Here is a 278,188-nt window from a genome sequence, read left to right as displayed (position 1 = left end):
GGTCTGAACAGAGGCTATCAGGAGGGATTTTTTGGGGGCAGAGAATGACATGCAAAGAGGCTTCTTTTTAAGAAATGTTTCTGTGTGGTAAGCCGCAAGACCCTGTGACCTAGGTCAACAGCCTTTAGCAAAGACCAATGTTGCTTCTCAAGGCTTCGGGCGTTGGATTTCTATTTCTTTGAAACAAGACAGTTGGTGTTCCGTGGTTTTCCTGTGATATGGCAAACTACACACAGCCACCCATTTATTTTCCCATAGGATAATGGTAAAAAGTGCAGGCTTTGGAGTGAGACAAATAGGAGTTCAAATTTTGGCTTTTCTTCCTGCTGACTCAGTCACCTGAAGCATGTCAGGTAACTGCTCTGAGCCTATTTCCTCATTTGTTCTAGGAGGGTAATATCTGACTCAGAACTTTGGGGAGGATTAAATGAAATGAAACCTGTGAAGTGCTTAATTATGCCTGCACATAGTAACTGCTTTATTAAAATATTAGCTGTGATTATCATAATGATCCCAAAATTTAATATTATTATCCTCATTTCACATATAAGAATGGAGACATAGAGAAGTCAATTCCTTTTGCCCGCAGAAGTCCTTGAGAAGGGCTTGCCTTTGAACAAAGACACGCGGAACAAGGAGCCAGAAAGAGTGTGTAAGGCCATGACTGAAGGTCAATCAGGCAGGTTGAAAGGATTAAGGCAAAACTAGGGTGGAAACCAATGTACAAAGGAAGGAAGGTCAGAGGAAGACATCTGTCCTAAATTCTCACAGAGGTTTCTTGTTTGGAGGCTAGGGGTTAGACCAACTCCCAGCTCTAGAGCTCTGTTAAGATGTGGGGATGAGATCCCAGTTGTGCCACATGCTAGTTTTGTGACCTTAGTCAAGTTACTTTACCTCCAAGACTCAGCCTTGCATCTATCAAATGGGATGATACCAGTTGTACCTGTTTGCTTTAGGTTGTAGGTTGGTTAATCTACACAGGGCATCCAATACCATGCCTGGCGTACAGACCAAGGTGCCTCAGCCTTGGGTGTCTGTCCACATGAACCCAAACTGAGAACCAGGGTCTCTGAAGGATGGTCTCTAAAATGACCCAGACTGTGGTTCAATGATCTGGAAAGGGGTTCATGCTACAGAGAAGGCCAGATCCAGACGTTTGAGGAAATTATCTTAAGTTTGAGCTGGAGGCATTTGGGTCAGAGATGAGAAAGAACTTCCTGAAAATCAGGGTTGTCCAATTAAATTAGAAATAATGGTTAGAACTGTGGTGCTGGCATCCACTCAAAGGATAAAATACCCGCCCATCTTCCTGGACTGGGCAAGATGTGTCATAATGAGATGGGAAGAGACAGTCAACTGTCCTGGACAAATGAGCCTCAAAATACACATGCCATGAGCAAGGGCTGGCGACAATCCTCAACTAAGTAATGAGGGCCACAGAGCTAGAAGTTGACCATGGCAGGGAGCCAAGCTCTTCTAACTTGGAGAACATCTGCAAAGACCCACTGAAACCGTAAACTTCACAATTACAAGTACTTTTGAGTTAACCTCAGGCTGAAGAAGTGGGGAACCATGGTCAGCATAGACCTGAGGGAGGAAATCAAATGACTCTTCAGGAGGAAAGGGGCTTGAAGGAAGTGAGCATGCCCCTACTAATCAAAACCACTTGAACAAAAGCACAGACTCTGGGAGCGGCATTGTGGAAAGTTATCAGGTAGAGGCTGGGGCTGTCTGCCAAGGTCATTAGCCAGTGTTCTTACCTGAGGAGGCATGTTGGGTTGCAAGACCGCATGGGTCCATTCAATTGGGAAAGGGTAGGGCTTGGGGGCGTGCCCACTCCTGGCCCCAGAAACCAAGTCATAGCCTTTCCAGGGGATGCCACTAGGGGAGACCATAGCCCTCAAGTGCAATGGAGCAAAGATAGGAAGCTGGGAAATAAAACATTGTTAGATATTAATCACTTTTGATACATTTTTGTCATTATTTAAAATTTTTTTTAAGATTTTATTTATTTATTTAGGGGCACCTGGGTGGCTCAGTTGGTTGAGAGGCTGCCTTCAGCTCAGGTCATGATTCCAAGGTCCGGGGATCAAGCACTGCATTGGGCTCCCTGCTCAGTGGGGAGTCTGCTTCTCCTTCTCCTTCTGCCTGCGATTTTGCCTACTTGTGCTCTCTATCTCTCTGTCAAATAAATAAATAAAATCTTTTTTTTTTAAGTTTTATTTATTTATTTGAGAGCAAGAGAAGGCACGCACACTCGAGAGGCAGAGAGAGGGAGGAGCAGACTCTGCCCTGAGCAGGGAGCCCAACCCAGGGCTTGATCTCACCACCCTGAGTTCATGACCTGAGCCAAAATCAGAGTCAGATGCTTAATCGGCTGAGCCACCCAGGTGCCCCTCTTTCATTCTTGAAGCCTCAGCTGCCTAGGAGGAGAGAGAAATCAGGGACATTCCCACAGGTGAGAATGTCATCACCTTAGCATTACCTGCTAAGGAATCTGCTTGGAATCCTGAACCATGAAGCCCTATTGGTCTGGCTGAGTCCACAGGCCCCTCTGGGGACTGATCATGTCAAGAGGAGGAGGGAGCCCAGTAAGAACACCAGCCCGGATGTTCAGACACTGGACTTCAAGGTCTGCTCTAGAAAATCTCAAGAAGCTAAATCTACCCTTAGAGCCCTCAGCTCTTCTGCTCACTGTCCTCCCTCAGCTCCCACCAAAGGCAAAGTCCCCAGGCTCTCCCTGTGCTCCAGTCTTGGCTTCATGGAAGTAAAGATCTGATGGACTAACAGAAGGTGGAGGGAGCCTTGCCTCCTCACATGGCGAGTGTCGCTAAGCCTTCTTAGCGCCCCTTCTTCTGAGCCTTCATCATCCACAGAATCCTCCTTGCCATAATATTCTAGGGAAATCGGTACTAATCCATCAGCAGTGATGTGCAAGCTAAAACTTACATGGAGTGTTCATCCTAACAGGTCAGAATCCTTTAGCAGGAGCACCGAGGAAATGTTGAAACTCTATAATGAAGCAGGAATGCCAAACTAAAGTTAGGGAAGACTCCAAGATATTTAAAAAACAAAGGTGGTTCCTTTGAGCCAGGACAGAGAGATGACAGAATAGGCAAGCCTACCCACAAGTCGACTCTATCTGGATCAATACAGTTCAACACCACAGGCACTGGTTGGGCCAGTCCTAGGCCAGGCCTTATGCTGGGGGCTGGCTGCCTTCAAGGGCCTTGGAGTCTAGTGAGGGACATGGACATATGGAATAGCAACAGTATTGGGCAGGATAAGAGCAGTGTCTTAAAAAAAAAAAAAAGATTTTATTTTATTCATTTGACAGCGAGAGAGACAAGGAGAGAGGGAACACAAGCAGTAGAAGCAGAAGAGGGAGAAGCAGACTCCCCATGGAGCAGGGAGCCCAATACAGGGCTCAATCCCAGGACTCTGGGATCACAACCTGAGCAGAAGGCAGATGCCAGTGACTAAGCCACCCAGGTGCCCTGAGAGCGGTGTCTTTTAAAGAAACATAGCAGGGATGTCTGGGTGGCTCAGATGGTTAAGCGTTTGCCCTCGGCTCAGGTTGTGATCCCAGCGTCCTCGGAACGAGTCCCACTTCAGACTCCCTGCTCAGCGGGGAGCCTGCTTCTCCCTCTCCCACTCCCCCTACTTGTGCTTTCTCTCTCTGTCAAATACATAAAAATCTTAATAAAAAAAAAAAAAAAAAAAAGGAAGGAAGGAAGGAAGGAAGAAAAGAAAGAAACACAGAGGCCAAAGCAGGGAGCCTTGAAAGCAGGGAGGAACGTGGTCCCTTTGGTTGGGGAACCAGCAGGAAATGGTTCATGAAGCAAACAGCTAGTGGGAAGGACCCTGAAGGGGGCAGAGATGGAGATGGAAGGACAAAGGGCCAAGAAAATTGTGCCAGCTGAGAGGAAGGGCTTGAGCAAAGGCGTGGAATCAGGGCCACTAAGGCAGACTCAGAGACTGGGGACATGTCCAGGGATAGGGTAGGGAAGTAGCAAGGAAAAGGCAGGAAGTGTCATTGGGGTCATATTGAGGAGGTCCTTGAATGCCAGGAAGAGGGTTCGTCCTCCCAAGCCATGGCCCAGAGATCGGCTGCTTGGAGGGTACAAGGTCCCCAGGAAGCCTCCACAGCTGACTTTCAGGAGGTCTTTGGGAAAGCCTGCCCTTCCCCCCTTGCCTTTTAAACACGCTCCTCCGCGTGTCAGGGTCTTTGTTCGCACTGTTGCCTCTTCCAGAAATACCCTTCCCTCCTCCTTGGTGCAGCAAACTCCTACTCATCCTTAAAGTCCCAGCTCAAAGTTCACCTCCTCTATGAAGCTCTCCTGGCTGCTTTACGTCGCTGTCAGTCCCTCCAAAGTGCTCCCGTACATAGCTCTTGGCTCGTTCCTTTTACATACGACGTGTACATCAGTGTTCTGTTCCCCATCCGTCTGTCTCTGCACTAGTCTGTGGCCTCCTGGAGGCCAGGGACTGTCTCTTATCCTAGGAAGAGGACTACTCCTCATACTGGGAATCTGTGTTCTATATATTCCTCGTACCTTCTGGTGCGGATGAGCACTGTCAGTAAGTGTGGAAGGCCCAGAGCGAGGGGGGCAGAAGGAAAGCAGCAAAGGGAAGGAGGGCATCAGTTCTGGTCTGTGCCCAGTGGCCTGGCCTCCTGGTGATAAGCTTCCTCACGTGCCCTGGTGCCTCCCAGCTCGAGCCCTCAGGTTCCTTCCTCTTCCTGACCCTGGGCCAAGGAGGATGCCCCTGCTAGCACCTCATTAACCCGGATAGCCTCCGCCCTGCCCTGAGAGGTGCCAGCCAGGCAGAGCTCTGGGCTCAAGTGAGTCTCCCTGTGAGGGAAGGGAGGAGGAACATGGAGCCCCAGAAAATCACCCTCACGCTCTGGATCCACAAAGCTCTGATCTTCGACAGACAGACCCTTTCTCATCAGCTGTGGTGTGGAGCTGGGGCATCCCTTGATGAAGGGTTTCCACGCTAAGGGTGAAACTCAAGCTCAGAGAAGGAATAGGACTCAAGCCAGAGGTAGGAGGAAAGCCCGGGCCGGCCAGGAAGAAAAACAATCATCCAGGTGCCCCTCTCTGGGCCAAGGGTCAGGTGCTCCCCAGGGCCTCAGAGTAGAGGCCGACACTCCAACCCTCTGGCTCTCTGGGCTTCAATTCAGCGGCCTGAGCTGGGTTCCCCCTCAGTCTGTCTGAAGGCAGCTCTCCACAGCAGAGTCAGGGCTCTGGGGAAACAGAGGTTGTGAGGGCAAAGATCTGACAAAGCCAGAAAAGAAGGACTAGAAGCCAGGAGTTCCACCTCTCCACCCACAGCTTGCACCCAGCCACACCTCCCACTTTTAGACTCCAGCTTTCCCTGGGAACCTCTCCTCCCAAAGAGGCCGAAGACAGGCCCCGAAGCAATGTCGGGCAGAGATTGCATCTCAGATTTGAGGGAAGTGAAAGGGTTAACTCTCTGTGTGTCCACTGGGCCAGTCCAGCCAGCTCCCCCAGAGCGCTGTAAGTCCAGGCCTGTCTCTGGTGTTCTCTCAATCTCCCTTTCCCGCTTACTCCTCCTTCCCCCTTCTTCTGACTTTGGGAACAGAAGCTAGAGGCCCCTTGGCACCAGCTCTCTCTGGGGTGTCATTTAATACTGCCTGTAATCACCATCTCCTGGTTTATTACCTCTCTCTCCCTCATGGCTACTCTTGTCACCCCTAAATCTCTCTCTCTCACACACACACACATAGACACACAAGAGCTGTGAATGGAAGAGAAAAGGGCTTCTCTTCAGTACAGTTCTGCCTTACTCGACTCCTCTCTGGGAAACCAATGCTGGTCAACCCAGAGGCGGGAAGCAAGAGATAGGATACGGGAAGCTGGAGGAACTCTTCTGAAACAATGGAGCAATCACATAACAACAGCAAGCTCAGAAAAAAGAGGATTTGGGAGGGCAAATAAGGAGGAGGGCGGAGGAAATTAGAAACCATCCCATGGTTTTAGGAGGAGAGTTAGGTGGAGGAAGTTAGAAATCATCCCATAAACATTCCTCTCCCAAACAAAACGGAGTCATCAGAGTCCACATGAGGACTAGAATACTTCCAATCGCTTATGGATTTAAGCTGGCAGACAGGAGAGGAGCATGGAGGACCATTTCCCTAGTGCTACAATGAGATTATGCTTTTGAAAGTGCTTCATAAATTCCCGAATGCTCTACAAATGGAAGGAGGCCTATGGGTCACTGCATGGCTGGCTGGGGCAGGAAGACCACAGGGCAGGGTGGAGGTGCTGGGGCCTGGCCCCCCTGGCCCCCTCCCCCACCCCACCACAGACTTTGGTTTCTTGATTGTAAGATCACAATGACCCTGCACTGTGGACACTTCTTTTTTTTTTTTTTTTTTTTTAAAGATTTCACTTATTCATTTGACAGATATCACAAGTGGGCAGAAAGGCAGGCAGAGAGAGAGGGAGGGAAGCAGAGAGCCCGATGCGGGGCTTGATCCCAGGACCCTGGGATCATGACCTGAGCCAAAGGCAGAGGCTTTAACCCACTGAACCACCCAGGCACCCACTGTGGACACTTCTGATCACCAATACCCAGCCCTCCTGTCAGGCGGTGTGTGCCGTGAGGTGGGAATGTGAGAATGTGGTCCTTTCCTACAGCGTACAGCGCCGCCAGTGCCCTTCCTGGAAGGCCTCTATGTCAGCAGCCCCAGCGGGGACTGGGATGACACCCTCACTGGGGTGGAGCCTGAGACATGCCTGTTGGCCAGTGAAGGGTCCTCCCACCCCCGGCCTCAGGTAGTGGGAGAAGCATTGGGTCAGGTCTTTGCCTGGTACCATCCCTGGAGCAAAGGCAAAGTCCAGACATAGCCTTCCACCCGTGGCCAGGGCAGGCATGTGAGAGATAAGGGTCACACTTTGGACTCAGCCCAGAATGCGCACAAGGGGGCACAGGAGCCGCACTCACTGGCAGTCCCACTCCCCTAGAGCCGGCCACTCACTGCACCTGAAAGCAAGGTGGGCACCAGAGGACACCGGGTCATTACTCTCGCTGCCTCCTGCGACGCCCAGCCTCGCCTGTGTGCCTCATTACTCTGGTGCCCGGAAGGGGTCTGGCAGCGAGGAGAGAGCGCCAGCGTGGCGCGCGGTTCCCGGGCCGGGTGGCTGCAGAGTTCAGGTGCGAAGGAGGGAGGGGAAGAGGAGCCCTGCGCAGTAAGCTCTTCTTGCCCGGGGAGCGTGGCGGTTGCGTCACGGGCACCGGACCCTCCGTCCCCAGGGCCACACGGGCGCCCACACGGCACAGCCGGGTCCCGGGCCCGTGGTGAGAGGGCGGCGCCAGCCCGCGTCCCCGCCCCTGTCCTGCCACCTTCCCTCCCGGCCCGGCCTTGCGCTGCCCCGGTCCCACGGTCCGCTCGGTCCCAGACCCAGGCCGGGCAGCGGGGCTGGCATTGCCGCGGGAGCCGTCGGGAACCGGGAGCCCGGCGGGCGGCAGCGCGGGCGGCGGGCACGGGGACACCTGCGGACACAGGTGAGCGGCTGCGGGGCCGGGCGGACGGGGGCGGGGCGGGATAGGGGCTGGAGCCGGTGCGGGCTGCGCGGGCGGCGCGGGGGCGAGAGGCTGAGGCCAGCCGGCGTCCCCGCTCGAAAAGGACCAGGGGAAGGGAGAGGGCAAAGGAGACGGAGGCAACCCTCGCAGGGAGGATTATTGGGAAGGGGCCGGGGAGACAATGAACTTTTTCCTCTTGCGCTCATAAATCAGAGAAAAGTAAGGGGAGGGCTGAGCAGGGGCCTCAAGCCCATTTGAAGGGGAACAAGCACATGCTTAGGCCTCTGCTCTCCAGGTCCTGCCCATTCAAAGGGTGGGTCCTCTATCCAGGTTTAAGGGGAAGGGATGGAGCCCCCGGCTGGCTCCCAGCTCCATGGAGGTTTCCCAGAGGCCGGGGAAGACCAAACATAGCCTGCTGTCTCTAAGCCCAGCCACCTGATAGCTGTCCTCCCTCCCCTCCCTGTCTGTGGGCAGGAGGGTCCAGGTAAGGGGCGAGCAAACTGTCAGTAAAGAGCCAGACAGCAGACAGTAAATATTTCAGACTTTAGGGGACAGTCTCTGTCTCAACTAGCAAGAAAGCAGTGGTAGACAACTGGAGATGTGTAAATGTGGCTGTGTTCCAAGAACACTTGATTTAGGGGGCACCTGGGTGGCTCAGTGGGTTAAAGCCTCTGCCTTCGGCTCAGGTCATGATCCCAGGGTCCTGGGATGGAGCCCCACATCTGGATCTCTGCTCTGCAGGGAGCCTGCTTCCCCCCTCTCTCTCTACCTGCCTCTCTGCCTACTTGTGATCTCTGTCAAATAAATAAATAAAATCTTTAAAAAAAGAAAGAAAGAAAGAAAGAAAACTTGATTTAGGGACCGTGAGATTTGATTTTTATATACTTTCCATGTGTTAGGGAATATTATCCTTTTAATTTTTTTTCCCAATTATTTCCTCATGTCAAAAGCATTCTTAGTTTAGGGCTATACAGAAATAGTGGGTAGGTGGTACAGTCTCCAGGGTGCCCCCACCCGAGGAATTCCCAGCACCTCTTGCCTAGGCCACAGGGAGGCTATGGCTCTGTGCCTGGAAAGGAGGGACATCCAGGAAGCCTGGGGACCTGCCTGTGACCCTTGCTCCCAGCTGCTCTGAGGACTACAGCATCCTTTGAGGCCAGTGAGGGAGCACATGCCTGATGTGCTTACATGTAAAGGAGGAAGCATAGCTCCATGGGGCTCCCTCCCCAGCATGCGTGGCCATACCCTACCCCCACGAAGTCACAGATAGGCAGCTATACTCCTGCAGTAAGTGACAAGCCCTTGACTCTTCCTCCCCCACTCCATCATCTTTCCCATCCCCCTCCCTCTGTTGGTCCCCCACCTGGTGCCACCCACTGATCAAGGCTGGCCCTTCCATTCCTTTTTTTTTTCTTTTTTTTTTTTAATCTTTGCAGCCTCAGGGGAACCTTTTCTCCTTGACATTGAAGCTATGATCCTTCAGAGGTGACCCAGGAAAGAAGAGATGCAGACCTTTTTTCCTCCAGATGAGTGTCCCTTCCAAGGACTTGTGGCATCCCGCATTGAGACTTACGGGGGCCGTTATCAGGCCTCCAAGCAGGGTTCTGCTGACCGTCTCCATTCCCAAGTTGCCCCTGGACTGGTGAGTCCAGGCTGCCCCAAAAAGTGACCTGGGAGGGGCAGGAGGGAGAATAGTGAGGCTTTCACCATCTCTCTTGCAGCTTCATGAGGTGGTCTATTCCTGTCCCTCACCCCTGCCTTCTTTCCTGGGTTTTCGAGGGAGAGCAGGTTAGTGTGATCCAGGCTCTCAGGACTCGACACCCATCCCAGGCAGATGGGTGAAGCCAGGCCCTTGGAGGAGGGTGCTGTTAGACAGGTCTGAGGCCTGGAGTTGGTTTGGGGGGTCACGGAGAGCAGGGAGCCTGGTACTTCCCAGACTCCCGCCGCTACTTGGGAGGAGCCTGTGGGTTCCCTGAGGCCCACTCTATCTGAGTCAGCACTGAAGGAAGAGCAAAGGTTCAGGGTGTCCCTAGTCTGCAAGTGGGGAGGGCTGTGGGGACCTACCTTGGCTTCCCCACAGCTCCACCTGCCTGGCCTGCCTGAAATGCCTTTCCTTTAGCTTCCAAGCTGCCCCTGCACCCTGAGGACAGTTCTGTTTCCCACTGGGGGTATTCCCTGCCTTCCTGGAATAGGATTTGGCCCTGGAGAGAGGGAGGACAGCTGGGGACTCTCCCGGGCTGAGGGCCGGAAGGGAGACTAGGAAGTATGTGCTGTTAGGCCACAGGCAGATCAAGGAATGTGACCAGGCCTGCCCAGGAGGAGACTTGTGGCCGTGGTCTCAATCTCTCATAAGGAAGCACAGCCACTCCCAGCTGGAAAGGACACGGGCCGCACGCCCCTGGGGAGGAGGCCACACATGTGTGTGCCTCATCCCCACATGCGAGGGAAGTCGTTCCCACGCAGGGGGAGCTGGAGGGAGCCAGAATGCTGTCCGCACTGTGCCTTGTGCACGCACGCCCACAGGACAGGAGCACACGTGTGAGCGGGCGGGCCCTGGGGGAGTATCCACATCGGAGCCCAGGCTTGTAGGTGCCTGTGCTCCTGCTCTAGAGGCCCCCACTTTTTGCCCCTAGGCCCTCTAGGGGAGCCAAGTTGGCAGGCCCCTGCCCTGCTCAGCTTGGCCTCCTGGCAGCAGCTGCTGTGACTCAGAGCAGGAGTGACTCACCCCAGACTGGTTTGAGGGGAGAGGTGAGCCAGCCCCACTTGCAGGGGTAGGGGACACCACTGCAGTCAAGTCTGGCCCCGCTACCTCTCTGGGACTTCGGGGAGAAGGGAGGCCCCCTAAGAACTTATCCTGCTCTTCCTCCTCCTCCAGGATCCCGGTCGCCGACGCCTCCATGGCTATGTCCCCTTTGCCAAGGGCTCTGGCCAGGTCCGAGGTGGTGTCTCCTCTGAAGATGCAAGAACTAGAGCCCGAGAAGAAGTATGGAGGCCCTTTTGGGTCTGGCCCACCACACTCTCCTAAATTCAAGGTAAGAGGTCCCTCTCCTCCTGTCCCCAGGCTCACAGCCTGAGCTTTATGGTCCACAGATGATCAGAGCAGAGAGAGTGGCCGGCCCCCGTACAGCGCCAGATTCAGTTCTGTGGAGAGACCCTCTCAGGGACACATCTGCAAGCCATGCTGCCTTATAAAAATGTCCGTTTTGTAGGCAAGTGTCAGAATGTTGCCTGAGACCGCAGGTCCCTTGGTCTCCACCTGGAGGTCCCTATGAGGGGTTCTGACTCAGAAGAGCCTAGAAAGTATCTTTCCGGTCAGGGAGCCTCAGTCAGACTCCTCTGGCACGTTTTTTGCAGGCCAAGTTGCCTCTCTGTCCGTGTTCCAGCAACGCCCTTTCTTCTGCCCCCAGGCTTGTGTGTCCCCACTCAGGGACAGTGCTACCTCCCATTCCCAGACACACACACGCACACACACACGCACACACGCACGCACGTACCAGCACTCGCAGCCATCCCCAGGCCGGGGGTCTGCGTGCCCAGGATATGGCCAGGGTTAATCCCCTTTTTGGCTCCCCCAGGAAGTCAGCAAGGCCCGCCAGCTGGAGATGAGGCTGCATACGTTCAGCATGTTTGGGATGCCCCGCCTGCCCCCTGAGGAGCGGCGGCACTGGGAGATTGGAGAGGGCAGCGACAGCAGCCTGGTCACTGAGAAGTCCTGGAAGGAGCTGGTGCCTGGGCATAAGGTGGGCCTGGAACACAGAGTCTGTCCCTCCAGTATCATAGATGCCCACAGACAACTCACATCCGCCTGGAAGGGGGGAAAAGGCCTTGGGAAGTAAGGTCACGTGGGGAAAGCATTTGGAGACATCTTGTTGTAGGTTCTACTCCTGGGTCTGCCACTTACTGGTGACACCTTGATGGAGAAAGGAAGCCTCTCTGGGCCTCAGTGGCTTCATCTGTAAAATGGGGATAAAACCACCTACACACTTGAGGATTAAAAGGTCATCATCTGTGAGGTAGATCTAGTAGCATTTAAACAGGTGCCAGCTGCTGTTCTTGTTATCGTTCCCTAACTGAACCAGTGCTGTCCCCACCCCAGGAGATGAGCCGAGAGCTTTGCCACCAACAGGAAGCGCTTTGGGAGCTGCTGACCACCGAGCTGATCTATGTGCGGAAGCTCAAGATCATGACCAATGTGAGTTGCTCCGGTCCCCGGCCCAGGCAACACCTCAGCCATCCATCCGTCTCCCTTACATGGCCCCCACTCCCCCAGGCCAGAAAGGGAGGGCCATGGAGAGGGGCGGAGGGAAGGCGGGGACACGTAACCGGGAGATCCCAACCCTCCCTCCCCCCCCCCCCCCCCGCCATTGGAGACCTGCTGGGGATCTTGGGAATCAGGTTAGCAGTGGTGAAGCTGGGATGGGGCTACATTGAAGGGCTAGGTTGGGGTCCTCAGAGGAGGAGTCAGGTGCCTACACCCTTGGCTTTCCCTGCCTCCAGCTCCTGACCGCCGGCCTGCTGAATCTGCAGCGAGTGGGACTACTGACCGAGGTGAGTGGGCACTCGGGAGGACCTGGCCACATCCCAAGCTCTGAGGCCACAGAATGGGGGTGGGCTCCCAGAGAGCCCCCCAGGCTGCTCTGTCTGGATTCCCATGGCCTCATTTTCCAGGACACCCCCTAGGAGGACACCCCCTGCCCTCCTACTCCCCTTCCTGCTCTAGACCCCAAGCAGCCTGGCCTCTGCTCTTTTCCAGGACTCAGCAGAGCTCAGCCCAAGTGCCAGAGGAGTAGAAGGGAAAACCCTAGCCCTTTAGATCTCTCAGCTCCCCTGCAGGTTTCATCCTGAGCCCACCCTCTACCAGCCAAGCTTACGGGTCCTTGCCTGTCGGTGGCCAGAGCTGTCTGACGGTGACCTGCCAAGGCTTGTGGCTGAGTTCTGCTCCCTCCTCCAGGTATCAGCTGAGATCCTCTTTGGAAATGTCCCCAGCCTGATTCGAGCCCACAAGAGCTTTTGGGAGGAGGTGCTGGGGCCCACCCTGAGGGAGACTCGAGCCTCAGGCCAGCCTCTGGACCCTGTCAGCCTGCAAAATGGCTTCTTGACGGTGAGACATGGCAAAGGGCTACATCTGGCTGGGGCAGGCCTGGGAGGGCCCAGAGAGGTCCTGCCTGCAGGGTATGCCTCTGTCACTTGCATTCTTCTGTGGCTTGATGGGGGTCTGAGAGCACAGCCCCCACCCCAGAATATCTCCTCGCCTCCTGCCCTTCATTCCACAGGTATGACCTCTGTCCCAAAAGTTCTTTGGTCTTTGGGTGACTCTTTCGAAATGAAATGCAGCTATCTCAGGGAAGGGTTATACTTGATCTCTTAACTACAGAATCTTACTTCTTGGCCAGAGATGCATTGCCAAACAGCTGGGAGAAGAATGGGGTCTAAGCAAGGCATCTTCTGGGTAAATGAGGGAGGGGCCGTAAAAGCCCCAGATCACCCAGAGCATGGAGAAATGGGACAAGAGAAAGCAAGAGGCCTGGGGTCAGACTTTCTTCCACAATCTTACCTGACCAGGAAGAGGTCTGGGCCTTGCAGAGCCAGAATGGGGTACAGAGGTTGGGGGGAGCACTCATCTCCTGGGAACAAGCCCAGGAACAGGTCTTCTGGGCAAGACTCAGGTCACTAGCCACCACCCGTGTGAAACAGGACCTGCAGAGTCCTGCAAACATTCCAGCTGAATTATTGATGGTGGGAGAGTACGTCCAGAGCGGCAGGGTAGGTCAGGGGCTGTGCACGGGGCCTGAAAGAGTAGCAGTGGGTCTGCTTCTGGGGACCTCATCTTCTCCCTGGACTCCAGAGAAAGGGACTGGCAGTCACAGGTAGGGGAAAGCATCATGGGGGTTAGGGATTGCGAGAGCTAGACTAAGGGTCAATGAGAGGTTCTCCCTCCTGCTCCCCGTGCTCTGCAGCTGGAGGCCAGATTTCATGACCTTCTTCCCCTGCCTGCCCATATCTCTCCCTTAGTTCAGCCAGCGGTTCCAGCCCTATGTCCAATACTGCCTACAAGTGAAGCGGACCATGGCTTACGCCCGGGAGCAGCAAGACAATAATCCTCTCTTCCATACCTTTGTGCAGGTGGGAGAGGGGGTGCTGGGAAGGGGGCTGGGGTGGACCCTAGACCTCCAGGTCATCCCTGATCTCCAGCTGGGTCTGAGGCCGAGGCTATCACTGGAATGGGGCAGCAGGGGGCTTGCAGACTCCTGACCGTCCCCTGCCCTCCTCTGCTGGCAGTGGTGTGAGAAGCACAAGCTCGCGGGGAGACAGATGCTGGGGGACCTGCTCATCAAGCCCCACCAGCGGGTCACCAAGTACCCACTGCTGCTCCAGGCTGTGCTTAAGAGGAGTCCTGAGGCACACGTCCAGGAAGCACTGAGCGCCATGGTAGGTGGCCTGGCAGTGCCATGCCCTCGGGAGCTGGGAACTGCATGTGGAACTGATTTCCAGGAACTCTCAGGGGTCTCTTTCTTCATATGCATGTGGCCGCGTGGCACTGACTGGTCGCCTGTGCTGTCACTGACTGGGGGAGACGTACAGGGGAAGGGGCTGAGCTCTTCCTCCTTCCACACCCCACCCATCACGTAGATTGCCGCTGTGGAGTCATTCCTGCGACACATCAACCAACTCGTCCACCGGAGCGAAGAGCAGGAGAGCCTGGTGGCTGCAGCCCGACGCATCGGGCCCTACGACGTGCTGGAGCCGTCCAGCGAGGAAGTGCAGAAGGTGAGGCAGGGCAAGAGGCAAGGAGGCGCAGAACAAGCAAGGTCCCCAGGGAAACAGAAGAAGCAGAGGCCTGGCAGAGAAGGGGCAGAGGGGCCACAGAGGGGCCGTGCGCATCACTCCTCCCACATGAGGAGTTCCAGAGAGTGAGAAGGAAGTACTCAATGCTTCTTCTCCCTCCAAGAGGGCAAGGATGAGAAGGGAAGGTGCCAGTGACAGAACAAAGAACCACCGTGGCTGGGAGGGGGAGGCAGCCCTGCCCAGCCCCACGATCCTCCCCACCCCATGTCCCTCAGAACCTGCGTCCGTTCTGCACCCTGGACCTGACGTCCCCCATGCTGGGGGTTGCTTCTGAGTACATCAGGCAGCTGCTGCTGGAGGGACCCGTGCGAGTGAAGGAGGGGCGAGAAGGGAAGGTGAGGGGCTATGGGCAAGCTCGGAGAAGGTGGGACGGAGATCGCAGCGAAGGGAGGGATGCCGGGAGACTGAATAAGAGTCAGGAAAGCTGGAAATGGGCAAAGAGATGTGTTCGTGTATCTGTGTCTATGTCTGTGTGTGTTGGGAGGAGGACATGGCATGGTGAAGCTCTGGTTGTTTGTATGCCCCTGAGTCAGCCACGTTCCCGGCCTATAAAGTGAGAGATGGGACCAAAGTGACACCCCTTCCAGCTCTAGCACTCCACAGTTGTGCACTTGTCCCCTGTGCACCTGTGCACACAGGCATGCACACAGTACAGGGCCTGATCCATGTCCCACTCTCTTCCCCTGCTCCAGCTGACCCTGTCTCTTTCTTCTACGCATGGCTTCCCAGCTGGACGTGTACCTCTTCCTCTTCTCTGACATGCTCCTAGTGACCAAGCCCCAGCGCAAGCTCAACAAAGCCAAGGTCATCCGCCCCCCACTCATGCTGGAGAAGCTTGTGTGCCGACCACTACGGGACCCTAGTATGTCTCTTCTTTGGGGACCTTTTCCTTCTCCTTTCCTCTTGGCAAGGGGAAGGAGCAGTCAGGATGGGCATCAAATAAGGTCTAGCCCTTGAGCAGACCTTCTCCTCCGCCCAGACAGCTTCCTGGTGATCCATCTCACTGAATTCCACTGTGTCTCCAGTGCCCTCATTGTGCAGTGTCCAGTGCTACAGACCGTGCCAGTGGCTAGAGAAGACTCAACAGGCCCAGGTATGTGAAAGCCAGAAGTGGGGAGGGGTGGAGGGGTCCTCAGAGGTCAGAGATGGGAATGCAAGAGGGAAGGAGGAAGAGAAAGAGGCTGGGATGGATGTGGGTTCAGTCCGGTTCGGCCCCTCGGGAGGGAGACATAGCCTTGACCATCCACAAGAGCAGGAAAGAAAGCCTTTGGCCAGCGACTGTACCAGTCATTGGGAGAGCCCAAGACAGCGTCCCCTAAAGGTCTTTACACCCCAAAACCATGATGTTTGGAACTTTGTCTTCCATTTGACACCAGTGGAGCCCTTGCTAGGTGCAGGCACTGGCTGGGTGCTAGGGACTCAGAAAAGAATAAAGCATCATCCCGCCCCTCAGGGAACATGGCCGGCAGCCTAGCTAGACAGATTAGTATACAAATAATGGAAACATGTATGCAGAATGGAACTGTGGCCGAAGAGGGAGTAATTGTTCTGTCTGATGGGTTGGTTGGGAAAGGGACAGCGCAGAGGTCAGATGCTGTGACACCTTGACAGAGGGGTGATGGTCTGATCACCATTTGTGGGGATATCTAGGAGTGTGTAGGGGAACAAGGATGGGAAAGAAGGGTATTCCAAATGGAGAAGCAGAATGTGCTGATGTGGAAAACATGAAACACCATGTGTGTGGAGAGAACCACTGGCCTAGGAGTTCATATTACCAGGATATGAAGTCCAAGGGCAGGTGTAGTGGCAGAGAGGCTGGGAGGTAGGTACTACCAGATCCTGCCTACTACTGGATGCTATGCTAAGGAAGTTGAACTTTGTCCTACAGATGACAAGGAGCAAGTGAAGGTATTTAACAGGGCAGATTCATGTGATAAAAGCTAGAGGAATTCAAAAGATCCAAATGGAGCTGTACTAGTTACCACAAACTTAATGGCTTAAAGCAGCAGAAGCTTATTTTCTCATAGTTGTGGAAGCCAGAATTCAGACCTCAAAGTGTCAGCAAGCCCACTTGTTTCCCCTTCAGGATGCTAGGGGAGAATCCTTCCTTGCCTCTCCAGCTTCTGGTGGCTTCAAGTGTTCCTTAGCTTGTGTCCATGTCACTCTAGTCTCTGCCTCTGTCTTCTTGTGGACTTCCTCTCTGTATGTCTCTGTGTCCAAATCTCCCACTCCCGTCTCTTACACAGACACCAGTCTACCCTAAAGCCAGGATGATCTCATCATGAGATCCTTAACTGAAGGTCTTTGCAGATGTGCAAATAAGTGTAGAACCTTCCAAATAGGTTCTAGGGGTGAGGACCTAGACGTATCTTTCTGGGGCCACTATTCAACCCACCACTGGAGCAGAATGGCCAGAGAGTAAAGATTTAAATTGGCCTTTTAAGTCTAGGGAAGACCGTGAGCAGAACGTCAAGGGAGCAGTTGGGTTGGATTATTTTGGGGACAGTGACCATGTCTGTCTAAGTCTGGAGCAAAGGATTTGTGTGAGCAAGTGATGAGAGGCCAGTTTCTACAGGACTCCCAAGAGCTACAGAAGAGTGTAGACAGGACAAGGTTGAATTGAGTGGGTTGACAAGACAGCCACCATAGATTCTTGAGCAAGAAATTGCCATGGTGAAACCCTTGTGTTCGTCTTGAATTGACAGCTGGCAGGGTGATAGGTGGGCTGGAGGAGGAAGAGATTGGTGGCAGGAGATTTACTGTACTAGTTTTGGTGTGAAATACAGAGGTTTAGTGCCATGTTCTTAGGAACATGTTGCAAAAAGGGATGAAAAATGTGTAGGGGATGGGAGTAGAGAAAGGAACTACCTCTTCCTAGCTGGGTGATCTTGGGTGAATTATGTGCCCACCCCCCCAACAAGCTTCCATGTCTTCACCTGCAATGGACTTAAATAATAACAGTCCTTGCCTCATGGGGAAGAGTCAAAGAAGTCATTCTGATTAAGCAGGCAGCCTACTACCCAGCCCTAGGTAAACGCTCCTGATGCAGGTCACAGGTTAGAAAGGACAAAGCATGACTTCCTTCCCAAAGTTCCCATTTGAAAGATTGCTTTGGAAAGATTGCAATGGAACCCCAGAGTGAAATGAAATCTTAACAAAAAGAGAAACCTGTTGGGTTAGTTGTTGCTTCCTGGGAGGGGTGAGTCTAGGGTACTGTCCAGTTTTAAGCAGAAGCACTTTGAAAAGGATGTAGTGGGGGGTAGCCAAGTGGAGATATCTTAGGGGCTTTGGAAAGGATAGAAACACAGCCCTGAGGTTCAAGTGGGGACAAAGGATGAACTATGAAAGTTGCTAAGAGAATAGATCTTAAGATCTCTTACCACAAGAGAAAAAAATTTTTTGTGTGAAGTGTATAGTTTCAGATATTAATGAGACTTACTGAGGTGATTATTTTGTAATATATACAAATATTGGATCATTATTCTGTATACCCAAAACTAATATAATGTGATATGTCAATTATATCTCAGTTACCAAAAAAGGGGACATTTTGAACAAAGAAAGACTATTTCTAAAGAATGCAACTTCATTATTTTTACAGTTTAAATCAAATTAGTGGTTCTCATAGCGCTTGCTTTAATGAATAGATAATAATGATTTGTCATTGGCACATTAGGTCATTAGGGCTTCTGGAACTTGTGAAAATAGTTTTGTTCTTTAAACAATTTTAAGCATCCTTCCTGCCCTCTTATCTATAATACCGTACCATCATGTGGAGAGCTTATTTAAAAGAAGGAAATTTGGAGCTTAGTTTCTGTTTAAATAGTATATTGAAAACTATGAATTAGGAGCGTAAAAAATAAATATGAGGATTTTGCCATTAAAAAAGAAAGAAAGGGGCGCCTGGGTGGCTCAGTGGATAAGCCGCTGCCTTCCGCTCAGGTCATGATCTCAGGATCCTGGGATCGAGTCCCGCATCGGGCTCTCTGCTCAGCAGGAGCCTGCTTCCCTCTATCTCCCTCTCTGCCTGCCTCTCCGTCTGCTTGTGATCTCTCTCTGTCAAATAAATAAGTAAAATCTTTAAAAAAAAAAAAAAAAGAAAGAAAGAAAGAAAGAAGAATGAAGATCTTGTGTCAAGATCTTGTGTCTTTCAGCCCTGCAGGACTGCCGCTTCCTTGAATACCTAAACAAGCCACAGAACTCCCCAGGCAGCAGGTGGGGGGCCCTTACTGGAGCCCGTTTCCTTCACCACCCCACTGTCAGAACGTTCTCTTCTTCCTTGGGTTCCCAGTCCCAAGATGACACATACCCACCCCACCCCCAGGGGACCCCTAAAACTATTAGGATTTTATTCCAACCAATTCACCTTCAGAAGTCTCACTCCTGGTTAACAGGGAAAGGAGGTCACTTCTGATACATAACCAGGCAGCGCACAAGCTCCTGGCCTCGTTTAGCAAAGTAAAGGACAAAGAAACTGAAATTAGTGTGTCCTGCTGTTGTCTCACACCGAATTCTTAAAGAAAACTGCTCTCTATTGCCACCAGTCTTTGTAAACTGATGAGGGCTGTGGGGCTCCTCCATAGAGCAACTGCCCAGGGATGGCACTACGGCTTTCTCCCCTCACAGAAATGTAGGTGCAGCTTTATTCCCACAGGTCTAGCCTGGAGAGCCTAAGGTTTTAGGAAAAAATGAACTTCTCCAAGGAAGACAGACTAAATCCTGAAAGGTCCACGCTTAGGGTCTGGGAAGTGGAAAAAGGAACCAGTGGTGGGAACAAAAAAAAAGCCGTCAAGAAACAGAGGTCGAAAAATGGCTAAAGCAAAAAAAAAAAAAAAGAGAAAAAAGAAAAGAAAAATGGCTAAAGCAGGGAGGGAGGCTAAAGCAGGCAGCTGAAGAACTAGCTAGAGCCCAGCTCTCACCTGTTAACTGTTGCTCTCACGGAAGTTACATCACGTCTCCAACCCCGGTCCCCATCTGGGGAATTGCAGTGATAGTGGGCACCTCCGTGCAGGAGCGATGGGACAGTTATTATTGCCGCTTGGCACAAGGCCCAGCACTTAATGGAGCTCCATAAATGTTTGTTATTGTTATCACTAGAAGACAGTGGCGGTCAGTGGCGCCTGGGCAGGGCTGTGTGCTGACTGGGGAAAGGCCTCACAGCAGTTCAGAGTCCGTGGGCACCTTGAGAGATCCGTGCTAGTCCACTTGGGCAGCTCTGGGAGGAGCAGATGAATCTAGGAGCCACCCCAGAGGCAGCAGTGGGAAGAAGAGGCGTTTCCGGTCAAGGCTGTGTTCTCTACCAGAGCAAAGGAAGAAGAATCCTGCTGGGGGGGGGCCTCCCTTCCTCTTCTTGGCTTTGTGGAGGGGTCGCATTTTGGCTCAGGAACCAATTTCCTCTTCCCCAAACTGAGAAGATCCTCCCAGGGTTGCCGGGGAGGCTTGGCATGTCTGGGAGGACCTCCGACAGCCCCGTTCCTGATGCCTCCCTCCCTGCTTTTTCCTATGGTCGGGCCAGGGGCACATTGAGTGGAAATGCCTGTATTACCCCACCCCTTCCTTCCAGTTCTTTGCTTCCCCACACCATCCCTGTCCTGGACTTCCCGAACACTCTATTGAACTTGGGTCGTGTGGGGCCAAGGGCTCGGCATTTCAGCAGACCAGCAGGCTGCTCTAGCTCCACCCTGGCCCCAAGAACGACTCCGCCCACCGTCCTTATTTCTTGTTCCATCCCACACTGGAGAGGAGGGAGATCATAGAACGTGGCCCTGATATGCCGGTTTCCTACCCCCGGGCACCATCATCCCTCGCTCTGGCCAACTCTCTAGTCTTTTGAGACTGCTAAGAATCTTTGCACTGCTTTGTCACTCATGAGACTGAGGGACTGGACACCCAGAGAAAGGAAACTTGCCATATAAACCTGATGCCAGTTTCCTATCCCTGTTCATCCATTTTTCCAACATGTCTCTGTCCTGACCCAGATGCCCGTTGTGTTTCTGGAGAGGCTTTGAGAAGGCCCAAGTGTCCAGGAGTTGCGAGTTCATATACCTCAAGCTGGGGAGATAATCAAAATATTTAACAATCAGTATAGCATGGTCATTATCGAATTAGAGTGGGGCATCTTGGGGGTGAGGGGGTGCCCTAGAGACCCCCCACTGTGCTATGTTATCGTTCTAGCCACTGGATCTTGAGGGATGGGGTAGTCCTAGGGAAGGGAGACAGGAGGCTGAGAGAGCAATTATGGAAGTACTCCAGTATTTGAACAATGATATGGCCATACTAGAGAGTACTGATATCAGAGCTGCCCACAGCTGCCACCAGCACCTCCTTTTTGCCCAGCCTCTGCCTTCAACCTCTCTGCAGGTTCTGCCGCCTTCCCTCCCCCTCCACAAGCAAACATGGTCCTTTAGCAACTTTCCACCCTTTAAGGCTGCCCTTCAGTGCAGTTGCCAAACCAGGACTCAAAGAGGAGGCCCGGTCCCAGTTCCGCTTCTCTTCCCGTGGGACCTCGAGCAAAGCCTTTGCCTCTCTAGGTCCTGTTTCCTCATCTGTAAAATGGGCTGGTATCCATGCGATCCACCCCGAAGGGTGATGGTGTGTATCAGATTACCGCAGGCCTGTGGAGGGGCCCTGTCAGCCACTTCTCAGATGTCACTACTTGATTCTGAGGGCACCTGTGTGAAAATGTTGGGGGAAGAAGACAGAAAATCTAGTGTATCCTCTCTCCATTCCTCTTGCAATGGTCTTGCTTTCATCCCTGAAGGAGAGCAGAGGAGAGAGCCTGACCCTGTCCACCCTGGTGGCAGGAGTAACTCGAGGCCCAGCACCATTCAGAACACTTACATCGCCATCACTGTCTATCAGGGAGGGCTTCCTAAAGGAGGGCACAGACTGGATAGAGGGCTGGCAAGGGGACATGAGAAGCAGAAGAACTGTGCAAGCCGGAAATGGAGACTTCTGTTCACCCTACCCACCCCTCCCAGGGCCAGCTCAGATCAGATCCTGACTCCATCCCACTGTCTTTTGCTTTGTGACCTTGAAAGTTACTTATTCTGTTTTTCTGTAATAAATTAGGAGGAATAAAGAGTATCTGCCTCATAGGCTTCATAATATATTCAGAATCTGTGAGGATTAAATGAAATAATGTCTGTAGCACACTTAGCACCAGTCTGGCATACAGCAAGTCTTCATCAATGAAAGTATGGCTATCCCAGGTCACCCTGCAAAAGCTGAAGGCAGAGGAGTATGTCCAACAGAAGAGGGAGCTCCTGGCTCTCTACCGGGACCAGGACCAGGAGTCCCCAGGCACCAGGCCCTCCTCGCCTTCCCTGGAGGGCTCTCAGAGCAGCGCAGAGGGGAGGTAAGACCCACAGGGACCACAGGTCTCTCAAAGTGGGGGCTGCGGGGAGGAAGGGAGAGAAGAGAAACCCACAAGGCAGAGAAATGTCAACACAGCTTTCGGGGGCACTGGGAAGAGATTGAGGAACTTGGGCTATGGGTTGGAGCAGAACAGGTTTGGATCAGTCATGCTAAGGACCACATGGGACAGCCTCGGGGATGAGTCAGTCTCTGGCTGCCTGGGGGTGGGGTGGGAGGCAGCAAAGGAAACGGATACAAGCAACATGAGCTCCCTGAGAGGAGCAGGCTCCCCAGGCCGGGGATGGAGAGGGAAAGCCAATGTGGATTTGCAGAACGTTCCAGCTGCAGGGATCTGGTGAGTCCAAACCCCCAGAGAGAGTGAGAGGTTCATTCACAGTGACACAGCTGTTCAGCAGCATGGTTAAGGAAAAAAAAGACCCATCACTGGGGGATAACCTCAGGGGAGCTCAGGCAGCCTTTGGCAAATACCTGAGCACCTGCTTGGTACGAGGTCCTGACCCAGGTGCTGTGGCTAAAATGCCTTAGGGGAGCTCACAGTCTAGCCAGCAAGATGAGAACATAATCTTACGGTTTAGAGGTGATACCGAAGCAAGTTTGGAGGAGGGGCCATTTCTGGATGGGATGAGACTTCCTGGACTTGAACTTGACCCCTCGGCATGGGACTCTAACCATTTACTATTATGGTTACTTGTAGGACCCCTGAGTTCTCCACCATCATCCCCCACCTGGTAGTGACAGAAGACACAGATGAAGACTCTCCGTTGGTTCCAGATGATACCTCAGACTCTGGCTACGGCACCCTGATCCCAGGCTCCCCCAAAGGGCCCTACCATTTGAGCCGACTACGCCCACAGGCCCTTCGGCGTGACCCTCGCCTCATCTTCTCCACCCTGGACCTCCGAGATGTTCCTCTGCGCCCTCAGCCTCCAAACCCCCAAGCTCCCCAACGCCGAAGTGCCCCTGAACTGCCAAGGGAAGTTATCCAAAGAGGAAGCAGCCTTCCCAGGGGCGATCCACCAACCTGGTCAGAGGAAGAGACGGGACCTCAGTGGGAGGGGAATGTGGTAGCGGAAACCTTGCATCGGGCCCAACTTCGGGGAAAGCTCCCCCCATCCCCAACCCACACAGACTCTGCTGGGGAAAGCCCCTGGGAGTCCTCAGGGGATGAGGAAGAGGAGTCCCTCTTCCTGGGAACTGGCTGCACCCCCCACTCCCGTACCCTCCGGGCTGAAGATATGCTCAGAGAGATCCGGGAAGACCTGGCCAGCCAAAGGGATCGAGGGCATCCCCGAGCTTGGGAACAGCAGGCCTCGGAAGCTGACCCGGGGCCAACTGCAGAGGATGCGTGGATCCTGCATCGTACAGCTGGACACCCCCATGTCCGTGTCGTAAGTGCCAAAGGGAATGTGTCCTGGGAGGGAGCAAAGAAGGCTGGTATGGAGTGGGAGGGAGTGCCAGTACCTCAGTGGGGATGGAGTCGGTAGAGGAGGGCAATACCGGAGCGGGGGGCAATGGCAAGGAAGGGCACTCAGCCTCACTCTTCACGCCACATCGGACTTGACGCCGACTCCCGCCTCCTTTCTTTTCAGAGAGGTGGTGAGGAACCCTCAGGACTTTTGGCATTTCTCCCAGAGGAAATCTCTCCCCAAGAGTGCTGGTCACCACCCCACCCCTGGACTCTACCTCAAGGACCACACCTCCCACTGAGAAGCCTGGCTCAGGCACTCTGCCTTCCCTGCTCTGAGGGCTTTGGGATCAAGTGCTGTACATTTTTGTACCGTGGACATACCAGAGCCCCACATAAAGTCGTGCATAAAAATGACTGCCTGGTCATCCCTAGACAAGGGCAGAAAGAACCTGATGGGGAAGGGGTCACAGAGTTCGCACAGGCTACTCTGTCACCTGGTGGGGTGCCTGGCCCAATCTCAGGGCCTTTCCCATCCCCCACCCCACATCAGGAGCGGGTCTCTGCCTCAGCCTCCCACACCCACCACTCAGAAGGACTATCCCCTCCAGGAGCAAAGCTTTAATTCCAGAGTTTTAGTGTATTTACAAAAGTCCACAGTTCTAGCAGGCAGCCCTATTGTTCTGTGCTCTGTGCTCACGCCTGCCTTCTGATGGTCAGCTCACTCTTTGCTTGTGCAGGCAGGGGGCAGAGGGGTGCCCAGTTTCTATTAGTGTAACATAACTGATACAAAGATTGCTTATCTACTGTGAAAAAGGCCCAGGGACCAACTAGAGGCCCCTAAGCTGCCTTGCTTGGTTCTTCAAACCCAAAATAGGCGGTGAGGCGAGGCACCCCATCTCTGCAGCCACAAGCTTGGGCTCCTGGCACACTCAGCCTCTCTCAGGATCACACACACACACACAAACACACACCTGTCTCATACACAAGGCTGAGCCCCTGGCAGTGCTCCGGCAGCTGAGATAATCTATGTACACTTGGAGAGTAGCACCAAGTAGGTGGCTGACAGCCATGCTGGCCCTTCCAAGGCCCTCGTCCAGAAAAAGGGTCCGAAGGGCATCCAGCACTGTCCTTCCGGCCCCCCAGCCCACGCGAGGGGGCGGTGGTCCTAAGGGCAGCCCCTCCCGGGGAGGGGCGTGGCCTCACCGCAGGAGGCGGGGCGCCGGCGAGAGAGAGGGTGGGGCACGCAGCGCCTCCTCGATGTCCTCCAGGCAGCCCAGCAGGTCCATGTCGCGGAGCACAGCGGGCCCAGCAGCTCCAGCGTGGCCTCGCGCCGCGGCGTGCGCCGCCGCCAGGCCGCCAGCATGCTGTAGTGGGCCTCCCGCAGGCAGCGCCCGTTCTGCAGCTCCAGCCGCTCGATCTCGTGCTCGTTCAGCCCCAGCCGGCGCACAAACTCCTTCCAGCGCGACGGGGGCACGCCGTCCACCACGGCATACAGCGTCGCCGGGTCCGCGGGGTCGGCTGCGGGGAAGCAGGCGGTGAGCCTCCCACAGGCCGGCGCCCGCGGCCGCCCCGCCCGCCTCCGCCCCCCCCTCCGCGCACGCGCACTCTAGGAGCCCCGCCTGCTGCGGCTGGGAACTCACCTTCTGCGCGCTGAATGTGGGTTCTGTCCTCCCACTTCTGAACTGGGGTGGGAATTGGGGTGGAGGCTGGAGCCGCGGAAAGCATGGGGCCAGCCTCCTGGTAGGGTGGGGCCATCTCTCCAGCGTCTGACGGAGCCCTTAACTTAGACCAGTCACGTGGGGTGAAGACGGGACCTGGGGTGAAGGTGGGGGTTGGGGATGGGACTGAAGCCCGGGATGGGACTGAAGCCCGTGGTGGACTGAAGCCCGTGGTGGGACTGAAGCTCGTGGTGGGACTGAAACCTGGAACCGAGGCCAGGGTCTCAGGCTCCCCCTAAAAGAGAGAAGGCACAGCATTAACAAAGGAGAGGAAAAACAGCCCTAACCCTCTTTACTCTTGAAGGGGGCTGGGATTAGAGGGAGTTAGGGGTGGGGTGGGGGGGTTCATTTGGGTACCACAGGATTATTATGGAAAATCAGGGAAGGTTGGGGGTAGGTTCCTAGTTTCATCTTACCTCCTTTGTAGGTGTCGATTTCCCACAAACTGAGAAAAAAGAAACAAAGCGTCACAAATTTCACTTCCTCTCTCAGCCCTGGCGCCCATACTGGGGCTGGCCATGGGGACTTGTGGTGACATGCTTCAGGGCTAAAGTGGCCCCAGGGACAAGAGAACTATTGATGCAATGTGACCTTTCACAAGCCATCGGAGCTGTCTCCTGCCGACAAGGTTCTCAGCAGCAAACTAAGGGGACACTCCTCATACCCCTCCAAGTTGGTCCGTCTTGCCCATTCACCCTCCTCCCACATCCCTGCCAGCATGCTTTCCCCTCCCAAAGGCCCCACTCACTCACCAGTGGAGAAGACCTGGGCATCTGCCGTTGTAGCGGCACATTAAAACAACGGAGAAGGATAAAACACAAATGCCAAAGAAGATCACCAGGGGCAACAGCACTGTGGTACCTGGAGACAAGGCAGGCTGTGGTCAGAGGAGGAGGCAACAGGAGGCAGCAGGGCTGGCTGGGTGGGTGCAAGATCAAGGATTAGGACAGGGCAGGTGAGCATGGGAACAGGGTGATCTGTCCTCACCTGGGTCCTGAGGGACCGTAACCTTTTCCACAGGGAGTAGACACAACTTTTTGCACTCTGTGTTTTCCTTACAGCTAAAGAAGAAATAGCACAGGTAAATAGGGTTCCTTCCATAAGAGGAAGAAGGTGGGGGGAGGGGGATCCAGTGTTGCAAATCCTTTGCTTTATGATTATTTTAGCTCTCTCTTGATATAATGGAAAATGAAACCTCTGCTGGGAATTAAACTGCTCCTGATGGAGAGGAATGAAACCCAATTAATCACAAAATAATTAAATTTTAGAACTGATCTCCAAGAGGCTGTGTAGAAAAAAGTTAAAAGCAGTGAGAGGCGGGTTAGGAATTGCAGCCCATTCATTGGCTAGCAGTGTGACTCCAAGCAAGCCATTTAACCAGTAAGCTTCAGTTTGCTCATCTGTAAAATAAGGCTCTTGCCCACCTGCCAGAATTGAGGAGTTAAGTGAGATCTGTCTGCCTGACATATAGTAAGTGCTCAGTAAATGGTAACATTTACATTGAGAATGATGAGAATCCCCTGGTAAAGAGAGACTGGAGAGCTTTTTCTTGAAATAAACAATCCCTGACTTTGGGAGAGGGATCAAGCAAGCATGTGAAAAGTTTTAAAATACATATTGTTGGGGGCAGCCAGAGAGTACTCTCGAACAAGCATATCTTTCCCTGTTGGGAGCATGGAGTGATAAGAACTCCATGGAGGGCTAAAAGGAGTTCAGGGGAAGGTGAATTCTCAGCAGGAATCTGAAAGCAGGAAGAGGCACTTTTACCACCTCACAAGCTCCTGGTGAGAACCTCATGGAATGAGTGTGAAAGCTCTCTGAAGCAGCAAAGCAGACTCAGTAGGAAAACAAAACAAGGGGTGCCTGGATGGCTCAGTGAGTTAAAGTCTCTGCCTTCAGCTCAGGTCATGATCCCAGGGTCCTAGGATCGAGCCCCGCATTGGGCTCTCTGCTCAGCAGGGAACCTGCTTCCCACCCCGCCTCTGCCTGCCTCTCTGCCTACTTGTGATCTCTGTCAAATGGATAAATAAGATCTTTAAAAAAAAAAAAAGAAGAAAGAAAACAAATAGTTCAGTATCAGACACTTTGTAGCTCTATAACCGTCCAAGTGAATGTCATCAGCCTTACTTTGAAGGTGAGTAAACTAAAACCCTGAGATGTTAAGTAACTTGCCCAAGGTCAAACAGCCTAAGTGGCTTGACTGATATTTAAACCCAGATCAACTGAACTTTAGAACCCTGAGTTCCTTCTTTGCAAGCAAGTGTTTAAGACTAGGCTCCGTGGAGCCAAAAGAGGTAAGGAGGCCTGAACAGAGACTGGGGAAGAAATACTATATTGCAGCAAAGTTGCCATCAGTGATAAGAAGCACCATCACTTACTACACCCACACACACACACACACACACACACACACACACACACAGCTGCCAGTTAAACCATAATACCTCTCAATTATTAGATGAAGCCTGATTTCAGAGATGTGAAAATGCATGTCCTAGAATCAATGAACTGTAGTAGATCCTGTCACCCCAAAATCCAAATGTCTGAATTAAAAGAACTGCAAGGCTGTGAAGTATGAGCCTCCATTCCCAAAGACTCCTTCAGATTTTAGGAGCAAGTCCCCAGGGGGTGGGGAGAAGGAGTAGCAGGAAGGACTGTCTGGTGTACGACACGAAGTGACAGCCACTCAGCCAGTAAGAGCCAGAGCATCTTGGGGTGTCTCCCTTGCCCTGCTGCTGGCTCTCACCTGCAGCCACCCCATCCTACCCCAAACCCCCTCCCCACCCAATCCAGTGCCCAGCAGCTGACAGAGATACTTACTGAACACAAGGTATGCATTCATTGACTCTTAGAAAGAAACCCGCGTGACAGGTGCACACTGTGTTCTGTTTCTCTGTGCCTGTAGGGGGAGATGCAGCACAGCTAGGGGAGGGCCCCCCTGAAACCCCAAGGATCACAGGGAAAACCAAAAGGGGCAGGGGGGTAGATGGCCAGAGTGTAGGTGGTCCCACAGACTTCGGGAGTGGGAAGGAATGAAAGTGTTGTGTGGAGGGGGCGGCACAGAGGCAGAGAGCTTCCTCCTGAGCCTGAGCTGGGACCACCCTGAGGCAGGGGGGAGACTGGGGTTGGGAGAGACATGCTCACAGGAGATGTGCACTGTGCCATTGAGACAGAGGCTGCAGTTCATGCACTCGAAAAGGGTTGCACTCCAATAACGCCGGTACTGGTTCTCCCGGCAGCCGCACACAGTGTCCTGGGACACAGTGCAAGGAGAAATCTCCACCTGGTTCATTTCTGGAGAGGGGAGGAGATGGAGTGTGAGCCCCTGCCCCACAACAGTGTGTGTCTTTCTCTGTACACGTCCCCACCCACGAGCAGAGATGTCTGCCCTTGCACATAGGCGTAGGCACTGCTCTAACCTAGCTACCTGACACTCTGTTCAGAGCCCTTGCTGCCTCCTAAGACTCACCTTTCCGGCATTTGGAGCAACTGAGGCACTGTGTGAGGTGGTTCTCCGAAGCTGTAAAGGTGCCGTTTTCACATTCCCTGCAGTCTGTGTCCAGCCCCAGGCCGGGACAGTCCTTGTACAGGTAGGTCCCTGTGATGGAGTAGCAGGGTTAGGTAACAGCGAGAGCTCAAGGAAGGAACCCCCGCTAGAGAGAACAGCCAGGATCCCCCACCCCCACCCCAAGTGTCTAAGAGAGGAAAGAAGGGACAAAATCCCAGCCCAGGAGAAGCAGCAAAGTCAGGAGACTGGAGGTAAGGTTCCAGGTTCTAGAACCTCTGGAAAAGGCAAAGGAAGAAGCAGGACCCCATTACTGAGCAGGTTCGCTGTTACCACTTTCTCCTACCTTTGTGGCACTTCGTACAGCAAATGGAATTATCTTGAGGGTGAATATATTTCCTTGGGGACACGGAATAGCTCTCTTCTCCCGGTTCCTGACGTGAGGGACCAGTGCCATAACCCTTAAGGGGTGTATTTCCACCAACAGAGCCAAGAGCACCTGGGGAAGAGTCAGACAGAGGAGACCCCATCAGGAGAGGGTGGATGGGAGCCTTGGAGGTAGCAAGTCAAAGCCTTCCCAGCACAAGTCCCTTCTCAGTGGAACATTCTCCCTAGGCCACTCCTGCTCACTCCATGTTCTTCCTCTAAGCTCAGACAGGTGGCCCCATGTGATCCAGTGCTTAATTCTTCCCTCGTTGTTCTGTGGACTAATTTTTGTCCTTCCAGGTCAAGGCTAATGGACCCCAGGCCTGAGCTCTATTTTATCCTTCTTTTTTCATAGCAGCTAATAGTGCTGGACACAGGGCAGGTGTTTAAGGAAGGGTGGTGGTGGTGGTGGTGGTGGTGGTTGTTGTTTTGATTGGGAACTTGCAAGTGACTTCAGTTATGGCCCTTCCTTCCAACAAGGAGCCCTAAGAACTGGGGTGACGTTTCTCCATCAGGACGCTATGATCACAGTGTATTCGCCTTGTGAACATTCACAGAGGTGAACAGTTAGGTAGGATCTGTGCACATTCCTGGATTGTGTTCTATCGGCAAAAATGTTTTTTATAAAATCAGATTGGCGTGGAAGTAAGTGATGTTTCTGTGGGCACCATTCCTGGGGAGTGGGCAGAAGCAAAAGGAAGAATTTCTTTATACATCTCTACCAGAACCTCACTTAGGAGGGTGCCTGGGTGGTTCAGTGGGTTAAGCCTCTGCCTTCGGCTCAGGTCATGATCTCAGGCTCTCTGCTCAGCAGGGAGCCTGCTTCCCCCTCTGCCTATTTGTAACCTCTCTCTGTCAAATAAATTTTTTAAATCTTTAAAAAAAAAAAGAAAAAAGAACCTCACTTAGGATTTTGCCCTGGGCCTCCAGGCCATATCCCCTTCCACCACTAATCTGCAGAGGCCCAGGCTAGCCAGGGCAAATGGGGAGGGGAGTAAAAGGGAAAGTTCTCGGTCAGGAACGGGGTAGGTGACTGATGAAGTTTAGGAGAGGACAAAGGCATGTAGGTTCCACGAGGCTGGAGCTGGCCAGAAGCGGGTGGTCAGGCTCAAAGGACCATCAAGTCTAGAGCTGAGGGTGGATGTGGGAGTCCTGAAGCCCTCTGCACACCAGGGCATTCTGGGAGGCATGTTCACAGTCTTGCGCGAGCGCACGACAACCGAATCACCTGCTCTGTTCTGACCTCAGAGCCAGGGACAGCAAAGCCAGGAGTGGGGGTCGAGCTCCAACCTAGACTTTGTCCCTTGATCTCCGCTCAGCCTCTTTCTGACTCTCCCTGGGCCTGGATTTGTTTTTCCCTCTGTATACATACTTTATGTCAAGATAAGAGGATGTCCTCAAACTGTGTTTAACAGCAACAGGCTAATAATCAGATCATGGAAACCCCCATCTGGGACAGGAGGGCTCGGCAGCCCACGGCCTGGGCAGGCAGGCAGGTTGGCAGGTAGGGAGGTCATGCTCTGAGGCACCCTCTGGGGGACGCTGCAGCCTGGAAGCTGGAGGCTCAGCCAAGAACAGAAACCTGTGCAACAGGGCAGCAAGGGCTGTTGCGAGGGCAGCACCCTCCTTGGCCCACTCCGGAACTGTCATCTCCCCTGAACAAGATTGGGGCATTCAGGGCAACAGGAAGAGTTTGGGGTGGTTATGGGAAGAACTTCCCAATCCTGAAAGTGTGGTTCCTTTCCCTGAAGAAGAGCTCTCAGCGCCTAAGGTTACTGGCACTTAAAATTCCATGGGAGCCCGCCCACCCCTCCAGCCCCAGAAGCACAGCCAAGCAGCAGAGACAGAGTCAGGGAGAAAAACTAGGGGCTCCAGTTCTGGGACAGCCTTGGTGGGGAGCTTTTCGGGGACCACTGGCATGTGAGGTATAAGCTTCCCAGGAATGGGAGCGAGGGAGGGAGACATTAGGCTTTGTGAAGCCTAGTGTCTCCTTCCCTCTCCAGCACTTTGGGGGTTAAGTCAGATCCGGGAAAGGGAAATCTTTTCCCAGCAGCTCCGCCCAGTGACTCAGGCCAGGGAGGGAGGGCATCTAGGGGAAGGGAGAGAGAACTAGCAGCTTCCCCAGCTCCTCAAGGGTCATGAGTCAGCACAAAGACGGAGGGACTGGCCAGCCATTAAGACCCCATGTGAGCCCTTCATCCTGTGGGCCAGGCTCTCCCTCCAATCCCCACTCGGAGTACACTTCCTCCCCCTCCCTTTCCCTCTCAAAAGAGCCAGGCAAAGGACCCCTGTCCCACTTGGGCCACGTATTTCGGGAAATGGCTCCCTCTCCCATTCCATCCCAAAGGGAAGTCTCCTCAACCCCTGGCTTCCTCCCATCGGGGTCACTACCCACCCCTCCCTGAGGGGCCTCTCAGCTCCATCCCGCCCCTCAGCATCCTTCCTTTAGACCAGGTCCCGCCTGGCTCCTCCTCCCCATTCGACCAGTCCCCAACCGACAGGCCCTATGCCTGGGTTCTCACAGGAGCCCCCTGACACTCCCCAGCTGCAAAAGAAAGCAAACCAAGGCTGCCCTCCCACCCGGGGTTCACTGCATTCCCACAGCCTGGCTGGTTCTGGCCAGTGGGATTGGGGTTGGGGACTTCCCTGGGGTCCCCAAACAACCCTTAGGAAATGAGGCCAGTTCTGAGTCTCCACAGCCCTCTCCCCTGCCCCAGAAGTCCACTGGCAGCTGAGGAAACATTCCAGAACCCTGAACACCCACGTCCAGGAGTGAGGAAGCAGGTGAGAAGAGATGGAAGAGGGCCAGCCCTATTTCCCAGGTCTCTATAGCCTCCACAATGCCCCAGCCAGCCCTCTCTGACCCCTAGTAGCCAGAGCCTCAGGCATGGGCTGGCTTCAAGGAGCAGGTCCTCAGTCGCTGTACCCTGCAGCTAAATTAGGAGGTAAGCAAGCTCTGAGCCCCAAGACCCTAGCCAGCCTGCACCTGTCACCAGGAGCAGGGGAAAGGCAGGAAGCTGGGAGGTGCCTGTGTAGAGCCAGTTGAGGGGGTGGCCCAGCACCCCTCAGACTCCCCAACAACTTCCGCCTGGGGAGACTTTAAAGTGTGACTTCCTGTGCTGGGGCTGCAAAGGGGGCGGAGAAGCCCCAGGAGAAACCCAGAGAGCGCGAGGGACCCTGTGGTCTAACCCTGGCCCAGCACCTCCGGACCTTAGCTAGGCCCTTCCCCTGCATTAATTTGTTCATTAAATTAAAATGCGTTTGTTCTTGGAATGTCAAAATTTCTGGGGAGGTTTTATGACAGCTTCTCCTCCAAGAGCTCAGTTGCAATCCCACCTCCTTCTCCTGAAGCCCCCCATTAATCCCACTTCCCCCGCTCAAGCTCATTAGATGCTCAGCCCCCTGTGATCTTCAATACCGCGAATTAACAATATCTACTTTTGGCTCTTGTTATAATTATCCTGGGGAGTCGATATGATCTCCCCAAACAGACCATAAACTCTATGAGATGAACGATCAGAGAGAGCGTGTGGTCAGAGATAGCATCTTATCCTCCTGGGTATCTCCTCAGCTCCCAAAATGACAGGAGCAAAGTAAATAATGATGGGTTGGCCAGACTAACAACTCATCTGTGCTCCCCTCCAGCTGAAGCCACTGCTTTCCAGAGAGGGAAGGAGAGAGTCAGTGCCCCTTGTAAGAACAGACCTGCCTCCGGGGGAGAGTTTTCAAACCATGCCCCGTCCTTCCCACACACATGCGCACCCACCCTCACACTCCCCCACCAGAGAGTCTGACAAGTGCTCCTCTCCTAAGCATCACTGGTGACTGAAGGCAGCCCATACAAACGACAGGAAGGCAGCAAAGGGTTTGAGAAGCCCCGCTCTAGCCTGTTAGTTGCATACTTCATCTGGCTATTCCCGAACCCTTAAGGTGCCCCATACTCAATGGAACCATCTCCTGGGCTAGAAATGTCACACAACATACTTCTCAGCACCAGTGCCGAAAGCTCTGCGGCCCTTCTCTCCTCGAGCGCCCTGCCCACCGCACCTCCCCACCCAGTCCCGATCCATTGGGTCTGCCGGTTCATCTTGCTAGTCCTCCTTCTGTGATCTCTCAGTCCTGCCATACCCACGGGTTGCCTCACACTTGGATTATTGCAACTGTCTTCCCGCTGACTGCTCCGATCCATCCTACACACTCGTCTGTGTTCACGCTTCAGCTTGTACTTCTCCAGAGCCTGACCTGGAACATCATGTCCACAGGTCCCTCCTTCCCTGAATGAGCACTTGCAGGGGTCCATTGCTGCTATTCTGAACATTCTCAGAAGCCATGGGCCCTCAGAGAACTGTTTCTGAATGAATGAAAGAATGAACGAATGAATGAATGGATTCCTCTACCTCGGACCCCACTCAAGATTCTCTCTTCATTTCCTCCCCCAATCCCTCCAATTTTCTCATTCTCATTTCTTCTTGTTCTTCAACCTGCTCCTTCCACTCCAGCCAAGGGGTCCTTCCACCCCTACCTACTCCCAACACAAAATCCCACCTCTCCCTCCCCCCACTCCCCAAACCAGTCTCCCTTCTTTCCAGCCACCCTGCCAGCCACTGACTTCAAATCTCAGCCCCAAAACCACTTTTCTGTGAGGTTTTCCCTTCCTCATTCCATCTGACCCATGCCTGTTCCTTGATTCATGCCACAAAGAGTTAGGGAGCACCACTGCTCATGCGTCCCATTCTCTGCTGGGTCAGAGACAGCAGTCTAGGCAGAAGGTGCTCCTGGAGCATCACCAGAGTGGAGACAGCTGGGACCAGAGTGGAGACAGCTGAGTGATGCTCATTCCCTTCCCTGGTTGTGCCTCCCATTTCCCCATCAGTGTTTTAGGACACCACACCAAAACGCTTTTGTGGGTATTTTCCCCCTAGACTGTGCTGAAATGATTTTTTGGCTGTAAGCTGTCTTGGGTCCCAGACTATAAACTCCTTGAGAACAGCAAAATCCTACAGGCTTTGTCTCAGTCTCTCCAGTCTTCTTCCCCACTATCCCCCCACACAAGCCTAACTCCAGTGCTCAGTATTGCCCACTGAATGGCCAGCAACTGAAAAGCTCGGACAGACCTCCATACCTTCCGTTTTCCTTCCAGCTCCAGGCTGAGCTTGGGTCGCCCACCATCTCCACCCCAGCCCCAGGCACTTTCCTTTATCTGTTGAGACTACCCTTACCTTCTGTTTTCTAAACACAGTAGCCACCAAACAATACTACTAACTGGAACAAGACAAATCTAAGTGCTTTCCACTTGCTATACCTTATTCCTCTACTAGAATGTAGACTCCATGGGGACAGAGATTTTGTTCACTGCTGTCATCCCAGCACTTAAAATAATGTCTCATACAGACCCAGCACTTGATAAGTTGAATACTTAACCCACAGTTGATCTTGAACAACACATTAGTTAGGAGCACGGGGCAACACCCCTCCCTTAATGAAAAATCCATGTATAACTTTTGACTCCCCCAAAACTTAACAACTCATAGCCTACCTTTGACTGGAAGCCAAACCAAGGGCGGAAACAATTGATTAACACACATTTTGTATGTTCTGTGTTTATGCCATATTTTTACCATCAAGTAGGTTAGGGAAATGAAAATGTCATTAAGAAAATCATAAACAGAAAATACATTTACAGTTCTGTAGTTAATGGGGAAAATCTGCACATAAGTGGACCCGTGTGGTTCAAACCCCTGTTGTTCAAGGGTCAACTTTGTATCAATCTACTTAATCTTCAGAACGACATTTGGAGGTAGTGTTTATTACATACGTTTTAGATATAAAGAAACTAGGACATGGAAGGTTCTGTAGCCTGCCCAAAGTTCAGGCAACTGGTCAGTGAGGGAGCCAGGATTTAAATCCAAGTGACCTACCCCTTAAGAGAGAACGGAAGTAAGACCAGGCAGCTAGAGGGGGGCGGAGGGAGCCTGGGAGAAGGACAACCTTGAGAGAAGTCAAGAGACTTCTTGACTTCTTTGTGACTGGGGAGACAGGAGGTGGGAGAGTGAGAAGAAGAGTGAGGCCCAAATGGAGAGAGGTGCTGACTGGGGGGATCAGGGTCTAGAAATGTGGACTCCAAACAGAGGAGAGGGAGGAACCAAAGAGAAACGTTTCAAAAAAGGAGACTCTCATGGGGAAACCGATAGAAAAGATAGGAATGCTTAGGAGAGACAGGACAAGACCCAGAGAAGACGGGAGGAGAGGAGAGTGGGGAGGATCTGGGCTAGGGAAGGGCAGAGACATAGAAGAAACCAGCCAGCACACGCCAGGAAAATCCACGCCAGCAGGTGGGAGAGAGGTGCTTGGAGTATGACACAGGATGACTCCGGGACAGGCAGGGAGATCAAGGATACACTGAAATGAGGCTGAGGCACAAGAAAGGGACATTTTCCAGTGACGAAAACAACTTTCTACTAACTTCCCCAAACCGCGCTGTAAAAGAAGAAACCAAGAGACTGTTGTTTAGGCCTGTGGGCAGGGGGCCGGAAGGCGGGCACAGGGACAGAACTGGACCAGGTGGAGGTGAGGCTAGTTGTCCAATAGAGGCCACCCATCTAGAAGCTGAGCCAGAGGCAGGGGGTGCAGAATGCCTCCAGGTGGGCGTCCTGGCCCTGGGAAGTGCACTGGGGACACGCTCTGGGTGGTTGCCCTACCCCTGTCCAGTTCCCACACTACTCCCAAATATGCCCCTCCACACAGGCAAAAACACATAGCATCCCAAACTTACCCACCAACCCATAGCCGTTCCCAGACTCAGTTTCCCCCTTTACTAGCATCGAACTCCTACCCTCTGCCAGGGTTTACTCAGCCCGGGCCCAAGCGCATCCCACCTCCCTGCCCCCGCACAGGATCCACCCCCCACACACACCCGCTGGCCAGCTGACCAGAGGACAGAACTCTGAATCATGGGGACTCCCTTCTTCCATTTCTTTCCTTACTCTTTGGAATCTGCCCCATCCTCGGGGATCACCTGCCCCCACATTCCCGGCCACCTCCTAGCCCCAGCAAACTTCCTTGGTTGTCCTCAGGTTCCCTTTCACTGTCCCCCTGGCCTCCGACTAGCGCCGGCGGCCCGAATGAGGAACCCGAACTTCTGGCCGCGTTTGAAGTGGGGCCACGCTGGCCCGAGGCCGGGGGCCGGGACGAGGGCCCACTGGGGCGAGGCGGCGTCCTCCCCTTCTCTCCCCACCCCTCCCCCAGCCCACTCGGCCCTTGTCCCAGGGCTCACCAGTGGCAGCAGCAGGCCAGGCACGGTGGGGAGGCCCATGACCGGCCAGCGGTGGCCTCTTACTCCCCCATCAGGGCTCAGGCAGTGGTGGCGGCGGCGGCGGCGGAGTCCGGGATGTGCGGGCCCGCCGGGTCCCAAGAGCAGCCCGGGCCGCGGGCAGGGGAGCTGAGGTGGAGACTGGAGTGAGGATCACGGCTCAGTCCCGGGCCGGGATCTCCAACCCCAAAGTCCGGAGCTGGAGCCCGAGTCCTGAGAACTGGAAGAAAATTAAAGCAGAAAGGAGCGAGGAGGTGGGAGGGAAGGGAGAGAGCGGCAGATAGGGTGTTGCAACTGCGGGACAGGAAGAGCCTGGGGGAGGAGAAGGGAGGAGGCGGGAGGAGGGGGCGAAGGGCTGTAACCCTTTGGAGCTCAGTCAGAGGCGCCCGAGTCCCGGATCTAGCGGCCCTCTGGCCCCCAACCCACCAATCCGACCCCTCCCGAGCCAACACCAAGGGACCCTAAGCTCCGCCCTCCTCATTCACCCGGTCACCGACCTTTCCCACGTGAACACCGACTCAGGGCTTTGGAGTCGCAGTCACTGGGTTCCAGCTCAGGAGGCTCTACTTTTGAGCTCGGTGGTCCTGGACCAGCAAACTATGCTCTGTGAGTCTGTCTTCCAATTTGCCATGTGGAGAGAACCTAGCTCAGGGGGTAGGTTGTAAGGGTTTTACTGAGACAGAACAGGTTGAGTGTCTGACCCATGACAGGTACTCAGTGTTCTTCCCTTGCCCCCCAAGTTCTCCACTGACACCCTAGTCTCCCACTTTCTTGGGTGTTTATCCCTCCAACCCAGACTCGGAGTGAACCCTCACACTAGTTTTCCATCCTGACTGGGGCCCTGACACCCTCCCCCCCTACTCTGTTCTCATCCACCCTGCCTGGCTAGGGCCCCTAGCTGCTGATCCTGGCTCCCCCACAAAAAATCGAGGGACCTGAGGCAAAACCTCCTCCGAACCTCATTTACTAAGTGAGAGTAACATTGCCTGGCCCACCTACATGGGGGAAATGATGTCATGAGGATTAATGAGATCGTATCTGTGAAAATGCTTTGGAAATTAAAGATACCTCGATCACGTTTTACCAGTACATTCTCAGTGCCCCTCTCCCAAATATTCTGATATATCAATCCTAATTGACCTTGAACATGATCTGCCACAGCCTTCTGCTTTATACGTAAGAAAACTGAGACCTGGAGTTACACATGCAGGTTCTCTGCATGCCAGCTGAAACCGGGAGCTCCAACTTCAGCCCAAGGGCCCATTTTACTATGATAGACAACATTGTCACTTTTCTATCTGTCCGCTTGAATCAGACGATACCATCCTCTGGGTGTTTCAGGCCACTCCCCTTTGTGCAGGATATCTCACAGATGAGTCCCACAACAAGGGTACAACTTTCACCCTAATAACCTCTGGGCACAATGACTTTCATAGTGCCCAGCCCAGGCACGAGGTACACCCCCCCCCCAAAAAAAAAGGGAACCGGAGAGGTCTTTGTGACTTGGAACCAGAGCTCCTGGCCCTTTCTCTCCTGGATCTACCAGCTGACCCCACCTCTTGTACTCCATCCTCCCTGGCTCTCCCTGGCCTCCCCTCTTTGATCCTGAGGGCATGGCATCTGTAGAAGGGAATGGAGCTCACATGCCTGCTACCCAGGGCTGACTTCACCCCACCCTCCAGCTTCTGAAAAAAGAAGTGTTTACCATACATTAAGCATTCAATAAGTGGTAGCAATTTTAGTAATTGTACAATTAACAGTATTCCCAATTAAGAACAACTTTTATGGGGTGCCTGGGTGGCTCAGTGGGTTAAGCCGCTGCCTTTGACTCAGGTCATGATCTCAGGGTCCTGGGATTGAGTCCCACATCGGGCTCTCTGCTCAGCGGGGAGCCTGCTTCCCTCTCTCTATCTGCCTCCCTTTCTACCTCCTTGTGATCTTTCTCTGTCAAATAAATAAATAAAATCTTTTAAAAAAATAAAAAAAATTTACAAAAAGAACAACTTTAATGTCCTGTTTTTAATGTCACGATGAATTTTTAATAGTCTGCGCCACCTGTCAACGCCATTACACATAGCCTGGCATAAAAAGAGAGTTTCTTTCATTGTTGAGGTTAAATGTGTATTTACTTTAAATTTTGAAAAATTTGGTATTAAATTGTTCAATAAAGGGTGCCTGAGTGGCTCAGTGGGTTAAGCCTCTGCCCTCAGCTCAGGTCACGATCTCAGGGTCCTGGGATCGAGCCCCGCATCAGGCTCTCTGCTCAGCAGGGAGCCTGTTCTCCCTCTCTCTCTGCCTGCTTGTGATCTCTGTCTGTCAAATAAATAAATAAAATATTTTTAAAAATAAATAAATAAAAATAAATAAATTTTCAATAAAATTCTGCCTTAAAAAGATGGTGAGAGGTGGGTGCTTGTAGGCATATGAAAGGCTAACTAGTCTCATGGAGGAGGTGAGATTGTGGACATGACCCCTCCAGAGGAAGAAGAAATAATGGTGATGGAGGGAATGGAAGAGATGGAGGAACAGGAGAGGGGTGAACTAAGGCATGATGGAATTGACTGTTAGGGCTTGTGAACTAACAGATTAAGGGAAAAGAGCACAGACCTCTCTCCCCATGCCACGTGTGTGTGTGTGTGTGTGTGTGTGTGTGTCTCACACATAACACACACACACACACACACACACACACACAGTAGCAGCAGAATGATCAAAAGGACACTGCTCCAAGTCTGGGTGACTGGGGTTCCAGCCCCAGCCCCATCACATGGCTCCATGTCTCACAGGGAGCCGGGATGTGTCATAGCAGGAGACCTCGCTGGTTCTGTAAGAATTAGAAGCTTGGGCAAGTCACTTCACCTGCCAATCAATAAGGAAAAGAAAGCAACCTGAAGACTTTCTTCTCTGACACCCATTCTGACTCCTAACCCTGGGGTCCAAGGGTCTGTACAGATAAGAGATAAACAGCTCAGGGTGGAAAGGCAGTGGGCCAGGAGAAACTCCCATTGTGGGTTGTGGGGGGAGGGGAGGAGGAGCTGATTACTCTCTTCCAGGCTTTGTCCTGCAGCCAGAGGAGAGGGTCTGGGGCCTGGGAGAGGAAAGGCCCAGAGAGCAGACAAAGACAGGCTGAACCTGAGGGTTCGAACAGAGGTTGTGACACCACCATTTTCCCCTCATCAGCTCAAGTCTAGGAAAGGGAAGTTTGAAGTCCTCACGTCAGTTCCTGTCACAACCTTTTCTACCTCTCCGTTCCTTTCACGGCCTACCCCTCCTCCAAGGTTCCCGTGGCTCCTCAGGACAGGGAAGATTGTAATTGAGAGGGGTAAGACCAAGGCAGCAGGGACTTGTCCTCGAAGATGAGGAAGAGTAACTTCCGGCTTCTGGGTCTGATGCTAGAATGGAGGAAGGAACCGGGATTCCAAAAACCGGGACTCCACTCACATCCCCATTGCTCCTTTAATACAAGCAGAAGGCTTCCTGCTGCTGCTCTCTGCAGCGATGAGAGGATAAGAATATACCAGGCTTGGAGGTTCCAGAAGGTTCGAACTGGCCTGTGTCTCATCCTCCCCCACACCCCACCCCTCCTAACAAACTACTGGGCAGTTGATGGGAGATGGGCAGGTGAGGGCATTATCTTGAGACTGGGTGCGGAGTCACTGCAATTGCACTTAGCAGTTGGAGAGGTGGATGACTGATGACGTAAGTAAAGTTGGGGAGGGAAAGGAAGTTCCGACAGTGGACGAGGGTGAGTCATCCCAATCACTGCCCAGTAGGTGTCCTAAGGGGGACAGCACCATGGCTTTGCCGTCCCACCCGAACATGGTGTTGGCCACCTAGCAGGTGCTCAGCGATGCCCACGGAGGAGCTGGCGGTACAGTTGGTCTCTGCCAAGACCCCTGAAGAATGGCTGCTTCCATTGTGAAGCCAAGGGCTTTGGAGGGTCTGTCCCCTCGCCCCACCCTGGGACCTCCGACAAGCTTGGGCAGTGACCCAAGGACTTGTGTCCCCTCCCTACCTCCTCGATGGTGCCCCTGCACAGCTCTCCAGACATTCCTTATGCAGCAAATATTTATTGAGTGCCTGCCTACTTGCTCTAAGCTGGACACCGGGCTAGACCCTGAGGATACGTAAATGAACAAGACCCCGTCCCCGACCCCAAGGAGCTCACAGTCTAGTTGGGGAGGCAGGCACAAAGGAACAAGAAAGCATACATCATCAGCTCTAAACATCAGGCAACATCAGCTCTAAAACAGATGTTATGCTGTGCTACGGGAGTCCAGGGGAGAGGGAAGTGATCAACTCTGGGGAAGACAAGAAGGAACCGCAGTCTGCAGAAGTAGTGGTGTCGGAGTAGGGTTCTAAGGGATGCGCAGGAATTCTCCAGATGGTGAGGAAAGCTTCCAGGCTGAGCAGAGAACTGGAGCAAATATGTAGAGGTATAAAGGACGCAGAGGCACTGGGATATGGCTCCGTGGGGACGTAGGGTAGATGAGACTGGAAGAGTCCTGGGGCCACCTAAGAATGGCCAAGCCTTTCCTACACTGGTCTGCTCCAGTCCCTGCCCTGGGAAGGGGAATTGCCCAAGAACTAACAAAGGGGGCTTTTGGGTGGTGTTCCCCACTCAAGTTCAAGAAGAGGTGCTAACGTGTCTACTGGAAAGCAGCGAGGCCAGGCCTGGGGCTGGGTAGGAAATGTGCATGCCTTTGTGTTCTCTTGCTTGTGTTTTGTTTCCGGTCGCCAGCGGTTTCCAGGGAAGGTTTCTTGTCGAAGCTCCAAGTTTGGCCTGGCTGATCCAAGGGAAAGGCAGACTTGTTTGCACTTGGGAAGGGAAATCAGCGTCTTCTCAAGGCAGGACCAGAGGGTACAGGGCAGGAGACAGGGCCATTCCGGGCAGGTTCCTTGGCCATTTCTGTAGCCCCTTTCCCATCCTGCTTCCCTCCCCCACACCAAAGGCAGTTGGGCAGCTCTGAGAGGAAGTCCCCAAACTTTCTCTCATCCTGCCAAGCCTTCCCCCTCCCACCAGGGGAAGCGCCTGCCTTGGGTGGAGGGGGACACTCTCCTTCCCTCTCAGGGCTCCCCCAGAGTACAGGCGGAGGCGCTGGTCCTCACCAAGCTGGATGGAGATGGGCAGGGGTCCAGGGAGGCATAGGCAGGGGGAGGGGCTGTCAAGGCTGGGAAAGTCGCAGGGCCTGGTGGGGATGAGGAGGGGGATGTGGCGTGGGGGCAGAAATGGGAGGGGACGGAGGAGGCTGGAGTGGAGGCCACCTCCCGGGCGCCCCTGCCCCCTCGCCCTGGAGACCAGTAGCGGCTTCGGAGCCTCCGGAGTAGCATGAGGACTGTAATGACCAGGAGGTCAAAGACGAGCTCAGCCATCTCCACCACAGACAGCACTGAGGAGCCGAACCACAGGCTCCACTGGCTGCCCAGGTTGGACAGGAGGGTGACCATCTGTAAGGGAAAAGGGCACACTGACCACGAGGGCCAAGGTGGAAGAAGAGCCCCATCCCTCCTTCCACGAGGCCCACACCCACCCCTTTCGGCCTCTTGGTGGTTCCCTGGACCCCTTCTGTCCAAGTCATACCCATCTGGCACACCCTTCCCTGTCGCCGTACCCAGAGACTTCTTCTGTCCAAGTTCCCCTTCTTCCAACCTTCTCAACCTTCATCCTTGTCCCCTCTCCTTTCCTTTTCCTCTACCTTCAAAGCCTAGACCCCTGTGGCCCCCTGCCAGAGGCACCCCCTTGTTTTCCCTCACAGCCACCCACTAAGACCTCCAAGAGAATCACAAACTCAGTAAGGACATACCGTGACGGAGGGAGACTCAGAGTTGGTTTTGTATTTCAGCTCCTTGAAGAAGATGTTGAGTTTGGCAACGCCATTTCTTTGGAGTCGAGGAGAGGGTAGAAGAAATGGCAATGGATTAACTTCTCAGACGCTCATAAACACCCTCCCCTGATCACATCCTCTTCCTAGACTCATTTTTCCTCCCACGGACTCCTTTCCCCAGCCAGATCAGGGCAGGACTGACCTTTTGTTGTTAATAGTATAATTGTTCTGTTGGGATAGCATCCGGAAGACCCAGTCCTGGAAAAGAATGGGGGTGTCAATGGGGTCACCCCATATTCTTCAGGCTTACAGAGTATGGTGTGGCATCAAACACATCTATATACATACCCAGAGAAGACCACAGTTTTACACACACACACACACACACACACACACACACACACACACACATCCCCTTTTCCCCACTTTACCTGAGATGTCACTGAGGGCCATCGTGAATAACCAGCAGATAGCTGGTAGCCGGTCACACTGGAGATGGAGAAAGGAGCTCAGTGCTTGTGGTGAGGGTCCCCCACTCAAAGGCTTAGCCAAGTACCCTGTACTCTCCCCAGCCAAGTGGCCAGCTGCCCAACCCGTGCCCCAGGGGAAGGAGACACTCACCTGCATGGCTTCCGGCACTTGGTGAAACAGCCCAGGCGGTCCGAGGAAAAGGCATCCTGGAGCTTATAGTAACAGTAACCTGTGGGTGCAGAGATGTGCCCATTTTCCTGGGGCACCTCCACCTTGTTCACCCCAGATCCAAGCGGTCTCCCAAGATATGTGGGTACCCACATCCCAAGTTGCATTATAGCAATGCCACCCAAGGGGGGCACCAAAAACTGTTTAAGGAATAAAGCTAAAGGGGCGTCTGGGTGGCTCTGAGGGTTAAAGCCTCTGCCTTCGGTTCAGGTCATGATCCCAGGGTCCTGGAATCGAGCCCCACATCGGGCTCTCTGCTCAGCAGGGAGCCTGCTTCCTCCTCTCTCTCTGCCTGCCTCTCTGCTTACCTGTGATCTCTGTCTGTCAAATAAAAAATAATATCTTAAAAAAAAAAAAAGAAATTAAGCTAAGTCAGGAAATTTTTTTTTTTAGAAATCCAAAAAAAAATGAAAAACCCAAACCAAAAAACAACCCAGGACACATCCATGTAAAGATGACTAGGATATGGACAAAAATCTTAAAGTCAAAAAGAAAACTGGGAACAACTATGTAAGAAGCACGTGCTTAAACCACAGTGAGATGCCACTTCACACCCACCAGGATGGCCATTAAAGAAATAAATAAGTAAGTGTCTGGGAGGATGTGAAGAAGCTAGAAATGTCCTTCTTCACTGCTGGGAACGTGAAATGGTGCGGCCACTTTGGAAAAGAGTCTGGCAGTTCCTCAAAATGTCGAACATGGAGTTACGATATGACCCAGAAACGCCACTTCTAGGTATATGCCCAAGAGAACTGAAACACATGTTCACACACGAAACAGAAACAGGACATAGAAACAAGCCAAGTGTCTGTCAACTGATGAACGGGTAAACACACGAGACAAAGCTGTACCATAGACTATTCTTCAGCCCTGAGAAGGAACCCAGTACCCCTAGATCCCACCACGTGGACGGCCCTGGAAAATCATACACTAAATACAGGAAGCCGGGGCACCTGGGTGGCTCAGTGGGTTAAGCCTTTGCCTTAGGCTCAGGTCATGATCTCAGAGTCCTGGGATCAAGCCCCACATCAGGCTCTCTGCTCAGCATGGGGCCTGTCCCCCACCCCCCGCCTCTCTGCCTACTAGTGAGCTCTGTCTGTCAAATAAATAAATAAAATCTTTTAATAAATAAATAAATAAATAAATACTGGAAGCAGTCACAAAGGACCACACAGTCCAGGATTCCGGTCCCATGAAATGTACAGAATGGGCAAATCTGTAGAGACAAAAAGTGGATTAGTGGTTCCTGGGCTGGGAGAGGGGGGCTGTGGGTGCGGGACATGGAGAGCTCAGAGTGCTAATGGGTAAAAAGTTTCTTTGGGGGGACACCTAGGTGGCCCAATCCATTAAGCATCTGCCTTAGGCTCAGGTCATGATCCCAGGGTCCTGGGATGGAGCCCCGCATCATCGGGCTCCCTGCTCAGCAGGGAGCCTGCTTCTCCCTCTGCCTGCCACTCCCCCTGCTTGTGCTCTTTCTCTGACAAACAAATAAATAAAACCTTTTAGGGGCACCTGGGTGGCTCAGGGGGTTAAAGCCTCTGCCTTCGGCTCAGGTCATGATCCTAGGGTCCTAGGATGGAGCTCCATATCGGATTCTCTGCTCAGCGGGCAGCCTGCTTCCTCCTCTCTCTCTGCCTATCTCTCTGCCTGCTTATGATCTCTGTCTATCAAATAAATAAATAAAATCTTTTAAAAAAAACTTAAAAAAAAAGAGTTTCCTTTGGGAGTGATAGAAATGTTCTCAAGTTGACTCTGGCTGCCGCACGGCTCTGTGAGTATACTGAAAACTAAAACTATACTAAAATCAAATGGGTGAATTAAATGGGAGATAAATGATCTCAATAAGCTGTTACCTAAAAAAGGTTGGGAAGATGACTCTACAGATCCCCCTTCTCCCCTATTTACCAAGTTCTAAGTAAGGTTATTGTGTCATTCCTGCTACGTTCAGTTGCCCGTTCTGGAAGTCGTCCATTTCTGACCCAAATCCCCGTCTGCCAGGACGGGGGCGTGGGGGGGGAGGTCTGGAAAGGCAAAGCAGGGGGGCAGCTGGGCCACTTCCTCTGGGAAGTCGGGAATCCTTAGGGAACAGCAGATCCTTAGGGAACAGCAGATCATGTTTCCCCCCACTCGCCCATTCCTCTCCCCTACCCTCCTGGCTTCTAAGCAATCAGCACTGTTACTTTTCTCTCCCAGATCCTCAAACTCACAGCCACTCAGAACATTGAGTGCAGCAAGGAGCAGTGGGCAGGGAGTCCCCACTCTGCACATGGGACGGGGACATCACATCACATATTCCCCCTGGGCCTTGGCTTGCTCATCTGAGAAAGGAGACAGTGAGGCCAGATGGACCCTGAGTTTCCCTCCAGCTCTGGTGTGCTCTGAACTGAGGTAGGAGAGAGAAGAACAGGAAAGCGGGGACTCCCAACTACAGGGCAGGGGGAGAGACCTGTGGGGAACACACCCAGGGAAGGGAGGAAGCAGAAAGATCCACAGGGACAGAACCAAAGGAGGCAGACGCTAACCTCCAGGGTCCCCTCACATGTGCAGAGGCTCACCTCCTCCAGCACAGCCACCAGTGAGAGGAGAGCTGGGCCCAGGGGAGCCCGGGGAGGAGGACCAGTCAGTGGAACCAGGTGAGAGCATGTGCACCAGGACTGCCAACCCTCTACTTTCTAGTTTCTTGTTTGGGATTTTCTTTCTCTCTCAGCTTCTTAGTACAGAGCTTCCATGCAGCATGACTCAACTATAGTTACAGAAAGGAACAGGGATTGGTCTACTCCTAAACCTGGAGATTTCAGAGCTCTCCAAACTTTTTTGATTGTGCCTTCCTGTAGGTAAAAAAAAATTCTTAAATTGGGGCACCTGGTTTCAACTCAAGTGGTGATCTCAGAGTTGGGACATCGAGCCCCACATCAGGCTCTGCACTCAGCAAGGAGTCTGCTTGGGTTCCTCTCTCCCTCTCTTTCTGCACCTCCCCCTCCCCTACCATGTGCACGTGCGGGCGCGCTCTCTCTCTCTCTCTCTCTCCCAAATAAATGAATAAATCTTTTTTTTAAAAATCTTAAATAAGTAACTCTCTATGTATTGATTTATAAATTCCATACTTGCTACTAGAGAACTGATCCATTAGGTACATTATAAAACATATACAGAACAGAAGATGGAGAGATCCATATAACTTCTAGTATTTTCCTCCAGCACCCAGTGAGCAGTCTTGTGCCTTGCCCAGCACCTGCCAAGTGAGATAGGGAAGCTATAGGCAAAGTGTGCACTGGGATCTCAGGACCTCAGAAAGACTTTCCTCACGTGCTTTTCCTTCCTTATGCTGCAAGTTCTTTTTAAATGGGGCAATTCTCTATAAACAAACAGAAGCCAGAATGCAAAGAGGGAAGCTGAGAGGGAGGAATGGGGATAGAGGAGAGAGAGTGAGAGGAAACCGAGAGGTGAGTCTAAGGGCTGGAACACAGGGGAGAGAGAGAATTAGCATCCCAGAGGGTCCCAGAGGGGAGCGCTCACTCCCACTCCAAGAAAGTCCTGGGGCCCAGGGTCAGACTGGGGCTCCCTGCAGGCTCACCCCAGGAATTGTGCTTCCTGTAGTCACAGAACTCTGCATTCTTGGGCAGTGGATAGAAGATGTAGGCACAGCCACACTGCTTGATCATGTGCTCCTGGAAGCAGGAGCGGATGCACACCTGGAGGAGAGGGGGGTGATGGGAAAGGGGGTTCAGGCCTGCCCTCTCCACACAGCAGGGAAGGGAACCCCTCTTTCCACCTGTCACACACACATACACACACACAAATATACCCCTCCAACTTTCAACTGACCTACAGGGCAGGACTGGGAGATGGTTGCCATAGAAACAGGCTGGTCTCACCTGCTGTGTGTACTTGGAAAGATAAAGGTTCTCCACAGGGACATCACTGCCATTCTTGGTACAGTCACCATAGTTGCCCCCAAGCCTGTCCAGCGCTTCCTGCGTACCCGCATGCACAGTGAAGTCAGAGGTCAGAAGTCAGAGGCTCTCAGTTAGAGCCAGTGGCCCAGGCCCCTTCCTGAACTCTCTGTCTTCCCTCAGCCCAGAGGGTTTATATCTCCTACCCAGCCAGCCCCTCCTGTCTGCCTGGCCATTTCCAAACATACCCCCAGGGGCCCGCAACGACTATCCCAGGGATACTTTCAAGGACACTGGCTCCCTACTTCTCCAGCCCCTTGTCCCCGACGCTGCTCCTTGAAGACCTCTACCAGCCCCAGACCCACCCCACATGATCTCCCTCTACGGATTTCGGGCTGTTGAGTCAATTCTCCTGCTCTCTCCGACCTGTGGCTCTCCCCTCGCATGCCTCCCCGGCAGCACCCTTGCCTTCCTCATGCTGATGGAGGTCTCCACGCCAGGCCGCAAGTTAAAGCCACCGTCATCCATGAAGGCAGGCTCATCCTGCCCATGGACCATGACCCTGGCCCCAGTCACTGTGGACAGCAGCGGGATGAAGTCATTCTGCTCTGTGCGCAGTGTTAGGGACAGACCTGCGAGTACAGAGGGGGCAAAGTTGGGGCGGAGATGGAGATGTGTTAGGGGATGGAAACCCCTCTCCCACCTGCCTAGTCTCTACTGCTCCTGAGGAGGGCCTTCCTGTGGGTCAGGAAGACCTACATAGGGATTTGGCAACCCCTGGACTGGACTGGGGAGGGGTGGGGCAGGCAGAATTGGGACGGGGATTCCTAGCACACCTGGAGTGGACTCAGTGGTGCCAAGGGGGACAAAGAACAGAGAAGACTCCTCCAGGATAGAGACAGGCATGTTATAGGGGAGCCCAGAGGTACACAGCATCTCTAGGACATGAGCACAAGGTGGGTAAGTGTGGGTGAGCAGGGCTGCAGGAAGCCCTGAGGCAGAGGTCAGGGATGGTGGGAATGAGGAATGGCTTACCATTTTTGATCCCAGGCATAGAAGACATCCAGAGGTTAGAGCTGTTCTTGCCATTGAAAGTGTAGCAGTTCCCATACATCGGGTGATGAAAGTGAGAGTAATTCCTATCCAGGAGGAGGGAAAGTAGGATCAGAAAGGGAAGTGTAGGGGATCAGAGAGAGAACTTTCGGTGACCTTGGTTTCCTGACCACCTACTATGTGCTGGCACACCCTGGGAGCTTTACCCATGCTCCCTAAGCCACTCTTACCAATCGAAGGGATCATCCCCACATCATAGAAGAGGAAGCCAGGGCACAGAGAGGTCAAGGAGCTGCCCAAGGTCACACCAACAATGATGACAAACTTGAGACTCAAAAACGGGTCCTCTACCTTCTAGTCCAGTCTCCTCCCACCAGGCCACCTGACCTCACTGGCCTTGTGACCTCTCTGGTGTCGCTGTGCTGCATTACGAAGACTTTGGCAGTGTCCCTAGCTTCTCATGTATCTGTATCTTAGTTCCCCATTTGGACTGTGATCTCCTTGAGGACAGGGGTCACATCTCATTCATCTCTGTATCATCTCTGGGTTAACTGCACAGTTCCTGGCATACAGACAATAGAGAAGATGGTTAATAAACAGGGGCCAAAAAATGAAGTGGAGAACTGGGAGCGAACAGGGTTGGAGGAGACCGTGAGACCAGCAGTGAGCACAGAGCTGAGAGGAAGAAGGTCAGCACCCAGGGCAGGAATGAGCCAGATTCCGCTGGGATGGCCTTGAGCAAGTCATTTTCTCTAAGCTTATTTTTCTCGTCTGTCAAAGGAGGAGATTGGAACTAGATGATCTGGAATATTTCCCTGGCCTTAAAGAACAAAAGCCCAGAGATGTGAAAGATGGGTGCCCATTCTGGGATGTGCTAGCAAGCCAGCATTTCCAGAGCAAAGGCTGGGTTCAGGGAGGGAAAGAAGAGGCACTGGAAGTGAACAGAGGCCCGTCCTGGAAGGCCTATGAGCCCTGCTCAGGGGAGAGAGGGGACAGACAGGCACGACGTTGTGGATGCCCACCACGGGCTCTATGCGGCAGGTGGAATCAACAGATTAGATGGAACAACAAGGATGCACCTTAAAATAGAGCTTACTAAAAAAACAAATAAATAAAAGGCGAGGGACGCCTGGGTGGCTCAGTCAGCTGTGTTTGCCTTCGACTCAGGTCCTGATCCCCGGGTCCTGGATCGAGCCCTGCGTTGGGCTCTCTGCTCAGTGGGGAGCCTGCTTCGCCCCTTCATCCCTTCATCCCCATGCTCTCTCTCTCTCACCCTCTCTTCCTCTCTCAAATAAATAAAATCTTTAAGAAAAAAAGGTGAAATGAGGCACCACCCCTTACACATACATCTCAATCACATTTTGCAAAAAAAAAAGAGATATACATCCAGCACAATAGGGGAATCTATGAGAAGCAATAGAACGGGGCAGTTAAGAGCACAGACTTCGGAACTCAACTACACACATGTGAACCCCAGCTTGAACAAGCAGGAGCCGTGGGACCCATCACGTCACTTCATCTCTCTGTACTGCAGTTTCCTCTTCAGTAAAACAGGGATGATAACAGTACTTACCTCACAGGGGTGTGGTAAGGATGAAATCACCCTTTGAATGAGGCTTAGCACTTAGGAAGAGCTATATAAGTTTGCTATGAAGGTTATAAAGTAAAAAAAAAGACGGTAGCAAATGAAGGAAGGGGAGGGTTTAGAACCCTCATACACTGCTGGGGAAATGGAAACTGGGATGATGGCCACTTGGAAAACAGTCTGCCAGTTCCTCAAAACGTTAAATACAGAATTACCCTATGACCCAGCAATTCCACTCCCAGGTGGATGCCTCGGAGAAATCAAAAGATTCATCCCTACAAAAAACTGTACAGAAATGTTCATAACCACGTTACTCATAATAGTCAAGAAGCGGAAACAATCCATATGTCCATCAGCTGAGGAACAGATAAATAAAATGTGGGCTAGCCATACAACGGAGTATTACCCAGCCATCAAGAGAACAAACTGCTGGGGCGCCTGGGTGGCTCAGTTAGTTGAACATCCAACTCTTGACCTTGGCTCAGGTCATGCTCTCATGGATGGTGGGATCGAGCCTACGTCAGGCTCCATGCTCAGTGGGGAGTCTGCTTGAAGATTCTCTCTTCCTCTTCTTCTGCCCCTCCCCGCAACAGATAAATAAATCTTTTTTAAAAAGGCTGGGGGCAGGAGCCCCTGGGTGGCTCAGTCAGTTTACCATCTATCTTCAATTCAGGTCATGATCTCAGGGTCCAGGGAGCAAGACCTGTGCCAGGCTCCCTGATCAGTAGGGAGTCTGCTTCTGCCTCTCCCTCTGCCACCCCAGAACCCCACTCATGCTCGCTCTCTCTCTCTAATAAATAAGTAAAAATTTTAAAGAATAAATAAAATTTCAAATTAGAAAGAATAGGGGCACCTGGGTGGCTCAGTCATTGGGTGTCTGCCTTCGGCTCAGATTGTGATCCCAAGATCCTGGGATCAAGCCCCACATTAGGCACCCTGCTCAATGGGGAGCCTGCTTCTCCCTCTCCCTCTGCTTGTCCCTCTCCTTCTGCTCCCCCTGCTTGTGTTCTCTCACTCTCTCTTTCAAATAAATAAAATCTTTTAAAAAAAATTTAAAAGAATGAAGTGTTGATACATGCTACAACATGGACAGGCTTGAAAACATCATGCTGAGTGAAAGAAGCCAGAGACAAAAGGCCACATAGAATATGATTTTATGTATACGAAATGCCCACGACAAGAAATACATATAGATGGAAAGTAGATTCCTGGTTTCCAAGGTCGTGGAGGAGGGGAGGGAATGGGGAGTGACCGCTGGTAGGTGCAGGGTTTCTTTTCAGGGTGAGGAGAATGTTCTAAAATTAGATCGGGCTTGCACATTTCTGTGAATACACTATAAATCACTGAATGGTATATATTTAAAGGATGAATTTTATGGTGTGTTGTATCTCAATCAACTGTTATTAGAGAAAAGATTACAGAGAAAAGGAGAAAGCCATGACAAGGGGCTTCAACTCGATTCCAGAGGCCATGAGAGACCATGGAGGATTTTAAGCAAGACTCACTGGGGTGGTAGTTGCAGAATAAAGAGAGGATTTGGAATCCAAAAGACAATGGGAGGGGATTATAATAAGCTGGGTGAGATATGATGCTGCTGCAGGCTCTGAGCTAAGGAAGTGACCTAACCGTCAAGACTGAGATGAACTCTGGACTTTCCATTGATGGGGAGGTACTAGCAGGGGGCTGGCACAGTGAGAGGACCTCTGGAAAGGTGACATTTAGAGACACTCGATGGCAGGTGTGAGCTTCCCAGGAGGTAGCTCCTGTCTTCAAACAAACATGAAGACAAGAAACAGGAACAAAATCCCCCGTACGCGGGCCAGAGTGTGTGTGCCAGGTGAGGGTGGGGGCAGAAGCAGGTGACATCTGTCCTTGCTGCCGTGCTGCAGTGACATGGGAAGGAAAGGCCCCTAGAGAGTAGAGATGCTGCCTCAGCACCCTTCCTCAGCCAGGCAGAGACAGCCAGATGGCCGCTGAAACGGTGAAGCTCAAGGAGCAGGAGTAAGAGGGGAAGGCAGGGGTAGGAGGGGCCAGAGGCTGCCACCTGCCACGACCTCTTTGCAAGGACGTAATGACTGGAGTTCTGACCCAGGTAAGGCCTGGCGGGCACTGCAGGGGAGTGGGAAGGATTCTTAGCTAGGGTTGCCCTGGAAACCTAGGGCAAGCCACATCTATCTGTTGGAGTTCAAGGGTGATGCGACCCAAGTCTCCTTGCAGTTTATAAAATGCCCTCACACTTATCTCATGAACTTGGAGATGGGTATAATCAACATCCTCATGGCTTGAATAGAAATGCCAAAAGGCCAAAAGTTATATATATTTTCCTATTTGGTGTATCCTAGAACAGTGACTGGCACACAGCCCAGAGAGTAAACAGTATTTGCTGAATGAACATTGAACGGATCTCATTTTCCCCCATTTTATAAACAAAGAAACGCTCTCTGCAGAGCGATATCAAATACCTTGAGTCACCTGGCTGGGAAGTTACAGAGCCAGAGCAGGGACTCAGGCTCACTCCCTGATTCAATCCATGCTATTTCCACCAAACCATTACTGTCCACCTCCTCTGAGAAGATGACCTCCCAGGCACTTCTGAGTTTTGGGCTAGTGACAAACAGGCCTTAGAAAAATGGAGATGCAAGCTTCCAGCCATGGGAGTCTGAAAGCCAGACCTCAACCCCATCCAGCCTTTCCAGGGCATCCCTACTAGGCTGCCTCACTCAGACCAAGAACCCCTGCAGGATAATCCACAGGACAGAGGTTTGGACCAGAGCTAGGTAGGTGCATGCCCCTCCTCTCCTCTTTGCATGTGAGCATTTCCCCGGGTGCCGCCCACACGAGCCTCAGATTGGCCTCGGGGAAGGAGACCCTGTGGGGAGCACGGAGGGCAGGCACGAGGGACTCACGCCTGACTGCAGGAGGCCTGGTTGAAGCGGCAGGCGAAGATGAAGTTGTCCAGCATGTCCTCCCCCGGGGCCGGAGAAGTGTCTCGCAGTCTCGCAAGAATGTTGATGTAGTGGAAACGGTACCACTCCCTCACTGCATCCACCCCTGACGAGTAAGTCTGGTAAAAGCAGTCCGATTTGTTCTGGTTGCACTAGACACAGAGACCACAGAGTGTCAGAAGGCCGGCAGCAGGGGACAGGCTGCAGGACAGACTGAGGTCAAACATGGAGTGGTCTGGGGTCCCCAGGGCTAATAGATGGGGTGGGGAGCCAGGAGGGGGTTAGAACAGAAGGCAGACAGAAGCTGAAGCCCGGAGGAGAATGGACCAGGAAAGCAGGGGCTTAAGGGAGTGGTTGGCCAAGGAGAAGGGGAGCTGTACACACCTTGTGGGTCATTTCTACAGCCTCTGCAAGAGGGTGGAGCAAGCATTCGTCTCCCCATTTTACCGATGGCAAGACGGAGGAATCAAGAGGTTTGCCCTAGTAACTGAGCTAGGACGAGAACTCAGGTCTCCTGGCTGTATGGTCCACTCTCCCCAAACAGGGTCTCTCTTCTTTCCTGTTACTCCCCCACTTCCGCTTATTGTCCATTTTACTTTTTATTAAAACAATCTTTTTAAGTCTTTCTCCTGTCTCCTCCTTCTCTCTTAGGCCGGCAGAGCCCCACTTCCCTACTGGTGGGTCCCAACTGAGCCCCACCGGCGGGGACTGACAATTCAGAAAGGTGTTTTCACAACAGAGCTGACTTCCGGCCGCTGGAACGCTCCCACAGAGGCCGGGGCGAGGAGACCCCCCCCACACACAAGCCCGCACACAGAAAGGTGTTAGTTAATTAAAGTATTTTGCTGGCGGACAAGATCCCGCCTCCCGTCGCTAGGCAACTGAAGCCTGGTCCGGAAAGGCAGGCGGGTCCCGGGCTCAGGAGGAACCCGGCGGCCCCGGGGCCCGGGCGCCGGGGCGGGGCGGGGCGGCGGGCGGGGCCTCCCGGGCTCAGGGGGCGGGGCCTTACCAGCTGGAAGCCGATCTTCCAGTCCTTCCTGTCCACTTGGGGGTTGTTGTCCTGCACAATGGATTTGGCGCTGCGGGCTTGGCGGGCCCGGGAGGGCGGGGCCGGGGCCGCCAGGCGCTGTAAGGGGTGCGGCCAAGTCTCCCCGAGGCCGCGACGACCACGGGGGTGGGCCCCCACGGTGCTGGAAGAGTTGTACTTGTACAGATCGTACAGCGTCTGCTCGGTGATGCGGTCCAGTTCCTCCAGCTCCCCTTTAATTTGCGTGTCTCTGGAAGGGGTGATGGGAAGGGGGTCGGTCTGGGGGGTCGGCCTCGCGCGAGTCCCTGGCCCCTGAGGGCCCCAGTTTCCTCGCCCGAAACCGGTGAGGTCGGTTCATCAAGGAGAAGCCTGCGGGGAATAGCTCTGGTGGCCCCAGGGCTCTCTCGGAGGGCGGGGGACGTGGGGGTGTAGACAAGGTGTTCCGCGGGGGCAGTGAAGGCGACTGTGAGCCTCTGCGGTGACGGCGTTATTACGGCCTGTTTATCAGAAGGGAGAGGCGTGAGGCGCCTGTCTGGGGGGCGCTCTCCTCCCACTCGCCCTGGCGGAGAGGGGAGCCCGGAACTCCTCTGCCCTTTTCCAAAGCAGGGACAGGGTGTGGCCTCGTCCTGCGCCCACACGCTCCCTCGGATCCGCGGTGTGCGGGTCATCCCACTTCGGGTCCCCGCGGGCCCCCCGGCCCCCCGGGCCCCCCGAAGTGGCCTTTGGGCCCATCTGCCACCTAGCACCTGCTAAATTAGGGGTGCTGAGCTGCACTTCTAAACTTCCCCAGGAACTTTAAAACTACAGATGTCGCACACACGGCCCCTCCCCATCAAAGACTCAGTTTTAATGAGTGATGGGTGGGGCCCAAACACCAGAAGTTAAACACTGTCCAGTGTAAATCATCACATTCCTTCCCGTACAGGCCCTATTACCCTCTCCATCATGAAAGTCCATAATAGCAGTGCCTTAGGGCTAGAATCTACCAAAAGAAAACACACATTAATAAATTCAACAAGGTTGTAGGATACAAAACCAATGTACAAAAATTCACTGTATTTCTAGATAATAGCAACAAAAAGATGGAAAAATGAAATCACAAAACAACACCATATAAAATAAAATAAACAACATCAAATACCAGGAATAAATTTAATGAAAGGTAGGCAAGAGCTTTATCCTGAAAATCATGCTGACAGAACTCAAAGGCCAAAATGAATGGGGAGTTACATGAGTTCATGGGTCAGCAAACATTCTGAAGAAATCGACAGGCTGATTCTAAGGTGTTTGTGGAAATGGAAAGAATGTACAGTGGTCAAAACAATTCTGTTTTTAAGTTTATTTATTTATTTTTAAGTAATCTCTACACCTCATGTGGGGCTCAAACTCAGACCCTGAAATCAAGAGTCCCATATTCTTCTGAGCCAGCCAGGCATCCCTCAAAACAATTTTGGAAAAGAGCAAAGCTGGAGTCCTTAATTCTGTCTGACTTCAAACTCACTGTGAAGCCTCAGTCAGCAAAAAAGGGCAGTGCTTATGTAAGGATAGACAATAGATTAAGGGAACAGAATAAAGTCCAGAAATAAACTCACACGTATACAGTCAAATGAGTTTTGACAAAACCTAATGAAAATAATTTTTTCAAACAGATGTATGCTATGTTGAGAAGAAAAACAAAAAATTAAAAAAAAGAAAAAAAAAAGGAAACTCAACCTCCACCTCAGTTTATACACAAATATTAAATCAGGTTAGATCATAGACCCAAACATAAAATTCAGAAGCAGAAAGATTCTAGAAGGAAACATCGAAGATACACCTTCATGACCTTAAGGTTATGTTTTTTGGTAAAAAAAATATGTACATAATACATATACATATATTATATACATATATAATATATATGTGTGTATATATATACATATATGTATTATACATATTATATATATACACATATATATATCTAAGGAAGCAACTGATGGATCATTAAGCTCCATTTCTGAAACTAATAATATGCTATATGTTAATTAATTGAATTTAAGTAAAATAAATTTAAAAACACCTTAGGAAGGCCTTATCCTGCAATATAATGGTCTCTTGCAAATCAGCAATAAAAAGGCAAATTGTTTTTAAATGAACCAAAAACAAATCCAAAAAAAGACAATAAAAGTAAAAATGCACCAAAAGATATACACAAATAGTCACTAAACACATGAAAAGGTGCTCAACAGGGGCACCTGGGTGGCTCAGTGGGTTAATTAAGCCTTTCGGCTCAGGTCATGATCTCAGGGTCCTGTGTTGGGCTCTCTGCTCAGCAGGGAGCCTGCTTCCCTCTCTCTCTCTCTGCCTACCTCTCTGTCTACTTGTGATCTATCTCTGTCAAATAAATAAATAAATAAAATCTTTAAAAAAAGAAAGAAAGAAAGAAAGAAAAGGTGCTCAACATAATTAGTCCTCACTACACTTCAACAAAAAATAAAAATTTTAAGAAAGGCAAACTTCTAAAAAAAAACAAGGAATGAGGCACCATTTAACATCCATTAGAAAAGCTAAACCTAGGGACACCTGGGTGGCTCAGTCAGTTAAGCATCTGACTCTTAATTTCAGCTCAGGTCTTGATCTCAAGGTCCTGAGTTCAAGCCATGCTTTGGGCTCCACACCCAGCATGGGACCTACTTTAAAAAAAAAAAAAAAAAGGCTAAGCCTAAAAGATTGACAATGTCAAATGCCAGTGAGAATGGAGAGCAGCTGGAGCTGCAGCTGGTGGGAATGGACAGCAGCTGGAGTTGCAGCTGGTGGGAGTCTATAATGGCACAGTTGAGGGCCACTTGGTAGCCCTCGACTACCAAAGTTAAACACCCATCTACCTTATGACCCAGCCATTTCACTTCCGGATATTCTACCCGATTCCACTCATAGCTATTTATTCAAGCACAATGAAAACATAAAGACTTGTACGTGAATGTTCATAGCAGCTTTATTTATAAGAGCAAAAAGCTTGAAAACAACCCAAGTGTCCATCAATACTACTCAGCAATGAAAGGAGGCAAAAAGCATGGGAGAATTTCAGAAATACAGTAATCAGTAAGTTGAGCCAGACACATGCCAAAAAAAAAAAAAAGTGTGATTTCCTTTAAAAAATCCAAGAATAGGTCAAACTAACTGATGGTGACAGAAGTAAGAGAATGACAGTGGGCGAGGAAGAGGAATGGACTTCAAAGGGCCACCAGATAATGGAAATGTTCAGGATCTTGATAGTCAAACTTCCGTGAGAACTTAAGATTTGTGCATGTTACTGTATATCAATTATATATATATGTATATATATACAATTATATATGTATATTTATGTATATGTATATGTTCATATACATATATGTTCATACATATACATATGCATGTATATCAATTATATACATATATAATACATACATACATACATATATATACATGTATGTATATATGTATATAAAATGTATATGTATATAATTATGTATATCTGAGAGAGAGAAGGAGCAGGAACAGGGGCAGAGGGAGAGGGAGAATCAGACTCCCCACTGAGCAGGGAGCCCCACATGGAACTCCATCCCGGGACTGTGGGATCATGACTGGAGCCCAAGGCTGATGTTTAACCGACTGAGCCACCCAGGTGCCCAGTTATACTTCAATTAAAGAAAAAGTCAAGAGGCACCTGGGTGGCTCAGTCAGTTGAGCATCTGACTCTTGGTTTTGGCTTGGGTCATGATCTCAGGGTGGTGAGATCAAGCCCCACACTGGGCTCCAGGCTAGGCATGGAGCCTACTTAAGATTCTCTCTCTCCCACTTCCTCTGCCCCTCCCCTCACTCACCCTTTCTCTTTCTGTCTCTAAAAAAAAATAAGAGAAAGGAAGGAAGGAAGAGAGGAAGGAAGGAGAGAGAAGAGGAGAGGAAGGGAAGAGAAGCGAAGAGAAGAGGTCAAATACCTGTGTGTCAGGAGTACTGCCAGAGATTCGGGTTTCGTGGGAAAGGGTGGGGCCCAAACAAGGTTGTTTTATAAGAACCCCAGGGGCCCTAACCAGTCTCTAGGCCATACCCTCACTGTCTCCTTCACTAGGCTCGGTTTCTCCCTCCTTCATAAAGTCTATCTGGCCGAGCCCCAGGCATCAGCCCCAGCTGCCCCTTATCTCTTCAGAAAATGTAGCTCAGGTCAGAGGTGTGTGTCTGACATTCCCAGAGACTTGCTTGTGACTGGGTAATTCAAAGGATGGCAGAACCGGCTAGTCTTTATTGAGCACTTACTCTGAGCCAGGCGCTGTGGTATTAGAAAGGACATAATTTAATGTAATATTCAGTGTAATTCAGCAAACTTCTGGCCACTGTCAGCTAATACTATTGTCATTCCTTTTCGCAGGTGAAAAACCTGAAGCAGGTGCCTTGTTCAAGTCTACCCAGCCAGGAACGGGGTCAGAAAGCACTCCTGCCATCTTACTGTCCTCCACTCTTTCCCTGCCAGAGCTGGCTATTTTAGGAGGTTGACAAGCTGCCCCAGAAGGAGCACTGAACCCAGAATTAACTAGATGTACGTCCTGGTGTTCCCAACACACACTTCCAGCTGGGTCATGTTGGTAAGTAACTCACTCTTTCTGAATCCAGCCTCAGTCTCCCCACCTGTAAAAGGGGCACAACACTAGATCTCCATACCACGTGAAGGTCTCAGGGGGTTAAGTAAAAAAATATTCAGTGACACGAAATGAACAGGACACTGAGTATCTGGAAGACACGGACAGGAGTCCGAAGCCTGAGAAACGCAACCGTCTTTCTCCCATTCACATAGGAAGAATCCAGGTCTGCCACCTTGGCTGGAGTTATTGTCACATATGCCACCACATCTCTGGCTGAGCATTCCTTTTCCACACCCCCTTAAGCTGTCTCAAGTTCCTCTGCGTCCATCTTCTGCCTTGTACACTCTCTCACCCTCATCTTCGACTCAGAAATTCTAGCACCTTCTCCAGCCACACTGCTCCTCCCCAAAGAGCTCCAGGCTGTGCCTATGCCAGTTTCCCCATTGACAGTCCCCCTTCCTATTTGGCTCCTTCCTGCCTCTTCCAGAGAGGTCTCTGATGAGACCCCAACCCCACCTCCAGAAGAGGCCAGGCTCCACAGAAAACACACTCCCTCCCCCAAGGTCTGCCTCTCTCCTTTTGGTTGATGGGGAGTTGTTTAAGGAAGGGAGAAGCATTCCCAAATTCCCCCTTCAGAAAATAAATCCCTCCCTCCCTTTCGGCTGACAGCTAGAACTAAGAGAAGTGATGCGGAGTAAAACCCGCTAATGACATCAGTTCTTACCTGCAAGCGGGAGGGCGCTGGAAAGAGAGCAGGGCAGAGGAGGGAATAAAGAATGCAAACATGGGGGCTTCAGCAGAACAGTCCAGACTTCAAACCTTGACCTCCTACCCAGCCATGGTCACTACCCAGCTCCCACACCCTCCCACAATTCAGCCAGGCAGACACTACTATCTCCATTTGACAGTTGAAGAAACTGAGGACCATCCATCACCCGGGCAGCTTCTCCAGGGCCACTCAGCAAGGAAGTCCCAGAGCCAAGATCTGAGCCCAGGCCTGTCTGACTTCATGGTCCCTGCTTTTCCCACTACTTCTGCCTCTGGGCTCAGAAGCACTTGAGAATGGGGAGCAAAATCTCCTTTCTCAGCACCTGGCCATCTCCCCTCCAGACCCTCATCTCCTGCTCAGGATAGACTAGCAGGAGCAGGGAGACTGAGAGGCTTAGGGGCTGAGATCCCGGCTGCCTCCCTGTGTGCCACTCCTCCCTCCCTCTTTCCCCTCGGTGGCCTCCTCTCACGAGAGAGCCCTTCTCACTGGGCAGCCTTGGATTTGCCTAGGCCTTCATCCCACTCCCAGGAGGACCCTAGCAGAACCTTTGCACTCAGCCTTCCGGAGGCACTAGGCAGGATGGGCCCTGGAAACTCACCAGCTTCCTCTCTAGTCAGTGTGCATCTGGGGACCTACTCTCCTCCCTCTGTCCTCCAGGGACCACCTAGACTCCTTGACTTCCCTTTCTTTGACCCCTTCCTCAGCCCCATTCTCCTCCAAATCTCAGCGCCCCCAACCTGCCTCCCAGCGGGCTGGGAACAGACAGCCCTGATAGAACCCTTCAAGACACACACACACACACACCCCACTTCTGGGAACTCAGCCTTCACCACACTGTGTTCACAGGCAGGTGCCCTGGAGCAGCCCCTCAGCAGTGAGCCCCACCACCGCCCCTGTGAAGCCAGAGTCAGCCCCTCTAGAATCAGTTCTGAGCTCTCAGACCGCATGTTCAACTCAGTCCCGGCTGCAACATTTTAAGAACAATACATGTTCCCAAACGAATGCTTGTCCTGAGGAGGGACAGCCCAGGGACTGAAAGCTCGAGAAACCATTTCATCCCAAAACTAAGAAACTAAGTTCTAATCGGCTCTGCAGATGGATGTCTGAGCCCTGCCCACAGTTTAGATGGTTTGTCTTGGAGCAGTTACTTATCTTCTGTGCCTCTGCTTCACCACCTGTAAAATGGGACTATTCATAGTACTTGCGGCATCAGGTTATTATGGGGAGTAAATAAGTTAATACAGGAAAAGTCCTGAGAAAAACACCCGGCCAAGGAGGCACTGTGCAGCTCCTGCTGTTGTCTTATTCTCACTGCTCTCACGGGAGAGCCCTTCTCACTGGGCAGCCTTGATTTGCCTAGGCGTTCATCCCATCTTGGTGGAGAAGTGCAGGCCACAGAGACACGGGGGTCCTGCCTGCTGCTTATCCCCCATGGAACTCTGTGGGCTTAAAAAGGTAGAGCCTAAGAGCAGATTCCAATCCTGGCCCCTCTGCCTAACAGCTGGGCGACCTTTGCAAAGCCCGTAGGTTCTCAGAGTCTCGGTTTCCCCATCTGACTTGGAGAGGCAAGGGTGGGGGGCATGGGGTAGAGAGGACTCTCCTTCCTTATCTAAGGAGCTTGTTAGGAGGATCCGAATCTGATGGACTTTGGTGGACTTTGCAAGCTGCAGGCAAGTGCTGTTGTCCTAGTCAGTGGGTGAAGGAGAAGGTATCTTTAGGGTTGCTTCAAAGAGACAGAACCAGAAGCAGAGGCTAGAAGTTTTAACGAGGTCAACTGCAGCTCTATTTAAGGAAGAAAGTTTTGGTTTTTTGTTTTGTTTTGGTTTGGTTTGTTTTTAGAGGGAGGGTGCACAGGTGCAGGGGTGGGGGAGGGCAGAGGGGCAGAGAGGGAGACAGAGAATCCTAAGCAGCCTCCAAGCTCATCATGGAGCCCGACACAGGGCTCGATCCCAGGACCCAGAGACCGTGGCCGGAGCCGAAGGCAGATGCTCAACCAACTGAGCCACCCAGGTGCCCCTAAGGAAGTACTTTCAAAGGACAGCTGTTACAGAGGTGGATAGGGTCCTGACCCGAGAAGAAGCCCATCACTGGGGGCCGAGGAGGGCAGTCCTAAGAGTCTGGGCTCTTGTCCCTGCCCAGCCTGCGACCCACAAAGCCTGATTTCCAGACCCTGCAGGGTTAGATATAGAAGGCCCAGCTCAGAGCCCTCCCCACCAACAGCGTCTCTCTTTGGGGAACTACCCCTCTCCTCATTCCACCCCTGCACAATCTTGGGAAGGGATTTACCATCTTTGGGAAAGGATCCCATGACCTCCTTTGCTGAGAATCTCAAGCTCTGCCTTAGGTCCAGCCTCAGTCCCTCCTGGGACTAGATAAAAAATATGTTCTCAGGCTCTGTTTTCCCTCGATATGGATATGACAGGCTCTCTCTCAGGTGAGAAAAACCCTTTGTTGACAAGAAAGAAAGGGACTGCTCTGGCTGACCCTTCACACCGGATTCTTAGCGCTTCCTTGCTTAGTATGGAAGGTCTTCAGCCCCTTGCCCCCTCTTCTGGAAATGTCCTAGCAGCCTAGGATCGCTCTGTCTCTGCTGGCCAGGGACATCCAGCTGCTGGCTATGGGCACCCCTGCTCTGACTCTGCTCTCTCCCCAGCTCTTCTGTCCTGTCCACTGGTCTCCACCTCCTCCCTCCTACTTCCCTGGAGGAATCACGCATCTGGCCTGTCCCCTGCACCTGCCGCTCCACAGCTTTTTTTTTTTTTTTTTTTTTTTAAATTTGGGACAGCATGAGCTGGTGGGGTGGAAGGTAAAGGGAGAAGCAGGCTCTGCAGTGAGCAGGGAGTCCAATATGGGGCTGAACCCCAGGACCCTGGGATCCTGACCAAGCCAAAGACACCTAACGCCTAACCAACTGAACCATTCCAGGCGCCCCAAGTACCCCTCATCTTGTTCCTGCTCTTCCTCATAGGACCCCACCAGCAGCCCGCAACCCTGTGGCACTTTACCAGGCTCCTCCTTAAAGTGCAAAGGGAGAAAGAGCGTTGAAATCAAACACACTGGGTTTGTGACTCAGCGGTAACCTGAGATGCACTGGCTGCTCGGTGGGGTGGGTGGGTGTGGCAGGGTGACTGTTTGCCTGTGTGACTCCAGCAGGTTATTCAACCTCTCTGGGCCTCCAGCTCCTCATATATAATGTGGGCCTAATACTAGTACCGACTTCGGAAGTCTTTTGTGAGAATTAAATAATTTCACATAAAATGTAAACTTCTATCCAGCACACATTAAGTACTATAGAATTCGTGTATTAGCTATTGTTGTCGTTATTTCTTTATTATTTGTTCAAAGTGCTCAGTTTATTAACTCAAATCATATCACCTCCATTCCCAAAGGGAAATAATAATAATGTCTTACCCAGACTTGCCAAGTTTCTATGAGACAGTCCTTTATGAGGCACCCAGGGGCACCCCGGTGGCTCATTTGGTTAAGCATCTGCCTGCAGCTCATGGATGGAGCCATAGAGCTCCCTGCTCAGTGGGGAGCCTGCTTCTCCCTCTCCCTCTCCTCCCCACTCACACTTTTTTTCAATATCTCTCTCACTATCTCTGTCTCTCTCTCAAATTTAAAAAAAGAAGCAGCTTTAAAAAATAAATAAATAAAGCACACAGCACAGGGGTGAGCCCATGTCAGGAGGTCCACATTGTTCCCCCTGCTGGGGGGCCTTCCCAGACTCCCCTCCTGTCCTGGGGCGCACTCTCTCCACTAAGCCGTGAGGCCATCAGTCAGTCATGCCAGAGACATTCTTTCTATTGTGGACACCTGCCTCCCAGCCTGCTGCTCTGGTCTCAATCCCTGGGGCTTCTTCGTGGCCTGCCCATTACCCCTACCCATGACCCCAGCCCCTGCAGAACCTTAGGTAATATACAGGCCTCAAAAGATGGAGCCTGGCCCTCTCTGTCTCGCACCTGTGTCTTCTAAGCACAAGTGTTTATCACGAGCCTGCTACCCAGCCTATGGTCCCTCCCACCTGCCTGTCTTCCCCTCCCTGCTGGCTCGGAGTGGTCTACCATGACCCAAGGGGGTGAAGGGGAATAAGTGGGGGAAAGATCAGGGCAGGGAAGAAGCAGAGGGTCAAGAAGAAGAGAAGCAAAAGTCCATGGGCACTAAGGAGGAAAAGTGAGGCTGACCTCGGGCAGGGGGAGGGGAAGGAGTGCCAGGAAATGACATGTAAATGTCTGACTACAAACTTCATCCATTCCATGTCCTGCACCTAGGGAATTAAGAAGAGGCAAGGGTTTGTGACCAGAGGGTGAGTCACAGCTAGGTCACTATCTCGGTGGCCTTCTCCTGTCTTTGCCTCGGTTTCCTCCAATGTAAAATAAGGATAATAACAGTCCCTGCCTCATGGGGTTGGTGGGGGAGTTGGGGGTACTGCAGAGTACTTAGCAGCGGCTGGTGCATGAAATGGGCCCTTCGCCAGGAGGGCATATGGAGGCCAATCCCTGGAATGGCCCGCAGTGTTTTCTCTGGGGCACAGGACGTCCCAACCCTTATTGGTCCGTGACACACCTTAGGACACAAACAGAATGCATGGGGGGGCCCCCACCCTTAGTATGTGACCAATCTCCATCATCTGTAATGGGGCGCACGCGCACACACACACACACACACACACACACACACTCTTGTGCGGTCACCCCGCAGGCACCCATAAATCTTACACTCCCTGAAGGCAGAGACTATGACTCTCACAGTCTTTATTGGACTGATCGCTCACTCGGCCTTGTGTTTTTGGTTTTGGGGGTTGGTTCGTTCCTTTGTTTTTCGTCCTGCTGTTATTTGTGCCGCCTGCCTCTTTCATCTTATTTTATCCTCTTGCCCCCTGAACCTACCTGCCTTTGGGGAAGACTGGATGAATGAGTGATCCCATCTGCCCGGGGCCTCACATTGTGTGGGGGCAAGTTCCAGGTGCCAGCAAAGGTGACCCAGTGAATGAACACAAATAAAAGGTGTATATAAACACCCAGCCCCGCCCTCCTTTCTTCTCTGTGGTCACCATCCCCTCCAGCTTCCAGGAGAAAAGCTGGCAAAGAACATCGATGAAACCCAAAACTGCAAGACACACCCAGCACTTAAAAGTCAGGCACCTGGGTAGGTGAGCTAGAAAGCACCTCAGTGGTCACCTGGTCTTTAGGGGAACAGAGGACCAGGGGGCTGGGTTCCATCCTGTCCTGGTCTCCTCTGGCTCCACCCCAGCTTCAGCGCTCTGGGACTGCTTGGCTGCCACCCCCACGTCACTTTCTCCAAAACAAACTCCCCCTTCTATACCAACACCAAGAGACAGGCCTGCCAGCTCCTACCCACCACCCACGACCCGCAGCACCTGCCACAGCTTCCCCTCTCCACCACATTCTTCTCTCAAGGTGGAGGAGGCCTTGTTCTTCACCCTCCTCTCACTCTGGGGAATCTGGGGAAGGGCCAGGAATGATCTCTACCCTGCCCTTCAGGGTAGCCGCATCTCCCTCCATCAGCACTCCCCCCCACCCGTGGGAGGTAGAAGGGACAAGAAGGGGAGGGCACTGTTGCTCCAACAACCACACTGTGGATAAGCAGTGTGGCAGTGCGAGGGCCCTGCTGGCCAGTGCCCCCAGCCCATCAAGTCAGGGAGTCCCTATCTCCTTGGGGACAGGAGTACCCCCTCCTCCCGCCACATGTGTGGTCCGCCCCTGCCCGCTCTGGCCCAGCCTTGCCCCCACACAGCGGACTGACCTGTAGGGGTTGAGGTTGCAGATGGTGACGGCGGGGAAGACGAGCTTGTCGGAGTTGAGGTTGATGTTGAGGCTGACGGGGTAGCTGAAGTACTCCCCAAACAGCTGGCCGAACTGCCAGTACATCATGCAGAAGGCGCAGAGCCACAGCACGGCCCAGAAGGCTGTCTTCATGCGGTTGTGCTGGGAGCACACCAGGCGGATGGCGCCATGGATGGTGGTGTTGTTGCAGAAGAACTGGAAGAGCTCTCGGTAGGAGCGGTGGAACTCGATCAGGGCCTCCTCCTCTTCTGTGGGCTGCGGGGGGCCCGCGGGCTCGGGGCCCGGCCCCTGCTCCTCACGCTGCTCTCCTTTCATGAGCCTTGGAGGGTCATGGGGCAGCGGTCAGTGCTGAAGTTCTGAGCCCTGGTGCCTCCCCCCTCATCATCTTGACCCAGAGTGAGGGTGCTCCTGGCCAGGCCCACACCCCGCTGGGAGCCCCCTCTTCTCCGCCCCTCCCTCCCTCCCTCCACCTTCCCAGGAGCCGGCTGACCTGCAGGAGTCGAGGCCAGAGAGCTGTAGCTGGGCTTCCTCGGGAAGATGCCTTTGGGGTTCTGTCCCAGCACCTCCCTTTCTGTCTCAGAGAACAGTCTGCCCTGTCTTTAGTCTCCTTCCTGCAGGACCTCTGTGTCCCAGCGTTGACTCGTGTTCCCCCTCTCTCTATCCTTTCTGCTTCTCTTTGGGTCTCTTTCTCAGCTCTCTTCTTCCTTGCCGGTCTCCTGTCTGTGTGCCAGGCTCTCTGATGCTGCCTCTTCCTCTTCCTCCCAACCTTGCCCCCTCTCAGTCGGGGTGGGCTCTCTCCTGTGTCTCTGGCCCTGGCCTTGGACTGTGTCCTGACTCCCTCTGTCCCACGGCCTAAGAGCCTCCAGGACGTCTGGACTGCCTCCTGCTCCCAGCTCCCAGGTTGTGGCTGGACTGGGACTGGTTCCTTTCCAGTTGAATCTGGCAGGCGAGCCTCTCCTCCCCCTCACCTGACAGGTGCAGCGGCCTGGCTAGGGAGCCCGCCCGCCAGGCTGGGATGGAAGCGACAGAAGCCTCATTAGCATCTCAATTAAAGGTGAGCAGGGCAGGGGGAGGGGCAAAGGAGGAGTTTGAGCTAAGGGTTCTCCAAAGGGCGGAAGGCTCCTGAGTGCAGGTGCCTGGGGAGTCTGCACTCCCCGGGACTGGAGAAGGCAAGAGCCCCCCACCCAGAAAAGTAATGGTGGGGGGTGCTGACAGACAAAGAAACCAGAAACAGATGGACAGGGGAGGGCCAGAGATCATGGACTAGGAGAGAAATCCTGAACACCAAGCCAGGAGGGCAAAACAAAGGAAAAAGAACCAATCAGGATGAGGGGGACTAAAGCCGGGGAGACCAGGAGGACAGAGAAGGCAGAAAAAGAGAGATCCATGGAGGAGGACTGAATGGAGGCCCGGGAGGGAGGGCAGAGTTGGAGGAGCGGCAAAGAGATGAGGGTGATACGAGGGAGCCAGCCCTGAATGGACTCTCCCCTCCCTGGCAGGAGATCAAGGGGAAGAAGCCCCAAGTGGGCTTCTAGGAGCTAGTTTCCCTCCCTGGGGACTCCTTCCAAAGGCACCCCTGTGTCAGCCTCACCCCAGGTCTTGCAGAAGAAGAAGGGGTAATCTGAAGTTTCCTCCTTCCTCAATAAAGTGGGAACACATCCTGGCCCCACTGCCTTCCCCCCTGGTCCATCCTCTTCCCTCCTGACTCCTTGCTACCACCCCCTACCTTGTCCAGGCCAGGGAGGGGCCCAGGTGAAGCTCAAGCTTGGGCGGGACCCTGGGACATTCTGTTCTTTTTTACACCATTGGCTGCCAGGCCAGGAATGTGTAATGTCCCCTGTTGTGGTCACGGGGTTGCAGGAATGTGGTCACCGAGAGGCAGCACAGGGGCCAGGCAGGGCACCCGGGCACAGACCTGGAGCCCAGGGCACATTAGGGACAGCTGACACCGAGGGGACAGGGAGGATGTGGGCAGCACTGGGCGTCAAGGAGGAAGCCCTGTCTGCTCAAGCCCTGGAAGGAAGGAAAAGCTCACTGGTCGGGGCTGTATTTTTCCTCCAAAATTTCAGCTCCAAACTTAATCCAGCAAGAGGATAAAGAGTGAAGTGTAAGCAGTGAGCACGCAGAGAGGGAAGGTGCAGGGCGATGTCCCAGAGAGAAGCCCAGGGAGGCAAAGGAGACACAACCACACAGCCCAGACCCTGAGCCCAAAAGCAGGTCAATCACAGCAGACCCCTACCAGAGGCAGTCCCCAGTACTCGTCACTGGCTGCTGCCAACTCCCTGGGGGCAGCAGGCCTGGGATAGGCAGACACCCACCGCCTGAGCACTGAGGAGGCGGGTGGAAGAAGACAGGCAGGCGGGCAGCAGAAGATAAAGACTCTCTCTGGGCAGAGATAAGAACTAAGGGCTGAGAGAGCCCCGGGGAGGGGCAGGGAGAGGCACTCACCCTGAGGAAACTCAGGAAGACTTCCCGGAGAAGGCAGCATCTCAGCAGCATCTTGAGGAATATGGAGGAGTCTACCAGGCCACGAGAGGGAAGCGGGGTACTCCAAACTCAGGGGGCAGCTAGGTCCTGGGGCTTCCCCTTGGGACAGGAGTTCTCTTGTGGCCTCTTAAAGTGAGAGCTGCTCTCCACCAGGATTCCCAGCCCAGTCCCATGGCTTCCCTGGATGCCTGCAGGGGACAGCCCCCTCCTAGGAAGGGAAAGGCTGGGTTTTCCTTCATTTTCCAGATGAAGAAACTGACCCTCCACAAGAAGAAGCCAGTTTTCTGAGGGCACAGAACAGAATGGCAGCCAAGTGAAACACAAAATCAGAATTCTCCTCCTGTGGGATTGTCTGTTTAGGGCATTTGCCATTTATTTCCCATGATGAACCAGGCAGAGACTCATGGGGAATTCGAGCTCCCCTGCACCTGGTTTTGAAAGCTATGAAGGTTCACACACAGAGTGCATGGGCTCATCAGCAATCTGGGTCCCCAGTTCTCTCCCTGACTCTGTGAAAAGCTCTCGTTACACTATCCCCACGTTCCTGTGGGACCCTGACACCCCTAGATCCTCCATTCTCCCTCAAGTCAGGTCCCTAAACAAGGAGCGATCCTACCTACAAACAGGGTATGCAGCACCCTGCCTGTTTGATCTGGAGGTTTCCCAGAGGCACTTCCCTGTCTTCTGTATTCCCTTGCTAGTGTCTGATATCCAACTGTGGCTTAAAGCAGCATAGCACAGAGTTTTCAACTCCAAGGGCTCTGTGAGCAGAATTGCAAGGGCTGGCTGGGCTGAGCAGGAGCACGTGGTGTCCCTGGAACTATCTGGCAGGGTACCGGGAGGGAGCTCGGGCTTAGAGAAAGTGTCCTAGATCTGGAATGGGCCAGATCAAGTTTGTTGTTGTGAGAAATGGAAATCTGAGACCTGTTTCTGTTTCTGAGACCTACACTTCTGTTTCTGTCCTGGCTCCATTTAAAATATTATCTTTGAGGGGCAGCTGGGTGGCCCCATCGTTAAGTGTCTGCCTTCGACTCAGGTCATGATCCCAGGGTGCTATGATCCAGCCCCACATGGGGCTCCCTGCTCAGCAGGGAATCTGCTTCTCCCTCTCACACTCCCCCGGCTTGTGTTCCTGCTCTCTCTCCGTCTGTCAAATAAATAAATAAAATTTTAAAATTAAATAAGTAAAATAAAACATGATCTTTAAAAGTGCAGAAATCATGCCCAAACACATTGTTGTGGCAATGCAGCTTTCCAGCAATACAGAAATACACAGAACAACAAAAGCTCCCCTTTGCTCCACTTCCCACCCACCCCTCTGCCCAAGGAGAGCCGTCATAATCTATATATTGGTCTGGATCTTTTGGTGTGCTTTTATAGGTCTACATGTATTTTTTTTTTTCGTAAATGGGACCATGTCATAGGTATTCTGTGACTCCCATATTTGCCTTTAAACTATGTGACTTTGAAAAAGGCACTTTACCTCTCTGGGCCCCTGTGCTCTCATCTAAAAAGTGAAATGGCAGGGGCAAGTGAGGGTGAGGCAGCCCAGATGGTCCCAAAGGCCCCTTCCAATTGACTTAATGCAAGAAGGAACCACGGCCCCGGAGAAGCAAAGTGACGTGCCCAAAGTCACCCAGGAGTTAGGAGGGAAGCCAGAAGGACAACTCAGCCTTTTCTTTTTTCCCTGCTCAGTATTGTTCTCCTGACTTCCAAAGAAGTGGAGTCTTGCTCTGCTGTGGACCCAGGGCCTTGTTTTCCTCAGTTTGGAAGTTCCCCCAGCCTCTCCCAAGCTGTTCCTTCCCTCCCAGCTCTAGCCATCCCCTAACCCTAGGTTTTGACCATAAAATGGGAACAGGCTACAGGGAGAGAAGTAATATAGAGGGTCTGCAGTGGGATGAGGGTCCTGAGTTTAAAGGGTCTTCTGGCCTTTTGCTCTCTGGGGAAAAGGACATGATGGAAATAATCACTTTCTCACCCACACTCCCAGAGAAGCCTTATTGAGAATTCTATGGCGGCACTTACTGCTGGATACTATTAACCTGTGCGTGTGTGCACATGTGGGTTTGTGTGTGTGCGTGTGCACAGATCCTACTGAGTTCTCTAAGAACAGGTGCTAAGTTTATTCATCTTGGTGGCCCCACTGTCTACTGATCACTCTTCGTTGACCCACTCTGCGGAAGACCACAAAATCAGCATCTTCAGACGCAAGGTTCATCTTTGACAGAAAGCGATGCGCTAGAAGAAAGCATCTCCATCAAACATCCTGATTTCCTTGGATAACTCATTAATTTGTCATCTATTAATTTATCTAAATTTCCTTCACTTTTTCCATTTCAGCTTCTATCCTTTCTAGTGTAAAAAATGAGTCACTCAATTAAATGCAACTCTCTGTTCTCACTTAAGTAGTGAGCTAATTAGCGTTTCAACACTGGGCTGCCCACTGTGGAAAACAGTGATACTTCTATCTGCACTTACATGGTGTGGATTTCTCCTTAACCTAAAAGGATGCACCAGAAAATTCCTCCTTGCCATTCCTACTCCGGTCACCTGGCAGGAGGCTTAGAAGTTCACCATTAGAAGTTTATTCCTTTGGGTCAAGGCAGGATTTCTCTACCTTGGCACAAATGACAACTGGATGATTCTTTGGGATTATAGAGAAGGATGGTCCCCAGTTAAAATGCAAACAACCTGGAAGAGGCTGGCCCTCACCCATGACACATCTCTCAGTGTTTCCCAGACCCTTTCTAAGGGCACTAGTTGGCTAAGAGCAGCATGGGGAAGAGGAACAAAAGAAAGAGTATCCAAAAGAATCCATTTGTGGGGCGCCTGGGTGGCATAGTCAGTTACGCCTCTGTCTTCAACTCAGGTCATGATCCCAAGGTCCTAGGATCAAGCCTCCCTGAAATCCAGGCCCTGCTCAGCAGAGAGCCTGCTTCTTCCTCTCCCTCTGCCTGCCACCTCCCCCCGCCACCCCCCACACCACTTGTGCTGTGTCAAATAAATAAACAAAATCTTTCTTAAAATTTTTTTTTAAAGAATCCATTCCCACCAACCCCCTTTTTGGATTCTTCCTGGACCTCTGGGAAGAAGGATCTCTCAGCAGGCCCCTTAGAGAAAGGCCTGGGAGAAGAGCCCCACTCCCAAATGTTCTGAGAATCTGTGGGGTACACCGTCGAGGCCTGGCGCTGCCCAAGGAAAATCAGTACAACTTGAAGGAAGCTGGCGAAGAACACAAAGGAGAGAAACCAAGACAATGCCCTGTCCATAAAGAATTCATGGATCTCCGCTGTGAGTTTCCTTCACCCTCCTGGAGAGGACTGGGTGGGCGTAATAACCATTTCTTGCTAAGCTTTGTCCATCACGGTCCAGCTTAGAAACAGGAAAAGCTCTGAGTCTTTCAAGTAGAAGAAATTTAACCCAGGGGATTGGGCCATGGGTGATGAAGGAGATAAGAAGCCAAGGGGGACAGCAAGACAACCCAGAATGCAGCAAAGCAGGAAGCCGCCTCACCTCCAGGGCTGGAAAACCAGCAGGGTCATGTAGCATTATAGACCCAGAGGCCCCCTAACCATTCGGCAGGAAGTAAATAGTAGGGGCTGCCTAAGAGGAGATGGGATTATGAAAGGAGAGAAGGAAGAAGCACAACGAACCGCAGGTGAGGTCCGATGTCTGAAAGCAGAGAGAGGAGCCTGGCTTCTTTCCTCCTCCCACCTACCTGTCCTCCTCCCACCTGTCTTCCTATTGGCTGAACCTACCCGGAAGCCGGAGGAAAAAGGAATCTGGGAAATGTAGTTTCCAGTAGTAATACAGCACAGCGCGGAGGAAACTAGAGAACAGATCTGTAAGCAAACCGGCAGGTGACTGGCAAAGGGGAAAAAAAAAAAAAAAAGAGGCTCAGAGAGAGGAAGTGATGGACCAGGATAAAAGTCCAGATCTTAAGGCTCTCGTCTAGGATCCAGAGAGTCCTTGAAGGCTGACGTGACAGCATGAAATTGGCAGCAGAAAAAAGAACGTAGTCCAGCCAGTTGGGCTTTAAAAAGAACTGAGATAGTGCTTACCTGTGAAGCAGAAACCTTTGAAGTACAGGAAGTGTCGTAGGGAGATACACAAAAACATACAAAAGTGAAAATTCACTGATCTGTATGCATAAGGTTAGTGTACTTTATGCATTTCGTTGTTTATGAATTATACCTCAGTTAAAAGAAACAGGAGTTCCTCCTGTCTTTTGGATCAAATCCTGCCATACTTTCAAGTGACATGATCTGTGTCTGGGGTTTGCTTCTAAACAATCAAGGGAAGATTGGAAGAATGGAGGAAGGCTGTATGGAGGAAACTGCCAGGAGCCCAAGCTGGAGTTCACAATATTATTTTCTCCCCTTTTGTGGACGTATATGTTAGTGCAAATTTCCATAATAAAATGTAAAAAAGAAAAAGGAGAAAAAAGGCTCTGGGGACCCTAGACACACAGACATGCCTCGATGCACTGGAGAGCTCAGTGCTGAGTCCAGTCCCAGCCCCCAGTTACCTTGACCGGGAAAGAGCAGCAGCCCCAAGCTGTGCATGCTGCTCTGAAATGTCTTCCCTTTCCAGGCAGCCTTGGACCCTCCGGATAAACACTTGCCCACAGAGTACAGATCTCAGGCTTGTACCAGGAGAGTGAACTGAGCTGTCTACACTCAGGCAGGCCCTTCACTCTCTTGGGAGCCCTCCTCCCCAGACGCACTCTTGCACCAGGACTTCCCAGCTCCCCACCAAGACCTATCCAGCCAGTCAGACCAACCACTGCAAGGATGAGTGCAGGGCCCTGCAGGGAGAGGGGTGGGACGGTGCCTAGGCAGCCTATGTCCGGAGAGTAAGTGAGACCCTCCCGCCAAAGGAGACAGTCCAAGTCACAAGGAGGCAGCATGGTTGTTGATTGAGCTTGGAGCCCAGGAATCAGGAACTCTGAACTCCAGGCTGGGTCTGCACAGACTGTCTGGGTGATATGAACAAGGCCTCCTCGTTTACTCCATAAATACATACCGAACACTGGGCATGGGCCAGACTGGGCTAAGCACTGGGAGCCGGACTTAAAGATTCCACCCAGACCATTGCAGAGTTCACAGCCTGGTGGGGCAGGAGGCGGAAAGCAGCAGGTCCCAGAATGCAGTCGGGTGGGAGCCGAGCAGCCTGGGTGGGATGGGGGGGTGCTCCCCAGAGCCCTGCTGAAGCTCAAGGACAGATGGGAGCTGGCCAGGAGCACAGAGACCTAAAGACCAGAGAGCCTGGCATCAGGGGACATGGGGGTGCTGTTAATGGGTCGCAGGGAAATGATGGGAAGAAAGGGGGTAGGGACAAGACCAAACCCCCTGGAATCCCGGTCTCCTCTCAGTGGCCCCCTCAGCCTCCGTCTTCTCACCCTTGAGGCGAGGGGGCTGGACGGGTGCGCTTTCAGCCTCCTCCCATGCGGAGGGATTCAGTCTCCTGGGTGAGGAAGCTGGGACTGAAGGCCAAGGTTGTCCAGCTTTAGGGCAGCTGCCCCTCCTCATCTTTGGGTACTGGGTCTACCCATTCCTCCCTGTCATCTAAGAACAGGGGAGCAGAGACCGCTGCCCTCTCTGCAGTGTCTTCTTGGTGACCTGCGCAGCACAGGGATGGATCATGCACAGGGAGGGCTGTCTGACTTGTTATGCCTTTGTAGCTTGTCTTAAAAAGTCACACAACAGGGCAGGAACTCCCAGGCATCCAGATGGATGCCAAGTGGGACTTCTGTTTCCCAGATGCTGCAGTTGGCTGGCTGGCTGACTGTGGGTCCCTGGGGGTCCCTGCACTCCCCATGTCTGTCAGCCACAGGCCCTTCCACTTTCAGAGCTGGCACCCAGCTGGACACAGCTCTGTCTGTCTCTCTCTGTTCCAAGTCAGTTCTGCCCTGCTCTCCAAGGCTCATCTGAGCATTGTCCACTGACTCTGCTGCCCTTTCCCACCTAGCCAACCCCTCCAGTCCTCCCCTGCTGGCCAGGCTTCCGAAGAAGGGAGGAGGCCCGGTTCCGGCCCTGCAGCCCTCACGTGCTTTCCCGGCCGCCCCCTCCCGCCCTGCATCGGGGCAGCCAAGCCTGTTCCTCTTCCCCGATTGCGACAGCTGCCTCTGCTCCCAGAGCTCCCTGTCCCCGCCCCGAAGGCCGGCTTGCTCCACTCCCACTTCCTGAGCCGGCGCTGGAGCCCTGGAGGCCAGGCCAGGGCCGGCCGCACGGCCCTCGGGGGCACGTCAGCCCGAGCCCTGTCCCAGGCCCTGGGCTTGGGAGCTTGCTGCCACCACTGCCCAGGACGTGCAGGCCTCCCATCTTCCTGCCCCGGCCTCCACCCATCTGGCCGACTGGCCTACTGGCCGCCATGCGCCTGCCATGGGCCGCCTCCCCCTGCGGCCTGGCCTGGGGGCCTCTCATCCTGGGCCTCTGCGGTCTCCTGGCAGCATCCCAGGCCCGACTGGTGAGGGAGGGGCCCATGTAGGTGGGTGGTGGCTGGCTTGGGAGGGCAAAAGGGGGTCTGCACAGCCCTCTCTCTAGTCCCTGTGCCCTTCCCAGCAGACCCCTGAGTAATTCTCCCCCCCACCTCCATCTCCCCGTGAAGGAGCGTCCATACCACACGGAGAACCGAACGTGCTGGGACTGGGAAAAGGAGTACTACGAACCCAAGCATCAGGTCTGCTGCTCCCGCTGCCCCCCAGGTGAGAGGCAATGGCCTGAGGAAGCTGAGGATGGGAGGTGAGTGGCAGGGGACTCTGGCCCACCCCGCTGCTGCCTCAGAGGGAAGACAGACACCATCTCCCAGGAAAGCCAGCAAGCCATCCTTCGTGGGTGGCTCTCCAGAGGACAGGGTCTTGCAGCGAGCAGAGCTGCAGAGGCAAGGGGGGATCCAGGTTCCCCTGACACTGCAGGGCCCGACTCCCATTCCAGGCACACACGTCTCCGTGGAATGCAGCCGCAGCCAGAACACCGTTTGTGCCCAGTGTCCCGAAAATTCCTACAACGAGCACTGGAACCATCTCTCCTTCTGCCAGCTGTGCCGCCCCTGTGACCAGAGTGAGTGGCAAGGGTCTCGGGGGAGGCTGGGATCACGCAGAGCGTGGGCCCTCCGCTGAGCTCTCCTGTCTCCCCACCAGTGCTGGGCTTCGAGGAGACCATGCCTTGCACCAGCAGACAGAAGACCCAGTGCCGCTGCCAGCCAGGAATGTTCTGCGTGCACTGGGACACGGAGTGTGTACACTGTGAGCCACTCTCCGACTGCCCACCAGGCACTGAGGCCAAGCTGACAGGTCAGAGGTTGCTGTGGGAGGAGGGCAGGAAGGACGCTGGGTGCAGGGAGCACCTTCCAGGGCTGGGGGCGAACCGCCCCAGGTAGTTCTCTTGGGTATAAAGAGCCGCCTCTCCTTCCCTGTGAAAGACCCACCACAGGGGTCTGCAGAGACACCTGGACAGAGGCAGAATCTCAGAAAGCTTCTCTCAGCAAGAGGAAGATCAGGAAAGGTGCCGTGGAATGAGATGGGCAGGCAGGCAGGGACCAGCGGAAATTCACAGCATGGAAAGACCTGCCCCCCACCCGTGCCTACTCACCGTGGCTGGCCTTGCTTTTCTCTTGCCAGATGAAGTCGGGATAGTTAACAGAAACTGTGTGCCCTGTAAGGCAGGCCACTTCCAGAACACCTCCTCCCCCAGGGCCCGCTGCCAACCCCATACAAGGTGAGTGTCCCCCCACCCCACTCCTCCACCATCCTAGAAGTGCCAGCTGCTGACCACCCTATGCTCGCACGCATGGGCTCACCCTGCCACTCCCAGCCCTGTGCCCACCTGAATCGGGCCTCTCTGCTGCAGGTGTGAGGAGCAGGGCCTGGTGGAGGCAGTTCCAGGCACTGCCCAGTCGGACGCCAGCTGCAGAAATCCCCCAGAGCACTCCGAGATGCCAGGTGAGGGCCTGGGGCTGAGGGGCACATGGGGCAGGGTGGGGGTGGGGGTAGGGTGGGGAGGGAAGTCTGGGAAGATGCCTTTATTCCTTCTATCTCAAAAAGTGGGGAAAAGCTGAATGCATCTCAGAATTGGGGCAAGTGGAGAAGTTCCTTAGGGAGTATCCCTAGGCCAACTTAACATATACTATTTTTATGTTATATATATATAACATTAAAAAATATATATAACATATAACATTTATGTCATATGTATATAACATTAAAAGATACATACATATGTGTATACATGTTATATATGTTACACATAACACATATCTATAACATGTATACACATATATATGTATATACATATATAATGTTATATATATACATATAACTTGTAAGTTACATACAATGTGTGCCAAGGACCACTCCTACTCTGACATGAAGTTGTAGCTGACATCACTGTCATCGCTTTGAACCTGCCACTGTCATATAATCTACTTACTAGACTGAGAATCTGTTTATTACATTACATGCTTATATTATTAGAAAATTCACCCCACATTTGACTCTTTCTCAGTTTGTTGCTTTTTGTTTGTTTGTTTGTTTGTTTGTTTCTGTGAGCTTATTAGTTTCCTAGCCCAGCAAATGATTGAGGGATATTTTCAATGACTGTAAAGATTATAGTTGGGAATTTATTAACTTTTTTTAAGTTACCAAATAATGATATCTTTCATTTATCAAGAGCTAGTGTGTCAGACACTCTGTCGGCACCTGACAATCACTAACTCATTTAATATATTTTTTTAAGATTTTATATATTTATTTGAGACAGAGAGAGAGCACACACAGGGGGAGAGGCAGGCAGAGGGAGAAGCAGGCTCCCCACTGAGCAAGGAGTCTGAAGCAGGGCTCCATCCCAGGACGCTGGGATCATGACCCGAGCCAAAGCCAGATGCTTAACTCACTGAGCTACCCAGGCGTCCCTAACTCTTTTAATCTTGCTTAATGACTCTACAAAGTACAGATGACCCTTGAACAACATGACTGCGCAGGTTCACTTATATGTGGCTTTTTAAAAAAAAAAATACAGCACAGTGCTGTAAATCATTTTCTCTTCCTTATGATTTTCTCAATAACATTTTCTTTGCTCTCACTTCATTGTGAGAACACAGTATTATATAAATACATAACCTGCATTAATCAGCTGTGTTACTGGTAAGGCTTCTAGCCAACGGCAGACTATTCAGAGTGAAGACTTCTTGGGAATCAAAAGTTATACATGGATTTTCGACTGCACGGGGGTCGGCGCCCCTAACCCCTATGTTGTTCTGGGGTCAACTGTAGTTCTGTTATTATGTTCACGGAAGGAAGGAGGTTCAGCAGAGTTTATGTGGCTTGCCCCAGATCACACAGGTGGTAACTGATGTTATGAAAACCTATACTCAGTTCTTTCTTACTCCAGAGCCCGTGCCATAAATGCATGCATACTGTAGAAAATCAGAAAATTCAGAGAAACAAAACTAAAAACCACCCACAGGACCATTACTTAACATATCCACTCTTAACATTTCTTAATATATCCTTCCAGTTGCTTTTCTAAAAGTGGAGTCATTTGAATATTTTGTAACTTGACTTTTCACTCAGATATATCCTAAATCTTTTTCCATGTCCTCTTGTTATTTTATAACCATGTATCATGCCACTGGCACTTTAGAGCTGGAATTTTAGACTGTATGTACCTAACCCCCTCATTTTACCTTTGATATGGTCCAAAAGGAGGAATGACTTAAAAAGTCACCCAACTGGGCTGGAACCCAGAGGTCTTGGACTCCAGGTCCAGTTTTTTTCCCAGACCTCCCACTCTATCCTCCCTTAAGCCCCAGGTTTAGGTGGATCAGAAAGGGCAAGCTTCCAGGATGCAACTCTCCAAGCCTTCCTAACCTTCTCCAGACACACGTGATGGGCACTATAGACTCTGCTGTGAAAGACAGAAATTACCAAGGCTACATACCAGAATCTGAGAAACCCAAGTCCCAGCCTCCCTTCCCTCCCCCTCCTGGAATTGGCCCTGAGCAAGGGGGTGGGGAACTTGCAGCCTCTCCTTTTTCACCCCCAGCAACACCCCACAGAGACAGAGGGGCAAACTCATCCCCTACAGTGGCCTCTCTCTAGGACAGACAGGTCCACAGAAGTGTTGCTCTACCCTGTGTCCTGAGTCGCTTACAAACCTAAGCCCCACCCTCCCTGTACTGCCTCCCACCCCCTTTTCCAGCCCTGGAAACCCAACTGCCCATGCATCTGTTCTGACCCACAAAGTGCCTCTTTCCCTGGTCTCTATGTGGTGGCCACCAGCACCACCCCCAAAGATCTCCATCCGTGAGTTGCTCCTGGCTGGCAGCAGGTCCTCTCCAAGTCCAACTTGGTTTCCCTTCTCTGTAACCCAAGGGAAGTTTCTCTAATTCTCCCTTTAGGAGCTGTAGTGGGTCTGGAAAGGAAAAGCTGCTCCCCCTTTTCTGTAGGTTGCCCAGACTACTGGAAACCTGGTCCTTAGGTAGCCCCCCACCCCACCCACCCTGCCCTTTCCCCTGTCATCACGGCTCTCCTGTCTGCTGTCCCCACAGGAACTATGATGGTGCTGGCCATCCTGCTGCCACTGGCCTCATTCCTGCTCCTCACCACGGTCCTGGCCTGCACCTGGAAGAGTCACCCCTCTCTCTGCAGGAAGCTAGGTAGGAAGAAGCTGGATACAAGCAGGGAGGCAGGCCTGGCCAGCTGGCTGCCCTCACCTGCATGAGGGAGGGAAGACTTGCGATGCCCGCCCCCAGCACGGACATCCTCTCCACCCAGCCCCCTATTCTGAGGCCGGAGATAAGGGCAACGATAGCCCTGGGAACCCACGGTGGGGGGCATATACCCCGGCAGGCTGTGAACAGAGCAAGCCAGGGGGCCCAGGGCCTACTGGAGGCCTGACCCCCATCTCATTTTCCGTTGCAGGATCCCTGCTGAAGAGGCGTCCAGAGGTAATGGGAAAGGCTGAGAAGGCAGCAGGGAGGGCCAGGCTGGGCTAAGTGAACAGGGTGGGATAGGCAGGGTAAGAGTCTGTAGGCTTCAACATCCACTCAACTAATAAGTGATTGAGCCTACCATGTGCCAGGTTCCGTTCTGGGCACCATGGATATAGCAGTGAACAAAGCAAAGTTCCTGCCCTCCTGGAGTTACAGGCCAAGGGAGCAAGACTAAAGTTAAAGAAATACATATCAGTGGGTGATAGTTGCTAAATAAAGCTCAGTAGGGGGACAGTGACAGTGGCAAAGGGTGGGGGTACATTATCTTAGAGTGGACAGAGAGGACCTCTCTGACAAACTGATATTTGAGCAGAGAGCTGAAGAAATGAGGGAGCCATCCATCAGAACATCTCAGGGAAAGTGCCCCAAGAAGAGGGGCATCAAGTGCAAAGGCCCTGTGGCAGGGAACATGAAGTGGAGTAGAGGAGAACAGTGAGCTGCCTAAGCATAGGATGGGGTGTGGGAATTCAAGAAAGCTGGGAAAGCCCATGTCATCAGTTGGTTCTCTGCCTCTCTCCTCCAGGGAGAGGAATCAAATACCGCTGATGGAAGCTGGGAGCCTCCAAGGGTCAACCCACATTTCCCTGACCTGGTAAAGCCACTTCTGCCCTTTGGAGACCTGGCCCCCGCTTCGGCCAGGCTCCCAGCACCCCCAGGTTTGGAGGAAGAGATGCTGCAGCAGCAGAGTCCTCTCAGCCAGGCCAGGGAGCTGGAGCCCGAGCTCCCAGAGCAAAGCCAGGTGGCCCATGGTGAGCCTAGGGCAGGTAGCAGGGAGGAGAGGGGGAGGGAAGGAAGAGTGGGGTGGGAGGGATGGTGGGTAGGAGGCGAGTGTGGGCCAGACGGAAATAAGAAGACTGAAGCAGAGCAAGACAGAGACTCCCAACAGCTTGCCATCAGCCCCTCTCAGTCGTCCTCCTTTCCCACAGGTACCAGCGGCATTCATGTCACCGGTGGGTCTGTGACTGTCACTGGCAACATCTACATCTACAATGGGCCGGTTCTGGGGGGAGCACGGGGCCCCGGAGATCCCCCTGCTTCCCCAGAGCCTCCGTACCCCACCCCTGAAGAGGGTGCCCCTGGCCCTCCTGGGCTCTCCACACCCTACCAGGAGGATGGCAAAGCTTGGCACCTGGCTGAAACAGAGACACTGGGCTGCCACGCCCTCTAACAGAGCCAAGGACCCAACTTGTCACCCATGCCTCTTGGAGTCTGGGAACAGCCAGGAGAAGGGATGTGCAAGAGCACCTTCTCCCTGAAGCTGCCCTACCCACCCAGGACTGACCGAGGGCCTGGGTCGGGCCCCTGAGAGGCAGACCATGAGGGGTCGGGCCTCAGACGCACCTCCGAGAGCAGGGCCGGGCACTGGCTGGGTAGGTACCCCCCACAAGACTCTCACCAGCAGCTGAGCGGGCCTGAGACTTCATTGCAGACCCTCCTGCCCAGGGGGCCTGCGACAGCTCAGCTTCCAGCACGGACCGGGCATGTGATGCTCACTGCCGCCCACCACGGCACTCGGCAGCCTCCACACGGCCCAGCAGGAGGCCGGCCACATGGTCATGGGTGAGGACATCGCGGGACCTCCAGCAGATTCATGGTGCTCCTCCCCAAGCTTCAGAGGCCCTTTGAGAGCCCACCCTTCACACGGACTGAAGTAGACCCTGTAGGAAGATGGGGTTCATGGAGGATCGCCCCTCCCCTCTCTGCCTGGACGGGAAAGGGAATGACTGACAACTGGGGGGTTTGGACACAGTTACTGGGTAGAAGGGAGAGTTTGGGAGGGGGAGGAAAATGGCAAGTGTATTTATAAATTGTAACCACATGCAAATAAAGAGATTGAGACCTAGATCACTCATTTTCTTGGGATTCTCAGAGAAATGCTGTTCCACTGGGGCAATGTCAAAGGCAAAGGTCAAAACATTAAAATACAATCCTACAAAGGGCTGGTGTATATAATTTAGGTGATAACAGTATTAACCTGGGTTGGCTGACAGGGTGCCAGACAGTGCTCCAGACACTTTATAGTATTAACTTATGCAATCCTCACTGCATCTCCCTGAGAGAGATACTTTCAATATTCTCCTTGAACAAATGGGGAAACTGAGGCACAGAGAGGGTAAATGACTTGCCCAATTCAGTTGCAAATGGCAAAGCTGGATTTCCACCCAGTCAGGCTGGTTCTGGAGGTAAAACCTTCACAAACCACACACCTGCATAGAATTTAACCCCGAAAAGATTAAAAAAAAGGGGGGGGTGGCGGGGAGGGTGGGTGGGGGCGGGGTGGGGGACTGGTTTTCTCAAATAAGCAGATCTTCTTCACGTCCCCCAGGCATTCAGTCGGAGCCAATTCTCACACCCCCAGCCACAGTGCAAAGTGGAAAGAGTGTTCTTTCCACATGGCCGGTCAAAGGGAAAGACACGCACTTCAGAGATAAAATATGAGAGACCAAGTTCACATTCTGTCGGTGAAGAGATCCAGGCCAACCTCCTTCGGTGCTCCTTCAGAAAGGGCACTCGTGATTTTTACTTGTTTATTCCGTTTTGTCTTATTTTGCTCAAGCTCTTCTGCTAGGAAATGTTTGGGCCCTAGAATTTATCTGTGTCACTGCCTGGTGGAGACAACCTGCACATGAAGGATTGTGAGGGAAGCAGCTGCCAGAGGACTTCGCCTTCCATAAAAGGCCACCGTGTGGGTCTAGTGTTAAGAACTCTGTTGCTGGCGCTCATCAGGATGGCACGGCTGCGGGACACGTAGCCATCTGAGCCAACTGAGCGGATGGGTTATTTAAGGTTGACCATGAAAGTATTAAATCCAAATTCCTTTTTTAAGAATTAAGTCATGGGGCACCTGGGTGGCTCAGTCAGTTTAACATCTGCCCTCGGCTCAGGTCATGATCCCGGGGTCCTGGGATTGAGTCCTGAGTCAGGCTCCCTGCTCAGTGGGGAGTCTGCTTCTCCCTCTACCCCTCTCCCTGTTCTTTTTCTCTCTCTCTAATAAAATAAAATAAAAAATTTTTAAATTTTTTTTTTAAAAAAAAGCTATAGTGAGCTGTATCTTTAGAGTTAATCCCCCTCTCTTCCAGTATGCCAGAGTCAGACTACGTGACTCCTTAATCATTACTCCAATGTATTTAGATAAAAACCAAATTTTATACATTTTTCAACAAAATAAAACGGATGAAAGCTTTTTTAAAGAAATGGTGCTAAGGCCCTAGGTGGCACCGTTCACACTTAGGACCACACCAGTCTGTGTGAATTTCTTAGGGCTGCCATCACAAAGCGCTGCAAACTGGGGGCTTCAAGAACAGAAAAGTATTTTCTCACCAGTCTGGAGGCTAGAAGTCCAAGATCAAGGTGTCAGCAGGGTGGGTTTCTTCTGAGGTTTCTCTCCTTGGCTTCCTGATAGCTGTCTTCTCCCTGTGTCTGCACGTGGTCTTCTCCCTCCTGTTTGTGTCCTAATCTCCTTTTTTTTTTTTTTTTTTTTTTTTTTTAAGATTTTATTTATTTATTTGACAGGCAGAGATTACAAGTAGGCTGAGAGGCAGGCAGAGAGAGAGAAGGAGGAAGCAGGCTCCCTGCTGAGCAGAAAGCCCGATGCGGGGCTCGATCCCAGGACCCTGGGATCATGACCTGAGCCTAAGGCAGAGGCTTTAACCCACTGAGCCACCCAGGCGCCCTAATCTCCTTTTTTTCTTTAATGAGAGAAAGAGCAGAGAGAGAGGGACAAGCAGACTCTGTGCTGAGCACGAGCCCAGTGCAGAGTGTTATCTCAGGAGATCATGACCTGAGCCGGACACTCAACCAGCTGAGCCACCCAGGGACCTCTAATCTCCACCTCTTATAAAGACACCAGTCAGATTGCATAAGGGCCGACCCAAATGACCTCAGTTTAATTTAATTAGCTCTTTAAAGACTATGTCCAAGCACAGTCGTGTCCTGAGGTACTGGCTATAGGACCTCCACATATGAATTTGGGGGGACATGATTCAGCCTATAACACAGCCCATGATTATTTTGCCAGAGCTGAGTTAACAGGCTCCAAGCCACACCAACAGAGCATGTTTAATATTGAGAGGAGCTCTCCCTAGATTGAAAGCTGATAGAAAAGCAATGAGGACAGCCTGTTGATTGTTATCTTCAAAAGAAAGAACCAGGGGCGCCTGGGTGGCTCAGTGGGTTAAAAGCTTCTGCCTTCGGCTCAGGTCATGATCCCAGGGTCCTGAGATCAAGCCCCGCATCGGGCTCTCTGCTCAGCAGGGAGCCTGCTTTCTCCTCTCTCTCTCTGCCTGCCTCTCTGCCTACTTGTGATTTCTGTCAAAATAAAAATAAATAAAAATCTTTAAAAAAAAAAAAAAAGCCTCTCCCTTCAGCTCAGGTCATGACCCAAGGGTCATGGGATTGAGCCCCACATCAGGCTCTCTGCTCAGCAGGGAGCCTGCTTCCTCCTCTCTTTCTGTTTGCCTCTCTGCCTACTTGTAATCTCTGTCTGTCAAATAAATAAATAAAATCTTAAAAAAAAAAGAAAGAATGAAAGAACCAGATACAAGAAGAGGTGAGAAGGGGACAACTGGGTCTGAATCCAGCTAGCCTCCCATACTTGACTTCTCTATCACACAGGGGACAAAGGCAACACAGACTGATGACAGCGTGGCTGCAGGGAGCCCAGGAAGGAGGCTAAGGCAGCAGTCCATAAGAGAGATGGACATAACTGGGTATAGAGTACTGGCAGTGGGAGATGTGGGGCTATGTTGTCCCAGGGTAATGAAGTTTTTATTTATTTATTTATTTTCAAAAGATGGAGCAGTTCACATTGACGGCTGTGATAAATTCTTTCTGCAAACTCCCCAGCAGACTTCTGTACCTTTCCTAGGAACAGAACCCCATTTCTGTACTAGGACAAAGATTCCATGATATTAGCAGAAGAGGCCCTTTCCCTAATCCCAGGAGCCAGTAAACCCGTTTCCTTTTGCCAGAAATTGGTTTAGGATGGACATGAGGTCCATTTCTGACCAATGATGTATATAGGGAAGTCTTCCTTCCCAGGACAAAAAACATCATTAGGAGAAAGTGTTTGGCTTTCTTTGTCCCTTCTTTCTTTGTGGAGGATGTTTGTGTGAGAACATAATGCCTGAGTTGTGGCAGCCATCTTGCTATCATGAGGAAAAGTCCAGGGAGATAAAAAGGATGAGGATGGAGGTCCTGGAAGAAAAGAAAAGAACATGGTTCATGAAACATTCTTTTTGTGTAAATCAGAGCAAGTTAAGTTTTCATTTTCTTTTCTGGTTTTAACTTTATTTTCTTGCTTTGGGTATTCATATGGATCAAAATTCAGAAAATATCAACAAGTAAACAGTGGAATGTCTCTTTTCCACTCCTGACCCTCAAACACCACAGTGCCCTTCCTGGAAGCAACCACTGTCACTGTTTCTGATGTTTTTTCCAGAGGTAATTTACAAATATAAACACTCATATTCCCTTCCTCCTTTTTTCCACATTCTCTGTATATCCTTCCCCTTGTCTTTTTCACTTAGCAAAATAGCTTGGCCATAATTCCACGTCAGTATCAAAAATCTCCCTTGTTGTTATATCTCCATCTACATAGTAGCCCATTATATGGTCACCCCATTTAACTAGATCCCTTTGAAGCATTTTAATTCATTTCTAATCTCACTATTAAAAACAATTCCAGGGGCATCTGGGTGGCTCAGCTGGTTCAGTGTCTGACTCTTGGCTTCAGCTCAGGTCGTGATCTCAGGGTCATGAGAGAGAGCCTGTACATACATAGCTGGGCTCTGTGCTCAGTTGGGAATCTGCTTGAGATTCTCTCTCTCCCTCTCTTTCTGTCCCTCCCCTGCTTTCACAGATGCATTCTCAATCTCTCTCAGATAGATAAATAAATCTTTTTTTTTTAAGTTCCACAATAATAACATATTTTGTTTTACACATGTGGGAGTATTGCTATCAAAAAATTGCTGAGCACCTGGGTGGCTCAGTTATTAAGTGTCTGCCCTCGGCTCAGGTCATGACCCCCGGGTCCTGGGATCCCTACTCAGCGGGAAGCCTGCTTCTCCCTCTCCCACTCCCCCTACTTTTTTCTCCCTCTTGCTATCTCTCTCTTTGTGCCAAATAAATAAATAAAATCTTTTTTTTTAATTGCTAGAAATAAAATTGGAGGTCAAAGGGTAGGTATATTTTATTTTGATAGCATTACTAAATCACCCTCCATAAAGACTGAACATGAGCTATTTTTTAAAGATTTATTTATTTATTTATTTATTTATTTATTTATTAGAGAGAGAATGAGCACAAGCAGGGGGAGCAGCAGAAGCAGACTCCCTGATGATCAGGGAACCCGATGCTGGGCTCAGGGTTTGATTCCAGGATCTTGGAATCAAGACCTGAACTGAAGGCAGACGCTTATCAACTAAGCCACCCAGGTGTCCCTGAACATGAGTTATTTTTAAGAGTGTCCATTTCCATATGCAAACACCAACTTTAGTGTGTTAGCAAACATTTTGATCTTTGCCAATCTGAAAGGTGAAAAATGTTATCTGAGTATAATTTTTATTTGCATTTCTTATTATGAGTGATCTTTTCCATTTTATTGCTAGTAAATATTTTCATTATGTTAAGAGTAATTTGGGGTGCTCAGGGTACTGGGATCAAGCCCCGCCTCGGGGTCCCTGCTCAGGAGGAAGCCTGCTTCCCCATCTCCCACTCCCTCTGCTTGTATTCCCTCTCTCACTGTGTCTCTCTCTCTCTGTCAAATAAATAAATACAATCTTTAAAATGGGGTGCCTGGGTGGCTCAGTGGGTTAAAGCTTCTGCCTTCTGTTCAGGTCATGATCTCAGGGTCCTGGGATCGAGCCCCACATCGGGCTCTCTGCTCAGCAGGGAGCCTGCTTCTCCCTCTCTCTCTGCCTGCCTCTCTGCCTCCTTGTGATTTCTCTCTGTCAAATAAATAAATAAAATCTTTAAAAAAAATTTTTAAAAAGAGTCACTTATAATTTACTTTCCACTGTCTGTTCATCTCTAACTATTTTTCTGTAGAACAATTTCCAAATGTTATCTTGCTATCCTTGAAATCACCTATTAAACTGATTTTTTTCTTCACTAACTGGTAACACTTCCATTAACATAAACCAAATTTGTGTAAGAATTTGCATTTACTTCTGGATTTTCAGGTTTCCTCTTTTCATCTGTCTTTTTAATCTGCTAGCACCCACAGTCTTCCAATTAATTTAGCTTTATATTTTAATATCTATTAGAGCTCCTTTTGATCTCCTTTTCCAGAATGTTTTAATGTTTTCTTACTTCCTTTTCTGAATAAACTTCAAGATCAGCGTCTTTAGTCCCCCTTCCCCTAAAAAAGCTCCCACTGGTATTTGTATTGAGATCGCACCAGATTTATATCTTACTCAGAACTAACATCTTCCTCACACTGGCTCCTTTTCAAGAACATGATGATATATTTTTAAAAATATATTATGTATTTATTTGACAGAGAGAAAGAGAGAGAAGCAGGGGGAGCAGCAGGCAGAGGGAGAGAAAGATAAGCAGGCTCCCCACTGAGCAGGGGGACTGGCTCTGCTCTGCTCCAGGCTCTGTGCTGGGGAGGTGGGGGGTCCAGGCAGGGCTCCATGAAGGGCAGAAGCCTGGGATCATGATCTGAGCCAATGGCAGATGGTTAATGACTGAGCCATGCAGGCGTCACAGAACATGGTGACTTTCAATGTGTTGATTCCTTTTGTGTGGCTTGTTAGTGTTTTAATGTTTAATTTTTTAAAATACAGATTATGAGTATTTCTTGCTAAGTCCTTTCCTAGGTGTTTTATCTTTTTTTTTAAGATTTTATTTATTTATTTGACACACAGAGATCACAGGCAGGCAGAGAGAGAGAGTGGGGGGAACTAGGCTCCCCACTAAGGAGAGAGCCCTATGTGGGGCTCAATCCCTGAACACTGAGATCATGACCTGAACCGAAGGCAGAGGCTTTAACCTACTGAGCCACCCAGGTGCCCCTAGGTGTTTTATCTTTATAAATGCTATAGAAATGGGATCTTTTCTGACTTAATTTTTTTTAACCCAGCTACCTACTGAATTCTCTTAGCATCTATAAGAGCTTTTCAGTAGATGCACTTGGGTCATCTCCTTTAAATCCTGTGAAATTATTCTCTACTATCTAATTTTTATATTTCTAAGATATTTTAATCTCCTCTAAATACATTGCTTAGTACCTTCAGAACAATGTTAAATGATCAACGGCTTTAATGAACATTACTGTCTTCATCCTGATTTTAAGGGGAATACTTTTAGTATTTCCCCATTTAGCAGGAATTGTAATAGATTTATTTTTATTACACTAAGAAAATATCCATCACTTACTATTTCACTGAGATTTTAATTTTTTAGATTTTATTTATTTATTTATTTGTCAGAAAGAGAGAGAGTGAGAGAGCGCACAAGCAGGCAGAGTGGCAGGCAGAGGCCAGAGAGAGAAGCAGGCTCCCTGCTGAGCAAGGAGCCCAATGCAGGACTCATTCCCAGGACCCCAGGATCATGACCTGAGCCGAAGGCAGTGGCCCAGCTGACTAAGCCACCCAGACGTCCCGTTTTTTTGTTTTTTTTTTTAGATTTTATTTATGAGGTTTTTATTTTTTAATTAATTTATTTGAGAGAAAGAGAGAGAACACAAGCAGGGACAGAGGGCGAGGGAGAAGCAGGCTCCCTGCTGAGCCAGGAGCCCGATGCGGGTCTGGATTCCAAGACCCTGGGATCATAACCCAAGCTGAAGGCAGATGCTTAACCGACTGAGCCACCCAGGTGCCCTTATTTCACTGTGGTTTTAAACTAACAATGGATATTGAATCTTTACAAAAAGCAAACACATGCCATTTAAGCCTCTAAAGAGTTCGTTATATATCTATCCACCTGATAAATTACATAAATTAGTTTCCTGATGCTAAACTATCTTTACTTTTCTGAAGAAACCCACACTTAATCTTGTTCTGTTTTTCTTTGAATGGACCTCTGGGATCCTGTTTGCTAATATTTTACTTCAGATTCTCATTCATGAACTGGGCCTAAAATATTGGTCATAGTTTTATAATTATATTTATATTTCTGTCAGAACCATTCATCTTAAAGGAATTCTACCTTAGAGTTAATTTAGTTGAGTATCTAGGACTGCCAGTCTCTCACCTCCCCCAACCCAAGGTCAACACATCCCCTAACCGTGCTTCTGCTCAACAGAGTTATATAGTTCTGTATCTTCTAGGCACCTGTTTCTTTTTATGTGCTTATCATGAAAAGATTTACTTGTTCTAAGTTGTATACCTCTGAAATCCTCAAATTATGGACTCACCCTCAAAACACCTGTTTGAATCCCAAAATTTGTATGGAACCAGAAAAGATCCTGAATAGCCAAGGAAATGTTGAAAAAGAAAAACAAAGCTGGGTATCACATTGCCTGATTTCAAGCTATACTACAAAGCTGTGATCACCAAGACAGCATGGTATTGGCACAAAAACAGACACACAGACCAGTGGAACAGAGTAGAGACCAGATATGGACCCTCAACTCTACAGTCAAATAATCTTTGACTAAGCAGGAAAAAATATCCATTGGGAAAAAGACAGTCTCTTCAATAAATGGTGCTGGGAAAATTGGACAGCCACATGCAGAAGAATGAAACTCGACCATTCTCTTACATCATACACAAATATAAACTCAAAATGGATGAAAGACCTCAGTGTGAGACATGAATCCATCAAAATCCTAGAGAAGAACCTAGGTGGTAACCTCTTTGACATCAGCCATAGCCACTTCTTTTAAGACACGTCTCCAAATACAAGGGAAACAAAAGGAAAAATGAACTTTTGGGACTTCATCAAGATAAAAAAGCTTCTGCACAGCAAAGGAAACAGTCAAAAAAACAAAGAGGCAACCCACAGAATGGGAGAAGATATTTGCAAATGACACTAAAAAGGCTGATATCCAAGATCTATAAAGAACTTCTCAAACTCAACACCCTAAAAACATAAAATCAAGTCAAAAAATGGGCAGAAGACATGAACAGACACTTCTCCAAAGAAGACATACAAATGGCTAATAGACACATGAAAAAATGTTCATCATCATTAGCCATCAGGGAAATTCAAATCAAAGCCACATTGAGACACCACCTTATGCCAGTTAGAACGGTAAAAATTGACAAGGCAAGAAAACAAATGTTGGAGAGGATATGGAGAAAGAGGAACCCTCTTACACTGTTGGTGGGAATGCAAGTTGGTGCAGCCACTCTGGAAAACAGTGTGGAGGTTCCTCAAAAAATTAAAAATAGAGCTACCATATGACCCAGCCATTGTACTACTGGGTATTTACCCCAAAGATACAGATGTAGTGAAAAGAAGGGCCATATGCCCCCCAATGTTCATAGAGCAATGGCCACAATAGCCAAAGTGTGGAAGGAGCTGAGATGCTCTTCAACAGACAAATGGATAAAGAAAATGTGATCCATATCTTGGTACATACAATGGAATATTACTCAGCCATCAGAAAGGATGACTACCCAACTTTTGCATCAACATGGACAGGACTGGAGGAGATTATGCTAAGTGAAATAAGTCAATCAGAGAAAGTCAATTATCATATGGTTTCACTCATATGTGGAACATAAGACATAGCATGAAGGACACTAGGAGAAGGAAGGGAAAAATGAAGGGGGGAGGAATCAGAGACAGAGACAAACCATGAGAGACTATGGGCTCCAGGAAATAAACTGAGGGTTTCCGAGGGTAGGGGGGGTTGGGTGAGCCCGGTGATGGGTAATTAAGGAGGGCACGTATATCATGGAGCACTGGCTGTTATACGCAAACAATGAATCATGGAACACTACATCAAAAACCTACATCAAAAACTAATGGTGTACTATATGGTGACTAACATAACATTAAACACACACACACACACACACACCTGTCTGATAAAACAGCTTGTCCAATCAAATAGGGCAATTCATGCAGAAACCAGTCCAAAGGAGGAAAAACAAGGCAGCCATTCCAGAGCAACAAGACCTCAAAAGGCAACTATTTTTACACTCAAGGCCTAACAACTCCCTTTGGGATTAATCCATTTGTAAAAAACTTTATCAGCATTGTCCAATAGAACTTTCTGTAATGATAAAAATTATTATCTGTGTTGTCCAATATGGGAGCTGCCAGCCACATGAAGGGAGGGGCAGATGGAGAGGGAGAAAGAGTGTCAAGCTGACTCTGCTCTCAGCCCAGAGCCCAGTGCAGGGCTCCATCCCAGGACCTCAGAACGTGACCCGAGCAGAAACCAAGAGTCAGCCACTCAACCGACTATGCCACCCAGGCACCCCTGGAGGAACTAAATTTTAAATTTAATCTAATTTTATACTTATTTTTTTAAGATTTTATTTATTTATTTGACAGACAGAAATCACAAGTAGGCACAAAGAGAGGGGGAGGTAGGCTCCCCGCCAAGCAGAGAGCCCGATGCAGGGCTTGATCCCAGGACCCTGAGATCAGGACCTGAGCCACCCAGGTGCCCCAATCTAATTTTATATTTAAATAGCTACATGTGGCTAGTGGCTACCGCACTAGACTCTAGCACAGCTTTAAGTGGTCTATGAAGAAACCGGATTCAATGAGCCTATGGTTACCAACAGCTGGGAAGGAACAAAGAGCCCAGGAATTGAGGTATTCATGGATTCATCAAATATCAAATATTTTAACTACTGAGCACCTACTATGTGCTAAACATTGTTCTAGGTATCAAAGATACAGAGCTAAGCAGACCATAAGGGCACGCTCTTGCTCTCATTAGATGAGACAGATGATCAAAATAAATTGGGAACAGTAAGTGTTAAACTGAAAACTGAAATAAGGAAATAGTGAAAGTGAGAGTAACTACCTAGCTACTTTAGACAAGAGTTCATGAAGTCTTTTCGAGGAGGGGGCATCTGAACTGAACACCCAGAAGGAACCAGTGTTCCTCTTGGAATATTCAGCTAGTGTGAAAGTGCCTGGGATCTTGGGACGTCAGAGTTAGGGGAATACATGTCTAGGCTAGAGTCAGGTGGGTGGGGGCACGCCAGATGGAGTCAGTCTTATCACAGTGGGCTTCATAAACCAAGATAAGGACTTTCATTATATTCTAAATTCAGAGCTGCCATTGGAAGGTTCTGAGCAAGGGATAAGTGCCATCTCTTTTCATGTTAAAAAGGATCAATCTGGCTGCTTTGAGAGAATAGACAATAGGACATTATTATCTGTAATAATCCAGTGGGTAATGAATAAAGACTGGAACCCGAGAGACCAGGTAGAAGGCTCCTGCGATAGACAGATGGGGAGAGTGTACAGTTTGAAGATATCTCTTGGAAACAGAGTCAGCAGGACTTGTTGATGGCCTTGGGTCTCAGCTCATACTCTGTGGCCTTGGACTACTCATTTATTAAACTAATCCAAGGCTCACTTTTAAAATTAGCATTCGGGGGGCACCTGGGTGGCTCAGTGGGTTAAAGCCTCTGCCTTAGGCTCAGGTCATGATCTCAGGGTCCTGGGATCGAGTCCCGCATCGGGCTCTCTGCTCAGCAGGGAGCCTGCTTCCTCCTCTCTCTCTCTCTCTGCCCGCCTCTCTGACTACTTGTGATCTCTCTCTGTCGAATAAATAAATAAAATCTTTAAAATAAAATAAGCATTCGGTAAGTATTAAATGAGTATTCACTATATACCGGGCATCAGAAGATAACACAAACAAGACGGACTTACTACCTAACCTTCCAAAGTTTGAAAAATAATTACAGTAAAGTAAGTGCTATAAAGTAGAAACATACCATATCATCAGAAACCTAATCTAAGCTTGAGGATCAGGATAAGCTCCCCTGAGGAAATTCAGGATGTGACCTGCAGAATAATTAAGGTGAGCTAGGTGAAGTGGGGAGGAGAGAATTCTCCCAGTGGAAGGAGGGAATGGTGCGTGCCAAGGTCCCGTAATCAGAAGAATAGCTGGGCTGGAACTTGGGAACAGAGAGATGAAGCTGGAGAAGTAGGTAGGAAGCTGATCAGCCTGACTTACAACTGTAATAACGATTTTGGACTTTAACAGCAATAGGAAACCACTTAAGTTTCTTTTTCCTCCCACACTTTAGTTTTTAATTCTTCTTCATTTCACATTTTATTAAGTCATAAGATACATATGGTAAACTATGTAAAGTATACTGATCTTAAGTGTACAGCCTGAAGAAGTGTTACAACTGGGTTACATCCCAGAAGATACAGAACCTTCTTAGCGTCCCAGAAGATTTCACGCCTCTCCCCCCTCAGTAAACCTTACTGCTTGGGTCTCAGTTAACATTCTGGGAGATAGGTAATATATCTTGAGATAGGGGTGCCTGGGTGGCCCAATGGGTTAAAGCCTCTGCCTTGGGCTCGGGTCATGACCTCAGGGTCCTGGGATCGAGCCCCACATCGGGCTCTCTGCTCAGGGGGGAGGGAGCCTGCTTCCTCCTCTCTCTCTCTCTGCCTGCCTCTCTGCCTACTTGTGATCTCTGTCTGTCAAATAAACAAATAAAATCTTTAAAAAAAAAAAATATATATATATATATATCTTGAGATACAGGATATCTCCAGAGATGTTCACTATTCATCTTATGACTTGTCCCCGTCAATTAGTCTATAGAGATACTCATGATTTAACTTGTGACTTATCCCCATCAATTAGACTATTAAGCTGTCTATTTAGCCATTTTATGTCTGACTTCTTTTAATCAATATCATGTTTTCGAGATGTATCCTTGCTGTTGCTAATATCGGTAGTTTGGTTTCTTTTTAAAATTTTGCCATGCAGGGGTGCCTGTGGCTTCATCGGTTAAGTGTCTGACTCCTGATTCGGCTCAGTCATGATCTCGGGGTCATGAGATCAAGCCCGGCATCAGGCTCCATGCTGTGGAGTCTCCTTGGGGTTCTCTCTCTCCCTCTCTCTCTGAGTCTCCCTCCTGCTCACACTCTCTCATTCTCTCTGTAAAAAAATTTTTAAAAAACTTTGTCATGTAGTATTCCACTGTATGAATACACCTGAATTTGTCCATTCTCTTGGTTCTTTCTAACTTAAGGATTGTTTCAAGTTTTCAGCAATTCTGAATAAAGTTACTACAAATATTCTTATACATGTCTTTTTACAGACATATGCACTCTTTTCTCTTGAGCATATACATAGAAGTAGAACTGCTAAATCATAAGATGGAAATCTGTATGGTTTTAGTTAATTCTGCTAAAACATTTCTAAAATGATGGAAGTAATTTACAATCCCACCAGCAATGCTTGAGATTTGCATTGCTTCACATATGTACCTTAACTTGGGATTGTTACTCACCTTGATATTAGCCACTTTAGTGGGTCTATTTCTCACTTGGGGTTTCTTTTCTCAGTAGATTATTTCCGTTAGGATAAATTTAGAATTACAAAAAAAGTCGCAGATGATACAGAGTTTGGATATTCTCCACATAGCCTCCCTTATTTTAATATCTTACACACTCACGATTCATTAGTTAAAAGCAAGAAATTAACACTGTTCAAATACTAATTAAGCGATAGACTTTACTCAGATTGCACCAGTTTTTCTCTAATGTCCTTTTACTGGTACAGGATCTAATCTAAGATACTACATTGTATTAGTGGTCATGACCCTTTAGTCTGATCTGCGACCGTTTCTTTCTTTTTTTTTTCTTTTCTTATTTTTTCCTGGGCAGTTTTGAAGCATGCTAATTAGTTACTTGCAGAATGCCCTTCAGTTTGGGTTTTTGTGATGTTTTCTCAGGACTAGAAACTGCCAAACTGTCTTCCAAAGTGACTATAGTATACCCTTTCATATTTCCATCTGCAATCAGAATTCCTTTTGCTCCATTACATTTCATGGTGGTGGTGTTGGTTTTAAGCAATTCTGGGAGGTGAACAGCGGTCCCTCATTGTGATTTTAATTTGCATTTCTCTAATGACTAATGTTGACCATCTTTTCACATGCTCATTTGCCATCCATATACCTCATTTGCCAAAGTGTCTCTTTAAATCTTTTGCTTATTTTTAAATTGAGTCATTTTTTTTTTACTCAGTTTTAAGGATTCTTTATGCATTCCAGATACAAGCATGCAATCTGCAAATGTTTTCTCTTAGCCTGTGGTTTACCTATTTATTCTCTTAACATATCTGTCACAAAGCAGTTTTTAAATTTTGATATGATCTACATTATCAATTTTTTCTTTTATGGATTGTGTTTTCTTTTAAATAATCTCTACACCCAACTTGGGGCTCAACCCACAACCCCAAGATCAAAAGTGGCAATACTCTACCGACTGAACCATCCAGGTGCCCCATGGATTACATTTTGGATGTAGTATCTGAAATCTGATCACCAAACCCAAGCCCAAAGTTAATGCAGATTTTCTCCTGTGTTTTTTTTTTTTAAGATTTTATTTATTTATTTGTTTGTTTATTTACTTACTTGAGAGAGAGTGTGTGTAGAGGGAGAGGGAGAAGCAGACTCCCCGCGGAGCAGGGAGCACAACTCGGGGTTTGATCCCCAGGTGCCCAACCAGCTGGGCCACCCAGGTGCCCCTCTCCTGTGTTTTCTTCTAAATATTTTGTCACTTCATTCTTTCAGTTTAAGCTTATGAGCTGTTACTCTTTGTTTAAGTATGAGGTATATGTTGAAGTTTGTTTTTTTGTGGTTGAAAAAGACTGTTCTTTCTACATTAAATTTTCTTTGCATCTTTTCAAAACTCAGTTGATAATACTTGTGTGGGTTTATTTCTGGGCTCTCTTGGCACTGCAGGCCTATGGGTCTACCCTTTTGCTAATACCACACTATCTTGATGACTGTAGTTTCCTAATAAGTCTTGAAATTCAATAGGGTAGTTTCTCCAACTGGTGTTCCTTTTTTAGTTCCTTTCAGTTCCTTTTCTTTCCCGTATAAATTTTAGAATCCACTTGCCAATTTCTATCAGAAAAATATTAAAAAAGCCTGCTGTGATTTTGATTGAAGATACACTAACTCTTTAAATCGAACTGGGGAGAACTGACATCCATGCAATATTGAATTTCCCAACCCAGGAACACAGTATATCTCTCCATTTATTTACATCATTGTTGATTTTTTTTATTACTGTTTCATAGTTTTTAGTATACAGATCCTGGCCATACTTTGTGATATGTATACTTAAATACTTAAGTGGGGGGTGGGAGGTGGGGGACTATTATAAATCATATTTTTAAATTTCAAATTCTAATTGTCCACTGCTGAGATATGGAAATATGTTTGACTTTTGTATATTGGCCCTGTATCTGACAAACTTGCTAAACTTACATAATAGTTCTAGGAACATTTTTGTAGATCCTTTGGGATTTTTACACAGATAATTATGTCATTTTCAAACAAAAACAGTTTTATGCCTTCCTTTCTAATCTGTAAAACTTTTATTTTCTTGCCTTATTACATTGGCCAGGACATCTGGTATATTGAAAAGATGTTCTGATCACAGATTCCTTAGAGCAAAATGATCATACCTGTCAGAGCATTTTCATTTGGCCTGACATTTGGCATTTACAGAACAGACACAGCACTAGTACCAATACAATATACCTAACATTAGGACAAGCCAGTATGGAATAGGGATAGAAGAAAAGAAACAACTAGCATGTTCTGGAGAGCCATTACATACATTTTATATTCTTGTACTAATTTGATTACTCACTTTCCCCCTTAATTTACTGCAATTTGTACCTTATAGTAAGTTTATACATTACTATTTAGCATAGAAATCAGCTAATGGTCTGCTAGATCCAGGTCTTCCTCGGGCCAATCATTTTCCATAGGTATTATATCCTGAGGACGCTTTAATTTAATCCCCCAATACGTTTGATCATTTGCATGAAGTAGTTGAATTTTACCAACATCACTATATCACAATATTTTTAACATTTGGGTCTACTATCAAATATACAAAGCCCAGTCCAGCATAAGGGTCTATTCCTATTAGAACCTATGTACAGTTCCCTGGGGCTACCAGCATTGGTCCGCTGTGTGCACACAAGCTGTGTGCATGGTCTTCCCTTCCCCCTCCTCCCAGCACCTTTCCCAGAGCCATCTACAGTCTCTCTCTTGTGGCATTTTGTGCCGCAGACAGTGCAAGAGGAAAATGTCTAGATTCAGCCCCTACTTATAGCTGCAGCAGCCAAGTGTCCACTCCCCTCAAGGGAGTGCCCCAAAATGTTGACTTCGTGTTGCCAATCACCTTCTAAATCTGGAAGGGAGTTCTTCTAGTGGGCATTGACTTGCCCTGCTTTCATGTGCCCCTTAAATTCCCAGAGTAATTTCTGCATGGCCGCACCCTATCCAGGCATCCCCTTAATAGTCCTGTTTTCCTTTGACCACCCATAGCCAGGCCACTGGCTACTGCCCATGAATCTGTAAAAAACCAAACACAGGGACTTTTAACCAGTGTTCAACTCTTGCATCAGTACTAGAGAACAGCACGCAGCTGAGCCCATGAAGAGATAATCCTCTTCTAACAGCACAGCTGCTGTTTCAGACCATGAGGGACTGACTAGGTGGCCGTGCAGGGGTCAAAGATCCCTTATCTCCTCCCCTTCCTTACTTTCTCATCCCAAGCCAATGCTTCTGTGAGCCATGGCTGTTTGAGCAAATCCCACTCCTCTGACACCAACTTACAGGATCTGTTTCTACTCAAAACACTTGTGACACCAAATGGATGCATTTTCCACAGCAGATTCTCCAGTTCTCTGCAGATACCAACTTAGTGTCCTCCAATTTAGCTCAATTTTGACACTAACGACCCAGAGCTTGTGGGTTACCTACACTTCTGTCCAAGTTGCTACAAATCAGGGGTTCCCAAGACCCCCGTCTTCACCTACAATAATTTGCTAGAACGGTTTAACAGAATTCAGGGAACTCCTTTACTAACTAGTGACAGGTTTATTACAAAGAGTATTATAAAGGATACAAACAAGCTACCAAAGAGGGACGTGGGGCAAGGTCTGGAAGAGTCCAGAGCACAAGCCTCTGTCCCATGGTCCCAACTCATGAATGCGTTCACAACCTGCAAGCTCTCTGAACCCCTTAGTTTAGGGATTTTTATGGCAGCCTTATCCTAAACAGAACTATTATTAATTCAGTCTCTAGACTCACTCCCCTTCCTGGAGGGTGGGTGGATAGAGCTAGAAGTTCCAAACTTCTAATTACGGCTTAACCTTCCTGGTGACCAGTTCTGACCCTGAAGCTATCCAAGAGCCCACCAAGAGTCACCACGTGAAGACAAAACACACTTGAGAGGCGCCACGTGCGGAAGCCGGTCACAGCTGCCTCAGGGTTGGCTGTGCGCACAGGAAGCACAGGCGCTGGCTGGGCTGGGACTCCTGCTGGGGCGGGCTCGGGCTCTGCCTCTGAGCAAGCAGCTTCCCTGCGTTGTTTCCTGTCTCTCCCCTGTGTGGCTGCAGCTCTGGGCCTTGCCTTGCGGGCCCAGCTGACCAAGGCTGCAGCTTGGGTCTCCAGAAAGACCCAGGGGAGGTGAAGGTGCTGCTGGAAAAGGCCACTAGAAAAAGAGTACACGATGCCCTTACCTTTGAAAGTCCAAGATGGAGACAGAAATCTAGACCAAGATGCCACTGAAATCGCAGAGAGCAGCAGAACCTCTTGACAATGAAAAGCCAGCTGCCACGGTTGCTCCCTTGACAATGGGATGTACAGTGAAAATCAGTGATTGCGGATGGGATCGGCAGATACATTTGTGAAGATCTACTTCACCTTAAGTTGAGTTTGTCAAGTCCCCACTGAGAACACACACGTGCATTTCACAGAGACCTCATTTGATCTTTTGGTAAAGAATCTGAATGGGAAGAGTCACTCCATGGTCATGAACAATCTCTTGAAACCCATCTCCGTGGAAGGCAGTTCAAAAAAATTCAAGACAGATACAGTTCTTATGTAGAAAGAAAGCAGAAAACACGCGGTGGGACTACCTGACTCAAGTTGAAAAAAGAATGCAGAAAGAAAAGCCCTCCCACAGCACTCATCAGTAGGAAATATATCCTACTGAGGGACTGGTGGGTGCTCTAAAGAAAATTATGAAGATGGAGATGATGAAATTGAACTATTAATAAAGAGAGAAGCCAAAGGAGACAAAGAATTTTGGGGTTTTATTTTTTATTTTTTAAAAGATTTTATTTATTTATTTGATAGAGACATCACAAGTAGGCAGAGAGAGAGGGGGAAGCTGGTTCCCTGCCGAGCAGGGAGCCTGATGTGGGGCTCCATCCCAGGACCTTGAGATCATGACCTGAGCAGAAGGCAGAGGCTTAATCCACTGAGCAACCAAGGTGCCCCACAGAATTTTGGGATTTTAAAGTCATTTTGGTGGGACGTCTGGGTGGTTTAGTTGGTTAAGTGTCTACCTTTGACTCAGGTCATGATCCCAGGGTCCCAGAATCAAGTCTCACATCGGACTCCCTGCCCAGCCAGGAGTCTGCCTCTCCCTCTGCCTGACACTCCTCCTGCTTGTGCTCTCTCTCTCTCTGACAAATAAATAACAAAAATCTTTTTTAAAAAATTAAGATAAAGGGGCGCCTGGGTGGCTCAGTGGGTTAAAGCCTCTGCCTTCGGCTCAGGTCATGATCCCAGGGTCCTGGGATCGAGCCCCACATTGGTCTCTCTGCTCAGCAGGGAACCTGCTTCCTCCTCTCTCTCTCTCTGCCGGCCTCTCTGCCTACTTGTGATCTCTGTCAAATAAATAAAATCTTAAAAAAAAAATTAAGATAAAATCAGAAGTCATTTTGGGAATCGTGGTGTGGAAATACTGATGTTCCCAATAGGGAGATGTTGGTGAACTGCACAGATGAATTTGACAGATAACTACAAACACAGCCTTCTTCTAAGAAGAGACAATGAATTCTCCCATTTCCTCCTGGAGGATTTATTTAAATAGAATATGCTTATTAAACACTTCCTCCAAAGATGGTTTCTTTAGCAATCTCGGCATTTTGTTCCAGAAAGGGTAATATCGCATTCATGTGTGAAATGTGAAAAAGCAAGTCTTGCCTAATGATAATGCCCCATTGTCTTTTTTTCATTCAGCTAACAAAATTTATTGTTCACCTGTAAGTTCCTGACATTGGCTCCCACCAGTGTAAGAATAAGTAAAAATAAAACCTGAATTTCTAGGGGCGCCTGGGTGGCTCAGTGGGTTAAAGCCTCTGCCTTCAGCTCAGGTCATGATCCTAGGGTTCTGGGATCGAGCCCTGCTTTGGGCTCTCTGCTTGGCAGGGAGTCTGCTTCCTCCTCTCTCTCTCTCTCTCTGCCTGTTTCTCTGCCTGCTTGTGATCTCTGTCTGTTGAATAAATAAATAAAATCTTTATTTAAAAAAAACCTGGGGTGCCTGGGTGGCTCAGTGGATTAAGCCACTGCCTTCGGCTCAGGTCATGATCTCGGTGTCCTGGGATTGAGCCCCGCATCGGGCTCTTTGCTCAGTGGGGAGCCTGCTTCTCTCTCTCTCTCTCTGCCTACTTGTGATCTCTCTCTGTCAAATAAATAAAAAATCTTTAAAAACAAAACAAAACAAAACAAAACAAAAACCTGAATTTCTATATAAATAAGTAAATAAATAACAAAAGACATTTTTATCACCCAAGAAATTACAATGGTAAATCTTTTTATTTCCCCCTTAGATCTTTTAGTTTTGCTTCATATATTTTGCAGCTCTACTGTTAGGTGCATATACATTTAAGATTACTATATCTTCTTTTTTTTTTAAGATTTTATTTATTTATTTGACAGAGATTACAAGTAGGCAGAGAGAGAGGAGGAAGCAGACTCCCCGCTGAACAGAGAGTGCAATGTGGGACTCGATTCCAGGATCCCGGGACTATGACCCGAGCTGAAGGCAGAGGCTTTAACCCACTGAGCCACCCAGGCTCCCAAGATTACTATGTCTTCTTGAAGAAATTACCCTTTAATCAGTATATTGTGTCCCTCTTTTTCCCTGATCTGTTCTTGTTCTGAAGTCTACTTTATGTGAAATTAATATAAACATTCCATGTTTCTTTTGATTCATGTTTTTTTTAAGATTTTTTATTTATTTATTTGACAGAGAGAGATCACAAGTAGGCAGAGAGGCAGGCCGAGAGAGAGGAGGAAGCAGGCTCCCCACTGAGCAGAGAGCCCAATGCGGGACTCAATCCCAGGACCCCGAGATCATGACCTGAGCCAAAGGCAGCGGCTTAACCCACTGAGCCACCCAAGGCGCCCCTTGATTCATGTTTTTATGGTACATCTTTCTCTACTCTTTTATTTCTAACCTATTGAATATTCTATATTTAATGTGAATTTCTGGTACACAGCGTATAGTTGGGTCTTGCTTCTTAAACTTTCTTTTAAGTAGTATGCTTAGACTATCCATTTCTAACATGATTATTGACATGGTTGAATGCCCTCTTGTTTGCTGATTTCTTTTGTTTGTTTTCTATGTTTTGGGGGGATTTCTTTTCATTGTTATCTATTTGTTAATATATTTGGTTATATTAAAATGTAAAATTTTGTCCACTAAAAGACAACATAAACACAGGACTATGACGATACTTACAATTCATATAACTGACAAAGAATTACCATCCAGAATGTTTAAAAGAAAAAGATCAGTAAGATAAAGACAAACAATCTGACAGAAAAACAGGCAAAGAATAGGAATGAAGAAAACTAATGAAGAAAACCAACACCACACACACACACACACACACACACACACAAAAAAAAAATATATATATATATATATATATTTTTTTTTTTTTTAAGGAGATGTTCAGCCACAGATTCTTAACTAAAGAGAACAAACAGCTAGTTATCAGTGGGGAGGAGGGTAGAGGGATGAGTTAAGCAGGTGACAGGGATTAAGGAGGGCAGTTGGAGTGATGAGCACCAGATGTTGTATGAAGTGTTGTATCACTATTTGTACACCTGAAACTAATATTACACTGTAGGTTAACTAACTGGAATTTAAATAAAAACTTAAAGAAAAGAGTAAGAATAGATCACCTACAAGGTGTATGAGGGTACCAAGAGAAGAGGGCCAAGACAAGACCCTGCAGAACTTCCACATTCAATGGCCAGGGAGAGGAGGAAGAGCTGGCAAAGGAAATTGAATCAGAACACCCAAAGGAGAAAGAAACCAAGGAAACATGATGTTTGGGGAGGAAAAATGTTTCAAGAAGAAAGGGGCATTCAACCATGTCAAAAGCTGCTCAAGAGTTAAATAAGAAGATGGAAGAGTATCTGTTGGATTTGTTAAAATGTAGTCATGGACCTTAGTGAGAGTAGATCCAGTGAAGAGATGGGGATGAAGTGAGATGAAGGATGGGTGGGAGGTAAGCAGGGCTGCCACATGGCACAACCCTGGACAGCTCCTTTCAAATGATGCCCTAGGAGGCACCATTTCCACAGACTACAGAATAATGTGGTGTGTGGAGTTGTCTGATGCTGAGCCCCTGGAGAGAAAATGGAGCCCATGAATAGAGTGATTTAAGAGCATTACCCATAAGGTCCAACAGCCTGTCCTCAAATACTGGTTGCAACACTTACTAATAATGTGAAGTTGCTCAAGTGGCTCAAACATTTCACACCTCAGGGTCCAAATCTATAAAAATCGTACCAACGCAATAGAACTGTTGTGAGAGGTAAATACAACACTCTACATTTCAGCTCATAATAAGCATTCGATCAATGTAAATTATCATTTTCTGTAGTACTTAGACAAACATTTTCAAAAGCATGGCCATCATGGGAAGAGAGAAATGACAATAGCAACAAGGGGATATGGAATTGAAGGAAGGTAGTGTTTATTTTGTTTTGTTTAATTTAACCTAATTTAATTAACTTTATTTCTTAAAGCTTTGGTTTCCAGATAAATTGCACAGAAAATACAGAGTGTCCATACACTCTTCCTTCCCCTCCACACACCACTTCCTCTACTACTAACATCTTGCATTAGTGTGGTACACTTGTTACAGCTTATGAACCAAACCAATACATTGTTACTAACTAAAGTTCATAGTTAACATTAGAGTTCACTCTGTCCTGTGGGCTTGACAAATGTATAATATCATGTATCCATTATTATAGTATCATATGGTACCAAGTAGTTTCACTACCCTAAAAATCCCCTATGATTCACATCTTTATTCCTCCTGCTCCACAAGCCCCTGGCAACCTCTGATTCTTTTTATTGTCTCTATAGTTTTGCTTTTTCTAGAATGTCATAGTTGGAATCACACAATATATAGCCTTCTCAGACTGGCTTCTTTCTCTTAGCAATATGCATTCAGGTTATTCCCTGGTTTTCGTTTTTGTTTTTTGTGGCTCAATGGCTCATTTCTTTTTTTGCAGAATAATATTTCATGATCTAGATGTACCACTATTTTTTAACCATTCAACCATATAAGAATATCTTGGTTACTTCTAAGTTTTGGCAATTATGAATAAAGCTACTGAAACATATGTGGGCAGGTTTTTGTGTAGACAGAAGTTTTCAACTCTTTTGGGCAAATACTGAAGTACAAAATTGCCAGATCATGTGATAAGACTACGTGTAGCTTTGTAAGAAATTGCCAAACTGTTTTCCAGGTTGGTTCTGCCATTTTGTATTTCCAACAGAAATGAGGGAGAGTTCCTGCTGTTCTGTATACTCACGGGAGATTGGTGTTTGGGATTTTAGCCATTCTAATAGGTGTGCAGTATTATCTTCTTGCTTTCATTTGCAATTCTTTAATAACATATGAGGTTTAGCATCTTTTCTTTTTCATATGCTTATTTGCCAGCTGTACATCTTTGGGAGATGTCTGTTCAGATCTTTTTGCCCATTGGATGGCCCATTTTTTAAATTAAATTGCCTATTTTCATATTGTTGAGCTTCAACAGTTCTTTGTAAGTTTTTAACATGCATTCTTTATTAGATTTGTGTCTTGCCAATATTTTTTTCAGTTGCGGCTTGTCCTCATTCTTTTAACGGTGTCTTTCACAGAGCAGAAATTTTTCAATTTAATGGGAATCTCATTTGTCAATTTTTTTTTTCTTTCACAAACACTACTTTTGCTGTTGTATTTAAAAAGTCATTGCCAAGTTCATGGTCTCCTAGATTTTTTCCCATACTATCTTCTAGTATTTTTATAGTTTTGCATTTTACATTTAGGTCTATTACCCATTTTGAGTTAATTTTTGTGAAACGTATAAGGGCTATTCTAGTCTCTCTCTTTCTTTGTAATATTTTTATTTATTTGTCAGAGAAAGAGAGCACAAGCAGGGGGAGCAGCAAGCAGAGGCAGAGAGAGAAGGAGGCTCCATACTGAGCAGGTAGCCTGATGCGGGACTTGATCCCAGGACCTTGGGATCACAACCGAAACCAAACCCAAAACAAACCAAAGATGCGCAGCCAACTGAGCCACCCAGGCATCCCTATTCTAGTCTCTTTTTTTGTATGTCCAGTTGTTCTAGCACCATTTGTTGAAAAAAACTATCTTTTCTCCATTGATTGCCTTTAGTCCCTTGCCAAAAATCAGTTGATTATATTTCTCTGTATCTATTTCTAGGCTTTCTATTTGGTTCCATTTATCTATTCGTTTATTCTTTTTGCCCATCCTATACTATTTTTTTAAGATTTTATTTATTTATTTGACAGAGATCACAAGTAGGCAGAGAGGTAGGCAGAGAGGTAGGCAGAGAGTGGGGTGGGGAAGTGGCTCCCTGCTGAGCAGAGAACCCGTTCTGGCGCTCAATCCCAGGACCCTGAGATCATGACCTGAGCCGAAAGCAGAGGCTTTAACCCACTGAGCCACCCAGGCTCCCCACCATCTTATACTATCTTAATTACAAAAGCTTTATAGTAAGACGAAGCAGGTAGTGTCAGTCTTCTTCTGACTTTATTCTTCTCCTTCAATACTGAATTAGCTACTCTGAGTCTTTCTCTCTCTCTTTTTTAAGATTTTATTTATTTATATGAGAGCACGAAAGCGAGAGAGATCACAGAAAGAGAGGAAAAGAGAGAAGCAGACTCCCAGCTAAGCTGAGAGCCCAACATGGGGCTTGATCCCAGGATTCCAGGATCATGATCCGAGCTAAAGGCAGACGCTTAACCAACTGAGCCACGCAGAAGCTCCTTCTTTTTTTTTTTTTTTTTTTTTTTTTTTTTTTTTAAGTAATTTCTACACCCAATGTAAGGCTCAAACTCCAACCCTGAGATCAAGAACCTCAAGCTCTTCCAATTGAGCCAGACAGGCACACCTTGGATCTTTTTTAACTTTCTATTGTTTGTCAATATACACAAAACAACCTGCTGGGATTTTGGTCGGGATTGTGTCAAATCTACGGATGAGGTTGAGAAGAACTACTATTGAACAATATTGAGTGGAAGAGTTTTTGGGTTTTGTTTTTTGTTTTATTTTTAAGATGAGGAGAAGCTCAAGCATATTTAAAAGTTTTGGGAAAGGAGCCAGTAGAGAAGAGATTGAAACCTCAAAAGGCAGAGAATCATCAATATGAGATTACTGAGCAGGCTGCAAGAAGTGGGGTTCTGGGGCACCTGGGTGGCTCAGTGGGTTAAAGCCTCTGCCTTCGGCTCAGGTCATGATCCCAGGGTTCTGGGATCGAGCCCCACATTGGGCTCTCTGCTCAGCGGGGAGCCTGCTTCCCTTTCTCTCTCTCTCTGCCTGCCTCTCTGCCTGCTTGTGATCTCTTTCTCTGTCAAATAAATAAATAAAATATTTTTTTAAAAAAGTGGGGTTCTGGGTGCATGTGGGGGAATTGATAGGAGAAGGGACCTTTGTCCATTATAAAGGAGGACAGGGAGTGAGGACATGTGTAAATGCAGGTGTATTTGTAAATTTGGTGGTGTTTGGTTCTCGGTAAAGATGGATGCCAAGTCAGCTGTTGAAAGCAAGAGGATAAGATAGGACTTGGAAGTTTGAATGGAGGAAGTATGAGCAGTCATCACACAGAAGGAAAGAACATATTCACCAGAGGGATGGGGCAGGATCACCAGGTAATGTTAAAGGCTCTCCTGGTGACCATAAACTTGAAGCCATGCAGACCTGTGAGACCACCCAGTGTACTCAGACACCCAGTTGTATGCACAGAGAAGGAAATTGTTCATCCATCCAGGATCAGGCTGCTTCCACAAAGGTGTGATTAAAGGTCAGGGACACAAAGGATTTTATAATAGCAACAAGAGAATGATGAAAAGTAGTGGTGGGCTGTCAGATCTAAGAGGGACAGGGAAGTGAAAATGGAAGGAGCTAATGGCTGAAAATCAAGTGGAGAGGCAGGGGACTGGCAGCCGGAGGGAAGACCAGGTGCAGTGGGCGTGGTTGAGCAAGAACAGGAGGTTGTGGTCAAAGAGTTTCCATCTCTGTAAAGTCGGGACATGGGAGTTGCAGTGATAATCAAACGTGACAGAACGTGTGCTCTGTAAACAGTGAAACACCACACCCATGTTTGTTTTTTCACTAGATGTAAACTTGAAGACAGGAACCATGTCTCAGACATTCCTTCTGCTAGCCTAGCACTTCATGTTGAATCCAGGGTAATGAATCTGAGTGTTAGAAAGAGGAGCCAGTGAGCTGATTTCCCTTGAAGATTGAGGCTCGGCCAGAATTTTGGACTTTCCAGTCCTGAAAACAGCTGATCCTTCCACATTCTTGTAAGCAGACCAGCTGACGTCTGACCATGAGGTTATATATAGATCAGACTGTTCTGATAAAGGCAGGGCAGCTTGTATTGAATACAGTAGTCCCCTCTTATCCGTGGTCTCATTTGCTGTGGTCTCATTTGCTGTGGTTTCAGTTAACGCTGGCCAACCACAGGCTGGAAATAGATGATCCTTCCTCTCATGCAGCCTCAGAAGGTAGCCTAACACCGTATCACAGTGCCTACCTCATTGACTTTGTGTTATCTCATCACAGAGGCATTTTGTTATCTCACAGTATCGCAAGAAGTGTGAGAAGAGTACAAAAAGATGTGTTTTGTGTGTGTGTGTGTGTATGTGTGTGTACATGTGAGACCACATCACATAACTTATAGCATGTTGTTATCATTGTTCTGTTATTTTATTATCAGTTGTTATTAACCTCTGTGCTTAATTTATGAATTAAACTTTATCATAGGTCTGGATGTATAGGAAAACACATAGTATATATAGGTTCAGTACTATGTGTGTTCTTAGGTATCCCCCACAGATAAGGGGGGGCGGACTACTGTATATATTTATAAACTCTCAATAAAATATTAAAAAGCAATTATTTGAAGACATTGGGGAATTACCTAAAGGGTAGAAAATGGAAGAGATTTAGTGCTTTAAAAAAAAAGAAAAGAAAAACATACTGATTAAGAGTCGTATTACCTGGCTTTTACAGGTTTTCATGATGTACATGGGGGAGGGGTGGATAGAGCCAAAGAAGAAATTGGCACTCTTGCTAACGAGTCCAAGTTTGGTATTGTCAGCTCAGCTGGAAACTGAAGAGTATTCTCAGAAAAGAAGGAACAAGAGGAGAGCCCCCAAATCAGCGAACTCCTTCAAATCCTTAACTGACTCCTGAACTATGGAGCAATACTCCAAGGAGCCAATCACAAGAATGTTCATTCCTCATCAGGCATGGTTTAAGATTAACCCAGCATTGGGGTGCCTGGGTGGTTAATCGGTTAACTGTCTGACTCTTGATTTTGGTTCCAATAATGATCTCAGGGTCCTGGGATTGATCCCTGCATCAGGCTCTGCACTCAGTGGGGAGTCTGCTTGAGGATTCTCTTCCACTCCCTCTGCCCCTCCGCTGGCTCTCTCTCTCCCTCTCAAATAAATAAATAAAATCTTTTAAAAAGTGTAACTGAAAGTGGATAAAATACCTAATACCTAAATGCAAAAGATAAAGCTATAAAACTCTTAGAAAGAATATGGGTATAATCTGTTTTACCCCAATTAGGCAATGGTTTTGTTGTTTTTTTTTTAATATGACAATAAAAGCATAAGCAACAAAGGAAAAAAGCATAAATTGGACTTCATCAAAATTAAAATTTTTTGTACTTCAAAGGATACCATCAAGAAAGTGAAAAGACAACCCACAGAATGGGAGAATGTATTTGAAAGTCATACATCTGATGAGGCACTTGTACCTAAAATATATAAAGAATTCCTATGACACAAGTATTAAAAAGGACAAACAACCCAATTCAAAAATAGGTAAAGAACTGGGGTGCCTGACTGGCTCAGTTGGTGGAGCATGTGACTCTCAGGGTTGTGAGTTTGAGCCCCATGTTGGAATGTAGAGATTACTTTAAAAAAAAATTTTTTTTAACGGGTAAAGGACTTGAATAGATACTTCTCCAAAGAAGATGTATAAATGGCTAACAAGCCATGGAAAGGTGTTCAACATCATTAGAGCTTAGAGAAATGCATGTAAAAACCACAATGAGATACCACTGACTAAGATGATTACAATTTTAAAAAGACAGATAGTAACTAGTGTTGGTAACAATGTCGAGAAACTAGAAGCTTCATACGCTGCTAGTGACAATGTCAAATGTTGCAGTCACTTTGGAAAATAGTCTAGAGGCTCTTAAAGAGGTTAAACATAAAATTACCACATGATGGGGGCACCTGGGTGGCTCAGTGGGTTAAAGCCTCTGCTTTCAGCTCAGGTCATAATCCCAGGGTCCTGGGATTGAGCCCCACATCAGGCTCTCTGCTCAGCAGAGAGCCTGCTTCCTTGTCTCTCTCTCTCTGCCTGCCTTTCTTGCCTACTTGTAATCTCTGTCTGTCAAATAAATAAATAAAATCTTTTAAAAAAAATTACCACATGACCCAACAATCCTGGTCCTACATATACACCTGAAAAAAATAAAGACACGTCCACACACAAAACAGCTGTACAATTGTACACAAATGTTGATGACACCATTACGCATAACAGCTCAAAAGATGAAACAATGTAAATGTCCATCAACTGAGAAATAGGTCAATAAAATGTGGTATATCTATGCAATAAAGTATTACTCAGTGACAGAAAGGAAGTACAACATGGGTAAAGCAAGAAAACATGATGCTGGGGTGCCTGGGTGGCTCAGTGGGTTAAGCCGCTGCCTTCGGCTCGGGTCATGATCTCAGGGTCCTGGGATCGAGTCCCGCATCGGGCTCTCTGCTCAGCGGGGAGCCTGCTTCCTCCTCTCTCTCTCTCTGCCTGCCTCTATGCCTACTTGTGATCTCTCTGTCAAATAAATAAATAAAATCTTTAAAAAAAAAAAAAAAAAAAAAAAAAGAAAACATGATGCTAAGTCAAAGAAATCAATCACAGAGGACTATATATTGTAAGATTTCATCTATATGAAATGTTGGGAATAAGTAAATCCATAGAAATAGGAAGTAGATTGGCTATTGTTTAGGGCCGGAAGGGTTTGAGGGAAAATGAGTGCTGATGGCTCAGGAGTGTGGACATTCTTTTTGGGGAAATAATGAAAATGTTCTAAAACTGACTGTGGTGATGGGTGCATATTCTTCAGGAATGACAAGAGGGGCACTGGGTGGCTCAGTCAGTTAAGTGTCCAACTCTTGCTTTGGCCTCAGGTCCCGATCTCAAGGTCGTGAGACTGACCCCCATGTGAGGTCCATGCTCAGTGTGGAGTCTACTTGGGATTTTCTCTCTCCTTCTGCCCCTCCCATTTCTGCTCTCTCTCTCTGAAATAAATAAATAAATCTTTAAAAAAAAATTTACATGGTATAGTAATGGGATATTATTTGGCAAAGAAAAGGAATGAAGTACAAATATATGGTACAACATAGATAAACCTCAGAAGCATTACATTAAGTGAAAGAAGTCAATCATAAAAAAGCACATATCATATGATTCCACTTATAGGAAATGTGGACAATAGGCAAACCCATAGAAACAGAAAGTAGGTTAATGGTGGCCTAGGGCTGCCTTAATGAGGGAAATAGGGAGTGACTGCTAATGGCCACATGGTTTCTTTTGGGGATGATGAAAGTGCTCTAAAATTGTAGGGATGGCTGCATAATTCTGTGAATACTCTAAACACTATCGCCTTGTACGCTTCAAATAGGTGAACTGTATGACTGTATGATTCAGATATAACTGAATTATATCTCAAAACTGGTTAAAAAAGAAAAAAAGACTGAGCCAAAAGCACACATTTCTACATCAGCTGCAGCCAAGGGAGGACTCGGAGTTCAGAACCTGCAAAGGGGTTGGGGTGACTGCCTTTGGAGTGTGGGGGGATGATATAGGGTAGGATGTCTGCTCATCCTCTCCCCTTTTGAGCACTACAGAATAGAGGCAACACCATGGTAGTAACATGAACAGAGGAGAGCCCACCCACAGACCCACACATATGACTCAAGCCCAAGGGTTGGCAATGGCCACGTTAATATCCCAGGGCTCTGAGGTGTCCAACTTGAGAGACACCCCGAACCAGTGTATCAGCACCATTCTGGTGGCAGGGATCCATCCATACAGGACCAGGTCTGGTCCCGAGGCACCCTGCCAGGCTCACTGGTCCAAGGCACTGGAGGGAGACTTACAACTCCAAAGCACAAGAGCCCCTGAGGTGTGGGAACCTGGACAGTCTTTCTTCTGTCTAAGGGCAGTACTGCAGAGGGCACATACAAAAATCAAATAAGATGGTGAACTTAAACCCAACCATATTGACAAATCATTAAATGTAAATAGATTAAACACTCTATGTAAAAGATTATCAGACTGGATTCTTAAAAACCAAGGCCCAATTGTATGCTTTTTATAAGAGACACACTCAAAATAGAGGCAGATGGGTTAACAATAAAGGATGGAAAGTATATATATACCATGTACAAAATAAATGTAAGACAGCTAGTTGTTGTTGTTTTTTTAACATTTTTATGTATTTATTTGACAGAGAAAGAGAGGGCACACAAGCAGGGGAAGCAGCAAGCAGAAGGAGAAGAGAATCAGACTTCCCACTGAGCAGGAAGCCTGATATGGGTTTGATACCAGGACCCTGGGATTATGACCTAAGCTGATGGCAGATGCTTAACCGACTGAGACACCCAGATGCTCCAGCTAGTTTCAATATAAGTATTACAGAGATTTTTTTAAAGCTCATTTTATAATGATAAATAAGTCAATTCTCTAAAAAGAATTACTTATGATTAAGAATTAATAAAACTAAGTGTATAATAATCTTAAAACAGAACTTTAAAATAAATGAAACAAAAATATTACAGGAAGAAATAGACAATAATAATTGAAGATTTTAAAATTCTTCTCTTGGGGCACCTGGGTGACTCAGTCATTAAGCGTCTGCCTTTGGCTCAGGTAATGATCCCAGGGTCCTGGGATCCAGCCCCACATCAGGCTCCCTGCTCAGTGGGGAGCCTGCTTCTCTCTCTCCCTCTGCTCCACCCCCTGTTCCTGTGCTCGCTCGCTCGCTCTCTCCGTCAAATAAATAAATAAATAAAATCCTTAAAAAATAAAAAAATAATAGAAATTCCTCTCTCAGTAACTGATAGACCACATAGACGAAAAAAAAAAAGAAAGAAAGAAAGAAAAAGAAAATCAGGAAAGATGTGGAAGACTTGAACGGTAGCAATGGATCTAACCTAACATAAATTCATAGCACACTCCACCCAACAACAGCAAAATATACATTCTTTTCAAGTGCACATAGAACCTTCACTAAAATATATCATAGGCTGGTCTTTAAGCAAATCTCACCCATTTGAAAGGACTGAATTTAAAAGATTATGTTTCAAGTCACCTGGGTGGCTCGGCCAGTTAAGAGTATAACTCGTGGGGCACCTGGGTGGCTCAGTGGGTTAAGCCGCTGCCTTCGGCTCAGGTCATGATCTCAGGGTCCTGGGATTAAGCCCCACATCGGGCTCTCTGCTCAGCAGGGAGCCTGCTTCCCTCTCTCTCTCTCTCTCTGCCTGCCTCTCTGTCCACTGTGATCTCACTCTCTCTCTGTCAAATAAATAAATAAATAAATAAATAAATAAATAAATAAAAGAGTATAACTCGTGATTTCAGCTCAGGTCATGATCTCATGGGTTGTGGGAGCAGGGTGTCTGCTTGAGATTTTCTCTCTCCCTCTCCCTCTGCACTTCCTGCCCAGCCTCCGTGCTCTCTCTCTCTAAAGTAAATAAATAAATCTTTAAAAGAAATAAAAATAAAAGATTATGTTCTCTGACTTAACAGAATTAAATTAGAAGTAATATCAAAAAATCCCCCCAATAATTGAAAGTTGAGTGAAACACTTCTAAATAATCCAAAGGTATTATGAGATACCATTATACACTTACCAGTGTGTAGCATTGTGGAGGTTTTTTTTAATGCTTTCTGTGGGTTTTCTCATTCACATATTTATTCCACAATCAAAATAAGTCATAACTTAAAGCCATAACATTTTTAAAAGGTAAAGGAGAATTTGTGTCACTGCTGCATTAATAAAATGCAAAGCTAATGAAAGAGCTTGGCTAAAATTTTAAAAGCTGACAACCACAGATCATAGTACATAGGTAGAACTGGAATGCTCCTGAATTGCTAGTGCAAGTCTGAAATATTGAAGCTACTTTGGAAAACTCTTTGGAGTTTCTTTTTTTTTGTTAAGATTTTATTTATTTACTTGACAGAGAGAGAGGGAACACAAGCAGGGGAAATGGGAGAGGGAGAAGCGGGCTCTCTGCTGAGCTGGGAGCCCAATGCAGGGCCCTCTTTGGGAGTTTCTTAGAAGGCTAACTATATACCTATCTATGACCAAGAAATTCCACTCCTAAATATATGTTTAAGAAAAATACCATATATCTGGGCGCCTGGGTGGCTCAGTGGGTTAAAGCCTCTGCCTTCAGCTCAGGTCATGGTCCCAGGGTCCTAGAATCAGAGCCCCACATTGGGCTCTCTGCTCAGCAGGGAGTCTGTTTCCTCCTCTCTGCCTGTCTCTCCACCTACTTGTGATCTCTGTCAAACAAACAAATAAATAAATCTTTAAAAAAAAAAAAAGAAAGGGTTCTAGTCTGTTCTGCCTCGCGGCAGCCGCCCCTTTCCACACGATCACGCTGAGCTAGTACCCGCGCCTGGAATCGGGTCGCAACCCCAGCCGCGCCTGCCGCCTGCCACTGCCTCTGGACCATGGACCCCCGCAAAGTGAGCAAGCTTCAGGCTTTCGTGAAAATGTGTAAGCAGGATCCGAGCGTTCTGCACACCGAGGAAATGCGTTTCCTGCGGGAGTGGATGGAGAGCATGGGGGGTAAAATACCACCTGCCACTCATAAAACTAAATCAGAAGACAGTATCAAGGAAGAAAAACCAGATAGTAAGAAGGCGGAGGAAAACATAAAGACAGATGAACCATCAAGTGAGGAGAGTGATCTAGAAATTGACAATGAAGGTGTGATTGAACCAGATACCGATGCCCCTCAAGAAATGGGAGATGAAAATGCAGAGATAACTGAGGAAATGATGGATCAGGCAAATGATAAAAAAGTGGCTGCCATTGATGCCCTAAATGATGGTGAACTACAGAAAGCCATTGACTTGTTCACAGATGCCATCAAACTAAATCCTCGCTTGGCCATTCTGTATGCCAAGAGAGCCAGTGTCTTCATCAAATTACAGAAGCCAAATGCTGCCATTCGAGACTGTGACAGAGCTATTGAAATAAATCCTGATTCAGCTCAGCCTTATAAGTGGCGCGGGAAAGCACATAGACTTCTGGGCCACTGGGAAGAAGCAGCACATGATCTTGCCCTTGCTTGCAAACTGGATTATGATGAAGATGCTAGTGCGATGCTGAAAGAAGTTCAACCGAGGGCCCAGAAAATTGCTGAACATCGGAGAAAATACGAGCGAAAACGTGAAGAGCGAGAGATCAAAGAAAGAATAGAAAAGGTTAAGAAGGCTCGGGAAGAACACGAGAGAGCCCAGAGGGAGAAAGAAGCCAGACGACAAGCAGGAGCTCAGTATGGCTCTTTCCCAGGTGGCTTTCCTGGGGGAATGCCTGGTAATTTTCCTGGAGGAATGCCTGGAATGGCAGGGGGGATGCCTGGAATGGCAGGAATGCCTGGGCTCAATGAAATTCTTAGTGATCCGGAAGTTCTTGCAGCCATGCAGGATCCAGAAGTTATGGTGGCCTTCCAGGATGTGGCCCAGAACCCAGCGAATATGTCAAAATATCAGAGCAACCCAAAGGTTATGAATCTCATCAGTAAATTGTCAGCCAAATTTGGAGGTCAAGCATAATGCCCTTCTGACAAATAAAGCCCTTGCTGAAGGAAAAGAAACTTCGATCACCTAATGGATGTCGCAATAATACAAACCAGTGTACCTCCGACCTTCTCATGAAGAAAGCTGGGGTGCTATGAAGAGAATCCCTACCCCTCTGCTCCCCATGCAACTGAAACATTCTACAATGGTTTGCCATTAGGGTATTCATTCAGATAATGTTTTCCTACTAGGAACTACAAACTTTAAACACTTTTTAAACCTTAAAAATATTTAAAAACATATTAAAAGGGTGTGTTAGTCCCTACATTTTTCTTTACTAAAAAAAGAAAGAAAAAGAAAAATACCATGTATTCAAAACACTTGTATTAGAATGTTCACAACAGTTTCGACACTGGAAACAACCCACATTTTCACCAAGAAGTGAGTGGATAAGCAAATTGTCATATATTCACATGATGGAATACACTCAACAGTAAAAGGAAACTACAGATACAGGCAGCAACACAGATAAGTCTCAGAAACATTATGTTGGGCAGGGGTACCTGGGAGGCTCAATGGGTTAAAGCCTCTGCCTTCAGCTCAGGTCATGATCTCAGGGTCCTGGGATTGAGGCCCACATCGGGTTCTCTGCTCAGTGGGGAGCTTGTTTCCTCTTCTCTCTCTCTCTCTACCTGCCTCTCTGCTTTCTTGTTATCTCTCTCTGTCAAATAAATAAAATCTTTAAAAATTTTTTTAATTAAAAAAAACATTAAGTTGGGCAAAAGAAGCTAGACAAAAACAATGATTCCATTTATAACACATTCTAGAACAGGTAGAACTAATCTGTGATGATAAAAATTAGAACGACCATTGTATTTGGTGGAGTGGGGGAGACACCCGTTGGAAATGGGGACACAGGAACCTCCCAGAGTGATGGAAATATTCCATAGCTCAATTAGAATGGTGTAACATGTGCAGATGCAATTGTCCAGATTCATCAAACACCTAATATCATGTGTTGTATTGCACATAAATTACACTTCGAAGCAAATGCCAGCTTCTTTAAAGCAAAAAAATCAAGCTCTTTTCAGGTGCCTCTGCACCCTGCCCCACTGCATGTCTTCTCAGAAAATGCTACCAGAGATGAAGAATGTACAATCAATCATCTATCGTTGGGGCATTAAGAGTTAGGGATCCTACTGTTAAATCAATTAAACAGCCAGAAGTGGTTGGATTTAGCTTCCATAGCCTAAGATGCAAGGGGGGTGGTCCAATACCTCATAGTGGGAGGCAATTTTTGAAGAGGAAGGTATTCCAGAAAGCACCACCAACTGTTGCAGACTTGGGAAGTGGTGAGAAGATTGAATAAGGTTTGGGGCACCTGGGTGGCTCAGTTGGTGAAGCGTCTACCTTCTTCTCAGGTCATGATCCCAGAGTCCTGGGATCAGTCCTGCAATAGGTTCCCTGCTTGATGGGGAGTCTGCTTCTCCCTCTCTCTCTGCTTCCTCTGCCACCTCCACTCATGTTCATTCTCACTCTGTCTCAAATAAATAAATAAAATCTTAAGAAAAAAAAGAAAGATTAGATAAGGTCTGGCTTTGGAAAGAGAACTCCTAGCTGGGTAAGAACTTGAAGGGAGGTGGTACAAAGGGCAAGGGGGATCTGTTTTGGTGGGCAAGATCTCCACTGGGATGGACTCAAGAAAGGGGGAGCAGGATTCTCAGTGGATCTGGGTTTAGATGGAACATGGACCAAAGCAAGAGTGACTGGACCTTCATGGCAATCACAGGCTTAGTGAGAGTCTCTGAGGAGTCCTCAGCCTCTGAAGCCCCCACTCCTACATCCAGGCCCTCCCCTGGCACCTGCAGCTCCAACCCAGCACCTTGGCACTGAACCCGACATCTCCAAGGTCAGGAACTGTCCTGAGAACTGAGTCTCTGCCCTATTTTCTAATCTCTAACTCTGCCTCACATCCAAAACAAAGCCTCTGATTGGAGTGTGTCCTGAAAACCAGAATCACAGCTCCAGACTGTTCTTTCTAGTCCTGGCTAGATCCAGAGCCAGTAACAATGGTGATAGTGATAGCCTAGTAGTGTTGTTGCAATAAGACTAGTAAGTAGAGTAACCGTGGTAATTAATGCTGTAGTGGTTACTATAATAGCATTGGTAGCTAACATTTAATGATGCTTAACTATATGCCAAGCCCCATGCTGAATGTTTAAATGCTTTATCTTATTTAATCCTAACAGATGCCCCAGCTTATCAGAGAGGAGATAGAAACTCTTTGTACAATACTCTGCTATAACTGTATTTGTTGTTGTTGCATAAATAAGACCTACTCATTATAGGAAAAATTGGAAGATGCAGGTGAGCAAAAACATAGAAAATAAAAGTCACCCATCATCACATCCCTTTCAATTAATCACTGTTCGTGCCCTACCACGTATATGGTCTTCAATATCTTTATAAAAACAGTATTTTGCAGTATGTAGTTTAATTGACTCATTTCATTAAATAATGTATTGAACCTTTCCCTTTTTGATAAATAAATATACTTTTAAAACACCGTTTTATGGGCACCTGGGTGGCACAGTCGGTTGAGTCTGACTCTTGATTTCGGCTCAGGTCATGATCTCAGGGTCCTGGGATCAAGTCCTGAACCTGGCTCTGTGCTCAGTGTGGAGTCTGCTTGAGATTCTCTTCTCCATCTGCCCCTCCCCGCACCTACTCTCCCTCTATAACCCTCTCTAAAATAAATAAATAAAATCCTTTAAAAAAACAAAATGTCTTTTTATTTTTTTAAAAGATTTTATTTATTTATTTATTTGTCAGAGAGAGAGAGGAGCGAGAGTGAGCACAAGCAGACAGAGTGGCAGGCAGAGGCAGAGGGAGAAGCAGGCTCCCGGCTGAGCAAGGAGCCCGATGCGGGACTCGATAAAATGTCTTTTTATTTTTATTTATTTATTTATTTTTTTAAAGATATTATTTATTTATTTGACAGACAGAGATCACAAGTCGGCAGAGAGGCAGGCAGAGAGAGAGGGGGAAGCAGACTCCCTGCCGAGCAGAGAGCCCGATGCGGGGCTCGATCCCAGGACTCTGAGATCATGACCTGAGCCGAAGGCAGAGGCTTAACCCACTGAGCCACCCAGGTGCCCCTGAAATGTCTTTTTAATACCTACTTTATATTCCATCAATTTTGATAAAATACACTTACCCAATCTCTTATTGTTGGACATTTAGATTATTTCCTTTTTTCCCCAATGTTTAGTGTTTTGCTTTGTTTTGTTTTTAAGTTACTTCTTTTGTTTGTAATGTTTTTTAATGTTTTAATGTTACAGAAATTGGTTAACAGACTGTCCTTATAGCTTTGAATACACCTTCGTTTACTTCCTTCGGACTGGTTCCTACCAGAGGAGTTGCTGAGTTAGAGTGTGGGCATTGTTAAGGCTTTGAAGTCAGGCAGCCCTGACCTTGAATCCTGCTCAGGTGGCCTGGCCCCTGGCCTGAGGCAAAGTGCTTCTGGGGACCGAGTTTGTGCCCTGTGCTCCTTTTCCTCCTGTTTGCTCCCTATCACAGTTCACTGTTCTTAGCCTCCATCTGTAGGTCTTATGTTCAGCCCTGACAGCAGACCCTGCCCCCCAGCCTGTGCATTTTCCTCACTGTGTGATCTCCGGCACCCGGGACAGAGCTCAGTGTCTCCTCAGACGCAATTTGGTGCCGCAGAAAGGTCATGGTCGGGAAGGAAGGTACCCAGGTCCCATTCCCAACATGACCACCACTAGCCCTGGTGACAGACAAAGCCCTTCCTCACCGGGCCTCACTCAGCTGTCGGGACTCATCACCTCCCACTCACTTTTGTGCTAGCAGCTCTGAGCTAACACTCCTCAGGGCTGATAGTTCTCAGAACATACCTTATTCTTCTACAAGTCTCTGCCTTTGCCCACATCTCAGGGCTGGAGACCCACACAGTGCCTTTGTGCAAAATAGGAAAAGGTACCTCTTCCTCCCAGCAGAATACAGGCTGGATTTCATGCCCCACTCATCCCTTGGCCCCGTGCCATACTGGATTGACCAACCTGGATAGCATTTCTGAAGCGTGGAACAAACACAGCTAGCCCACCTAGCAAACCTCCATTCATCTGTCAAGTTGCAAGCCCAAGTGCTACTTCCTCTGTAAAGTAATCTTACTAAAGCAGATATAACTGGTTTGTTTGCTAAGCTGCCTCTGCTTTTTGAAGAGCCTCCATTAAAATAATTAACTTTAATGAATTACTAAATACTTCTCTATCCCATTAGATTCTCAGTTTTTCCTCTTTTATTCCTACTACAAAGTGCAGTTCCTGACACAGAGGAAGTGACTGCTAAGCTTGAATGATGAATAAATGAATGAGTGACTTTTTACCCCTCTGGTCCTCATGTTGCTTGTCCGAGAATAAAGGAATCTGAGTAACATGCCTGAAGTTTCTGCCAACTCCAAACTTTTCCTTCCCAGTATGCATTAAGTAAATATCTGTTGGGCAAATGAATAGCACCAAACCAAAAGAAAATCCCTTTAAAGATGTGCCTTAAGGGGCGCCTGGGTGGCTCAGTAGGTTAAGCCTCTGCCTTCGGCTCAGGTCATGATCCCAAGGTCCTGGGATTGAGCCCCACATCGGGCTCTCTGCTCAGCAGGGAGCCTGCTTTCCCTTCTCTCTCTGCCTGCCTCTCTGCCTCTCTGCCTACTTGTAATTTCTGTCAAATAAATAAATAAAAGCTTAAAAAAAAAAAAAGATGCACCTTAAAGGATCATGGATCAGTATGTTAAGTTTTATTTTAGAAGCAAGCCAGTGTGAGTTTCTGAATCTCTTAATTATTTTGCCTTGTCTCCGGAAGTCCTTCAGAGACATTTCAAACTGTCTGAAATAGAGTCTAAGGCTGCTTGAGGATACCCTTCCAAAGAATGACTTGCTTTCCGCCTTATCACGTGAGTCACCTACTTTTATTATTTGTCTTTCTCAGACATTTTCACAAAAGGAACATCTGTTTCTCAACACAAGGCAGCTCCTTATACATCTTGAAGCTAATGATGCTACTTCTCTCACAAGTTTTACCATGTCCTTTCTCCTTCTCCAGATGTCTCGTCTTTATGTGGACACTGCCAATCTCCTCAGAGGGACAGCTAACCTATGTGAGGGCATCAAGCCTCTGAAACACTAACAGAAGCAGGAATCTAGGGTAGGGGCTTTTACAAACTATAGGCATCCCTGGATCCCCAAAGAGTTCACTAACTCCCTGAAATTCTACTCACAATATTGTATACTTGTGCATTTTCCAGAGGAAAATCCACATCTTTCTTTGGAACCTCAGGGGGAGCCCCTTGACGTGAAAAGAGCTAAGTAAGAGCCACTGGTCTACAGCCTGGGCTAAAATAAGCTGGAAAGTACAGGGCCTTTTAAGATCAGATAATGTTCTGGCACATTCTTTGGAGTTATATTAAAGACAGAATCCTCAACAGCTACAGACTGGAGTCTTTGGGACTAAGTCCCTCCCTCCTATCAGTTGACTTCTCTTGGGGGCTTCCCCAAATCCCTAGGACTCGCTGAAACCCAGCCTGCTCCTCAGACACAGAAAAGCTTTGGGAAGAGGTCAGGTGACTGGCACCTCTGCCCTTATGTTTTAGCAGTAATAGCCTTCGAGCCAGAAGATCAGGTTCCTGTGAGGACATGGGACTCTCCGAAGCCCAGGATCACTACTCCACCACAAGGTGGCACCCAAAGCCCAGACAGACAGAAAAACAAGCATCCTGCCTCTGCTCAAATCTGAGCGGAGGACTCAAAAGAGCAGAGGCCCCGAGGCACTAAGCGATTAAATTCCTGGTTATACAACTGGTCCACAAAGTCTTTTCACACACGCCCAGTGTTCCACAGGGGACCTCACTGCTCTTTCTGAAAAGTTTGCATGTGCTTGTTGCTGGCTTCAGCCCTTTTCCTAGAGGTGGCCTTGAACCCTACATTCCTCCCTGGCTCTACCCTGGATGTGTAATATGAATTATGATGATCCTGATCCTGGGTATACATAGTGCACGCACTTCTCTCCACGCCTTGGAGTCACTCCAAGGGTCCTTACCCAGTGTTTGGATTCCTCAGTATGATTTCCAGGTTGGGAGCACAATGACATAGGATGTCTTGGGAACATCTCTATAGTTGTGACCCACTCAGACAAGAATAAGGAAAGGATCAACAGTCATTAGGCCAAAGGCAAGAGTTACCAAAAGTAGCTGCAGCTTGAGTGGGGATCCCAGACTGCCATGTGTTCTATAGTGAGGCTGCAATTTGGATACAGAAGGCAGGCTCAAATCTAAACCCATCAGAAGAGTATAAACTTAGATAAAAACAAAATATTAAATCTATAAACGGAGTTTAAAACACTTAAGGGAACTTAGCGCACTCTGTTAAGGAGACCCACTTAGACAGATGTTTGTGGGTACAGGTGGGGCATCCTAACCCTCAAATCTCAGGCAAATAGACAACTTCAGTCTTCTTGAGATGGTAATTACAGATCATGATCATACACTGGCCACACGAGCTAGGAAAACTGCTCCCTGAAGCAGAGAGATGTCCTTTAAACTACAAGAAGGTTTGGAATTAACAGAGTGGCTTGGTACTACATCAGCTTTGCGGAGATGAAGCCACAGTTTTCAAACAGTTCAAGGTTAAGATTGGCCACAAGAGAGATGTATGAGATTGGAAAGGGAGAAAGGCAGAATCAAGGCAGCAGCCATAATGCTGTTAAGGTCAGCTTGGGGTGCTAGGACAACTGCCCTTCCCCCACTCTTCATTTATTTACTCTTTCCCCTTCAGGAGCCAGACAATAACAAATAGGACATTCAAAAGCAACTGCATATATGGGGAAAACTAGAAAGTGACAGTGTATGCCCAGGAAAGACCCAGAAAAGACCTGAGAAAACTTCTAAATTTATACTTCAGGCTGATATTCAGTGTGGAGAGAACAATGAAAACAAAACAAAAACAAAAACAGGAAAAAAAAAAAAAAAAAGGTCGCCTGGGTGGCTCAGTGGGTTAAAGCCTCTGCCTTCAGCTCAGGTCATGATCCCAGGGTCCTGGGATTGAGCCCCACATCGGGCTTTCTGCTCAGCAGGAAGCCTGCTTCCCCCCACCCCCTCTCTCTGCCTACTTGTGATCTCTGTCTGTCAAATAAATAAGTAAAATCTTTAAAAAAATAATAATAATAACAGAAAAAAATAACAATAACAAAACAAACAGACCCTAAGGAAGGGGGAAAATCTGATCTCCACAGTTACCACATTATTAGATTCAAATGTCCAGTGTTCAACAAAAAAATCACAAGGATGTAAGAAAATATACCCCATTCAAAGGAAATAAACACATCAACAGAAACTGTCCCTGAAACAATCCTAATAGCACATATATTAGACAGAGACTTTAAAACAGTCTGTCTTAAAAATGATCAAACAATTAAGGAAGATGTGGAGAAAGGCAAGAAAATATGGTGTTGAGGGGCACCTGGGTGGCTCAGTCAGTTAAGCATCTGCCTTTGGCTCAGGTTCTGGGATCGAGCACCACATCAGGATCCCTGCTTAGTGGGGAGCGTGCTTCTCCCTCTCCCTCTGCTCATCCCCACTACTCATGGGCTTTCTCTGGTGCACGCTCTCTCTCTCTAATAAAATATTTCTTTAAAAAAGAAAATATGGGACACCTGGGTGGTTCAGTTGGTTAAGAATCTGCCTTCAGCTCCAGTCATGATCCCAAAGTCCTGAAATTGATTCCCACATCAGGCTCCCTGCTCAACAGAAAGCCTGCTCTTCCCTCTGCCCCTCATCCTGATTGTGCTCTCTCGCTCTCTCTATCTTGCTCTCTCAAATAAATAAAATCTTAAAAAATAAAAGAAAATACAGTGTTGAATAAAATGGAAATGTCAATAAAGACATAGAAAACCTGGAAAGAAACCAAAAAGAAACTCTGGAGCTGAAAAGTATAATAACTGAAATGAGAATTTCACTAGAGGGATTCAAGGCATATGTGAGCAGGCAGAAAAAAGAATCAGTGAACGTGAAGATAAAATGATGAAAATTATCAAGTCTGAGGAATAGGAAAAAAGAAATAAGAAAAGTAAACAGGGCCAATGGGACCCGTGGGACACCATCAAGAGGATCAACATATGCATTAAGGGGGTCCAGAAGGCTGAGGGGAGAGAGAAAGGGGCAGAGAAAATATTTGAAGAAATAATGGCTGAAAACTTCCCAAATTTGATGAAAGACATCAAAGAAGCTCAGTGAACTCCAAGTAAGATAAATTCAAAGAGAATCATACCAGGACACATATAATCAAACTTTCAAAGGGCAAAAATTGAAGAGAATCTTGAAAGCAGCAAGAGAGAAGGGAATCATCCCATACAGGGGATGCTCAATGAGATTATTAGCAGATTTCTCATCAAAAACTTTGTAGGTCAGAAGGCAGTGGGCCAATACATTCCAAGAGCTAAAAGAAAAAAAAAATCGACTAAGAATACTATATTAAGCAAAACTATCCTTCAAACATGAGAGACAAGTTAAGACATGCTTAGGTAAACAAAAGCTGAGGGGGTTCAAGACCACTAGACCTGCCCTTAAAGACAGGGAGTCCAGCAAGGTGAAATGAAAGGACACTAGACAGTAACTCAAAGCTGTATGGAAAATAAAGATCTCAATAAAGATAAATACATGGCCAATTATAAAAGCTAGCATAATCATGAGAGTGGTTTGTAGCTTCACTTTTTGTTTTCTATATGATTTAAGAGATTAATATATTTAAAGAAAAAAATTATTAGTGGAAAAGCAGGTATCACTCTAACTTATGGTTTGTGACTCCAAATCTTGTTTTCTCCATAATATAAGAAAGTAATGCATGTAAAAGAATTATTAGTTTATGTTTTGGGGTACACAATGTATAAAATGTAATTCTGTGACATCAAAAATTGAAAGAGATGGAGATGAACTATAAAAGAGCAGAGTTTTTGTGTATCATTTAAGCCAGTATAGGTTCAAACGAAAGTATTACAACTTCAGGATCTTAAATGTATGCCCCAAATGTCACTGTAGTATTTCATTATTTCCCAAAATATTTCACTACAAAGAATAAATTAAGTACAAAAGAAGATAGAAATGCATGAATTGAGGGACAAAAAAATCTACAACACATATAAAAAATATATAGCACAATGACAAAAGTATGCCCTTCTTATCAGTAATTACTTTAAAAAGTAAATGGAGGGGCACCTGGGTGGCTCAGTTGGTTGAGTGACTGCCTTCTTTGGCTCATGATCCCGGACTTCCAGGATCGAGCCCCACATCAGGCTCCCAGCTCCTTGGGGAGTGGGCTTCTCCCTCTCACCTTCTCCTCTCTCATGCTCTCTCCCACTCATTCTTTCTCAAATAAATAAATAAAATCTTAAAAAAAAAAAAAAAGTAAATGGAGGGGCACCTGGGTGGCTCAGTGGGTTAAAGCCTCTGCCTTCGGTTAAGGTCATGATCCCAGGGTCCTGGGATTGAGCCCTACGTTGGGCTCTCTGCTCAGCAGGGGGCCTGCTTCCCTCTCTCTCTCTGCCTGCCTCTCTGCCAAGTTGTGATCTCTGTCAAATAAATAAATAAAATCTTTAAAAAAGAAAAAAAGGTAAATGGATTGGGTGCCTGGGTGGATCAGTGGGTTAAGCCTCTTCCTTCGGTTCAGGTCATGATCTCAGGGTCCTGAGACTGAGGCCCACATTGGGCTCTCTGCTCAGCAGAGAGCCTGCTTCCCCCACTCTCTCTTCCTGCTTCTCTGCCTACTTGTCACCTCTCTCTCTCTCAAATAAATAAAAATTTAAAAATCTTAAAAAAAAATAAGTGGATTAAAGTCGCTGAACACAAAACAGAGATTGGTAGAATGGCTAAAAACACATGATTCAACTATATGCTGTCTAAAACAGAATCACTTGATATCCAAAGACAGAAACAGAAACAGATAGAAAGTAAAAGAACAGAAAAAGAAATTCCATGCAAATAGTAACCAAAAGAGAACTAGGATGGCTACACTAATATCAGACAAAACAGACTTTAAATCAAATAAGTTTACGAAAGATAAAGGACACTATATATTAATAAAAAGTTCAATACCACAAGAAGATGAAATGCCTTGATGACTCAGTCAGTTGAACATCCAAATCTTGATCTCAGCTCAGGTCTCAATCTCTCTCTCTCTCTCTCTCTATATATATATATATATGTATATATATTAATTAGTAGGCTCCATGGGGCCTAATAAGGGGCTTGAACCATATATATATATATATATATATATATATATATATATATATATATATATGGTTGAATATATATATATTATGGGCAGAATTGAAGGGAGAAATAGATAGTTCTATGATGATAGCTGGAGATTTCAATATCCCACTCACAATAATGGGTAGAAAAAATAGACAGAAAAGTAAAGAAATAGAGGACTTAGACAATACAATAAACCAACTAGAACTAACGGACATGTATAAAACACCCTTCCTAACAAAAGCAGCATACATATTCTTCTCAAGTTCTCCTGGAACATTTTCCAGGATAGACCATATGTTAGGCTGCAGACTAAGTCTCAATTGATTTTAAAAGGTAAATATCATACTGGGGTGCCTGTGCGACCCAGTCAGTTAAGCAACTGACTCCTGTTTTCAGCTCAAGTTGCAATCTCAAGGTCATGAGATCGAGCCCCATGTTGGGCTCTACATGAAGCATGGAGTCTGTTTAGGACTCTCTCTCTCTCTCTCCCTTTATCCCATTCCACCACTCGCTCTCTCCCCCTCTAAAATAAATAAATAAATCTTAAGAAAAATGGTAGATATTATACAAATTATCTTCTCTGACTATAATAGGATGAAGGTAAAAATTAATTTAAAAAGGAAAACTGGAAAATTCACAAAATTGTGGAAATTAAATAATACATTATTAAACAACAAATAGACCAAAGAAGAAATCACAAGGGCAATTAGAAAATACTTAGAGGGGCATCTGGGTGGCTCAGTTGGTTAACTGTCAACTCTTGGTTTCAGTTCAGGTCATGATCTCAGGGTCCTAGGATGGAGCCCCACACAGGGCTCTGTGCTCATGCGGAATCTGCTTGAGGCTTACTCTCCCTCTGCCCCTGCTCCTGCTTGTTCTCTCTCTCTCTCTCTCTCTAAAATAAATGTAGATCTTTTTTTGGTAAATTTTATTTTACTTTTTTTCAGTGTTCTAAAATTCATTATTTATGTACCACACCCAGTGCTCCATGCAGCACATGCCCTCCATAAGAGACTGTAGACTCTGAGAAATATAAATCTTTTTAAAAAGGAAAATACTTAGAGACAAATGTGAATAAAAACACAACATACCAAACTTTTTTTTATTGTTTTTTGCTTTAACTATTTCTTTAGGGGAGGGAACATCACACTTCTAGAAATATTTTTAGAGTCTAAAGGTTTCTGGGTTTGGGGTTTTGGGTTTTTTTTTTTTTAGACTTACATGTCATGAATTCATAGGGTATAGGCTCCAACTGCTCAGGCTCCTTTCCCTTGGTTCTCACAAAGTGTGATTCTCTGGGTGGAGCAAGCTAATACTTCAGTTAAACCCAAGTAACTTTCTCTTTGACTTCCTTCTTTTTCTGATCATTTTCCTTCACATGCTTCAGGAAGCTATCTTGGCTCTTAGAGTGCTTAATATGCTCAACTTGTACATTAATTTGCATGGCAAGAATCATACCCTTAATGTGTTTGTTTACAGCAATACCAATAGCATGCTAGGCAGTTCTGCAGATTCTTCTAGTTTTGCCATAGTAACATTCGTGGGGCAGTACTTTTGGAACAATGCCCATTTCCTTGATGTCTGTAATAGCACCTTTCTTGAAGATTCATATGTATGTGGCCAAAGGAACAACTCCATGTTTTCTAAATGGCCTAGAGAACAGATAGCGGGTGCCTCTGCACTTTCCCTTTGTATTGGTCATTCTGGCAAACTACTGGAAGATGGTGGTTCTAGCCAAAAGGCTCACACCAAAACTCTTGGGATGCAATGAATGTGGTAATAAGGGGTAAATTCATAGCTGTAAATACTCACTTTAAAAAGAAAATAAGAGGAACCCCTGAATGGCTCAATTGGTTAGGCAACTGCCTTCCACTCAGGTTGTGATGAGGTACTGGGACCAAGCCCCACTTGGCCTCCCTGCCCTCCAGGGAGCCTGCTTCTCCTTCTCCCTCTGCCTGCCACTCCCCCTGCTTGTGCTTGTTCTCTCTTTCTCTCTCTCAATCTCTCTCAAATAAATAAAATCTTTAAAAAAAATAAGAAAAATCTCAAATCAACAACCTAATTTTACAACTTAAGTAACTAGAAAAAGAACAAAATAAACCCAAAGCTAGCAAAGGGGAGGAAATGACAAAGATTAGAGCAGAGATAAACTAAATAGAAAATAGAAAAATAATAGAGAAAATCAGTGAAACCAAAACTTGCTTCTTCAAAAAGACCAAAAAAAAAGCGGACAGACCTTGTAGTTAGATGGACTAAGAGAAAAAGAGAATAAACTCAGAAATGAATGTGGAGTATTTGTGTGCCTATTTGACCGAAATAGAAAAGAATTATAAGAGAATACTATGAACAATTGTAACTAAAAAGTTGGATTACCTAGATGAAAGAAACAAACCCTTAGAAACACAAAACCTACCAAAACTAAATCATGGAGAACTAGAATATCTGAAGAGGCCTAAGAAAATTGAATCTCTAATCCAAAATGCCCCCCACACCAAAATCTCCCAACAAAGAAATGCCCTTGATCTGATGGCTTCACTGATGAATTTTACCAAAACATTACAAAATAATACCAATCCTTCTCAAAATTTCTTTTAAAACACTTCTTAACTCATTCTATAAGGCCAAGATTACCCTGACACCAAAGCAGACAAAGACATTATAAGAAAAAATAACAAACAATATCCCTTATGAACACTGATGCAAAGAAATCCTCAACAAATAAAATTCATCAGCATATTAAAAGGATTATACACCATAACCTGGTGGGATTTATTCCTGAAATGCAAAGATCATGCAGCATATGAAAATCAATCAATGTAACATGCCATGTCAACAGAATAAAGGGAAAAAACACATGATCATCCCAATTGATGCAGAAGAAGTATTTGACAAAAATCAACACCATTTCATGATAAAAACCTCCCAAAAACTAGGAATAGAAGGTAACTACCTGCACATAATAAAATCCATATATGAAAAACCCACACAAATAAAGTATTCAATGGCGAAAGACTGAAAGTTTTTCTTCCAAAATGAGGAATTACCTTAATAATGCCCACTTTTACCACTTCTCTTCAACACAGTACTGGAAATTTTAGCCAGAGCAATTAGACAAGAGAAAGAAATAAAAGGCATACAAATTGGGAAAAAAAAGAGGTAAAATTTTCTCTCTGACATGATCTTATATGTAGACAACCCTAAAAATTACACACACATAAAACTGTTAGAACTAATGAATTCAGTAAAGTAGTAGGATATAAAGTCAACACATAAAAGTCACCTGCATTTCTATACACAAACAATGGACAATCTGGAAAACAAAGTTCCAAATCAATTTCATATACAGTAGTTCCAAAAAAAATACTTAGGAATTAACTTAACCAAGGAGGTAAAAGAATTGTAGGATGAAAACTACAAAACATTGCTGAAAGAAATTATAGATATAAATAAATGAAAACACATTTCTATTGATGGATTGGAAGTCATAATACTGTTAAAATGTCAATACTACCCAAAGTGATCTACAGATTTGATGCAATCCCTATCAAAATCCCAGTATTTTTTGCAGAAATAGAAAAATCCATACTAAAATATATATGGAATCTCAAGAGACCCCAAATGGCAAAAACAATCTTGAAAAAGAACAAACTGGAGAACTAACACTTGCTGATTTCAAAACTTACTACAAAGCTACAGTTAATAAAATAGTGAGGTATCAATATGAACACAAACATACAGACCAATGGAACAGAATAGGTAGTCTGGAAATAAACGTGTGTGTGTGTGAGAGAAAGAGAGAGAGAGAAAGAGAGAGAGAGAGAAATGATTTTGACAAGGGTGCCAAGACTATTCAATGGGGAAAGAACAGTCTTTTCTACAAATGGTGCTGGGATAAATGGATGTCTACATGCAAAAGAATAGTTACCTATTAACTCAAAATGGGTAAATGACCTAAATGTAAGACCTAAAACAATAAAACTTTTAGAAGAAAACACAGGAAGAAAGCTTCACAACATTGGCTTGGCAAGATTTCTTAGATATGACATCAAAGGCACAGGTAATAAAAGAAAAAATAAACACATTGAATTTCATACGGTCACAAAAAGACAAATACCATATGATTCCACTTACATGAGGTACTTAGAATGGTCAAAATCACAAATACAAAAAGGAGAATGGTGGTTGCCAGGGGTTGAAAGTTGGGGGAGGAGGAGATGGAGAGCTTTTTTTTTTTTTTTTTTTTTTTTTTTAAGGGATACAGCGTTTCAGTTTTACCAGATGAAAAATGTTATAAGAATGGATAATGAGGGGTCCTGAGAGGCTCAGTCAGTTGAGCATCTGCCTTCAGCTCAGGTCATGGTCCCAGGGTCCTGGGATCAAGCCCCGTGTCAGGCACCCTGCTTAGCAGAGAGCCTGCTTCTCCCTCTTCCTCTGCTGCCTCTCTGCCTACTTGTGTTTTCTCTATCTCTCTGAAATAAACAAAATCTTAGGGGGGAAAAAAGGATGGATAATGGAGGGTAACAGTTGCACAACCATGTGAATGTCTTTGATACCTCTGAACCGCATACTTAATGGTTAGGATGGTAAATTTTGTTAGGTGTACTTTACCACAATAAAAAACATGCTCCCCAAAAGAGAAGATCATTGTCTTTGTTTTTACTATATTATAAATAATCAAACAAAATGTATAGGCTGAAATTAAAGAAAAGCAATAAGTAAGATTTTCAAATTTATTAGATTCAGAATACAACAACAAAAGTTGAAATTTAAACTTAAAAAGCATGAGAAAAATTAGATTTTGAAGCTGATTGCTTTAATAAACTAATATTTAAAATTCTTGTAACTATGAATAGCCTTTTATGTGTGTGTGCCCCAAATATAAAAAGATACAAACTTGCATTAACCTACTTCTTGTAACTGTCCCTAGCCAGCCTGTCTCATTTCTCTGGCGTAAAATGTAATGGGGTCTCCTCATTGTCCATGTGAAAGCTCCCATTGCTACCTCTGAGCTCTAGTAAAGGAGAGATTTGTCCCATATACTTTCCATATACCTCTCCTGAAGGATTTCTGTCCCCTTTCCCTTCCATTATGAGCTCTGTGACTCTCAACCCCAAGAAAGAAAGGACCTTGAGGATCAGCTCATATTCCAAGGAACATTTACTAACACCTTCTGCATCAAGCCCTGTGTGGGGTGTGTCCCCACGTTACCACACTTAGCTGTTCACATCTACCCTGTGAAGTGAGTGTCAGCACCTTCACGTTACAGTGGAAACAGACTCATAGTTTAAGTAACTGGCCCAGCTAGCAAGCGGTCAAGCAGAAAGATGGCCTTGGACATGACCTAGGCATTACAGATCTATCTTGTCTGGTCCTCTGCTTCTCAGGTTTTCACCATCTGGTTGATCCTCATACTCCCTCCCCAGAAGATTCCTCTGACCGCTTCCCCTGCCGCAAGACTCCAGGACTCTGCCAGTGCCTGTCACCCTCATCATTCCTCTATGGCCAGAATGCTCACCAAAGGAGGGAAGATTCGGGCCCAATTTGCAGGTAAGAGAGAAGGTTACCACAATCCTTGCTCTTCAAGAATAACTGCAGTAGGGCCCCTAAAAACCATGAAGGAGAGAAGGGTCAGGAGAAGCAACTGTGAGAGAGCCCCTGCCACTGACCCACCCTCTTCCTCTCCCAGTTGAGGAAGCCTTCAGAACCAAAGGGGGTATGGGAAAGATGAGTCAGATATGTTTCCCTTTGCGTCACAGAATCTAACTCTCCATCTGTGACTTCAGATAAGTTCCAAATAACCCCAAGCAGTGGCCCACAGGGTGTGATAGCAACACACCTACACCACGAGGTATCCCTTTCCAACTCTGTGGGAAAACAACTGCCTCTTTCAACAGTCAACACATTACCTGAAAAATGAACAATTCAAAAATGAAACTAAGAAAACTATTTCATTTACAATAGTACAAAAGAGAATAAAATATTTAGGAATAAATTTAATGAAGAAAGGGTAAGACTTATACATGGAAAACTACAAAATATTGAAAGATATTAAAGGAGACCTAAATAAATGGAAAGATATTCTATGTTCATGGATTGGAAGACTTACTATTATTAAGATGACAGTACTCTCCCAAATTCACATACAGGTGCAACCCAATCCCAATCAGAATTCCAACTGCCTCGTTTTTCAGAAACAGACAAACTAATTATAAAATTCCTATGGAAATGCAAGAGACATAGAAGAGCCAACCCATGTATCTATAGTCAATGGTTTTTAACAAAGATGCCAAGGCCATTCAATGTGGAAAGAATAGTCTTTTCAACAAATGGTGCTGGAATGAAGCTGGACCCCTATCTCAAATCATACACAAAAATTAACTCAAAATCGATTTAAAAAAATAATAAATGTAAGAGCTAAAATCATAAAAATATTAAAAATAGATAAAAATCTGTGTGACCTTGGAATAGACAACAAATTTCATATGACACCAAAATCAAAAGAAAAAAAAAATGGCAACAAAAGATATTGGACTCCATCAAAATTTAAAACTTTTATGTATCAAGGATACCGTCAAGAAAGTAAAAAAAAACAACCCATAGAATGGAGAAAATATTTGCCAATCATATATCCGATAAGGGTCTAGTATCCAGAATATATATCCAGAATATATAAAGAACTCTTACAACTTGGGGTGGCTCAATCAGTTGAGCAGTTGAGTGATTGGGTGACTGACTCCACTCAGGTGAAGATCTCAGGGTCACTGTATCAAGTCCCAGCCCAGCCTCAGTCTCCGTGCTCAGCAGGGAGTCTGCTGGAGATTATAGCTCCCTTTGCCCCTCCCAACTGGCATGTAGGCTGTCTCTTGAATAAATAAATCAATCTTTTTTCTTAATATTTTATTTATTTATTTGACAGAGAGAGATGCAGCAAGACTGAGAACACAAGCAAGGGGAGTGGGAGAGGGAGAAGCAGGCTCCCCACCAAGCAGGGAGTGCAATGCGGGGTTCCATCCCAGGACTCCAGGACCATGACCTGAGCCAATGGCAGACACTTAACAACTGAGCCACCCAGGCGCCCCTAAATAAATAAACCTTAAAAAAATAAAGAACTCTTACAACTCAACAAAAAAAGACAAATAATCCAATTTAAACATGGACAAAGAAATAAATGTTTCTCAAAGAAGACATAAAAATGGCCAGTAGGCACATGAGAAAATGTTCAGCACCATTAGTCTTAGAGAAATGCATCTCAAAACCATAATGAGATACCCCTAACTAAGATGGCTATAATTTTTTTATGGAATTTAACATGTGTTGATAACTATGCAGTTCTCTGGGATATTCATGTACCATTGATAGGAATGTAAAATAGTTCAGTTGCTATGGAAAACAGTTTGTCAGTTCCTCAAGAAGTTAAATATAGAGTTACCATATGACCCAGCAATTCCTCTCATAGGTGTATACCCAACATATGTTCACACAAAACTTGACATGAATGTTGATAGCAGCATTATTCATAATAGTCGAAAGAGGAAACAACCCAACCGTCCATCAACGGATAAATGGTGTATCCATCAGTGGATCATTCATCCATAAAAAGAAACAAAGTACTGATGACATAAGGTGCACGTGGATAAACCTTGAAGATATTATGCTACAATGAAAGAAGCCAGATACAAATGGCCACATATTATACGGCTCCATTTACCTGAAGTGTTCAGAATAGGCAGTAAGGGAGAGTGGAAGAGGGTAGAAAAGGGAGGGGGGCAGCAGCAGGCGCCGAGGGCAGATGCGGAAGGAAAGAGTGGGACTAAATGTAATGGGTGGGGTGTGAGGTTTCTTTTAGGAGAGGTGGGAATGTTCTCAAATTAGATAGTGGTGATATTTGCCCAACTTTGTGAAAATGCTGAAAACCACTGAATTGTACATTATAAAATGATTAACGTGTTCAGTTTATTTCAACTTTAAAAGAGTCAATGTGCAGGGACATCTGGGTGATTCAGTCTGTTCAGGTCATGATCCCAGCCTGAGATCAAGTCCCATATCAGGCTCCTTGCTCAGCAGGGAGTCTGCTTCTCTCTCTGCCTGCTGCTCCCTGTACTTATGGGCACTCACTCGCTCTCTCGCTCTCTCTCTCTGACAAATAAATAAATAAAATCTTTTTTAAAAAAAAGAAAAAAGTCAACATGCACCAAGGAGCCCTTCAGTGTGGGCTCAGGACCACTATAGTCCTTAGGGAGGCTTGTGGTGCTAAAGCAACAGAGTCTAAGGGTCAGCCATGTCCCAACTTCCATCTCCCAAATGAGCTCAGGAATACTCTCTCTGAGCAGGTCTGCAGTCTCCTAAGCAGGAATGACCTCCCTTGCCATTGGGAGGATTTTCTCAGCCCCTTATGGCAGAAGGCAAACATCTGAAGGGATCCACGGGATTGGCAGAGGCCCTGCAGGTTGGGTCACAGAGGATTTGGGAGAGAAGAGCCAGAATTGGACTTTAGAACACTGGTGGTGACACGAGGATAAAGACGTCACAAAAGAGGAGATCCAAGTCACGAAGGATGGCGGAAGATGCTCAGCCTCACTGGCAATCAAAGGAACACACACTGGAACAACAATGAGACAGCATTTTCCCCCAATTAGATTGCAAAAATGGTTTGCTAATATGAAATCTGGCAGGATGTGAGGAAGTATGTGTCCTCATTCCACTGCTGGTGGGCGTGTGAGTTGGTAGAGCTACTTTGGAGGGCAACTTGCCAGGATCTATTAAAGTGAACAGTATGCATACCCTATGACTCAGCGGTCCCAGTGTCCAGGATTTATTCTAAAGACACACTCCCACATGCACGGGGAGATATGAGATGTTTATGCGACACCATTTGTGATAATGAAATGTTGGGGGGCAGAAAACTGAAGTATTCATGAACAGGGGAAAGGCTAAAAAGCCTAGGTACATCCACTGTCTATTTAACAAAATGAGAAGTTCCAGAAATATAACATAAAATGATATCCAAGGTATGTTATTGGATTTAAAAAGCAGAGAGCAAATTCTAGAAGGATTTATATCATTTATGAAAAAATGAAACAGGGGCACCTGGGTGGCTCAGCCTCTCTGCCTAGAAATAAATAAATAATATTTTTTAAAAAATGAAACAAAACTCAAAACACAATTGTGCTGAGGTTCTTTGAGATTTCTGAGAGGCAGGCTGAGATGCCAGGCCAAGTAAGAACCCTTTCTTTAGCTGGACAAAGATGGACCTTAAAAAAGTAATGCAAGAAGAACATGGAATTGCCAGGCTTGGGGATGTTTGACTTCCAAGAGATATAGTTTTTTAAGATTTTGTTTATTTATTTATTTGAGAGAGTGATTATAAGTGGAGGGAGGGGCAGAGAGGCAGAGGGAGAAGCAGGCAATGCAGGCTCCATCTCAGGATCCTGGGATCATGACCTGAAGGGAAATGCCTAACCGACTGAGCCACCCGGGTGCCCCTAAGAGATAATTTTCTAAGGAACGGACAGAACAAATGCATATTTGCATTTTATTTCTTGTTCTGTGTTAGGAGAATTACTATAGGCCTGTGTAATATTTCTTTTAGAGAACAGAGGTAACCTACCATGCCCCCAGATGAGAAAGGAAAGGTTAAAATTAGGTGTCCTCATTGTTAGTGATCTCAGGTATAGAAGAAGGAGATAAGCCTTTGCCAGAGAGAAGTCGTCGTGATCTCATGCTGTACATGAGACTTTCACCCATCTCCCAGGCGGACAAGGAGTCTTCCCTCCTCTGACAAATTCAAGCAGAGGGTTCTCAGTAGAGGAGGGGTTGAGATCAGAGTAAGAAATAATTGATTATGGCTTAAGAATATTTTAAGTAGAAAATAAAAGGGACTTTTAAAAAAAAAAAGGAGAGAAAAGAGTTTTTGTTGGAAAGATCCACCTAATTCTTTGCTGATAGATGTCTGTAAGCAGAGGTTTTGCTCTTCCATTCTCTGCTGTATAAAAAGAACCTGATTATTACCATATAGACTAACAAAGGAAAAGGATCGTCCCTCATTTTTGGCCATGAACATTCCTAAACTAATAACACATACACACGTATAAATTTATTTGTGTGTTTTAAAAAAGTTATGGAAGGGGTGCCTGGGTGGCTCTGTTGGTTAAGCAGCAGCCTTCACCTCAGGTCATGATCTCAACAGGGAGCCTGCTTCTCCCTCCTGCTCTGTTGTTCCCATGGCTTGTGACCTCTCACTCACGTTCTCTTTTTCTCTCTCAAAGAAATAAAATCTGAAAGAAAGAAAGAGAGAGAGAGAGGGAGGAAGGGAGGAAGGGAGGAAGGGGGAGGGAGAGAGGAAGAGAGGGAGGAAGGAAGGAAGGAAAAGTTCTGGAAGAATAGTCACTAATCTGAAACAGGGATTACCTCTGAGGAGGCAGGGAGAAGATAAGGGCTGCGGGAGAAGACTGATCAAGAGGACTTTGAGTCTTATCTAGAATTGTTAAATTTTTTTTCCATTTTCACTTTCATTTTTTTAAGTAAAAAAGAATGAGATAAAGTTGGGGAAAACAATATTTAAAGATAATGTTATTTTTACATATTTACAACATAAAAGATCTTTTTTGCTCCCACTTAAATATTAATATACAACAAATTTTTAAACAACATAACAATATTTAGTAATAACATATTTCACAAAATCTTGCTTCAGCATACCCAAAACAGTTCTTAGAGGGAAATTTATAGCCCTAAATCAATACATTATAAAAGGAAAATTTAAATGAATGAACGAAGTGTCCAATTTAAGAAGCTAGAAAAGAGGGTACCTGGCTGGCTCAGTTGGGAGACCATACAACTCTTGATGTTGGGGTCATAAGTTTGAGCCCCACATTGGGTAGGCAGATTATTTAAATAAATAAAACTTTTTTTATATATATATTTTTAAACTTATTTTTATTTATTTGACAGAGAGAAATTACAAGTACACTGAGAGGCAGGCAGAGAGAGAGAGAGAAGGAAGCAGGCTCCCTGCTGAGCAGAGAGCCCGACGCGGGACTCGATCCCAGGACCCTGAGATCATGACCTGAGCCGAAGGCAGCGGCTTAACCCACTGAGCCACCCAGGCGCCCCTAAATAAAACTTTTTTAAAAAAGGAAGTTAGAAGGGCAGAATAAACCCAAAGAAAGTAAAAGGAAGGAAATAATTTAAAAATTACACCAGAGAATAAAATGAAACAGACGAAGAAATAATAGAAAAACATAATGAGATCAAAAAGTGGTTTTTTGAAGCAATTGATACTTACCTATATTTCTTGCAAATATATCAAGAAAAAATGAGGAAATTATAAATAAACAATATTAGGAATGAAAAGGGGAAAATAACTAGAGATCTAGTGGTGATTTAAACATTTACACCCATAAATCTGAAACAGGTTAAGTAATCTCCCAACAAAATAAAACCTACCAAACTGACTCTAGAAGAAACTGAAAACCTGAATTAAATCGCAGTAAAAAGCCTACACTTAAAATATGCACACACACACACACACACACACACACACACATTCCACAAGACTTCAAGGAACAGATTATCCCTATTTTCTGTCATCTGTATATAAGAAAAACTATTACGGCTCAAGAAAAGTGGCCAAAGGGAAGAAAAAAAAAAGAGGGTGGTGTCTAGAAACCTAAACCAAAGGAAAAGACAATTCTCAAGAAGGTGGAGGGAGAGTTGTCGGATCCCACACAGCTCAGCAAAACTTCCTGGCTGAACACTCCTCACCCCTGAGGGGACAGGTACCTGCATTATATCCAGTCCCTGCCCTCCATGGTGCTGCAGTAATGACCATTACTAATAACTTTGTGTGTGTCTTTAAGATGACTTGATCAATTTCTGATTCACTGATGTGTTGATTCCATGAGGGAAGAAACCACATGCTTATTTTTTTTTCATCTTTGTAAATAATGCATTACTTAGTTGGTACCTGGCACAGACTGGACGGGCAACAGATTCTTGTTGAATGAGGAGTGGAATTTAGGAGGTCAATGTGGCCTTGGACCCCCTGCAATTTTAACCTTACAATTATGGATAGAGCCATTAAGGAATAAGACTGAGGGTAGACTACCTGATTCTCAGTGAGTACCTAAAGTGCTAGACAATACTAGAAGCTGGTGTTGAGATCCTGAAAAGTTGTCAGAGTTTGGAAGAAATGCCCACAAATGCTCAGTCCCCTGGGAGATCCAGACAGAAATCCCAAAAATGCAAATTAAGGAACTGGGAAGTGAGTTCACCCCACTGTCCTGCCCACTTGGTCTCTTAAAGACTCACTGGGAAGGAGGGAGGTGGGAAAGGAAGACTCACTTAAAGCAGGGAGGGGTAGGGGTAAGGGAGGTGTCACCAAAGAAAGTAGGAGTGGAAGGGGTGCCTGGCTGGCTCAGTTGGTTAAGTGTCTGGTTCAGCTCAGGTCCTGATCCTGGGGTCCTGGGATGGAGCCCCCATTGGTTCCGTGCTCACTGGGGAGTCTGCTTCTCCCTCTTGCTCTGCCTGCCGCTCCCTGGCTTATGCGCTTGCTCTCTCTCTCTCTCTCTCTCTGTTGAATGAATACGTAAAATCTTAAAAAAAAAAAAGTAGGAGTGAAGGATGAAGGAATGGAGTGGAGGGACAAAGAAGCCTAGGAAAACTAAGGGGTTTGGTTGATACGGATCAGGAATAGTGATTTCTGACATCTATGTAATGTTAACAGAACTTCCTTTTAAGAAAAAATCTTGGAGAAAGCTTTGTCCACTGAGTATTTTGACTGGTTATAGATTTATAAAGGGCCAAGACATGAGCGCCTGGGTGGCTCAGTCGTTAAACATCTGCCTTCGCCTCAGGTGGTGATCCCAGGGTCCTGGGATGGAGCCCCACATCAGGCTCTTTGCTCCACAGGAAGCCTGTTTCTCCCTCTCCCACTCCCCCTGCTTGTGTTCCCTCTCTCGCTGTGTGTCTCTCTGTCAAATAAATAAATTAAGTCTTTAAAAATAAATAAATCAAATAAAAGGCCAAGACTGATTTGGGGATTAAGAGCTGAAGACAGATGAGCTATGTTGCCTGACAGAACACATCTGAAAGGCAGTCTGTACAGGGTGGGGGATGGTGTCAGCAAAATGGCTAGTGCCTTTACTGCCTTGTAAGGTAGCCAGACTACTGATAAATCTCTGCAGTGGGAAGGATCATTGAGAACGAGCACATCCAAAATGCAATTTCAATTTGTAACCCTATGATACATAAACCTTCAGCAAAATTTTTGCCACACCAAACAGCCTTTTGTTTACAGTTGGTTTGGAGGAAAATTCCAGAAAGTTCTGTGTCCCAAATTTGGAACCTGTGGCAGGGCAGAGGTAAGGGATAAGCCAGGAGCACAGAGGCAGAAATAGGACTTTAGCCAAGTGGGAACGAGGGGTGACCACATCAGCAGACCCACTGGAATTGGGGCCAGGTGACAGTTCTGCCTCTTCCTCACTCTGTCCAGGACCTACCCTGCCTTGAAGACAAGGAGTGTGTCACCTTAATAGCAAGGAGCAGGGTGGCCCCGGATGACCTGCTGGCTATGGTCATTGCTCCAGACAGAGAGGTTATTCAGGCCCTCAAAAGTAATGAAAATCATCAAAAGAGAAGGGCTTCTGTGGACCGATCTCTGGAGATGCAAGCAGAGGAGAGAGCTGTTGAGAAGATGTGTCTCTGTGCTGGCAGGTGTGGAGAGAAGCTGCACTCCAGAAGAGAATGTGGTAGTGGAAGATTCCCAGAGAGAGATCAGCAGGCTGCACTCACAGGGCCTGTAGTCAAGAGGAAGAAACTACCCAGGGAGCCAGTCCAGGACAGGCCAAGACTCACCAGAAATTGATGCAAACACAGAAGGCAGAAGATGAGGTCATTCCATTTGCCCAGAGGAAAGTGAGGTCCAGAAAGCTGACTCTCCTCCTCCTGCCCAGGGTACTCCAGGAGAGCCAGGAAGACGCTGCTCCTGTCCTTTCCCCCATGGAGAGGAAATGATGGGCCATAGCACAGACCTCTGAAGCTCCCTTGCATGGGTGAGCAGCTCACGGCCCGTCAAAGTTGTCAGTCCTCTCAGGGTCCTCCAGTTCCCCCTCCCACAACGTTCTCTCTAAAGGTCCCATCTCCTCATTGTTCCTGCATGGTGTTATCCATCCCCACACCCCGCCTCACCATGCCTGCCCAGGGTTCAAGATTCACAGAGGAGGTGTCCCTCGGTGGCTCAGACAGTTAAACATCCAATCCTAAGGGTTTGTTTGGTTTTTTTTAAGATTTTATTTAGTCATTTGACTGAGAGAGATCACAAGTAGGCAGGGAGGTAGGCAGAGAGGAGGTCGCAGGGTCCCTGCTAAGGAGAGCCTGATACTCAGCTCGATTATGACCCGAGCCGAAGGCAGAGGCTTAACCCACTGAGCCACCCAGGTGACCTCAATCCTAAGGTTTTGGCTCAGGTCATGATCTCATGGGTGGTGGGATAGAGCTCCTCATGGGGAGTCTGCTTGAAGATTCTCTCCCTCTGCCTCTCTCCCCCACAATCTCTCTCTCTCTCTCAAATAAATAAATAAACCTTAAAAAAAGAAAAAAAGATTCATAGTGAAAATAGTGACCATCATCTGGGGATGGGGCTGGACCATTCGTGATAGCACAGTCCTCAGATGCCAAGCTTATCGCTCTGAGGTGGGAATTCAGGCGTGCTGTCGGACAGTGAAAAGGATGGTTGTGTAGAAATAATTCTTCAGATCACACTCATATGTGGCTTCCCACGGTGAGGACCCTCTTAAAGAGAAGAGGGGGCTGGAGAAAGACAAGAGGATGGAAAATATGAAGAGAAAGGAAACCAGAGTGAGAGAGAAAACAGAGCTAACAGGTGAGGTCACAGGAGTGTGACATTTTATGAGCACTCTGGAAACAACAGCAAAGCCCTTGAATGAAGAGTGGCCTGGAGAAATAAGCCATGTGTTCCCAGGATTCAGAGAGAGAAAAGTCCAGCAAGTTCCAATGTCCCCACATCAGCTTTCCCAGGAGAACAGCGGAAACAGGGGAGAGATGACCCAGGGAATCTAATCCCAAGCGCCAAGTCTGGGGGATAGGATGAAGATGACAGTGAGGTGACAAGGGCAGGCTAGATGGACAGGAGTGACACGCATCCCACAGGCTGGCAGGAGGATGAAAAGAGGTCACACATGATCTCTTAGCAGAGTTCAACAGAGAAGAGAGCACAGGTTTAAGTCCCTTGTCGACAACTCTGAACAATTCTGTAGCAAAGTATTTTGGCCATAAAACCAGACCTCAGTGGATGCAAGGGTTAATTACAGTCCTCATTCACCCCACTTAGTTTAAATATTCAATTCTTTAAAAAAAAAAAAAAAGATTTTATTTACTTATTTGAGAGAGAGAAGAGAACATGAGCTGTGGGGAGGGGCACAAGCAGAGGGAGAAGGAGAAGCACACTCCCCGCTGAGCAGAGAACCCAATGCAGGGCTCAAGCCCAGGACCCTGAGATCAAGACCTGACCCGAAGGCAGATGCTTAACCGACTGAGCCACCCAGGTGCCCCAGTATTCAATTTTTTTGCTGCAGAAATGTGCTTGATTGAGTGCTACTCTGGCCTCATGAGGACGCCTGGTAGGGTTAGTTACTCCCTAAAATCTGAAAAATTCTGCATTCTAAAGCTTATCTGACCCCAACACTTTCAGCTAAAAGTCTGTGGACCTATACTCGATTCAGGTTTCCCCTCCCTCTCTAAACTGTTATTAGCTTGTAAGCTGTGAACAGGGGGCAACGTGGGCATCTTTGTGTCTGTGCGCGTGAACAGAAGAGGTGGTAACCGAGTGTCCAACATTCTGTAAAAGAGGCACAGGCGGGTTCCGATCTCAGTGGCCAGGAGATGTGGGCGTCTTGCGGGGGATGGAGGTCTCTGAAGAGCAGCAGGTCTTCTGCCAGCACTTGCCCTTTAATACTCTCCCTGGTACCCAGCACCCAGCACCCAGCACCCAGCACACGGAAAAGGGGGAGGGGGTGGAAGTCACGGCTCTGCGGAAAAAAACGAGCCACAACAGAGCTGCAGCTGCCATCAAAGGTCGGCTTGCCACCTGAAGCCAGCAGCTCGAAGAGGGCCTGCAGCTGCTGCCCAGGAGGTACTGAGAGTAGGGCCCCAGCACCCCACCGGAGGGGCCAGCTCCACGGAGGCCAGGCATCAGCAACTGGAACGTAGAAAGGGCTCCTGGGCAAGAGCCATGGCCCAGGCACCTCCCTGCTGGCTGTGGATTCTAGGGACCCTGGCGGGGCTCTCAGCGACCCCAGCCCCCAAGCCCTGTCCAGAGAAGCACTACCTGGTCCAAGGAGAGCTGTGCTGCCAGATGTGCAAGCCAGGTGAGAGAGGAGGGCTAGCTGGGAGTTTGGGGGTAAGGGCAGCGGAGAGTGCGTCTGAGCTCAAAAAGAGGAATCCTGTACCAGCCTTGAGGACGGCAGAGAAGTGGCCTTCCTTGGGCCTTGACCCTGGACCTCTGCTTGCAGGGACTTTCCTCATGAAGGACTGTGACAAGCATGGTGAGTCTGCTCAGTGTGACCCGTGCATCCAGGGGGCCTCCTTCTCACCAGACCACCATTCCCGGCGCCACTGTGAGAGCTGTCGGCATTGTAACTCTGGTGAGATGGGCAAGCCTCTGGGGCCAAGGTGGCAGAGGTGGGTGTGGGGAAGCAAGGAAGGGGGGGGCAGAGCTTGTCACTTTGAGGCTACTGCAAGGGGAGCCAATGTGGGAACGTGGGGGGCCCCAAGCAGGACACGTACTGGTATGGGGAGAACTCTGGTGTTACAAGGAAGGGGTAAGCAGAATGTGGGGGGACGGCCGAGAATGGGTGTACCACTCAGATCACCACAAGAAAAAGGAGTAAGTGAGGAAAAGGAAGCAGAAGTGGCCCTAGGTTCCTAGATTTCAGATGAGTGACCCCCCCATGGGTGAACTGGCTTGGTCTAGAAGCATGCATTTGTTTGGAACTTGGAGAACATCTTTCTTAGGATTTAACAATACCAGCCAGTGGGGAACATTCTTATTCTTATTCTTATTCTCATTCTCCTTCTCCTTCTCCTTCTTCTCCTTCTTCTTCTTTTTCTTCTTGGCATAAAAGTCAATTTAGGAAAAGGAATATGTATGCAGCCCATGTTTTTCTTGTTTGTTTTGTAATTTTATCTTTTTTAAATGAAGAAGTGTAATGTCTGCAGCTGTGTTATGAATTCTTATTATTCCTCCAGCTTAGCTAGAATTTCAGAAACTGTATGCCAGCCGGGATAGAGGCACAGACTTTAAAGTGGCCCCTTTGAACAAACATTCCCTCTCAGGACCTTCTGAGGGCTCTGGAACTGAACCACTACCCTGCTTGTCTATAAAATATGCTTGGGCTCAGTAGGCCTCTTAGACTGTCATATTCAAAAATGAACTAAATAAAAGGTTTTGCCATTGCAAATCAGTCAAAAAACAATAGCTTACATACATAAGTATTCCTCAGTCCACTTAACTTAGAAATCTGTTACTTGATTTTTCTCTTCTTGGCAGCAACCCCAGCAGGGTTAGAATATTGTAGTCAGAGTCTCCCCACTTACTGTAGGCCCTGCCAGGAGGCCTTTTCCCAACACTGAGCCAGCCTCCCCCTCCCGATGCTGGGCTCCAGACCAGGCAAGCCATGATACTTCTCTGTAAGACTCAGCCCGTGGGCCTCCATAGCACCCACATAGCTACTGGCAGCAGGACACCAGGGGGAAGGTGGCCAGTGGAGGCTGAATAAGCGTGGCCCCTCTGGACCTCAGTGTTCCCCTGGGTAAAATGGAGAAGCACCAGACATCAGCCTGGAATTGGGGGCACAGGTTATACGTGGTGAAGAGAACTCCCAAGTCTCTGGATACTCATCTCTGAAAACGATGGCACTCCCATGCAGAACCAAGCCCAGGCCTCTCTTTAACCCTTCTTCCCCTCAGGCAGATACCCTCCTGACCACCACCTCTGGCGTCTGAGGTGATCTTCCTCGCCTTTGCCTACCTCTTCTCCTCTCCCCAGTCCCTGTCACCTCCCCCATCACTGTTCTCCTCCTGTGGACCCTTGTCCAGGCTGGCTCACGATTCCTGGTAAGCCACAAAGAAACGAAATTCTGGTAGCAGCTACTAGTCAGAATTCTGAAAGAAGTGGAATAAGGATGGGAAGAAGGAATCTGTCTCCCTCTCCCTTTCCTGGCAAAAGGCAGCTGCTAAAGGAATTGTTAGAGCACTGGTCGTTGTCTTTGGCATCCTCCAAGCCTTCCTTTCTGCACCCCGCTTGCCCCGTCAGGGCTCTTCTCCCTGGGTCCCCACGAGTGCACTGTCCCAGGGCCCCACCACGCTGGGCTCAAGCCTGCCCACATCCGGGTGCTGGTGCCTTCCCCAGAATCACTCTCCTATTTTTAACCCTAACCACCTGTGAGCACAAACCCACCCAGTGCCCCTCACATCCTCCTCCGCTAGTACAATTTTTTGGCAATCAGTCTGCACCTGACCTCTACACTTGAATAAAATGTACACTGTAAAGCCAAGGTATGTTACTAATCAAGTAACTTTCCAGTAAAGTTTAAAAACCTATGAGGGACCATAGCAGCACTATTGCTGATTGCTTAAAAACTGGAAAATACCCAAATGCCCGTTAACAGAATAGACACATGAATCACGGTATATTCATACAATGAAATGCTATACCGCATGAGAACGAGTGGTCCGCAGTTACAATATGGATGAATTTCACAAGGGATTGAGGAAGAGGGTCAGACACAAGTGAGTACACATGCATGACTAGACAAATACAGTACAAAAACAAGCAAAGTGACTTGCAGCGTTAGGAAGTCAGGCTGGTGGCTATCTGTGCGTGGGAGGAGGTAGTGACTAGGAAGGGACACTGCTGCTCTTGTTCGTGGCTCCCATCTGAAGCCATTCTCAAGTTTTACGCTTGTGACCTGTGTATGTCTTTGTCTGTGTCTTGTTCTTCAATGAGAAGTTATCAAAGTGCCAGGGAATAGGGGAGAAAATCCTGCAAGCTGTTTCTACTTTTTACAGTTGGAATTTTCTGAACCATGAGTAAAGGGAAAAAAACCAAGTGTTTCCCTTTAATGACACTAGTAATAAAGGCAGAGGCCCTGGGTGACAGGGAGGGAGGGGCAGCCTTTGCATGAATGGGGCAGTAGTCCCTGCAGCTGGGCCTGGGATGGGAGCTCAGGACAAAACTTAGCAAGCACACCTGGCAGGTCTCCGAGGCCTGAGCTTCTTGTGTTCCTTTTCTGTCCCCAGGTCTTCTCATTCGAAACTGTACCCTCACCGCAAATGCACAGTGTGCCTGCCCCAAGGGCTGGCAGTGCAGGGACAAGGAGTGTACAGAGTGTGACCCTCCTTCAAACCCTTTGCTGACACAGCCTCGACCGTCTTGGGCCCCGGACCCACACCCACACCCACACCCACACCCCACCCACTTACCTTACGCCAAAAGTAAGTTCCGGCCAATGCTTTGTCCAGCCAAAGGGATAAGGGATGCACCCCAAACATCACCCTCCCCACATCAGCTGCCTGGCCAGCTGGTCAGCCTTCCCATCTCCCTGGGCCTCTTAGGGCAGCCGTAAGGCCTTGGGCCTCCCAGGCTTGTGCCCTGGGAGGTTCCCTGCTGCTGCTCACCCTGCCTCTTTCTGCAGGGATGCAGGAGCCCAGGACAGTTCTGCAGGTGCAGACGCTGGCTGACTTCAGGAGGCTGCCTGCCACAGCCCTCTCAACCCATTGGCCAGAATGGGGAGTCTTCTCCCCATTCTCTACCCCCCAGGGAGACTGCATACTGGAAAGGGAAGCCAGCCAGAAAGCTCCTAGGAATAGGGGGAAGAAGGGGAAGAAGCAGAGTCTAGGGATTAGGAAAGAATTTAGTCAAATGGTAGCAGTGGGGGAGGGGTGAGAGAGAGATGGGAGGAGGGGAGACAGGTGGTCTGGGCTGAGGGGAGTCAAGGCTGAGGCCATCTTCAAAAACCCTTGCGTGGTCCTTGCCTATCACAGCCCAAAGGCCCCTGTGCAGCTCAGATTGCATCCGCGTCTCTGTCATTCTCTCTGGGATGTTTCTTGCTTTCACCGTGATGGGACCCCTGTTCTTCCATCAACAAAGAAAATGCAGACTAAGTAAGAGACAAAATACTGGTCTCCAGTCCTGTCCCTGCACCCTACCCTACCACCCCAGCCCCCCATGGACACCATGCCTCGAACCTCACCAAAGGCTTGTTCAATGCATATTTACCAATCCTGGCTCCCCCCTCCTCTTCCTTTTCTCTCAGCTAGCAATCCCCTGACAGCCCTCCCCGAGCCTGAACCTCCTTGGCTTATCTCCACTCCATTCACCACGTCCCACCCCCAATACCCCCCAAGGTTCATCCCATTCTCCTCCCGCAGACAAAGAAGAAAGCCCAGTGGTGCCGGCTGAGGCTTGCCTATACAGCTGCCCCAGGGAGGAAGAGGGCGGCGCCATCCCCATTCAGGAAGATTACCGAAAACCAGAACCTGCTTCCTACTCCTGAGCTTGCGCACGGAGAAGGCTGGGTGGGCGGGTCATCACTACAATAAATTATCCGCCTCCATCCCACCCCAGCGGCCATCCACGGGGGCACAGAGACCTGGCACACACACACTCCCACACCCCGACCCCCACCTCCGCCCCCAAGCCGGGGTTTCAGTACCATCCTGTCATCAGGACTCCTTCCTGTGCGCAGACTTGAGAAAGTGCCTTTTGGAGACTGGCACCGACAAGGACGCATGGGGGTGAGATGGAGGGTGGGACGTGGGCCCCACCCCCACCCCAGTGTGTCCTGGCCCAGCCACCTTCACCCTTGCACTGCACTGGAAGGGTGGGGCCTTAGGTGGAGAACACACTTTCCCCTAGAACCACCACGTGCTCTATCACCGACCTAAAAATTTGGCACAATAAAGTGACAGCCAACCACACACCGAAGCTCTCTCCGCGGGCTCAATCTCTCAGTCTCTCTCTCTCTCTCTCTCTCAAATTCCAATCTCACGGTGCAGGCCACACCCAGCCTCCTCTCCCAGATCAGGGATCTGAGGGAGGAGCTCTCTCCAGGGCCGACTAGCGTTGGGGCCACGCCCAAGTCGGGGAGTGGGGATCGCGAGTGGGTGTGGCACCCACAGAAAACGAAGAAAGTTCCCTCAGTAGCCCCTCAGTCTCGCCCCCCCCCACCCCGCCTTTTTCAGCTCCACTTTCTTGGTTGGGGAGCCAAAAGCATGCATGCAGTCAAGTCAGATCTTGAGATAACCTGAGGATTTGGCGGGGTGCCATGGCTGGGGAGAAAAAGGAGAACAAGGAACAGGACTCTGACAGGAGCACTTGGTGGCTTCACTCTCGAGCAAAGGCAGCCGCGGTGAGAGTCGAAGTGAAAGCGAAAGAGAAGTAGGCCAAGGACTGAAGAGAAAGCAACAGGCTGGCAAGGGTGGTTTGGAGAGGCCCCTCTTCTCCACCCGGGCGGTGCCTGCGGGAAGCCGTGAAGAGGGGCCGTGGGGGGTTGCGGGGCTGGGGTACGAGGGGGGCGGGAGCGCTGCCCCCATGGGCACGGAGGAGAAATGGTGCCTGCTGCTGTGCTTGGTTCTGTCCAGGGTGGCAGCAGACCCAGGTGAGTGGGGAGCGCTGGCTGGGGGTGGGAGGGATGGGGGAGGGCACCAGGGAGCCACCACCGCGGTGTGATTCCGGAAGAGGAAAGGGTTGGGGGGAAGGGCCCGGGATGGCCTCCTAAGCCCAACAGGAAAAGGCCAGCAAAGTAAGATACCAAAGGTATTGGGGAGAGGGTAGAAGACTGTGGGAAAAGCCAAATGAAGAGAAGAGGGGCCTCTTGGGTGGATGTGGTGGGGGGCCTACCGGAGAGGGCAATGTCTGGGAGCAGAACCTGAAGGGGAAGGGTTCCCCAGCTAGGAAATCCGAGCAGGAGGTGATCCCCGGAGGTTTGGGGAGGGGAAGGCCACCGGTAATGGCAGAAAGCACAGCAGACCCAGTGGGCCGGCTGGGAAATCGAGAAGATGGTTGCCACTCAAGTGTCCTGTCTCCTCTTCCGGTGGCAGCTTTGCTCACTTATTTGCTTTAGCTGAGAATTCCCTTGACTGAAGAGAGTATTTGGTGCCAGTTGTAGTAATAAACTCTTCCAAGTAAGGCAAATCCAGGATTTTAAATAATTCCTACCAAGTATGTACCTAGAGTTAGCAGGTGCTTCCCAGAAAGGTTGGTGTGGGGTGACAAAAGAGGGACACAGAGACAGCTAGGACCCTGCAAGACTTTTACTCCTTCCTTGATGACTCCACAGCTGGGGTAGGTAACCTGGGCACAGAAGCAACTCTCTGGGAAGAGGGTGCTCACCCTGTCTTTAACCTGCAGCAGAAAGGCAGTCGCGGGCAGTGGATGTGGTCCTAGACTGCTTCCTGGTGGAGGAAGGTAGGCAGCTTGGAGGTTTTGCCAGCAGTAGGAACATGGTGAAGGCCTTGCTCGTGCTGAGGCAGGTACCAATGCTGGATGACAGCTCCCTAGAAGGCCTTACCGACTTCCAAGGGGGCACGCTGGCTGAAGACAAACCACCTGTTACCTTCGAGGCCTCAGGTAAGAGCCCTGCACACTGTGTCCTGATCTTTCTGGGCTCCCTCTGCTGAGATAGCCTGGTGCCTGAGTACACCCACTGCGCTGGCTTCCCATGGGCCAGGTGTCCTCCAATCAACCAGACCTCTATGCTGCCCTTCTCCCCGCAGTGAACTTGGTACAGATTCCCCAGGCCGAGGCCTTGCTCCATGCTGACTGCAATGGGAAGGAGGTGACTTGTGAGATCTCCCACTATTTTCTCCAGGCCACTGAGAACGCAGCTTGGTTCATCACCAACGTGCAGGTATCTGGAGGAGGACCTAGTGTCTCCATGGTGATGAAGACTCCCAGGGATGTGGAGAATGGGGCTGTGTTGCACCCCACACTGAACCTGCCCTTGAGTTCCCAGGGGATGATACAAACTGCAGGTGAGAAATTTAAAAGTAGCAATAAGAAAGTTTTTGGGTGTTTTTGTTTTTTTTTTTTCAGGTTGTCAGTTATTGCGGAATAGAAGGAGAAGGAACAAGCCTACCTTCATCTACTTGAGTCATCTTAAGGTGTCCCCTAGCCTCAGTCCTTTCTCCTAAAGACCCAAATAATTGGATTGGGATCATTTTCACCTCCCTAATCTGAGGAAGTGACATGTGATGCTCCATTCGCATATGCTGTCCCTAGCAGTCTTTTTTTTTTTTTAAGATTTTATTTTTTATTTGACAGAGGGAGAGTTCACAAGTAGGCAGAGAAGCAGGCAGAGAGAGAGAGGGAAGCAGGCTCCCTGCTGAGCAGAGAGCCCAATGTGGGGCTCTATCCCCGGATCCCAAGATCATGACCTGAACTGAAGGAAGAGGTTTAACCCACTGAGCCACCCAGGCACCCCTGTCCCTAGCAGTCTTATTAAGCCAAATACCAGTTGTATCCCAGCAAAAGCCAGCCTGGTCTGGTGCTTCAAGATGATTAAAGCAATGACAGGGATGCAAATTCATTCATTATCTCTTATCAGTAAAACCTGGTCCTTGCCCTCTCCCACCCACATCCCAGCAGGTACAGGAAATTGAGAACATCACAATAGATTTCTCTACAGTTCATCAAACCCAGTATTTGGCCTTGAAAAATACCCAAACAAGTCTAGAGATTAGGGGGCTACCCTCTATCCTTAGAAAGCCCCAGAACACTTAAAGTTTTCTGTGGTGCAACCTAAATTTATCCTGCCACGTCAGAAAAGAGAGGTTCTCATGTCAGTGTCAACCATAGTCCTGGCACAGCTAGATATCACCCCTTTTATCTTGGGATATTTCAAACCTACAAAAAAGGTGAAAGAATAATGGGGAGTAAATTGGGTAGTGAATACCCAATTATTAATATTTTGCCACATTCTCTCTCTTTATAAATGAGAGAATAGATAACCGCCAAACTAAGTAAGTTGCCCATATATCAACACTTCACCCCAGAAGTTTCCATGCAGAGCATGTATTCCTTTAGAACACAAACTTTATAACCAAAAACAAGGATATTCTCCTTCATAATCACAAAACCATCACCCCAACAGCAAACCAAGATGGGGAGCAGTCTACAGTGGTGCAGGCAATCTGGGGGTACAGTATGCAAAGAGTTCAGCATATTCTCACCATTATGCCATCACCATATTGGCAATCTTGAACACTATCAGTGATAAAATACTCCCCCTTTGCCAGGGCAGTCTGTTCCCATCACCCCCACCACTGCTTGGTACGCCACTGAGCATCAGACCTAAGAAACTGTAAAACTGATATAGTAGTCCTTTCAGTACAGAGTCCAAATTCAAACTTCTCCAGCTGCCCCAATAATGTTCTGCATAGCTTTCTGGTTTGATTTTGGGTTTATTTGTTTTGTTTTGTTTTTTAAGGCCAGGATTCAAACAATGATCGTGCATTGTGTTTAGTTGTCCTGTACCTTTAGCTTCCTTTCTTTTTTTTTTTTTAATATTTTATTTATTTATCAGATAGAGAGTGAGAGTGAGCGAGCACAAACAAGGGAGCAGCAGGCAGAGGGAGAAGCAGGCTCCTTGCCAAGCAGGGAGCCTGATGCAGGACTCCCAGGATCTTGGGATCATGACCTGAGCGGAAGGCAGATGCTTAACCAACTGAGCCCCCTAGGCGTCCCTCTTCTTTTTTTTTAAGATTTTATTTATTCACCTGACAGAGAGTGAACACAAGCAGGGGAAGTGGGAGAGGGAGGAAGAAGGATCGCTGATCAGCAGAGAGCCCAACATGGGGCCTGATCCCAGGACCCTGAGATCATGACCAGAGCCAAAGGCAGACGCTCAACCAACCAAGCCACCCAGGGGCCCTAAGCTCTTAGCTTCCTTAAGTCTAGAACATTCTTCTCCCAGCACTGATATTTGTAGAGTCCAGGCCCACTGTCTCAAAGAGCATCCCACCATTTGGATGTGTCTGATTGTTCCTCATTAGATTCAGATTTAGCACACTTGGCACAAATACTACCACTGTGTGCTTTTTAAATCTCTTGCTCCTGGGGCATCTGGGTGGCTCAGTGGGTTAAAGCCCCTGCCTTCGGCTCAGGTCATGATCTCAGGGTCCTGGGATGGAGCCCGGTGTTGGGCTCTCTGCTCAGTGGGAAGCCTGCTTCCTCCTCTCTCTGCCTGTTTCTCTGCCTACTTGTGATCTCTGTCTGTCAAATTAATAAAGAAAATCTTTTAATAAATAAATAAATAAATCTCTTACTCCTATGTTGTTTTCACAGCATCCTTGCCTTAAGCAGATGGCCTTGGCAACCCTCAGTGACTTGCCCAAGGTCACAAAGCTAGTAAGTGGAAAGAGCAGGGTTCCAAAGCTTTTTCTGCTATTCCAGTGGCCTGACCTGAAGGTCAATGGTAACCCCTAATTTTGGCTATGGACTGTCTGGTGAGAAGTCCATAGCTTTTGTTAGATTGTCTGGGGGTAAGTGACTCCAAAATAGTTAGGTTTACCATGTGTGCCAGGCTGCCTTTCCAGAGCACCATTTCTCTGTGGTTCCAACTAGTGGGAAATGAGCTCAACTGACCTCATTGTCCAGAGGAGGGGGCAGGGGCAGTCGTGTGCCCACAGCTAGAAATCAAGTGGGCTGAAGGAGGAAGCAGCCCACAATCACCCTTCTTTTTCTCACTGCAGTGGAGCTCCAAGTGACAACACAGACCCCATCCCTGAATGTCCTGCTGGGGTCCTCAGCCTCCCTGCCCTGTGGCTTCTCCATGGCACCGGGCTTGGACCTGACCCATGTGGAGTGGCGGCTGCACCATAAGGGCAACGGCGAGCTGGTGTACAGCTGGACCAGGGGGCTGCGGCAGGCCAAGCGCAAGGGCGCTGCGCTGCAGCCTGAGCAGCTACTTGTGGCTGGGGACGCCTCCCTTGCCCTGCCTAGCCTCACCCTGAAGGACGAGGGGACCTACATTTGTCAGATCACCACCTCTCTGTACCAAGCTCAACAAATCATCCAGGTCCATGTCCAAGGTGAGGCCATACTTGGGTCTCCGAGGGAGCGTGGAAGGGATACGCTATGGGAGCGTTTTCCAGGACAGAATCCAACACAAGGGCAAGTCCCCAAGAGGCAGATGGTCACATTGCCATGACCTAACTGCCATCACCATCACCTCTAGGCACAGACCATTCCCTGTCAGACTCCAGGAGAATTCCACCAGGCAGTTTCCCAGCCCGGATCCCACCGCCCTATCCTGGCTGGCTGTCTCCCAAGTACCCCAGTCCTTGGGACCACATCCTGAGAAGGAGCAGCAGCAAACTAAGGAGGGGCCGTGGGCGCTGTCTGACTGGCAGGAGTACTTCATCACTGATGTCCTTGAAAACCAGCAGCCTATAGTGATGGGAAGAAGTCAACCTTTACTTGGTTTTACTACTATTTTTCAACTGCCTATGAAAGACGTGCTCCCTTCTGGCCTGCACCCAGGGTGGACTCCTTACACCCACCTTGGGCCCTCCACTGGGGGTTAATTCCGTCAGCTCCCACAACCTACTTTCACTCCCAGCAGGAAGAGAAAGGAAGCTTTGGGAGATTAAACCATCAGGTTGGGGCCCTCTGGCATCTTCTTCCTCATTCTTTCTTCCAGCTTCCCCCAAAGTACAACTCAGCTTGGAGAACAAAACTCTGCCAGCCACCCTCATCTGCAGCATCACTGGCTATTATCCTTTGGACATGACTGTGACGTGGAGCCGAGAGGAGCCAGGTGGAGCCCCGGTCCCAGTCTCTGGCGCCTCCTTCTCCAGCCTCCGGCAAAGCGCAGCGGGCACCTACAGCATTTCCTCCTTCCTGACCGTAGAACCTGGCCCTGCAGGCATCACTTACACCTGCCAGGTCACCCACAGCTCCCTGGAGCAGCCCCTGGGGGCCAGCACCCAGATCCTCCCACCAGGTACTAGGACTGCCCTCCTTTCTCCTACCTCCATACTTGGGCTCATGGCTCTCCTGCCCCCAGCTCAGTCTCTGGCCTTGTTCTGCTTCCCACAGCACTTTGTTCAACCTCTGCCTCTTGGTTCCCAAAGTGGCAGCCCCCCATCCTAGCTGCCCCCACATCCCAAGACTCCACCAAACCCCAGGTTCCAGGGCCTCAGGCAGTATACTGAGAGCTGGAGACCAAGGGTTCCTGCCCTCAAGGAGCTTAGTCAGTTTGGAGGGACTGACACCACTGACGCCAGCCGAGGGAGCTAGCTCAGTGGGGGAGAAAACAGCCAAGATGGAAAGAACAGCATATGTGAAGGTCAGATTATAAACAGTCCCAGGAGAACTTGGGGAACTGCACAGCTAGACCCAAGGGTATGTGGGGAAAGGGAGAAGTGGCCCTGGAGCTTGAAAGTAATTACATCTATTGAGCATTTACATGAATCAAGCTCTGTACTAAGTAGTTAGCTATATGATCACATGTATTATCATGACTCCCATTTTACTGATGAGCAAACTAGCTCTTACAGATGTCAGGGAATTTGCCCAAGACCACCTACCTAGTAAAAAAGAAAATATGAAAAATGGGCATTGACTGCCCTCCAGCCTTAAACCCTCTACGCTATTGGAGGGCAGATCACAATGGGCTTTCAGGCTGCAATTTCATCCTAAAGTCACAGAATGTCATTGAGAGGTTTTCAACAAGAAATGCAAACACCCAGGAACCATTTGGTGGCTCACCAGACTGCAAGCTTCCCCATAACTGGGGTTTTGTCTCAGCTTACTTCGTTTCCCCAGCTAGTCGCAAAATTTCAGTTTACCTGTCAACAACTTACCTAACCTAAATCTCTCTAAATGTCCCAAGGTGGAAAGGGGTAGGAAAACACATGGACATCCCATAGCCTTCAACAAATGCAAATACTACAGTGTGCCCAGTTCCTAGGTGAAAGCAGAACGCTTGCCAAGAGCTCCTTAACCAGGGATGGGGGTGCACGTGCAGACATGCTCTCTCTCTCCTCTCCCTTTCTTTCCCTGTTTTGTCCCTCTTGCTGGGGCAGGTGCAGCCTCAAAAATTATTCCAACCTACTGATTCCTGCCTGTGCTGTTCTCAACCTACAGAGCAGAAAACAGCCTTTGGAGTCCTTATGGCCAGCAGCCTCTTCCTTCTGGCACTGCTGTTCCTGGGGCTTCAGAGACGGCAAGGTAAGCCCTGCCCTGCCCTTCCTTACCTGTAGATCAGCCGGCTCCAGCCACCTCCCCACCCAGCCCAGGGATGAAGCCCAAGTGTCCTGAGTTCCAGCTAGTCCCCATACCACAGACCCTGGCTTTTGGGGTTACCTCAATTGAAAACATCCTCCTTCCTTCTTGTTTTCTCCTAGCTACCTCACCAAGATCTGCCAAGACTCTGAGGCCCTCTGGGTAACCACCCTCCTGCCTCAGAGCAAAAGAGAACAGTAGTCACATTGTCCCAGAAGGACTCCAGCCAAGTCTCAGAGCTCAAAAAGACCCCAAAAAAGGCATGAAGAAGGCACAGATCCAGGGGACCCTGGCTCTGTGTGGGTCTCTGCCTTCCTTCCTTGTGTCCCTGGGCTGAACACCAAGGGAGAAAACGTGAAGAGGTGAGAGGGTGGTAGAAAGCAGAATGTCTCGGTAGGAGGTTACAAAATGAGCCTATGGTAGGAAAGAAAAAGGGAAAACACTAAGAAAGGAGTAAGTGGGCAAGTCATGACTCAGGAGACCTGCATGGGGCTCCATGCTCAGTGGGGGTCTGCTTGAAGATTCTCTCCCTCTGCCCCTCCCCCCAACTCATGCTCTCATTCCCTCTCTAAAATAAATAAATCTTTTTAAAAAAAAAGGAGTGGAGGGGCAGTGGGACAAAGGGGTGTGGCAGTTGGGCCACAACACACAAGCATTTGAACTCTGTCCAAATAAAAGTCTCTTGTGGGGCGCCTGGGTAGCTCAGTGGGTTAAGCCGCTGCCTTAGGCTCAGGTCATGAGGATCAAGTCCCGCATCAGGCTCTCTGCTCAGCAGGGAGCCTGCTTCCCTCTCTCTCTCTGCCTGCCTCTCCGTCTATTTGTGGTTTCTCTCTGTCAAATAAATAAATAAAATCTTAAAAAAAAAAAGTCTCTTGTGTCCTCAGAAACAAAGCTTTTCCACTTTCCTGTCTTTCCCCACACCGGACCCAACTGAGCCCTGTCCTCAAGCCTTGCCACACCCACTGGCAGAGTGTTCAGGGTATGAAACGAAGACCCTCAGAGGCGGCCCAGGGGCGCCATGTCAGGTTGCTCTGTTTGGAACCCTGAGCCACAATTAAGGTCGTGCTCTTTTGGACAGAGCCTCCCTCATTCAACTGCCAGGGAGAGATTTCTCCTAACATCCAACTCTAAGATGTGCCTGGTAAGGAGAGCGGAACTCAGCAGAAGAAAACTGGACGTGAGGCTGCTGGGGAACAGGGTGTGTCCGCAGAGGCCTCATGTGGGCGCCCCCTCGGACAGGCTGGGCAGCACGAGGACATAGGAAGGAGGCAGAGGGGAGGAGTCAGAGAAAACCTGCAGTGGTTTCTGATGTGATATGTGAGATGCCCACTCAACTTCCTGTCACCACTTCCTCTCACTAGCACCTGGAAGAGTTGGGCCGCGCCAGGTACAGACGCAGAGCAGAGACCACTTCCTCTGCCAACACATGGATCTTTTATCTCGAGAGTGCCACACGGCACCTGTAAGCCAGCCTTCCGGCCTCACGCAACAACACACCGTAAAGGAAAAGAACCTCTCCCCAGCCCCTCCTCAGTTACTCCAACCCAAACAACAACCAAGTCAGTTTAGTGGTAGGAATTTATATATATATATTTTTTGCCTTTGTTCAGAATACATGAAATCGGTAAATATGTCACATGCGTTGGGTGGAAGTACAACAGTTATTATTCTATACAAGTATGAGGTTGGGGGTAGGAAAAAAGACAGAAGTGATGACAGACACACAGTGGAAACCCCACATCGCCTCATGGCAAACCAAGGAAGAAGGGGATGTGGGAAGCTCGGCTTCATTTGACTGCAAAGTCCCAGGGTTTGGTTGCATATTTGCTCATGCACATGGGTGGTGGGAGGGAAGAGGGACAGCAAAGACACAGAAGAGGGTACAGGGTGGGGTGAGAAAGAAAGGAGAAGGCCAAACATCCCCAAAAGAACAAAGCCAACTACATCTGGTGAGCCTCAGAGGGACAGAAACCCAGGAAAGAATTCCTGTGACAGGGCTGGGTGGGCCAAGAGGGCGAATTTGCTCCAGGCTCGGGACACATCGAGGACAGTGGCAGTTCTTCTCCAGCGGTGACCCCCTGCATTAGGCAAGGAGGAGCCCAGAGGAGATTGGAGACCTTCGAGGGGGGCCGTTGGGAGGGTACACTGACTGCTTTCTTCCAGCTCTTCAGTCCTGCCCTGAGGCAGGACGAAGGGAATGTGGGAAACAGGGGCAAAAGGAGAGGAAGGATGGTTTTGTGCAATGAAATGCTGCTGCATGGAAAGGAAGCACCCAGACCCAGCCCGGCCTGGCCTGGCCTGGCCTCAGCCTCTTCCTGCTTGTGGGCTGGAGGACGGGAGGAATAAGGGGTCATGGGTGTTCCCCCTTGCTGCTCCCAGCCTTCCTCCTTCCTTCACGCCTGGGTCTGTCCCACTCCACAAGCTATCCTGAAGCCCAGCCGTGGCCTCCCACCCTCAGGTTCCACTGTCTCCCCCCATAAACCATGCAGAGAGGAAAGGGAAGGAGGCAAACTGGAATTCAGAAGGGTACAGGTGGTTCAGAAGGGGAACACAGCACAGGAAGAACAGACAGGTGGCTCTAGAAGAGAGGGCCCATAATGGCACAGCAGTGCTCATGCGCACCTGTCCACAGACGGTCCCCGCTCCCACCCAAGACCGGTTGGTTGGGGGCGTATACTGGACTTCTCAGAATACTCAGAAATCTGCCAGCTTCAGGAAAGACCTCCAGCCTCATCCTATCTTTGGTAAGTAAATGGGAAGGGTGTAGAGGAAAGCAGTCCTGGAGAGCCCAGGTATCCTCATTTCTAACACCTCACGCTTTATCAAGGGGAAGGGAGAAGTGGGACCCTCCCCAATGAGCTGGCAACAAGTGGCTTCTTCCAAGCTTGTTATTTTCACATTAGGCCCTTGACTTGTTGTCTCTCTATAATTAATACTTGTTCTCTCCAACAACTAAAACTAACTCAGAATCCCCAGCTTTGGCTCTATGAAACTATTTGGTGCTCTCATAAATGATACAGAATCCTGCAGAAAATGTGGACGAGAGACAACCCCTTGTAGTTATGAGCTTAGAGGGCTGCTTCTAGGATGGGAATAAAGCTGGTCCTTTTGCAATTAAGATGCCTTCTGTAGGTCTCCAGAAAACAAAGCAAAAGGCTGTACGATCCCTGATGACAGAAAGTCTCGGACAGATCAGAAATAACTACAAAAACAGATTTGACTTTCCAAAAGGGCACTACCCCAGAACCAAGTTGGACTTCGGGCCCACTCCAGGCTCCTTTTCAGGTCTGGCCTAAGAGCAGAGCCCCTAGTGATCAGTGCAGTCCTGAGTGAGCTGCCCTTCTCCCTGCTGTTCTCAGCCCCCTCCCGCCAGTGACCTGGCCTTTCCTGGTGACACCATGGGCACCAACACCCTTCTCCTTCCCCAATCTTAACAGCTTCTTGGGCATGTCACCTTGGCTACACCCCTTCCTCTTCTCTTGGCCTCCAATTCTTTTTGGCTTTGGGGGAACTTGAGAGCACATAAGAAGAGGGTAGGGAGGTGCCAGCTGTGGCTCTTCAGGGAGTTACTTCGAGACTGTGCCACGAGCAGCAGTTCTAGTGTTGAGGGACACAGTGCAAATGAGAGCAACAGAAAAGGAGGAATGGGCGATGGAGAAGCCAGGACAGGGTGGAGGAAGGTAGATGGGGACGTTCGCTGAGAGAGCAAACAGAGGGAGAGGGATGTGAGTTTGGATGGCAATGGAGAACAGGGAGGGGTGGCACATTCTCAAGTAAAAAAGTAGACTGGACACAGGAATCAGGAAGTCCCAGATGGAAAAGAAAAAGAGACAGGAGAAAACAAGAGGGCAAATTACATCAAGTTACTAGACATTCAGGCCTTTCAGTCGCAGGTGTCCCAATCCCGTGGTCTCCCTCTGACCCAAGCCAGTGAAAAACAGCACAGCCCCACTTCCTCAGGATAGGAAGGACCATCTTCCCATGAGATCTTGCAGAGGGAAGGCTTGTCCATCAAGGAAGTCCCTTGTCTTTGCCCTTCCTCCCTCCCAAACCAGGTGACGATCCCACAGCAGCGATCTCCATACCTCAGTGAGAGCAGCCCCACTCCCCAGGCAGGCAGGCAGGGCTGGGAGAAGACTCCAGGACCTTCCCACCTCTTCACCCCACCAGCAATCTCAGCGATACTTACTTACAATAACTACCACGATGATGGCACAGATAGCTCCCAGCATGATCATCATCTGAGGAAACATTGACATAAAAATGGGTCCTTGGATTTGGGGAAGAGGAAAGAGGATGTTCCCACTAGAGACGTGGGAAAAGAACTTCATCCTGGGGACGGTGGAAGAAACCACTCATCCCCCAGGAAATAGGCGGGCCCAACCCTCCAGTTCCCCATGAGACAACCACCCCTGCACCACAGCTGAGGCTTCCCAGAAACATCCGAGCGTCTATGGCTCACTCCATCTCACTTAGCTCCTTTTGCCTGAAGCTTTGGATCTCAGATACTGGATCTTTAGTCAGTTGGTTCATTTTCCATTGTGAAGTATTCACCTTATTCCTAAAAGCTGCAGGTATTTAAATATAGACCTATCCTAGCCATCGAGTTAATGTTGGCTGTGTGTGGGGAAGGATGAGGCAAGATTTTCCCAGGCGTCTTTGAGGGAAAAGCAGCCCAACTGACCACTTCCCAACTCCTCAGGGTATGGCTGGCACCCAGTTAGTGGTTCTGAGCGCTCTAGCCTACCCTGGTGGCCAATTCTGGGTACTGCATCTCAAGGAGGCTTTCGGATTTCCTCCCCTCAAGGTTCCTCAGTGCCACAGGAGGTGAGGAAGGTAGAACTTGAGCGTTTTCTTTTCTTCCAGGAGTTGAGGCCCAGGAAGAGAAGGCAGAGAGGACAAGAAAGCTCACCTTGCAGTCTTTCCACCAATACTTCCTCTTTAGCTTGGCAGCACTGGTCTCAAACCGTGACGCTCCCACTTGCAAGGCGTCAGCTCGGTCATCTAACTGTGACAGTATCTCATCTCTCTTCAGGACCTTGTCCACATTCACACGCATGATGTCCACCACCTGAAGGGGTGCAGAAACAAAGCTAGTAAGCTTCCCTGCTAGAGACGGGTGAAAAACAACAGAATCTCAAGTCTGGTTCTGTGTAACTCAGGGATGACTTGCTTCCAAGAGCTTTTAGGCACCCCTTTATTAAAAAAAAAAAAAAAAAGGTTCTAAACTTCCATCATCTGGAAACTCTCAGAGAAAAAGCTTTCCACTTACTTCCTCCACTTGTGCCTGGGTTTGCTGTAGTCGTCTGTTACTGGTCGTATTAGGAGGAGGGCCAGGGGGGCCCCCTCCTGGGGCAGTCCCTTCTGCCCCTTCAGTGGGAGGCTGAGCTGGAGCAGACCTGTGGAGGGGAAGGGGACCGAGTACACAAAGTAACTGAGACAAGAAAGGAATCACATGCTTTCTGGCCCTATATGACAAACGCTATGGTGATGAGGCTCCATGCAACCAGAAGGGATTCTAACTTCTTGGCAACACCAAGGAGGGAGATGCAGCATAGAGGAAGAAGCAAAAGATGAAAGATCCTGTAACAACATTTAGGAGGGGTTCAGGGACATTCAGGGTGGCATCAAGAGATCTTCTTTGGGGCTATCCATTCCCTAAATTCAAACATCCTCTGGCACAATGGCTAAAGGGGAAAAGGTGCCAGCCTTGAACTAAATGGCACTTCCCTGACTGTCAGAAAGAAGCCTTTTGGGGCCCCTGGGTGGCTCAGTCATTGAGTGTCTTCCTTCGGCTCAGGTCATGATCCCAGGGTCCTAGGATTGAGCCCCTCATCAGGCTTCCGGCTCTGCAGGAAGCCTCCTTCTCCCTCTCTGACTCCCCCTGCTTGTATTCCCTCTCTCACTGTGTCTCTCTCTGTCAAATAAATACATAAAATCTTAAAAAAAAAAAAAAAGGGAAAAAAGAAGCCTTTCACATGAAGTCAAGCTGGAAAATTCCTATTCAGGTTAAGAGAAATTCATACAAAAAAACTAACACTTACGGACCAAACAGCTCTTTTATGCAAACCCTAAAGAACACAAACAAGTTGACAGACTCTGCTTAGGGGAATTGAGCTGTTGTTTCACACAATGATTAGTATATAGGAGCAGCTGTAAGGAAATCTTGGAGAATCACCAAAGGCAAGGCTTCTGTAGGTAGATTTAAGTCAGGACTGTTCACTTGCTTTGTTTTTGGCAGAGAAGATGGGTGTTTCACTTAGATAAACCTGGGGTGCCAGGCAATTGTCTTAGTTATGAAACTGTTCCAAGAGCACAGACAGGAATCAAGAATATGGGTAATGGTCTTTGACATACATGCATCACAGAGCGTGTCCCTTCCTTTTCTAGATTTGTCATCAAGTCTCAGGAAGCTCCCCTAGTTCTTTATGTCCCAAAGAGAAATCTTGGTTTACACTACTACACAGATTCTTTCTTTCCCTTAGCCTTAGAAGGAATGAATCTAGTGGAGGTCTTCAAGATAAAATCCTTTCCATGTCCCAACACATGGGGACTAAATTCACCTTCTGAAGAATTCCCAGAAATCTAACCTAAGGCATGAGATTTTTCTCTCCCAAGAAAGAATACACCAACAGAGGGAGAGCTCTCAAACTTGATGGAGAATAGAATCTCACAAAACATACCTCACAGGAGCAGTCCAAGAGTAAATGCATTAAGAATTAAATCATCACAAAAAGGAAATGCCTTGACTACTCACAACAGAACTGATACCCAGAAAATTCTTCCTAAGTGATTTTTTTTTTTTTTTGGACTAAAAAGATAGAGAATAACTCTTCACAGAGGCTTTACTAGCAGACTATACCCAACTCAACCCCATTAAAGAAATCACTTTCTCATCTCCCTCTAAAGCACAAAGAAAGAAAAAAGATACAAAGTCATGGAAGGCAGAAGACTCTTGTGTTACTACCGAGCTAAGCAATCTAGTTCTCTGAAAAGTGGAAAACTCAGTGAGTAGGTAGCAGACAGTATTTGGTCTTGGAAGCAGTCCAGGATGGTCGCACCAATGACAATTTTAAGGTCAGAGACCTCGTGATGCCTTGCTTGTCACCATGCTTTCCCCATTTCCTTCAGTTCATCCCACATGTGTTGGGAACCAGTACATCCCCCTCCTCCCCAGTGTGTGGGAGGAAAAAATGGAATTTTAGGGCTTGGCCAAAAGGCACAGAAAATCACATACAGTTAAAACCGCAGAAATCAGAACTGAGCTACACTGGGAGGCCTGGGTATCTCAGTCGGTAGAGCATCAGACTTTTATCTGAGGGTCCAGGGTTCAAGTCCGGTTCAGGCGGTAATCAGTACTTTGGGGTGACTGGGTGGCTCAGTGGGTTAAAGCCTCTGCCTTCAACTCAGGTCATGGTCCCAGGGTCCTGGGATCGAGCCCTACATCGGGCTCTCTGCTGAGCAGAGAGCCTGCTTCTCCCTCTCTGCCTGCCTCTCTGCTTACTTGTGATCTCTGTCAGTCAAACAAATAAATAAAATCTTCAAAAAAGAATGCAGAAATCAAATAGAGAAAAAGCGAAATGGTTATAAAGCATTTGAAGGGACGATTTCACTTACTATTTGTTGGGAGTTGGGAACACTCAGCAATAAAACATCCAGGGGTAGTCATAACTCATACGTCACATTAGTAAATCTTTTCCCCTTTTTGTCACTAAGAGAAGCAACACAAATATATCTAAGACAAGCCAGGACTCCAGACAATAATAAGAAAGAAAAGTCTCTATTAAATATATGGTGGTCCTGAGAGGGATATACTTCATTCGTCTTGCCACAGTTCTCCCTCAGGATCTTGAGACGCCGGTTGTGTTGAAGATGGTCAGACACTAAATTGAATTGTTGGAGGAAGTGAGGGATCCTCAGTTTTATTTCTCTTCCAACTTGGCCTGGTCCGGATGAAGGGAAAACACCTCCCATACAGGTGGCCTTGAGATGAATGGCTGCTTAGAACCACATGCCACGGCCCCCTGGGTCTTTCTGAGCTGCTCACCTGGCACCAAAGAACTGTCGGATAAGTTTCTGGATCTTTGCTCACTGCTAAGAGGGGGTGGGCGAGTAGGGTAACACGGCACAGATGGGTCGAGGGGCATACATAAATCCGGAGATCGCAGAGCAACTCAAGTTACTAACTGGCGGGTGCACTCTTTACTGTTTCCAGAAGCCTTAAGTACAGATTCGATCAGACAACAAGAAAGGATCTTGAACCCCCTCCCCAATGTCTCTCCATGCCCCACCTTCGTCCGGTCCCGGGCTTCACCGTTACCGAGACTTGAACGGGGCGCCCCGCAAGCCAGAGGAGAGAGTGCCATGAAAGTGGGACCCCCGCGCCCCTACCCGCCCCCGTGGGGTGCTGGCTGTGGCTATTGCAGGAATGGGGTGCTGCCCTTCCTCCCCAGGGGCGGCCAGGTCTGGGGGCGGCGCGCGGTGGTGGTTCCCCGCGTCGCAGCAGCTGCTGCAATGCGCCATTTTCCGTCCCGCAGAGTCCGGTCTGGGGGTGGGAGTTAGCAAGGAGGTGTCGAGCCCCCCACACCAGGGGCAACTCACATTTCTGTGGCTGTTGAGGGATCCATCTTGTCTCCTGAGGCTGCGGCCAGATACCTGGGCGGGGAAACGCTGCGGCTGAAGTCTATGGAGTAGCCAAACTCCACCTCCACCTACACACCACAGCTCCAGTTGCGGTACAACTTACCGCAGCTACCCCGCGGGTCCCACACTTTATTAGCGTCGGCCACGCCTCCCAGTAACATTGACAACCCCGCGGCCCAATCAACGCGCAGGACAGGCGTCAGTCCAGAAGCCAAGCCCGACTACGGCCGAATCCCCCCAGCCCCAGCAAGTTGGCCAATCCCAGCTCTCCTCTCACAGCCCGACTCCGGGAAGGAGCGGTGGCCGAGGGGATCGTTCACTGACCACTACGACTATAGTTTTGCTTACCAGTCTAAGGGCTGAGTGGAAACAGGCTCCTGCTCTCTGGAGGGGCGGTGCCAACAGTTTGATTTAAGGCCCTTGGGCCCCTGCCAGCCAATCGCGGAGCAGTTCCTAAAGTCCGCCCACGGCCCCTAGCTCCAGCCAATCACAGCCGCGGGCGGGCCCCAGCGCGCTGTTGCCCAGACTTGAGAGCGCTCGGTAAGAAGGCGGTAGGTACCGCGGGGCGCGCAGACCCTACCTTCCCACCCCCTCACAAACAGCTCTGAGGTGTAGAATTCAAGGAGGCAGAGTCGCGGGTCACGTCACCCAGTTCCCCGCGCGGAGACTTCATTCATCTTTTTCCTTCAGCATAGCCAGCAAGCGCCTCACGCGGTGTCTCCTAAAACGAACAACCGGTGCACGCCCTCTCCCCCTCTCCCTCCCACGCAGGTCTCCACATCAACTCGGTTGCCCAAACCACCTGGAAACCACCCTAGATTTCCTTACCCGTTCACCGAGGTGAGTCGATTTTTCATTCTTAGGATTCGCTCCCCTCGTATCACCGTCCTGCTCTCGCTTTATTTTTTTTTTACAAAGATTTTATTTGTCTGAGAGAGAGAGCGCGCGAGTGAGTGCGCACGTGCAGGGGGAGCAGCAGGCAGAGGCGGAGGGAGAAGCAGGCTCCCTGCCGAGCAAGGAGCCTTCTGGGATCACGACCTGAGCTGAAGGCAGCCACTTAACCGACTGAGCCACCCGGGCGTCCCCCTGCTCTCACTTTAGACCATTACCCTTGCCTGGACCCACTGAGTTGTAAAACTGAACCGTTATTGTAGCTCCCGCTAAGGATAAAAAAGGTGGCAAATGAACTGATGCCACGCTTTCTTATAACTTTGATTTTTTATTTTACATTTATTGAAAGTGTAGACTTCTATAGATACAGGTTTTTGTAATAGCTCACTCTAGTGCGTACATAAAAAGAAAATTTAAAAAGAGTAACATGGTAACAGTATTCCCAAAACTTCACATTCAGAGCCTTATGCCTATGATTCCTTTTTTTTTTTTTTTTTTTTTTTTTTAATACTCAGCCTTAGATGTCCATGATTGTTCACACAATGTAGTCCTCTGTGCATGCCATCAAGGGCTTTGGTGATGTAGCATTTCTTAAGAGTGTTCCTCTTCTGTCTCTAGAATTTTCTTCCAAGCCTCAGACACCCGTTTTGCACGTTTTGATTCTTCTGAGTAGGTTTGACAAATACAGTATGACTACTGTCTGGCTGATAGTTGTAATGAAACATCCCAATTTAGATGTTAAAGTATAAACAAAATGCCTCCTAGAATCAAGGAAATGTATCTTTCTGATTCTAGTCTTGCCCTCCCTCATATACATCTTCTAAGAAACCACCAGGAAGATCTATCCAAATGTCTCAATCCTTAAACTCTTAAACCCCACCCAGTCTCCCTTGAAGGAGCTCCTGGGTGGCTCAGTGGGTTAAGCTTCTGCCTTTGGCTCAGGTGGTCAGCTCAGGGTCCTGGGATGGAGCCCCACATCCTCTGCACAGCAGGGAGCCTGCTTCCGCTTCCTCCTCTCTCTCTGCCTGCCTCTTTGCCTACTTGTGATCTCTCTCTCTCTCTGTCGAATAAAAAAATAAAATCTTAAAAAAAATCTCCCTTGGAAAAAACCAATAGAAAAAAATCAGTGAATTTTTTAAAAATTAAGATTTTATTTAAAGATTTTTATTTATTTATTTATCAGGGCATGTGGGTGGCTCAGTGGGTTAAAGCCTCTGCCTTCGGCTCAGGTCATGATCCCAGGGTCCTGGGATCGAGCCCCACATCAGGCTCTCTTCTATGCAGGGAGCCTGCTTCCATTCCTCTCTCCCTCTCTCTGCCTGCCTCTCCACCTACTTGTGATCTCTGTCTGTCAAATAAATAAATCTTAAAAAAAACAAAAGATTTTTATTTATTTATTTATTTGGCAGGGTGATACAGAGCACAAGTACGCAGAGAGGCAGGCAGAGGGAGAGGAAGAAGCAGACTCTCTGCAGAGCGGGGAGCCCAATGTGGGGCTTGATCTCAGGACTCTGGGATCATGACCCGAGCTGAAGGCAGACCCTTAACCAATTGAGCCACCCAGGTGCCCCGAAATTAAGATGTTTTTAAACTTATGTGTAGATTCACATAAGGTGGCCTCCCATCTCCCTTCACCTAGTTCCCCACAGTGGTAACAGTACAGTATTTATTATTTTTTTTTAAAGATTTTATTTATTTATTTGACAGAGAGAAATCACAAATAGATGGATAGGCAGGCAGAGAGAGAGAGAGGGAAGCAGGCTCCCTGCCGAGCAGAGAGCCCGATGCGGGACTCGATCCTAGGACCCTGAGATCATGACCTGAGCCGAAGGCAGCAGCTTAACCCACTGAGCCACCCAGGCGCCCCAACAGTACAGTATTTAAACCGGGAAATTAACATTGGTACAATCCACAGAGTTTATTCATATTTCACCAGTCTTACTTACACACATTCGTGTGTGTTTTTATGTAATATGTGTGTAGATTCCTGTAACCACCACCACAGTCACCATATAGAACTATGACATTACTATCAGGCTCCCTTGTGCTATACTTTTATAGCCATATCTAACCCTTATCAGCCACTAATTTGTTCTCCATCTTTATAACTTTATTTCAAGAATTTACATAAATGGGATCATACAGTATGAGACCTTTTAAGATTGGCTTTTTTCCTATTTTTGCCTATGGATGTCTAATTGCTCCAGGACCACTTGTTGAAAAAGCACCTCTTCCTCCATGATGCCCTTGAAGTCCATCCAACTTATCAATAGTTTTCTTGCTGAGTAGTATTCTGTGGAATGAGTATGCCATAATTTAATTATCTACCTCACTAAAGGACAAGTGCAATTATTGGGTAGGAAAGTAATCACGTTTAGTTTTAGAAGAATCTGCCAAACTGCTTTCCACAGTCACTTTGCCAATTACCAGCAATGTTTCCCCACATTTTCACCAACATTTGGTGTTGTCAATAGTTTCTTTATTCTTGCCATTTTGATAGGTCTGTAGTGATATATCATTGTAGTTTTAATTCTCATTCCTCTAGTGGATGATGATGTTGCACATGTTTTAATGTGTTTTTTGCCATCCATTTATCCTCTTTGGTGAAGGGTCTGTTCATACCTTTTGCCCATTTTCTAATTGGGCTGCCCCCTCCCTTTTTTTTTTTTTTTTTTTATAACTATTGAGTTTTTAGAACTTCTTTATGTATTCTAGATAAAGTACTTTGTCTGATAAGTGCTTTCTCCAGGTCTGTCATTTGTCTTTTTATCCTCTTAAAGGGATCTTTTCATAGAGCAAAGGTTTTTGGTTCTGTTAGGATCCAATTTATTAATTTCTCCTTCTATGGATTATACTTTTTTTTTTTTTTTTTTTTTTTTTTTTTTTTTTTTTAAAGATTTTTATTCATTTATTTGAGAGAGAGACAGTGAGAGAGAGCATGAGTGAGGAGAAGGTCAGAGGGAGAAGCAGACTCCCCATGGAGCTGGGAGCCTGATGCGGGACTCGATCCCGGGACTCCGGGATCATGACCTGAGCCGAAGGCAGTCGTCCAACCAACTGAGCCACCCAGGCGTCCCTGGATTATACTTTTGATGTAAAGTCTAAGAAGCTTTGCCTAGCCCTAGACCCTGATGATTTTTTTCTTATTTTATTTTCTATAAGTTGTATATTTCTATGTTTCACATGTAAGTCTGTGATCTATTTTGAGTTCATTGTTGTATAAGGTGTAAAGTTTAGGTTAGGGTTCATTTTATTGTCTATGGATGTCCACCTGGTCCAGGACGATTTATTGAGAAAGCAAACCTTTCTCCATTGAATTGCTTTTGCACCTTTGTCAAAAACCAGTTTGGCAACAAAACCTAACAGCACACCTAAAGGAGCTGGAAAAGGAACAAAAAAGCACTTATCAAACTCAACACCCCCAAAATAAATAATCCAGTTAAGAAATAGGCCAAAGACATGAACAGACATCTTTCCAAAGAAGACATATAAATGGCTAACAGATGCATGAAAAAATGCTCAACATCATTCATTATCAAGGAAATACAAATCAAAACCACAATGAGATACCACCTCACAATGATCAGAATAGCTAAAATTAACCACTTCGGAAAAAAACACAGACGTTGGGGAAGATGCAGAGAAAGGGGAAACCTCTGAAACCACTGTTGGGAATGCAAACTGGTGTAGCCTCTCTGGAAAACAGTATAGAGGTTCCTCAAGAAGTTAAAATAGAACTATCCTATGACCCAGCAAATGCACTACTAAGTATCCAAAGGATACAAAAATACTGATTCAAAGGGGCATGTGCACCACAATGTTTACAGCACTGCTATCAATAAGAACCAGATTATGGAAAGAGCCCAAATGATGATGTCCATCAACTGATGAATGGATAAATAAGTGGTGATACACACACACACACACACACACACACACACACACACACAGGAATATTACTCAGCCAGCAAAAAGAATGAAATCCTGCTGTTTGCAACAATGTGGATGGAACTAGAGTATATTATTTTATGTGAAATAAGTCAGAGAAAGAAAAATACCATTTGATTTCACTCATATGTGGAATCTAAGAAACAAAACAGAAGAACATAGGGGAAGAGAAGGAAAAATAAAATAAGACAAAAACAAAGGGAGGAAAACCGTAAGAGACTCTGAACTGTAGAGAACAAATTGAGGGTTGCTGGAAGGAAGGTGAGGGGGAATGGGCTAAATGGGTGATGAGCATTAAGGAATGCACTTGTTGGGCATCAGCTGCTTCTTTCAGCTCAGGTCACGATATCAGGGTCCAGGGATTGAGCCCCACATCAGGCTCCCTGCTCAATGGGAAGTCTGCTTCTCCCTTTCCCTCTGCCCCCACCCCTGGTTCATGATCTCTCTCCTCTCCTTACTCTAATAAATAAATAAAATATTTTTTTTTAAATAAGAGGAGGGCATTTAGGATGAGCACTGAGTATTATATGTAAGTAATGAATCACTGAATTTTACTCCTGAAACCAATACTGCATTATATGTTAACCAACTTAAATTTAAATAAAAACTTGAGGGGAGCCTGGGTGGCTCAACGGGTTAAGTGTCTGCCTTCAGCTCAGGTCATGATCTCTGGGGGTCTGCAGTAGAGCCCTGCATCAGGCTCCATGCTCAGCTGGGAGTCTGTTTCTCTGTCTTCCTCTCCCTCAGTCCTTACCCCCCAACTCATGCTTGAAAATAAATAAATAAACTTTTTTCAATTTTTTTTTAAAGATTTTATTTATTTATTTGACAGAGAGATATCACAAGTAGGCAGAGAGGCAGGCAGAGAGAGAGGAAGGGAAGCAGGCTTCCTGCTGAGCAGAGAGCCCGATGGGGACTCGATCCCAGGACCCTGAGATCATGACCTGAGCCGAAGGCAGTGACTTAACCCACTGAGCCACCCAGGCGCCCAACTTTTTTCAATTTTTTAAAATAAATAGGGCGCCTGTGTGGGCTAAGCCTCTGCCTTCAGCTTAGGTCGTGATCTCGGTGTCCTAGGATCCAGCCACATAAGGCTCTCTGCTCAGCAGGGAGCCTGCTTCCCCCTTCTCTCTGCCTGCCTCTCTACTTGTGATCTCTCTCTCTCTCTGTCATATAAATAAAATCTTTAAAATTCTTTAAAATAAATAAAGACTTGGAAGAAAAACATAAAAAGGTATTATTATTATTTCCTTTTAAAAAATCAGTTTGGCATATTTGTGAAAGTCTAATTCTGGGTTCTCTGGGATCAGTGGATCAGATCCACTGATCTGTGTGTCTTTTTCCTTCTGCCAATAACACGCTGTCTTAATTACTATAGGTACATAGTAAGCCTTAACATCATATAGAATTATTGCTACCACTTTACTGTTCTTTTTCAGATTGTTTTAGCTATTCTAGATTTTTTGCCTCAAAAGGTTATTTTTTAAATGCTTTTATGAGCTGACAAGAAAATATAGATTGTGTGACCAAAAAGTAAGTTAAAGCTGGTACTCAGAGAGATAAGCTAAACACTGTAAGCTAGTTTTGCCTTATGGACTTTCCTCAAAAGTTGAATTTAGGTATGTTGATGGCCTCACTGAATGCCACTGTGGCAGAGGAGACAGAGCTCAGGGCTTTTCTAGGGTTAGAAATCTAACAGAAGTTCCCCACCATAAAGTCAGAACCCCTATATTGTCATGGAAGAGTGGATTTAAAGTATACTCACACCCACACTGCCTTAGGGGACGCTATAGAAAATTGCTTGTCTGGAACCTAGGTGCCTAGTGGAGATCTTTTACCTTTTTTTCTTTTAAGTACTAGCAAAGAATTTATAACGCCAAGCATCGCTTTTCTGCCAAATGTTTTGTTGATCCTAAAAACAAAATGGTAAGAATTTAAATTGGTTTTAGGTTAATAGTGCCACCAAGCACCAGGCGGGAAGCAATGCAATTCTCTCCAGATGAGCTCATCATCAATCCAGGCCCTGGGGAATTTCCACAGATACAGTTCCAAGAAATGTAAATGGTGATCAAAAATTGCAAACAAATAAGGAACAAGGTTCTAAGAGCAAGAGCCAGCAGAGATAGAAATAGGAAATAAGAAAGAGTTGGAAAATCAAGCCAAATTGTCCCATGTCTGACTAATAGGAGTTCAAAAAAAGAGAAAACAGGATATGAGATAAAATGAGAAAACAGGATTATAAGAGAAATACAAGAAAATTTTCCTGAATTGAACAAATCCTTCTGGATTGAATAATGTGCTGTGTGCCCAACACAAAGTAAATAGAAGCACATCAAGACACATTTTTATGAAATCAGAATGTTAGGGAAAAAGAGAAGATCCTAAAAGAATTCAAAAAAGGGTGGAAAAAGGAATAGGAATCAAAATGGCATCTCAATAAAGTATTAGAAGACAGAAGACAATGTGGCAGTGCCTTTAAAATTCTGAAGAAAAATTATCATTAATCTAGAATTCCATACCAACCAAACTATCAATATAGGATAATATAAAAATAAAATAAATAAATATCAAAAAGTAGAATACAGATTTCTTTCAGCATCAAACCCTTACCTCTCTTTTCAAGGAGGTTACTAGACGATGTGCTTTGGCAAACAAGAAAGAGAAAGGCCATAGATTTAGGGAATGGAATGCTGGATCCACACATAAAACAGATGAAAGAAAATCCTTGGAATGGTAGCTGTGCCACAGACCCAGAAACAACATGTCCTAAATAAGAGTATAGAAAAAACTGCAAGAAAGTCTCCAGAGAAAAAAACTGGTAAAGTATCTGACATATTAAATATTTGAAAAATAATATGAACAAGTATTTTTATAGGTCTGATGATACATATGGGAAAAAATTAGAGCTAGATACATAGAAAATTATATAAAAGAAAAAAAGGCAATTATTCAAGGAAAAATAAAAAGTTAAATAAGAAATAGAAGTTACTTCACATTTATGTCAATTGATTTTCAACAAGGGTGCCAAGACTATTTAATGGAGAAGGAATAATCTTTTCAACAAATGTTGCTGATACAACTGGATGTCAGCATGCAAAAGAATGAATTTGTATGCCTACCTCTCACCATACACAAACATTAAATCAAAATATATCAAAAACTTATGTTATGCCTGAGTTTTCACATCTGAGAGACCACCGAGGAGCCAACACCGATGTAATCACACGAGGGTTTATTTGACAAGCTTAAGCTTGGGCCCAAGTATACCCAACACAGTGGAGTAGGGACTTGGACCCTGAACCAGATTACAGCCAAAGTTTTTAAAGGCAGAGTAGGGGTGGACTCAGCGGTGGGTGAGGACAAAGGGGGTGTTCAGAAGGGCTGTCAGGGTAAAGAAGACTGTCAGGATATTGAGGCCTGGTTATTATCAAGCCAAGGCCATTTTTCCCTCTAATAAGACACTAACATGAAGACAGTTGGGAGTTTCCTGGTGGAATGTCACATTCCTTCTATCAAGCATCCTTGTTAGTGAGATTTAGGTTTAGAAGAAATTTAATTTTCTTTGTTGTAAATCTCTAGGACATTTGTAAACTGAGGGAGACTCCTGTCTTGCAGGATTGTGATCTCTGCAAGTTAACTATTTGTTCACACATACTACTGAGGGGAGGGGAGTGGGTGGAGAGGGGGTGCAAGGTGCCAGCTTTTGCTTTGTCAAGATGGCTGTACTTATGTCAGGGCTAGACTCGAGGTGGGTACAGTTTTGTTTTTCTTGGCCTCCGCAATTAAATGTAAGAGCTAAAACTATAAAAGTCTTAAAAGAAAATGTAGTTATATGTCTCAAAAGAAGATAAGAAAATGTTCAGTAAGCACAAGAAAAATGCTTTACATCATCACCCATCAGGGCAATGCAAATCAAAGCCAAAGTGAGATACTGCTTTATGCCCACCAGGATAACTATAGTGGAAAAAACAAACAAATAAACAAACAAAAACAGATAATACCAACTGTTGCCAAGCATGTGGAGAAATTAAACCCTTGTACACTGCAGGTAGAGAGGCAAAATAATGCAGCCAATTTGGGAAATAGTTGGCAATTCCTCAAACAGTTAAACAGAGTTACCATGTGACCCAGAAATTCCGCTTCTAGGTATATACATAAGAGAAATGAAAATGCCCACACAGGGGTGCCTGGGTGGCTCAGTGGGTTGAGCCTCTGCCTTTGGCTCATGTCATGATCTCAGGGTCCTGGGATCGAGCCCCACATCGGGCTCTCTGCTCAGTAGGGAGCCTGCTTCCCCCCCACCTGTCTCTCTCTGCCTTCCTCTCTGCCTACTTGTGATCTCTTGATCTCTCTCTGCCAAATAAATAAATAAAATCTTTTTTAAAAAATCTCCACACAAAACCAACCTTGTCATGAATGTTCATAGGTCACATTATTCAGAATAGCCAAAAAGTTAAACAACAACAACAAAAAAAATCCAAATGTCCACCCACTAATAAATGGATAAATATGGTATGGTATATCCATACAATGGAATGTTATTCAGCAATAAAAAGGAATGAAGTCCTGATACATTCTACAACATGAATGAACCTTGAAAGTACTATGCTAAGTTTAAAAAACCAGTCACAAAAGATTAAATAGGGTGTGATTCCATTTAGATGAAATATCCCAAATAGGCAAGAATCTATAGGGACAGAAAGTGGGTTAATGGCTGTCTAGAGCTGGGAGGGGAATTGAGGATAGCAACTGAGGAATATAGGGTTTCATTTTGGAGCAATGATGAAAATGTTCAAAGATTAAGTGCGATGATGGATGTATAACCCAGCAAATATACTAAAAGCCATTGAATTGGGAAAATTATATCTCAATAAAGATACAGAGTTTTTAAATAAGAAACACAAGTTATTCCACTGTACACTAAGTAGCAAGCAATATTGATGTGGTCCTGGTAATGTAGACCTACTGATTTAAGCCAAAATCCTGAGATAATTTTGATGAAGAGGAGTGGGGGTGGGGAGACCATAAGGAAGGAGGGGATTGAGAAGTGTAAATCTAGATTCCTGACAAGATAACTTATAGAGGCCACTGGCTTCCTCTTCCAAAATCCAATCTGGAAAATCTGCTGAAGCTATAAGGAATCATGAATTTCAAGAACTAACAACAAAAGCAAAAGAATGTGGTATGTATATTAGTAGATATATATATACCAGTGGGATATATATAGAGAGAGATATATATATCTCTCTATATATATATATCTAGGAGACTGAAGACTCTTGTTAGGAGTTGAATCGTGTCCTTCAAAATTTTTTAAGTTAAAGTCCCAGGGCACCTGGCTGGCTCTGTTTTTGGAGCATGTGACTCTCACTCTTGGAGTTATGAGTTTGAGCCCCACATTCAATGTAGAGATTACTTAAAAATAAAATCTTTTAAACAATTTTTTGTTGTTGTTGAAGTCCTAACCCTCAGTACCTCAGAATGTGATCTTATTTGGAACTAGGATTGTTGCGGATGTAATTATTAGAGATGAGGTCATATTGAAGTAGAGTGGGCCCTACTCTGGTATGACTAGTATCTTTATAAAATGGGGAAATCTGGAGACACACACACAGGGAGAATGTCATTTTAACATGAAGGCAGAGATCAAGCTCATACATTTACAAAACAAGGAACACCAAAGATTGCCCGCAAACCAGCAGAAGCTAGGAGAGAATCATGAAATAGATTTTTCCCTCATAGCCCTGAGAAGAACCAATCCTGCTGACATCTTGATCTCAGACTGCTAAGCCTCTAGAAGTATGAAACAGTAAATTACTGTTGTTTAAGCCACCAAAGTTGTAGTATTTTGTTATGGCTGCCCCAGAAAACTAGTATGTACAGCTATATTGAAGTACCTTATGTTATATACCCCAAATCAGCAACAAACATACATATATTGTACATGTATGTTACACATGATTGTGTAATAGGTGGTGAGAATATCAAAAGGTACTTGAGGGTGTGTAAAGTTTGACCTGTTAAAATAAACACTGATAAGTTTAAGAAACCAACAGGATGAAATAAATGTTTCTTAGAATATAAATCACCCTAAAGACAAAAATAGAACATTATTTTTCTGAGAGACCACATGATCTTTACTTATCCATCAAAAGATATTTCATTTTTTTAAATTTATTTTTCCTCTATCTCCCCTCCATAGCCATAGACATTATAAATTATTTGACAGGGGGCCTGTGTGGCTCAGTGGGTTGGGCCTCTGTCTTGGGTTCAGGTCTCCATCTCCTTATCTGGATGCTGGGATTGAACCCTGCCTCAGGCTTTCTGCTCAGCAGGGAGCCTGCTTGCCCCTCTCTCTGCCTGCCTCTCTGCCAGCTTGTTATCTCTCTGTCTCTGTCAAATAAATAAATAAAAGTCTTTTAAAAAATCAAATAAATTGTTTCATATAATTCTGTGTTTTTGCAAAATACGTTATTTTCTGTTCATGTACTTTTAATTACATACATGATGTTTTAAATCTTACTCTGTTTCTTTTTCTCACTTAGATTTAAGTGTTTTTTTTTTTAAGATTTTATTTATTTATTTGACAGAGAGAAATCACAAGTAGATGGAGAGGCAGGCAGAGAGAGAGGAAGGGAAGCAGGCTCCCTGCTGAGCAGAGAGCCCCATGTGGGACTCGATCCCAGGACCCTGAGATCACGACCTGAGCCGAAGGCAGCGGCTTAACCCACTGAGCCACCCAGGTGCCCCAAGTTTTAAAGATTCCTGTTTTAGACAACGAAAATAATATAATTTGTAAATGACCACAATTTGATCTCTTTTCTTTCAGTCCTCATATCCATTCTCTCTTTTCCATCCTCCCTCGATTCCTTCCTTCCTTCCTCCCTCACATCCTTCCTCATCACTCCCTCCCTCTCTTCCTTCCATGACACTGACTAGGACCTTCAGTACTAACTTAAAGTGCAGCAGTAATAGCAGGCATCCTTGTCTTGTTGCTGATTTTTTGGAGGGGGGGGTGGTGTGGGATGAGAGGGCAGAGGTAGAGGGAGAGAATCTTTTTTTTTTTTTTTTAAGATTTTATTTATTTATTTGACAGACAGAGATCACAAGTATGCAGAGAGGCAGGCAGAGAGAGAGGAGGAAGCAAGCTCTGTGCTGAGCAGAGAGCCTGAGGTGGGGCTCTATCCCAGGACCCTGAGATCATGACCTGAGCTAAAGACAGAATATTTAACCCACTGAGCCACCCAGGCGCCCAGAGGGAGAGAATCTTAAGCAGCCTCCGTGTCCAGCATGGAGGCTGAGATGAGCCTCTATCTCACGACCCTGAGATCATGACCTGAGCCAAAATCAAGAGTCAGACACTTAACCGCTAAGCCACCCAGGTGCCCCTTGTTGCTGATATTAAAGTGAATACTTGTTCATTAAATATTTGTTGCTGATCTCTGTAAATAATCTTTGCCAAGTTAACTTCTGTTTCTAGTTTAACAGGCTTTTTAAAATATGAGTTGAATCTTTAAACTCCCTTTTCTGTATCAACTAAGATAATCATGGAGGGCTAAAGCTTCATCTTTCATAACAGGAAGCTAATAAAGTCTAAAGCTGGTAAATCATAAAGAGCAGTAGGGCATATTATTTCAAGTTATGATAATAAATACCAGAATAATTCAAAGAAGTGAAAGCCCTTGGGTTAACTGGATGATGAACATTAGCGAGGGCACATGATGTAATGAGCACTGGGTATTATTTAACACTGATGAATCACTGAATTCTACCTCTGAAACTAATAATATACTATACATTAATTGATTGAATTTAAATTTTTAAAGAAGTGAAAGCATTTCATTAGAGAAAGGTAGTTTGGAGGGTAGATGGGTGAAGTAGGGGACTGATGTTTTTGTCCATTTCCCCCCCCTCCCTTTTTAAGTAGGCTCCATTCAGGGCTTGAACTCACTACCTTGAGATTCAGACAAGAGTTGAGATCAAGTGTCAGACACATAACCAACTGAGCCATCCAGATGCCCCATTTTCCCTTCTTTTTGATTAACTATATGCATGTATTACCTTTATTTTAAAAATAAAGCTTAATTTAGGAATAAATCAAGTCTCCTACCCCATCTTAAAAATTGAGATATAATTTGTATCCCATCTAATCCACTCATTTGGTATACAGTGATTTTAAGTGTATTCACAAGGTTGTGCAACCATTACTGCTAACTCCAGAACATTTTTATCATTCCAAAAAAGGCCTTATACCTGTCAGCAGTCATCTCTCATTCATCATCCCTTACCCTGTCCCCTGGCAACAACTAATCTACTTTCTGTCTCTGTGGATTTGCCTATTCTGGACATTTCATATAAATATAAGTCTTTTATGACTGCCTTCTTTATCTCCCATAGTGTTTTCAGGGTTCATCCGTGTTGTTGTATGTATCAATAACTCATTCTTTTTTATGGCTGAATGATACTCCATTGTGTGGATATACATTTTTTTTAAAGATTTTATTTATTAATTTGACAGAGATCACAAGTAGGCAGAGAAGCAGGCAGAGAGAGAGGGAGAAGCAGGCTCCCTGCTGAGCAGAGAGCCCGATGCGGGGCCCAATCCCAGGATCCCGAGATCATGACCTGAGCCGAAGGCAGAGGCTTTAACCCACTGAGCCACCCAGGCGCCCCTGGATATACATTTTTAAAAAGATTTTATTTATCTGAGAGAGAGAGAGACAAGCAGAGTGAGAGGCATAGGGAGAGAAAGAAGCAGACTCCCGGATGAGTGTGGAACCCAACATAGGGCTCCACCCCAGGATCTTGAGATCATGACCTGAGCTGAAGTCAGACTCCCAACCAACTAAGCCACCTACGTATCCACCCCCCATTTTCTTTATTCATCAGTTGATAGAAATTTGCATTCTTTCTTTTTTGGCTGTTTTGAATAACAATGCTATGAACATTTGTGTACCAGTTTTTGTAGGAACATGTTTTCATTTCTGTTGCGTATATACCCCACAGGTGTGGAATTGCTGGGTCATATGCACCATTGAGCACTCTTCTTTTTCCTGCTTGAAACTTTCTACCACTTCTTCCACTTCTTTCTCCCCTTACTGAAACCCTGTCCTCTTCTAGGAAAACTCTCCTGATTAGGCCAAATACAATCTCTTATCTAGCTCATTTATCTCCATGTCAGAAGTTTCCAAACATGGCTAATGAAAATTACCTGAGGGATTTCAATCAGAATTATTGAAAACTAGGGGAGTAATACTTTGAATAAGTAAATACCTGGAAACAATCTAACTAGCTATCAAAATGGAACTAGTAAAACATTATGGTATAGATGTGAGGATATAAAACAATATCCAAGTTATACTAAGTAAATAAGAAAGGTACTGAATAGTAGTATGGAATGCTACTCTTCTCAAAGGACTTATATAGTTAATATAAGCTTGAACATGCACGCTGTATGTCCAAAGGACTAAAAAGAATCTTTTAAGAATGGTTGCCTCTGGGAAAAAAGAGTGGTCACCTCTGTGAAGGAGCACAAAAAAACAGTCTGTTAGAAACTTTTCACTTTATTACACTTCAGTAATTTTAAATTTTACATCATATATAGGATACATTTTTAAAATGTGTCTTAAAAAAACATAGGGACGCCTGGGTGGCTCAGTTCATTGAGCAGCTGCCTTCAGCTTGGGTCATGATCCCGGCGTCCTGGGATTGAGTCCCACATCGGGCTCCTTGCTTGGCAGGGAGCCTGCTTCTCCCTCTGCCTCTGCCTGCCACTCTGTCTGCCTGTGCTCACTCTCGCTCCTCTCTCTCTGACAAATAAATAAATAAAATCTTAAAAAAAACACACACACAATAGATGTGCAAGACTCAGCTCAGCTCTACAGATCATAAATCTTTGGAGGCAGGGACCAGGCTTTTGAAATTGTGAAACTACCAAGATGATTCTGACGATCAGTCAGGCTTAGGATGTAAACCATTTATATGGTCCTTAATGCCTCAGAATGAAGTGTACATGTGAGAATAAATCTTTATTCCCTAACTAGAAAAGCTATTTTCTATCTACAAAATATTTTACAAAAGCTATATTCTATTTACTATTTATTTTCTGTTTAATATTATCTATTACATTTTGTTCTTCCTATAGAAGAGGTACCCAATATTTTTGATGAGAATGCAGAAGCATAATCCTATCTGTTACATTTCCACCAGTGTGAGAGTGTTTTTTAAAACACATTTAACTTAACAGAATTATGAGGTAACCAAAAGTTACCATTTTCAGTACATGAAGGGCTAAATGTCAAAAAGTGCAAACAATAATTTTTATTTTTGGGGGCGCCTGGGTGGCTCAGTGGGTTAAGCCTCTGCCTTCGGCTCAGGTCATGATCTCAGGGTCCTGGAATCGAGTCCCACATCGGGTTCTCTGCTCGGCGGGGAGCCTGCTTCCTCCTCTCTCTCTCTCTCTCTGCCTACTTGTGATCTCTCTCTGTCAAATAAATAAATAAAATCTTTAAAAATAATAATAATAATTTTTATTTTTTAAAAGCTATAGGTATGGCTAGTCTGCAAAGGGCAGGTGGTTAAGTCCAAACCTAAGACTATAAGACTTATGGATGAGTCAGACTTCATAGTCTACCTGAATAAGTAAAAGTTCAACTAGAGTAAAATAAAGTATGAGGATAACAGATTCCAAAGAAGCCCCATTTTATTACAGAGAGCATACAAATTCCTTTCCTTATAAGGAAAAGTACTGTTCCCCTTCTCTGTGTTACAGATGTGCTTCTTCCACAGTTCCCAGGTTTCTCTTCTACCGATACTTTCCATGCCGATTAAAGTGTTTGTAGAGGTAACTGATGCGTTTATTAAGGTTGTGCAGGTCATCAAGGAACATCCTGTTTCCAACCATTCTCTTCTTTCGGATACAACGTTGTAATTCGTTCCCCTTCCAGCCTCGAAGCCATCTGGGGCCCTTGATCAGTTCTTTGGGATGCCTTTCAAAGTCTCCTGTGTAATATGAGAGAGGGTATTAGTTCCAAGACAAGAGGGAAGCCAGCCTCCACCCGCTAAGCCTTCAGCACAAAGTTGCCATTTCCCTGACCTACACCTATAGAAAAGACACATTATACCACATGATCAAGAGCACAGCCTCGGGGCGTCTGGGTGGCTCAGTGGGTTAATAAGCCTCTGCCTTCCGTTCAGGTCATGGTCTCAGGGTCCTGGCATCCAGCCCCCCATCGCATAGCACTCTCTGCTCAGCAGGGAACCTGCTCCCCACACCACTCCCACCCCGCCACTCTCTCTTTGTCTGCTTGTGATCTCTCTGTCAAATAAATAAGTGAAATCTTAAAAAAAAAACAAAAAAAAAAAACAAAAAACACAGTCTCTGGAGCCAGTCTGTTCAGTTGCTGGGGGTTCAAATTTTGCCATTTACTAGCTTTGGGAAAATCACACAATGTCTCTCTGCCTCAGGCTCCTTGGCTGTAAAGTGAAAAAGTTATTCTAAGAAGTAACAGCACCCTACACAACGTAAATAGACACGCACGTGTCTGCTCTTACTATTGAGCATGGTACCGTTCCTACGCTGGTCCAAAAAAAGTCTTTAAGGTACAACTGCCATTCTGAGATTCTATGCCGCAGAGTCACGTCTTACCCAGAATCCCGATGTTGTCATACACCCCGAACATGGCCCTTTTCTCGTTCCAACGATCAACCACTTTGGGAGGAGGAAGGGTGAGCCTTACATGGAACATTCTAGGAATACCTAGGGATGGGGAAGAAATGGAATGAATATGAGCTGCTTACAAAACAAGCAGTTCTCGGGCATTTTTCTGTATGAGTCACTTACCCAGAGAGAAGCTTATGCAGGCCAAGGGCACCCGGCCCCATAGGACCCTTCCTGCCCCCAAAGAGAGGCTCCCTGCCATTGTTCTCGTCTCTCCCCCACAACAGCGCAGCGTCGCACGTGGCCTTCAAAGAGATGACAGGGACCTTCCGCATTAGCGTCAGAGGGCACTAGACGGAGGGAGCCATCTTGGGCCTCACCCCGCCTCGGCCCCTCCTTCCCCAGCCATAGGCCCCGCCCTCCTGGTTCCAAAGTACGAAGCCGGACAAACTCCCGCCCCGCCCCTTCCCGGTGCTTCCGGTTCGCCCGCAGAAGTCTGGGAGCGTCGGAACGACTGAGCCGCTAGTCTCGTGGCTGCCTGGGAGGCCCCCGAACTGAATTTCAAGAAAATTCTCCCTGTCCTGGGTTGTCCCTCAACAGTGAGGGAGATGAAGGTGCAGACCCTGGAACCCCGAGCTTCCTTTTTCTGTGCCTCACAGCGGTTTTGCGCTGTAGCTGTTTTTATTACCCCTTTTCTACTGGAGAGGAAATGTAAGGCTCAGAGTGAAGTGACCTGCTGGACGTCACACAGCAGAGGCGATGGCGGAACGTGGACTATTGCCTAAGCCTTCTAAACTCCCGGCTTGGACTTGCCTCCTGTCCTGGGGGGATGATTGAGTGAGCCCTAGCCCAGGGACGCTACCAATTCCCGGTTAGAAGCGGAGGAGAACCCGGCAGCCGCCAGACGAGGGGAACGGACGCCGGATCCAGACCCCGCCCCTCCGTCCGCAACGCGGCCCAGCTTCCCGCCTCCTGCGGAGTGATTGGCCGGTTTCTGCAGTGAGTGTCGCGATTGGCCTCCTAACGGCCGTTGAGATTTGAACTCCACGTTTGTGGCTTTGCCCGCGCGGCGCCTGGCTCTGAGGCGGGTTTTTGCCTCCTGCTACCGGGGATTGGCCGGTTTCTCTGCCCGCTCGAGAGCTGCGGTACTGATTGGTGCGTATTGTGCACTCCGTCTTTTTCCCTTCATTTCGCCTCGCGACCTGAGTCGGAGGAGCGACGGCTGAGTTCTGAGGTGTGGTATTAATGGGCGGCGGGGAATGAGAGACTGGGCATGTTGGGCTCGGGGCAGTATGACGCGGTATTAGACCGGGTAGGAGAGGCGGGAAGTTCCGTGCGTATATCCTTGGGGTAAGATGTAGTAGAAACAGTACGTTTTACAGATCCGCTATGGAATATGGGCAAATCGCCTAACTTTCTAAGCTTCAATTTCCTCATCTGTAAATTGGGTTATATTACTATGCATTCCTTGATATTAGTATTTGGAGAACTAGATCAGGTATGATGTATTCAAATAGCCCACCAAGTACGTGACACATTGTAAACAAATATGTATTAAATGTTAATACTCCTATTCTGGGGCGAGGGCACCCACTAACCCATGCTGGCCCACTGTCCTGGCCTCGGGTGAGACGGTCTCTGTGTTAAACTTTGTCCATAACAACGGAAATAATAATGCTAACTTGATGCATTGATACACCAATTTACAGCTCTGTAAACATTTTCATAGCCCTTGACTCATTTGATCCTCAGAGCAACTTTGTAAAATAATCAGAGATAAGTAACTCCAGATAAGTAACTCCAGAACTGCAGATGCGGTTCGCCGGATTATGTGACATGACCAAGTGGCAGAGTCACAACTAGAATTAGATTCTAGTCCAGGGTTGATCTCACGTCTTCTGAGGTAATGTTACCAGCTTGATAGAAGTTTGATATAAGCATCATATATTGAAGGGGCAGGAATAACAGAACCAGATGAAAAGACAGGCCTTAGATATAAACCCTAACCTATTTGCTGTTTGGGTTACAGCCCTGTGAGCCAGTGGGAGAAAGATGTCTCCCCAACTGTATGAGTTCCGTCTGCCTCTATCCCCTGAGGAGTTGTTGAAAAGTGGAGGGGTGAATCAGTATGTTGTGCAAGAGATATTGTCCATCAGAAATCTTCCATCGCAGCTTAGAGGTAAGACCCCATGCTGCTACTGTGCCTAGCACTTCAAAACAACCATCCCATATGTGATTATATTGTCTGTCTGCTCCACTAAGCTCCATGTGGACAAAGAACATCTTTCCTAGTCACTGTTTTTTCCTAGCATTGTTTGGGATGTATTATTACATGAAGAATGTACACATTGACCTCCTTTCCTCAATTATCCAATAAACAGTCTGAGTGTATGTGGCTACTCTTTGGACAAAAACTTATTTTTAATCTTTATCTCTTATCATACCCCAAAATTAAGTTTGGGTGGATTTAAAGGTTATAGGAGAAGGTAGCTTTCTCAGAATGAGTGGGACTTGATCTGACCTGTTTTAGGTAAAAATTTTTTAAAGTCTAGATCTCTTGTTTCCACGAGCGTAGTAATGGGGGAAAACAAACAAACAAACACATATAGCTGCAACACTGAACGGTATATGTACAATGCAGTTATCCATTGAAGCCTAGAGCTGAACAAAGCGATTTATATGTTATCAGTGAGCCTATTAGCGAGTTATCAGGACCCTGGGATCTGACCTGAGCCAGAAGCCAACTGAGCCACCCAGGTGTCCCAGTGCATCATTTTTTAAATAGATAATCACTATTAGAGTTTTGTTGTTGTTGTTTTTATAACAGTTACATTGCTTTTGGTGTCTAGAACCCTAACTATAAGTTCTACAAGAACAAATTGTTTAATTTGTTGAACAGGTATTTACTGATGATGCACTGTGTGTCAGGCAGGCACTTTTCTGGGTACTGGAGATACAACAGTGAACAAAACATACAAGTTGAAAAGTTCTTTCTCTCAATGTTCTCAACAAGGAATAAATAAATATGGGATTTGTCAGATGGTTAGAAGTGCCAGGGAGAAATATAAGGAGGATAAACAAGACATGATGTGACACAAGGCGCATGGGTAGCTCAGTTGTTAAGCATCTGCTTTCGGCTAAGGTCATGATCCCAGGGTCCTGGGATCAAGTCCTGCATCAAGCTCCTTGCTTGATGGGGAGCCTGCGTCTCCCTCTCCCTCTGCTGCTTCCCCTGTTTGTACGCTCTCTCACTCTCTCTCTGTCAAATAAATAAATAAAATCTTTAAAAAAAAAAATAAAGATAGGGTGTGGCAGAGTAGGAACTGCATTTTATGTTGGATGATTAGAGAAGGATTTCTGATAGGTGACATTTGAGCAGAGGCCTTAAAAGTGAAGAAGTAGGGGTGCCTGGGTGGCTCAGTGGGTTAAAGCCTCTGCCTTTGGCTCAGGTCATGATCTCAGGGTCCTGGGATTGGGCCCCCATCGGGCTCTCTGCTCAGAGGGGAGCCTGCTCCCCCCACCCCCGCCTGCCTCTCTGCCTATTTGTGATCTTTGTCTGTCAAATAAATAAATAAAATCTTAAAAAAAAAAAAAAAAGAGTGAAGAAGTGAACTATGCCAATTCTCATAGGCATTCTAAACAGAGACAAAAGCCAGTGCTGAGGATCTGAGGTGGTAAAATGCCAATCTGGTTGGAGTGGAATAAGCTAGGGCAAAAGAGGTCAGGTGAGAAGTGATCCAGATTCCTCTATAGTCATGCTCCTCCAAGTGTGGTCTTCAGACTAGCAACATTAGAATCATGATTTAGGAACTTATCAGAAATCCAAGCTCTAACTCAGAACTGCTGAATCAGAAAATCAATTTTTTAAGATACCTAGGTAATTCAGATGCACATTTAAATTGGAGAAGTACTAATCTAGAGTCTTACAGGTCGTGTTAAGGATTTAGCTTCAGTGTGAATGAGTTTGAAAGCCATTGGGTTTTGAGCAGAAGAGTGACATGGTCTGACATTTTAAAAATATCACTGTTGGAGTGCCTGGGTGGCTCAGTGGGTTAAAGCCTCTGCCTTTGACTCAGGTCATGATCTCAAGGTCCTGGGATCGAGCCCCTGCATTGGGCTCCCTGCTCAGCAGGGAGCCTGCTTCCCCCACCCCCCGCCTGCCTCTCTGCCTACTTTTGATCTCTGCCAAATAAATTAAGTAAATAAATATTTTTTTAAGGAATATCACTGTTGTTTTGAATAGAGAGTGTGAATGGCAAGGGAAGAAGGGGGGAGACTGATTGCAAGACTAATACAGTAGTACCAGGTTGCTTGCCTGGGTGATAGCAGTGGAGGTAATTATAAAAAATTAGGTACTGAACAGATGTTGAAAGTCGAGCAAACAAGACTATTAATGGATTGGCTTGAATTTATAGGGTTAGAAAAAGAAGAATCTAGCATGACAGGGCTTTTGGAAGAATGGCGATGCTATTCACTGAAATGGAGAAAAATATAAGAGGAACAAGTTTATTTACTTTTTTTAAAGATTCTTATTTATTTGAGAGACAGAGGGAACAAGTGGGAGGAGGAGCATAGGGAGAAGCAGACTCCCTGCAGAGCAGGAAGCCTGATGTGGGACTGGATCCTAGGACCCTGGGGTCATGACCTGAGCTGAAGGCAGATGCTTAACTGACTGAGGCACCCAGGTGCCTGAGAGGAGCAGGTTTAGTCTGTTGGTTGTAGAGTTCTGGAGTTGGGGGGAGACATGCCATCTGCAGGTATATATTTGGGGTCTGATACTGAGCATGTAGAGGACATTTAAAGCAAGAAACTTGAATGTAGACAGAGATGAAAAGCAACTTAAAAACATAAGATCTGAGACAGTCCAATATGTAGAAGCTGGGAAGATGAGAAGAAAGCAGTAGGAGACACTAACAGCCAGTCATTGAGGGAGAAAGTGAACAGAGGTGCTACCTGGAGGCTAAATGATGAGACTATTTCAAAAAGAAAGGGAGAGCTTGGGACTCCTGGGGGCTCAGTGGGTTAAAACCTCTGCCTTTGGCTTAGGTCATGATCCCAGGGTCCTGGATCGAGCCCCGCATTGGGCTCTTTGCTTAGCAGGGAGCCTGCTTCCTCCTCTCTGTCTCTGCCTGCCTCTCTGCCTGATGTGATCTCTGTCAAATAAATAAAATCTTTAAAAAAAAAAAAAAGAAAGAAAGAAAGGGAGAGCTTACCTGCAAATTAATGACTGGATTTTGCAATGTGGCTATTGCAGTGTTGGGGAAGGCGGTTTCGGAGGAGTGATGGGGCAAAAGCCTAAATGAAAGAGTTTTATGTGAAAATGGGAGGACAGTTTAGATAACTCTGGTTGTTTTGCTTTAATGTGGAACAGAGAAATGGAGTAGTAGTAGATGGGGAGATAGAATTGAGGGAGGATTTTTTGGTAAGATGGGTGGCATTACATGTGTGTGTGCTGAATGAAAGCACTCAGAGAAAGAAAGCTTGATGGTGCAGGAGGGGAAGAGGATGAGCGTTGGGGCAGTATCTGTAGTAGGTAAGAGAGTGTGGGATCCAGTGCACAGTGGGAGATGTTTTTATTAGAGCATGGGACAGTTTATCCGTAGCAGCAGAAGAAAAGGCAGGGTACATGGGCACAGATGCAGATAGTGCAGGAAGATACAGATCTCGGGGCAACTGGAAATTCTCTTCTGTGTGATTCTATTTTCTCCCTGAAATAGGAGTGAACCCTTTAACTGGAAGGGAGCTGGGAAAGAAGTTCTTGATCTTCTGAGCAAAGGAAAGATAGGAAATAATTGCCTAGAGGAAAGTGAGTAGGCCTGGGAATTTGTAGTAGGCTTAGCAAGAAGTACTAAGGGTCCACTTGAGATTGATGGTCATAAGTTTAAAGTGAGAATAGGCGGCATGATTGTGTATTTTGTCAAGCCATTTTTATTTGTGTGGTTACACGAATGGAGTAAGCAGTCAGTTGTATTTAATCCAGATTTGCCAAGGGAATAAACATGTGAATTTTAGGGGTCCGGGGCAGGGAGCCTGACTCATGACTATCCCAGGACTTTGGGATCATGACCTGAGCCAAAGGCAGATGCTTAACCAACTGATAGCTCACCCGGTGTTGTGAATTTTAATGGAAAAAATTAGACCATAATGTCTAATAATAGGGGCACCTGGCTGAGTCAGTAGAGCATATGACTCTTGATCTCAGGGTCATGAGTTCAAACCCCATGTTGGGCATGAAACCTACTTAAAAAAAGGAAAGAAAGAAACCACAATGCCTAAAAATTAATTAATTAGGATACATGCATTCAGTGGAATATTATGTGACCATTAAAAATTATTTACAAAGGTTTTATGATATGCTTATTGTAATATTAAATTTTAAAAAGCAGAACAGAGAATTAAATATGTGATATGGCCTCAAGCAGAAATACTGTGCATACAATATAGATAGATATGTGTGCTTAATATTGTTCTGATTTCTTCGCGGGGATTATCTCAACCTTTACCATCCTGAAAAGCCCTAGAAGTGTGATCTTTTATTACACGCAATTTAGAGAAGAGGAAACAGACTTAGTAAGCTAAGTAGCTTGGCCTGATAAATGTTCAAGTCAAATGTAAACCTTGACTAGTCTGACTCTAGACTAGATCAGTGGGTAATGCTTCAAAGAATTAAAGAGATATATGGACCAAGAAAATCACTGATTGTAATGAAAAAATGGGTAGTTGGGGGGCACCTGGGTGGCTCAGTGGGTTAAAGCCTCTGCCTTCAGCTCTGTTCATGATCCCAGGGTCCTGGGATCAAGCCCCGCATCAGACTTTCTGCTCAGCAGGGAGCCTGCTTCCCTTCCTCTCTCTCTGCCTGCCTCTCTGCCTACTTGTGATCTCTGTCTGTCAAATAAATAAATAAAATCTTAAAAAAAAAAAAAGAAAGAAAGAAAGAAAAAGAAAAATGGGTAGTTGGTAATCTTTGAGAAGAATAGTTGTTATATTGGTAAATCTCAGAAACAGACTTCAGGAAATTGAAAGAGGAGACACAATTTAAAAGGGATATGATAGTAAGGTCAAATGAAAGGTATTGAGCATATTCGTTTTATTTATTTTAAAGGGAGGCCTGAGCCTGTTGTCAGGATAAGAGCACATCCTCAACAGGGTAAAAGCAAAGGTGAAAAAGAGGAGATAAATCTTTGGGGCAGTGAGACACATTAGTTTTAGATGAGAGAAACTTTTTTGCCTGAGACTCAAGCAAAGAATGGGAAGATGTTGGGACGCCTGGGTGGCTCAGTTGGTTGGACGACTGCCCTCGGCTCAGGTCATGATCCCGGAGTCCCAGGATCGAGTCCCGCATCGGGCTCCCAGCTCCACGGGGACTCTGCTTCTCTCTCTGACCTTCTCCTCGCTCATGTTCTCTCTCACTGTCTCTCTCTCAAATAAATAAATAAAATCTTTAAAAAAAAAAAAAAAAAGAAGAATGGGAAGATGTTGATAGAGGGGCTTGTTGACAGGGGAGCAGGATAAGTGAGAACCTGTGCTTTGGGTTTTGTTCTTTTTGATGAAGTGGAAAACCGTCATCTACTAAAGTCAGAGAGGCATAGGGTAAGAAGTATAAAGGAAGAGGAGAATGTGTTATGATTATAGAGCTAGGGAGGCTGTAAGAACTGGAGGAATAAGACAGCTTATTTAAAAATTACAGAAAAAAATAAAATAAAATAAAAATTACAGAAAAGGGGCTTGTGGGTGGCTCAGATGGTTAAACATCACCTTCAGCTCAGGTCATGATTCCAGGTTCCTGGAATCAAGCCCCACATCAGGCTTCCTGCTCAGTGTGGAGTCTGCTTCTCCTTCTCCCTCTCCCTGCTTGTGCGCTCTCTATCCCTGTCAAATAAATAAAATCTTAAAAAAAAAAAATCACAGCGTATTTATATGTAGTTGGACGTCCTAACACTACAGTGAATCAGGTCAGTGACAGCAGCGATACCTAGAGTACAAGATTCTGGTTTTACTTTCAAGGCAAACCAATTTAGTATTGGAGAAAAGGTGAATTCTTTCTTCCCCTTCCTCAGAAAGAGCTTGGTGTACAACTTGGTTCAAAACCTAATTCCAGGGATGCCTGGGTGGCTCAGTTGGTTAAGGCGCTGCCTTCGACTCGGGTCATGATCCCAAGGTCCTGGGATCAAGTCCTGCATCGGGCTCCTTGCTCGGCAGGGAGCCTGCTTCACTTGCTGCCTCTGCCTGCCTCTCTGCCTGCCTGTATGTACTCTCTCTCTCTATCTCTGGCAAATAAATAAAATCTTTAAAAAAAAAAAAAAAAACCTAATCCCCATACTGCCTTGCCACTCCTACATGTTGTAAGACATAATTCGACTCTACTCCCCTTGATACTGAAGTATTTATCTAGAAACAATACGATCAGGATGAAAAGAGCACTGGACCTGAGAATCAAAAGACCCTGTGTTTTCAAAATGTAATAAAAAGTGGTAACAAGTGCCACTTTCCTAAGGGGCATGAGAGAAGAATGAGGCACAAATAAGTCAGCTGTAAGAGAGAGGGAGCAGGGGAAGACAGCTGGAAGGCCTGTAGCTGGAGCAACTCTTCAGTCTGGCATTTATTAGACACAAGGTAACAACAAAGGAGAAGAAAAGAAGGTTATACAATAGCCATAGGCCTAGTAGGGAAACAAGAAGGAATGTGAGTCCTATATTGGTTACAAGTCTTAGAGGTAAACAAGAAGAGGAGTAAGGTGTGTCTGGTCCAGCAGCCTGGATTTGTAGTTGAGCAAATGCACTTACAGGGATTACCTTAACAGGAGGCTTTCTCTGACCTACGGGAGACTACTAAAAATGGAAGCCAGACAGCCTTCTGCCGTGAATGGGGCAGGGATTCCCAGCTGCTTGGCTTCCACTGACATGTATCATCCTCTCCACCAGAGGCCTGCTGCTAGTACAGGTTTTTCTTAGGGTCATCTTTAAGCATGCTTGCATGACCAGTACAACTCTTCATTAGTTAGTTATATTTTAAGCAGTATATTATTCTGAGGGACAATTACAAACAAGTGTCTGACATAATCACATTACAAAGTAGGGAAGAAAAGAACTAACCTACATAACTGAAGACCAGTAGTAGTTTGACTATATACTCTGGAAAGAAGAACTTAACACAATTATTATAATCTAAGTTAGTAAATTTTTTTAATAAGTGTTTAGGTTAGAAATTCTGAAATTCTTTTATATTTATACCAGGATTAAGGAAATATGTAAATGAACTCATGTTCTTAATATATACACAAATAAAAATAGATATGGGAGATATGTATATACACACACATGCCTCCTATTCTCTGCTGAGAGGGCCTAAATAAAAACTATGATACTCCCAATAGCAGTAGGCCTAACTAGTTCCTCAAACTTGGTTCCTAGATGTCAGACTTCCATAAAAGAAACCAAGACTCTACTGAGAATGGTTGATTCCAAGACTGGGCCAGGGAAAGTACCAGATGAGCCTGAAACATCTTATAGTACAAGAAACTGGGAGAGTGAAAGTGAAGGGAGCATGTTGAAAGGACACAAGTCAAGTTGAAGGAACTCCCAGTGGTCAAATATGGGATAATCTGAGCAAACAAAATAGATAGTAGGAGGAATGGATTAAAACAGAATAAAAGAAATATCCATGAGTCTACTCTGATTTGAATAAATAATTGAGGGGGAAGGGACAGCTCATCCTTTGAGTGGCATTCCAATTAGTAAGTGTAGAAGGAATGATGGAGAAAGAAAAATCAGCATACAGGGGCACCAGGCTGGCCCAGTTGGGAGAGTATACAACTCTTGATCTTGGGGTTGTGAGTTCAAACCCCATATTAGGTGTAGAGCTTACATAAAAATAAAATCTTTTAAAGAGAAAGAAAAAAGACAAATCACCATATAGTAAATACCTCAGTAATAATTATGGCTGGCAAGAATCATGGACAGATGCTTAAAATAGTGGGCAGAATGTGATGAGAGACAAGATATTTGCACAGTTTCAAAGTATCTCTCCACAAGATACTTAATTACTGCAAAGGGGGAAAATAGTAACTTTACAGAGGAGATAACCTGGCAAACACTGCCAAGGGGTCAAAGTTAACATAGTAATAAGGCTTTGATATCATGTATTTCTTGGTAGAATGCATTGAAAGGACCCAACCTCCCTTCTGCATTCATCTTGCCAAAAATGCATAACCTCAGTCTAATCATGAGAAAATAGTAAACAATCCCAGACGGAGGGACATTCTGTAGAATAACTGACTAGCATACTTCAAAAGTGTCAAGACTGTGAAAAACATGGGAGGAGACTGAGGAAACATGACAAATAAATGCTCTGTGGGATCCTGGGTGGGATTCTGGACCAGGAAAAGGACATAAATAGAACAACTGATGGAATTCACATAAGGTCTGTAGATTCATTAATAACATCGAGTTAAGGTTAATTTCTTAGTTTAGGATAGATTCTTGTGCTGTGGTTATATAAGATGTTAACACTATTAGAGTGAAAAGTGTAAGAACTTTGTATTTTTTTTTGCCACTTTTGTAATTTCAAAATGAAAAAAAAGAGAGAGACTACACTGAACGAGTCACACAACTGCTCGGAGACTTAATTCCTTTTCCCCTAAAATAGACATAATACCAAATGCTTTATTGAACTTAGAGATGTAATGAAACTCAAGTAAGGCTTTCGTTATAAAACAGGACAAATGTAAGATTTACTATTATTATAATAGGTTACTTCGAAATGAACTATTTTCGTGATTCAGCCAATAAAAGTAATTAACTCAATTTTCTACTATGGGTGGAATTTACCAGAAAGACCTCTCCTGTCTGTATTAATTGGTTTCTTTCATCTTTATAGCATTTCAGGCTGCCTTCCGTGCTCAGGGGCCGCTGGCTATGCTGGAGCACTTTGATACCGTCTACAGCATTCTACAGTAAGTACAACGCACATGGCTGGCTGGTAGTTTAAGAACTGTTGGCTATTGACCCTAAATTTGCATGTTAGTCCTGAAATTCCAAATTACAGGTTCACTGGTAAAGGCTCTGGGTGCTGAAATCTCTACTAATGAGCATTGACCCCAACTTAACACTGCATTTATTCAGTTTACCAATTTCACAGATATTTTTAAGTATTAGATTCTTCAGGTTTGATCTGCTCTAGAATGGGCTCTGCTGTTTCCTGTCTCACCCCCCACACTTTCTTTCCCTCATAGTCACTTTCGAAGTATAGATCCTGGCCTCAAGGAAGACACTCTGGAATTCCTGATAAAAGGTGTTTATGGGTCGGGGGTAGGGGATGGAAGGTGTTTGTCACTGTTTGTTCGCTAACTGTTTCCTACATTTGATCAGCCATGTGATGATATCAAGGCTGTGGTGATTCAGTTGGTTTGGCTAAGCCCGGGGACCTTTGACCTATTAAGGTCTGTAATCTTGGTGGACAATACAGAGTTGTGTGTGTTCGCTGTAAGGGCAGACCAACAAGAACTATTTCCTACTCTTGAACTACCCCTCTTTAATAGAGGCGGTTCTTCTAGTCACCAGAGAGAAACTGGGATGGTTGGAGCGAGAGAGTGGGGACAGGGCACGTTCAGGGCGTCGAGGTCAGGGGTCCCAAAGGACTTGGCTTGTGTTGTGACCACTGAGAGATGAAACACAGATCTTTGGTAATCTGATGGCTGCAATTCCTGGGTGTTTTGAAGTCAGGATGTATGAGGAAAGTGAATGAAGCTGACTCTTCTGTCCCTTGCAGTGGTGTCCCGTCATTCCCAGGAACTTCCCACTGTCCTGGATGATGAAGCTTTGAGTGTGTCAGTCAGGAGCGCCCACCTAAATGCTCTCAAAATGAACTGTTATGCTCTGATACGCCTCTTGGAATCCTTTGAGACCATGAGCAGCCAGACAAGCCTTATGGACTTGGACCTTGGGAAGGTAATTTGGAGTTTCTGGCCTGGAGAGATAGGATGGGGAGATAGGGGAACAATTCTGAGAGTCCTTTCTGTCCTTATTTAGAGTATATGAGGAAGTACTCAAAAGTATCATAGCATATCCTTCTCTGACAAGAAGCTCTTCTATATTTTGGAATTTGTTTATGTCTTCTGTGTTCGTTTCTACCTCGTCTCAGTACTGGGTAGTTTTGGGCACTCAGACTAGCAGATAGTGACCCACTTTGTTTCCTTATTTTCCCTTAAATGTACATATGGTTCTTTTTTAGGGGAAGAAAGCCCGGGCCAAGACCGCCCATGGCTTTGACTGGGAAGAAGAAAGGCAGCCAGTTCTTCAGCTTCTAACACAGCTGCTCCAGCTGGACATTCGTCACCTGTGGAACCATTCAGTAATTGAGGAGGAGTTTGTCAGGTGGGTGGTTGAGATGGCTCCAGGTAATAGTGAGCTGTGAGGAGGGAAGACCTTGCTGCTAGATATGTCTTCTTTCTGAATATGTCATTTCATGCCTCGAGTCTGTATAACATGTAGAAGTATACTCGTCACGCTGAGTTGTTAGGAAGTGGATGACAAATGTTAGGAACTGCCATGAATTTCTCATCTTTAATGCCCGTGTATTCATTGATGACAGTATTTACTGACCATCTTCTGGGTGCATGGCTGTATTATGACAGGCACTGGAAACAAAAGTTTCTGCCCTCTTAGAGTTTATTTATAGAGCAGAAGATGATTTTTAAAATAAGTAAAATATATGGTGTGTTTTATAGGTTATTACTGTGGAAACAGGAAAAGAGGGGATGGGGAGTTTGATGGAACAGAGCTGTGATCTTAAATCAGCTATTCAGGCAAGACCTCTTTGAGGTGGTGACATTTGAGCAAAGACCCAGAGGAGCCCATGTGAGCCATGAGAGGATCTGGAGGAATAACAAGGGCAAGGAAAGGAGCAATGGAACAGCAGGTACCAAGACCCCATGGAGGGCGTGTATCTGGTATGTACAGGTGACAGCAGCAAGGCTGGAGATAGGGTAGCGGGGCCGGTGAGAGGGACAGGCTGTGAAGTCCCACAGGCAGTGCAGGGGCAACTGTGCAGCTCCTTGGCCCTTTGTGACTTTGGCATCTTCTCAGTGTGACGTGGGGCCCTGCTCAAGGATTCCGAGCAGAGCGGCAAGGTGATCCGACTTGGGCTTTAACAGCATCATCGTGCTCCGGTTACTGTCATTACTATGAAGGGAAGGAAAGAAAGCAGGAGACCAGTTAGGGGTCTATTGCAGTGACTTGGGCAAGAGATGGTGGGAGTTTAAAGCCAGGAATGGCAATGGAGATGGGGAGAAGTGCATGGATTCTGTACCTGTTTCCTGAAGGTAGAGCTTACAGGATGAGCTGATGGATGTGTGTGAGGTCTGAGGGAGAGTCAAGGATGAAGCCCCCAGGGTTTGGGCCTAAGCTTTTGGAAGAACAGAGTTGGCAGTCATTGAAATAATGGGGAAGGCTGTGCAGCGTGTTTTCAGGGGTGACAATTAGAAGTTCTGGTTTGCATATAAAGTTTGAGGTGCTTCTCAGACATCCAGTCAATGTTGTCCAACTCTGATGTTGAATTCACAAATCTGGAGCATGGGAGAGAAGTCTGAGCTAGGATAGCCATTGGGAATACAGTGTATCTACATAAATGGTATTTACGGCCCCAAGACTGAATGAGATTACTAAATCAGTAAGCATAGCTAGAGGAGAGCAGAAATCCTTATTGTACCCTGGGGAAGGGAGTCTGGCATCTGGCCAGATGAGAAGTGTGTTTCCAGGAGAATGGCATGGTCAGCTGCAACCAATGCAGCTAAAAGGTTGATCCAGATGAGGACTGGATTAACCATGACAAGTCTTTGATTACTTTCTCCTACCTTTTATAATATATTTGGGTTCTATGTAGGCATCATAACTAGTTGAAAGACAGCACCTATCTAGAGTCAGCAGAGCAACATGGTGTAGAAGGTAATCCATAGAATGAAGAAAGGGGCTCCTGGGTGGCTCAGTCAGTTAAGCATCTGCCTTCAGCTGGGTTCATGATCTCAGGGTCCTGGGAACCAGCTCCACATCAGGCTCCCTGTTCAAGAGTGGGCTTCTCCCTCTACCTCTGACCCTTCCCTCCACTCATGCTTGCTCTCTCACTCTTTCTCAAATAAATAAAATATATTTAAAAAATAGAATGAAGGGGTGCCTAGGTGGCTCAGTGGGTTAAGCCTCTGCCTTCATCTCAGGTCATGATCTCGGGGTCCTGGGATCGAGCCCCGAATCGGGCTCTCTGCTCAGCAGGGAGCCTGCTTCCCCCACCTCCCCTCTCTGCCTGCCTCTCTGCCTACTTGTGATCTCTGTCTGTCAAATAAATAAATAAAGTCTTTAAAAAAAAAAAATAGAATGAAGAAAGCTAGAAGCAGCTAACTTTGGGGGCAGGAAAGGGAGAATGAATGAAGATGGGCCCCCAGTGGAATGGAATCCACACACCTGACTTCATCATCTCTCTCCCTTCCTTTCCCAGTTTGGTTACTGGCTGCTGCTACCGCCTCCTAGAGAACCCCACCATTAGTCACCAGAAGAACCGCCCCACCCGGGATGCCATCACGCGCCTGCTCGGTGTCGCCTTGACACGTTATAATCATATGCTCAGTAAGTTAGCCCTCTGCTTTGCCCCACGTTTCCCATTTTGCCTATAATTTCTCAAATTTAGTACATCCACAGGTGCCACGGTGAAGATCATCCAGATGCTGCAGCACTTTGAACACCTGGCCCCTGTACTGGTGGCAGCTGTGAGCCTGTGGGCAACTGATTATGGAATGAAGAGCATAGTGGGGGAGATTGTAAGGTGACTCTTCTCTAAGTTTCTAACTCTCCTCTTTCTCAGGGGGAAGATACCGAAAGATCGGAAGTTCTCTGTGCACTATAGCTTTCTTAGACATGAGATAGCAGTCTTACCTCCCCTTACTAGGAACTGAATTATCTTGTTTTGGCTGTGTTTGCTTCCCTGCATAGAGAGATCGGGCAGAAGTGTCCCCAGGAGCTGAGTCGGGACCCTGCAGGGGCAAAGGGCTTTGCAGCCTTCCTGACAGAACTAGCAGAACGCATCCCAGCCATCCTGATGTCCAGCGTGTGTGTTTTGCTGGATCATCTGGATGGAGAGGTACGTGGTCCCCCAGGGATCAATTCTTCTGGGGATTTTAAGTCCATTGCTGAAAGGCTGTTTCTTAGAACAAGAAGACGGCTTTCCCTTGAAGTCGGGTTATGTAAGCATAACTCGGTGGCAGTTTCTTCCCACAGAGAAGCAGATATAGTTATTTGACTAAAGAGCCACTGATTAATCCCCGTTTTAGTATCATTTGGGTTTATCCAGGTCTGATGGAGGGGATGGCAGTTCCACACCTTAGATCTAGTGAGAGTCACTTGGCTGTGATTTGGGGTCCCTTCCTCAGGACAAAGCCCCTTCCATTCTTCCTACCATCTAGCTTACACACACTCCAGACAGTGCCACCTCTCCATTCTTTCTGCCTGATTGCCTCTCAGACTGATGCAGGGCACTTCTAGGTGAACGTCAAGGATAAAAGCAGTCTACTCAGTCATCTAATCTAATCTAATTTAACTTCTTGTGCGAGACCCCATTCTCTTTTGTCCTTTCGTCAAGGACAAAAACAGTCTACTCAGTCATCTAATCTAATCTAATTTAACTTCTTGTGCGAGACCCCATTCTCTGGCCCCTGGCCTGGCAAAACCCCAGTCCCTGTTCACCAGCTTCTGCAGTGGACTTGCTTGGCACCCTAGGGCTGATTTGTACGTCCCCGTGTCTCATTCTTTGTCAGTAACATGTAGGGGGTGGGCAGTGTTTTATTAGTAAGGACCAAAAGCTTTGAGTCCTCCAATGAAGGGTAGGAATGAATGTTTTTCAAATGTGTGTAGATGTGATGAGGCTTATGGGGAAAAAAATATTGGGGGCTCTTGTTTATTTTGTCCCTGCTTTCTCCTCTGAGCAGACACAGCCCCTTCCAGGGGCCTCAGGGGTGAATACATAAGCAGCTGACCAGAAAAATTCATAGTGAAGCAAACTTATCCTTAACTTAAGGCCTTGCCACTTCTTTGTGCCTGGACAGGCTCAAGAGTTTGGGGAAGGAGAGTTAGGACTGAAGTGCAGTGCCTCAGACCAATTCTTTTTCCCTCTCTTAGAATTACATGATGCGCAATGCTGTGCTGGCAGCCATGGCAGAGATGGTCCTGCAGGTTCTGAATGGTGATCAGCTGGAAGAAGCAGCCCGAGACACCAGAGACCAGTTCTTGGACACCTTGCAAGCCCATGGCCATGACGTCAACTCCTTTGTGCGGAGCCGTGTCTTACAGCTCTTTACCCGAATTGTCCAGCAGAAGGTGACTAACCTTCTGCATGGTAAAAATGTACAGTACTCTGTGTACAGGCCAAAGAACAAAGGAATCCAGTGTCCCACAGTAGAGTCGGATTCGGATTGTTACTGGCAGTGATAAAGGTCTTCCTCTACCAAGGACAAGAATGCCTGGCTCCATTTAAGGATTACATTGTATCTTAACCACTACAAAGAGAAACTGTTTTATATCCCATAAAAAAGTTTCTTTAGAATGGGTTGGGGAGCTTAGTTAGAGGGTACTTCAAGGTCAACTTGAGCAGAATGGCTGATGTGGGATGTGAGCTCACCCTTCTCTCCCTGCCCCACGCAGGCTCTCCCCTTGACACGTTTCCAAGCAGTGGTGGCCCTAGCAGTGGGACGTCTGGCAGACAAGTCGGTATTAGTATGTAAAAATGCCATTCAGCTGCTGGCCAGTTTTCTTGCCAATAATCCCTTTTCTTGCAAGGTAAGTAAGCTTGACCTACCCAAAAGAGAAGGAATTAAGTGGAAACAGGTATCAAATTCTGTGACTAGTGGCCCTGAAACTCATTTGACCTTTGTAGCTTAGTGACAATGACCTTGCTGGACCACTGCAGAAAGAAACCCAGAAATTACAAGAGATGAGGGCCCAGAGACAAGCTGCAGCTGCTTGTAAGTAGTTCCTGCATAGGATTCCCCACCCTAGACATGCTGCTCCCTGCCATCAGAAGGTCCAAGGAAAGAGTCTAAGTGAGACTTTCTCCTTCAGCTGCAGTGCTGGACCCAGAGGAGGAGTGGGAAGCCATGCTGCCAGAGTTGAAGGCTACTCTGCAGCAACTGCTAAAGCTTCCCCAGGAAGAAGAGATTCTTGAGGCTATTGCTAAAACAGAAACCAGTGAAGATGTGAAAACACGCATCCACCAGTTGCTTGCCAAGGCTAGTTACAAGTATGCGAAAGATTCTTTAATGTCCTTTTTATGTTTAGAAATAACTTGAGGAATAAGGTTTCTTTAAAATGAACTGTACTTAGAGTATGCTGCCACCAGGTGATGGTAGATGTTTTCATTGTAGTAATGTCCTGAACACCAGATTGATGCAAAAGGCATAGTCTGCAATTTTTTTATTAACTTATAATGTATTATTAGGAATACAGGTCTGTGAATCATCAGGTTTACATATTTCACAGTGCTCACAGTAGCACATACCCTCCCCAATGTCCATCACCTGTCCACCCTCTCCCTAGTAACCCTCAGTTTGTTTCTTGAGATTAATAAGAGTCTCTTAATGGTTTGTCTCCCTCCCCATCTCATCTTGTTTCATTTTTTCCCCTTCCTATTACTGCCCCCTGCCCTGCCTCTCAAATTCCTCATATCAGAGAAATCCTGTGATAATTTTCTATCTCTGATTGACTTCTTTTGTTAAGCATGCTTTTGTACTTTTAGGAGTGTTAAAAGAAACTTTACAAACAACTAAATGTAAATGATATTATAATTAAATATGCAAAAGCTCTCCATTTGAAGAAGAAAGCCTGTAATTCTAGCTCTATAATTTCAAGTTAGTTTTTTAAACTTCCTGACCCTCAGTTTCCTTACTTGTAAAATAAGAGATTGATGAGGGGCACCTGGCTGGCTCAACTCTTGATCAAGGTCATGAGTTCGAGCTCCACATTAGACTTAGGCGTAGAGCTTACTTAAAATCTTTTTAAGATTTTATTTATTTATTTGACAGAGACATAGGGAGAGAGGGAACACAGCGGGGGAAGAGGGAGAAGCAGCCTTCCCACTGAGCAGGGAGCCTGATGTGGGGCTCGATCCCAGGACTCTGGGATCATGACCTGAGAAGGCAGATGCTTAACGACCGAGCCACCCAGGCGCCCCTTAAAAATAAAATCTTTGAAAGATAATTTAGTACATTCACATAGTACAAAATTTAAAATTACAAAAAGGGCATGTATTGTAAAGTCCCTTCCAAACCTATTTCCCAGCCACTTAGTTCTCCTTTTCAAGAAAAGCAACCTTCTGAGTTTATTGCTTATTATTCTAGAGATAACACAGACGTGTAATCAAACATACGTTCTTTTCCTCCCCTTCTAACACAGATGATCGAATTTCTACCCACTGATCTACCACCTGGCTTTTTTTTAATGGATCCATGTAGAGTAGTGTTTTTAATATTTATGCATAAATAGCTGTCTCATTATTTCTTCTTTTTTTTAACCTCTTTTTTTTTTTAATTTATTTATTCAACAGAGAGAGAGAGATTACAAGTGGGCAGAAAGGCAGGTGGGGGGGGGAGCAGGCTCCCTGCTGAGCAGAGAGCCTGATTCGGGGTTTGATCCCAGGACCCTGGGATCATGACCTGAGCTGAAGGCAGAGGCTTTAACCCACTGAGCCACCCAGGTGCCCCTTGCCTCATTATTTCTTAATGGCCACACGGAATCCCATCGTATGGATGTACCATAAATTAATCAGTTGTTGAACACTTATTTTTTCCAAACTTTGACTTAGCAAAGTTTTTAACCAGATGTTAGGAGTAAGTTTGTGACCTTTAAAATTTGAAAAGCATCATTTGAGGTTTTTTGAAGACTGTGAAGTCTTGTCACTTCAGAAATGGGAAAAGTGTTTTGATCTCTACTCTGAGTAGGTACTTCTCTACTTTGTAAGCATGAGAAGTGTTTCTTTTCTTTGGGGCAGTAGGTCTAGCTTCTTGATGGAACCATGAGGTAGGCTCTGTGACAGAAGGTTGCAGTGACACTCTTGTGTGTTCCAAGTTGGTAACAGGTGGATGTTCTTCTAGGCAGGCCATTCTTCTCACTCGAGAAGCCCTGGGCCACTTCCAGGAGTCTGAACCTTTCAGTCACATGGACCCAGAGGACTCAGAGGAGGCCAGGTTCCTGAATCTCCTGGAGACTATTTTCAAAGGTAATTCCTTCTCCCTTTTCAGTTAGCAAATAAAACATGTCAGCTAGAATTTGTGGGCCATTGACTTTATCCCAGACGCTGACTGGGCCAGCAGAACCCAGTGCTAAAGGAATCCAGGAACGGCTGGCCGTGGCTCTGCTCTGGAATGGAAGCAGCCCGAGGGCCTCAGATTAATAGTCATACAGTGTGAAAGAGTGTTTCCAAACCACAGAGGACTTTAGAATCTTTATCGAGAAATACCAAGATAATTTAGAGTAGGTTCTAAATGTATACCTTCCCACTGAGGAAACACATCCAATAGCTGTTGGATTGTCCCATATGCCCTTGAGCAACAACCATCCCATAATTCTCTCTTAGGCCCAGCAGCTTCCACACAGAATTCCCAGGGCCCCGCAGGGAACACGGGCCCAGAACGGACAGTCTGTGAAGACAAGCCCAGTGCATCAGAGCCTGGGAAAGCCAGGGAACATGATGAGCTGGTGAAGCAGGAGATGCTGGTGCAGTATCTGCAGGATGCCTATAGCTTCTCTCTGAAGATTACCGAGGCCATCAGCATCATCAGCAAGATGATGTATGAGAATACGACAACGGGTAGGCCAGCCTCCCTCTCTGAAAGGACTGGGTCTTGGGGCTGGAAAAACCAGTCTCATCCATATTTTATTGACGACTGTCTCCTCCTTCAAAAATAAAGGGATTTCTTTTTTTTTTTTTGGCTGCGTGCAGCCCCTTGGAGCATACACGTTAGCACATACAGTATTTCCCGGGAGGGCCGTCTGGGAGTTGATGTTCTCAGGGAGAATGAGGAAAGCTGCCACTTGAGCGTTGCACACTAAGAAAGCTTCTAGCGCTAAGTACTAAGGGAATTTTGCCAAGCGGTTGGATGACATGTGTCTATCCTCTCAGTGGTACAGGAGGTGATTGAATTCTTTGTGATGGTGTTCCAATTTGGGGTACCTCAGGCCCTGCTCGGGGTGCGCCGCATGCTGCCTCTCGTCTGGTCTAAGGAGCCTGGTGTCCGGGAAGCTGTGCTTAATGCCTACCGCCAGCTCTACCTAAGCCCCAAGGGGGACTCCGCCAGGTCAGTGTGGTACCTTCACCTTTGTGGATGTTTCTGAGGCCAACCTCTCATAGGATGTCTGCACTCCCCTAAAGAAATGGCAGGGAACAGGGGCACAGTTCTAGAAGAGTTCTGAATCCATAGGCCTATAGATCTGGAATGGAGCTCAGGGTGGGAGTGGACTTCTAGTCAAGTCCATTCTCTGTGGTTACACAACGCTGTGTTTGGATAGCCCTAATAACCTGTTTGCCAGGTTCAGACTTAGCAGTTTTTAATGACCTCTATTCTCTGTTCTTCCCACAGAGCCAAGGCCCAGGCTTTGATTCAGAATCTCTCTTTGCTGCTAGTGAATGCCTCAGTTGGGACCATCCAGTGTCTTGAGGAAATTGTAAGTTTCCTTACTTCTTTTTTTTCTTCCTTTCTTTCTTTTTAAGCAATTTATCTATTTAAGTGATCTCTACACCTAGCGTGGGGCTCAAACTCACAACCCCAAGACCAAGTATTGCACATTCCCCAGCCAGCCAGGCGCCCCCTTACTTCTGTTTTCTTTATTCATTTAATAAGTATCAGTGGTTACTGTGTGTTCAGCAACATACTCAGCCCCACAAAGTATAAGATTGCGTTCAAGTTCCCAACTTAAAAGGAACCAACAGTGTTTCGAGTAGCCAAAGGATGCAAAACATTTATAGAACGATGTAGCACATAGGTAGTTAGTGCACAAGTAGTGTTTATAGCAGCAATGATAATATAATAACACGTCGTATATGCCAGGCGCTACTCAGCAGTTTGCTCGTACGAACTTGTGTGATCCTCACACAATCCTATGGGGTGATGCTGTTTGTGCACATTTTACAGTGAGAAGTCTGAGGCACTGAGAGGTTAAGGGACTCAGCTAATTACAGCTGGTTTGTGGGAGAGACTCAGGCAATAAGAGGTCTGGAAAACACACTCTTTTTTTTTAAAAGATTTTATTTATGCATTTGAAAGAGAATGAGAGAGATAGCACCAGATGGGGAAGGGTCAGAGGGAGAAGAAGGCTCCCCACTGTGAGCAAGGAGTGTGATGTGGGGACTCGATCCTAGGACTCCAGGATCATGACCTGAGCCAAAGGCAGTTGCTTAGCCAACTGAGCCACACAGGTGCCCCAGGAAAACATACTCTTAACTTGTGTGTTACTCTGACAAGTCCCAAGAGGCAAAGAGAACAGTGTGGGGTAGGTGGTAGGACTTAAGCGGGGTCTTGAGAAGTATGATATAGAGAAAAGGAGGGAAGCACAGAGATGGAAAGTCAACAGAGTACAGAAAGTTCCAGAATGAATATCGTGTTCTGGATGGAAATTGTTACCTAGAAAAGATAATAAAGTGGGAGTGTAGGTTGGAACCGAACTGTAAAGGTCCCTGAAGGCCTTTCACGCGTCCTGGACTTTTTCCTTGTTTGCTGCCAGATCTGCTGTTTGGCAGATTAGCATTTGGACTGCGCAGCCTGAAGGTGGAGGTGGTACTGACCACTGGCCTCCACTAGATGGAGCATGATACTGGCCACCTTTCCCTCCTTGGGGGAGATGGGGCCGGTTTGGGAGGCGGGGGTGGCCCTGCTGGCAGCCCCTGGCCTGAAGGCTTATAGGCTAGCTCCTGGCCTGGACCCCCTCCGGTGGGCAAAGCAGAGCTACTTCTACAGGGTGAGCAGAGTCATGGCGCAATGCAGTAGGCGTTTGGGAACAGACTGGTGGAGAGGAGGCTGCTGTCAGTGTGCAGCGTTGGAACACTGGACTCAGGGTGGGAGGCAAAGCTATGGAACTGCACCTTTTTTTATTTTTAAGATTTTATTTTTTATTGATTTATTTTACTTTATTTATTTTTTAAGACTTTATTTATTTGAGAGGCACCTGGGTGGCTCAGTGGGTTAAGCCTCTGCCTTCAGCTCAGGTCATGATCTCAGGGTCTGGGGATCAAGCCCCGCATTGGGCTCTCTGCTCAGCAGGGAGCCTGCTTCCCCTCTCTCTCTGCCTGCCGCTCTGCCTGCTTGTGATCTCTCTCTCTGTGTGTCAAATAAATAAATAAAAATTAAGGGGAAAAAAAGATTTTATTTATTTGAGAGAGAGAGGAGAGAGAGCACACATGAGCATGGAGCAGGAGAGGGAGAGAGAGAAACAGACTCCCTGCTGAGCGGGGAGCCCAACGTGGGGCCGGATCCCAGGACCCCGAGATCATAACCCGAGCTGAAGGCAGATGCCCAACCAACTGACCCATCCAAGACCCCCAAAACTGCACTTAATAGAAGACAGAGTTTAAAGGAAGAATGAGGGGGGGAGGCACCTGGGTGGCTCGTTGGGCATCTGCCTTCATTCAGCTTGGGTCATGATCCTAGGACCCCAGAATTGAGTCCTCATCGGGCTTCCTGATCAGGACTAAGCCTGCTTCTCCCTCTCCCTCTGTCACACCCCCTGCTTGTGTGTGCACATGTGCATGCTCTCCCCCCCAACCACATAAGTAAATTTAAAAAAATAAAAATAAAAATTAGGGGTGCCTGGGTGGCTCAGGGGGTTAAAGCCTCTGCCTTTGGCTCGGGTCATGATCCCAGGGTCTTGGGATCAAGCCCCGAGTCGGGCTCTCGGCTCAGCGGGGAAACTGCTTCCTCTCTCTCTCTCTCTCTGCCTGCCTCTCTGCCTACTTGTGATCTATGTCTGTCTAATAAATAAATGGAATCTTTAAAAAATAAAAAAATTAAAATTGAAAAAAAGGAAGAATAGGTAAGACTACATGGAAAAAAATTAGTTGACCATGAAGTTCTAAATATATGTGACTAAGAGTGCTCTGGGCAAAATGAGAAGGAAAGGAAGGATGAAGCCTTCTGTTTTGCTTATTGAGTTGTGGTAACAGTAATAAGACCTATGAGAAATCTCTCAAATGTGGTCAGAACCACGGATCCGCACAGATCCAAACAAAGTCACTTTCAATACATTGTCTTAACAAACGTAGTTTTGAGGGCATGAGGGTGAAAAAGTGACAGAGCTGTAAGTACCTCCCCAAACCCTGAGATCATGTTCGAGCCTTCCTCCTCCTTCACCATGGCTAAGTGCTGCTTTTACCCACCTCAGATTCTCCGTGTTCTCATCAGAGAAGTGGGCCGAGGACCAGGCAAATCATTATTTTCTGGCCTGAGCCCTTTTTCTTTTCTCTTCAGCTCTGTGAGTTTGTGCAGAAGGATGAACTGAAGCCAGCAGTGACCCAGGTGCTGTGGGAGCGAGCAACCGAGAAGGCCCCCTGCTCTCCTCTGGAGCGCTGCTGCTCTGTCATGCTTCTTGGGATGATGGCACGGTGAGGCTTGGGTCCCCAAAGGCAGTAGGGATAAGAGGGCAAGGGAGGGAGGGCTCTGAGAAAATTCCCTTCCCTTCAGTACCGACAGTCAGGCCCAGCAGCTGTATGTGTGAGCTGGTCACCTCAATGAAAAGTAAAAATAAAAGAGTGCAAGTACCAGCCCCTAAACCCTTCCCGCCGGCCTGCCCAACAGAATCGATGAGATTCATTATAGCAAGAGGGCCTCTGAGGGCTAGCCGTGTCAGAGCCTCTTCTGTAGTGCTCCAGGGCTCTCAGAAAGCCTTGCGCCAAATCTGTTACCTACCCCACCTGGCACTGTCCCCTACAGAGTGCTGTTTCTGACTAGCTTTAACTCAGTGGCTTCATTCCCCTAGAGGAAAACCAGAAATTGTGGGAAGCAACTTAGACACACTGGTGAGCATAGGGCTAGACGAGAAGGTTCCACAGGACTACAGACTGGCCCAGCAGGTGTGCCATGCCATTGCCAACCTCTCTGACAGGAGAAAGGTATGTGGGGTCTCCAAACCCAGGAGAATAGGGATCCTCTTAACCACTTGCAATACATACCCATGTTTTGCCTTTGTTGTTCTCCACAGCCTTCTCTGAGCAAACGTCACCCCCCCTTCCGGCTGCCTCAGGAACACAGGCTCTTCGAGCGACTACGGGAGGTGATCACAAAGGGTGAGCTGTCCAAGGGCCTGGGGCAGAATCGAGTCCCTTGTCTACACTGGGTAACTTCTCCCTTCTCCACTTCAGGCTTTGTCCACCCAGACCCACTCTGGATCCCATTCAAGGAGGAAGCGGTGACCCTCATTTACCAGCTGGCAGAGGGCCCCGAGGTGATCTGTGCCCAGATATTGCAGGGCTGTGCGAAACAGGCCCTGGAGAAGCTGCAAGAGAAGAGCGGCACCCAGGAGGGCCCCAGTGAGTGGGCAGAGGGTCCCCAATGGGCAGCAGCCAGATTCTGCTGCTTTTCTTGTTGGGCCAGAAGCCTTTGCCAACATAGCTTCCTGCCACAGCCCCTGACCTCTCTCATACTGTACTCTGTCACTTTTGTCACCCAGATTCGCCCTGTGAGCAAGGGGAAGAGCTTTCAGAGCAGGGTTTAAGGGCCCTATGAGACGTGATTTTGTCTTTTTCTCACTGCTTTCCTTCTCCCCTCCTCCAGAGAACATCCCCATGCTCCCCACTTCCCTGCTGATGAACCTGCTGTCCTTGGCGGGCGACGTGGCCCTGCAGCAGCTGGTGCATTTGGAGCAGGCAGTGAGTGGAGAGCTCTGTCGGCGCCGGCTTCTCCGAGAGGAGCAAGAGCAGAAGACGAAGGATCCCAAGGAGAAGGTGAATGAAGAGCCTGGGCATATGGGTTTGTGTCCCATACGTTGCCCAGATTTGTTTCATGGCCTGCGTCATTCGCATAGTCACATTGCCTCCTGGGGATCCCTGCTTTTCTACCCCTAAATAAAATGAGAAAGATGCTCTGCTCCTTGCTGCTGTTACTCTGGGAGACATTAGTGAGAACAAAGACAGAGCAGTGCGTTCACGGTCACCCAGGAAGGGAGGCTTTAAGGAAACACGGCACTGAGTTAGGGACCTTAGCCGGCAGCACAGGCTGCCCCCACAGAGGCTCTCCTTGTGAGGACAAGCACACCTCCGCCCTCCCCTTTCCCATCAGCCTTGGTCACTGGGCCTGCCACCTGATGGGAACTTTGTGTTCTCCACTAGAGGCAGTGATGTCTTGCAAACCAATGAGACACAGAGTCTTGTAGCCTTAGAATAAGGTCTGACCTCTGTGACCTTGAACCTCTGTCCACATGACCCATTTGTTGACTGTTTACAGGAAATGACATGATTCTCTGAGGGATGGGTTCAGAGGTGGAGGAATATGCTTTGGCAACTTGAATATAAATGCCATTTGTTCAGTTTTGAATTTGCCAATTCAGATTTGGCAACATGAAAACAAAATACAAAGACCTAGTTCTTTTCCTATTGAATTCAGGAGTCCTCCCTCTGCACAGACGCATTTGAAAGGTGTAGGAGTGAGTGGTTGTGCAGAGCTTGCCTTTCCCCAGATGCGTTCCTGCAAAATGAAAGATAGGCTGGGTGAGGGGATGGGGGTGCCCGGGTGGCTCAGTGGGTTAAGCCTCTGCCTTCAGCTCAGGTCATGATCTCAGGGTCCTGGGATCGAGCCTGCGTTGGGCTCTCTGCTCAGCGGGGAGCCTGCTTCCTCCTCTCCCTCTGCCTGCCTCTCTTCCTACTTGTGATCTCTGTCAAATAAATAAAATCTTAAAAAAAAAGAAAAGAAAGAAAGATAGCCTGGGATGAAGATAGATGCTGCCCCGCATGGGCCGTGATGCCTGGTTTCTCCCCTCAGCACACCGGCTCTGAGACCGCCCTGGAGGAGGAGATGGGACTGGCGGGCGCTGCTGCTGACGACACGGAGGCAGAGCTCATCCGTGGCATCTGCGAGAAGGAGCTGCTAGATGGTAAGACTGGCCGAGGGGTCTGCTCCCCAGCTGAGATAGCCTGTCCCAAACCGAGAGCTGTCTTCTGACAGGCATACAGGTACTGGCTGCCTTCATTCCACTTCTGCTCAAAGTCTGCAACAACCCTGGCGTCTATAGCAGCCCAGAACTCTCCGCTGCGGCTTCACTTGCCCTGGGCAAGTTCTGCATGATCAGGTAGGCCCTGGGGAAGGAAGCGCCTGCTCTGAGAGGATGGGGATCGACAGGCTCCCTGATGGTCCTCTCCTGGCCCCCTAGTGCCACTTTCTGTGACTCCCAGCTTCGTCTGCTATTCACCATGCTGGAAAAGTCCTCACTTCCCATTGTCCGCTCTAACCTGATGATTGCTACTGGGGACCTGGCCATCCGCTTCCCCAATCTGGTGGACCCCTGGACACCTCATCTGTATGCTCGGTAAGAGAGCCCTCATGACACTTTCTTTCTCTCTCTCTCTTTTTTTAAAGATTTTATTTATTTATTTGACAGAGGGAGAGAACAAAGCAGGGGGTGTCACAGGCAGAGGGAGAATAAACAGGCTTCCCACTGAGCAGGGAGTCTGATGCAGGGCTTGATCCCAGCCAGGACCCCCAGATCATGATCTAGCCAAGGCAGACGCTTAACTGACTGAGCCACCCAGGCTCTCCCCTCATGAGACTTTAGCAGGCCTTGCCAGCTCCCAGAGGCTGCAGTGTGACCAGTATTAGAATCTTTAAAACTGTATTTGTCTGGTCTTCAGCATTACCCTGAACATCTGCTTGATACCTGACCTGTACAGGCCTTAGCTAAATATGGCCCAAAAGGGATTGGTGCCTCTGTTCAAAGCCTTGGCTACAAGCTTGGCCTCTTTCCCCAATCCCAGTTTTCTAACTTCTAGAATGTCACATTAAGAAGGGGTAATAGAGGGGCGCCTGTGTGGCTCAGTGGTCTGGGTCTCTGCCTTCGGCTCAGGTCATGATCTCAGGGTCCTGGGATCGAGTCCCACATCGAGCTCCCTGCTCAGCGGGGAGTCTGCTTCCCCTCTCTGTCTCCCTCCCTGCCTACTTACGCTCTCTGTCTGTCAAATAAATAAAATCTTTTTAAAAAAAGCGGGGGGTAATAATACAGTGATACCTGGCTGGCTCAGTCAGTAGAGCATAAGACTCTTGATCTTGGGGTCATGAGTGTGAGCACCATATAAGGGGAGAATTTACGTTTAAAAAAAAGAAGTAGGGGCAATTGTTGCTGAGGGCCCTTCCTGCCAGTGTTGGTCCCAGTGAGTTAGGATTTCCTTCCTAGGCTCCGGGACCCAGCTCAGCAGGTGCGGAGAACAGCAGGGCTGGTGATGACCCACCTGATTCTAAAGGACATGGTGAAGGTGAAGGGGCAGGTGAGCGAGATGGCCGTGCTGCTCATCGACCCCGCACCTCAGATCGCGGCCCTGGCCAAGAACTTCTTCAATGAGCTTTCTCACAAGGTGAGAGGCAGCCAGGCAGCAGAGAGCTCACTGCTGAAGGAGTGGGCACAACACTGTCCCTATAACGTGACTCTCTCTCTCCCAGGGCAATGCGATCTATAACCTCCTTCCAGATATCATCAGCCGCCTGTCAGACCCTGAGGGAGGGGTGGAGGAAGAGCCTTTCCACACCATCATGAAGTACGTTTGCCTGGGCCCGGGAGCACATTTTTCCTGTAACTCATCCTTAGGAATCAGACAGACCTGTGTTTGCATTTTGGCTCTGCCACTTTTTAGCTGCGTGGCCTTCAGCAGTAACTTAACCTCTCTGCATCTGCTCCTCCTCTAGCAAATGAGGCCTGGGATGCTGGCCCCTTAGTTCTTGATCGAGTTTCTAATGCGGTAGGCACATAGGCGTCCTCACCGCATGACAAGCTGCTTTTGTTACGAATTTCCATTCTTGGTGAACATTTCTCCAGGGGTGGGTGGACCTTTCTCTGAGGGCGCAGGAAGAGGGCAGGAGGAACTGTGAGGCAGGCATGGGCCACGGCCGAAGGGATTCTCTCCCCGGCCAGGAGGGCAACAGAAGGCTGGTGCACGGGGAGGGATGGCTGTCCCTGGGAGGTCACATGTCCACATCTCCCATTCCTTAGGCAGCTGCTCTCCTACATCACCAAGGACAAGCAGACTGAGAGCCTGGTGGAGAAGCTGTGTCAGCGCTTTCGCACGGCCAGGTAGGCTGCTGTCCCCTGGGGTAGCCCCGAGGCCGTGGGAGCCTACTGAGGAAGGATGGGCCTTTACCTCTCTATCCCGCGACTCCCCCCTGCCGTCTGCAGGACCGAGCGGCAGTACCGGGACCTGGCCTACTGTGTGTCACAGCTGCCCCTCACAGAGCGAGGCCTCCGCAAGATGCTGGACAACTTTGACTGCTTTGGGGATAAACTGTCGGATGAGTCCATCTTCAGTGCTTTCTTGTTGGTTGTGGGAAAGCTGCGGCGTGGGGCCAAGCCCGAGGGCAAGGTGAGCCTGGCTGCCGGGCTTGTCCTCTGCACACTGCCCGGCCCGCCTCACCTGCCCCGGGCTGCCCTGCAGCCAATTCCGCAGCACCACCTGAGCCCAGCTCTTTCGTTTCTGCCTCCTGTTTCTTTGTCTTTCTCTCTTTTTTGAAATGGACTTCATTTTTTACAGCAGTTTTAGGTTCAAAGCAAAATTGAGTGGGAGGTATAGAACTCCTCCATATGCCCCCTACCCCCACCCACACGCACCACCTCCTCCAAGATCAACATCCCCCACCAAAGTGGCACATCTGCGACAATCGATGAACCTCTGTTGACACATCATTATCACCCAAAGTCCATAGTTTATCTTAAGGGTCACTATCAGTGTGCATTCTGTGGGTTTGGACAAGAGTAATGTCCTGTGTCCATCATTCTAGTATCCTACAGTGCAGTTTCGCTGTCTAAGAAGTCCTCAGGGCTCTCCCACTCACTCTGTCCCCCCAACCCCCGGCAACCACTGATTTGTTTTACTTTTCCACAGTTGTGCCTTTTCCAGAACATCCTATACTTGCAGTCACGCACTGTGAACCCCTGTCAGCTTAGGTTCTCTCCTTGATCTGCATTTCAGTTTTCACCGTGTGTTTTCATGACTTTTTTTTCATCATAGAAGTAACTGTGTTTCCAGGCCTGCTCTTCATGTCTTCTTCCCTTCCAGGCTATAATAGATGAATTTGAACAGAAGCTTCGGGTCTGCCACACCAGAGGGTTGGATGCAGTGGAAGACCTTGAGCTTGGCCAAGGGGGTAGCCAGAGGGCCCCATCAGCCAAGAAACCATCCACTGGTATGTGAGGCTGCCCCATGGGTGGAGAGATCCGGCCCTCCTCTGAGAGCTTCCTTTTTGCGGACTCTGTCTCTGCCTTTTCTAGTCTCTAAGCGGCACCAGCATCTGGCTTCTGCAGCCTCATCAGACGGTGACTTTGTCACCCCTGAGCCCCGCCGTACCACCCAACGGCATCCAGACACCCGACAGCGAGTTTCAAAAAAGAAACCCAGAATCGTCTTCTCGAGTGATGAGTCCAGTGAGGAAGGTACGATGCTCCCTCCTGGCCTTGGCCCAGAGGGAGCGTAACTTGGGGGTTGAGGCTGGTTCTGATGGGGTCCTGCTGTATAGATTTGTCTCCACTGCCTCGCCCCGAGGTGTCTTCCCCTTGTGCCGTTTGGGTTTTGTTTCTTCTGCGTGGTCTGGAGCCATCCCACTTGTTCCCTGAGATCTACTTTTCACCATCTTTGTGACTCAGCTTTTTCTTATTCCTCCAATCCTCTGAGTAGAGCTTTCAGCAGAGATGACAGAAGATGAGACACCCAAGAAGACTACACCCATCCGCCGAGCACCTCCTCGAAGGCACAGGACCTAAGAGGTCATCTTGCCTGTTCCTATCCCTGCTGGGAAGCTTGTCTTGCTGGGTGACCTAGAAGTCCGTTGCTCTTGTAAAATACTTGTTTGCCTGTCATCTTGTCTTTTTTAACATTTAATGGTCTTTATAATGTAAAGCATTTTTCTTAAACTAGCCCAACTGAACTGAATTGAGCTGCTTTCACCGGATTGTATGTCTCCCAGTCTCCTCATTTCCTAGTGAATAAATATTTTTATATACTTTTAGATTTTCCTAGGCTTGTCTGTTTCATCTTTCATGTTAGTCCAGATGCAAGAGACTGGGAGAGGATTATCAATTCAGAAAAAGGAGCCCGAAAGTCCTGGGGCCTATCTCAAGATCTGATAAACTCCATGCTTACCCTGGTGCCTCATCTTCCCCTTCTTGACCTCCCCACACTGCACAAGTGACAGGATTGCTGCACGGTGGCGAAGCACGGAGAGTTTAGTCTCCAGGTAGACGGGCTCCACTTGGGGACGGTTTTGCCCTCCAGGGGCCATTTAGCAATGTCTAGAGATTTTTTTGTCATCACAACCTAGATGGGAGGGATGCTCCCTATCAGCATCTAGTGGGGAGAGACCAAGGCTCTTGCTAAATACCGCACAGTGAGAAGACAGACCCCACAACAGAATGATTCAGCCCAAAGCGTCAGTCAGTGGTTCCAAGGTAGAGAACCCTTCTCTAGACCCCGGGCTGGTCTGCGTGCTCCCCTCCCCCATTTGTGCTCCCTGAGCCTGTCTCTGGGACAGGGGACTGACCTGGTCTCAGGGTTGATGGAAGGTCAGCTCGCCCCCAGCATCTGTGCAGACTGCCTACCAAGGCATCACTTTACTGTTCTAGGGTCTGTGGGAAGTCAGCCACGTGCGGACACTGCTTTAGCTTGCCCACACCCTCAGCTCCCCAGGTCTGCTCTGCTGAGTCACCTGGACCATTAGGCAGCGAGCATGCTCTCATGACAACACTGGTGTCTTTGCTGCCATGACAACAGCAGGCTGCATCGGTAATGCTCCATGGGCACTGAGCTCCCTTTTTGGCAGAAGACAGTAATGAAAAAGGACGTGTGTGCAGCAAAAGGGAAGATGGGACCTCAGACACATTCTAGGTAGTGTGGGAGCATAGAGTCCGGGGAAAGGGTTAATGGTGCTGGCTGAGCTAGGGCAGAATAGAAGGGTTAGCAGCTGAGTCCCTACCCCAGGCCCCACCAGACCACCTGTGGTGCTTCCCAGCTCCTATCACCATTAGGTGCTTTCTGGCCCTGCTCTTGGGGTTCGTGAAAAGCCTGGGAACCAACCATGCACATGGCTGCCAGACAGACACAGACTTGGCTCTGGGGCCCCAAGGAGGGAGGGCAACCCTGGAAGGGTAGGGACTGTGGGGGGAGGGGGGGTGGTTTGCAGTCGGGGTGCAGGAGAGTGTACTCTCTGCCTTTTAAGCAAAGGTTATCACCAGGCCGGGCTAAACTTAGCCACAGGCTCTTCAGCTAGAAAAGGGGGCTGGTCTCAGGTTACGCTGGGCCAGCAAAGAGGCCCCTGGATCCCCAACCCCCAGCACCTGCTGATGGGACTTGTCCCTTCCACCCCAATCCCCTCTAAACCTTCAAGCGTTCTGAACGCAGCCTTTCTTCCGTCCAAAGCTGGCAAACCCCGCCGCAGCGGGCCCCAGATGGGGAAGGAGAAGGGATCCCTCCCTCGACCTAGCGTGGGGCTGAGGGCCGGTTCCCACCACGTGCCCAAGACGTCCCAAATTTATCCCTCTTCTGGACTCCTCACCCTTCCCCCAACATCCCGGGGCGCGGGGCTGGGTAGGGGCGTCCCTGGCTCTGGGGCTGGCCGGCACGTCCCAGGATGGGGAGGGACTTCCGCCCTCACGTCCAGCTCTCCGGCCGGGGCTGGAAGCGGTGAAAGGGGCACTCTCTCCTGGCTCTGGCTGCACAGCACTCAGGTCTCCCAGGAGCGATTTTGTGGGAGACCTTCGGCCTCGCGTCCTCCCCCTCCGGCCCAGCCCCGCCTCGGGGAGAGGAACTGGTGCACACAGGGCCTGGTTTGTCCGCCCCAATTACCAGCCCTCCCGGCTGCCCGAGCTTGCAGGACAGCGTGACCTTCAGCGCAGAAACCGCCCCCACTCCTCAGCCATCTCCCGAGCCCTAGTTCTTCTCCAGGACCCCACTGCCCAGTGCCAGTCCAGGCCCCCGGCCCAAGGAGGCGGGGAGCCAGGGCCCGGGGAGGGGGCGGTGGGGGCTGGGCAGAGCCCGGCAGGAGGCGGGCTGACCCCTCCCGGGCCTTTTCCTCTGCGGTTCCCTCGCCACTACCGAAGAGCCTGGAGAAGTTCCTCAGCCTTCCCGCCTCTCAGCCTCTGAAAGAAAGGGGAGGGGGGTGGCCGCGCACAACCGCGAGGGGTCCCGGCTCCAGCTCCAATTCCCCATCCCACCAGCTCCCGAAGCCCTCCCGTTTCATCTGTGAAGCAACTTTAACGGCTCTGGCTCCCGGAGGGCTTCCGTTTTCACCAGGAGCCTGATCCTGGGGTCCACAGTCTCCTGCATGCCCACGAGTGCCATTTGCAATCACCTCCTCCACTGAGCTGGTCTCTGTCCCCTCCCCCACTCCGTCCCTAGCCCACACGCTAGGTGCGTGCACACTGGAAGAAGCAGGCAGGTCCAAAAATTCGGGCCCGGCTACTCCCGGCTTTACGGGTGCACGTAGCTCAGGCCTCCGCGCCCTTGGGCCCCGACTGGGCGAGCCGGCGAGAGGCGGGGCCCGCGCCCCCACGCTCCGCCCAGGCACTATAAATTTGGACTGCAGCCTCCTCTGATGCTCTCTGCTCTTCCCCGTTCGACAGACAGCCGCATCTTCAGGTGCAGTGCCAGGTAAAGCTCGGCAAAGCCAGACAGAGAGGGACCTCGAGAGGCCGGGGCACGGCTCCGAAGGGGACCAGGGGCGCTCGCGGACCCGGGCGGGGCTGCGCGGCCGCTGGTCGGGCGTGCCCGGCCGGACCTCCGCATTGCAGGGGCGGGAGGACGGACGTGCCCAGGCGCGGGCTGGGAATGGAGGCCGGGGGGTGGGGGGAGGGGAGGGCAGTGGCCGGACTGCAGCCCCCGTCCGCCCCGACTCTCTAATGCTCGCCTTCCTCTCCCCGCAGCCGCGTGCCCGAGAGACGATGGTGAAGGTCGGAGTGAACGGGTGAGTTAGGGGATGGGGCAGGGTGCGGCCCCGGGCGAGCGGGTGGAGGACGTGGGTGCGGTGGTCCTACCCCCCCACCACCACACCCGCAAGGAGAACTCAAGGTCGGCGCTCTGACCTGGCGGAGGTTCCGGCCCCAGAGGCCCTCGTGGCCCCCACCCCATTCCCGGCCGTGGCGCCTCCTGCAAAGCCACCCCTGCGGGTTCGAGCGGTCCGCCGCTGTCCCGGCTTAAGAGCCATCCCCTAATCCCCCAGTCCCGGCTTCTTTCTTTGCTTTCGCGCCCTGCGGGGTCACGTGCCGGGGAGGCGCCCCTCCCCCACCAGCCTCTTCCCTCCCCACCCCCCACCTCGCGCGCGCGGCCCGGGGCTCCCGGGGCTCGCTTAGCTGGGTGCGCAGCCCGTCGGGAGGGCTCGTTTGCGGTAACCTTGCCGCCATGTTGCAACGGGGAAGGAAGTGAAGGAACCACCGTTAGGAAATCTCCCGTAGCTCCTCACTGTTCCTCCTTCCTCGCCTATGACTAAATCTCCGAGGCCTGCCTCGCTGGGGTGGAGTCGCCTCTATCCCGTCGGCCAGGTGAGGCAAAGCTGCCCGCAGCCTCGCTCTCGAAAGAGCCTGACTTGAGAACCTGATCACATCCCTTAAGCTGCCAACCAAATTTCCCTCGGGGATGCTCTTCCTAGATGATCCTCTGATGAATCAGAAACGTGGGTTCAGGGGAGTCCTGTCTTGTTATTTTTTTTTTCTTTCTCAGGAGAGGTGTGGTAGCTGCAGCTTAGTGCCATGTTGGGGGAGCTGAGTCATGGGTAGATAGAAATTTTCCACCACAAAATGGCTCCTGTGGCAGCAGCCCCTTACATCTCACTGGCTCTCTTCGGAGCTCTTTCCTTCCTTCGATGCCTAGAGCTGACCCAGCCCTAAAAGGCAAGGCTATAAAGGTCACTGGGAGGATTAGGTGTCGGTGAGCCTTGGGAATCCTGCCCTTCTCCCTATTCCATCTTCCGGAAATCAGATCCCCACTCCACTCTAATCTAGGGTTAAATATAGCTGCCTGACCTTTCTGCAGTTCCCGCCTGGGTTTCTACTCTCTTACTTCTCACTGCCCACCACCACCACACACACACACACCTGTTGCTTCTGCTCCTAATTTCTAGAAGAGGGCTTGCAGGGACAGACATGTTAGCAAACTGGACTCCTGAGATTAGGGGGTTGGGAAGTACCCTTTTTCCCCCTCCTCTTTCCTTTTTGGAGGAAGGGATGTGCTTTCCTTGTCCAGTTAATTTCTGACCTTTACTCTTGCCCTTTGAGCTTGGTGATGCTAAGTGTGCAAGTCTTTGCTGCCCAGAGGGTGTTTCCTGAAGCTGGGCCAGACCAGTGCAAGCATTGTCAGGGCGCAGATAGTGGGGGTGATAAGTGCCACGTGCCCAGACTGTGGGAGTGGCCAGACCATGCCCTGAGCTGCTGTTACTCCTGGTGGGACTGGTAGACACTGGGAGTTGGGCAAGCGTTTGAACCTAATCACCTCTTGGGAAGGCTTCACTTATTGGCCATGCTGTCCTGGCAGGGTTGCACAGGATAAAATTAGATTTCTTGGGACTAATAGTGGCAGGGAAGTGCCATTTTCTCACCCCTGGAAGGGGATGAGTTGGCCTCAGACTGTTTTCATGCCCAGGAGGCTTTTCTCTTCTGCCCCACTCATTCCTTCTCACCCCTTGTCTTTCTCAGATTTGGCCGTATTGGGCGCCTGGTCACCAGGGCTGCTTTTAACTCTGGTAAAGTGGATATTGTCGCCATCAATGACCCTTTCATTGATCTCAACTACATGGTGAGTGCTGCCCCTGCAGCCGCGCTAGGGAGCAGAGCCCCACTGAAGCAGAGCCCCTCACTGCCCCCTCCCCCTTTCCCCATCCCTCCAGGTCTACATGTTCCAGTATGATTCTACCCACGGTAAATTCCACGGCACAGTCAAGGCTGAGAACGGGAAGCTTGTCATCAATGGGAAGTCCATCTCCATCTTCCAGGAGTAAGTGTGGAGGAGAAACAGGAAACTGGCTCTGAGGGAGGTACTAGGATGGGGTGACCACCTTGGGTACATGGTATGTCACGCCCCTAAATTTGGTGTCGTCTTACCTTATAGGCGAGATCCCGCCAACATCAAATGGGGCGATGCTGGTGCTGAGTATGTTGTGGAGTCCACTGGGGTCTTCACCACCATGGAGAAGGCTGGGGTGAGTGCCAAGGAGAGTAAAGGTGGGAGGGTGTTGACCCTGGGCTCTGGTGTAGGTGTAGTGGGAAGAATGGGGACTGGGGGCTTAGACCAGGAAAGGAGGGCCTGGCTTACAAGAACTTCTCCACTGCAGGCTCACTTGAAGGGCGGGGCCAAGAGGGTCATCATCTCTGCTCCTTCTGCTGATGCCCCCATGTTCGTGATGGGTGTGAACCATGAGAAGTATGACAACTCCCTCAAGATTGTCAGGTGAGCATGGCAGAGGGCAGAGGAGTGGAGAAGTGGTCTAGTAATACTGTGTATCACAGGATGGATCTGCTTGGCCTTGACCTACCTCCCTCTTTTCAGCAATGCCTCCTGTACCACCAACTGCTTGGCTCCTCTGGCCAAGGTCATCCATGACAACTTTGGCATTGTGGAGGGACTCATGGTATGAATGATGGGGAAAGTGCCCCATGCCCATTGACTTCTCATCCTGGACTGCATATTTCTGCTTAGAACATGGTCCTGGGCTGGGGGTAGCCACAGGGGTTTCAAGGTCAGGTGACTCTGTCCCTTAATTCTTCCCAAGGGTGGGTGACATGAGTACTGTGTAGGCCCTCACTCCTGCCACCTCCCCCACCCCCCCACCCCATTTCCAGACCACCGTCCATGCCATCACTGCCACCCAGAAGACTGTGGACGGCCCCTCTGGGAAGCTGTGGCGTGACGGCCGAGGGGCGGCCCAGAACATCATCCCTGCTTCCACTGGTGCGGCCAAGGCTGTAGGCAAGGTCATCCCTGAGCTGAATGGGTAAGGTGCCTTGCTGCTTTTCTACCCTAGGGACTTGGTGAGGGGGGTGGTGCAGTGCAGAGGCAGAGGAATGGTGCTGAGCCCGTTTCCCCTTGTCTGTAGGAAGCTCACTGGCATGGCCTTCCGTGTCCCCACCCCCAACGTGTCTGTTGTGGATCTGACCTGCCGCCTGGAGAAAGCTGTAAGTGGGTTGGAAGAGGTGGCAGGCTAGGGATTGGGGGTGGTGGGGGGAGAAGAATAGCAAGATTGGAACTTGGATAAACCTCTCATTTTTACCTTGTTAGGCCAAATATGATGACATCAAGAAGGTGGTGAAGCAGGCATCAGAGGGCCCCCTTAAGGGCATCCTGGGATATACTGAGGACCAGGTTGTCTCCTGCGACTTCAACAGTGACACCCACTCCTCTACCTTCGATGCTGGGGCTGGCATTGCTCTCAATGACCACTTTGTCAAGCTCATTTCCTGGTATGTGGGGTGCCGTGGGGCGGGGGGGGGGGGGGGGGGGGGGGGGGTTGGGGGTGGGTGGCGGTTGGCGCCCTCTGGTGCCCAGTGTGGGGAAATAGCCTTTCACTCCTTGATCTTCCAGGTATGACAATGAATTTGGCTACAGCAACCGGGTGGTGGACCTTATGGTCCACATGGCCTCCAAGGAATAAGAGCCCCCTGAACCACCAGCCCCAGCCAGAGCAAGAGGAAGAAAGAGGCCCTCAGCTGCTGGGGAATCCCTGCCCCAACTTATCCCCTAAAACACTGAGAATCTCCCAACCTCCACTGTTTCCATCCCAGACCCCCTGAAGAAGGGGAGGGGCTTGGGGAGCCCTACCTTGTCATGTACCATCAATAAAGTATACTGTACCCAGCCAACTCCTTGGTCGTTTTAGCTTTTTCCAGTGTCTGGGATAAAGGGAGCTATGCTGAGTGCCAAAAGAAATCAATCTTGCTGACAGTACCCAGGGAAGGCCTAGCACACTCCAACCAGGTGTGAATTCTGCCAGAGGTCTTAGGCCTAACAGGAGCATCCCTCCCAAAGGTATAAGCACTGCATTCACTTCCAAGGGCCATTGGTCTTGGCTTTGCCTCAGTATCCCTCCAAGGCCCATAGGTGCTGCATGACTGAGATGTGATCCCTTTAGAGGACAGGTGGTCTTGTCGCCAGATGACCTGGTGCCTCTGTCTGAAAGCCGTTCTGTTTGCAGCCAACTGAAGGGTAACCTTGGCACAGGAAGTCAGGGCTTTGGAATTGGCCTAGCAAGTCTCGTGGCCTTGATTGGTTACCAGGCCACTCTGGGGCAGAGCTAGTAATGTGGAGGACAGCTGAGTGCCAGGGGGCAAACTCCACTCAGCCTCCCAGCTGTGAGGTCTGGCCTAAGTTTCTTGCTTTATGTGCCCTAGTTATTCCCATCTGTAAAATGATAGGCCAGTGCCCAGCCCCTCCAGGTCTTCTAGGAGGATTTTGTTCGGTAAGCTGTGTAAGCACTGTGTACTCAATGATCAGGAAAATGAGGTGAACCTCCACCTCTAGGACTTAAGAGGGGGTGTGAAGGGGATTAGTGCTGTCCTGCAGGGGAAGCTTGGGGCAGAAGCACAGGCTACCCCATATATAAGACTCAATTTACATACAGCCTCCTAGGCCTGGCCTTTCACCTGCTTGTGTGAGGGGAAGAAAAGCAGGGCGCAGCTCCCAGAACGGATTGTGTACCTACCGCCAGAAAGTGCTTAAAACAGGGACACAAAAGTGTTCAATAAATACTCTCCAGTTTGATTATTATTAAAGATTACATTCCAATGTCCGCTCGGCAGTCAGGCTGACACCTCATTCGCGTGTCCCTAGTTTCTAACAAGCTTTTCCAAGTCTGGGACATCTCAGCCTGTTGCTCTCAGTGTGTGACCAAGAGGGAGACAGCACATCTTCAGCTGATACTGGAAGAGACTGAGACCCTAAGTGCACATGCACCTGCTCACACAACTCACACACACGCACATGTAGCTTCACTTTTTTCTCTGCTGACTGGGAAACGAGCAAGGGCTTCTGTCTCCCTCCATGATGCTGCACCAGTCAGCTCCAGAAGCCACCCAGCTCAGGGTGGGGGCACTGAGACCCCTGAAGGCAGGCACTGTCCTGGGGAAAGGGTCGCAGCCAGGGCACTGCCATCCACAGGCAAATGGCCCTGAGCACTTGGAGGGAGGAGGGAGGGCGCCCTGCCCATTCTGTCCTTCCACCTGCAGGGCGGAGCGAGGCCGTCTCCCACACACAGCCTGGGTTCCACAAGCCATGCAATGTCCAGCCTCATCCACCTCATACCAGTGCCTGGGCCAGTTAGCACCAGTACAGAATCAGACCGTAAACGGGCTTGAGGCCACAGAACTGGAAGGAAGATCTGACAATCACATTCCTTACTCAGAGGAGAAAGTAAGGGGCCACGATCACTGGCAGCATTTTAGAGATGAGAAAGTAGCAGACACCCACACATGAAGGCAGGAGAGCCCCTGCTGTGGGGGAAGTTGCCTGGGACGGTCCAGCTAAGCCTTGCTCCAGACACCTTAGAAACCTGGAGGCCAAGGCTAAAGGCAGGAAGCCCAAGGGAGGAGTGCCCCAGTCCCCAGGGGTGAGGCTTGGTGCAGTGGGACGGATAATATTCCCCTCTGTGAAACCCCCACCCCTCCCCTCGGTGAGTTCCCAGCAGGGTGGGGCCCTAGGGCTCCAAGCTGGAGGTAGGTCCCTATCTCATGGAGCTATCAGATGAGACATCACGATCGGAGTCCTCAGCCTCGCTTGGCGGCGGCGGGTCGCTAAGCGGGACCGCAGTGAAAGCAGGAGACTTTCTAGAAAAAAACACCAGCTGTCACCTTGGGGCAGGCAGGAATCCTGATGAGGCTGGCTAGCATTCCTCTCTCCCTTGGCCTTATTCTTGGGCAGGCCGGTGAACACCATCTCTGATGAGGACAGGTGGGTCACAGAGGTGAGGATGGAGGCAGGGTGAGGGAAGCGGGGAAGGGGAGGGAAAGCTCTTGCACCCTACCATGATGGGGGATATGGTCCCTGTCTTTATCCTGGGGACTCTGGGAGGCTCAGAGTTCAAAAATATCTCAGATCACAGGGGCACACCTAGGTGGCTCAGTCACTTAAGCATCTGACCTTGATCAGGTCAGGATCCCTGGGTCCTGGGAGTCTGCTTCTCCCCCTCCCGCTGGTCCTCCCCCCACTCATGCTTTCTCTCTCTCTCTCTCTCAAATAAACAACATCTAAAAAAAAGATCTCATACCACAGTATGAGAGATGTTGCCTGAGTCCCAACTGCACAGGCCAACTGCATAAAGCTTGTCCCAGCTTTATGTCCATCTATAGTATTTTGGGGACTTTTAAAAATATACTTCTTTGTAGAGGCAGAACGTACACAGGGCCAAATGCACAAACTATGGCCCTGACTTCAGATACAAATCCGCCACCACACCTTTTCTGTTCCTCGGCAGTTCTGAGCTGCTTCTGACCAGGGAACCCCCGAGGCTGGTGGTACTAGGAGATTTGGGCCATCCAGCCATGAACAGACACACACCCATCACCCCACTGCTGAGGGACAGAAGGCCAGGGGGCCAGGCTGGACATGCAGGGTGCCCCCCCCAAGAGCCCCACGTCCAGATGGGACTGACCCTCAGGCTGTTCAGGACCAACCCACCACATTCCCTCCCTGCATGGGCCCCTGGTGGAAGACATGGTGGAAGACCTCCGGGGCCGGTCCTCACCGGTCTCCCGACTGCGTGATGAGCCGGCGGCAGGTCTCCATCTGCACGTCCAGCCCCCGCTTCATGCTGCACATCTCCATGTACTCATGCAAGTGCCGGTTCATGTCATTCTTGGCCGTGGCCAGCTCCAGCTGTGGCGGGGAGGGGAAGGGCCCTGCAAGTCAGCAGGGCCCCGGCCTGTACCCCTAGGAGGCGAACATGCCAAGAACACTGCGGGGGGAGGGGAGGGGGTCCCGGGCGCCCATGGGCAAGGCCTCAGATTTAAAAATCAGTCTGCCCAGCAGGAGGGGACCCCCTGTACTGTCATTACATCTAGCTTTCCTGGGCATCTTTGCCTGCAGAGGAAGGCAGGGGTCTCTGCCACGGGCCTGCCTTCTTGCAACTGATCCTCCCTGATGACAGGAACCAAAGTGCGGGCAGGACAGAGAGCCCGGGGCAACTGTCCACGCAGCCTGGTCCCTCCCTGGGCTTCCTGCGTGGCCCTGTGCACCAGTGCACCCCGTCTGTCTCCCTCACTCATTCAGGTGCTTCTGGAAGGCCGGCCATGGCTTATTCATCTCTGCCTGCACTGGCCCAGCACGACGCTGGGTGACTTAGAGAACTTCTTGACAAGCCTCGTGGCACAAAGGAGGAGAACCGCCTGAGTGGCTCAAAGAGGGTCGATCCTCCCCAGAGGGCTCTCTGGGCTCTCATCTCTCCTGTGAGCCATTCGCAGCATTTCACTGAAAGGCTGTGGCCACACCCAGTGCCCCAATGGTTAGATGTACCCCGATTCAAGAAAGGTTCCATGGTGAAAATGTGGGCTCAGAGATCAAGGAAAAAACGGCCTCCCTGGCAAAGGTAGGGCTGAGAGGCAGGGCGAAGGCGGGAAAGATCTGGGCCAGAGACAATCTTGGCCTCTCTTTGTTTTGGGTACAAAGGACAGGGGGCCAAACAGAGAGGCTGAATAAAACTACTGGGCGGTGATCTGCTTGACTGCCCCAAAGCAAAGATAAAGGGTAGGAAACTCCCCGTGAATAATCCGAACTGGAAAGAGGAAACCACCCAGAACTAATCCCAACTGGACAGGGAGAGGATGGGAACTCAGAGAAAGAAGTAAAGGGGTCACAAGGCCCGCCAGAAGAGATGGTGGCGCCGGTGGGGCAGGAGCCCTAGTGTGCACAGCTCACACAACAGCCAGGGTTCCAGAGCCAGGCCATGAGGGCGGGTCATGCGACCGCTCAGTCAGGAAGACAATAGAGGTCACTCACCCGCTCTTGTGAGGGCTGGCCACTGCCACCACCCCAGCTTCTCCAGCTAAGGAGAGCAGGAGGGGAAGGGGCCAGCTGCCAGAGCCCGTCACCGGCGAGGACAAAAAAGACAGAAATGAAGCAAGTATATTCTACCCAAAGACAAGGCTAGGACCGCCACCAGTTGCCTCTACACATGTGTATGGGTCCCCTTCACACGTGAGGGAAGGGAGCCACCACAAGCCAGGAGGCACCCAAGAGCCTCCACCGAAACCCCCAGCCTCGCTGTGAGACTGGAGGGCAGGGCAGGGCTTCAGCTCAAGAGACTGGAAGGAGGCAGGATGGCAGGAATTCCCTCCCACCTTCCATGAGTCACCAGGGCCAGCAGCATACCCAAAGCCCCCTGTTAGCTCTCAACACCTCTCCTAAAGCCATCCTCCTGCAGGACAAGAGGGAGCCTGCCAGATGGGTGTCCTGAGTGGACAGAAAGTGGCTCTCCCCTTCCCCTCCTCCGTGGGGAGCAGACACCTGGCTGCTGCCTTTAAAACTCAGCCTGTCTGCCTGTGCAAGAAACAAAAGGAGGTTCAGCTTCAAGGAGCAGGACCAAGTGATGTGTGTTGGGAGAACGCGCAAGTAGGAAAATCACCTGTCGGTCCCTTCTCAAAATGCCAGCAGTGTGAGAGCAGCAAGGGCATAAATAGGCCACGGGGGCTTAAAGAGAGGCCAAGAGTTTCAGAAGCCCAGGGGCCTCTTCCCCACGCCAGGGTGCTCAGGGCTCCAGGAAGGGCTCTCTCCAGGAGTGGGAGGCTGCCGAAAACAACATCCTGCCCCACCGCCCTGCAGCTGCCACAAAGCCGACCTTGGGCCTGCACATCTAGCTCCAGCTTAGAGCCCTGGTTTCCCTTCCCCACTCGGGAAGATTCCTCCAGGCTAGGGAAGGACCACAGAGGTTCCTCCGTCAGGTGAAGGGCTGAGCTGAAGAAACAGCAGAGTTCGAGTCCACTCAGTGGCCTCTGCTATGGCCCTGACAGTAGGAAAACTAATAAGCACTATAGCGCCAGGCAGGAAGCCTCCCAGGCTGACAGCCCCTGCCCTCAGCTCCTTGCGGGCCTCATTACCTCCGATCTTCAGACAAGCCTGTGAGCAGGCAGGATCGACAAATGAAGAAACAGGCTCAGAGGGTGCAAGCAGCCCATGAGCAGTTGCAAGTGACAGGGCTGAGACTGGAACCCAAATCTGCCTGCCGTGCCCCCCGCGCAGAGCGAGGTCTTAAGGCCCCTCCCCCACAAGAGAAAGTGTCTGGGGTCCCCCCAATCCCCGGTCGCAGCTTCAGACACCCCAGCCTTACCTCTATCTGGTCAATGGTTTCCTGATATTCCTTCTCCCGGGTTTTGAACAGGGACTCCGTATCTTTAATCACCTTCTCCAAACTGTCTTCCTGCTGCTGGAGCAAAAAGGAAAGCAAGGACGGGGAGGCCAGTGGGGAGGGTGGGATGGGGGCATTGCACAGGGCCAAGGTGGGGAAGAGAGAGAGTCCTGTTAAAGGAAGCTGGAGACAGCCCAGAGAAAGGAGAAAGGACGAGGGGAGACGCAGGCAGAGGATGAAGGCCACAGAGGGGAAGCAGCAAGGAGTGCAGGGAGCAGAGGGGAGGGAGGGCACAGGCGGCCAGCTGGGGGTCTGGGCAGGACTGGCAGGGGCCCTGAGGCTGGGAGGGGCCGTTACCTCTCCCTGTGCCTCTGCGGCTGCCATGGCATAACCTGAGAAATCCTCCCAAAGCAGCAGGGTCTCCTCAGTCTCCTCCCAAGTCAGGCTGTCACAGTCGTCCTCAAAATCATACTCCCTCCTAGAGACAGGGAGCCCGCCGTCAAGGAGGGCAGGGGCTTTTCTTCGGGCAGCAGCAGGCCGCTGTCGGGGCGTTGGGCAGGGCACGGGGTGGGGGTGCCTCCGGCCTCGGGGCAGGGGTGCCGCTGAGGGGCGGGCCTGCGGGACTCGGGACTCACAGCTGGCTGAGCATGCGCTGCATCTCCTCGTTGATGCTGAGGGCTGTGCTCTCCTCCTCATCCCCATCGGGCTGGCGGGGCCCGTCACTCTCCGACAGGGAGGTGTCCTCCTCGATGGCAGCCTTGCGCTCCCGCTTCCGCCCCCCCATGGATGGGACCTTAATGGGAGACAAGTGCAGAGACTACAGAGACGAGGCCGGGTGCGTGAGGAGAAGGGCAGGTGGGCAGGTGGGCGCCGGCGGGGGGGGGGGGGGGGGGGGATGGGTGGGGGGAGGGAGAAGCGTGAATCAGCGGGAGGGCAGAGTGGACAGAGAGAGAAGACACAGTTACAACGACGGGAACAGACACCGGAGTTACCGAGAGACAGGCAGACACACACGGATGGGGGCAGGGCTGCAGACTGAGAAGGAAGAAAAAGGAGAAACAGAGAAAATAGGGCAGTAAGATCAGGAAAGAAATGGCCCGGGGCAACCACATCAGATGTGCAAAATGGCTACAGAGGATTTATTTTCTTAAAAAAAAAAGAAAAAAGAAAAAAAAAGTCCTTTCTAATGAAATGACCAAACTGAAAGGAAAGTTTTGGGCTGCAAGGAGGAGGTGTATACAAAGGAAAGTCTGAATCACACATCCAGATCTGGAAAGTCGGAGAAGGGGCAGAAAGAAATGAAGCAAAGGGGAAAGAGCAAGGAGAACAGAGACAGGAGTAAAAATCTGGGCCCAAAAGTCCAGTGGGTCAAAACTGAAGGCCAAAGGCCTAGGTGACTTAGAAACTGGGACTGGGACATTAAAAAGCCTGCATGAGAGCAAAACTAACCAGCTTCTTCTGTGGAGAAAGCAAGAGAAGATGAAAGGAAGAGAGGAGAGGAGGCGGACAGAGGAGAGAGAGGGGGAGGGGAGAGATGGCGTTAGAGACGGCTTCCGAACCTTCTCTTCAGAGGCTGTTTCTTGCCCCCCAGCCTAGTCCCACTGAGGGGCCCCGGTGCCAGGGTGAGGCCCCCAAGAAGGAGGGGCCGGCGCTGACCTGGGGGGCAGGGGGCAAGGGGGCTCTGGGCCGGCGCCCCTCCTGTGAGGAGCTGAGGCACTGGGCAGGTGCCGCAGGGGCCGGGGGCCTGGGAGCAGCCTCGCCCCCTCACCTGGAACATCTTGATCATATCCTCACAGTTGCGTTGCTGAGCCACGTCGCACAGTTTGGCGGTGATGTCGATGCGGCGACAGATGTCCATATCTACCTTCATGGCCTTTTCTTGGATCTTCGTGTCCAGCTCAGACAGGTTCTGCCCAGGGAACGCAGGGCGCGGTAAGACAAGGCCCAGTGAGAGCCTCAGCCTTCATGTCACACACTGCTGCTGTGTGTCACTCTTCCTGGATGCCCTCCCCACAGCATTCCCACGCTGCGCAGGCCACGGGCTCCCTGGTCGGAGGGGGAGCCCTGGAGTGCACGGCCCAGAACCTGCAGGGGCTCCACCCAGAACTTATGCTTCCAGAGAGAGAGCCCACTGGGAGCTCCAAGAGTGGAGGAAGTAGTGCATGAAGAAGAATGGCTACCACTTATTCAGCACGAAGTCAGGGCCAGCACGCCCCTAAGTGCATTCTCATCTCTGGACTTGCCCTGCAAGGTACACGCCCTTATGACCCCATTCCACAGAGAAGGGGGACAGAGCAGAGCAGTGACGGAATGCAGAAAGCCCCCCCTGCAGGCCGGTGGCAGAGTGGGGATCTGGGTCCTTAACTGCAGCTTATGCCCTCCAGGAACGACGAAGGCCATACTGCCCCCTGCACAGGACACCGACACCAAAGCTTCAGTTCCTGCCTTTCCTCTTGAACAGGTATGGGGGTGGGGGAGCAGCACGGTGTGGTGGGTGAGGGCTGTGGCCAGGAGAGCCACAGGCTCAGACCAGAAAGGCCTGCTCTGCTGGTGCCAGGCATGAGGGGGCCGCACTCACGTTGCTCATGAGGCCCTTGAAGACCACGAGCTCAGCCTTCAGCTGCTCCACCTTCATGGCCAGCTCCTCCTGGCAGGCATCAGCCTCCTGGGCTTCCTGCAGTCAGGGAGAAAGCCCCATGAGTGAGCCATGCCGCCCATGCCGGGGGCAGGTAAGGACACGGAAGGGCCAGGAGAGGACTGGGCCGGGGGCCAGTGACAGGGTGAGGGGACACGGCAGGGACGGCGGGGGAAGCCCTCACCTCCTGGAGCTCGTTCACTCGCTCCTGCAGCTGTACCCGCACAGTGTACTCCTCTTCCCACCTGGCAGACATGGGGGACAGGGAGGGAGCCTAGGTGTGGGGTCCTGCCCTGCCCCACCCCTGCGGCTCCCTGCGCAGCCCCCACCGCCACTCCCACTTAGGGCTCTCTCTCTAGCTCTGCTGCCCTCGGTGTACAGGAGCCGTGGGCAAGACTAGCCGGCGGGCTGCAGCTGTCGGGTGGCTCCACACTTCCTGGCACGCCAGCTGTCTTCCTGGAACCTCCGGGCCACGCCCCAGGAGTCGTACTTAAGAGCAACCACAGCACCTGTCCCACTTGGGCTCTGGCTCAGCCAGCTGCCCAGCTGGCCTCCTCCCCTCTCGTGCCCGCGCCAGACCCCCAGGCCCGCCGGCCCAGCCCCCCACCTTTGGGGGCCCAGATCCGGTCTCCCGCCTCCTGCCCGCTCCAGCCCAGGGCTCCTCTAGCCCGCTGCCCTGCTGCTTGTGGTGCCATTTCACTGGGGAGAAGCAGCTGCAGGACACACGCCACAGCAACAAGGCTGGTCAAGAGCCTGGTAGGAGACACTCGAAGTCTGTCCCCTGGCAAAGGTCCAGAAACTGCTCCCCCAACCCAGAGCCCCTGTACGGGAGCCCTGGAGAGGAGACGGGCCTGGCCCTGAACCATGAAAGCAGTGGAAAGCAGGAGCCTGCGGGGTCCCAGGCACCTAAACACCGAGGGCGAGGGCAATCAGAGTAGGAAAAAGAGCCTCATTCATCCGCTGGGTGGGAACTAGCAGCGGCATCCCCTATGCTCCAGGATTCTGAAACTAGGAGCACAAGCAGCTAAGAGGACCCCCTGACTACCCCCTTGCTATGAAAGGCCAGGGCTTCCACTAGACGGGAGTCCACAGCAAGCCAGTGCACAGGTCATGGTGCAGCAGAGGCAGAAGGGCCGTGCTGGAGTGGAACGCTGCAGGAGGACTCAAGACTCGGGGCCTGGGCTGGCAGAACTTCTCAGACCCCACTCAGACAGCCTATCACCTCCTGCCACTTCTTCTAGGCTCAGAAAGGAGGGTACGGTACCATGAGACACACTGCAGGATCAGAAAGGTGGCCAGAAGCCACAGAGAGAACGGCAAGAAAATGAAAGCCTGACGGAGCAGATTCTGCAGACGTGGGACTCTATCCTCCCTGCCCCACCTCCATCTCTCCCCCGCCTCGCCCTCTTCTCCCCACTGGGCTCTGCCCACAGCCTCTTCCCTCCAAGCCCTCCTGCTCCTCACTGGGCTCTGCACTGCAGTGCTCCTAATAATAACTCCCCAACGTCACCCACTGCCCCTCCCGCCTGGGCAAGGGAGAGGCAGCCAGTTCGGCCACTACCCGGCCAGCCTGCCATGCAGCCCAGCTTCCCGGACTCTTTGCTCTCTGCTCCCCACCCCCATCCCTGCTGCCCCCACGTCCTTCCTCCTTTTGCTCTGGTATTCTCCCTCTGACAGTCAGGGCCGGTGAGAGGTCCCAGAAGCATCAAGTAAAACAGTTTCACAGTTCAGACATATTTATCTTTCCTGGGCCTGTGGTTTCTTCATTGACAACCTGAAGCCATGGGATGCAGTGCCGTCATACCCTGAGTCTGTAAGCCCCTGGAGGAAGCAAGCCTGGCAAGGGGACAGCGACCCTGGGCAAGATGCATCGGGAAGGGCAGAAAGCAGCAAATTCCAGTAGAAATTTAAGTAAGGAAGTTAGGGGCGGATTGAGATGAACAAAAATATTACAGTGTTTCAAAAAAATCTGAAAATAAATTGCCTGGAAGCTTACTAGAATTCTTTAAGGTTTATTTATTTATTTTTAGTAATCTCTACACCCAACGTGGGACTCGAAATCACAACCCTGAGATCAAAAGTCACATACTCTCCTGACTGAGGCAGCCTGGCACCCCTGGAAGCTTACTAGAACTCTATTGTTTTGCAGCCAGACTTTCCCACAAACAGGTTCCTTCTGACCTCCATTCCAATCTGGTCTCACTTTCAAGGTTCCCTTGACGGGGTAGAATTTGAGCAATTTCCATGTGTTCTACCTTCACTAAAGACCTCCCTCCTAAATAAATGGTACCCTCGAGCAAAGTGAGGAAGCAGGGGCCATTCCCACACTGGAAGCCAGAGGCCAGGATGAAGGATGAAGCAGTCCACCCAAGGTGGCGCACAGCAGGGGAGCTGAGAACAGAACCCAGGAAGCCTCAGCTCCTTCCCAGTTCAGTGCTCAGGCTATACCCATGCCTTCCGGGCCACAGACAGGAGCTACGGTATTTTCAAGGGAACAGAACGAGGGCACAGGATCTGGGGTGGAAGAATGAGGAACCGCCAGTGTCACGTACCACACACCTCTAGCTGCGGGGCCCTCTGCACAGCAGCGTGCTGCAGAGCGATGAGCTCACCAGTCCCCAAGGAATAACTCTCTGCTGCCCTGGACGGCTGGACCAAGGACAAACACTCTTTCAGTTAAAGAAAAACAAATACCCGAGAACAGCAGCTGTTTCTATGGTTAGGCATTCCAGAACTGTCTGTGTTCGGCCACTGACCATTGTTAATTAACTCCTGCAGGGACAGGGGCTGGGGCAGGGACTGGGTCAGGCTGGTTCTGGGGGCAGGTGAATGATGGCTTTAGAACTGAGACTCCCAAAGCACTTATAACGTGGGCTACGTATGACGAAGGAAGCCAGCATGAAGAAAGACTCAGCGTCAGAAAGTCTGCTTATCTGCAATCTGCTAGACTCTGGCTGGTTACAGCTCCCTGAAGGCTGCCCCCAGACCCAGGGGTAAGCTCCCGGAACATTCAGCCAAGCCCCAGCTGACACACCAGTATCTGCCACACATGGCTGCCTGGGTAGTTCCCAAGCCTGCCCACAAGGGGTCAGAGTAGCCAATGAAGAGGTTAAACCTGATGGCTCCCAAAATAAAGCCTCCTCCAGACCTGTCATCTTCCTCCTCAACCACGGCATCCGGGCAGAGGGCTGGCTGTGCTCGTGCTTCTTCCTAATGGCCCGGGTTCTCAGGCCTCTAAGGATATACAGCCAGCACCAGCATCACGTCCCTTCTCCTGGGACCTGGCTGCCCTGCCAGTCCCCCGAAGAAAGCGAAATCCTCATCCTGGGTCAGCACCGGGCCTGCCCCCAGCTGCCTTATACTCACAGGGTGTGTCCAGATTCTCAACTTTTCCGCGCACTCGGTTCCTCTGCTGGCTTCACTCACATTTCGTCATCCTTTGGCTCCTTGCACTTTCACAGATCCGCCGCACCACCCCCCCCTGCAGCTTCCACAAGCCCTATGAGGACCAGCAATCCCTTCCCCTTTCCCTAGGGAATTCCTTTCCCCTTATCGCTTTACTTTTCTTTTTCTGACTTACTCTAAGCAATGTTCCGAGGTCCCAGAGCCCTTCCTGTGGAACTGGAGTAGGCACCCAGTTTCCATCAGCATCACCTTGGGAAACCCAGAGCAACAGCAGGATCACCCACTGGGAGATGCAGCACCCCCCACCCTTCTAATTTCACTTAGACTCCCAAGTGAAAGCTATATCCTGATCTCTTACTTTTGATCTGTATGCGGCATCTATCACAAAACTGCTCTGAGGGCTGAGCCGGGAGAGGCTAAGTAGTACCCCAGATGTCTACCCAGAGGTAGACGTGAGTCCCTTTCACACGGCAGACAACCCCACGGTGAACCCAGTCATCCAAACACTGCAGCCTAGATGAGACAGAAAAGCCACAAGAAAAATATGTACGCCCCGCAGTACGCAGCTCTGAGGATCCTTCTTCCGGTCACCAGTGCGACTTCTGCATTCCCTGTGGATTCCGGACTTCCTGTACCCAATGCCGTCTACTTCCAAGCTCCTCCTAACACAGCAGGAACTTTACTCTCATCTTACTCCTCCCTATCTCCTCTCCCGGACCCACACCTGGTCCCGGCCCCATGTGTGTGCCATGACACTGAGCCCCGTCCCCACCTTCCCGGTCCCCTACCTCCGCTTGTACTCGTCCCGCTCGCGCTTCACTTTAGCCAGGACGTTGTAGAGCGCGCGGATCTCGGGGGTGATGGTGTCGATCTGGACGCCCACCCCGTCGGGATGCACCCACGACAGGCCAGGCCCTTGCACCAGCGTGGGCTCCAGTCCCGGCCCCAGCCGGCGGGCGTGAGAGAAGGACCAGATGGTGCCGGGCATGAAGCGGGCAGACGAGGAGTAGGAGGTGGAGGTAGAGGTGGAGGGCGACGAGTGGCAGGCCGCGGAGGGCACGTGGGGGCTGGCTGGCGAGCGCGCGGGCGACCCCAGCACCCGCGCCGAAGGGGTGCAGACGGCGGCGGGCCGGGCGCTCAGGGGCAGCCCCAGGGGCCGGATGGGGCTGACGAAGCCGGTCTGCACGGCCTGGTCGCGGCGAGCCAGGCCCCGCCGGCCCTGCTTACCCTCCTCCAGCGCCTGCTGCAGCTGCTTCTCCAGCAGCCGGTTGCGGCGCTCCAGCTCGTGCACTTTGGCCAGGAAGCAGCGGAACCGGAGGTTCAGGGTCTTGAGCACGTTGATGTTGGAGCCCAGGTCGTTGCGGAGAGCCATGGCGGCCGGGGGCGCCGGGCCCGGGCCAGGCGGCGAGTAGGCAGCCGGGCCGGGCGGGGCGAGTGGCGCTGGGGACACGTCCCCTCCCCCGGCGAAGTGGTCGCCTCCCAGAGGGTCCCCCAGCGGCCCGGCCAGGCCCTGCTGCTCCTGCTGTAGGAGAAAGAGGTTGGGGCCGAATAACGGATTCATGGCTGCGTCTTCTGCCGGGAGACAGGGAGCGCTACAGAAGCAGGGATGGAGGGCGAGGGAGAAGAGCCAATAAGGCGCCAGGAGGACGCGAGGGGAACCAATCAGATGGCCCGACGGAAGGGGCAGAGGTCAGGGGGCGGGGCGGGGCAGAGAGGAAGCCAATTAAAGGTTCAGTTGGAGGCCGGCACCTGGACCTTTCCGGGTCTGAGGCTGAGCGGAACCGGTCCATGCTCCCAAACCAGGGTGACAGAAATAAAGTCCAGGTCCTTCAGTATTCCATGGGTTCTGGTGGCAGGATGCCCATCCTCTCTACACCGCTACTGCCCTCCTGTGGTCCGCAGAGTCCAAACACCCTAAGCTCCGACTCCAGGACTCTCCAAGACTCTCCGGCCCTGGACCCTGAGACCAAGGGAGCCCAAGAGCCTGAAATGGATTTCTCAGGATACCACACTGCTTCCTCTCTTCAGAGGGGGCCCTATCCCACCCTCCCACCACTACTTTTAAAGCAGCAAAGCGAGAATCCAGTCCCCTCAAAAAACACACAGTGACCAGAGATTATAAAACGTGTATTAGATTTCATATGCACAGTGGGGATGCCAACCTCACAGAGGTAAAAAGTTCCAACCCAATGGAGTGCCTGGGTGGCTCAGTTGGTTAAAAAGTTCCAACCCAGTGCCAACAGCAGTGAGCCATCCCAGTCTAGTTTCAACCATTCATATTAGACAACACTGGACTACTGCTGCCTCTGGACTGAGATTTCCTCCTCTTTGCTGGTGGGGGCCGGCTGGAACCAAGGAGGGACATGGTGGAAGTCTCAGGTCCCTTGGGGGTGCCATTCTGTTTCTGGAAGGCAGCTCTCTTGGAAGGCAACTGCTGCTTTACGTTCTCAGCCCCTTTGGTGTTTCGAAGGGGCGGATCACAGTCCTCAGGCTTGACAGTGGCCTGGGTCGTGGAAAGGGATAGCACAGGCACTTTGTTGCTGGTGCCCTTAAGAGGACCATTCTGCTTCCGGAAGGCAACTTTCTTGGAGGACAGCAGGGTAGCTGACTTTTGCTTTAGCTTCTTAGTCACCTTTGGTCCCTTCATCACTTCAGCTTCTAGAGCTGGCTGACTACTGTCCTGGACCTTGGAAGGAGCTTGGAACTTTGTGTCACAAGATACAGTGGACAATCCTGAGTCTGTACCTTTGGAGATGCCATTCTGCTTCTGGAAAGAGGCCTTCTTGGGATGTTTCTGTTTCTGCAACTGCTGCTTTGCGTTCACAGCCACTCTTGCCTTCTTGGCAGGCTGGCTGCTGCCCTCAGGCTTGGGGGTCACCTGACCTTTCACCTCAGGCAAGTCTAGGTTTGCAGGGGTAGAATCTCCAGAATTCCCTGGGTTAAAATTAAACATGTGGTTTAAGAAACTGGGCGTCAGCACTGAGATTTTATCATTAGTGGAAGAAGTAAGCTGAGGTCTAAGGTAAGGGAAGTGCCTGACTACTGTCAGCCAAGGGCGCCCTTGTAGGCAGGTAGCACCTCAAAGCAGACCACCTAGATTCCAATTACTTGGTATCACCTGGCCTTTACCCAAGTCACATTTGAACCTCATAATAAAGAGAAAGGGATTAAAAAAAAAGAGAGAGAGGGGTGCCTAGGTGGCTCAGCGGGTTAAGCCGCTGCCTTCGGCTCAGGTCATGATCTCAGGGTCCTGGGATCGAGCCCCGCATCGGGCTCTCTGCTCAGCAGGGAGCCTGCTTCCTCCTCTCTCTCTGCCTGCCTCTCTGCCTACTTGTGATCTCTGTCAAATAAATAAATAAAATCTTTAAAAAAAAAAAAAAAGAGAGAGAGAGAAAGAAGAAGAGATCATTATTCATCCTTGGGCAAGGTTTCCAGAGGAAGCTGTGTCCCCTTAAGGAGGGCAAGTCACAGGAGACTCAGGAGGTAAATCCTGAATAAACGTGAAGTGCTAGGCTTTGTCTTTTTTATTTATTTTTATTTATTTATTTATTTATTTAAAGATTTTATTTATTTATTTGACAGACAGAGATCACAAGTAGGCAGAGAGGCAGGCAGGGAGAGAGGAGGAAGCAGGCTCCCTGCTGAGCAGAGAGCCTGATGCGGGGCTCGATCCCAGGACCCTGAGATCATGACCTGAGCCGAAGGCAGTGGCTTAACCCACTGAGCCACCCAGGCGCCCGGCTTTGTCTTTTTTAAAGACAGGATTTTTGGGGTGCCTGGGTGGTTCAGTGTAAGAGCCTCTGCCTTTGGCTCAGGTCATGATCTCAGGGTCCTGGGATAGAGCCCCACATTGGGCTTTCTGCTGAGCAGAGAGCCCGCTTCCCCCTCTCTCCACTTGCCTCTCTGCCTACTTGTGATCTCTGTCAAATAAAAAAATAAAATCTTAAAAAAAAAAAAAGACAGGATTTTTTTTTTTTTCATGTGGATTTTGATGAGATGCAAGAAAATTAAGAAGTCACACACACCAACAAATAGGCTAAGAAGGCACAAATGAGAAAGGACATTAAATACATACTTTTAAAGTTACGGTGGCAAAAAGAAGTTATAGCAAATTTTGTCACTTCTTAAGGTTTCTCTTAATGTTCAGATGTGACTCTAGTGAGGAACATTATTTATAAAGAAAAGAATATGGGGCTCCTGGGTGGCTCAGTGGGTTAAAGCCTCTGCCTTCGGCTCAGGTCATGATCTCAGGGTCCTGGGATCAAGCCCCACATCGGGCTCTCTGCTCAGCAGAGAGCCTGCTTCCCCCTCTCTCTGCCTGCCTCTCTGCCTACTTGTGATTGCTCTCTGTCAAATAAATAAATAAAATCTTAAAAAAAAAAAAAAAAAGACAGGATTTTTTTTGTTTTTCATGTGGATTTTGATGAGATGCAAGAAAATAAGTCACACACACCAACTAGAAACAGGCTAAGGCGGCACAAATGAGAAAGGACATTAAATACGAACTTTTAAAGTTAAGGTGGAAAAAAGTTATAGCAAATTTTGTCACTTCTTAAGGTTTCTCTTAACGTTCAGATGTGACTCTAGTGAGGAACATTATTTATAAAGAAAAGAATATGAGGGTGTCAGACTGGTTCAGTCTGGAGAGCATGTGACTCTTGATCTCAAGGTTATGAATTCAAGCCCCACATTGGGAGAGATGACGTGAATAAACTTTAAAAAAAAGAAATCAACTCAGTAAGTCACAGTATGTATTCAGAGAAACTTGCCTCTCCCTCTTCCAACTAAACCCAGGGTTCTATCCCAGCATGCAGAACCACCAAGCCTGTTCCAGAAAACCCCACCCTTCTGAGATCCAGGCCAGACTCAAGATGGCTGAGAAAAAGATTTGCAATTAGTGTGATGGGCTCAGAGAACTGCTGATGGTTCTGAGGAGTCTTGTGCCAACCTTGACAATGCTGGACCAGCAGAGGTCTGTTACCAGGAAGGCAGCCCTTGGCCAAGCAGGAAAAACAAACCACAACTGCATTGGGAATGCATTTAGTGCTGAAAGACTGCAGCCACTTGGCAGAATCAAGCAAAAGGTCCCCATCTGCACAAGTACTTTCACATATACTCAGATGGGGTCCAGGATCAGGAACGATTCTAATTGGGATGAAAGAAGCCTCTCATCCAAGAATGCAAAGGTGGGATAAGCAAGGCGCAAGTCCCTCCCTTCCCTGCAGTCATATGCCTCCTGAAAGGTGGAAAGGGCAAAGGTGGTGATGAAGGGCAGAAAGAGCAGATCGCTTACCTGTTTGGGATTGGGGGACAGAATTAGAGAATTTCTTGAACTTAGCAATGAAGAAACCATCCATATTGTGGGTGTGAGGGTAAAACCGGCGGGTAGAACGCAAGGTGGGGTGGAAGCGCCTTTCTCGAAAGCGAGTAAAACCCTCCTGGCCAAAGTCTAGACCCGTGGGCACCAACCGAACGTTCCTCTTTTTCAGGGCATAGTCTACTACCCACTCGTTCTCTTCCACCTGAATACGTAGGGGAGGCAGAAAGAGAAGGAAAAGCGGAGCTGGAGCTGAAGGGAGCTCTAAGGGGCAAACACCCTCCTAGCCCTGTCCCCTCAGCTCCACCACAACAGAGGCCTCACCATAATGGAGCAGGTGCAGTAGACCAGGTAGCCTCCCGTCTTGGATGTCGCATTGACAGAGTCAATGGCACTCAAGAGCAACTCCTTCTGAAGGTGAGCACAGCGCAAGATGTCCTTCTCATCCTGTCCCAAGGAAAGACCGATGCAAGGATGTCAAGATTTCAAAAAGACAGCCTCAGGAGAAGAGGTGAACTATTAACTGCTTAGTGTGCTCCTCCACCTCCCCTTCCAGCTCCGGAAGGCCCAGCAGACCTCTCAGCTGTCCCCGCCCCCTCTCTGGGCCTCACCTCCCAACTCCTCACCTTGTTAGTCTTCACAGCTGGGTCTTTGGAGATGACCCCAGTGCCACTACAGGGAGCATCCAAAAGGACTCGGTCAAAGCCCCCCACCACCTGGGGGAAAAGGGTAGGCTGATTAGGTGTTTTTGGCAATCTGTACTGCACCATTACTTCCTAGGGGCAAGTCTAAACACTGCGAGGTCAGGAAGCAGGAAGACACACAGAGGGGGGGCCACACCTTGGGGAACTGGCGCCCGTCGTAGTGGCTGATAATGGTGTTGGTGACTCCTAACCGGTGCAGATTACCCACGACACTCTTGAGCCGCTCGGCATTGGCATCATTGGCAAGAATCACACCTGTGTTCTTCATCAGCTGGGCTGAAGGCAGAGAGGCACAGAGCTCACCAGCCAGCTCCTCTGCCTCACGTCTGCCAGCCACCTTCTAGCCCAAGAACCCACAGCTGAATTCTCACACCTCTTCGAGGCCATTTCACTCCCAGTAAGCTGCCTCCTGTCTACTGTACAGATCTGTCGACCTGCACCCGCTGATGAGCATGCCTGCTGGTGGGTTTTTTATTTGTTACTGAGCATCTTTTGGGTCCCACAGATTAACTTACTTCTTTGAAGCACAGCTGCTACCCCATTTTACAGATAGTAAGATCAGGGGCTTGTCCAAGGCCGTATGGACAGTTGGTGGCACATGGGGCTGAAACCCAGGCCGACTCCACAGCCTGCACTCCTTACCACTCTGAGCTGCTCTGCACTGTTTTCCTGAGCACTTGAGAGTAAGCGACACCATTTACTTCCAGAAGCAGAGAGCCAGATGGCTCCTACCCCTGCCTGCCCACCTCATACCTATGTAGCTGGTCTTTCCTCCAGGGGCACAACACATGTCCAGGATCCGCTCATGCTCCTGGGGCGCTAAGGCCATGACTGGCAGCATACTGGAGGCTCCCTGAAGCATATAGTGCCCAGCGAGGTACTCGGGGGTAGCACCTGTGGAGGACGACCCATCTGTGACATGCTGGGACAAGGGCAGGGGCAGAAAGGCCACTGGGCAGAAAACACTTACCAATGGGCACAGAAGAATCATATACCACTAGTCCAGTCTTTGACCACTTGCCCAGGGGGTCCAGGTTAACTCCACGGTTAATCAGTGCCTGAACATAAGAAAGATTAAGATTTTAAAACCTCACAGGCTCCTATACCCAGAATGGGTGGGAATATGAAAATGTAGTTCTACTGAGGCCCGTGGCATCAAACTCCCAGAGCTTATAGGTACAACACAATCATCACAGACTCTTGGACCACAGCCTCACCCATACCATCCTCTGATGTCCTCTCCCTTTGCCTCAGGCTCTAACCCAAGGTCTGAACTCAATCCCAATGGAGCAGACTACCAGCTCCCATCTTTCTGTTTCTTGTAACAGAACTCTGATTTTCCAATAGGCTCAGCCCCCTTACCATCCTATAACGTAACGTTGCTGGCTACAGCACATGAAAAATCAGAACCAGGTAGGTCAATGTCGCACCCAGAGAAAAGACTATACACAGGCCACACCAATGGCCACAGAACAGCAGGCAGGGTCACCTGGGTGGCTCAGTGGGTTAAAGCCTCTGCCTTCAGCTCAGGTCATGATCTCAGAGTCCTGGGATCGAGCCCCCCACTGGGCTCTCTGCTCGGCAGGGAGCCTGCTTCCCTTCCTCTCTCTCTGCCTACTTGTGATCTCTCTCTGTGTCAAATAAATAAATAAAATCTTAAAAAAAAAAAAAAAAAAAGAACAGTAGGCAGTCTTTAACATGGAGTCCCTGAACCCTTGGAAACGATGAGTTGAAAATACTGTTTGTGCCCGTGCATCATGTCTTTTTCTGGGTGCAGAAATCATAGGTTCACCAGCTCCTCAATGATCTAAAAGGCAGACAACTCCCATTTTGTTCTGAGACAGCAGAAATTTTATCCTGAAACAGGGTCTCAACCCTATTACAGAGAGCACAGGCTGAAGAGACAAGTTTCCCACTTCACAGAGGTCATCCTGGGCCCCAAGCCAGATAAATCCAACATGACCCTAGGCCTTCCTTGGTCTGCCTCTGAATCATGCCTGTACCAAGAATACGTTTACTAAGACCCAACTCCACCCCTCATCCCCCCTCCATCGCCGTCAAAGTGAGAGAGGGGTGTCTCCAGGGTTAGAAGTCAACACGTCCCTGAGATAAACAAATCTCAAAATCCACCCCTCACCTGAGCAAGGTCTCGGCGCCGGGTTTTCAAGGTATTGGTCCTGAGGGTGATGGGCCGAGGTACCTCATTAGCTTCTAAGAACTCCACCAGCTGGGAAAGCAAAATGGTAGCAAGCAAGTCAGGCTGATCAAGGAGCTCAGCCGGATGACAAAAGAGTAAGAAGGCTGACTGTCTTCCTCACACAGTGTCAAATAAAGAAAGTAAGAAAAGAAAAGCAGAAAGGGCATTAGATTAGCAATTCAGTACCTCAGATAGAGGGAAGAGGTCCATGAGCTTGCCAAGCAGAAAGTCTCCATAGGAGTAATAAGTAGCTAGATCCTTCTGAAGCCGGTGCAGATACTCAGAACGAGACCGACCCTCCTCCCGCTGAGTCCCAAAATCACGCAGCACTCCTACAATATCCTGGATGCGCTTGTGAATTCGTTGCAAGTCTGGAGCCTGGGCATGTGGATGTGTTAAGGAACTGTTTCAAGATGTCCCAGGGCCTGGAAATGCGCTCTCCCAAGCATCTGCTCCCTACCCTTCACCCTGCACTGGAAGGATATCCTGCTCCATCTCCCCAGCAGGGGGCAGCACAAAGGTCTCCTCCTCATCCACATTGATCTGTAAGCCCCCATCTGTCTCGTCATCCTTTTGGGGGCCTGACTCAGGAGACCCTTTCTCCTCTTCCTCCTCCTCCTCCTCCTCAGTCTCCTCTTCACTCCACTGGCCCCTAAAACCAGGTTTAGAAACAGTGATTCACAGATTAAAACAGACACTGGCTCCCCCCTCAATTTCTTCATCCTAGCTGCTGCCTGGTCTCCACCCTAAGAGTTTCCAAAACTTACCCAGCCACAGCTTCCTGGGCCTTTTGCTTCCGAGCAGCCCTCTCAATGGGCAGCAGCTGAAAGAGACAAGGGGCTAGTAATGGAAAGCCTGCCCTTCCACCCTCCCAGGTAGAATTCTCTGTGTTTTATTGTTTCCTGAAGGCAAAAGTAACACCCTTAGAAAAAAGTATGGAACCTAAAGAAGCAAATTTAAGACTGGCAAAATACTGGGCGCCTGGGTGGCTCAGTGGGTTAAGCCGCTGCCTTCGGCTCAGGTCATGATCTCAGGGTCCTGGGATCGAGTCCCGCATTGGGCTCTCTGCTCGGCAGGGAGCCTGCTTCCTCCTCTCTCTCTCCGCCTGCCTCTCTGCCTACTTGTAATCTCTGTCTGTCAAATAAAATAAATAAAATCTTTAAAAAAAAAAAAAAAGACTGGCAAAATACTGACCATTGTTGAAACTAAGTAACAGATTCAAGGCTTTCATAAAAACTTGTCCCAGCTGGCGCAACAAATCCACCAGGAAATGTGAGGGTAAGAAGATGGTGAGAAGAAATTAAGAGACAAAGAGATGGGGGCAGAAGGAACAATGAGGATGATGTCCAACAGTGCGGATTTTATTCCACATCTTACAAGCATTTATAAGGCAGACTACAATAGGAGGAATAATACATCAGTATCTAGTCAGATGGCCACAAGTTTCTATAACAAGTTTACATTAACTACAAGCAAACCACGTGATGCCAGGTAGTCTTGGCTAATGCCATTAGCAAGACAATCAACCAGGGTTATGGGAGGTATAAGAACAACAAGGACCAACTAAGAACTCATGACCCTGACCAAGCTGTTCCCTTCCACAGGGAGAGCGTGTGGGAAGTCACGTAGGCGAGCACGCAACACATAGCACAGACCCTTCCTCAGTGTTACTCAACTTTCCCGTCCTTAACCCCTTATCAAGGTGTGCGGACTTTATTTTTTTTATTTTTTTTTATTTTTTAAAGATTTTATTTATTTATTTGACAGAGAGAGATCACAAGTAGGCAGAGAGGCAGGCAGAGAGAGAGGGGGGAGGAAGCAGGCTCCCTGCCAAGCAGAGAGCCTGATATGGGGCTCGATCCCAGGACCCTGGGATCATGACCTGAGCCGATGGCAGAGGCTTTAACCCACTGAGCCACCCAGGCACCTCAGGTGTCCGGACTTTAAAGGAGACACAAGTCTGGGCCTGGTTTGATTCATGACTCCAACCATGCCGTAGCCTCCAACAAAAACTCTTCTACTCTTGGGCACCTGGGTGGCTCAGTGGGTTAAAGCCTCTGCCTTCGGCTTGGGTCATGATCCCAAAGTCCTGGGATGAGCCCCGCATCGGACTCTCTGCTTGACAGGGAGCCTGCTTCCCTTCCTCTCTCTCTGCCTGCCTCTCTGCCTACTTGTGATCTATGTCTGTCAAATAAATAAATAATCTTTAAAAAAAATAAAATAAAATTGTGATGTGTTTTCAAGTTTGTTTCCTGCCTTTTCTCATTCAAAGATTACCAGCATTTTCATAGACACGACGGCCAAATATTGACTTAGTGTGTAAAGGAATTATAATTTACCTGGGCGTATTTGTTACTTTGGCTGTTTCCAGAGTTTTGGGCATTATCGTCCACAGGGTGCCTGCAAATCTTATAAGAGCAATTCTGTGGAGAAAAGGCAGACTGGGAGAAAGGGTGCAAATGGGAACTTCCTTTTTATACATTACAACCTTGTATCACCTGAGGTTTTCTTTTTTTTTTTTTTTAAAGATCTTATTTACTGGTTTATCTGTCAGAGAAAGAGACTGCGTGCAAGCATGCACACGCACAAGCCAGGGGAGGGGCAGGCAGAGGGAGAAGCAGACTCCCTACTGATCAAGGACCCGGATGTGGGACAGGACCCTGGAATCTTGACCCAGGCCAAAGGCAGATGCGTAACCAACTGAGCCACCCAGGTGTCCCTTGCCTGAGTTTTTCTAACATACTCATATGCTAATTGTATATTAATACTTAAAATAGCTTTTTTTTTAAAAAAAGGTTTTATTTATTTATTTGAAAGAGATCACAAGTAGGGAGAGAGGCAGGCAGAGAGAGAGGAGGAAGCAGGCTCCCCGCTGAGCAGAGAACCAGATGCGGGGCTCAATCCCACGACCCCGGGCCGACGACCTGAGCCGAAGGCAGAGGTTTTAACCCACTGAGTCACCCAGGCACCCCTAAAATAACTTTTTTTTTTTTTTTAAGATTTTATTTATTTATTTGTCAGAGAGAGAGCGAGCGAGAGCGAGCACAGGCAGACAGAGTGGAAGGCAGAATCAGAGGGAGAAGCAGGCTCCCTGCGGAGCAAGGATCCCGATGTGGGACTCGATCCCAGGACGCTGGGATCATGACCTGAGCCGAAGGCAGCTGCTTAACCAACTGAGCCACCCAGGCGTCCCAGATAACTTTTTTTTTTAAAAAAGTAATCTCTACATGCAACATGGGGTTCAAACTTACAACCCCAAGATCAAGAGTTGTGTGCTCTATCGTGTGCCAACCCGGTGCCCCTAACTTCTTATACCTCAGTAAATAAATCTCTGTCCACATTCTGGATTGTCTTCTGAAACAGAATTACTAGGTCAAAAGGAAGAAACTCTCTAAGGTTCTCAGACAGCAGACACTTCATTAAAAAACATGTGCACATTTCTATTCCCCGCAGCAGGGCACTCAAGTATCCACCTGACTAGGTCCTCACCAACACTGAGCATCCTGGATTTCAAAATGCTCTCGCCCAGTTTTTCTACTCTTGCGAGTATACTAAGCCAACACAGGTGACAAGAAAACAGTGGCAGAAGACAAAAACCCCTTTTCTCTGCTCAGCTTATCCTTGACACTAAGGGATAATCTCAAGGACCTGGAAACACTAAACGGCAAGGATTCTTTCCTGAATACCCTTAGAGCTAAACCTCACCTCTTCACCTTCATCCTCGTTCTCCGAGTTGGAACCAGTACCATAGTCATCTATCTTATCGGCATCACTGTCCTCGGAGCCCCAGAGGTCCCCTTGGTTCAGCACACCATCCTCTTCAGGTTCTTCCTCCTCCTCTTCCTCCTCACTGCTGAGGGTTGGTGCTGGACGCTTCCTGCCTTGAGTAGCATGAAGTAAGAACTGGGCTCCCTTCTTACCAGGTGTCTGGACAGCTCCTCCAGAGACTCCTAAGGGTTTGAAGAATTCTGGACTGATGGCAGCCACACACACACACTGATGCAGCCTGTACTTTCTACCCTCAGAAATGTCCTCTGGCTGCTTCTTTCACTCCAGAAATGCTCAGCAAGCCCTTCCGTACCCACGGCCCAGAAGATTCCTCATGTAGCACACATCTCCTATATTCACTGACCTTTGGGTAGTTTTCCAGGCAATGGTTTGGCCCCAGGGAATTTATGTGTCTCAAGGGCTTCAGCAGAGCCCAACCTCCTCTTGGCTGCCCTAAAAAAATGTAAGGAGTTAGGAAATGGAACATACCTCTAGGGCTGCCACAGAAATGAGAGAGTCCCCAAAAAGCCCCTCCCATCAGTATGAGCACATGTGATTACATGACTAAAGATGAGCAATCCCAATTTAATCTATGGAAGTCTGGATATAACACTTACCTTTTTCGAGCACGACTAGACAGCCTCTTAGAATTTTCATCCCCAGCTGTGTTTAAAAAAAAAAAAAGCAAATAGTACGTCACAAGGAAAATGAAAAAGAACATTAGAAAAGTGGGGAAAGAATTAATATACTAATTAAAAGGAGATTATAACTTGCTCCACAGATCTTTACAAGGAGCTGAATGACAAGTGTAAAAGAGATGCTCACTATGTGGTTGTTCATCAACCAAATCTGAACTGGGCCTCCCTCCAGACTTTTCATTTCAATAAACAGCAATACTATAATCCTGGTAACAACAGAGACTCAAAATTCATCTTTTCTCTCTGGCCTTCGACCTAGTGACCTGGTTGGCAGCAACATGGCTAAACCCACCAAGAAGGTCTGAATCGGTGATGGGTTGGTAAATATGGGATCCGTTAGGATTCCTCCCTCAGGAAAATGGTGAAGACAAATTGAAATAACCCAGCATGCCAGATACACTTGCTTCTTCTGCAGCAAAACCAAAATGCAATGACTGAGCTATGGTGGGCACCTGGGTCACTCAGTTGGTTAGGCATCCGACTCTTGATTTTGGATCAGATAGTGATCTCAGGGTCATAGATTCTCTCTGTCCCTCTCTTTCTGTGCCCCGCTCTTGCATTCTAAAATAAATAAATAAAATCCTCAAAAGAAAAGGACGCCACCGCCTACTGAGCTATGGGTATTTTGCACTGTGGATCCTGCAAAAAGATGGGAGCCAGCTGTGCCTGGACCTACCCCACCACTTTTGCTGCAGCAGTCGACTCTGCCATCAGAAGACTGAAGGAATTCAAAGACCAGCAGAACTTCCACCATTTCAAACATTGCTAAGTCTATGATAAATGGATTTCCGTAACAAACAAAATTGTTTTTTCTTCTGCTTTCCTCTGCTCTCAACTTAATCAGTAATCAACCACAGATTTTTACCTTTATAACTGCTGTTTTCCATACATTCTCCAAAAAATAAAAAGCTTATCAAATCTCAGCCCTGTCACTTACATGGCCAAGTTGCTTAACCTCTGAGCATTCATTTCCTTAACAATATCTCTCTCACAGAGCACTAAGAGAATGAGGTGACACAATGGGTCCAAAGGGTTCAGTGTAAAAGATTTATATTTTAGAGTAAGAGAGTGTGCAAAGCAGGGGAAGGGTTAGAGGCAGAGAATCCTCAAGCAGAGTGCAGAGCCTAATACAGAGCTTGATCCCACAACCCTGAGATCATGACCTAAGTCCATATAAAGAGTCCAACACTTAACCCATGAGCCACCCAGGTGCCCAGTGCCCAGCACTTTGTAATATCTCAAAAACCTGCATCTTCTATCTAATTAATGCCCAAGACAAACTACCTGTCCACTCTTCTCTCCCACCCAGCCTTCCATGCAGTAGACTATTCAGCATATGGGAGCCAGATCTGTGTCTTCCCCTGCCCTCCTCCTCCACAATGCTGGTGATGGTGACTGGTCTGTTCCCTTCCCAAATTCCACTTACTAAAATGTCAGCCATTTTCCAAAACCAGATTAAAATATTTTTAAACTCCAGCACCTGGGTGACTCAGGTCATGATCCTGGGGTCCTGGGATGGAGCCCCACATCCGGCTCCCTGATCAGCAAGAAGCCTGCTTCTTTCTCTCCCTCTGCCCCGCCCCCTGGCTTGTGCTCTCTCGAATAAAAAAAACTTTCCAAACTCTGTGTAGATTCTCCACTAACCTCCTTCAGTGTTAAACTGCACCTTTCCTTGCATGGGTATTTGGGTCTCTGCTACATTATCCCTAATTTCTAAGTGCTGATGACAGTGAGTGTTTCATTCATACTTAAGTATTTTTTTTTAAGATTTTTATTTATTTATTTGACAGACAGATATCACAAGTAGGCAGACACGTGGGGGGGGGAGTAGGCTCCCCGCTGAGCAGAGAGCCTGATGTGGGCCTCGATCCCAGAACCCTGGGATCATGACCTGAGCTGAAGGCAGAAGCTTAACCCACTTAGCTACTCAGGTGCCCCAATACTTAAATATCTTTTTAATTAAAAAAATTTTTTTTTGTTTTTTTGAGACAGAGTAAGCAGGTGTTGGGTGAGTAGAGGGAGAATATATATATATTTTTAATATTTATTTATTTATTTGACAGACGGAGATCACAAGTAGGCAGAGAGGCAGGCAGAGAGAGAGAAGGAAGTAGGCTCTCTGCCAGGCAGAGAGCCCGATGGGGGACTCAATCCCAGGACCCCTGGGATCATGACCTGAGCCGAAGGCAGAGGCTTTAACCCACTGAGGCACCCAGGCGCCCTAGAGGGAGAATCTTAAGCCGACTCCCCATGGAGTGGGAGTGAGAGAGGGACTCAATCTCAGGACCCTGAGGTCATGACCTGAGGTGAAATCAAAAGTGAGATGCTTAACCCACGGAACCATCCCGGTGCCTCCATTCATACTTACTTTCTAGTAACTCATACAATATACTCTGGTTTCTCTTCAAATGTATAACTTTATAACTCATTCAAAGAAAATTCCACTCCAACACAGTAAAGTGTACAAAGAAACTAAAAACGGAGGAGCATGTGATACAGATGAAACAATGGTGCAAAACCTGGAGAACTGGGCGGGGGCTGGAAGGGCACGCCTAACCCTTACCTGCAGGTAAGAACCTTGCCAGTTCAGTCTCAGCACCCTTCTGTTTCCGGGCCTTACGGCCCGGCCCGCGCTTCTCCTTCTTCGTAGGGTCCAACTTGCGCCCCATAGTACTGGACAAGAGAAAAACGAGAGAGGATAGAGTCGCGCGTGTGGGAAAGCGGAACGGACACCGCAGACTCAGCGTATTAGAATGGGAAAGAGAAGCGCTTCGAACCTCGACTCAGCACCCCCCGATGCCCACCATGGTATGACCAAAGCTCCACTCCACGCTCCAGCCGGCCTTTGGGTCCCACGCCATTTGCATTGCGTCCGCCTCCCAACGCCCCAGCCTGGATCGGTGCAAACACCCGTCCCCGACTTCTTCCACGCCCACCCAAAGCCTCGGCTCACCTGAAATAGGGTCCAGACACAAGACGCCCGCTCAGTAAGCAACGAAACACTCCACGTGCACGCCGAGGTTAGGGTCCGGACACCACACGCCGAGGAAACGTTTCACGCAGGCGCACAGAGGCGCGCTCGTCTCGCGCCCCGCCTCTTCCGGTCGCTTTTAAGTGGCCGCAAACCCGGAACGAACGCTCGCTTGAGACGCGCGCTGGGCTGGCGGCTGGGACGCTGGAGATTGGGGGGCGGACCGCTTCACTCACTCCCCCAGGGCGGAGAAAGCAACGACGACGAAACCGTTTCCAACTTCCCCGCCTGTCCCGGAAAGCGTTTGGGTTCTTGCCTCACTGCAGACTTCAGTGGGATAAACTGGTACCTAAGATCGCGGCCTTCCTCCTGACATGCTCCACCCTACATCGTCTCAAGATCATGGAATCCCAGGACATTCTCCTTCTCCCAACTCTTTCATTAGGGAACCCGATTCTTCTGCCCTACAGACCCCTGCTCAGCCCATCAAGTAAGTTCTCTGCCTGGCTTCCCATCCCTGGAGGCTGGAGGAAGACCTCCTGTGTCTTAATTTCCCACAAGCTAACGAACAACTCCAGCCCTCCAAATCAGCACTAAGGCGGTGCTCAGCAGCTGTTAAAAACTTTTCCAACCACGTTACTAGTTCTATTTTCACAACTCTATGAGGAAGGGCTATTTTATGAGAAATCTACAGCCCAGATAAGCTAACTTCCTAGGTCACAAAGCCATTAAACAGTGGTACAGGTATGCACCCAGGCGTAGTTTTGGAGCCCTCACTTTCCAGGTGGTGGGACCCTTGGTCCAGAGCATGCAAGACATGTGCACACACAACATGGCTCCTCTGTAGGGCACTGGAACAGGAGGGAACCCCCCTTCGTTTTCAGATACACATTCCCCAGCGCTGCTGTCTTACACACTCACCCACCTGCACCTACACCCACACTGAACCAGAGCACTAAAATACAAGGAAACTTTTATTTTCAATTTTCATCAAGAAATTTGCTGTGGTTTTTTATGCTTTTGGTTCTTTTCCTTTTTTTTTTTTTTTTTTTCCAACTTTATTTCATTCTAGCTGCTCAGTGGCTGGAGCCGCTGGGTTCCTGGTATTAAAAAGATGCCAACAGAGGTAGCTGTGTCTCGCCCAGGGGCCCGGCCCACTCTGAATACCCCCAAAAAGGAGAAAAGAAAACACAAAGTAAACCAACAAAATAAAACCAAAAGGAAGAAGAAATTCAGATCATTTTCTTCAAGCCTGGCGGGAACCCACAAGAGTTTGTGTGTAACAGTTTGTGTGTTACAGTGGGGAGAAGCCAGGGCCCAGAAGGCGGCCAGCCCGCCAGCTCCCTGCAGATGGCGCCGGCGCTACTGCTGCTTGTCTCTCCAGCAGGAAGGGCACCGGTGCCCCTCGATCCCTCCCCTTCCCCAGTGCGCTGGGGGCTGTTCCTTTACAACATGGAAGATGGGGCAGAAGGAAGGAGAGGGTCTCTCAGGCCCCAGGGGAGAAGCTGGGCAAGGGAAAATGAGGAAGGTCACTGCTCAGCGGTGGAGGTGGTATCATCGATCCCAATCTTCACTGCTGTTGGGCCACCTGTAGGAAAAAGAGCCAAGGAAGTCAGAATCCCAAACCACAGGAAACCACCCAATCCCAGAACTCCCTGGTAAGACCCCACCAGTGTAAGAAACAACTCGGGGCAGAGAGCGAAGTTACAAGTTCCAGAATGGCTCTGCTGAAAGCCAGCCAGAAGAAAAGGGTCTACCTGCTGTGGAGTAGGTTCAGGTGCTCGGTTTGCCAGACGGCTGAGGATGTTACGCTCTGACATCTGTAGCCTCACGGCAACTGGGGGAATCCGGGCAATAGTAGCTGGGAGTCGAGTCACATCGGCTTTCATGTCACTCAGCAGTTCTTCTAGCTGTTTCAGAACTGCAGAGGGGGAAAAAAAAAACAGGTGGTGAGCTGTGGTGGTCAAGGTTAAGATTCTTCTTACGGAGAGAACCCAGCCCCTCATTACTTCTCAGTGACCCAGCAAGTGATATGCTGGAGTGCTGCAGTATTTTTTGGCCACTGAGTCACCCGACCTGCCTCGGCCACACTCACATTCCTCCTCCTCCTGTTACAGTTCCAGTTGTCCATGATGCTATGCAGTGTTACACCCCCTAACCCTCACTGTACCTTGCTCCCTACAGTCACTATTTTCTCCCCTCCTTGAAAGAAGATTTCCGTTGTTCCCTTTTCTCACCATTTTTGCTTTCGGAGCCGTCTTCTCCTTCCTTTGAACCAGACTTCTTTTTCTCATTTCACCCTCCACCCACCCTCAGCATTTAATTAGAAATGTTGAAAGGGGTCTAGAATTTGGGATCTGAAATTACCAGAAGTTACCTCTACAGTATCCCAGATAGCACTGTATTATTCTGCTTTGCTTTCCATCTCCAAGAACTTGAATACATTGAGTCAAAAGAGGCAAAGAACTACTGTCTTCGATTGCCTCTAAGACATTAACTTTCCGAGGAAGAAGGCAAAGATCCCCAGCACATCCTAAGTGCCCAGACAGGGGCTCTGAAGAAGGTTTGGAAATCAGAAGGAACTCTGTGTTGGGGACAGGTAGCAGAGGAAGGCTGAGTCAGCAGGAGGCAGGGGAGCCACTGGCTACCTTTGTGCAGGACCGCATTGGCTGGCTTGTTTCCTGCCATTGACTCCTTGGACAGGTGCTGGTGACTCTCCGCCAAACACTCCACCTCAGCAAAGCGTGTGTTTAGGGCCATGGAGGGGTGAGAGGGGTCCTCTGACATGTTCAGGTAAGCTGCCCGACGCAGCTGTTCCTCGATCACCAGGGCTTGTTCTAAAAGCTGGAGAAGGATGAAGAGGAGAGGGGAGTTGCACGGACACTTGCTTTGCTTATTTCTGATAGGTCTCTCCCAATCTATGAAGAACCCTACCGAAGGCTCCCCAACACCCGAGCCCTTCAACATCACGTTACTTTGTTTACTCCCATTTGCAAGTTTATGTTTTTAAAACTCTTTGCCCTTATGGACTCGCTTATACAAAAATGATTAAAATTTCAGTCTAGAATACAGATCGTATATAAAAAAAGTATTATCTTAAGTAATTGTACCTCCCAGATACTGTTAACATGTTGAGGTTTTCCCTTGCATCTAGATTTTTTATGTAGCTGAGATCACTCTACATACCTGTTGTGTTTTCACTCTAAGTTCCGTATTAAAAACTTCCTTTGTTATAACTGCCCTTCATAAAAGATGATTTTTATGGTTGCGTGGTAGTCCGTCTTATGGATTTACCTACCACATCATATCATTTGAGTTGTTTCACTTTTTAAAAGTACTTCTGTTGCTTCTTTTCTTTTGTTTTCATTATCTCATTCCCGGTCCTTCCTTTCTCCAACAGACAATGCTTCTACTATACCTACTGTGTGGCCTTGTGCAAATGTTCTTGAAGACTGAGTTTTGTTTCGTGTGCACATTTCTAACTTACAGAATGTTGTTCTGTATACATAAAAAGCCTCTTACTCCTTTTCCCACTTCAGATCTTTTCAGAACGTTCAATTTATGTTGTTCTAACACATCTATTTCGTTCCTTCTGTTGCTTAAAATGCTCCATGATGTGAATCCACATTCTACCCAGCCACACTCCCAGTTGATGTCCCAGGCAAACATCTAGGGTACCTCTGGGCCCCACCCCCCAAAATCATACTGCAATGAACACTTACACATGTCACCTGACGGAGCTATGTAAAAGGTTCTTTGCAATATATTCCAAGAGACAGAATGTTGATTCAGAAGTTATAAGACTTAATTTGCTCAAGTATCCATCCACTGCTTCTTAAAGACAATAAAGCCATTAGGGGTCAGGAAATAGGACAGTATGAGAATAATGGGCTGTTGTTTCTGCACAAGACGTGCTCCACTGAGCAGAGTAATTTCTCCCCGGACTGACCAAGCATCTACTTTCGATCTACATACCCAGTCTCCTTCACCAACTGCCTCCTCCTGTCCCAAACTATGAGCCTTCTCCAGGACCATCAGCCCTTGGCTTGCTGCTGTTCTTTTAAAGCACTCCCTTAAGTGATTTCTCCTCTCCCAGTTCAGCCAGCCCCTCTGTGCAAAGTATCTGATGCTTTCTGAACCTGTATTTCAAGCACTGAGTGTTCTGATCCCACTCATGTAGTTGATCACTCTTTGATCCTACTTGTTTATGGTGTGGGGGGGAAGGCAGTGGGAGGATATTAGTTAAGACTATTCCAAAATTGAACTTATTCTTTTCTACATGCTGCTCCCTCTCCTCACTTCCCTGATCTGCCAATGATAATTTTTTTCAGTAACTTGGGCTCAAAAGTTTAGTTTTGTATCTCAAATCCATTAGTAGTCAAATCAGTAGTCCATAAACTATGGCCTGTGGGCCAAATTTGGCCCACCATCTGTTTTTGTATAGCCCAAGAGCTAAGAATGTTTTGGGGTTTTTTTTTGTTGTTGTTGTTGTTGTTGTTTACATTTTAAATGGATAGAAAAAATAAAAATGGTTTGTGACACTTTACAAAAAATATATGAAGTTCAAATTTTCTTGTCAACAAATAAGTTTTATTGGAACACATTCATACTTCTTCTTTTAGAACCTGTGTCTGCTTGTACACTATGACAGAGTATTTCCAACATGTGTGTCCCACAAAGCTTGAAAGAGTTATTTGGCCCTTTAATAGAAAAGGTTTGCTGACTCTACAACACAGCAGTAAATCTTATCAATTAGTTGGTATTTTGTCTCCTTTACCTTATCCTTTTCATTTTCTAAAACCAGCATCACAGGCCAGCCCTTACTACCTCTCTTGACCATAGCATAGTTCTACAATCTCATGAGTGTTCTGTTTCCATTTCCCTTGGTCGTAGTGTAAAGTCCAAACACTTATCTGGTGTCAAAAACCTACCTACTAACCTCTAGCCCTTACCTCACTCTCTAATCTACCTGCCACCATCACCTAACACTAGTGTTTTCTACAGCCCAACTGGGCTACCAGCTGCTTCCAAACACCCTAAGCTCTGTTGCCCTTGGTCCTTTGCCCTGCTTAATCTTGTTGGTTCGAACTACCTTCTGCTTCTATCCAGCGATCTCTAGGACATTAATCAAAACTTCATTCCAATGCCATCTTCCATGAAGCCATTTGGGAGCTCTCTCCAGGCTCCCCAAATTCCCCTTGGAGAACTCACCTATGGATCTCTCCTAATACACAGAGTGGCATGCATTTGCTCACACATTTGCCTCTACCTTAAACCAAAAGCTCCCTGACAACAGGCACCATGCTTTCTTTGTCTTTGTATCCTTACGCTACTCACTGCTTGGCACATGATGTACATTTCTTATTCCCCCAGTGACACTCAGCTTAAATCTCACATGTCTTGTCTTCATGGTATCCGACTCTGATCGTCTGCACACAAGCTGCCCTCAACATGCATTTGCTGAATTCCAGACTGAGACTCCCCTCAGTCCTGGGTTTACTAACCCTGGTGATTCTGAGACTGAAGCTCTACCTTTGCATCGCCTCTTTGCATCCACCCAGGGGCTCTCAAACCCAGAAAAAAGTACCACTAGCCCACAACAACCCTCCCTCTTCAGAGATCGAATTCGATCCCACCTCTGTATCTTTCCTGAACACACTAACCTACAGGAATCCCCTCACACACCCACTGCACGGCTGCGTCATTTATTAGGTTTCATTTATTTAAGTAGGCTCCATGCCCAGTGTAGGGTTCACACTCACAACCCTGAGATCCAGAGTCGCATGCACTACTAAGCCAGCCAGACACCCCTTCACCTGTCTCATTCATTAGGCATGTTCATCTTCCACCCTTAAAGAGCTGGTTAATTTTCAACTCTGTATGTCTTGATTTCTTTTCTTTTTTATATTTATGTATTTATTTTATGTAATCTCTACCCCCAACACAGGGCTCAAACTCATACCCTGAGATCAAGGGTGTCATGCTCTCCAGACTAAGTCAGCCAGGCACCCCTTCATGTCTTGATTTCGAATATTTAAGATACTTGGGAGCAAAGCCTCTCACAGAACACCAAGAGTTAAGTCAAACACGCAGGAGCAGACACTAAACAGCACCTCTGCATGAACAGACTCCCTCCCTCCTCTATAGTCCCTTCTGCACTTCAAAGGCTGTCACTTTAACACCGTATTCCTCCCCATCCTGCTCACCTTGAACCTTCGGGCTAGAAACTTATTCTTGATCTCTAAGAAATTGCCACGATTCATTTCACCCTTGAAAGGTTCATTGAGGATAGCATAGCGTGGGTCATTCTGGATGTCCTGCCACCGGGCATAGCCATGGCTATTGGAAAGTTGTTCAGGAAAAACAAAACAAGCCAGGGAGAAACCTCACACAGTAGTACTGACAGAGCCCTTCACCAAGAACCTCAGCCCAGACTCAGGCAAAGGATACTTTATGATGCCAGCCAGCAGCCAGTAGTCATGCCGCCGATGCCAGATCTCATAAGTCTTCTTGGTGACAGTGGCTGCCCGCTCCTCATTCTGCCAAAGGGAGTGTAACTCTGAAGAGGAATGTGGGGAAGGTTGGGGAGAAAAAGAAAGGCAATATCTGTAAGAATTCCAAAAGCTATGTATTCCTGTCCCCACAGATGCCATCTTTTTTTTCCCTTTTTTTTTTTTTTTAAGATTTTACTTATTTATTTGACAGACAGAGATCACAAGTAGGCGGAGAGAGGCAGTGGGGGAGGGCGGAGCAAGCTCCCTGCCGAGCAAAGAGCCCAATGTAGGGCTCAGTCCCAGGACCCTGAGATCATGACCTGAGCTGAAGGCAGAGGTTTATTAACCCACTGAGCCACCCAGGCATCCCTCACAGATGCCATCTTAGGAGCACACCTCTGGCTTTCTAACACAGAGACAGGAGAACGTGCAACCAACTTGGCAGCCCCTTCATCTGGGAGATGAGGCTTTGTACCTTGGCTGCAGACTAGAACCCTAATTTCACTTCAGAACCCTCTAACCCCAGTTGGCCCCTCGCTGTCATACCAGTAAAACCACCATCTGCGATGTTGAACATGAAACGCTGTTTAATATTTTTCTTCTGCTTCTCATCATTCAGGTCCTTGGGGGTCTCTCCATTCTGAAGCATCACCTCTTTTTTCTCTTCTTCTTCTTTCTTCTCTTCTACAGATATGCAGGGGAAAAAAAGTCAGCTCCAGGCAGAAGCATAGCACCATGGCCCTTATCCATCCACAGCATTCTACACTTTCAGTATCCAGCCACCTCCACCCTCTCTCCACACAGGTATTTCTCAAACCCAGAAAAAGGCGCCACTGGCCCATAATAATCATACGAAGGGACAGATGGGAGTGTTTTAACTTGGGATAAAATAGCTCTTGGGGTGTGGATGGGGAGAAGTCAGGGGGGTGGTGTCCCAGAGATAAAGTCCTTGCATCTAGTTTTAGAATCCTTTTTAATCACAATCAGCTTCTCCAAAAACCCACCTTTGTCCTCTACCACAATGGGGGTCAGATCTACTGCTGACTTCTCCTCTACCTTCTCCACGTCAGCAACACCTGGAGGGAAGAGATGGCATTGAGAGTGTATAAAGAAGGGTCTGGGGTGCCTGGCTGTCTCAGTAGGTAGAGCACACGACTCTCCTATCTCAGGGTTATAAGTCTGAGCCCCAAGATGGGTGCAGAGGTTACTTAAAAATAAAATCTTGGAAAAAAAAAAAAAAAAGAAAGGAAAAAAAGAAGAATGTTCTCCTCCATCCCACATCATAGGCAACTGGAACAATCTTAACCCTAAATCTCAATGAAAATGTCATGAAAGATGTCTTAAGGGATTAAAACCCTCAATTTAAAATCAGGGGTGCGGGGCGCCTGTGTGGCTCAGTGTTAAAGCCTCTGCCTTTGGCTCAAGTCATGATCCCAGGGTCTTGGGATCGAGCCCCGCATCGGGCTCTCTGCTCAGCAGGGAGCCTGCTTCCCTCTCTCTCTGTCTCTGCCTGCCTCTCTACCTACTTGTGACCTCTGTCTGTCAAATAAATAAATAAATCTTTAAAAAAAAAAAAAAATCCGGGGTGCAGGATTCTCCAGTGTATTACTTCCTCCTGACAAGTCCTTAGCCCAGCTAGAAGTCTAGGAGTTTCACAGGGATCTGGATGCAAGAACTTGAAAATGTGGATACCTTTGGGCTCTGTTTCCATCGGTTCCTCTGTTCTCTCCTTCACTTCTGCCTTTTCTACTTTCTCCTCTCCCTCAGGAGGTTCAACAAGGACTTTTTCATCTTCTGAGGCAGGGGCAGGGGGTTGTGTACACTTCAAAGGAAAAAATACAGAAGTTGAGGCAGATAGGCCAGCAACCGAAAGGATGAATGGGCTTACCCATTCATCTTTGGTATGGCATCTAATCACCCCAGCTCTTACCTCAACAGTGGCCTCTGGGGCTGCAGACTTAACCTCCTTTTCTCCTTCTGCACTCTCTTCTTCTTTGAGGCTATTCTCCTCTATTTTTATCCCATCCTCTGCAGACCAGGAGAAGACAATTAATTAGGAAGAAGGTTCTAAATAAGAGAGAAGGTCATGCCTTCTCAGTTGGTCTCATCTTAAATTGTCCTCTCGTGCCTTTAAGAGCCAGCCCTACTCTTAGGACGGCTCTCCTAAACTGAGAGGGAGACTGCTGTGTGTCCTGCCAGACTCCCCTGTCAGAGCTGAGAACAGGAGAGCAGAAAAAGCACTGGCAAGGACAGAAAAGGACAATACAGGCAGACTTACCAGCAGGTGGGGCAGGTGCAGGGGTATTGGGTTGTGTATCTCCTGGAGTGGAGGGTGTAGGAGTCTTTGGAGAAGGAGACCCTGGCTGGGACATTTTCTTGTTTTCTTCTACTTCAGCAAGTTCAGGCATGCTCCAGCGCCCATTGACATGTTCAAACTCCTGAACCTGTAGCAATGGGACAAGAAGGTGAGACCCGATTCCAGCTCTGGGCTCCTTTCCTGTTGGCCCTCCAGTTTCCCCTAGGAACTGAACAAGGCAGAGAGGCTCAGGGCTCACCTTCTTTCGAATTAAGGACATGACACCAATCCTAGTAAGGACATGCTGGCGAGACAGGCCTTCTCGGGGGACACCATCAGCAAAGGTCTCAGCCCCATCTGCTCCTGGCTCACATAAATGTCTCATGAAAAGAGATACATAAGCCCTGTAGAAAAGAAGTGAGGAATGAGTTAAACAGCAATCAGGCCAACTCCTAGATGAAATCTTTCCCACTTATCCTAGACAACAACTCTGGCTCCATCTTGACATAAAGCCTGTCATTGCACTGAAGACCGACTCTCCAGATCCCACAGCATGCCCTAGGTTCTCCTCCAGGGAAGCTACCAGCACAAAGAATCCTATTACTAACAGCTACTTCTGCCAACCTCAACAGAGGAAGCTGCCAATTCCCCTGCAGAGCCTGGACTCATACCATGGAGTGACCAGAGATCAAAAGCTCTTGCTTGGGACGCCTGGGTGGCTCAGTCAGTTAAGCATCTGCCTTCAGCTCAGGTCATGATCCCAGGGTCCTGGGATCGAGTCCTGCGTCAGGCTCCTTGCTCTCTCTCACTCTCTCTCTGTTGTTATCTGTCCCTCTCTCTCAAATAAATAAAATCTTTTAAAAAAAAGAATAAGAAAGAATAAAAGCTCTTGCTCTACATTATACATTCCATCTCTCAACTTACTTGAACTCTTTCTCTGATTTGCCTCGCAGATCTCTCACAAGCCACTGGGTGGTAAAAGCATCCTGAGGAGGCATCCCATATCGCATAATTGCATTAAGAAAGGCTTTTCGCTGACGAGCATTAAAACCAAGTACCTGGAGAAAGAAGGAGCGTAGGTGAGAGGGAGCAGGCCTTATTCCATCAAAGACCAAACCCTCCCAAACTCACCCAACCCCTCCTTAGACTCAAAGGACACTTACTTCAATATTCCCACCAACACGAGCCAACAGAGGAGGCAATGGCTTATCTTTATCATTCCGCAGGCCCTTACGACTGGGCCTGCGGGGAGCTGCAAGAAGAGAAGAATGCATGAGTGACACTGGAAAGGGTGTTAAAGCGATATTTAAAAAGCCAGCAGAAAGGCACAGCTCTCACCTTCTGAACGTTCATCAAAGTCTTCATCACCTTCCTCTGAGGCCACTGAATAATCGGACTGGTTGTCGGACTGGTCGTCCTGCCAATCTGGAGGGAGAGAGGGCAGATGAGCGGGGCCCACTGCTCTAGTGGAACGGCCCATGGGTGGGGGGCGGGGCCGGCCACACACACCTCGGTCCTCCTGGGAGCCATCATTGTAGTTGACCTGTTTACGGATTCTTTTTCCTTTGCCCAGATTTCGGGCTAGATCTTCTTGCTGCTGCTCATAATGGTGCCGCAGCAATTTCTCCCAGTAGTCAGGATCCACACTTTCTTCCTGTTTTATGATTTCTCGTTCTACCTCCTCTTCCTCCTGGGACAGAGGGAGGGCCAGGACTCAGGGCTGCTGAAGTCAGCACCACCAGCTACCCCTGGTCCTCACAGTTCCCATTCTGCTAGCTCCTTTTCAGGACTGAACCCTGAAATACTTAGCGTGCCTGCTTGGACCTAAGAACTTAAAAATAAATTTAGTTGACAGGACATGGCTCCTCATAATTACGTGCGGATTAGCAGTCAATGTAACTAAAGAAAAACATGGGATGACGCTGTTATCACAAGAGAAGAATAAAGAGACAGTCTGCTTTCTTCTAACCCCTTTGACACCTATGCAGTTGGGAAATAGAAAAATGTAGAAAAGAGAGGTTAGATAGCAAGGCAGTACAGAAGGGCTTCTGAAATGCTGCAAAAGATTTCATAAGACATAAAGTAGAAGGGCCATAAGCTCTTCTGTTCTTCACAACTTCATAAAAGTTTGCCAACTGTGAGCAAAAAAACCCACAAAAAACAAACCAACAAATTACACACATATATCCTCTCATATCCCAGTAATGTTTATGTTCCTCTGGAAGTCTTATATTTTTTTTAGACACTTCAGGACCAGTAACTGATTCCAAATCCCTTACATTAGAACTAAACCACTACTAACAACATAAAAGCAGAAACAACCTAAATGTCCATCATTATGGAACAAAATGAATAAATTTCTGGTGGTGTGAGTGGCCAAAATGGGTGAAGAGGGTCAAAGGTACAAACTTCCAGTTATAAACAAGTCCTGGGAATGCAACACACAACATGGTGACTACAATTAGTAACACTGTATTGCACATTGGAAAGTTGCTCAAAGTAGATCCTGAAAGTTCTCATGACAAGAAAAAAAATGTGTTAAGTATGCATGGCGACAGGTATTGACCAGACTTATCATGGTGATTTCACAATATATACAAATATTGAATCAATCCATTGTATACTTAAAACGGTAATGTTTTCTGTCAATTACACCTCAATTTTAAAAAGTAAGTAAGTTAGGGTACTTCCAAACAAGGATATATTATGCAGCAAGAAAAAAGGGAGAGGAGCCTGGCTGGCTCAGTCAATATAGCATACAACTCTTAAATCTCTAAATTGTCAAGTTTGAGCCCCACAATGGATGCAGAGATCACGTAAAAAAATATTTAGGGGCACCTGGGTATCTCAGTTAGGTGTCTGCCTTCGGCTTGGGGCCCAATCTCAGGGTCCTGGGATTGGTCTGGGCCCTGCATTGGGCTCCTTGTTCAGAAGGGAGTCTGCTTTTCCCTCTCCCTCTGCAGGTCCCCCTCTGCTTGTGCTCTTCCTCTCATTCTCTCTCTCACACTCTCTCTCCCTCAAATAAATAGATAAGTTTTTTTAAAAAATGAAATCTAGATTACCTGGGTGGCTCAGTCGTTAAGCATCTGCCTTTGGCTCAGGTCATCATCCCAGGGTTCTGGGATCGAGCCCCGCAACCAGGTCCCTGCTCAGCGGGAAGCCGGATTCTCCCTCTCCCACTCCCCCTACTTGTGTTCCCTCTCTCACTGTGTCTCTATCAAATAAATAAAATCTAAAAAATTTTTAAGAGGGGAGGTCTTTACCAATTTCGACTACATCTCCAAGATTTATTTATTTAAAGATTTTATTTATTTGAGAGAGAGTGCAGGATTGGAGGGAAGTGGCAGAGGGAGAGAGGGGAGAGATAGAGAGAAGCAAACTCCCCACTCAGCAGGCAGCACTGACATGAGGCTCGATCCCAGAACCCTGGGATCATGACCTGAGCCAAAGGCAGATGCCTAACCACAATGACCCACCCAGGGACCCCTTATTTATTTATTTATTTATTTATTTTTTATTTTTATTTTTAAAAAGATTTTATTTATTATTTATTGGACAGACAAAGATCACAAGTAGGCAGAGACAAGCAGAGAGAGAGGAGGAAGCAGGCTCCCTGCTGAGCAGAGAGCCCGATGCAGGGCTCGATCCCAAGACCCTGGGATCATGACTTGAGCCGAAGGCAGAGGCTTTAACCCACTAAGCCACCCAGGCGCCCCCCCTTATTTATTTTTAAAAGATTTTATCTATTTATTGAAAGAGAGTGTGCGGGGGCGGGGTGGGGAGGGCAGAAAGAGAAGGAGGGAGAAACCAAATAGACTCTTCACTGAATGCAGAATCTTGGGGGAAGGGGAGCTGGATCCCATGACCCCAAGATCATGACCTGAGGCGACATCATCAAGAGTCAGATGCTTAACTGACTGAGCCACAAAGACACCCCTAAATCTCTAAGAGTTAGTAAGTGGACAAAAGCAAGGTACAAAATATTATGTATAACAAACTACTTTGTGTTTAAAAGGAAAAGGGAGGGGAGCCTGGGTGGCTCAGTCAGTTAAGCACCTAAGCAACCAACTCTTGATTCTGGCTCAGGTCAAGATCTTAGGGTTGTGGGGCGCCTGGGTGGCTCAGTGGGTTAAGCCGCTGCCTTCGGCTCAGGTCATGATCTCAGGGTGCTGGGATCGAGTCCCGCATCGGGCTCTCTGCTCAGCGGGGAGCCTGCTTCCCTCTGTCTCTCTCTGCCTGCCTCTCCATCTACTTGTAATTTCTCTCTCTGTCAAATAAATAAATAAATAAATAAAATCTTTAAAAAAAAAAAGATCTTAGGGTTGTGAAATTGAGCCCCATGTCGGCCTCCATGCTGGGCCTGCTTTGGATTTTCTCTCTCTCCCTCTCCATCTATCCCACTTGTGCTCATGCACTCTCTCTCTCAAAAAAAAAAAAAAAAAAAGGGAAAGGGAAAAAGGTGTTTTTGTGCACATGTGAGCACATGCATGTGCACATATATATGGACAGACATACATTTAATTTGTATGCATAAACTACCGTTAGAAAAATATACAAGAAACAAAACATCAGTGATCTCCAGGGAGCAACCTAGACAGAAAAGAGATTATCTTGTATCTCTTGAATCTTGAAAGTGAATTACTATTTATTCAAAAAATATTATTTAAAGAAGGTAAACAGCAGCTGAAGCCACTTAAGAGAGAGGGCCATTTGTATACCTGAGTAGCTGAGAGCAGAGGTTATCAATGGGAGGACCCCTCCTTCCCAAACATTCAGCATGTGCTGCCCCAGCCAATCACCCCCGTGCAGCCAGCCACCACTCTGACAGAAACACGGAGCACCTCACAGGAGGGCTGCTGGGACTGAATATCCCTTGTCCACAGACCTAGGTCAGAATTTTCAGCCACAGTTATACACAACCAAGGCTGGCAGCATCACCTCCAGAGAAGAACAAAGGTAACGGGTGTATACGAGAAAAATGTAGCAAGGGAGATGGTTTTGAGTGGAAAGGATGAGAAAAGATGGAGAAGACTACCAGAAATCTATGCCATTTCAAAGAACCCTGAGTTGAGCGGTCTAAAGGGGACCAGAAGAAAAAGTAACCTTTTTTTTAAATTTTATACTCTACTTTGTGGGGGAGTAATTATTAAAGAAGCCACACCTTTAGCAGACTGAGGATTCGTTTGTTTGTTTTAAAGATTGTATTTATTTATTTGACAGAGAAACAGCAAAAGAGGAAACACAAGCAGGGGGAGGGGAGAGGGAGAAGCAGGTTCCCTGCCAAGCCAGGAGCCCGATGTGGGGCTCAATCACAGGACCCTGGAAGCATGACCTGAGCCAAGGGCAGATGCTTAACGACTGAGCCACCCATACGCCCCAGGTTTTTTGTTTTTGATAAAAGAGATCCAGAAAAGGAAGAGAAGAAGGGGAAACAATTCTAATGTTTTAGAAAGTACAGGGAAGCAGCTGCTTAGATATGTATCTCATCTCTAGCCTTTTCTCCAAAGAGATCTGAGACAGCAATCAGAAGTTTATGTGTAGGGTTAATAGAATACATAAGCTAAAATAAGATTCTGTGGAAGAACTAATACAGATAAAAGTTTTGAGTGTGAAATTTGGCTGTGAGTTTCCTGACAGCCATGGTAAAAATGAATATGTGACTGCCCATATATGATAGTATTTATTTTCAAAGGAAGAGGTATAGTAATTCGACAATGTACTGACTTACGCACACATGTTTTCTTCTTGTCTCAAATACCATCCTGGTCTCAGTAACAACTTGCAGACCAATCACCAAGCACAGCATTGCCTTGGACTCATACTCACCCCCATCTCTTCTTCCCGCACCACGTACTGGGCCACTTTGAACGAGCTTAAATATTCATTCATGCCCTGCAATTCTGTGTCTTCTGTCTCATCCTGATTACGGTCCAGAAGTCGTTCAATGGCCTTGTCATCATAGTGGATAACACTACTATCTTCTCCCTCTTTGTTGTCTCCTCCTATAAAGAATCAGAGGTCCACACCCTCAGTCACCTTTAGCAGCTGCAGTGGTAAAAACAAATCCCACAGGACCCTAGGTCCATGTCTCTGGACCCTAAGTATAAAATATTTCCTTTCAAGAAGCCAAGCCCCAGACCAAAACAAGTTCCTGACTAGCTCACCTCCATCTGTGGCTTCATCCTTAAATAGCTCCTCAGTGCCAAACTTGAGGATGTCATCAAGCTCCTGTTTGGACATGGATCCAGTCTTGGAGCCCAGCCCAGGCCGAACCACTAGATGCGTCAGCATCATCTTCTTCTTTGCCACCTGCGTGATGCGTTCCTCCACGGACGCACGGGTCACAAACCGATATATCATCACCTTCTTATTCTGCCCAATACGGTGAGCTCTGCTAAAAGCCTGAAGTTGGGCACAAAACAAACTCAGAAATGGAAGAAACTGTATTTTCCGGCTTCTGCTCTTGCCCCGATGTCCACGTAATAAGCTAAATTCAACACAAGGCAGCTTCCTTTCACATTAACTCTAAAACCCTGCCCCCCTAATCACACCCTCTATCATGTTACCCCAAATAAGACCATAGCTAACCCAAACTCTCTGGCTCACAATAAGGTAAAAGACAAAAAGAATCTATTGTTTCCCCTGAAACAACTAATTCCAGATGGTGGAGCCCTCGTAGAGAACACTTAGGTTACCAGTCAGTTACTGTATACGAAAGCCGCTATCTCTGCTCACCTGGATGTCATTATGAGGGTTCCAGTCAGAGTCATAGATAATAACTGTGTCGGCAGTGGCCAGATTGATTCCAAGGCCCCCAGCTCGAGTGGAAAGCAAGAAGCAGAACTGTTGAGCACCCGGTGCTAAGAAAGGAACCAAAACGCCATTAGAAGTCTCTTGAATTCTAATTAATAATTAACGTAGAAAGCATGTCAGAAATACAAAACATCAGGCAAACACCACACAATAGTAATCACTGTAAGCGAGGTCCAGGAATGGATGCCGAATCCAATGTGCGAGTTTAAGGAGAAATAGTGCATGACCATAGTCTCAAATACCTCCCTCATCCAGTTACGGAATGGGTAAGTCATGGGGGCAAAAGGCACAGCACAGGGAATACAGAGTGATACTGTAATAGCATTGTGATGACAGATGGCAGCTACACTCGTGGGGAGCCTAACTCACAGATGTCCAATCACTACCCTGCACAGCTGATACTAATGTAACACTCTTGTATCAACTATAGTTCTAACTGGAAAAAAAAAAAAAAAAAGACATTTATCAGTATCAATTCCAATGGGAAGAAAAGTAAGTTTACCATGGAGAAACTAAGCAGGTACCACCTGAACTGAGTGATCAAGGTTAACATCACCAGTAATGGGACATTATCGACATCATGTCCTCCCCCTGATAGGATGCAATGAAAAGAACACAGCATTGCTTTTATGGCATTCTTGCCCAAAAAGTCTAATAAGCTCAACCTGCTAGGAGAAAACATCAGACAAACCCAAACTCAAGAGACATTCTATAAAGTAACTTAACCAGTGATCCTCACAAGTATCAACGGCATGAGAGCAAAGGAAAGAATGAAGAACTGTCACAGATAGGAAGACACACAACAACCAAATGCAATGGGGGATCTGGTATTGGATTCTGAAATAGGAAAAGGACATTAGGAGGAAAACTGGTGTTATTCAGTTAAGGTCTACAGTTTAGTTACTAGTATGACATCAGTCATCACTTCCTGCTTTTGACAGTTGTACTGTGGTTATGTAAGCTGTTATTGTCAAGTGAAGCAGAGTGAAGAATATATATGAACTCTGTATTGATTTTTGTTACTTTTAAGTCCAAAATTATTTTATCTTTTTTAAAGATTTTATTTATTTATTTGACAGACAGAGATCACAAGTAGGCGGAGAGGCAGGCAGAGAGAGAGGAGGAAGCAGGCTCCCTGAGGAGCAGAGAGCCTGATGCCAGGCTTGATCCCAGGACCCTGAGACCATGACCTGAGCCAAAGGCAGAGGCTTTCACCCACTGAGCCACCCAGGTGCCTCTCCAAAATTATTTTAAAATGAAAAACGAAGGGGCACCTGGCTGGCTCAGTTCAAAGAGCGTGCAACTCTTGATCTCGGGGTCCTGAGTTCGAGCCCCACAGTGGGAGTAGAGATTAACAGAAAAATATACTTTCTTTAAAAAAATTAATTAAATTAAAAATAAGAAGGAAGGGGAAGTGGGGGAGGAGTGGCAGCTACCGAGACAGGTCTGCTACGAATTTGCTAACTGAGCTTGGTAAGTCCTGGTCCCTTTCTGGGACTCAAGAACAAGAAAGAGGCTTAAATAAAATGCTCTTCGTGTGACAAAAAGAATGAAGACTCCAAAGGGGGGAAAAAAAAAATCTGCTAGGAATAGTCCAAAACATTCTTTCAATCAAGGCATTCAAAAGCTTTACTCTTCCATATCACAATTAACAAAAACCCTAAAGAACCATACAGAAAAGCAGACTGACGAGAACAAGTGATCCATGCAAAGACATGAGTGAATGAGAACATGTGAACTGAAACTACTCCCCCGCGTTTACCATTGAAGCGGTCAATGGCCTCTTGCCGCATGTTCCCGGTGATCCCACCATCAATTCGTTCATACTTATAACCTTCATGTTCCAAAAAATCCTCCAACAGGTCCAGCATCTTGGTCATCTGTTAAGGGAGCACACGAAGAGCGAGTCAGGGGACAACTGCTCTCCTCATGTTGCAGTGGGCGGTCAACCACTTTCTCCTCAAGCTCTCGGCCCAGCCCGCACAATACCTGAGAGAAGATGAGAACGCGGTGCCCACCCTCCTTGAGGTTCTTGAGCATCTTCTGTAGCAGCAATAATTTACCAGATGCTCGGATTAGGGCACTGCCATCATACATGCCATTGGGCATTTTAGGGGCTTCCTGAGGGAAGAAGCAAGACAAGAAAAAAGCATTAAACCCACGGGAGCGCTACCGGCACAGTGAGGGGCTAGAGAGGAGGCAGAGCGTACCATCGCGGCCACAGGGAAGAGGTATGGGTGGTTACAGCACTTCTTCAGATCCATCACCACGTTGAGCAAAGACACCTGGTTGCCACCACCCCGAGCATTGAGTGCTTCAAAATTTCGAGTAAGGATGTACTTATAGTATTTCCTACATGGACAAGATGGAGAGAGAAGTCAGACTCGAGAGCCTTGACAGGACTCAAACCTAACCTTTATATGACTCCTAACACAGTCCCCAGGTCTGATATCTTCCTTCCAACACATCCCACATTGGGACCTAATGGCTGGCAACCTAACAGGCACCACTACTGGCACCATCACGTTAAATAAGGCATTTAACTAAGTTAAGCACTATGGCATCAGGTAAGATCTTGCTTGCTCCCAACACCAGATGCCCGGAGGCAGAGTACAAGGAGGAATCCCAAACACTGCAGGGGTGCCTGGCTGGCTCAGTTGTTAAGCCTGTCTGCCTTCAGAGTCCTGGGATCGAGCCCCGCATTGGACTCTCGGCTCAGCAGGAAGCCTGCTTCTCTCTCTCCCATTCCCCATGCTTGTGTTCCCTCTCCTGCTGTCAAATAAATAAATAAAATCTTAAAAAAAAAAAAAACATTCTGCAGACTAGTAGGTATCTAGCTACTTTAACAAAACGGAGTCAATGCTTCTGTCCCTTCTGACTCACTTCTGCATAGGGCTCAGCTCCACACGCACAATCAATTCTGTCTTAGATGGCATATTCTTGAACACATCAGCTTTGAGCCGCCGCAACATATGAGGGCCCAGCATGTCATGCAGTTTTTTAATCTGGTCCTCCTTGGCAATGTCGGCAAACTCCTCCAAGAAGCCTTCCAAATTGCTTCAGAAAGAGAAAGTAAAGTGGTAATAGGAAATGGGCAACAAGAAGAATTAGAAGCAGAATTATCAGCTGATTACAGAGAAACGCACTTACTGGAACCTCTCGGGGGTTAGAAAGTTGAGCAGATGAAACAATTCTTCCAGATTGTTTTGTAACGGAGTCCCGGTCAGCAACAGCTTGTGTTGGAGCGAGTAACCATTTAACACCCGGAAGAACTGGAGAAGCAGATGGAGAAGGTGAATTCCAATGAAAAGCGGGCTCTGGGAGACCTCTGCAAACCTGAGCTGTTTCGCTGCCCAGTGGTTAAGCCCCCACACCGCTTTCATCTTTATCTCCCTCTTTTTTTTTTTTTAAGTTTTATTTATTTATTTATTTATTTATTTATTCATTTATTTATTTATTTGACAGACAGAGAGACCGAGACAGAGGGAACACAAGCAGTGGGAGAGGGAGAGGCAGGCTTCCCGCAGAGCAGGGAGCCTGAGGCAGTGCTGGATCCCAGGACCCTGGGATCATGACCTGAGCCAAACAAAGGCAGACGCCTAACTACTGAGCTCCCCAGGCACCCCTCCATCTCCCTTCTAAAGTCTGGCCACCAAGGGGAATCACCAATTGAGAAGGGAAAAAGGCATCTGATCCTTCTGCCTCTCCCAGGCCCTCCCCTTCCAGAGCAAGTGGTGTAGAAAGCTCAAGCCGGAGGCCTCGACTTCCCCACTCACCTTGGACTGGTTGTTCTTGAGCCGGTGTGCCTCATCCACAATCAGGCAGGCCCAGTCAATGGAGCCCAAGATGGCCATGTCGATGGTGATCAGCTCATAGGATGTCAGCAGCACGTGGAACTTCACAGACGCCTCTTTCTGCACAAGAAGATGACTTGGTCACTAATGTTTGCCCCCTCTAGTGCAGGCTAACCCAAGGGACTTATGGGGTTTCCCCTCCTCCCAGCTGTTCTCCTCCTGGCTCGCCCCAGCGATGGGAGTCCAAAGGAAGCAGACTAAGTCCGCAGCAACAACTCCCTCTAGAGTGGTCTCCCACCCACTGAGATACCTTCATGCGAGAGGCTTTCTTGCCACCACGAATGGCGTTGTCTTCAAAGGAGAACTCATTCTCTCGGATGATGGCACGGCTGTCTTTGTCACCCACGTAGGTCACCACATACATATCTGGAGCCCACATTTCAAACTCCCGCTCCCAGTTGATGATTGTAGAAAGAGGGGCACTCACTAGGAAGGGGCCCTTGGAATGACCCTTGGAGAAAGAAGTAGCAGGGTAAGGACTAAGGGCCCCAACACACTACCAGCCTGGCACCCATCTCTACCACTGCCGCTAAGGCCAGCTGAGGACTGGCATGTGTGCTGCTGTTCCTACCCTCACTTCTGTTCATGTATGAAAACACTTTGCCTGCTCCTTCCCACGACACACCCACCTTTACACAGAGTCTAAAACCCGATCCCTTCCTGCATGTCCTTCTGTGCTAATTCCACTCACAACTCTGCTTATCTCAACCAGTATTTGTTCCCCCAAGCCTGAAGCTCTATGCATCCACCACTGATTCTACCCAGGGCTCTATCCCCTCAATCTATCTCTGTGTACGTGTCTATCTTACTGTCACTCAATGTGTTCAAGTTCTCAGATCAATTTTTCTTTCCTTTTTCTCTCTCTTAAGGAGTGTGAAAAACCCACAAACATGAAATACCCACCCACAAAACAATGAACCACTCCAGCTTTCCTACCTCCTTATAGAGAGAATAAAGGAAGACTGCTGTCTGGACAGTCTTCCCAAGGCCCATCTCATCAGCCAAGATAGTATCGGTGCCTTGAGCCCAGGAGAAGCGCAACCAGTTCAAGCCCTCCATCTGATAGGGGTGCAGGGTTCCACCAGTAGCGTCCAGATACTCTGGCTGCCGCTCATACTTCACTGTCGGCTGAAGGATGAAACGAAGGAAGTCAAGAGCTGCCAAGGCGCTCTCTTCCTTTCTTAAGATGGCGGATGCTTGCTCCTCACACATCCTCATCAGATCCTCAAGAGCCATAAGGAATTGTGGGGAAACAGATCTTCAAGGGCTACTGGTAACTCTGATTTAGGATCCTCTAGGAAGCAGGGCAACTAACCCATCAGAAAGACTGAGATTTTGGGCCTACAGATCTCTGCTAAAAGACCGCGTCATAGCCTCCCTGACAAGATAATAATTCTGTCAATCAAGATGCACCAGGTCAATAATCCTATGCTCCCCCTAAAGAGTCAGCTTTTTGTTTTTTAAAGATTTCATTTATTTATTTAACAGAGAGACAGAAAGAGCCAGAAACCATAAGTGGGGGGAAATGCAGAGGGAGAAGGAGAAGCAGACTCCCCTGCTGAGCAGGGAACCTGATGCAGAACTGGATCCCAGGTCCCTGGGATCATGACCCTGAGCCAAAGGCAGACACTTAACTGACTGAGGTACCCCCACACCCCTGGAGTTATTTTTTAACCTTCAAAGTCTTTATGTTATATAGCACAAATAAACCCCAGAAGAACTGAGCCATGAATTAAGAGTCAGAAGACGGGCCACCTGGGTGGCCTTAATCATTGAGCATCTGCCTTCTGCTCGAGTCTCGGTCCTAGGGTCCTGGGATCAAGCCCTGCATCAGGCTCCATGATCAGTGAGGAACCTGCTTCTCCCTCTCCCTCTCCCCCTGCTTGTGTCCCCTCTCTCTCACTGCCTGTCAAATAAATAAATCTTAAAAAAAAAAAAATGAGTAAGACCCAGGTTCCAATACAAGTTTCATAAAAGCTTAGTTACATAATGCATCCCTAGGTAACACTTTCTCAATCATAGAAAATACCACTGCCTATGTTTTCATTTTTCTGATGATGTAGAGAAGAAGGGAAGCTTCTAGCTCTGAAGTTACCGCTGGCAGGGCATCGCCAGGAGTACCAGCCGTAGACTGGAGTACACAAGACGTATTGTCCCACCCAACAAACCATCCCCTCCCTCTTCTCAAACTCACATCCACTGTAGGAGTTTCAGGAGGCCTCTCCAACTTCCTCAGCTTCACCTTCTTGAGCTTCTTGCCTGGTCGTCCTTCCTCACCCCTCATTAACTCCCTGAAAGAAGACAGACATCACACAGATGCCCAAGGTCCTTCTCAGTAAGAATCAACTCCCCACCTCAGCAAAGCCGCCCACCTGTGGTTCCAGTAGCTCTGCTTGAACAGATCATAGTCCTGTATCTCCACATCCTCACTCTCCCAGGATGCCTGATCGTAGGGCAAGTCCCGCCACTTGATCAAGTAGTGGACATGGCCCTTCTTGTCCACACTGCAAGGTCAAGGAGAAAAAAACTCTCAGAGCCAGAAGGTGACACCTCACTCTCAAAAAGTGCCAATAACAGATGTTCCAAACTAGACTTCTAGGAAGGCTAGATGCCACATGTATTCAGAGTCTCTCTACCACAGTAGTCTTTGGACCTAAAATTACATCTCATCTATAGCCTTCTCCTGTGGCTCAAATACCAGGATTCAGTCAGTTAATAATAATACATTGACATGTCTCTTCCAAGTTTAAATCACCAGTGACATCCATTTGCTTACTCCCTTCGGCAGCAGTCTCCCAATGGCTATGCTGCCTACCTCCAGTTCACCCAAGACCACCATCAGTCTGACCCTGTTCCACTGGTACCTGTGGTTGAGAATTCGGTGGATCATCATCCACTCAGGTTTTATGCCATAGCGATAGAAACGTTCCTCCATCTCTGCAAATTTAGGGTCTTTGTTCTTACGCTTCCGGCTCTTCTCTTCATCACCACCAAAGTCCCCGGAAGGTGGTTCGTCCATATCATTCTTCCGCTGATAGTTTCGGAACATCACTTGACAATGCAGCTCCAACTGCAATCAGAAAGAGACATCAGCCACCATGGAGTGGCATCGCTCCTTCCAGCCACAAGGCTGTTTCTCATGACCCTCTTCACTGCAGTCCCCAGATTTCCAGCCTATCCCAGGTTTACCTGCAGTTCAGACACCCAGGAGCAGTGCCAGTAAGACATGCCTTGCCATTTCACAAAGAACTGCCGCTCTGGCCTCCCCTCCAGGGGCTTGGGAGAGGGAGTATTGGGATCAGCATCTGGAGGCCGAGGCACTGGTGTGGGAGATGGTGGCTGCCCCCATTTCCAGATTAGAATCTTCTGAACTTTGCCCTTAAGCGCTGGACACTGAGAGAAAAAGAGGATGCAACGTCAAATCATTACCAAGGAGAAGAAACAGCCCATAGCCTCAGCCTTATCAAAGGATTATTAAAATCTTATTTCAAGAGGTGCCTGGGTAGCTTAGTCAGCTGGGAGTCCAACTCTTGGGTGCAGCTCAGATCATAAACTTGGGGTCATGGGATCAAGCCCCCGCTGGGGCTCAGCGTGGAGTCTGCTTTAGATCCTCTCCCTCTCCGCATCCACCCACACTGCTTATGCTCTCTTCCTCTCCCTCTCTCTAAAATAAATAAATAATTCTTGAATTCTCTTTTTAAGAAGAACCATTTTATGTAAAGAATAATAGAATTCCATCTCTGCTTCTGGACTTCATCCAGAATTTGAGTGATACTATGACTCCTATGGGTTTTTTTGGGGGGGGGGGGTTGGTTTTTTGTTTTGTTTTTAAAGATTTTATTTATTCATTTGACAGATAGAGATCACAAGTAGGCAGAGAGAGGAGGAAGCAGGGTCCCCGCCCAGCAGAGAGCCCGAGATGTGAGGCTTGATCCCAGGACCCCGGGATCACGACCTGAGTCGAAGGCAGAGGCTTTAACCCACTGAGCCACCCAGGCGCCCCTTATCATTCCTGTGTTTAACAGAGCCAATAGCGAGACTTCAACAATAACCCAGAACAAGAAAAGCAGAGAAAACCCCCAGATGTAGGGCACCAGAATTCCTCTCATAAGCAACTGAAAAGCAATTAAGTAATCCTATTAACCATTCTAAAATACCAAGACCCCAAAGCTGGGTGCCAAGACAGAATGGATGGTCTAGGCTGGAGAAACACGGCTTTAAGAAGACCCCTTAAAAGAGCTGGCAAAGGGCGCATGGGTGGCTCAGTTGGGTTAAGCAACTGCCTTCAGCTCAGGTCATGATCCTGGAGTCCCGGGATTGAGTCCTACATCGGACTCTCTGCTCAGCAGGGAGTCTGCTTCTCCTGCTGACCTCTCTCCTCTCACGTTCTCTCTCTCAAATAAATAAATAAAATCTTAAAAAAAAAAAAGAAAGAAAAATAGAGAGGACAAAGCATCAACTCCTCTGTTCAAAGCTAATCCTGCATTTTCCCAGACAAAGCTATCCCAGACTACATGAGAAAGGAAAACAATCTGTCTCAGGGCTAAAAGATAGAGTTCTCCAGTGACCTCTCCTACACCTCAGCCCCCCGAAGCCTACACATAAAAAAAGTATACCCTTCTGCTAGACTACACTACCCATACCTCCCACCTTGGCTAGCATCGTCACTCACCGTACAACGGGGACAGAGCCATTCACCATTAGGAATCTCTGGAAGTGGGGGGTTCAGGCAGTGGATGTGGTAGGATGAAGGACAGGTGTCACAGCAGAGCAGCTCCCCACCATCTTTACAGACACGACAGAATTCCATATGGTGGTCATCCTCCTCTTCAGGGTCTCCTCCAACCTCTTCCAGGATCTCCTCACCCTCTGAATTGTCTTCTTTAGCCTCCCACTGGATGCCTTCCTTCTCCTGCAGTAAAGGACCACAGAGTCAGATTATTACCTCCCCCCCACCCACCCAAATTGGAACCACACCCATCATTTCTTTGAATGCTTCCCGAAGTCCACACCAATACCACCACCCAGGCCCAAAGGATCTCTGTCACCCCACCCTTCCTCTTGAGGGTTCCAGAGGGCCACAATGGCCAGGTACTCACGCAATGTGGACAGCTCCACTTGCCCTCGGGAGCCTTCTCCATATCCGGATCCAGGCAGACCATGTGGTAGGCTCGGGGACAGGTATCACACAGGATGATCTCACCGCCTTGCTGGCACACCTCGCAATAGTCCTGGTGGTCTGTCTCATAACCATCCACAGCAGTCACCTCCTCCTCGCCTGGGCAAGGAAGAGGGAAAGCCCAGTTATTAGAAAAAAACTACCTCCCCCCACCCCCTCTAAAATAAACCCAACCCCGATCTCCTTAGGGAGATTCTTCCCCAGTCATCCCCACCCCACCCCATCACACACAGACCCAAAAAAGAAACACACCTTTCTTTTTCTTTTTAGTGGTTCGGAGTTTCTTGCGGCTGCGGCTACTGCGGCTGGTAGAACCATCAGAAACGGAATAGCTATTGATGCTGGCATCATCGAAGTCAGACTCCACATCTAAGTCATCATCCTCACTCTGGCAGAATGAAATGAAAGAAGGTTAGAGGTTAAAGCCAAGGGGAAGGAGAATTTACTAGAGAAGAGATCACTCTTACTGGGGGTACTAGAATCCCAGCAAGGACGGTCAAGTAAGAAGCCTAGTCATTGTGTTCTGAAGCGAAGAGTCCCCACTCTTACTTGCCTACCGTGAAGGCCAGACCCGGACATAGATTAACACTGCACCAGATAGGGCACCCTCACCAAAACAGGATGGGCTGGGCTCTCACCGAGGATCTCTTACGCTTAGAACCAAAACCTCCCAGCTTGATTTTCAGAGGAGCTACTTTCTTGGGTTTAGGCTTCTTGGCGTCAGGTACACGAGGGCTGCCCTTGGGCTTCCTCCGAGCATTGGGACCTAAAGTCAGAGAGCACACTTAAGATCAGGTAATCCAAACACGTGACAAGATAGCCAATGGAAAAGATGAATAAAATATTCTCTTCCTGGGCACCTGGGTGGCTCCGTCGGTTAAACCTCTGCCTTCGGCTCAGGTCATGATCTCAGGGTCCTGAGATCAAGCCCCGCCTCGGGCTCTCTGCTCAGCAGGGAGCCTGCTTCCCCACTCCTCTCTCTCTACCTGCCTCTCTGCCTGCTTGTGATCTCTATCTGTCAAATAAATAAATAAAATCTTTAAAAAAAAAAAAAAATTCTCTTCCTTAGCACATTTCCCCATGTCCAACTTCCCAAAATTTTCCTCCTAAATCCAAGATTCATTTCTACCTCACACTCCTCTATCTTTAGGCTGACAGAACAGCGTCCACATGCTGCTTCAGTCTTCAGTATCCCATGCCCACACCATCCCCCCTCACAGTGGGTCTCATTTCACCTTTGCCCTCCTTGGTCTTGGCCTTGCGGATCGGCACCTCCACAGGCGGAGGAGGTGGTGCAACTTCAGTGGCCGTCACCATGCTCTCCACCACAGCCACTGCTGCCGCTGCTGCTGCCGCCACAGAAGCTCCGGAACTGCCTTTGAAGGGATTGTTGGTGCTGAACTCACGCCACTTTGCACCCAAAACCATCATCATCTTGGAGACAGCAATCTTGGGGTTTTTGGCAGCAATGAGGGGTCTGGTGGAGAAATGGACAAGAACAAAGAGGAAAATCTTTGAGAATAAATGAGACAGAGAGAAAAGCGAATAGAGATTATTCAGGCACTCTCCTCCCCAGCGCCCAAGACCCCCACTATTTACCGGACAAACTGGCTGAAGGCCTTGTAGTTGGTGAGGGTGCGATAATCCTCCTCTGAGAACACATGGTCAATGTCTTCCATGCCCCAGTCTTCCAGGAGCTGAGCGGATGATTTAGGCTCCTGCAGAGAGAGCAAGGTCAAGGACCTGATACCTAGTGTCCATACTTGCTAAAGGGAATCTGAGCTGAGATGAAGGCCTGCAAGACCAGGGGAGGAGAGCGGAGAGAAAATCATTACAACCGGAGAGAGAGAACACTCTAAGGGGCAGTGCAGTATCTGGGAGACAGAGGACAGGAAGCCAACCGCAAGCACACAGGAGAGGACAGAGGTCCAGGCACCTTTGAATCATCATCATCGTCATCCTCCTCCTCCTCTTCCTTCCGCTTGGATTTGCTCTTCTTTTCTTTCTTAGGTCCAAGCTTCTTCTTTTTCTTCTTGCCAGGGGTATAGTCGCTGCCCTCACTGTCTGAGCGCAGAGCCACCTCTTCCTCCTCCTCCACAAACTCCGGCCCCTCCCCAGAGCTGTCCCCCAGCTGCCGGCATAAGAGCATACGCTGGAGCAGGGAAGGGGGAGAGGGAGACAGACACACACATGCTACACACATGCTGACCTCAGGACAGCCCTGAGGCTCATCCCCAGGACCTGGCCCACCACTGGAGAAGAAGAAACAAATGTCCCCCCACGCCCCTCAACCATTCTCATCAGAGCTTCTCCCTTCTTCTTATTCCCCAAACATCCAGTCACCCACTCACCTCCTTTTTTTGGCGCTTGCTCTTAGGGATTTTAGGGTCCCGAGGTTTCTTAGGCTTTTTCTTCTTCTTGAGCTTTGGAGTCTCTGCTTCTGACAAATCCTCTTCTGGGTCCTCTTCGTTTTCTACATATATTTGGCAGAGAGAGGCAGGTAGAGAAAAGATCAATAGCAAAAGGTCAGAGCCTAATCCAAAGGCTTTAGACTTTATTTCCCCACCTCTTGTCCCAGATTCCACTGAAGAGAACTGCTATACTCACCACAGAAGGAAGCTGATACTCAGGACAAAAACAGACAAAGAGAGAGCTGTATATACCCGAAATAGGCCTGTCAGGCCAAACCAGGCCCACCTCGGGCAGCTGTCCAGACCCCTGCCTCCTTTCCCTCATCCCTCACTGGAGTCCTCTATATGTCACCAGTGCAGCTGAAGCAAGGTGCTTAGAATAAACCAAATAAGAGAAATAGGTCTAGCCCTCTTCTAACTTTCCACCAAATATCCTACAAACCAGGGGATGAAAATGAAAGGTCCTCCCCATAAGGCAAAAATGACAGAATACATCTTAACCACATTCCCAGAAGAGTATCACTCCAGGGGTCCCAGAAACCACACCGTTCACTACCCACTTTGGGTCATCACTGCTTAAAACCACCAGAATCCTCAAGCCAGAGGTTCAGTTGTCAGCTCAGTATCATACCCACTCCCAAACATAATTTCCTTTCCCCATCTCCAGCTCCACAGTTCCTCCCCAGCTTCTCCTGGGTCAGTAGCCTCTTCTCCCCAGGGGCCCAAATCAGCCCAGCTGTCACCATCTCCTCCACACACCCCCCCCAATCCTCCTCCCATCTGGCTCCACCTCCTCCCCTGGCTGGGAGCACACACAAAGCCTGGGGTAATACTGAGAGCTCCTGGGCAGGGATAGGTGGGAAGGGGCACAGAGGGGGAGGAGAAGACCAGGATGCAGCTTCCTTTGTAACTAACACACATTCACACCACCTCCCTCCTCCCTCCTCTCTCTCCTTCTTCCTAAGCCACCCCCGCCCAGGGAGGGGGGGAGTGGAGAAGGGAGTGGAGAGAAGGAGGGAGTGCCTCACCCACTGAGGAGAGGGAAAATGGCTCCTGACCGCAGAAGCCAGCCCAGGGCACCCAGCTGCCAACATAGGACAGGAAGTAGCAGGGGAGGGGGTGGGGTTCGGAGAGGTAGCCGAGGAAAGACTACCCTGACAAAGACTTCCCAAATTACTACCTGGCCCCAGGTCCACATGCCACTTCTCCTAACACCTATTCTGGGATAACACAGTTCTGGAGAGGCCACTCTAATGTCCTAGGCAAGGAAACCCAAGACAAACGTGAAGGGTAATACAAGAGGGACTAGGCTACTCCCCTCAATCATAATTATTTTTCCAATCATCAGAGCTAAGATTTAACAAAGGCTCAGTGGAGCTATGGTCAGAGCATACAACCTTCTCAAATTTCTGATATCCAAAAGATTTACCTTGAGGAATGGGAGCCCACAAGAAGTCTCTATAACTCAGGTTCCTCCTCACCACCTATCTCCCCAAGAGTCCAAGCCATAAATACTAAACCACCTCTCACGGATTACAAATAGCCACCTATCCAACATATATGGGAGTGATGTCTTCACCAAGAAAAAAGGAGCAGCACCTGGACAGTGCTGCACAACAATATGCTTCCTTCAATCTTACACACATGCTCTTTGGCCCTGACCCCCAGAACTGGCCCTAAAATGCTTCTGGCTCCGCCCTTCCTGAGCAAAGCAGATACTAGGGAACATGAGACATTAAGCTTGACAAAGCACCATCAGCCTCCCCCCACTCAGCCCAGGATCAGGCCAGGCATAAGAAAGCCCCTCCCATTCCCTTGGGAATGGAACACCAGCCTGGATCTCACCAGAAAGAACCATTTTCTTAAGGCTTCTCCCCAGCAATCCCCATGTCATCCCCCTCACTAATCAGTTCCATCTCTCCATTCCTCGTCTTCCTCACTTCCATAAAAACTGGATACAAGGACAAACTCATGCAGGTGAAGGGGACACCCATCCTCATAAGACCCCCAAACTTCTCAGACAGATAATGTGCTGAGACAACATGCGGCCAAGTGGCTGAGACATAAAAGATTTGGGAAAGGGGCAGGAATGGGGCGTGGCAAGTGGAAAAACTGGGTCACGCTACAGCTTGGGGCAGAGTTCACCCTGGGAGCCTGCACAGCTCCCAATCAACTTGGGGAGGGGGTTGCAGCCCCAGACCAAAAAGCCAATGGGAAGCCAAGATGAGGAACCAGCACTGGCTGGATAGCACTACTACTTCTCTGGCCCCTCACAGAAAGGATCAGATCATATTACCTATACCACCACCCAACCCCCACCTTGGGCAACAGCACCGACATTTGCCACCTTGGCCTACATGGTGATGAGACTAAGTCTAAGTTTCTTATCCCAACAGCTTAAGATTCAGTAACAAGACCCCTCTCCTAAGTGCCCTCAGTTTCAAATGAAGACTTCCAACTTAGAAGACGCCAAATGTAGAAACATCTTTCCCAGACCACTTCAACTTGCTGCTAGAGCTAAGGAGAGAGAAGGCAAAAGTGAAAGAAGTTTGATGGGAAACGAAAACAGGACGAGCAAGCTCTGGAATTAAAAGAAAAATAAATATAAGCAGAGAATTAAAAAATGGCATTAAAAAAAAAAGCTCGAAAAAAGGTCAAGGAAACAAGCAGGTGACTTAGCTACGGGCTCTTTAAAAGGAAAGACAGCCACTTAGATGCATGACATCAATCACCATTTGAGAAGAGACAAGGGCTACTCCAATCAGGCAGGGTGATTATAACCATACGGGTTTGGCCAGTCGAAGGAGCCACCCCCAAACACAGAACAACCCCCAACACACCTACACAAACACTTCATGCCACCAGCCCAAACCCTAGGCTCCTTGCATGGAGGCAGAAGCCTCTAGGAAAAAAGACGGTATTATGTCCACTTGCTATAGGAAAGTGGTGTGGGGGGGGGGGGGGAGTCCGCAGGGTGTCACCTCTGTTCTTTTGCCCCTCCCTAGTATATCTTTCAGGCTATGACATCCTACCCCTAGCCCCCATCATTTCCCCACTTCAAACATTCCAACAATCTGCCTGGCTAAAAGCGCTCTACAACCCAGCTAAGGAGCGCAATTCAAACTTCACACAGTTGAGACAGCACAGAAAACCAGTAACTGATCAGAAGCTAAAAATAATCAGATAGAGAGTAACCAGCACTCCCTCTCTCCTTTCCACAGCAGCAACCACAGGATCCTACTAACACAGATGACCCACTGGTCTCCAAAATGCAATCCTCCAAAACACATAACTCCTCCTACCCCCCACTCCAGGGGTCCCAGCCACCTGCATTCCTCCATGGACCCGCACAAGGTAAGGTCCGCCAGCCCAGAGAGCTCCCTCAACCGGGAACTGCATAGCATTCCTGAAGACAGTGCAGCAAGCTTGCATGGAGGTCCCAGAGCCCAGGAGGCACATGGCTTCCACCCCCTCCCACAGGAGCTCCGTAGAAGAGAACCACTCCCTTCGGATGCCCTCCACCTCAGACTCTGCACACACAGAGAGAGAAACTCAACCCTGCCTGACCAGAGTCGCTAGGGAGGGCCCAAATGCCTCCTTCCTGCCCTGGGCCCTTGGGGAAGATGTTACCTGGGTGGGGTGGGGGCAGGCTGTTGTTCAAAAGTGCATCCATATCTTCCTCCTCGCTGCCCGCCGAGCAGGGGGACGGGGAGCCCAGGCCCGACGCCATCCCCTTCCGCTCCCGGCCAGGGAATCGGCCCAGCTGCTCCTGCCTGCGGCCTGGGGCCCTCTACACTGGCCCGAGTCACTGTGCGGGGGAGGGGGGAAAGAAAGAGAGAACAGTCAGTGACGCGCACTGTCCCCCTCCCCCACACCCACCCGCTCTTTCCGCCCACCACCACCAGCGGCCCCCCCACCCCAGCCACCCTAGCAGGGCACCCGAACCACTCAGGCTGAACTTAGTTCCACACTCCTCGAGGGCAGCCCGGAAGCCGGCTCCCCAAACGGAGCCCCCAAGATGAGCGGGAGCGACGCCCCCGAGGGCAGGCTGGTGCAGGCGTGGGGAGGGGGAGAAACCAGACTGGACCGAGCAGGGTGTGACGCGGGGGGAAGGGGGTCCGAGTGGCCGCGGCGCGGGGGAGCCGGGGGAGGCGGCAGGCGGCGAGGAGCTCGGGGACACAAGGTCACTTGGGGGTGGGGGGGCGCCTCCCTGCGCCTGGGGAGGGGCCAGTCCCCAGACAGGGCAGCTCTCCAAAGGCTGTCCTCTGGGACAACTCAGGTTCTCCGGAGGAGCTGCGGGGCCGAGGGGGCGTGGAGGCTTGGGCGCTCCAGGGGGCTGGAGGTTGGGAGCCGGGGGGCGAGGGAGCGCCCACCGGGCAGGGGGCCGGGCCACGTGTCCCGGGGGGCAAGTGAGCAAAGGGCGAGGGGGCGGGCGCCGGGCATTGTGGGAGACCAAGCCCGAGGTGGGAGTCGCGGGGGGCAAGACTCGACCGGCTTAGGGCGGGGGTGGGGGGGCAGGGCGCCCTGCAGGCAAAGGAAAGGAAGGGTCGGCTCCTCTGGGCAGGGGGCGGTCCGCGAGTCCGGGACGTCTGAGGAAGGGGAGGGTGGAGGGATGAGCTTGGGGGCTGGTCGGGCTGAGAGGGGCGTCTCTCTGGGAACCCCGCGCTCTCCTCACCCCGGAGCCGCCGCAGGTCGCGCTGGGTCCGGCCCGGTGTCACTCCCGCTCCGGCTCCTCCTCGCCGCGGCCAAAGGGGGGAAAATGGCTCCGGCTCCGGCGTCGCCTCTTAAAGGGCCCGAAACACCGGCCGGGAAATCCCACCGCACAGGCCCCGCCCCCCCACGGACAGCCCATAATAACCTCAACCAACTCCAACCCCCCCTCCACTACCGCCACCCTCCTCCTTAGGTCTCCCGGGCAACCCCCGCCCCCTCGTCGCTCAGGCAACCATTGGCCACGCCCCCTTCGAGCGCGCGCGCGCGCGTGTCACCCGGGCAACCACCCACCTCCTGGCCATCCCATAATACACACGGACACCCTACCACCCCCCCCCACACACACACTCCATACACCTATATGCCAAGGCTGTTGACATCTCATAATATTGCAGACCTTTTGCAACTAACCCTTTCCCCACCTCAGACATCCCATAATAGTCATCCTTTGCCAACTTCTTCACTTTGGCCCTAATGCTAACATCCCATAATAATTCGTCACCTCTCCTTCCCCATGGCCATCCCATAATAAGCACCCCTCCCAGCACTTCAGCCTCACAGCCCATAATACTCATCCCCATCCCCCTCAGACATCCCATAATAACCACTCTTCATCCACCCCCAGTTAGATATCCCATAATAGTCAGAAACTCCCCCCTCCCCCCCACATTACAACAACGGACACTTCGGCCTCCTCCCACACACATCCCGTAATAATCAGTTTCCCACTTTCTATACTCACATCCCATAATAAGCAACCCCCTAGCCTGAGCTGCCCTCAGCGCCAGCAGGCTAGGGTCTAGATCCTCAGAACACCACCCTCAGCCTTCATACATCCATTCTAACTCCACAGCCCATAATAACCTTCTCCTCTGTCAGAGAGATATCCCATAATGATCGGCAGTCCTACTGTCACCCTACAGATGGACATCTAATCTCCTTTCCTCTAACCCTGGAAAGATATCCCATAGTTCTACTCCTCCACCCCACCCCCTGATATCCCATAATAATGTCAAGCAGCCCGTGGTCCACCAGACATACTATAATACTCCCAGCACAACCTAGAGTCACATCCCATAATGCTTCACCTCCAGCCACCACCCCTATGCCTTTCCAGCCAGGCATCCCATAATATTCATATTCAAACCTCCCCCACCTCCACAGGCTGTCAGTCTATTCTAACACCCAGAGCCACAAGGGTGAAGCAGGCTACCCACACTGCCCTGTGCCCGCCCCAACTTGTACACACCTTTATCCCTTCCTGGGCCAAAGCAGTATCCTAGCATAAAGCCTCTTGATGTCTAGGACAAACCCTACCTTCCCTCATCCCATCATTTCCAGACACTCAGAAACTGAGAGTCAACCTAGGGCGCCATCCAATCCCACCAAATTCAGTTATTCTCCAGATGCTTACCTTCAGCTCTTAAGTTTTGGGTAGAGCCAACCAAATACCATGCTGATCAGATGAGCCATTTACATAAAGTTTAATTCAGCCATAGCATCCCATAATAATTATAAGCTCTTATCTTTACAAAGGAGTCTTTATTTCTCAGCATTTCAGCAGTCCTTCTCCCATGTCACCCTGCCTCTCCAGGTCATTTGGTCCAGCATGCCTGGGCCAGTCCCATGGATGGACATCCCACCATAATATGAAGTGAGAATTCTGCTATATATATCAAGAACCAAGACTCCTCTCCTCCTCACTGCTACTCCTGTTCACTCAACAGATCTTGCCAGAGCACCTAGTAAGGCAGCAAGCTGGAGGCCACAGGGAGTGCAAGGACCACAGGTGCCTCCCTTTAAAAAGCATAAACAACTATGGGACAAGATAGAATGTCTGGTGTCAAGGGAACACAGCTGAGTGCTATTTCCCAATTTCCTGTTAAAGAAAATAAAAGAGATCCTAACTGGTCTTAGGAGAGATCAGATCCCAGTAGAGGTTCTTGATAGTCCTTGAGAAGCTAGAAGGTATTCCAAAAGGGTTTACAGTATAGATGGGTGGTCAAAATATCTCCTATCTGTTCCCTGCCACACAAAGGGATTTTGATTGGAAAACAATGTCCATCTATCCAGTGTTTCTAAAACTGAAATCCTGTAATATCGTTATGGGCCTCCTTTTTGAGAGACTCTTAACATACCAGAGTTGTTATCCTCATTCTTGAACACCAAATTCCGCTTACCTTCAATGTCCTGTATTTTTTTTTAAAGCTTTTATTTATTTATTTGTCAGAGAGAGAGAGAGCGAGAGCAAGCACAGGCAGACAGAGTGGAAGGCAGAGTCAGAGGGAGAAGCAGGCTCCCCGCGGAGCAAGGAGCCCGATGCGGGACTCGATCCCAGGACGCTGGGATCATGACCTGAGCCGAAGGCAGCTGCTTAACCAACTGAGCCACCCAGGCGCCCCTATGTCCTGTATTTTTTAACCACTTTCTTGTTTATATCTTGAAGTCTCATACTTCCAACTGTCCCCATTCTCATCTTGTTGGGGTCCATTCTCCATCCAAAAAAACCCTTTGATGTATAATATTCACCATCTTTCCTCCTCCCATGTACAAGTCAACATTCCAGGATGCCTCTTTCATTCAGTTATGCTACAAGGCAGCCTTCCAACGTATACCCTCCCCTTCCCAGACTGGGCCTATCTTGCAGTTACCTTGGGGACCCAGTCTTAGAAAGTCCAAGAGCCAGTCTTAAGAACTGTTAGTCCTCAGAGAGCCTGATCCCATAAACCTGTCATTTTTCCCTTTTCCTGGTCCCTAGAGAATCAGGACCCAAGTGAAAACCAATGTCATAGCACCATTGCCTTGCTGCCCCCAACCCCCAAGGCAGAGGTAATGTCTTTCTTTGCTCTCATGTGCCTTTTCCATACAAATCCAAGAACTATGGCAGTGGGACAGGTTGGAGAGAACCTGGAACATCTTCTAGGATGAACCTCACACTGTCTCTGCATTGCTCTTCTAAACCTCACTTTCCTAGTGAAAGGGCCTAGCCAGAGGACTCTGCCCTCCCCTGGGAACCCAGGGCTGGAGTTGTGGCAAGGAGAAATAAATTCAGGAGAGGTGAGAGCTTGCTTCAAGAAGTTACCGTCCCGGGTGCCTGGGTGGCTCAGTGGGTTAAGCCGCTGCCTTCGGCTCAGGTCATGATCTCAGGGTCCTGGGATCGAGTCCCGCATCGGGTTCTCTGCTCAGCAGGGAGCCTGCTTCCCTCTCTCTCTCTCTCTCTCTGCCTCTCTGTCTACTTGTGATCTCTCTCTGTGAAATAAATAAATAAAATCTTTAAAAAAAAAAAGAAGTTACCGTCCCTTTGCTTCTCAGCAGAGCACCTGTGGTGTTAATACACCTTTTCACCAACTCCTACCTGACTTAACTCCCTGGAGCACCCTTTTGCCACATCCCTGAGGTGTGCAGGCCATTTCCCCCATTCTACAAGGTTGCCATGGTCTTCCTCATTCAATTCTCATGACATCAAAATTGGGCTCAGTGGGTTAAAGCCTCTGCCTTCGGCTCGGGTCGTGATCCCAGGGTCCTGGGATCGAGCCCCACATCGGGCTCTCTGCTCAACGGGGAGCCTGCTTCCTCCTCTCTCTGACTGCCTCTCTGCCTACTTGTGATCTCTGTCTGTCAAATAAATAAATAAAATCTTAAAAAAAAAAAATTGGGCCGCATTCATTCGAGCAAACTCTCCCCCATGACCATTCTGAGTACTTAGGATGGACCTTGTTAGCCTCACTTAGGGGAGAGGAGGCAGCTCTGTTAAGATATCATAACGTGGGTATACCTTCTTTCAACAACCTTCTCCTTGGCAGGTAGAGCTGCTAGATACCTATTATGCCCTCCTCTCTCCCCTTTTCTCCAGGGAATCCAGCCTGCCTCTGGGCCTCAAATTCCCTTCTGTAATATCTCCATCTGCCCCATAGCCTTTTCTTCTCATATATATAAACCCCATTACTACAGTGATTCGTAATATAAACCAGGAAGAGAGTTTTGTAACTGGGTAGTCACAGCTTTGTGCCCATGATCATAAACACGGATTGAATTTGTCCCCCATAGCTCTCTGCCCACCTCTCCCTGCTCCCACTACGAGGAGAATGTTAGAATCCCTTTGCTGCCTCTTGAGTTCCAGAGAGGGCTAGGATGAGTGTGTTTATGTATTGCTTTTGTGGTCTTTATGCTTCTTTGCTCCCCCACTCCCTGGCCCCACACTACCCTTCCAGGTAAATTACAAATAAACCACTAGCATGATTGGCCCACAGAGACTAAGGGTGGGATAATCTCATGATTAATGCACCCAGGGGGACAACCTCTCTAACCGGTTACCTTAGAGTTCTGTTTCCATCCCATGGTACAGAAGAACCTAGAATAACACTCAGAGTGGGTTGTCCATGGAGTTTTCAGTACATGCTCTCTCTACATCTCTATTTTCTGTGAGCCCCAGAAACTGCCTGTAAGAGGTCTAAGGGACCAGTGTTCTCCTGCTTTGTCAGAAAAAGGGCTTTGGAAAGACAACATAGGGAGGAAAAGCCACAGTGACAGTGCATTGTGATGGCTAGACAGGATGCAGGTCCTGCAGGGCTTTGGGGAGGGGGTGGGTGACAGGCCAGGCATTTGCCCTTCAGGAGCCAACTGAGTCTCTGTTGTGTGACTGCAAGGTTGCAAAGCCCCTGTGGCCCAACCCACCTACCTGAGCTGTGGTCCCAAGGCTCAAATCCAGGAAGGCAAAGTGGGAGGAGAGTACTTGGGTTCTGTGGTCACCCAGGAGCACTACTCCCTTTGGTGTGCCACACAGACAGAACCCAGACATTACCACTGCCAGCCCAGCTCTGCAGGGCCTGGATTCAGCAACCCTGCAGCTCACAAGCTGCAAAAAGACCCAGGTGTCCAGGGTTCAGATTTGACCAGCTCTAGCCTGCCCCAGGGGCCCCTTCAAACAGCTGTCACAGAAGAACCTCTCTAGCCAGTTACTCTTGCCAGGCCTCAGGTCTGGCTCCAGGGCTCACCCCACCCTCCCCAGCTCCTTTCCCTCCCTCTTCCTTCCTTTCCTTCCTTACCACCAACCACCCCCCCAACCTCCCCAGAGCTTTACCTACCCAGGACAGCCCCACCCAGTTGTGCAGGGCACATCCCATAATAATCCTTCTCCTTGCTAGCCCCCACCCCCCCCAAAAAAGAGAGGCGGCCATCCCATAATAGCCACCCACAAGAGACATTCCGCGGTGACCGCCCCCTCCCTGCAGAGCTGCCGGGAGCAGCCATCCCATAATAGCTGGCCGCCTGTTTTACTGGTTACGGCTGTGGAGGGAGCTGGAGAGGAAATGGAGAGGAGGGGGGAGGGGAAGAGGATCAAGGGCCCCCACTTTGTGACTTTGTGGAGGGAGAAGGGGGAGGAGAGTGGCCCAAGGGGACTGGGAGCCAAGAGGACATCGTGCAGGTGGGAGGTGTGATCTGCTGGCCGCTACAACCCTGCTTTAGGGCTTTCTCCCCATTCCCCAGGGGCTGCCTTTCCCCCTGAGCACCTTGGAGGTGTCTGCTAGTTAAGGGAGATGCCTAGGATGGGTTGAGGTGCTCAAAGTGTGTGCGTAGCGGGGGATGGATTTCAGGTGTTCCCCTTGGGCCGTTTGAGAGAGAAGGCAGACCTTAGAGAGAGGATGGCAAGAGAGTAAGGGGTGGGGGGGTTGGAGAAGAGCTCCTCAGGCCCTCCCCATTCTGCACCACCATCCCATAATAATCCCCCCAACCCCACTCCCCCTCCCACACACGACATCCCATAATATCTTCTGGAGAAGCAGTCCCCGCAGTAGGTACAAAGAGCTATCCCATAATATGCTCCCCCACCCCCACTCACCACCCCCCCAACTTGGCCCCCCCCTCAGTCACATGCAGCCGGTGCCATCCCCCGCTGCTCCCCCCTCTGGCCACCGAAGGCCTTGCCAGCCCATAATACTCTTGCCTCTGGTCGCAGGAGGCCTCCAGCCCATAATATTCCCTTCCACCACCACCCCCCCTTCCCGCCCCGCACCCCTTCCTCCCGCCTCCAGTTGGATCCGGGCCTCACCAGCCCATAATATTCCCCAGTCTCCTAAGGCTGTTCCAGCCCATAATACTCTCCCTGTCTCCTAAGGCCTCTCCATCCCATAATACTGCCAGACGCCTGACCTGTGGGCCAAACCCCAGCCCGTTCCACACATCGAGGCTGTGTCAGCGCCGCTGGTCTCCCTCCCTGTCCCTCCCTCCTCCCTCCTCGGCGCTTTCCCTCCCAGGCTCCCTCCCGCCCTCCTGCCCTAGGCCCCTCTCCCGGCCCCACCCTGTGCCTGCCTGGGCCCTTACT

The 278,188-nt window shown here is 48.4% G+C and overlaps 14 protein-coding genes, 2 non-coding genes and 2 pseudogenes across 44 annotated transcripts; 9 read left to right on the top strand and 9 right to left on the bottom strand.

Moving 5' to 3' along the window:
* The first annotated feature begins 7,190 nt into the window (after positions 1-7,190).
* On the top strand, positions 7,191-23,596 carry PLEKHG6 (pleckstrin homology and RhoGEF domain containing G6). Its single transcript, XM_032349017.1, is given in 19 exon segments — positions 7,191-7,536; positions 8,986-9,193; positions 10,427-10,492; positions 10,494-10,583; positions 11,127-11,291; positions 11,648-11,743; positions 12,049-12,099; positions 12,503-12,652; positions 13,564-13,674; positions 13,831-13,980; positions 14,182-14,319; positions 14,613-14,732; positions 15,127-15,259; positions 15,377-15,455; positions 15,457-15,490; positions 21,609-21,754; positions 22,469-23,048; positions 23,050-23,162; positions 23,364-23,596. Coding segments are annotated over 18 exon segments (2,478 nt in total). The 5' UTR covers positions 7,191-7,536; positions 8,986-9,055; the 3' UTR covers positions 23,482-23,596.
* Positions 23,597-23,785: 189 nt separating this feature from the next.
* TNFRSF1A (TNF receptor superfamily member 1A) lies at positions 23,786-36,608 on the bottom strand. Its single transcript, XM_032349030.1, is given in 14 exon segments — positions 23,786-24,483; positions 24,486-24,700; positions 24,823-25,012; positions 25,014-25,057; positions 25,060-25,135; positions 25,317-25,387; positions 25,666-25,761; positions 25,888-25,961; positions 27,721-27,799; positions 28,045-28,194; positions 28,370-28,498; positions 28,752-28,802; positions 28,805-28,904; positions 36,105-36,608. Coding segments are annotated over 14 exon segments (1,416 nt in total). The 5' UTR covers positions 36,144-36,608; the 3' UTR covers positions 23,786-24,381.
* A 3,582-nt stretch (positions 36,609-40,190) lies between these two features.
* SCNN1A (sodium channel epithelial 1 subunit alpha) lies at positions 40,191-66,061 on the bottom strand. 3 transcript variants are annotated; one of them, XM_032349020.1, is made up of 13 exons: positions 65,933-66,061; positions 64,301-64,661; positions 53,150-53,417; positions 52,102-52,292; positions 47,593-47,696; positions 47,026-47,189; positions 46,540-46,638; positions 46,239-46,356; positions 42,587-42,665; positions 42,397-42,454; positions 42,168-42,223; positions 41,945-42,020; positions 40,191-41,588 (listed from the first exon to the last, which is right to left on the bottom strand). In XM_032349020.1, the coding sequence occupies exons 2-13, from the start codon at positions 64,654-64,656 to the stop codon at positions 41,208-41,210; spliced, it is 1,950 nt and encodes a 649-aa protein (XP_032204911.1). In that variant the 5' UTR covers positions 64,657-64,661; positions 65,933-66,061; the 3' UTR covers positions 40,191-41,207. The 3 variants fall into 3 exon arrangements, with proteins under 3 accessions (XP_032204911.1, XP_032204909.1, XP_032204910.1); XM_032349018.1 differs by lacking the exon at positions 65,933-66,061 and adding an exon at positions 64,832-65,926 and having other exon boundaries at positions 64,301-64,660; XM_032349019.1 differs by lacking the exon at positions 65,933-66,061 and adding an exon at positions 65,310-65,926 and having other exon boundaries at positions 64,301-64,660.
* A 6,895-nt stretch (positions 66,062-72,956) lies between these two features.
* On the top strand, positions 72,957-79,665 carry LTBR (lymphotoxin beta receptor). The gene is given in 12 exon segments (XM_032349021.1): positions 72,957-73,296; positions 73,438-73,534; positions 73,764-73,889; positions 73,970-74,122; positions 74,450-74,546; positions 74,679-74,770; positions 77,377-77,484; positions 77,750-77,775; positions 78,344-78,569; positions 78,747-78,964; positions 78,966-78,991; positions 78,993-79,665. Coding segments are annotated over 12 exon segments (1,374 nt in total). The 5' UTR covers positions 72,957-73,200; the 3' UTR covers positions 79,102-79,665.
* Positions 79,666-82,299: 2,634 nt separating this feature from the next.
* On the bottom strand, positions 82,300-159,817 carry VAMP1 (vesicle associated membrane protein 1). Of its 3 annotated transcripts, none has more exons than XM_032349027.1 (6): positions 159,745-159,817; positions 159,355-159,408; positions 156,026-156,152; positions 155,666-155,824; positions 154,943-154,994; positions 82,300-83,016 (listed from the first exon to the last, which is right to left on the bottom strand). In XM_032349027.1, exons 2-6 carry the CDS (start codon positions 159,378-159,380, stop codon positions 82,799-82,801), a joined length of 582 nt encoding a protein of 193 aa, XP_032204918.1. In that variant the 5' UTR covers positions 159,381-159,408; positions 159,745-159,817; the 3' UTR covers positions 82,300-82,798. The 3 variants fall into 3 exon arrangements, with proteins under 3 accessions (XP_032204918.1, XP_032204919.1, XP_032204920.1); XM_032349028.1 differs by lacking the exon at positions 159,745-159,817 and adding an exon at positions 159,500-159,518; XM_032349029.1 differs by lacking the exons at positions 82,300-83,016; positions 159,745-159,817 and adding an exon at positions 151,631-154,539 and having other exon boundaries at positions 159,355-159,493.
* Positions 96,500-98,925, top strand: LOC116592412 (annotated as a pseudogene).
* On the top strand, positions 110,938-112,430 carry LOC116594097 (hsc70-interacting protein-like). The gene has a single exon (XM_032349024.1). It carries the CDS (start codon positions 111,056-111,058, stop codon positions 112,163-112,165), a length of 1,110 nt encoding a protein of 369 aa, XP_032204915.1. The 5' UTR covers positions 110,938-111,055; the 3' UTR covers positions 112,166-112,430.
* Positions 123,541-124,283, bottom strand: LOC116594101 (annotated as a pseudogene).
* On the top strand, positions 138,614-143,446 carry CD27 (CD27 molecule). Of its 2 annotated transcripts, XM_032349026.1 has the most exons (6): positions 138,614-138,832; positions 138,977-139,108; positions 141,765-141,959; positions 142,160-142,246; positions 142,506-142,628; positions 142,896-143,446. In XM_032349026.1, the coding sequence occupies exons 1-6, from the start codon at positions 138,697-138,699 to the stop codon at positions 143,018-143,020; spliced, it is 798 nt and encodes a 265-aa protein (XP_032204917.1). In that variant the 5' UTR covers positions 138,614-138,696; the 3' UTR covers positions 143,021-143,446. The 2 variants fall into 2 exon arrangements, with proteins under 2 accessions (XP_032204917.1, XP_032204916.1); XM_032349025.1 differs by lacking the exon at positions 142,160-142,246 and having other exon boundaries at positions 138,977-139,009; positions 142,509-142,628.
* Positions 143,636-151,218, top strand: TAPBPL (TAP binding protein like). 2 transcript variants are annotated; one of them, XM_032349023.1, is made up of 7 exons: positions 143,636-144,124; positions 144,880-145,095; positions 145,242-145,499; positions 148,218-148,556; positions 149,168-149,470; positions 150,616-150,699; positions 150,876-151,218. In XM_032349023.1, exons 1-7 carry the CDS (start codon positions 144,058-144,060, stop codon positions 150,917-150,919), a joined length of 1,311 nt encoding a protein of 436 aa, XP_032204914.1. In that variant the 5' UTR covers positions 143,636-144,057; the 3' UTR covers positions 150,920-151,218. The 2 variants fall into 2 exon arrangements, with proteins under 2 accessions (XP_032204914.1, XP_032204913.1); XM_032349022.1 differs by having other exon boundaries at positions 143,638-144,124; positions 144,877-145,095.
* A 15,102-nt stretch (positions 159,818-174,919) lies between the features above and the next one.
* MRPL51 (mitochondrial ribosomal protein L51) lies at positions 174,920-176,312 on the bottom strand. The gene is made up of 3 exons (XM_032349016.1): positions 176,078-176,312; positions 175,883-175,993; positions 174,920-175,236 (listed from the first exon to the last, which is right to left on the bottom strand). Exons 1-3 carry the CDS (start codon positions 176,154-176,156, stop codon positions 175,040-175,042), a joined length of 387 nt encoding a protein of 128 aa, XP_032204907.1. The 5' UTR covers positions 176,157-176,312; the 3' UTR covers positions 174,920-175,039.
* Positions 176,313-176,397: 85 nt separating this feature from the next.
* Positions 176,398-206,114, top strand: NCAPD2 (non-SMC condensin I complex subunit D2). 3 transcript variants are annotated; one of them, XM_032348998.1, is made up of 32 exons: positions 176,398-177,049; positions 177,924-178,073; positions 186,770-186,845; positions 187,125-187,183; positions 187,661-187,839; positions 188,123-188,265; positions 190,379-190,506; positions 190,579-190,702; positions 190,870-191,017; positions 192,052-192,249; positions 192,574-192,708; positions 192,806-192,893; positions 192,991-193,168; positions 195,018-195,142; positions 195,500-195,733; positions 196,046-196,220; positions 196,503-196,587; positions 199,383-199,516; positions 199,891-200,023; positions 200,113-200,197; positions 200,273-200,440; positions 200,685-200,854; positions 201,888-201,999; positions 202,071-202,194; positions 202,276-202,431; positions 203,293-203,470; positions 203,556-203,650; positions 204,103-204,183; positions 204,286-204,469; positions 205,163-205,289; positions 205,375-205,536; positions 205,778-206,114. In XM_032348998.1, the coding sequence occupies exons 2-32, from the start codon at positions 177,947-177,949 to the stop codon at positions 205,861-205,863; spliced, it is 4,197 nt and encodes a 1,398-aa protein (XP_032204889.1). In that variant the 5' UTR covers positions 176,398-177,049; positions 177,924-177,946; the 3' UTR covers positions 205,864-206,114. The 3 variants fall into 3 exon arrangements, with proteins under 3 accessions (XP_032204889.1, XP_032204888.1, XP_032204890.1); XM_032348997.1 differs by having other exon boundaries at positions 176,398-177,128; XM_032348999.1 differs by lacking the exons at positions 176,398-177,049; positions 177,924-178,073; positions 186,770-186,845; ... (1 more) ...; positions 187,661-187,839; positions 188,123-188,265 and adding an exon at positions 188,729-188,809.
* LOC116594647 lies at positions 187,260-187,588 on the top strand. The gene has a single exon (XR_004287356.1). It is a non-coding gene; the product is annotated as a small nucleolar RNA U85 (small nucleolar RNA).
* Positions 206,115-208,662: 2,548 nt separating the features above from the next.
* Positions 208,663-212,940, top strand: GAPDH (glyceraldehyde-3-phosphate dehydrogenase). Its single transcript, XM_032349015.1, has 11 exons — positions 208,663-208,744; positions 209,017-209,057; positions 210,781-210,880; positions 210,972-211,078; positions 211,193-211,283; positions 211,416-211,531; positions 211,631-211,712; positions 211,924-212,075; positions 212,178-212,256; positions 212,360-212,541; positions 212,663-212,940. The coding sequence occupies exons 2-11, from the start codon at positions 209,035-209,037 to the stop codon at positions 212,730-212,732; spliced, it is 1,002 nt and encodes a 333-aa protein (XP_032204906.1). The 5' UTR covers positions 208,663-208,744; positions 209,017-209,034; the 3' UTR covers positions 212,733-212,940.
* A 1,546-nt stretch (positions 212,941-214,486) lies between these two features.
* IFFO1 (intermediate filament family orphan 1) lies at positions 214,487-226,082 on the bottom strand. 12 transcript variants are annotated; one of them, XM_032349002.1, is made up of 10 exons: positions 225,240-226,080; positions 221,231-221,291; positions 220,990-221,085; positions 220,180-220,320; positions 219,861-219,869; positions 219,047-219,228; positions 218,769-218,889; positions 218,394-218,489; positions 215,817-215,947; positions 214,487-214,899 (listed from the first exon to the last, which is right to left on the bottom strand). In XM_032349002.1, exons 1-10 carry the CDS (start codon positions 226,010-226,012, stop codon positions 214,797-214,799), a joined length of 1,713 nt encoding a protein of 570 aa, XP_032204893.1. In that variant the 5' UTR covers positions 226,013-226,080; the 3' UTR covers positions 214,487-214,796. The 12 variants fall into 12 exon arrangements, with proteins under 12 accessions (XP_032204893.1, XP_032204895.1, XP_032204894.1 ...); XM_032349004.1 differs by having other exon boundaries at positions 218,394-218,486; XM_032349003.1 differs by having other exon boundaries at positions 219,861-219,866.
* Positions 226,083-226,561: 479 nt separating this feature from the next.
* NOP2 (NOP2 nucleolar protein) lies at positions 226,562-240,263 on the bottom strand. Of its 2 annotated transcripts, none has more exons than XM_032349000.1 (16): positions 240,089-240,263; positions 239,699-239,808; positions 237,055-237,100; positions 236,802-236,890; positions 236,375-236,619; positions 233,437-233,492; positions 233,155-233,321; positions 232,856-233,055; positions 232,610-232,699; positions 231,443-231,530; positions 231,226-231,366; positions 230,609-230,748; positions 230,395-230,484; positions 230,093-230,215; positions 229,745-229,973; positions 226,562-227,385 (listed from the first exon to the last, which is right to left on the bottom strand). In XM_032349000.1, exons 2-16 carry the CDS (start codon positions 239,802-239,804, stop codon positions 226,718-226,720), a joined length of 2,478 nt encoding a protein of 825 aa, XP_032204891.1. In that variant the 5' UTR covers positions 239,805-239,808; positions 240,089-240,263; the 3' UTR covers positions 226,562-226,717. The 2 variants fall into 2 exon arrangements, with proteins under 2 accessions (XP_032204891.1, XP_032204892.1); XM_032349001.1 differs by having other exon boundaries at positions 236,375-236,550.
* Positions 240,264-241,139: 876 nt separating this feature from the next.
* CHD4 (chromodomain helicase DNA binding protein 4) lies at positions 241,140-272,018 on the bottom strand. 9 transcript variants are annotated; one of them, XM_032348991.1, is made up of 40 exons: positions 271,829-272,017; positions 270,784-270,961; positions 267,094-267,215; positions 266,679-266,894; positions 266,342-266,460; positions 265,978-266,219; positions 265,381-265,508; positions 264,995-265,130; positions 264,663-264,841; positions 264,236-264,475; positions 262,753-262,956; positions 262,428-262,633; positions 261,936-262,067; positions 261,758-261,854; positions 260,500-260,691; positions 259,814-260,014; positions 259,486-259,623; positions 258,860-258,981; positions 258,593-258,766; positions 257,920-258,061; positions 257,699-257,830; positions 257,472-257,589; positions 255,632-255,756; positions 255,061-255,298; positions 254,723-254,898; positions 250,406-250,583; positions 250,235-250,321; positions 250,060-250,148; positions 249,821-249,954; positions 249,156-249,300; positions 248,879-249,044; positions 248,531-248,628; positions 248,293-248,422; positions 247,605-247,676; positions 247,147-247,284; positions 246,557-246,665; positions 246,313-246,445; positions 242,752-242,950; positions 241,864-242,027; positions 241,140-241,694 (listed from the first exon to the last, which is right to left on the bottom strand). In XM_032348991.1, the coding sequence occupies exons 2-40, from the start codon at positions 270,881-270,883 to the stop codon at positions 241,677-241,679; spliced, it is 5,739 nt and encodes a 1,912-aa protein (XP_032204882.1). In that variant the 5' UTR covers positions 270,884-270,961; positions 271,829-272,017; the 3' UTR covers positions 241,140-241,676. The 9 variants fall into 9 exon arrangements, 8 of the variants coding, with proteins under 8 accessions (XP_032204882.1, XP_032204880.1, XP_032204885.1 ...); XM_032348989.1 differs by having other exon boundaries at positions 250,406-250,586; positions 271,829-272,016; XM_032348994.1 differs by having other exon boundaries at positions 250,406-250,586; positions 264,663-264,802; positions 271,829-272,016.
* On the bottom strand, positions 248,714-248,853 carry LOC116594635. Its single transcript, XR_004287343.1, has one exon.
* Positions 272,019-278,188: the final 6,170 nt, after the last annotated feature.

This window comes from Mustela erminea, chromosome 6, assembly GCF_009829155.1.
Source record: "Mustela erminea isolate mMusErm1 chromosome 6, mMusErm1.Pri, whole genome shotgun sequence".
In the NCBI taxonomy this organism is placed as follows: domain Eukaryota; kingdom Metazoa; phylum Chordata; class Mammalia; order Carnivora; family Mustelidae; genus Mustela; species Mustela erminea.
The sequence above is the reverse complement of the archived record's forward strand: the minus strand, read 5'-3'. Positions and strand labels throughout refer to the sequence as shown.

Excerpts from the sequence above, each read along its gene's own strand:
- SCNN1A (XM_032349020.1), bottom strand. The coding sequence starts at position 64,656 with ATGAAAGGAGAGCAGCGTGAGGAGCAGGGGCCGGGCCCCGAGCCCGCG. Across the intron at positions 52,293-53,149 it reads GGAAGATCGGCTTCCAGCTG|TGCAACCAGAACAAATCGGA; the intron begins GTAAGGCCCCGC and ends CTCTGTGTCTAG. Across the intron at positions 47,697-52,101 it reads CAGGCCTCCTGCAGTCAGGC|GAATTACTCTCACTTTCATC; the intron begins GTGAGTCCCTCG and ends CCTCCTGGATAG.
- LOC116594097 (XM_032349024.1), top strand. The coding sequence starts at position 111,056 with ATGGACCCCCGCAAAGTGAGCAAGCTTCAGGCTTTCGTGAAAATGTGT.
- CD27 (XM_032349026.1), top strand. The coding sequence starts at position 138,697 with ATGGCCCAGGCACCTCCCTGCTGGCTGTGGATTCTAGGGACCCTGGCG. Across the intron at positions 139,109-141,764 it reads CTGTCGGCATTGTAACTCTG|GTCTTCTCATTCGAAACTGT; the intron begins GTGAGATGGGCA and ends TTCTGTCCCCAG. Across the intron at positions 142,629-142,895 it reads ACAAAGAAAATGCAGACTAA|ACAAAGAAGAAAGCCCAGTG; the intron begins GTAAGAGACAAA and ends CTCCTCCCGCAG.
- TAPBPL (XM_032349022.1), top strand. The coding sequence starts at position 144,058 with ATGGGCACGGAGGAGAAATGGTGCCTGCTGCTGTGCTTGGTTCTGTCC. Across the intron at positions 145,500-148,217 it reads GGGGATGATACAAACTGCAG|TGGAGCTCCAAGTGACAACA; the intron begins GTGAGAAATTTA and ends TTCTCACTGCAG. Across the intron at positions 149,471-150,615 it reads CACCCAGATCCTCCCACCAG|AGCAGAAAACAGCCTTTGGA; the intron begins GTACTAGGACTG and ends CTCAACCTACAG.
- VAMP1 (XM_032349027.1), bottom strand. The coding sequence starts at position 159,380 with ATGGATCCCTCAACAGCCACAGAAAT. Across the intron at positions 156,153-159,354 it reads CCCTCAACAGCCACAGAAAT|GTCTGCTCCAGCTCAGCCTC; the intron begins GTGAGTTGCCCC and ends TCCCCTCCACAG. Across the intron at positions 155,825-156,025 it reads CCCAGGCACAAGTGGAGGAA|GTGGTGGACATCATGCGTGT; the intron begins GTAAGTGGAAAG and ends GCACCCCTTCAG.
- MRPL51 (XM_032349016.1), bottom strand. The coding sequence starts at position 176,156 with ATGGCAGGGAGCCTCTCTTTGGGGGCAGGAAGGGTCCTATGGGGCCGG. Across the intron at positions 175,994-176,077 it reads CTGCATAAGCTTCTCTCTGG|GTATTCCTAGAATGTTCCAT; the intron begins GTAAGTGACTCA and ends CCCCATCCCTAG. Across the intron at positions 175,237-175,882 it reads TGACAACATCGGGATTCTGG|GAGACTTTGAAAGGCATCCC; the intron begins GTAAGACGTGAC and ends CATATTACACAG.
- NCAPD2 (XM_032348998.1), top strand. The coding sequence starts at position 177,947 with ATGTCTCCCCAACTGTATGAGTTCCGTCTGCCTCTATCCCCTGAGGAG. Across the intron at positions 187,184-187,660 it reads TCTGGAATTCCTGATAAAAG|TGGTGTCCCGTCATTCCCAG; the intron begins GTGTTTATGGGT and ends TGTCCCTTGCAG. Across the intron at positions 196,221-196,502 it reads CCCAAGGGGGACTCCGCCAG|AGCCAAGGCCCAGGCTTTGA; the intron begins GTCAGTGTGGTA and ends TTCTTCCCACAG.
- GAPDH (XM_032349015.1), top strand. The coding sequence starts at position 209,035 with ATGGTGAAGGTCGGAGTGAACGG. Across the intron at positions 211,532-211,630 it reads AACTCCCTCAAGATTGTCAG|CAATGCCTCCTGTACCACCA; the intron begins GTGAGCATGGCA and ends CCCTCTTTTCAG. Across the intron at positions 211,713-211,923 it reads GCATTGTGGAGGGACTCATG|ACCACCGTCCATGCCATCAC; the intron begins GTATGAATGATG and ends CCCCATTTCCAG.
- IFFO1 (XM_032349002.1), bottom strand. The coding sequence starts at position 226,012 with ATGAATCCGTTATTCGGCCCCAACCTCTTTCTCCTACAGCAGGAGCAG. Across the intron at positions 220,321-220,989 it reads TCAAGGGCCTCATGAGCAAC|AACCTGTCTGAGCTGGACAC; the intron begins GTGAGTGCGGCC and ends TTCCCTGGGCAG. Across the intron at positions 215,948-218,393 it reads AAACCATTGACCAGATAGAG|CTGGAGCTGGCCACGGCCAA; the intron begins GTAAGGCTGGGG and ends TCCCCGCCACAG.
- NOP2 (XM_032349000.1), bottom strand. The coding sequence starts at position 239,804 with ATGGGGCGCAAGTTGGACCCTACGAAGAAGGAGAAGCGCGGGCCGGGC. Across the intron at positions 233,322-233,436 it reads GCCCAGGAAGCTGTGGCTGG|GGGCCAGTGGAGTGAAGAGG; the intron begins GTAAGTTTTGGA and ends ACCTGGTTTTAG. Across the intron at positions 229,974-230,092 it reads ACTGCACCTGCTCCATTATG|GTGGAAGAGAACGAGTGGGT; the intron begins GTGAGGCCTCTG and ends CTACGTATTCAG.
- CHD4 (XM_032348988.1), bottom strand. The coding sequence starts at position 270,883 with ATGGCGTCGGGCCTGGGCTCCCCGTCCCCCTGCTCGGCGGGCAGCGAG. Across the intron at positions 255,299-255,631 it reads ACCCTCATAATGACATCCAG|GCTTTTAGCAGAGCTCACCG; the intron begins GTGAGCAGAGAT and ends GCCCAACTTCAG. Across the intron at positions 249,955-250,059 it reads GTGTTGGTGGGAATATTGAA|GTACTTGGTTTTAATGCTCG; the intron begins GTAAGTGTCCTT and ends TTCTTTCTCCAG.